This window comes from Rhipicephalus sanguineus, chromosome 3 (assembly GCF_013339695.2).
Source record: "Rhipicephalus sanguineus isolate Rsan-2018 chromosome 3, BIME_Rsan_1.4, whole genome shotgun sequence".
Lineage (NCBI taxonomy): Eukaryota > Metazoa > Arthropoda > Arachnida > Ixodida > Ixodidae > Rhipicephalus > Rhipicephalus sanguineus.
Window position 1 is genome coordinate 199,732,821 of NC_051178.1, and position 235,320 is coordinate 199,968,140.

At 45.3% G+C, this 235,320-nt stretch overlaps 9 protein-coding genes across 20 annotated transcripts; 5 read left to right on the plus strand and 4 right to left on the minus strand.

Moving 5' to 3' along the window:
• Positions 1-38,709: 38,709 nt before the first annotated feature.
• Positions 38,710-43,544, minus strand: LOC119388071 (UPF0489 protein C5orf22 homolog). The gene is made up of 3 exons (XM_037655688.2): positions 43,110-43,544; positions 41,969-42,280; positions 38,710-41,078 (listed from the first exon to the last, which is right to left on the minus strand). Exons 1-3 carry the CDS (start codon positions 43,428-43,430, stop codon positions 40,605-40,607), a joined length of 1,107 nt encoding a protein of 368 aa, XP_037511616.1. The 5' UTR covers positions 43,431-43,544; the 3' UTR covers positions 38,710-40,604.
• Positions 43,545-44,374: 830 nt separating this feature from the next.
• On the minus strand, positions 44,375-105,078 carry LOC119388074 (FMR1 autosomal homolog 1-like). Of its 8 annotated transcripts, none has more exons than XM_037655695.2 (16): positions 104,896-105,078; positions 104,249-104,301; positions 97,625-97,873; positions 96,980-97,045; positions 96,776-96,869; positions 96,221-96,337; positions 87,995-88,039; positions 84,315-84,488; positions 58,173-58,251; positions 54,900-55,009; positions 53,873-53,932; positions 52,608-52,688; positions 52,034-52,301; positions 50,270-50,419; positions 46,660-46,880; positions 44,375-46,125 (listed from the first exon to the last, which is right to left on the minus strand). In XM_037655695.2, the coding sequence occupies exons 1-16, from the start codon at positions 104,965-104,967 to the stop codon at positions 45,973-45,975; spliced, it is 1,992 nt and encodes a 663-aa protein (XP_037511623.1). In that variant the 5' UTR covers positions 104,968-105,078; the 3' UTR covers positions 44,375-45,972. The 8 variants fall into 8 exon arrangements, with proteins under 8 accessions (XP_037511623.1, XP_037511622.1, XP_049269774.1 ...); XM_037655694.2 differs by having other exon boundaries at positions 96,776-96,878; XM_049413817.1 differs by having other exon boundaries at positions 46,660-46,876; positions 50,266-50,419; positions 96,776-96,878.
• Positions 105,079-105,132: 54 nt separating this feature from the next.
• LOC119388073 (WD repeat-containing protein 44) lies at positions 105,133-133,183 on the plus strand. Of its 2 annotated transcripts, none has more exons than XM_037655693.2 (18): positions 105,133-105,374; positions 108,417-108,477; positions 109,514-109,653; positions 110,598-110,624; positions 111,497-111,698; positions 115,871-115,990; positions 117,971-118,188; positions 118,499-118,584; positions 120,175-120,296; positions 121,474-121,518; positions 128,713-128,806; positions 129,982-130,106; positions 130,475-130,597; positions 130,656-130,847; positions 130,903-131,004; positions 131,457-131,572; positions 131,629-131,753; positions 132,936-133,183. In XM_037655693.2, the coding sequence occupies exons 1-18, from the start codon at positions 105,301-105,303 to the stop codon at positions 133,127-133,129; spliced, it is 2,166 nt and encodes a 721-aa protein (XP_037511621.1). In that variant the 5' UTR covers positions 105,133-105,300; the 3' UTR covers positions 133,130-133,183. The 2 variants fall into 2 exon arrangements, with proteins under 2 accessions (XP_037511621.1, XP_049269773.1); XM_049413816.1 differs by having other exon boundaries at positions 105,147-105,374; positions 130,906-131,004.
• Positions 133,152-134,624, minus strand: LOC119388079 (trafficking protein particle complex subunit 1). Its single transcript, XM_037655705.2, has 4 exons — positions 134,445-134,624; positions 134,315-134,385; positions 134,114-134,252; positions 133,152-133,291 (listed from the first exon to the last, which is right to left on the minus strand). The coding sequence occupies exons 1-4, from the start codon at positions 134,541-134,543 to the stop codon at positions 133,175-133,177; spliced, it is 426 nt and encodes a 141-aa protein (XP_037511633.1). The 5' UTR covers positions 134,544-134,624; the 3' UTR covers positions 133,152-133,174.
• A 560-nt stretch (positions 134,625-135,184) lies between these two features.
• Positions 135,185-164,462, plus strand: LOC119388072 (WD repeat-containing protein 75). Of its 2 annotated transcripts, none has more exons than XM_037655689.2 (19): positions 135,185-135,370; positions 139,719-139,848; positions 141,033-141,098; positions 142,425-142,530; positions 143,255-143,441; positions 146,058-146,165; positions 147,260-147,345; positions 148,051-148,206; positions 149,895-150,073; positions 151,111-151,289; positions 154,765-154,961; positions 157,056-157,242; positions 158,717-158,808; positions 159,276-159,362; positions 159,481-159,629; positions 160,182-160,238; positions 162,079-162,213; positions 162,519-162,613; positions 164,166-164,462. In XM_037655689.2, the coding sequence occupies exons 1-19, from the start codon at positions 135,285-135,287 to the stop codon at positions 164,383-164,385; spliced, it is 2,502 nt and encodes an 833-aa protein (XP_037511617.1). In that variant the 5' UTR covers positions 135,185-135,284; the 3' UTR covers positions 164,386-164,462. The 2 variants fall into 2 exon arrangements, with proteins under 2 accessions (XP_037511617.1, XP_037511618.1); XM_037655690.2 differs by having other exon boundaries at positions 157,059-157,242.
• Positions 164,463-166,609: 2,147 nt separating this feature from the next.
• On the plus strand, positions 166,610-171,298 carry LOC119388077 (multiple myeloma tumor-associated protein 2 homolog). 2 transcript variants are annotated; one of them, XM_049413819.1, is made up of 6 exons: positions 166,610-166,912; positions 167,543-167,693; positions 168,027-168,075; positions 169,111-169,196; positions 170,506-170,622; positions 170,999-171,298. In XM_049413819.1, exons 1-6 carry the CDS (start codon positions 166,819-166,821, stop codon positions 171,075-171,077), a joined length of 576 nt encoding a protein of 191 aa, XP_049269776.1. In that variant the 5' UTR covers positions 166,610-166,818; the 3' UTR covers positions 171,078-171,298. The 2 variants fall into 2 exon arrangements, with proteins under 2 accessions (XP_049269776.1, XP_037511631.1); XM_037655703.2 differs by having other exon boundaries at positions 166,616-166,912; positions 170,506-170,634.
• Positions 171,299-171,683: 385 nt separating this feature from the next.
• On the plus strand, positions 171,684-176,265 carry LOC119388080 (cytochrome c). Of its 2 annotated transcripts, XM_037655708.2 has the most exons (3): positions 171,684-171,750; positions 172,871-173,057; positions 175,924-176,265. In XM_037655708.2, exons 2-3 carry the CDS (start codon positions 172,874-172,876, stop codon positions 176,067-176,069), a joined length of 330 nt encoding a protein of 109 aa, XP_037511636.1. In that variant the 5' UTR covers positions 171,684-171,750; positions 172,871-172,873; the 3' UTR covers positions 176,070-176,265. The 2 variants fall into 2 exon arrangements, with proteins under 2 accessions (XP_037511636.1, XP_037511635.1); XM_037655707.2 differs by lacking the exon at positions 171,684-171,750 and having other exon boundaries at positions 172,842-173,057.
• A 53-nt stretch (positions 176,266-176,318) lies between these two features.
• LOC119388078 (acireductone dioxygenase) lies at positions 176,319-194,072 on the minus strand. Its single transcript, XM_037655704.2, has 4 exons — positions 193,823-194,072; positions 182,900-183,013; positions 179,897-180,079; positions 176,319-178,948 (listed from the first exon to the last, which is right to left on the minus strand). Exons 1-4 carry the CDS (start codon positions 193,934-193,936, stop codon positions 178,862-178,864), a joined length of 498 nt encoding a protein of 165 aa, XP_037511632.1. The 5' UTR covers positions 193,937-194,072; the 3' UTR covers positions 176,319-178,861.
• An 18,450-nt stretch (positions 194,073-212,522) lies between these two features.
• Positions 212,523-214,167, plus strand: LOC119385225 (calmodulin-beta). The gene is made up of 2 exons (XM_037652728.2): positions 212,523-212,914; positions 213,912-214,167. Exons 1-2 carry the CDS (start codon positions 212,578-212,580, stop codon positions 214,079-214,081), a joined length of 507 nt encoding a protein of 168 aa, XP_037508656.1. The 5' UTR covers positions 212,523-212,577; the 3' UTR covers positions 214,082-214,167.
• Positions 214,168-235,320: the final 21,153 nt, after the last annotated feature.

Below are 235,320 nucleotides of genomic sequence, written 5' to 3' on the forward strand. Positions count from 1 at the left end.
ATCTTCTTTTTCGTGCTCATGACAATAACTGGTATTCAGCAACCAACCGATATTCATTTGTGCAGCATTCTGTCAAAGTTTTTATCTTCCTGTGACACTGTTCTTTGGCATCACAGGACATACACGTTCCGCCAGCATACACCTCCTCACGTTCATATCATCTAAGTCGTTTTCTTGAACTGCCTTCTATTTCAAGGCTTTTAAAACCAATTTTCTGTAATTTAGAAAGGATTGCATGTGTTCTCAGGAGGTATGGTAATTCGGTCAGCATTCTGCATGCATTTTTTGCTGCAGCTGTTGCCTCTTGTTGAGTTCCTATTTTCTCTTGCTACCTGGAAACTGTAGCATGGAGCTCCCATCTTCAAATATCGTGTCATTTTCCTACTTCCCCCTTGTACAAGTGTGCAAGAAAGGACAGAAAATCTTAAGTCCAGGAATTTCAGACAGAAGTGGGAGATTCAGAAACTGTTTTTCATTTACTACGTGATGGTTCATGACATGATATCCGTGACTGGCAAAGTTTTACAAGGAGTAGGTGTACATGTAAATCTTTTGTTGTAGTTAATCATGTTAAGATTCACCTAGCGTGTGAAAAGGTTCAGCTACAGTGGAACCTTGTTAAACCTTGCCTAATTTGGCCATAGTTTCCTAGTATTACAAGTTCAAAATCCCTAATTCGGCTGTCATTCACCCCTTGCAGTCTTGTGTTAAGCCTTACCTGACATGCAAGAACCTGTGCTCCGGTCAGATTTCGGGAAGCCCCCGACAGAAATGTGTGCTTGTGTATACAAGTTTCTTTGTGTTTCTCACATAGATTTCTTCAGAAGCTCTTTAAACTGTTCATAATGCACCTCATAGAGAACAAATACGAGCCTATCACTTTTTTTAGCACGAAGCTCCAAGAGGTTGGCAATCCTTTTTTTTTAAGTAGCTTTAATGAATCATAAGATGGGTTTTCATACGCCAAGATGCAATTATGCCGTTGCGAAAGGCTCCAGATTAGTTTACCAGCTGAGGCTTTTTTTTAGTGTTTGCCTAAGTCTGTGGGCGTTGTTGCATTAAACCAGCAACCCTGAGCTCGGCAACACATCTTCATAGAAACTAGGCTAAAACATGCAAACGTACGACCACAATGTGCAAAATAATTTCTTAACGAACAACGAAAAGTAGGTAAATGCTCAAGACTGCAAAGGACTAGACCGCAGGCATTCAGTTCTGGCTCGTGTTACGTTGCCATACAACATACCTGGTGATTTCTACGTAGTGCAGATTTTATTTATTTATTTATTTGTTTTTAATTTATTGTTGATGTTTAACTCAATCATTTCTTCTCAAAGTCTGCACTTCCATGTTTAGACTAAGAAGACGACAAAAAGGGAAAGAAACATACGTATACAGTCGAACTCCGCTACAACGAACTCCGCTTCAACGAAATTTCCGGTACAACGAAAAATTCTCGGTTCCCCGTTAACAGTCCATAGGAGTCAATGCATAGATATGCTCGCCACAACGAACACTTTTTCTGCTGCCGTTCCGCTTCAACGAAATTTGACGATGCCATTCGGGCTCAAAAATTTAATTTACCATGCAATAAACACAATCTCGGACATTTTGATGAATTTTAGAACATAAAAATACGAATTCAAAGTCTAAATCGCGTGTTGGAACCGCCAGAAACCGCCGCTGTTGATTGAGCATGGGGGCCGCCATTGCTTGATAGCGACGGCGATCAGACTGCCCTGTTTTCACAACTGGCTTGAGTTGCTTCTTAGTCGCAGACAATCCGAAGCCAAAGCGCAGTTGTCAACACTGGGGTGTAGTCATAGGTGCAATCGCGGAACGATTACTTTCCCGATGCCGTTCCAATGCTTTTCATGCTTTTCGCGCTTTGCTAGTGGTCAGAGCGACAATACATCCACCGCATCCGCGTTGTCAACGCGAGCAGCCCTGGGGTGCAGTCGCGGAACGATGCCTTTTCCAATGCCAATGCTTTTCATGCTTTTCGCGCTTAGCCAGTGCGTGGTCGGAGCAACAATTCGTCTGCGTTATCAACGGGATCAGCCAGCCGCAAGTGGTGGATAAGAATAGCATAGAATAAGGTGTAAGTCATCGCTCTGCGATAGCACGCCTGCATGTCGCCATTGTAGGCGAATAGCTGGTGTTAGCGTATTAGTGCAACTGTGCAGTTCGTGTTGAGCGCCCGTGCCTGTTTCATTCGTTCGCAGAAGCCGTTGTTTCTGCGTGCTTTTTCAACGTGGCGTCGCTATGCATATATGAGAATCGCGTCGTGACGCTGCTGGGGACGCAAAGGAAGCAGCAGACACTTTTTGAATTTTGGAAATAAAAGTTTCACTGTTCTACTAGCTCAGGTCAGCCATATTTTTTTCGATTTCACTACAACGAAATGTTCGCTTGAACGAACATTTTTCCGAGCACCGTCAATTTCGTTGTAGCTGGGTTTGACTGTACTAACTGCACAGATTTCGGTTAAGGCTTATTGCTTAAAGTCAAATGCTGCGTTTTAATGGAATCTTTTAATGGTGCAAGTGACAAATGCACGCATGGGCCACCTTTATAACTTTTCTTAGGCAACAATTGTGTTGACTGCAATCGTGTTGACTGCCTTTGCACTGCACTTTGTAAACGAGAAGTGAAGTGCACCTAGGTATCTGGTTAAATTAATACTCAACCTATTTTAAAATGGAGAGCTCAGAGGAAGGTGTGTATTCTTTGCTTTTCTTATAGACTGCATCTGGTTTCGTTTTATAGGTAATTTTCCTGGTTCTTCTTCGGATGACTTAACAAGGTTCTGCTGTACTGTCTCTCATTCTGGTGGTGACACTGCCACTTTGATAATTTAATTATGTACAGTCCATTAAGACTCATTGCCCTCATACTGTTCACTTCTATTGCTTCATGACGAAGGTCCAAGGTATTTGAACGTCGGCGTTATTTATCTTGCAGGCTCTTTACACCTGTGTTGTACATATCACTGTTAATGCAAAGTGCACATTGTTTAGGCACTTCCAAGTTTGACCTGAACGGTTGCATAATGCCACCTGCAACAGTCAATATACTTTGCTCTTCGGTCTTTTTGTAGTATTTTAGATCATAAAGCATGTTTTTAATTGTGGTCGTTGCACCGGGCTTGTGCAGATCTCAGCTTTGAACATCACTTGAAAGTACTTTGATGCTTTCAGTGGTTATTGTAGCACACATATTTAGTTTTTAAGCATGAAATGCTTCTTTGCCTTGTTGCCATTGCCATTGGAAGTCGAGGGTCAAACACTCAGCCCTGTGCTAAATAAGTGTTAATTCTGCACATGCATTTTACAAATCAGTAGTCTGTAGAAGTTTCTACTCTGACCCTAGGTATAGCTGACAGTGAACAATGATCGGGTCTGTGCGAAACACACAGCATAAGTGGCCACCTCAGAACCCCTTATACAGCTGCTCTGATTTGGTGACCAGGACAGCCATAAATCTCTTAAAAAACAGCCCTAACCCCACTGCGAAAAAAACAAAACAAAAACAAAAATTTTCTCTCCTTCAGGAGCACCGACAATGGAGGGTGGCGGCTTGGGCTAGTTGGTAGTTCATGACAATTGTTATAGCGCGAACTCAGGACAAGGACAAAAGGTACCAACAATGAGTTTGGGGGCCGGGGGGTGCTGCGCCTCTGGTTTCTGCCTTTAATCAAAGTAGCACTGCTACCACATTTGCATGGGGGATTTATTAGAGCGTGTTTTACAGTTAAACCTTGTTGAAGGACCCCTGACAGCGAAATTTTTGTTTGTGACTTTTTTACTGTAACTTGTAGCCTTGTGTCTGGTAATGCCAAAATTGAATCGTAAATGCTCTGACACATCGTATAACTAATGCTAGCCTTTTTAATTGTGACCAATTTTAGCGTCACTTTAAAACGCCCGCTTAAAATCGTAAGAAACTAGCACCCCATACCGTGGTAGTGCCTAAGACCATGTGCACTCAAGCTTTGGTGACGTTGACAGCGCAGTTGTCAAATCGGGGCCCTGCGTGCAGTAAAGAATGAAACGATGTGGTTGCTTTGGTATGAGTTAGGCCTGTTAAGAGCGTGTCCCCTCGAGGAAAAGAAAAGCATTCCTGGCATAAGCAGCTAAAACTACCTTGAGAGCAGCCCGACAACAGAGCAAGAGGGCAAGGAACAATAACCCTCTTTGAGAAAAATACACTTCCATTGCTGGGTTGGGACACGGAAGTACTAAGGCTGATGTCACTGCCTCGGCAGTGCATTTTTGGGGGGTCACGCCTATTTGCCTCGGCCCAAAGGTGATTATGGCGATGCCCAGGGAGCCTCCTGTGAAATGGTCTATTGTGTGCGCCCCACAAATCTTCTGTGACAACAACACAATACTTGCTTTACTTGTAGAACGTCACATGGAGCCTCGGTCTACGTCATACCAGTGGTGATGTCGCGAGGTGCTGCCAACTCAGATAAGCACTCACGCTTGCTTTAAAACCAAATTAAAATGCCATAAAGGTAATGTTCGCCACTTATAATCGACCATAAGTGCCCACGTACACAAGACAATCAAACAACACACATCTCGTGGTTTTGATTTTGGTGTCAGTGGCCCTTTAATACATACCCGCTTTAAGCATGCTAATGGATAAAACGTAGTTGTGACGAATCCCCAAGAGAGTCTCATGGAGCCTAATGTATTTGCTGACCCCTTGAGCCATAGTGGCTCATCCTCTGCCTACTGGTTAGTGCGTACTGTGATAACATGACTTATCGCTGACAACTTTACCACAACAAGCATCTTCAGCTATCTGCAGCTACCTGCTCGGCCGCGCTTGTGGCATAGCGCAATTCTAAGCATACTGCACACTTTTAATAGGTGTCAACGGGAGCGTGCTTCACAGCCACCGATCACTGTCACCTTGCTGTGCTGGACCACTTAGAAGTGCGTGTCACTTTGTAGAAACGAAAGCAGCTCGCTGTTGCACGGCCGAGCTTTGTGCGCATGTACGGTACAGCAAGTGTAGCACTGCGCCGTACCGTGTAGTGCGTCCATTCGTCAGGCAACAAGCCAAACGCACCTCCCTCCACCAAAGTATCGCAGAGACATGGAGTGTGCGTTGCTTGCAGGAAGCTCGTCAATGCCGTGTTGACCCAACTAGCTACTTGCTACACCCATGCATGGTCGTTAAGGACACTCCCAGAGCAACCGCTCGGGCATGGTACAACAAGTAGCCTGGCAGTGACAGCCTTGATTGTGTGAGCAGATCAGGTGATGTGCTGCACACAACTACGTAGCCAGGGGCGATTGGCTACTCATGGTAGTCCAGTGTTTCAATGAAAAGGTTCAGTTTTCGCACAGTATGTTGCTGTAGTGACGTGCGCACATGTATGCTTTTTTTCGAAATGCTCCTTCATGTCGCCACTGTGTGCTATCAGACAATTGTGTGCAGAGCCGGAATCTTTTCTGCACTTTGCAGAAAAAGGAAAGACAAAAGCATTTTATTGGGTACTTTAGGCAATATTTGGTGTGGCATCGCATTTACTTTGTTGGCGGCGGTAGTGCGCGTCAGGAGATGCAAATTTGCACTAAATGGTTACGCCATACTACCATTTAGTGCGTAGTAGTTATGCTGCACTCCTGGCAGGTATGTATTTATGAGGTTTTGCTGTGTAACTAAATCAGGGAAATCGACAATTTCTTCGTTAGATCAAAGTTCAACCTTTTATGCAAGGTATACTCACAGACAAAAAGGGCCACAAGAATGTTCCAATGATACGGTACTCAGAAGAAAGCTACTTTCGATGACTGAAGAAGTAGCCTAAAAAACAATTTTGTTGATCCAGCGACCACGATTCGATACCACATCGGCTAAATCCTCATTACAACACTAGCAGCTGTACCTCACACGAAAAGTAAAAAGAAATGCATGTCCAATGCACTGTGGTAATAGGGGGTGCTCCTGCTGCTGTTTCCTTATTGAATAGGGCACACTGCCACAGAACTGGCTTCGCTAGCCTCCCAGAAGGGCTCAATCTTTAGTTGGGTGCAGCTTTGAGGACACTTGCCACACTAGCCTCTCAGCTTGCGCCAACTCTACTCAAAGTGAGGAGAATGCAGCTTTTGTAATCTTGGTAGGGATGGCAGCACCATCTAGGAGTGGTGCAGTGAAATAGCACATCACAAACAGCAATGAGCACTGCTACAGTCTAAAAGAGCCTGTAGGGCTGTGGCTTCCAACATTCCCCACTATGGCAAGTTGTAGAGCTAAAAGGCATTGGAGTGACAAGCAGATGGCATGTCATGTGGATCATGAAATTGGGTAAAAGATACGAAGGAGCTTTGCTCTGTGTATATCCCAACAAGGTGCAAATTTGAATCTGCTGCGATTTTTTGCAATGAAGGTTCTGTGGATAGCCCACTGGACCTTCTAAAGCAGAATGATGTGATTAACAGCTGATTTGTTGCTCAATCAGTGTGTGGAAAGGGAGAGGAGCAGAGACTGTTACAATAGGCTAACATGCAAAATGACGCGCCAGTTCCCACAACACATCCTGAATTTGAAATAAGCTTTACCTATGAACAGCGCACTTCCATCATAATTGTCGTGTAGTCATTTGCAACTATGGCATGCACTTATGCACTGATGTCTTGCAGTTCACAGGTATAGTTGCCATTTTAAGAAACATTTAAATTGTACCCAGGTTGTCATGCAAAGAAGCATTTTATGCTTATTATAGTGCTTACTTCCAGATATTGGATTAGACTGGCAATTTATTGGCATCATTTGCTTTTCGCTGTTGCAACATGGTGTCTACTGTTTTATTCGAAAGACATTGGTTGTTGACCTCATAGCTGTCGTGCTATTTGCTTTCTGCCTGGTTTATGCTGGCAGGTGAATGGCTTCTTCGTGCCATGGCCATATTTCAGTACTCAAAGGTTAAGTTTATCATATCTGCCAGGTTTTAGCATATTCCAAACAATTACATTTTCTTCCCCTTTTCTTCCACCTGGTAGTTTTTGTCATGCCCATTTTCCATGAGTCCTTCACAGCTTTTATTATATTATGGTTAATGAAATGCCGTTGGCTTGCAACATTGATGGGACTGTATCTTATCGAGGACAGGTTGTTACCAAATTTTATTGGCACTGCGAGCATTTTTTGCACTAGTGCTCCTGAAACTGCGCACAAATCAAATTTTCTTGTTTTAGCTTTTAAACAGTAGGACGGCTTGGATGATTTCTCATCACTATGACAGATGTAAGCTGTCATGAGTTGCATTAATTTTTAATGAATTTTGCAAACTTTTTCATACTTCTCTGTGCCAGCCTTATCTTGCACAAAAGCCTCAGCCTTGCATGCCACTCACCTGTTTTTAGGAGACAAAACCTCAGATTATCCTCCAGCAAGCACAGCAGCATGAGAGCACCATTGGCTCACTGGAAGGCCTTACAAAATTTCTGAACTGTAGGGTTAAGTGCAGCTTTTCTATTAATGGTGTTATGTGCCTGGCTGTCTTTGGTCACATATTATACCTGTAGATATGGGAACACATGAAGACTGCAAAAATGGGTTTCAATATGCTAGTTACCTTCTGTTACAGTTGTCAAAACTATAGCCCCTTTTTGTTGGCAGATAACCGATGCAGTATACACTGCTTGCATAACCACATGAACAGGATGTTTTTCTTTCATAATGACATCTTGTTTTTATACTTTTAGCCATCTTTTCCTTATGTTTGAAGCAAATGCTCAAATAATTTTCAATTTAGTTGCTGATTACCACAGTGTGCTTGCTGGAGCTGGTCAAATCACATTGCTAAGTGAAAATTGTGCAGAAGGTGTGACACAGAGGAGTGACATGCACTTCATGTGCTTCTGCCACTGCAGCATTCGTTACAAGCTCCCCGCCCTCCCAGTATTTCTTCAGTGTGGTTGATAATCAATAATCTCATTCCGTGTATTACATGCTATGCCTGCAATGCAAATACAGGCACGGAGAAGGTTATCTTAAAGGGCCCCTAAACCACCTCCACTATTTTTTTAACATTTCAAGTAAGCACGCACATTGAGTTCAAAATGCCGTCACCATCAAGAATGCCAAACATGGCAGCACCATGCGCTTCTCTGTGCTCCTCTCCGGGTGATGTCACCAGGAGCAGACGCTGTCGATTGGTTGAACAAGAAGCTGTTTGTGTGCTAGCAAGCATGCACGCTCCCTGCTTATCCTCGTAGTGTTGCTCGGCGCACAACGAGGAGGAGAGACCTGCTGACGAACGGAGTGTAGTGAAGGAAAGAGTGAAATGAGCAACGACCAGGTTTTGATCATCAAACACGTGTAACCCCGCTATTACGCCACCATTTCAAAAAATTCTCGTGGCTATATAGTATTTTTTGTAGACTTGTGCACAGCTGCAACACTTCAGAAAAAATTGAATTTCGAGCTGTAGGTGGGTTAAGGGCCCGTTAAATGAGAGTAGCTCTACTTGTCGAACAGGAATGCAGGCCCTTGTTTGCAGGGAACATCTTTTGTATCTTTAACAGCTTCACTTCATTGGCAAGAACTTTAGGGCAGCTTGAAGAGCAGAGGGCTCAATTATAGTTGGAAGAATGATTTATTTGCTGGAGTTGGCTCTTTGTACAGCACACACAAGTTGTAGTGTTACCCTATTTTATAATTGGTCTCATTAATATACAAGGCACTATAATCACTTTAAACCTTAAGCATTGTTGCCCGCGCACCTTAATTGATGAAAATCAGATTTCTGAAGCAGTGCCCTTTTTTAAATGTTGCTTGAGTTGCTGCTGGCTTAGCTTACACAAAATTCATCCTAATACATCAGCAGTATATTTCTTTGTAAAGAAATTTTCTTTTTAACCCAAGCTACTTGTGCAGATCTCGTTGAAGCAACCTCACAAGGGTCTCCTCGACTTTGCTGCTATGTCTGCACTAATTTAGGCAGTGCAACACACTCGGATTTCATTTGATAGTGCTTTGTGTGCCACTGCACCACAGGATTTTGGGATACAGAATGAACAGGCTGCCCAGCCATTTTCATCAGTCGTGTATTTACTGCTATGAAGGCACAGGCATCGGTCGGCAGTATATGAACTGCTTGTCATTGATTGCATTACAGTGTACTTCTCTAGAGGCACTGCAAAAAGATAACGTTTTCAACTGACTCTCAGAATTTTAGGCATTAAAAAATAAGTGTCATGGGGTAAATCATGGGCTGCACATTTGACGAAACACATCCGTTAAGGCATGCTGGAGATTTGCTAAAGTTTTCACCATTTTACATTCCTTCTCTTTTTGTTGCCTGTCTTTCTTTCTTTCTTTTTTCCTGTCTTTCTTTCTTGCAAACCTATTATAGGTTTTGCAGTCTCTGTGTAGCGAATTTATATGCGGGTGTACCTTTGCCACTTAATTGTAGCATCTGAAAATGCAGTAACATCATGAAGAGGCAACACGATACACACTCAGCTGTGAAAACTTAGTTTTTATTTTTATTTTAACTCATTGCAGTGCCTTTTCAAATGGGTGCAGGTAGCTTGATCAAGTCGAGGGGACTTCAGTCAGCGTGTGTTTTATCACTTCCAGCAACATGCTGGCTGTGTTTGCGGACAACTTTCTGTGGCAGTGAAGGGGAAATTACAGGGACTGAACTTCTGCATGTTTTACTGCAGCGAGTAGTTTGACAGTACTTCCTTTTTTTCATTTCCTGGAACAGATGCTGAATCAGGTTTCACATTTGTTAAGCATAGGAATGTAAAATATATATACAAAAAACTTATTTCAGAAATAGAACTCAGTTATGTATATTTTATTTCAGGTTTTTATTTAAGTAACATGTTTGTGTTTTGTCCCCCAGCATAATTAAACTAGAATGAGATTGAAGGGCTATTCTCATAGCACTGTCAAACGTGCACACCACCTTTGCAGCTTTCTCTTCACTGCAATAAAATTCTCTGCAACCATGGATAATGCAGATGCGTGGGTGTATCTGAATTAGTCTGCCAAAGAAATGAAGCTGTTAATATAAAGTTGTTTTTCTGCCTACCTTTTCTTTTGTCTTTTCTTTTTTTTTTCCTTTTTAGTTGACAAAGCATAAAAACAAATGCATTAAACTAGAGTCAAGATTATTACCTTCACTGATGATCATTACGTATGGCTTTCTCAAGCTACTTATCTTTAACATTATCTTTAATGTGCAGTCACATTAGTAAGTACACTTTCTCCTTGAGACATGCTTATGCTTACTTTTCAGCAGCAATTCAAAGTACAGACTTTAAGTCTAAGCTCACCCTTCCTGTCTAGCCTGTCTCTTGAGGTTTTGGCTGTCGCCATTAAATATGTAAAATCTGAAGAGTAGGAGAGAGATGAATGCTCATTTCCACCTATTCTGTGAGAAAAAAAAAACATTCACTCACACAGTCATGTCATGAGCAGCACATATAAAATCACACATGTTGGTGACACTTGAAACAGTGCCAGAACAAAAGTTTCCTGTGCACTCATTAAATAGTGCTTTTGCTGTAATGTTGCTGCGGAAGATGAGTGTAGTCTTCTTCTTCATCATTGGGAATTGTTCTTTTAGATTTTTCCCCCTAAAACAATGATTGCATATGCCGTTTTCTCCTGAGTACAGTAGCAAGATCCTGTTACCTGCTGTGGTGGTGCATTGCTCACTATGCGGAGTTATTTTTCGAGTGTGCATGGCGGGAAATTACTGTTACTCATTGCCCATTGTCTGATGTGCACTTGTATGTTTTGGCCACTCATTGCCCCATTGATCCTTCCACTTAGTGTTGGTGTATGTTTGTGTGACGGGCTGTGAGAGAACTTGTGCTGGTTTCGTGAAGCACTTCCCACTTCCGCGTACAACCACAGAGTGTGTGCTGACGTTTGTACAGAGTTCCATGTACTAAGCACCTGCACCGTTATTCACATTTGGCTTTTTTTGTGTCGTCAGTCATCCGCGTACACGGACCCGTTCATCAACTCCACTGTCCATGGCAGCAGTTCCTTGCACTTGCTGTGTGTGGTTGTGCAGTGAACTTCGTTTTCAACATCCCTGCCACATTCCACACGCATGACTTCTTTGGCTTCTGCGCCTCTGATTATACTGTATTGTTTACTGCTAAGGCACGCCGACGCATTGTCTTTGTGCCTTTGTGAGGCATTGGAAATTTTCTTCAAGCACGATTGGTTTGAAAGCAGGCACAGCCTGCTTTTTGTGAATCCTTTACTTATCGGCATTGTCATCAACCCCTCTGCTGGCTTGTGCACGTGCTCTGCTTGGCAGAGCAGTTCCTCTAAGATGATGATGATGATGTTTAATGAAGGCAGAGTGTCTGTAACTTAAATCAGCTCAGTGGCCCGATTAAATCAAGAGGTCCAGGCTGGAATAATGTAACAATGCCTTCACAGCTCTGTTGTTTTTCTCATTTTCTCGCTGGTCATGACTGAGCACCGGTTGCATTATCACTGTAATCAACAGGTTAAGCATGGCCTACCAGTCGGTTGTGGTGAAAGGAATTGTTGCATTATGTAAGCTGTGGGATTTGATTGAATTAGAGCATTATGAAGTGAAACTGCTGTAGCTGGCAGGCAAGCCTCCATTTGGTAGAATTATTTAATACCTTCTTTTGCTAAATTTGATTAGCTGGAAAACTGATGCACTGCAGAAAGGTCTTGGGGATATCTGTTTACAAGGAAATGTGTAAACAACCTCCCTTTTTTCAATCAAGCCTCATGAACACCTTCTTTAACTTGTCAGGGTAGATGTACCTGTCATATAAGACTTATTCATACAGAAAACACATGTACTATGCTGTCAGCACTGTCATAAAAAAGCAAATGAGGAATAATTAATTGCCTCCAAAATGGGGCCAGAAAGTAGCTCAGTTGGAAGTCAGGTAGAAAATAAATAGCTTTGCAATGCTTATGAAAAGTCTCAGAATAGGAATTCAGGTGCAATGCATTTGCACAAGATCGTCACAACCATTTCATGGTCCCTTTAAGGGGTATGGTAGGGTAGATCGACAAAAAATGTAATTTTTTTTATTTCGTCACTAAAAATCATACACACTCTAAGGAGCAACACTATGCATTGGCAAAGCGCATAGGAGTGCTCCAAGCCATTTAAAAATCCTCCTGATGGATGTGAGGGTTTGTTGACATGTTCTTTACCATCGTTGTTCCTGCGTGTATTTGTTTTTTCTTTATAATAAATATGTCTAGGTCGGTTAAATATATTAATTTCCCACCATTTTCATACGTTTTGATTGCAAATTTTCCCACTTTGGATGCTTTTGCAGCATAGTCATCGATTTACGTTGTGAGCACTTTTCGTGCGTGTTTTTAAACATAAAAGTGCATTTTTCTCACGATGAGTCTTTTTGAAAAATTTCCTAATTTTATGTACCTTTTCTGGAAAACTATCCGACCGATTGCGCTGAAATTTTCTCAGAATACACTTAAATTCCTTTTAAATAGTCTGAGCCTAAACCTTTGAAAAACCATTGATGTGATTAAGAAAAAAAAATTGGGAAGTCTCTCATTTTTTGTATACATGAAGTGCCATCTCTTGAGGAATAAGTGATCTTTGTTTGTTGAGGTTTTACTTTTTTTACACTAGGGTGCAGCACTATGTTCAGCACGGGGCCTAGAGCGTACCCACTCGCGCGCGCGGTTCGCTGAGAAAGATGGCCGCGTTTTCACCGCGTGTGTTTTACGGTGGTGCTTTTAGCGAAAGCGAGGATGACATTAGGGAGGAAGCGAATTACGTGCCTCCACCAGACAGTGATGAGAGTCATTCGACAGAAGTGAGTGACAAAGACGACGACAGCGGCGGTGGAAACCTGCAGTAATAACCCTGGCCTGCACGCAGGGGAATGCTTTGAGCGGTATCATACGTTCCCCAAATATCGCTACAAGAGCTGCCAGCAGAATGCAGGAGCAAAAATAAATATCCTGTGCGTTTCTTTTCCACAGTTTGTGTTTTTATTCGCGGCGCCAGAAAGTGGCGAAATAGTTTCGGACCGCTAGAGCCGGAAAGTGAGTAAAGGTTTTGGACCGCAAAGGGTTAAAGGGAGCCCTCTAATTCTCACACTGCTATTTCTTATTTGTGGATTGCATAGACTGAAGGATGGACAGATGATAAATACAGCAAAAACGGCACCTATAGGGACATGCAGTATGATGTTATTGAGCATAGAAAATTGAAAATACAAGAAAAAGAAATGACTGCCCTTAACCCCTTCTCCCCCTTCTCTTGCCCTTCCCTTCTCTTGCCCCCCTTCTCTTGCCCACTGCATTACACTGTGGCACCAGTGTCAGAAGTCAAAGCACCTGCGAATCAGAAGTTAGTGCCTCATTGTTGCCTCTTTCATCAAATGTGCCAAACGGGCAGTTACCGTAGTAACAAACAATGTGGCGCAGCAAAAACAATGCACTGAGTTGAAGAACATTCACGTCTTGAATAACACCCACGTGTGTACAGCACGTACAAAACGAGGCTGCTTATGAGGGTACGTAGGTGAGAAGAGAAGCTTTTGCATAAATAAAAACCTCGTTCACGCATTTCTCTATGCTTAAGGCCACAGGCTAAAGAGCAGCCAGCACCCCTTCTGTGTTTTGTAATTGCAGTGCTTTTTTTCTTTCTTTTTTATTTATTTTTTATGACAGATTCGGTTTGCATTAGTATAAAAATTCATTATGGAAAGTTTTCGATGTGCGCACAACAAACAAAGACGTAAAGGAAGGAGACATACAAGCACTTCTCGTACGTCTTTGTCTGTTGCGTGCGCTTGGAAAGCTTTTCATAATGAATTCCTAACAACTCGCCCAGTTTTCATTACTTTTAGTATAAAAAGTACCACAAACAAAACAGAACAAATCTCAAGCAAGATTTTGCAGCAGCAGGGTGAATATGTGCAACTTTTGTTTTCTCAGCCAATTATGGATGACCATTTAGTGATGTAGCTTCCGTCACTAGATGCTCAATACTAAATACTTTTGGCAAGCACCACTTTGCACTGATGTGATCGGCAGCAATTTAGTGAATTCAGTGCAAGATTAAAATGCTAAATAATGTGATATACAGTTGAAGCTCTATCAAACAATGTGATGAGGATGTTCGAATTATTTAGTTAAATTGAGACGTAAAATCGAAAAAGGGATGTTTTGGCTCTTCGAAATCTAAAATTGTAACTTAGCAACAACCAAAAGCTATTAGGCCACTGTTCTTGCTACCAATCTACTCCTGCATCTCTGTGTAAAGTGCGCGAGGGCGGGCCTGACATGGAGCCTCCCATGTCGCCCGAACGTTGGTAGGAATTCATTATGCAAAGTTTTCCAAGCGCACGGAACAAACAAAGTAAAGAAGGCCACGTGAAGCAATGACGGGCGAGCGATATGTGGAGACGCAGAGAACGAATGATGTGATTGTGCGAGTTGGCCAAGCCAGAAAGCTGCAAGGAGACGATCAGTATTAGCAAATCACTAAACCAACTACCATCACCCGTAGCATCATTCAGTACGTAAGAGCACTTTGGACTGCCCAGTCCATTGCTCCATGCATGGGCGTGGTGTGCAGCCTCCAAACTAAAGCTAGGGCCATGAGTTGGGCACCTAGACATTTTAAAGCGATAACGTTAGAGCGCACGATCAAAGAAAAACCCATCTCTGTAAAATTGGAAGGAAATCACCACTTCTTCACTCAGTTATTTCTGGAAAAACTTCGTTAAATTATGGGTTTGGTGGCCAAACTAGTTTGTTAATTTGGGTTGATGATAACACTGAGCCCTATGGGTATTTGCTGGGGAATTGAAATTTCTTCATTAGATCAAGAACTTCGTAAAATCAGGTTTCGTTAGATCAAGTTTTAACTGTAGTTGTTTTTACCAATGCTGAGGGTATCTCCGACTATATTTAATCTACATTACCCACAAATAAAAAACGAGGGCTTAAAAAGCATTAGAGGGCCCCTTTAACAGCCTAGCAGCAGCCCGGCTTTTAAAGGAAAGAGGAAAAAAAAAATTGTATTGGCATTTATGTGAACTGGCTCAGAACAATTACAGAAAGTAAGCAGGTAGGTGGTCTTGGCCAAGTGGACGTAATCGCAATATCAACACCGATGCTAGTATACCTAAAAGGAAAGTGTTTCCATCAGTCAAGTTCTAATTCCTGTTATGAGACCACTAAAACAAGCCTAAGACTGCAACATTATCAATAGCAAGCTCATTATACCTTTTTCTGTTTCATGAAAAACACAAAATCCATAAAACTCATTCAGGCCATTTGCTCCGTGATCACAATGTAGGGAAAAAATATAGTAAACACTGTTTGTTTTCGTCAAATAATTATTTAATATCGTGCAGCATGAAAGAATGAATATTCTCTTTCTGCTGCTTAAAATTCTTAGCAGACTTGCTGTTATTGCTCTCAAACTTTCTTACACCCTTCGACTTTTGAAACAGGTATTAATTTCATTGGAAAAACATAATTGCATTTTCAGTGCTTCAAAATTGCTCCCTTTAGAGCTTGCCTGTGCCACCATCAATAATTGCTGCACATTCTGTCGGTAAAGTTCTTCCTCTTCAGTCTTTCTCTCCTACCTTCTATTGTCCCATACCTTTTTGACAAGGCTGTAGTCATGCAAAATGTCTTTTTTTTTTTCTTAAGGACTTCGTGATAGGGGTTTATCATACAGGGCAAGGTGCAACGAAAAGGCCAAAACGTAAAATTAAGTAATGTCTTGTAAAAGTAGACATGTAGTCATGAAAACAGTACCTTGAGTAAAGCCCTTCCTGCCTGTCCACATGATAATTGATAAAATTGGGCACTAGGCAGATTGAGTATGATATGCATGACTTGAGTATGATGTAGGATGGTTATTAAAGGTTTCAGTACAAGAAAAAAAAAGCCACTTTCACTCAAAATTCAAAGATTTGATAGTGATAGCAATGCATTAGACAACTATACAAAGTCAGGTGTATATTTTTATTGGTCTGATATATAGCAGTAAGCGTTCACTCACAAATTAAATTAATGAGCACAGTGCCATGCACGCACAGGCAAACACGAACAAATAGTCTGAGAACGTTGGCTTTTAAAATGCTAGCGTAACTTACAGCACAAACAGAATTAGGTAATGGAACCTCCAGCACTACAGTCTGATAAAACTTATGTTAAGAGAGGCCCCGCTCAGATGACTGAAGCATGGCAGCTAAAGAAATGCGACTAAAGAAATGGTGCAATCACTGGCTGTCCAGCTCATGTCGCTTAGAATGCGCTCCCATTGGCGCAGGCTGATATTCATCCGCCTTTGAGGAGGAGCTGTTGTCTGCTAAAGTTGTATCAGACTGTAGGTGTGTAAAGACAGTGCGCACAAAGGCGCACAAAGCGACCAGCGATCACGTTTTGCTCAGCCATTGCACTCACCATCACCTTTTAGAACAGTCACTGCTTACTGCTCCCATCGCATGCTTTGCTTACACCTTCTCCCTCTAGTATGTGCATCTTCCCTTCATTTTTGAGCTCACATATTGTCACCCTGCCCCCCTGTCTGCATGTGCTCATCTTCTCCCTCCACTCTTTCAGTGCACCCAAATCCCATTCCCCTTCCAGCCCAGCATGCTTCATTATATTGTCACGGAAGTGAGAATACTCGCAATAAGGAAAGAAAGAATGCAATGTATTTACAGGATGTACAGGATTTACCTTCAGCTTTTCCTTGATTCCACAGTGTGGTGCGGGCAAGGCTTGATAGGATTTTATCACACTTGGGCTTCATACAGAACATCACTCTAACAATGAATTTTTGCTTGGAGTGTCCCTATAATCGCTGTCGCTATAAATGAATTTGTTCTTCTTAAGATGGGTAGCAGTGGGTCACAGATACACAGGGAAGTCTGAAAGTAACACAAGTCTAAAAAAATTGGTTGGTGAGTGTACTTAACATCTTTACTGCGAGAATACACATTTTGAGCTGCATGCCAACAAAAATTTGCTTGACCGTGATCGCTACTATGTTGGATACCACATCCTCATTTCCATTATAGCAGGATACAAAATTCTTTGAAATAAAGCTCGAATAACCAAATTTTATTTACTTGGTTATGTTAGTGTTCCTTATATTGAGGTTACACTGTGTTGGTAGTCCTGAAAATTCCCATGTATAACTTTTCAAGATCCAAAAAATGCACATATTTTCTTAGTAGTGTATGCAAATGTTGCACATGTATGAGTGAAATGTACACCATGGCAAGAACTATGCATATATCACTCATACATTTGCATATTTTGCATAATCAGATCAATTCATCATGAATGCAGCGACAGCAATACAACATGTGCACTTATTCGGTCATGTGAATTCTGTTTTACTTAGTCACAGCTGCCTCAGCCAGAGGCTGCTAACTGGTAAGTATGCACATGCATAGGTTGTGGAATAGTGAACTGATTGCAGCATCTTTTTTTTTTTGTGTGTGTGTGGTTACGTTTACTTGTATTTGCCATGAAATACAATGTTTACATTCTTATGTGGTATATGATCACGTGTAGCCTGGAACTTGAGTTAGTGTGCTAATACATCCGTAAATATATTTATTAGCAAATCGCAGTTGTTTGAAGTGCTCATGCTGAAGACATTTTGTACCGTGACACATCATGTGATGGGTGTGGCAAAAGGTGCCGTGGCTACTGCAATCACAAAGCCACACACTATAGTGACGGTCAGTACACTTCTGCCTGCTCCAAGGTGTATCGACAGGAAACCTGCGCAAGATGTGTGCACCTACCACATTGTTATATGTCTAACTCCAAATCTTTTGCTCTCAGGGATTTCATCGAGAGCTGTGAAACTTGTTTGCATGTTTCCCTCTGCTGTCTATGATCCTTTAGTAGTTATTGACATTTCCAAACTTTATCGGACAAGTGAATGTTTCAGCACGTCATATTGTCTTATAACAACTACTGTCTTTGTTTCGATGTGTTTTGTTCCATTTTTCGTTACGTTCTGCATCGAACAAGCAAACAAAAAAAAGACGGTGACTTTCACTGATCTGTTGTTTAAAATAAGTTCAGTTCTTCTCATTTGTGGTTACTCATTATTACGCCTTGTGAGAAATTGAAAAGAGCACTGCCGATCATAACTCTGGCTAGAAGACACACACAGATTTACAACAATGTTGCTATTTGAACATAAGGGTGATTCACAAGAGCATTAAACATAGCTTGCTGTGGACAAAATGAAAAAAATAGAAGTGGTATTAAGTGTGTGTCACTTTTCTTATTCGATTGCATTATCTGCAGTCTTCTGCGTTTACTACTGCTTCGATACCATTTTGGTCATGTTAAAGTCAGCTCAGGTTCATTTTACACTTCCTTCATTCCTTCCGTTCTCCCTCCCATCTCCTCCATTTTATGTTCATATGATGCCTTCTTTGTTCATTACTTTTTCCTAAATTAACCCCGCTGTTTAACAGTCGAACCCGCATATATCGAACTCAAAAAAAAACAGGAATTAGTTCAATATACTGGATAATTCGATATACAGTTGAGCCTCGATTTAACAAAGTGATCAGGACCTGCGAATGAGCTCGTTAAATCTGGAACTTCGTAAAATTAAGACGACAAATTTTGTTTGAGAAAACGTCAAATTTATTGCCTAGTGAAAGAGCTTGTGATTTTCACCTGTGCGCGCTTCGTGAGCAGTGCGAGCACACAATACCCGTACTGGCCAGTGATATCAAAGCGTCCTCGGCACCCTAAAATGTCCCAGCACCTTAATGGCCATGATCTGCGGCCACCTCGTCTCGCCGACGAAGCTCTTCCCAACAACTAGGCGATGCCTCTTCCTGCTCGTGTTGCAGGCTTGTGGAGCCCGACACAGCTTGGCAGCACACTGCCAGGCTGCATCTAGAATTTATGGCACCTAGAATGTCTGGCACCACACTGCAGACATTCTAGATGCCATAAATTTGGAAAAACATCTTTCTTTATGCATCATTTTTCCCGGAATGCTTCGTTAAATCGGGTTTGGCGGCGAAGTTTGTTTCGTTATTTCGAGTTCGTAAAATCAAATTTCAACTGTACAACTTTTAATTTGTTGCGCAAGTTGGCATCACAGCACTGCCTCATGATAATTTAAGGAAGATGCCCTCACGGCAATATGCAGTTATTTTGATTTTTATTTTGTAATTTTGTATTTTTGTGTGGTTTGTAGTTGGGGGTGTGGGGTTATACACGGAGCAGGTTATACACAAAAGAAATACGTAGTTGTGCTTGCTTGTCGGCACCAGAAGCGTCAAGTCTGCGTTAGCCCTACTGTCGGCCTTGTTTTTCACTATCATACTTGGCGTGTTTCTTGGGCTGCTGTATGCAGCGGCAGCGTAAGGCTTTTTTTCCCGAAGTTCGACTGTATCAATTATCGCCAGCTTTGCTAACAACAGCAAGTTCCGTTTAACGGCATTTATTGTGTTAACAAAGGAAGCAGAGCAGCAAAAAGCAGAGCAGCAAACGGCAATCCCGCACGACGGGCTGGCAACGCAACGCTGGCAACACGAGGCATCGTGGGGGAGAAAGCACATAGTGACATGCGGCATAATGACCTACTGCACCCCCATGTTCCTAATTACACCACTTGGTCTCCCAAATGCATGCGGGAAAGTCCCCTTTTCGTTAAAAAAAAGATTAATGTTTGTTATGGAGAGCCAATTACTTCAGGCGATTCCCTCTGCCCCATGTTTGAGATATCAAGTGTTCCGGCTATTTTTGTTCGATGTAGCCATATATTTTCCTGTGCATCGACATTAAAGCATTGCCGTGATTGAAAGTAGTTCGATATAAAGGGTAATTCTATTTACCGGAGTTCGATATAGTCTGGTTTGACTGTACTTTCCTCACTTTCTTGACTTCAAAGTATGCATCAACAATGGTTCTTTTATTCTGCCTTCCTTCCCATTCTTCCCTTTCCATTCTTGCTTCCATCTCTTTTATCTTATTTTCACTATGCCCCTTCTCTTTATCAGTTTCCTTCAATTAACTTCGCCATTACGTATACTTTCCTTGATTTCTCCACTTCAAAATGTGCATCAACCATTCCTGCTACATTTTCTACGGCTAACCTTATTTCCCACCATCTTTAGCCTTCATCACTTGTTTTGCACTTCACAGTTATCACACAGCTGTAAGATATTGCCAAGCTGGATGACGAGCATGAAGAGGCAAAGTCAAAGTATTGGGCTACTTGGGTTTGCATGACTTAAAATGTTACAGCGCAACTTGGTATAAGGACATGAAATGAAGAGCGGACAAGGATATACGCTTGTCCTTGTCTACGCTTCATTTTATGCCCTTTTTCCAAATCCCACTGCTATATTTTGGGGCGTCAAAAGAACATTTTATGTCATAGGCCTACTCACTGTAAAAAGTTCATCTGTATATTGTGCAGGAGAAAAATTTGTTATGTACAAGTCCAATTTACAATGCTTGTCAACTACATGGGCATTATTGTGCTTGTATGACATAAGTGCCTCATTGAATGAGTAGTATTATGTGCATGTTATAAAAGCATGTATGGTGCAACCAAGAGTGAGGACAGCAGATAGAACAAGCAGGTGCGGCTGCCTTTGTCATAAGTTCTGATATTGTCTGGCATGTGAGCAGTAGTCGTCAGGCGCTGTAAAAGGTTCTTGGAACTTTTAGTACTCAAATTATCTGGATGCGAAGAGGAATCCTTCTCTCATAGAGCAGGCACCAATTTTACAGAGCCTAAACTGACTAGGCACGCTTACTAGGAAAGCTTGCAGAAACTATTCTAGACAGCAGGTAACTGAGGGGGAGAGTTTATTCCAATTTTAAAGTCTAAAAATCAAACATGGCTCCCTTCTTAGGACTTGTTGCCACAGCCATTATGAAAACTTGGCAGCAGAATAGCGTGGCATTAAAGACTGCCGACAATCTTTCAGAACATTTGCATGTGGCCAGGAGACGCAAGTATGCGTTTCCCACTTATTCCTAGCGTCACCATCCTTGAGCACACGTGTGATATTGATTAGACAATGGATAACGTAGTTGTCGATAACGCTTTGGTGATTCACAGTGTAGTGGAGTCCCGATTTACATGAATAAAAGGTCATTCACACGGCGACAGGAATTTGGAAGTTGGATAGTATAGCACAAATTGTGCTATACTAAATTAACAGAGGACACCCCCGTGCATATCCACCTGAGGATATTTTATCTGCACTGATTTAAGCTTTAAAGCGCCAGATATTCAATGTGAATCGTGCCACAAGGCCTAGAGACTGTCCACGTCACTCGTACACTGTCTTTAGAACTTTTGAGAAAGGCTAGACATCACTGGGTATAACAAGTCATGCAATGTAACATCCATTATGGCACATCCCTGTAGCATAGGGCAGGCGTGCGTTGGAAACGACAACATTTAATAGTCAACATGTCAAGTGTTGCCAGTAGCTAGCCCTTTATGATTAGCGCTAGTATTGGCATTTATTTCTGCTTTGCTTGTTTTTATTTTAGCATCTAATGGTTTGCCTAGAATTTCGTCCTGGTGCCCAAGCATATTAGTAGTTGCATAAATGCACTGAAGAACCGTGCAACTTGGAAAAAGAAAAACTGAATTGTAATCACCACACATATCTTTTGTTCCTATTGCCTTTCCAAGGCCTAACCCAATTCTCACCTCTTAAAAAATATTCTAAACATCAAAATTTTGCAAACGGCTTGCATTTCTCGAAATGTTAATCCTGCCTATTTGTGGAATCAGTTTTTTTATGCTTATGTTAGGCAAGTAGCATGGTTGTCTCATGAAATCTGGTGTCCACAAGCTATTCAAAACTTTTCAGCAGGGAACAAAATAGCTAGGATGGATGTTGCCCAAATGGTTCCAGCAAATTCGCTGCACCAGTAGTGTTTCGAGTACACCTGCATTCATGCTGCTTTCCTCATTTCTGTTTGCACTGTACATGTCTCTATAAATAACGAGGAAAATAACTGTGATGTTTTGAACGTTATATAAAAGCAGTTGCAGAGGAGATATTTATATGAGAACAGGGGGTTTAGCCAAAGACATTTATAGTAATATTACACAGCTTCGCTCAAGTGAGCGTTCATGTTTGCTGGTAAAGTTTATCTTTCTTCAGTAGATGAGGTAAGTATGACTCCCCTGTGCTCAGCTTGACCGTTGAAATTTTGTTTTGCTTTCTCTGTATCTTTGTTAAGCAAAGAAGCTCACACACAAAGCGTGCTTCTTTGAAATGCTGCTTTTACAAACATTGTTATCATGTTCGTGTTGCCGTCCTGCTGTGTTGCACCTGGACTTGCTGTGTTTCTCATGCTGGACTTGTGTGCCGCACTGACTGTCATAATCACCAGCACTTCATTCTTTTATTTACCTTGCTTTGCAGCGTGACTGATTTTAAATGTGCATTTTTTGGTAAGAGTGTCAGGGAGTGCATTTCTTTGTTGTGCTTTTTTTTTTATATTTCGCCTTTAAAATTGCCATGCAAGAACAGCCTGCATTTGTTGCTTTCTTTGTGATGCACCTGCATTTAGGTTTTCCTAATTAATTATTATTACTACTATGATTTGCTGCTTGTCGTGTGCTGCACCTCTTCGAAGTGTGGTTCATTCTTATGTGCAGAATTGTGCTGGCTTTTTAGATTGTTAGGCCTGAGCAAAAGAGCTGTTTTTGTAGAGTTGGCTAACTGCTGAGTCCATAGCTTCCCCTCATGTTTATGTATACTCTAGTTAGACTCATAATATGCGTTTTAAAAGCCACCCATCTACTAGGCTGCCCAATCAACTTTTGCTAGCTGGACTAAAACATTTTATTTTTACGTTACGACTCGGTGATTTTACCGAGATCATTCCTGGTTACCTGATCAGGGTGCTATTGTTTCTGTCACAACTTCCGTGCAAGAGACTTTGTGGCAGCTTAAATATTGTGCTCCCTTTTTATGATCTTGGCATTTGGGGCTCATGGTGCGATACCAATAATCTTTCCGTTAACATGCAATTAAATTTCTAGTCATGCAGGAAAATGAAGCTTGATAGAGGAAAATCTGCATTTTTTCAGGGCACATTGCAATTCATGCGCTCTCTGAGGTAACCATGTTAAGGTGAAAAGGTATGGCTTATCTTCTTATCAGAATGCATTTTGTCACTTCATTAATGTTGAGCCAAATCCCTCATAACCAACTTTGCTCTTCTGTGACGTTAAACCTTAGGTTATTATGGTTATATTATGCAGGCAGCTATGCTAGAGGTATCATTCACATTGCTGAAATTGGGATGCAGCTATGTTAATGATATTTTAAATAATTTCTGGGTTTTATGTGCCAAAATCACAATAGGATTATAGATTATATCTTTAAAATATAATAACTGCTGGCAAATGGGGGTCTTGGAATCTGGTGAGTGCCTCATGGGAGACATATACACTAAGCCCTTTTGTTTTAATTGATGTTGTGCAGATAACATATTAGGTCTTTTCGCTGTGATATTAACGCATGTTAAACAACTACAGATGGCCACAGTTAGTCCTATTACACATGGTCACCAATATTTAGGATATTCCTGATAATTCAGATGTCATCGCAGAACTTTTACGTGTCCCATAGAGCCTACATATAAGGACATCTGAAATTTCAGATGCTGAAACCTTTTGTCGTCTGGTATTTCAGACCGTCTTCCAGTTTTGCAGGTCTCAAACAGTATCAGTAAAAGCCATCACAGTCACCATGCTGATTACCTCACAGGCTTGTACCAGTGCTTTCGAGCGCAAGTCCTCTTCCCAAAAGTCAGCTTCTCAAAAGTATGCAACATATTGCAGTGCAGTATATTAAGAATGCAAACTGGGGCCGTATTCTGAAACGATCGCGAAAGGCGACAAGAGCCAAATTGCCGCCTTTTGTGCGCGCTGATTGGCTCTTGAGCAAAACCAGAAGTGCCATCTGGTATTTCTTTTAACGTCATGGTGCTCTACGGTGCTCCTGACATGCCTGCAATAAACGAACAAACCTTGTCACCATCGGTTCGTGGTGAAGTCTAGCATTTCAGGGACATAGATGGTAGCTTCTAGTGTTCTATCCTTCGTGGATGTGCGCAGCAATTTTTATGCTGAAGCTTTCAGCAAGCATTTCCTTGGTGTGTTTTCAATAATAGTTGTTTCGCGAGTGCGTGTGTTTTGTGGTTCCAACGTGCCAGCAGCATGAGCTGTCCATTGCTCGCGTTGTTTATCGCACGCCGGCAACATGTTGAGATGTTGAGACGATGTCGCTGCGGCAGCATGTTATACAGTCGAATCCCGCTATAACGAATACCGCTACAACGAAATTTCCGCCACAACGAAAAATTTTTCGATTCCCCGTCAGCCGCCCATAGAAAACAATGCGAAAAATGTCTCGTCACAACGAATACTTTTTCTGGGTATTTCCGCATGAACGAAGTTTTCGCGAGTGCCACCACATAAGGAAAAAAAGCTTGCCTAGGATTGCCGCGAAATTCCGCTAGAAACCCGACCATTTCTCGTTGCCAGAGCCGTGCGGCCGCATCGCAAGACCCGTGTCTTCATCGGAGACATGCTTTTTGCCACCTCACGCACATCCCGGCAAATTTTTCGCCATTGAGATGATCGGCGACAGATCGTCCATCCGCCATGACGCTGCCGGCGGGTTTGATGCGCGTGCGGGCCGCAGAAGAATTGTTCTTCAAGAACTACCGCCATTGTTTTGACGTAGCACTCAAAACAAAACTACTGCTCGTCGTTACAAGCCCTGCGATCGTGAATGACATCCACGGCGTTTTGAAGGCACACGCGTGGCCAGCGCGCACCTAGTCCAAGCGTAACTAACTACATTCTGCCGCAACTGCCAAGGCAACCGCTGTGAACACAAATGCGGTCATGTCGAAGCGATCACGGGCGACCACGAAAGTACGCGCGCATCCATCGAACGTACGCGCACCTACTCAAAGCAATGCTGCGGCCAAAACCGCGGTAGACGCGATCACAGATAACAACGACGCAGTTCTGAAGGCACGCGCACGGCCAACGCGCACAGATTCAAAACGGAACTACCGATTGCCACAAGCGCTGCGCAGAAAACCGCGGCAGAGACCGCGGTCGCTATCATCGCGATCATCGATAGCGAATATGCTGAAGTACGCAGCTAACACACCGGAAGAAAGATTAAAGGCAACAAAGTCGTAAAACGACACGAAGCGTTTCGACTTTCCTTTCTCTCGCTTATGACTGTGGTAGTGCGGAGCTTCGGCACTTCGTTTTCACTTAGCCTCTACCGAACTTTGGCACGCTCCTTCGCGGCGCTACGCGCTCGGCACGCTTCGAGGGTAGCCTGCATACAGTATTTGCTCGTGTATAACCCACGTGTATAACTCGCCTATTGACGCAAAGCCGCCTTCATTGCGTTGCCGTGAAGCCAACTTGCGCACCGACATTCGCGTATAACCGGCACCCCGAGTTTAGCGCTAAATTTTCTGTATATTTTGTACGTGTTATACGCGAGAAAATACATTCACACGGTGTGCGGCCAAGTGCGTCCGAGTTAGCGAGAGTTAAATGCAAAGGACAATGCATGTGCTTGCCGGGACCAAAGGACGAGTCATGATCATCAGATATTCCTAACTTTTGTGGTATATAGATGAAATTTCGCTGCAACGAAATTCCGCGACAACGAACTTTTTCGCGCGTCCCGTCAATTTCGTTGTAGCGGGATTTGACTGTAGCTGAACTCTCTGAGTACGCCTTGTTAAACTCTCAACAAAAATACACTTCACCCTAGGATGCATATTTTAAATATTACTACTGTGCTTTAAACAATTACACAAGAAACGCTTAGAGCGTCTTATATTTCTAGTAGCTGCAGCCAATCCTGGTCACTGCATAGGAGCCGGTATACACTCAATAATGCCACGTTCGGGTCGCTCTGTGCTTGTAAAGTACGCTCACACTCTTGTGTTGTGAGACGTATGAAACACCAGCAGCTAGTGGAAAAATTATGTCATGAGCAAGTAATTGTTTCAGTTATAGAACTTGCAGGCGTCACGCAAGGCGACACTGTCGCCTTTTACGATTGTTTCAGACGGCCCCTGGATCAGTGTACATAGTACGCATTTCTTGAATATAGATGCGCAAACCCCCCTCTTTCCTCTTGCAGTACAAGCTCTCAACATTCCTAATAAGCATAACGGCAGGCCTTCAGAGCTATTTCAGATGTGGCTGTGGTGATTTAAGGTTATTGAGCGCAGTAAAGATGCTTGTATTTGTTTTGTGACAATTTTGCAGCTCCTAGGATGTCTGAAAAATCTTATATATTGACCGTAAATAGTCAGGCAAAGAATACAGACCGGGGGCTCTGTCAAAAAAAGACAAAGGAGAAAGAAGCTAGTTTCTTGGCAACTCAGCCAGGCCATTTGAAACTGATGAAGTCACTGGGATGCTCACAGCATCCAAGTCTAAAGTACAGTCTTTACTTAAGTTGCATGTGGAGGCATGCGATATTTTTTACTTCCTTTCTCTCTTTCTTCACAAAAGCCTGGTCCACGTACTTTTGATCACAGGTGTACTTGTCAAATGCGGTGCATATTAAAATGTGCTTGCATGAAAGTACTAATTCTCAACCCTCACGCACTAAAGATGTATGCCAGTTTAGTATTGCCGTTACGGCGAAATGCCCGCGCAGAGGCTTTGGGCGCGCCTCGGATCCCCACACTTCTCAAGCTTGACCATGCAACTGCTAAGGCCATCTGCTTATCACATAAAGACATACTTTCTCTTTCAGCACATAACAATAAATAATCACTGATTGCAGTAATTATTTGTCAAGACTGCAGAAAAGAGCATATGGTTATAAAATGCATGAGCACTGGCTAAAGGTATCTGAAGATTTTCAAATCGTATTTTGTTCCATTTAATGTTTCTTGGCCACACCTGCCTTATCAGAATGGAAGAGGTAAGCCTACTCATATCATATTTTAAAGAACACTGTTCACTCATTTCTGATTACTATATAGCGACCACCATTTATCAAGCGAGTACACGTCTTTTAATGTACGCCAAATAATGTATATGTAAATGCTGTGGAACATACAACACTCCTACTTTCAGCTTCCGTTTTCCTTTTGCAGTGGGCCTCCAATGCCAAGCCATGAAAGAGCAATTACATTAACACAATATTTGCCATTCAGTTCTGCAAAATTCATTTTTTTGTTGCTTCAGAGTCTCTTGGAATGGTTGTTGTGGCAGTGTGTACTTGTGATACAAGCCCTGTGATATGCAGTATTTGATTCAATCTAAGGCATCTATATTTACAGATTCAAGTCATGTCAAATTTTACCTGTGAATGTACAACTGTGCTTGTGAAAAGATAACCGGTTGGTGTGTACCGTGCGCTGCACTTCATTGTGTATGACAGCCTGCAGCCTTTTTATTGTTGTATGCAGCTACTGTTGTTTTTGCCTGTATATTTAACACAAGTAGAAGCATAAAGGCACTTGAAATAGTCATCCATAATATGCATTGTGATGCCTAGTCATGTCAAACACTGACCATTGTTGCATTAAAGGTTCTTGTTGTTTTACAAGACTCGTGTTCTGCAAAATTTCTTTCTTAAAAATGCTAAAATACTTGTGCCACTTCTTGGTGAAGATCAACAGCTGTCTTTTTGCTACTAATTGCATTTCACTGTGATCTCAGTCAATATAAATTTTTCTGAACTATAATAAAATAATTTTATCATGCGTGCTCCTGAATTTAGTTTCTTTCTTTCTCTTTTTTTTTCACATTTGGCTATATGGTCCGGGCAAGCAGCATGGCTTATAGACCAGAAGGAGCCATCAACTTTCAATGTTCACTTCCAGCTACCCTGCAAAGGATGAGGACAGCTACTTTGTGTGTTAATACGAGAGGTGTTTGAATAGTGACATTATTTAAATTGAATTAAACCTAATGTTAAAAAAGGTATGTTCAAATATCATACCGTCGTCCACCTCCATAGTGCGTTCAGACAGTCCATAAGTGTACATAAAGGGTCATCAAAGTTTACCAAAACTGTACATTCCACACAGAGTTGCCATTGCCACCACAGGAAGTTAACCAAGCTAGCGCCACACCTAATTCTTTTTTATCAAGTGGCATGAACACTTGTATTACAGTATTATGTATTTGCATACCCCTCATTAAACCGTTCTCCACTCTGGCTATCATCAAGAGTTTATTCCGAAAAGGTCCATGCTGTTACTATACACGCAATGCAATAGATCAAGGGTCTCAAACTCACTACAACTAGCGGGCCGCAGTCAGAAGAAAGTAGGAGCGAGGGGGGGGGGGGGGGGGGGTTGGCATCAACATGATGTCAGCTTTATGCTCCCATTTGAAAGAAGGCTTTTCCCATATCTCATATATCGGTCATTTCTGAAGAGGATTTGGCGTCAGCATTCAAGAAACATATTGATACCGATCTCCAGAACGACTTAAATCCGGAGACGCCGTTTCTGAAATATAGTTTTTCTTCCACGGTTATGCTTCAACAGATGGTGACCGCATGGGGTGCCTCCCCTCCAAAAAATGCTTGAGGCCAGTCACGTCCGTGTAGCTTAGCCGAATAAAGTGTTATTAATCGCAAGAGGCGTGAAAATAATGCGGGTACCATTTAGCTAAGTCAAAACCTTATTCCTTATGAAGCACAATATAACGGCTAAAGTTCTAAACACACTGACTTGATGGCAACACTTAGCTGCAACGAGAGAAGAGATGCCCAGATTAACTTCTTGTGTGGAGGCGATCCTCGTGGTCTATTGCAGCTGTTCATCCTCAACTGGACTTGTTCACCTTCAGCAACGACAGGTGTTCACACAAGTAGGTACTTCCGAATATGGCGATGATCCTAGCAGCTTGTCGATGTGGCACCGGGCCGTGGCCGGCTGCCAGCAAAAGATTCGCGAGCCGCGTGTTTGAGACCTCTGCAATAGATAATGTCATACAGGCATTGATATAGGTATAAATTGATATGCTGCTTGAAAAGAAAGGAACTACTAAACTGCATTACTTATTCCTCTTTAAGTGCAAAAATATTTATGTCCGCAGACATAGATGGTGCTACAGCTTTTTAGAGCCAGGGAAGCTGCATTCGAGATAAATGGTGATAAGCGTACAGAAGTTTATGTAGTCATAGATATCCAAGCTAGGTTAGCATACTTGAAACATAGATGGCCCTACAGGTTTTTCAGTGTGTGAAAAAGTTGAAATGAAAATAACCTCAAAAACGGGGGGTATCTAGGCAAGAAATGCTACTCATTAAAACAAGCTAGGAAATTATGATTTTTGTTTTGAGGTTACTAACTTGCCAACATTTTATTGCTAAATCAGGTGGATTAAACAGTCACTAGCTCAGGGAGGTTATGCACATATCTACCATCATGAGCCGCGTTTACGCCCTTGTCGTATACAGTAAAACCTCGTTATAACGAAGTTGAAGGGGGAGTCGTAATTACTTCGTTATAACCATTAGTTCGTTATAGCCAATATCCATTTCTACCGACAATTAGCACGCAAGAGAGGTTGTACTGACCACCAAATCCCACAGCAGCCCGCCACGCAAACGAAAAACGGCCGTCGCACGGAGAAAAACTAGCAAAAGAAAAAAAAAAGAAAGAACAGCAAAGAAGTGCTACTTTATTCACGCCAAACTCGGCACACTAGCTGGCGGCTCACTTAACAGAAAAATAGTCCTTAATAGACTTCTGCCGTGTCTTCCTCAGACGGATGATGGCTTTTTCGGCCGCTGCCGCTATGTCGAGTCCGTCCTCGCCGTCATCGTGAGCGCCGAAGAAGCGGCGCAGCAGGTCTGCCGCATCCAGCGCTTGCGCGGACGTCGGAACATCGGGTTCACCAACTCCGGGCTGTCGTCGACACATTCGTCACTGTCAAACAGACTGGACCTTGTTCAAGGCATCTGTCAAGACGGGCTGTCAGCACACGACTGTATAATCCGAAATAGAGGATATCATTGCTTCTTCTCTGCGTGACACAACCAGACAGGCTAACCTACCGATGCAGAAATCAGCAATCGACTCCCAATACTAGGCCCTTCGTGCAATCCGTCGCCGCGCAGAACGACGACACAGAAGAACGAAATCCCCGTCAGACCTCTCCGTCTGTCGCCGAGCTCAACAACACGTTCTTCGGCATCTCGACAAGATTGACAGGCAGCGGTGGAGGACATTCTGCGGATATCTCGACCCAAGGCAACCTCTATCTAAGATCTGGCGGGTGGTACGAAGTTTGCAGACAATTCCCCAACAAAGTCAACCATTCCGAGCCGTGGCTCTACATCAAGGTCGGGGAGAAATTGACATAGCCGGTGACTACTGCAGCGTTATCGCGGCCACCACTGATGCTCTGATTGAGACTCTTACCACCATAGCACCCCCATCGTCTGATGAGTGCCTCGATGTGCCTTTCACAATGCATGAGCTTGACGCTGCCATTTCTGTTTCCCGACGCTCATCGGCACCAGGACCTGACGGAATCACGTACGCTGCACTCCGCCATCTTGGTACAGAAGCACGACATATCCTGCTCTCTCACTATAACAACTCGTGGGAGTCGGGACATGTCCCAGCTAAATGGAAATGCAGTCGCATGCATTATTGCGTTGCTCAAACCAGGGAAGTGTCCTCATGCCCTTTCCTCATACAGACCGATCGCCTTAGCCAGCTGCGTCGGAAAAGTAATGGAAAGGATGGTGCTGTCAAGATTAGAGTGGCTTCTAGAAAGCAATAATTGCTTTCCTGCATTTATGAACGGCTTTAGAGGAGGACGATCTGCAGTCGACGGTGTGGTCGACTTGATCTCAAATGTTGAAGAGGAAAGAAACCGATGCAGACTAGTAGCGGCCGTCTTCCTAGATATTAAGGGCGCCTACGATAATGTGCTGCATTATGCGATCCTTGACGCACTGGAAGATTTAGACGTCAGCGGACGACTGTACGCCTGGATCGTAAGTTACCTTAGTGACCGTACCATTCACATGACGACAAGCGACGGAGATCCCCAAGGGGGAGTTCTCAGCCCAATTCTGTTCAACGTTACTATGATTGGACTGGCAGCAGAACTTCCCAGCACGGTAAAAGTCAGCGCATATGCGGATGACATATGCATATGGGCGTCCGGAGCTACTCGTCCGCAATTGCGTGCTCGACTTCAACGTGCAGTGACATTAACAGCTAAATATCTGCGGCGCCAGGGTCTCACTCTTTCCATTGACAAATGCGCAGTGCTTGCATTCACGCGCAAACATATGTCAAGATACCCTATAACTATTAATGGAGCGGCGATACCTACTGTAACGCACCACAAGTTCCTTGGGGTAATCATAGACAGGGATCTATCGTGCTCGAGACACGTCGCAGCACTGAAATCAATATTGAAAAGTTTTGTTCTCGTTCTTCGGACTGTGGCAGGAGCAAGATGGGGCCCATCAGAAACGTCACTTCTTCAACTCTACAATGCGCTGTTTGTAGGATATATACGGTATAGCATGCCAGTGCTCTCAAACATGAGACCGAGCTGTGTGAACATGCTAGAGAGTATTCAAGCTCAAGGATTGCGAACATGCTTGGGCCTACCGCTCTGCACTTCAACGAACGGAACCATCGCGGAAGCTCGGGCTTGTCCCATCAGTATATACGTGCGCTGCGAGCCACTTCGAGTGCATCTTCGCCTGTTGACCCAACACAGGCAGCACCCGCTATCCAGCACTCCGCGTCACCCACCCAAACTGCAGTTTTACAAGAGCAATATTACGGCATGAAAACGTTCTACCATCAAGGTTTTCTTCCCCGAGATTTCCTGGAACACCGCCGTGGGTCCTGCCTAAACTGCCTGTTAGCCTTGTGATTCCTGGGATTACGAAGAAGTCCCTAGTTTCACCAATTGGCCTCAAACAACTGACCCTACATAACATTTATACAGCGTACGGCGGCACCGTGCACGTGTACACCGATGGATCTACCACGCTATGTACCTCTGCTGCAGCCTTTGTCATCCCATAAATGGTTACAGCTCGACGGTACAAAATAGACCACAAGACCACATCAACTGCCGCAGAGCTTGTTGCTATCCGGGAGGCAGTAAGATTCATTCCTGGAGAGCAACCTCGTACATGGACGATATTCTGCGATGCAAAACCCGCTTTGCAAACCATTAATTGCATCATGAGACAAGGTCCATACTACATTTTAGCCATAGAAATTACGGAGCTTCTTCACGTTGCTTCAACAAATAGCCACCTCGTCACCTTCCAATGGATTCCTGCCCACTGCGGCATAATGGGAAACGAAGACGCAGACGCCGAAGCTAAAGGAGCCTTGACTAGTGGCCCTGAAGTGCGCACTGCGTTTTCACGGCCAGACACGAACGCCCTGCTTCGATACGTAATGCGTGACCTCACACTTGAGCACTGGACTAAACCGGAGCGACGACACCGGCGATTACACAAATGGGACCCCGAAATGAGGTTCTGTATGCCTCGTAAATTAAAACGACACAACACAAGTATGATTCACCGAATTCGTCTTGGTGTGGCCTTCACAAGACGTTATGCACATATCATCGGCTGCAGTGACACCAGTCCCAACTGTGATCACTGTCAAGTGCCGGAAACACTTGAGCACATATTTTGTACCTGCCCAGCATACGCACGCGAACGACAGAAACTGATTTCCTCTACTGAAGGAGTGCATAATAGGCCATTAACTGATGAGGTTGTGTTGGGCCCATGGCCTGACGCCAACAGCACAACTGTGGTCATAAGAGCGGTCGCAGCTTTCCTACAAGCCACTGGACTGGATGCGCGGCTATAGCACTGCACCACCTAGACGGGACTGTACATACTCATCTCCCTTACTTACCATCGTCATCCATCATTCTTTTTTCTCCCCTTTCCCCACCCCCGGTGTAGAGTAGCAGGCTAGAGCATAATATCGCTCAGGCCGACCTCTCTGCCTTTCTATAAATAAACCTCTATCTCTCTCTCTCCACCTACAATTTTATAGCTAAAGACGAACTAGGCTATCTTAGTTTCAACTGATGTACTCTTTGTCATTAGCAGCACTAAGGATTGCACATCAGAAATGTAAGTCGATTAATGTTAGAAATGCGAAGCATTTCTTAGCGAACCCTAGGCACCTTGAGCGTTTATCCGTCCGTCCGACCGACCGACCGCCTGCACCTGACTGCCTGCCTGCCTGCCTGCGTCTGGGTGCTCTCGTGCCTCCTTAGCTTGGTGTAGACCAAAATTTGCATGTGAGGGTAACGGGTTGCACGAATATGAATGTCTGGTCATGACAAGAATAACCTCAAAATCCTGTCGCGTACGTTGTCAAACCCTTTCTTCCAGACACGTGTGGTACATACCCGTATACCACGGGCCACGGTAAGCGCGTATGCACCACAGGTGATTGACAGTTTATATCTTTCCAGAAACGCCAAGAAAAGACAATCGTAACTTAAGTGCGAGAGCGTTAAGAAAAACCAGAGATTAAACTTGAGTGCTTGTCCGTTCAGTACATGCATAAACGTGGTCACATGCTGGCTATTTTATGCAACGTTACTAGAACAAACTCAGTTTCAAAGCTCCGTATCTCCGCCAGCGGAGGAGGGTGGTCCGAACGGCGGTCGCGAGAACTAGCGGCGCTGCAGTTCCGTCTTGCGTAGTCTTGCGCCACTATCGGCGCGTCGTCTGCTGCCACGGCATAGTTGCTCGCGGCAACTGCGCGGCAACTTTCTTATTGTACTAGTTTGGTGGATACTTAGGTGGATATGCATAAGGTTGTCTGTATGCATTGGCTCGCGTGCGTTGTTCATTGATTGGCTAAGAATCGATGTTCGGTCTATATTGCAACGCCCACTTCTTGTTTTATTTTGATGTATTCGGGTTTGACCAGCAAGTACGGTTATCAACGCCCGACGCTGTCCGCGAAGCAGTGTTCGAGAAGCTTCGCGATTGTAGTAGATCGTTTTGGTAAGATTGCGCGCTGCACGCGAATGTTCCAGCTTTGTCGAGAGATAACGCCGCCACCAGCGATATCGCTGGAAAGTTCGATAGCGCCTGTAAAAAGCCGACGCGCTTGACCGCTTGTCAGTTGATCGACGGTCGACGCTCTGTTCGCCGCTATCAGTGTATTGCTGTAGTTTGACTTTCAGTTTCCCGGCCACAGGTTCGGCCAAATAAAGAGTTTCATCTCGGACCTCCTGACTGCTGGCTTCGTCGACGTCACGACCCTGTGACAATATTTGAGCTGTCTACATTGCGCTTAACTTCCAAGCATAGGAGTTTCTAAGCGAATGAGGGTTTTCAGCGTAATTTTTATAAACCAGCACAATTTTAGCTGCTGCCGTCTTATCTAGACCAAGAACAACCCAACACGTTTGTAAAAGCCTTTATAGTGTACAAAGAAGCGTACTTACTCGAGATACAAAAACGTTCTCGAAAAACAGTACTCATGTTTCTACAATTTATTCAAAAAAAAAATTCTCGAAAAACATCACCAATGCTTTGCAATGTTTACAAGACACGTTTTCGCGACGGTTAAAGGGATACTGACCCAAAATCGGAAAATTTTACGAGAACTCGCTAAATGAAATCTCACTGTGCGATTACATCGAATAGATGTCGTCTCTGAGCAATTTTTTCAGCGGATCGTTGTATTTTCTGTGTCTCATCTTTCTACATCGCATCCTTCTACGATGCCTTAAACAATTCGAAGAGATCGGCCGTGATGTGAGCACCGAGCAGTTATTCGCGCGTACTCTGTCGCTAGAAGGGTCGTCAGTATTCAACTTCAGTTTTTCAACTTCACCGAGCAGATGTTCCATGCCCGCAGCACTTCTTACACTGTACGACAGCCGTTTGCGTTTCGTGCTGTAGCCGTTCACTACGCAGTTCAACTGCTCGTCAACTACAAATATCTTTTGCACAAGTAAGCCTCCGTTCCCGAAGCAAAGTGTGGGATTGGGCTAGTTGGTATTCCAACATTAAACTGCTCAGCGCAAAAAATTTGACACGGTACACATAGAAAAGAAGTGGACCAGTGCTGGTCCTCGTCTTTTCCATATGTACCGTGTCAAATTTTTGCGCTGAGCAGCCCGTTCCCGAGCCGGCGAGTGTAAAATATTTCGCCCATCTTGTTCAATACCTCGTCGTAAAATCTCTCGAAAATCCACTGCTTTGAAGGCATAGCGACAGCTGACAACTGATCCAATGTCAGTGTGATGCAACTCTCAGTCTCGGTAGCGTATATAGGTAATCGCGTGCCTTTCGTTTTGCTGTTCTATTTCTGGTGGCTCCTCCAAATCGGGCACTGCGCTTTCGCGGGACGCCGTGCGTTTTGGGGGGGGGGGGGGGGGGGGGGATTTGCGCCTAAACCCCGAACATTTGGGTTTTGAAATGTGGCGTGGAAGTGGTGGGAACAAGCGCGGTACGGCACCGGGCGCGAGTTCCCACTTTCCACGTGGGATCAAAACTTCTTGTCCCGCCACGACACGACAATAGTGGTTTACAATGTCGTCACTCTCAAAATGAACGTCACAGACCTTGCATTGCGCAGTAAGCTTTCTATCTTTGCGATGCAAAGCTTCAGGGGCGTAGCCAAGGGGGGGGTTCATACCCCCCCCCCCCCCCGAAAATTTTCAATTTTGCATGTGTATATATACACGCACACATACAAACACACGCACGAGCATACATAATGTATGGTTGAATCCCCCCTGAAAAAAATTTCTGGCTACGCCTCTGCAAAGCTTGAATAGCGTAGGGTCTTTTGGAGGACCGAAGAAGTGTCGTGAAGCGGAGTCGTTGCGGTAGCCGCTCTTGCAGCCCGGCGCAAAGCAAGTCGGCATACCGCACTGTGAATATGTTCGCCCTCGTTACGCTTCGTACATCATGCACGTGTCTTCGTACAAGACGCTGAGCCTGGCCAAGAACAGTCGCAAAAATGACGAGCTAACAAAGCGCAGCCGATGCTGTAACCCACGTGCGCTCGTACATCGGCGGCGCCGATCACAACAAGCGCCAGCCGCGGGAGCTAGACGTGACTGCAGCGCCACTAGTTCTCACGACCGCCACGCGGACCGCCTCTCCGGCGGAGCTATTAAACTGAGTTTGTTCTAGTAACGTTGATTTTATGGCCCAAGCAGCTCAAGGGCATAACTGGTTCTTCATACATTTCATGAAGCATTTTGATGTGTGCACGTGACTGTCGAAGCCATGTTTTAAAACAACTCGTAAGAAGGCTATGTAGTAGGTATGCAAGCTACGCTTCAGTGTAACCGATTTATTTATCCAAGAAGACACAAACTGTTTTCATCAGAAGTCACAATGTGATTAGCAAGTTGTCAGCTCTCTAATCAAACATTCTATGAAATATACCTATGTTGTAAAATTGAAGGCACTTGTTTTTTAGTGAACTTGCTTCTGAGCTATATTCTGCTGTTAAGCACTAAATACAGTCGAACCCACTTATAACGATCCCACATATAACGATCTATCGGTTATAACGACCATATTTGAGTGCACTTACGATTTTCCTATGTTAACCATTGAAGCTGCGTCCAGATATAGCGAACATTTTTCAAAGCCTCCTACTTTTACAACGAACACTTCAGACACGGTCGCGGTAAAAATATGGCGCATACGAAGCGAAAAAAAAGTTAAAACATGCCTTCTAAAGCGTGACAGGGGCGCACGTTCGCGCGTGCCCCGCTCCAGTTTACTCGCGACTAAGATACCCAGATCGGCGAGCACCGCACGCAGATTTCGGACGCTGTGAGCGAGGTCGCTCACTTTCCAGGCGTTTCTTCAGTGGTAGAATGGCAGTGAGGGAAAAAAAAAATAGTAGGCAGCATGAAGCCTTGCGGTCAGCTTTCGCACGGTAACCTTTCCTGACGCCGTTCTCTGCAGCTACGGCCGCCTACGATGAACCAAACAATGCCTTGGGACGCAAGAAGGCATAAATGCAAGAAGTGATAACCGCGATAACTTTCCATCGCAGAAAGGTTCACTGCGTCTCTAAACTCGTCGGCGCCACAATGTGCCGCGAAAAGTCGTCTGTCTTTTCGGTAACGGCAGAGACCGGTCGATCGGTGATTACGACTTCCGCGCGATTGCGGCGATGCCTTCGCGGATAAGCATCAGAAAAGAGCGAAGGTGAGGTGGCGGCCGTCGATCAACGTGCCATTATGCCATAGCCGACAACCTTATCACAGTCATCTGTAGATATATGCTCGGCTGCGCGTGTGGCGTACGCCGTACACTGTGCGGATTGACGGCGGTACGAGCGCGCCATGCTTAGCCATGCTGCCGTTCGCAAGTTCGCCGCCGCCGCGTCGTGCGAGACCGCTTGCGTAGCTTTGTAGAAACGAAAGTAGCTCGCTGTTGTTGAGCGGCGCGGGCACCGAGAAACGTCGATGCACTGACAGCGAGCGCATACTGCTTGTTTGACTAGGTGACAACTGAAGTGCGCCGCGCATCGTCGTGCAGGGCCGCGAGAGCATCGCGGACACGTAGAGTGCGCGTTGCTTGGAAAATGCTTGTTTTCGCCGCGTTGAACAAAGAGGCTAGTCGCCGCACCCGTGCACGGTCCGGAGTGAAGCAAGCACGAAGAACGTACAAACGCGCGCATACGGCATACAGCAAGCGGCCCGGCAGTGACTCCGCGACTCGAGTAGGCGACGCGCTGCACGCAACTAGCCAGGGATGATCGGCTCCACGTCGCGGTACCGCGCTTCGGTGAAACGGTGTCGGCTCATTGCTAAGGCGGTTAATTCACTCGTGAGCACGCAGCGGGCGTCGCTTCACGACGCGAAAAGGCTTAGCTTGTCACCGAAGGGGTTGTTAGCACATTAATAAAAGTGCACAAAGAAAAAAAAAACGGCTTGGCCGCTAAGCGCACGTTTTTAAGGGCGAGTCCATATACAACGAACTACTGATATAACGACCACTTTTCGCAACACTTTCGAGTTCGTTATAAACGGGTTCGACTGTATCAGATTTGATTTCAAACAGCTATTGTAGGAGGCAAGAATGTCTTTAATACTTAAAAAAAAAAAAATTGCGGGCAGTTTGCACTAAGTCGCGCAAAGCTTGGCACAGCGAAGCATGGACCAGTCGCCGCTCGTACTCCCCATCAACCTAAAGCCCCTGAAACTTCGTACGTCGACCGACACGTCTAGCTTCGAGATGCGCGGCTTCCTTTTTGGGAGTACGTAGCCAGGCAATGCACTATGAGTGGAGGTTGCGCACGATGTCTCCGTCGGTGGGCATGGCTTATCTACTGCGCATGTGCGGCTTGGCCAGGTGGTGTGGTATCTGGTCGCTAGGCGATGCGATGCTTGCTTCCTCTTTTTTTTTCTTTTTTCCCCTCTCTACTTCTTTCTCATTCTTTCTGTGCTATGCTCAGGGGCGGCGCCAGGACTTTTTTACTGGGGGGGGGGGGGGGGGGCACCCACGACAAGTGGTTTCCTTCAGGGGGGCAGGGAGGCTGGGAACATATGCATTTTAATTTGACTATGCTTGCTCTTGGGGGGGCAAAGGGGGGGCAGGCGGAAATTATGGGGGGGCTCCAGCCCCCCCAAACCCCCCACTGGCGCCGCCCCTGGCTATGCTTTACTCTCTCTCCTCCTCCTTTCCCTCCACCTCACCATCACGTCTCCTCTTCACGCTTACTCCCCTTTCCCACCCCCTTGCTACACTATGCTATACATGACTACGCTATGTTTTGCTAGTGTTCCTGGATAGCCGAGTGGTTAGGATGCCCGCCTTCGGATTGAGGGTACGCAGGTTCGAATCCCGCCTCGTGAATAATTTTTTTTCCGAAAGAATTTTTCTCTTTCTTCATATCTTTCTTTCCATCTCTCTGTTTCTTCCTTCCTTTCTCTCTCTGTCTCTGTACTCGTTCTCAGGTAGCCGCACAGTGGCACATACCCGTTAAGATGATGATAGTTTTCAGCGATCGACTCTCAACATTTGCTAAACAGCTTCGCTGTTAAAAGCGCTGTTGAAAAAAAAAACTTCACACGAGAAAAAATTACGATACATCTGCTCGTAGAAGACTGCTAAACAAAGGTGCCCATTTTAATATCTGTAATAAATTCATATTTGAAGAAAATCAGCGCACAGAAAAACGTAATAAAGGTGAGGTGCACAAACCTACCAAAGTCAGCGAATTGCCCATCAGCAATTGCATCAATTGCATCAGCATGGCCACTGCCTGCAATGGCTTTTGTACACTTCGGAAAGGAGAACAATAGATTAACAGGAGATTAACAGAAGACCCAGTTGAGCAAATATTCAAAATATTGAATATAAACTGACTAGCGCTTGCAATAAACATGACAAACCAATATTCGAAGTTGTAAAATATTAATTTCTTTCAAACAATTTAAGGCATAAAAACATTTATCGGAGTGTGAAAGGAAACAAAACTATGAATGTTAGGGCTGTTCTGAATCATTCTTCAACAGGGTAGGGTAGTTGCAATTGCTGAGCAAAGGCAACAGTTCTGTAATGAATTTATGACGCACACAACACCCACTCAATAATTTACATTCATTCGATGAGAATGGCTTGCTTTTAGGTAACTATAGCTTGTACGCAAATTTGTAGCTACTTATTATTTGACCAGTCTCCTCATGTTTACATTTCTTGAAATGTGTAGTCATGTATAACATCACACTTCTCTTTTTCAGCAGACACAACAATGTACATACATCTGGTAACATGCTTCAGAAATGTCACTGCTATGCTGCCCCAAATAATTCAAAGCTGTCATTGATCATTTACAAGATCCTCACTTATTCAGATGCCTAATTATGAACAGCACTATACACACAAATGTCAATGTATATAAGCCTGATTTCTTATTACATCAAATGGATTACGTGCAAACTTTATATTTGATGTTGCTTCAGAAATATGATAGCATTTTGTAGTATGTTTGGTATTCAAAGCCTTTCTTTTTAACTATTCATACTCAATTCAATTAAAGACATTTCACTATTCATACCCCCTACATAACAGCGCTTTCGTACCTTTCTTGTACTCCATCTGTTAGGCACATTTCCTGTTCCTTACATGCTGATAAAGCAATAAGCCCTTGCTCAAAATACATCAATGAAAACCTGTGAGAATGTTTACTGGATTAACCACAAAAACTGAAAACATGAATTTCTGAGCATGTCGTTACTGTGACACTGAAAAATGGGTTGTCTGAGAGCATAAACATCAGTCACATAATTTGGAATCAAATTACGAAGTTTAGTAAATTGTGGGCCTGTGTACACAAAGAAAAAAAATATTGCTCACTTTGTTTGCAAATCTTTATAATTTCCTGTAATGCAACCTTAAAAATGATGTACACAACCACACTGCAGGTTCCTTAGAGCAATGGCATATACACAATAATCTGAACAGGCCACATGAGCACGATTCAAATTCGCTGACTATGAACAGCTTCACACACTAACATATTTTAGCATCGACTATGCATAAAGATTATGTGTCACCAGCACCGTCATAATCGAGCTGAACGTCCAATTCACCATACACACTTTTAAGCATCTCGATCACCGAACACTGAATGAAGTCTACTTCTTCCGGTGGACAGTAAGCGTCAATGCTAGAACGAGCTATTGTTATCACTGCTGGCACTGCACACAAACTCTGGAGGAAACGAGCTGTGTTGGCAATTAGATCCAAGACTTCCTGCTTCGAGCTTTGGTGGTGGGGTAACGTAGAATCTAAGTCGCATGTGCAACCAGCCGCATGCACCAAATCCGCATCCAGAGTTTCACCAATCGGAGGTCGTTCCCTCAGGTCACAGCACAAGGCCACCAGCTCAGCAGGGCACACAGGCTCTTCGAGGCCATTTTTATCAAGTGGCTCCTCCAAGTTCTCGATGTCACGCAACTGATAGTCAAGGCAGGTCTTCAGGTGTTCAAGTTGCCTAGCACGACCCTCTTGAGATTCCTGCAGCAGATTTTAAAATATTTTATTGTTCAACAATAATTTCCGAAAGAATTCAAGGAAAACGCAAGGTTTTTACTTCAAAACGTTTAGGTGTGTTCACAAAGTTGAATAGAAAGTCATCAAGGTTTGATATGGCTTTTTAGTAGCTACAAGCATTTGCTTGTTCGCGTGACTGATGTCCAGTTATGTGAATCGGCCAGGGCAGACAACTGTGAGACACAGCTTAATTGCTGTTACAGGCATGCTACCGGCAATTAATAAATAAATTTTTACCATATTTGAAAAAAATATGCAGCAAAGCAACACTTTCAAACAGCCTCAGTTGAATAGCAAGCAATTAATCTCAGTGCAATTCTGGAGAAACAGGGTGAATACAGAACACGGTGGGTAAGACGCAGCTGCAGTGAAGTGTTGCTTTTCGCCCTCTCTTTTCAGTCTTTGTGCTGTTTGTTCAGAATAAGCTATGTGCCAACCAGCCCAAGTGGACACAATACTGAAGAGTGCATTTCCTTGATGCTGGTAAGCAATAACTGCCAGCAGCTGCTCGTCTGTTGTGGAAAGAACACTTGTGCTGTTATTGTTGCCACTCAGCCCAGATGAACAGCTTGTTCAACACTGCGACTGTTTGTTGTTAGATACCAGCAAGTCGCCCATGACTCCCAGTGACACCATGGGTATACAAAGTCATGCTCAGCCTCTTTTCATCTACCTACGTCATTTGATGCACAGGAATGCATTCAATGAACTGAGCACATGCACTGAGACTATGTCCTTGGTGCCTTAGCACAAGCAGAAAAGTGATTATTCTATATCAGCTAAATTGAACTACAAAAGGTGGCACTTATATTTTTTATTCAATCGAAGGCTGCCCAAGTACTGTGACCACGAACCTTGATCTTCTGTGTGTCCCGCACGTCTTTGGGCCAGTCCCAATGGTAAAGTTTTCTTAGCCTGGCCATCTGGCCGGCAGTGAACATGAGTGAGAATGGGTCCTGTGTGCTGTAAAAGTCCAAATCAATGTCGAGCACCAGCTGTCGCGAGCTTGGCCGCCAGGCCTCATCTGGGGCTCGCTGTGCAAGCAACCAGTCCAGCGGCCGCACCCTCAGAGTCACACCATGTGCACCGGACAACTCTTCACTCGGTGACCAAGCACATTCGCTAAGGAAGTATGGCAGTGCACTGGAAACCTTGGCACGTCCATCCTGCGAAAGACACATTGGCCGCAAGATGAGCGAATGCTTGGGCTTGTTGGTACGCATTGCTAAAACCGAGGGTGTAAGAACAACTGACACATTAAAGGATAAACGTATGGCACCTGCTCTTGGAGAGCGCCATAGTGTTTATCTCTGTGTTGTTTTCATGCTCCTGCTTTTTTAAAGTCTAGTAATCAGTGCGTCATTTTTAGCCCATGGTGTGACCAACCTGCTCATCCACTTCTTTCAAGGAATAATATTTGCAAATTTTAGCCCACGTCTCCCAGCTAAGGGCAGATGTTTGGAATCTGTTGGTTTGAGTATTGTAGGCATAAAGCCACAAAGTTGAGTGGGATGGAATGAAGTCAAGCATTCATTCTATTTGCGTCCCTGTTGTCTTACATTATGTGGTTTAGTTATAAACCACGAAAATATACAGCAGGTTACAGTAAAATGAAGGCAAGTCACAATGGCACAACGCCAACCGGGATCAGAGTTCGAACGCGAAGCGCATTTGGGGTGGTTGGTTCATGCTTGCTAGGCAACAGCACGAAAAACTTCATTTCGTATGCCGCTCGAGTGCCTCTTGATTTAAAACATCGAACCTTGATGAGAGAGCTTTACTGCAAGCATCTATGACTGCAAGGAAATATTTTGCTAGACTGGCAACACTTGTAGCTCCTGATTAACTGCACTTAAAAAAAAAACCCACAGCACATGGAACAAGAAGCTGCACGATAACAAGTGGTCAACTAAAGGCTGCACCGAGGCACTAAAATGCACAGCTGTTTCCTATCTTAATTCGTGCGAGTGAAAAACTGTGCCAAATTGAGCTTGCCTTTTCGCCAATTAGAAAGTTGTGGTCTCCGTCGGGCAACTGATCAGACCAGGGTGACCGAACCCAGAGCAGGCGATCAAAGTGACCTGCCAAAGCAGCAGGCATGATCCAGCTTTCGATGTCAATAGATGACATCACATGTTCACGGTCCTGTATCTTCAACGGTTCGAGCTGAGGAGGAATTACAAGGTCCGGATGGGCATCGAAATGAATCATTAAAAGGCCATCGAAGTTCAGCTTTTTGGATCCTATGGCGCGATAGATGTGGTCCAATGCATGAAAGTGTGGCTCAACCACACGAACCGAGACAGGGCGGCCCATTTTACCAAATGTAACGCCGGTGTGATACGGCGTTCATGCATTCGCCTGAAATAAAGCCCAGAAAGCAACGTGATGCACGGTTTACAGCAAGTTCCCAGTTTACTCTCTGGACGCGGCCATAATGTTGCATAGAATGATGATGATGTGCCTTCTTTTACATAACAAGCGTTCAGAACATCCCCGCCAACAGAAAGATGGTGCATGTTTCCGAAACGAACGCTGGTTTTCTTATTAAACAATTAGTATTTCAAAGTTTTCGCAAAAAGTCACAAATGACACATGGTGCCCCTTGCGGCAAAAGCATGAACAAAGTGGCGATATGCACGGCCTCCACGATTAGCTCCAGCAACGCGCCGACATGGCATGATTGATGGTCAAATTGTCATAGTAGGCTTGTGGTGCAACGTACAATGCGCAGCTAAACCTTTTGATTGTTGCAAGTAGAAGCGGCGTCGTGCCGCAACGTTCTCGCCAGGCTCCTGTTCTAAATACGTGGACACAGATTCTATTTTCTCGAGTCCACTTTTTTTTTTTTTCACTCCGACGTGAGAGCAAGACGTAATGGACCACAACACCTGGGGCTTATTTCGTTCCACATTATGCTCACGTATCTTGCGCAATAATTAACTCACATTGCACTCACATCTCTCCTGCGGGAAAAAGTTTATCCGATGCTGTTGACGTGCATGCAGTCTTAACCCGAAACTACCTGGAGCACTGACATGAAGCTGCAGTGCACTTACTGTGCAGGTTAAATCTTGGTTACTGCAAATAAGTAGCCTCTAGACACCTGAACAATGCAGTGTCGTATTCACTACAAAGCTCTAGCTACATCCACATCAGCGTTGTACGTGGGACTGTGATCCCTCTATGTTAATCTCTCTCAGTTTAATTTTTCCCCACCCTTCAACAGAGGACAAGCAAGAATCCAAGGATCACAACATTTTTATTTTACAGGAACGTGGTGGCAAGCTGCTTGGATATTTACAGTGCAGTTTGCGTAATATGGGGAATTGTCCACTTGAGAGAAAATCGCACACACGCATAGAATTAAAAGGGGCAGCACAAACCTCCACACAGCCAAGAAACAAACTGTAATGTTCTTTGCCGCAGTCCTCGTCATCTACACGAAATGAACCCCTCTAGAGTTCACAACAAACTCCGCATCGCCTTGCACAGCGACGTGCTAGAGTGGCACCACGGTCCTCTCGCATCGCAGCGCGGGCGACACACGCTCTGGGCTCTCCTCTCGGGTCTGCAATTGTCGTCTTGAAGTGCCGCAGGCGCCAAACCACCAGGACAAAGCCTTGGTCAAGGCTTCTTAGCGGCCCAAATGGCACATCCGTTTTTGTGTCATCTTCAGGTGCTGGAAGCATCAAGGCTAGACTTCAGGCACTGCTGGTCAGAGGATGCCGTGCACTGCTCCGACGTCCCCATGCGGACATGTTTGAATGCCGCACCAGTACACTCTCTGGTTGAGGAGCGGAGGTGGGTTCACTCCTTAGTGCAGTGGAAAGGCCACCGTGTGCCATGCAAAAAGCCTTAGTGAGGGACTGAAAGTGGAGAGAAACCTTGCACAGCTCTGGTCACAAAAAGCAAAAAGTGTTGATATCTGTGGCAAAAGTTGCCTCTTGAAAACACCAGTTCATACAATTTTCAGGAGAGAAAAATAAGAGGAACAAAACCCAAACCCCACGTGACACAGGTGTCTGCCAGTACATTACGAAAAAGATGCTTACATTGCCACACTGGACAGCTAAAAGTAGGCATAACCATGGATTTTTTTAATCGCTTCGTAGAGTAAGCGCACTTATATAAGCTGACACACGTGCAACATTACAGGACAGGCCTTTTTCCTTACCAGGGTAGCCTGGAGGAGATGAAAAGGCAACATCTTTAATGGCAACTGCAGCAAGGTGCGAGACTGAGCAAATAGCACATGCCACGTTAATGCAAATGTGCGCTTCAATCTCAAATCCTGCTGTATCCTTATATTAAACTGACCAAGGAGAGACTCGTGCAAAGTGAAGAAACTGACAGCTACACTTCGCACTCCACTGCCTACAAGTTCAGAACTGCTTCTGCTGCTCTAGTGCATTTTGTAAAGGAGGCTTCCAAAGTAGTGTGTGTATGTGATGGCCTTCTCTAGTGACTGCGGAGCAAAGCTGCATTTGCAGGGCAGACACTTCTGGCCCAAGAGAAGCAGACAGAGCACTGAAATCCTCACAACTCATCCCGCATCACAGAAACAGTAGTGTTGCGCAGGAGAGACAGAGAAAAGAGAGAAGGGGGACCGAGAGGGAGAGCTTTCTCGTTTCCAGTTTATTTACAAAGGGGGATGAACAAGGTGAGAAAAAACATGCCACGCGGAACATTACAAACCAAAAAAATAAATAGTCGGAGAAGCTAATGCCACTCAATGTAAAGCAGGGGGGCCCCGGCACGTATTGCTGTGCAGCCGGCGTGCTTTACTCTCTCTCTCTCCTCTTCTCACACACACGAGCAGCAGAAATTTTGACCATGGTCTTGGTTGTGTCCCCTCCTACTTGGCGCCATTCACCAGGGAGGCCTCATCTTGGCGTGGTGGCCTGGTTTTAGCCGGTGCCCCAGTTGCTGCTGGAGCAGGTGCTGCTGTGTTGTCTGCACGCACCTCACCATTCACCTTGCGAGTAGCTGGCCGCTCCTTGGGCTCCGACTGCACACACACACACACACACACGAAGGAATGTGACATCCCACAGAAGAAAGAGCCAGAACGTAACACAGCCACCAACAAACATGAAGGCTTTCCTGACATAATAAGTACTACAAGGGAGGTAATGTGTGCGCTACAGTGTGCAACCAAGCAATTCCTTCCATCTGAAACAATTACTTATTATTACAAATTTATACTGTAATATCAAAGAAAATTCCTTATTCCTTTTGCAAAGTGAACCCATTCATGGTGCATATACAAAACCCGTGCTGCACGAGCCACATTGACATTTGTGCGAGGTTCTTCAGGGAAGAGATCAACAAGGGGTCAATTCATAATTTCAGGGGGCAATTTCTTCCCTCCCTTGCGAAGCCACCGCTGAGCTTTGTTTAGATTAGTGGTACTGGAAAGTCATGGTAAGTAAACTAATCAATAGGTTTAGTTCGTATGCCTGAATTCTGAAACAATATTTCTACCGGGCCACTAAGTTGCGGACTACTGCACCAGGGGTTGGCCAAGTGAAGCTGCACATGCCTTGCGGTCCCTTGGAGGCAGCGGTTGAGCCGCATTGCCTTCCTTGGCATCGCGAGGCTCAGAGAAGCTGCGTGCGGCCACTCGGTCCCCACTGCCTGCCTGTTGCTGTGACTGCTGTGACTGGGACTGCTGGGGACCTCCCTCAGGGCCACCATAGCGCCTGGGCCGGCGCTTCTGATTGGGTCGTCGGTTGCGTGGCCCTTCTGTCGAAGTCACACTCTCTGCATAGCCACAACAAAGCATTAACACTCAACCCTTCTAGTGGGCTCACAACAAAGGCTCAAGCTTGATGTTCTATGGAACACTTTGTATTAGTAATGGTCACATGTTAACAGCATGCTTGTACAGTCGATCCCGGATATATCGAACAGTTGAGAAATCCCCTTGAATTTCCCATGCAAAAGTATGGGGCTGGTGTGCACGTATATCGAACTCCCGCACAGCGAAACAACCGCTATATCGAACGCTACCCCGCGCCGAAGTCCAGAAAGTGCATTTTTCCTAACAAATATTCATCATTTTTCGGCCGCATTCTCATAAGTTCCAGTCCCTCGTCGCGCGCAGGTGATGAAATTGCGTTTCTCTAGTTCGTTGCACAGCGCTTGTCAGTTCACCGGTATATTTGATGCGCGATCCGCAGGTTTTACTGCATGGGCTAGTGTTTTTCAAAGAGGCTGATTGCCGAGGGCACCAAAATGAGAATTCGAAGTGACTTGGCAGCCTTGTTGTAATGTTTGCATTCCCTTCCTTGTCTGTTCGCGCACGATGGCATGCGGGCCCGCAAAGCATGGCCTTAGAGATCCGCAGCCTCGTGAATTATTTATAGTGTTTTCGGTTTTAAAATGCAGATCTCAGAGGGTACGCTTTTTTTCGCATTTCTCACCAAAGTAGCGGCTGCCTTCTACAAAGCCACAAGTGCCATCGGTATCGCCAACATGTCGACGGTGGAGAAATGTTTCTTCGTGCAGCGTTGTCTCTTGTGGCATGTGTACTTCTCGCTCCGTTCTTGATAAATTGTCACTCGGGAGTCGAACTAAACATTGTCCCGCTCGTAGCGATAAAAATGATGACCGGTGCTTGGAACGTCAAGTAAAGCACCGTCGTGCACAGTTTCCTTACGGGCCTTGGTGCCAGGTGACGACTTGGAGCACTTGGAGCGCGTCATGACCGCCGACTACGGCGTACGGTGCGTCAGTAAATTTTGCGACTTATTAGCGTTTCCGGGCACCGTATCAGACGGGAGCACAGCGAGTGACTTTATCGGTGCAGATAACGATGTAGCTGTTTCTGATTGCATCGACGCCGAGATCATAGCTGACTTTGCCGGTGCTGCGAAAATGGACCTATGCGGTTTGAAGATGCCAGCCGCCGCTGCCACCGCTAAACCCTCTACCGCGCTGCAGAGCTCGCATCAGCGTTCAGCGTCGATCACCGCTGTTGTGGCCGAAGGTGTTGAATTTACTTATCTGGAAAGCTTCAATGATATTGACGATGACTTGATAAATTCACGGCGCGCAAGAAGCAAGACAAGTTTATGGACTATTTGCATGCGAAATAAAGTGCGCTAACTTGCAAAAGAAGTAGTTCTCGCCTTGTTCTTTAGCATATGTGAGCGAATCGTTATGTTCGCGCTTTTTACGATTTCGGCAAACTGTGTCGAGGCCTGCAGTGCTTTAATTAAAGCCCTAAAAACGCATATTTCGTATTTCGAATTATCGATATATCGAACTATTTCGCGATCCCCTTCGAGTTCGGTATATCCGGGATCGACTGTACATCCTTGTTCAATATTTCAAACCAGTTTGGAGACACAACAGGGCTCACTAAGCTTTTGATTGGCTACCATTTGTCCACGCAACCTGAATTGTCTTGCAATGCCTGACCACTAAGTGCAATGCTCCCACTCACCGACCGCGCCTCCTTCCTTTCCACCTGCACTTTGCAAGCAGCCACAAAGAAACAGACAATAGTGTGTTCACATATACCGGGTGTTGCAAAAAATGTGCCTGAAATCCTCAAAAATCAGGGAAATGCGATATTTGTTTGATGCCTTCACATTTACTTCTGTAGCCGCAGGTATCTTAAAGGGGTCATGAAGCACCCCTTGGGCTGATTGAAAAAACACATCCTGTGGAAAGCTGACACGGCTATGAACTGCTCTGCCAAATATTACAGTCGTGCGTGTCGCGTAATGGCCACAAGCGGAGCGCGAAGTTGCCGTTTCCCCAGGCACCCTCTTTTCAAACAGAGGCCGGTTCTCACTCTCGTCGGTGGGCGGGGCGTCTGTCCGCTGTACGTCGCAAGAGACATAGCATGCTTATTGGCCGATAGCCGACATAAATCGAGAGCGGCGTTCGGATCAGATGCGCTTCTTGCCGCGGGGTGCCGCCACTTGCCGGCGCCGCACTCCTCAGTACACGGTAGCCGCACTCGCGCAAGCGAATCACAGCGGGAGAGCGATCGCGTTTCATGATGCGCGCTGGCGTAACTTCTTTCCCCCATGCCATCCCTCCCCGTCTAGCTTCCAGTGCGCTCGCCGGCACGAGAAAAGAGAGAAAGCGCTGGGAGCGTGCGCCAAACCCCCGTAACTCCGCTGATTCTTGACGGATTCGAGAAATTTTTGCGGCAATCGATTCGGGAGGCAATACACTCCGATACTGAGGAAATTAGATCATTACTTGGAAAAGTGGTTCATGACCCCTTTAAGATGGCTTAAGACATCATTTGGGACAGTACTTAGGAAAGTTAAATTAATTAACTTTCTAATTAGCGGAGTTAGTGGAGAAATGGTAGAATTGAAGTCGATGTGAAGAATCCATTGCAGCTTTAGGATTTCAAAAAAGCGGCTTTTAGTAATTGCGAAGTAATGAAATTCACCCGAATTCAGCGGCGAAACGCGGAAGAATGCAACTGCCATATTCTTCTGAGACGTCCACAATGAGCGCACATCGTTATATCAACCATCAACCGACTTTGTTAAGTGCGTGTGCAGGCTGCGTTTGCAATGAATTATAGAATGCATGGTGCACACATGTTAACGAACGCTGAAGAACTACACCTCTGTAACAGTTGTCTTGAACAATGACATCATTCAGTTCATCCGCTTGTTGCACTTATCAGTGCTTCAGTTTCGCTGTTGGATTTGGTAGAATTTCATTATGCCACAATAATTATTAGAGGCCGCGTCTTCCATATCTTGAAGCTGTGATGGGTTCTTCGCATGAAGAACTAGGATTTTGCTAATTTTTGAGGATTATGGACACATTTCTTGAAACACCTTGTATAGACCCTGCTCATCCTGTGTCAACAAAGTTCCCCGAACCACTCCGAGGTAAAAATTTGTTATATAGCAGGAGCTGTGCACCTACAATGAACATGCAGCCGAAAGAATTTTTCAATATGATGCCGCAATAGTTACAGGCATCTGATGATCGAGAATGTACCCACTGCTTTCTCTCTCACGAGGCTTGCTTTGCATTAAGCAGTGCTATAAACTGCCTGTATGACACGTCACAGTGCATAAAAAAATGCCCACCAGCCGCACTTCCTCTTGTGTGGAGGCAAGAGGGTTCTACCAATGTAACATTATGCCAATGACAGAGCCACTTGCCCCTGTCCAGGCTGGCCACGCTTGACACCTCATGGCTGTCCAGCAGCGACTCGTCCTCGTCTGTCACTCGGCGGCGATCGCGGCCCCCTCCACCTCCACCTCCTCGCCTAGGCAGCTCTGGAGGGCCATTCTGTCTGTCGGACCTAAAGCCTGCAAGGGACAGCCCTTGTGGCAGAGATGCAACGTAGTGACAAAGACCACCAGCTCATAAGCTAACTGGAAGCACACCCCAACAAGGGGCTGTACTTTGGCAAAATCGGTTCTGAGCATTTTCAACGTGCACCAATCAGCTGACCCAATAAACATATCTTTTCATGCTGCTATGCTATATTATCAGTGATTATGTAGTGGACAGAAATGTCATTGCCCAGAAAAGCACCGATGCATGGTGTTGAAACTGCTATGACGAAAAAGTTTAGTGTTTCAGACTACAAAACCATAATGCTGTTTTGTGCAGTTGTGGCCACTGTTTGTGGTAGCAGGGTGCGGGTATTCACTGCTATTCATGTGCCACTATTTAGGCATTTCCCTGCACAATTTAACAGCAAAATGAATACTCAAAGCAGGCAAGTGCATTACAAGCAAGTAGGCTTGGCCTGAGTTAGTTTTGGTTAGTGCATCAGCTTGCATTCAAGTACCTGCAGCCCCAACACCCACGTAGAGGAGGAAGACCCTTGCAGCAGCCAAAGCAAGCAGCGCACTGGCCAGCAGGAGCAAAAGGGTCTCCCCCCCAGGCAGCTCACACACACAGCCCAGGTGACAGAAGAGGCCAGCCTCGTTTATTGCATGGTCCAGGCACAGACACACAAAGTTGGCTTCGTGTCCAGTCATGGCGTGTGTGGTGATACACTCCTACATGGACCCTTTTGCCCCCGCTGCAGGCACAAGGTTTCCCCGACCACACAGGCACGCGCACACACACACACTGTCCCGCACACACTGTCAAGGCACACCGACGAGGGTCCTTGGGGGCATTTGGCACAGGGTGCAGCACCTCCACTGCCAACAGGGCTGCCTGCACACACTCCAGAGACGCCACTGCAGACATACCCATTGTCTTCCTGCTGCCACCCACAATGCCACTTCAGCCAAGCGCTACATGATGTGCGGCAGACTAGAATGTTACATCACAGGCAAGGTACTGGTTAGTGTGACATCAGAGAAGGCAGCAGCAGTTACAGCATTGAGCACCAGGCTCCCAAGCTCCACAAATGTTTCAGAACCTCCCAGTCTTTTCACTTGCACTGCCATTCAGCACCAATGACTGCGTGTGCCTCTTCCAGAAAAGAAAAGCAGGGAATCCGCAAGAAAGGTGTGCACATACCGGCCCCTTGACAGGTGCTTACACTTCCGTTTGTTCCAAGCACATCAAGAAAATGATTCATTTCAGAGCAACTGACTGTCTTGCTCCATGTCTTATTCTGTTGAAGAAGGTGTGCTACACAAACTGGTTGTGCAACACAGGCAGCTCTGGTCTAGCTAATGTGCACACATAATTGGGCTGCACTTATTCTTCAGAACCCTTATTTTTTTTATTCAGGTAACCGGTTCAGACAATGCAATTCAAAGAGAGTTGAAATGCTTACATGTCGTTTCCCTCTTTTCTCAACAGAATCTGTGAAAGATATGTTCAACCTTGCCCTTTTGCACTTTGAGCTTCCACACTAGCTTTGGGAGCCATATCTGTGGTGATTACTTCAGCTTCTTAAAGGTGCAACTATTGCCTCCCCCGGACCCCACCCCTCCGGCTGTGCTGCTGCCCACCTGCAGAGGAGCCGTAGCGTCCCCCGCCGTCTCCCCCGGCAGCCCAACGCCTGCCGCCCCAGGGGGCACCTCCTCCTCGAGGGGGACCGCCCCGTCCACGACCCCCTCGGCCCATAGCAGGTGGTGGAGGACCCCCCTCATGATGCTCAGAGGCAGGGTGGTAGCTCAGGCCCCCCCGGCGGCCCCCACCTCCCATCGGAGGAGCACCCAGCTGGCTCCGAAGCTGCTGGTCAATCTCAAGCTTCTCCTGGCGCAGCTTCTCCACCTCCTACACCACAAAAACAAAAGCAATGAGTGCAAAACTAAATAGCTGGACAGACAAAGAAAGCATACTCTAGTGGGGACTGCATATGCCTCTGGTGGCGGCAAAAAGAAAAAAAAAAAAAAAGAACGGAAAGGTTGTCTGGCAATGAACTCGTTTTAATCACTTGAAGCAAGAGCTAGGACCGAGTCTACATTTACGGATGCAACAAAAGGAGGAGCCCTCCTACAAGGGCTTCTCCAGGCGCTGTATTCCGTGAATGCTGCAAAATCATTGCGCAAGTATACCAGAAAAACCACATGAGATACTCACCTTGAGATGCGCCAGGTGATACTCGAGGAGGATGCGGGCGTTGCCAATGCTTTCCACTGTGCCCACGAATACAAAGGGTACCTGCAAAACAAAAAGACAAGCTTGCTCATGTGACAACTGGGAATGCACCGACCGTATTTTCAATTTCAAGCGCCAAATTATCAAACAGCAGAAGAAAACCATTTATTTTCACTGTATCATTGTAAAATTCAGCTACACTGCGTTCTACGCTGAATTCAGTATAACTATTTCTGCTGGACTCGAGCACGTAATATGGCACTTCTAAGCTTCATAAATACCCACACAAAGATGGCAAGGTTGTTGCAACCCCCATGAAAGGCTCCACTGGTGAAATACACATTTCTTCACTCAAGTACATGCTTCATGAGCAAGCAAAATCAAGGAGCTATTTCACCACACTGGAAGTCTATACGTGCACGAGATGGAAAAGAGGAGGCATACAGGTTGTTTTTCAAGCAGAGATAACATCTTTGAATTATCACTCCACTCTACTTAAGGTTTAAGCATTCTTTTTACCCTATTCACCTGCGCATTCCATGCTTGTCACCATTAAAAAAGTTATCCGAACCACGCATATCTTTAGGAGACCCTCAAGCAAACTAAAAGAAAAATCTCTCAACAACCACACTATTTTAAGCATTGCGGCACTAAGGAATTTCTAATGAGCAGCCACTGTTGAGTATGATTTTTGTTTTCAAGATATTTATGCGAAAATTCTCGAAGTGTATAGAGAAACACAGTTAATGCAATATATAAGACCCGATGTTCCTATCACAAACAAACAACGTGCGCAATCCTGACAAAATACTGCAAATGATACACAGCAAATAGGTTTACGTCAATCCAAGAGTACCACAGCTCAAGCAGTCAACACAAGAAAGTGCATGCAAATCTTTCTGACAGCCCAACTGCACCACATGCTGATAGAGACAGGTCACCAAGCACCAGCCAACCTTTCCCAAACCCATGGTGCGTGCAAAAGCAACTTGAAAAACTATCATGTGCTCCCCACGCATGGAGAAAGTCAGACCAATAGCAGAACGAAACTTCACTTGAGTGAACTTCTTTATTTCCAAATATTTAGCAGAATTTTAACAACTTCCCCTTCTGCAAGCTTCTAACACCTTACATCATAGAGAAAGGAAAGGGGGGGGGGGTTAAGGGGGAGGAAAAATTCGCGACCCCATCCTAACAACAGGCATGCTTTGACAAACCTGTACCAATACGAATGGAACACAGCTCACCATTGGGGGCCCAATAATGTCTGATGCATCCGCTTTTCCTTGCCATGTAGAATGGGGTAACTGTTGGAATAAAGCACTCTTGGACTGCACGCACTAGGGCCCAAAAACAGATGCACCTTTATGCTGTTCAGAACTGTAACCTTTTGTTCTGCATGCTTTTTCAAGTGAATGTAGGCCTGACTTTTGCCGTTCATTCAAGTGAAGTTCTACTGCGTGAAAAACTGATTAGAATTGCCTCAAAGCTGATGTGCCACCGCCATTAGACTTAAAATGCCAACCTCAGAATTTGTAAAGTAAGATGTATCTCAACACAAACTAATGAACTCTACTAGACTTCCCCAACAGTTTCCTGCTTTGCATCATGATCTGTTGCTTTGCAATTGTTTCCCTCCTCCTGATGGTATTTCCAATGTGTGCTAAGGCTATAGTTCTCTTTGCTGCCTCCTTCGCTGGTGCTTAATGCAGGGAGCCACTGTTATTGTTCATCTCATGTGTCCAAAAGCGGCTTGTTACCATTTTGCTGCGTGCAGTTCTTTCATCATTAAAAAGCCGGTCATACTGGCAACCTAGAAAGACACCCAATAGCTGTCTCCAAAGGCACGAAGCATGACTTTGCCTCAGAGCTCCACAGTGAGCAAGCTTTAACATTCTCCTTTCACTGAGAAGACATTCGGTCACCTGCAACACTTGCAGGATACACTGAACGTTGAAAACTTGGGAGCTGCCCTATGTTGCGGCCAGAGCTGTGATCGCGCTCCACACTGAGGGGACCTACCTCTTGGGTCTTTCGTCTCTCCAAGACATCAGTGACGAACAGAAAGCACTTCTCATTTCTCCCCAAGCTATGCAGTGTCCCAAGGGTACCACAGCAGCGCTTGAACAAGCACCAGCAACAAATATGATCTCTCGCAGCCCCCATGGCTTCTAACTTTTGTTTAGAGACTGCATGCGAAAACAAGGCCTAATCTGCAAACAGAAAAAAAAAAAAAAGACCCATCCCTAGCAATGCCAGCGAACAGGAACCCACCTCCTCTCGTGGGCTCTCGTTCTCGTTGTCGCCCTCGATCTTGACCCGTACCACACCTGACTTGTCCACCATTTCCTGGATAATGCGGCCATTCTTTCCTATAACCTTGCCTGCAGGAAGACAGTGGCACAATCTTTCGTGTCACCCATCTCATCACAGGTAAACGAGCGTCATATGAGATGTACTTGCCCCAGGGGCTCAGTCTGTCTTTGACTGCATGAGTGCGCATAACTGTTTCCAATGGAAGTTATCTATTGTGGTCATGCTTATACAACATGCCGTAGGGTGTACACCATTTCTATTTTTCCACTTTTGCCTAGCCTAACCCTCCGAGTGCAAATTTTTGTACTATCCACAACAATATTGCTTCATTGCATAACTAACACGCTACAACAACACGACAGAGGGCAGAAACAAGAATCGCAGGTTCCATACTTTGAAATCGCCCACATGTTCATTCAAACAGTAACTGCATTTAGACGCAGCATGACATGTAGTTGCACATGGTTTCACTGCACAATAACACACTGAACACGTGTGTTATTTCAAGCACATAAAAATACAATGCAACTCTAACCCCTTAATGGATTATTTCTTTTCCTGTAAAAAAATAATGATGCAAGAATAATAAAAATTCTTGGATAGACCATGAAGTTGCAGGTATATTTTATGACAATAAAAAGAATTATATAATTTGCAGAACGTTTTTAGAAAAATAGCGCATAAGATGTGTTAAAGATCTTTCCTTTCACCCAAACCATCACGGGGCCTCTGGCCGACACTTGCCTGTCCACAGGAAAGGTTAGGTGATGGGACCTCTGTGTACATGTTCTGGGAACAGGATAATGGACAGGACAAGACTGGCTCTTGCTGAACCGGAAGGCGCGGCCGACAAGAATGTGAGAAAAAGAGAGGGTGGCCGAGCGGGGGAACACGGCGGCGGAGTAGACATTCGAACAACGATAGATGAAGGACCCTTCTTTAGCTCTCTACCAGTTGTAAATAATGTAAACCTTTTTGTATCATTTAGAAACCTAAGCATCAGCGAGTTATTGAAATAGAACCTTTTTATAACAATTTTTGGTGCCGAAACCCGGGATTTCTCATCAGATACAAAAGTTCAGCGACAACTGATACAACTGGACTGAACAAAGATGGAGCATCTCAAAACAAAGAGGACCGTGTTGTGTGTCGAGCTGGAGAAGCTGAGCGAGGAGCTCACATTACTGAAGACAGGATATGACTTGGAGTCACACAAAGAGGACCGCATCGCGACAGTAAGAGATAAATTGGAGGCCATCGCCGAAGAACTAAAGGAACACGATGCGTTCATTGAACCGCACGCTAGCGACGACGACTTCGCCGAGAAGTACGGAGGCGTGCGAAAATACCAAGCGCTTATCATACGTATGCGTACCCGACTTGGGCGCTTGCAACGAAAGAGCATGTCTGGTGGAGATGCAGATAATGGAAGCACAACGGCCTTATCGCCCACCAGCTACGCAGGGCCACCTCAACCTGCCAGAACTGGAACGCCAAAAGTTCACCAGCGACCAAATGGAAGAGACCCCCGATGAAAACGGAGCCCTTTCCAACACTGAGCGTCTTTTCAACCAGAGTGCGGCGCCGACGGGCAGGACAGCAGCAGCGGTGAGTGGCATACACGTGACTGATCAGAATTAAGAGTGTGCCATAAGAGACACTGAAGGAGCGTTCCAGCCAACAGGACATGCTTGTGCAGAATCGCCGAGCTCAGGCCACTGAGTGTGCAGACAGCTGAAGCAGATCATGTGAACGCGCTCCCTTGTCTGCACGACAACAGCAGCAAAGGACATTGCATCGATGCGCAAGAGATCGATGAGATCTGCTCAGACAAACGGGTGCAGCCGAACGAAATGGCTCATCTCGCCGGAGCAACTGAACTACAATTGGCTGATGGGACACTATCACCGAAACACAACGTTCGCAAGGACAATGAAACACTCAAGAACGGTGAAGTCACAAATCTTCAGGGAGCGCTAATCACAGTTAACAGTGACTTTGGAAGAATCGTACAAGGCTTCATTGCGTGCGCAGGCGGCCTCGACAGTGTTGTTCAACAGTGGCCGTCCTACGTACCAGTGTGGTGGAGCCGGCGCCTAGCCATTGCAACGATCCTTCTGGGAAAGAGAGGGCCCCGGCATCTTAACGAACGACCGCCAAACTGGAGAAATGAATACCCGAGGCAAGATTTTATTCATTCATTGAGGTTCGCTGACGGGCTCTGCGATGCAAGCCTTCCTTGGAAGTGTTTCGACTGGCCTTTAGAGGACGAGGCAGTTGCACGTAAGCGGCCAACCTCCCTGCCGACTCTCTGAGAACAATCAACGGCTTCTACCACTAATCGACCAGCACGCCGGTGCAAATATTGCCAGAAATTGCCGAACCTATTATCGAAACGCTGGTGAGCAGAATATTTGTGCACTTTGACATCTCCTCATCACGCCACTCCAGCAGAAGCGACTTACGCGCCAGTGACCTGGTGTTGCTAGGTGACAACTTTCAACCCCAACAAACGTGGAAGGTTGGGCGAATTATTCTTCCGGGACACAAATGGATGCACCCGCAGCTGCATGATACGCTTGCCTGGGGGAACCAATGTACAATGGCCTGTTGAACTCCTCTACCCGTTAGCAAGAGGTCAATGAGCTAAGCTCATTCGGTGTCCCCGGGAGTATGTTAATGATCTTTCCTTTCACCCGAACCATGATGGGGCCTCTGGCCGACACTTGCCTGTCCACGGGAGAGGTTGGGTGATTGGCACCTCTGCGTACATGTTCTGGGAACAGGATAATGGACAGGACCAGACTGGTTCTTGCTGAACCGGACGGCGTGGCCGACAAGAACGTGAGAAAGAGAGAGGGTGGTTGGAGTGGGGTAACTCGGTGGCAGAGTAGAGAGATTTTCGAGCAATGCAGGACTCTTCTTTGTCTCTCTACCAGGTGTAAATAATGTAAATAAACCTTTTTGTATCATTTAGAAACCTCAGCGTCATCGAGTTATTGAAATCGAACCTTTTTAATAATAATTATCAAATTCTAACTGCCTTCATATTTCTCAGTTACATTTGAAGCTGCTCTCGCACCCACTTCGTGGCTGTGCAACTAACCAGAATTATATTAGAGTACGGGTTGCCGAAAAACCCTGCAGGACATTTAAATAAAGTTATAATCGATCAACCAAGGCAGTACAATAACCAGCAAGGGGGTTCCACCTGCCAAATGCAATACTTACCGACCAATAGCCTAGGCACTTGGATGGACTCCTCTGCGTACTCCAGCATGCCCCGCGCTGTTTTCACTGACTCCTCCGTCTGAAACAAAGAGCTGGGCACTTAGTCGCTATACTAATTGTCCTAAATGCAGTGACCTCGGCTTAGTAAAACCTTGTTAGTTTGACTTATTAATTTAAAACGGATAATTAGGAGCCTCTGCCTGGTCTAGGCAAGCATATGCATTCAATGAAATCAAACTCTTGTTACAAAATTCTTATACGTATAACCGCAAACCAGTTAATTAGGACAATCCTCAAAATAAGCAATGTTCAAAGCACCCCAAAACGAAAACAGCTATGGAGCCCAAGTGAAATGAAGCGGTGCAGCTGGCATCGCCTTAGTGATCAGCTGGAACAATACGAGATGGCAGGAGTGGCAGAATTCTTCGTGCCTATTTGCATTTATTGAAGCTTATTGTGTTGTTCAAGAGTCTTCAGAACTGCGTGGTCAACGTAGAGTGGAACACAGATATATCGAACTTGAAGGGGATCACGAATTAGTTAGATATATGAAAAATTCGATATAAAAAAATACAGGCCCCGATACGTTACCAGTGGCGGACGATCAGCTACAATCGGCGCATTCAACAATGACAACTAATTCTGCACACATGATGCAGCAGAATGCTTTATTTACGCGAAAAAAAATCGCTCATCTTGGCCTGCTTCTTTGTCTTCGAAATGAAGTTGAAGACGCCGGCCTTGATCTTGTCGAGGCTGTCCAGGTGCGACAGCCTGGTTCCCTCCATGTCGCCGCAAAAACGGCGAATCAAGCCGAACGCTGCCGCCACTTCAGCGGTGGAGTACGCGCGTGTAGCCGCCGCCTCGTCCGGACGATCTTCATCGCCACTTGAGCTGTCGGCCTGGGCATCCTGGGTCCCTGCGACCGCAGCTACAATGTCCTCGTCAGCGAGGCTCGCAACAGCCTGAACATTGCAGTCCGCTTCCATGAAATCGTCCACAGACACTTTGGGTGGAACGGCAGCCGAGAAGAGGGACGACAACTCGCGAAACGCATCGTCTATGCGCTCGACGTCACCGTCTTCACCGGTTTCCGCAAGTTCCGCTGTCACGAAGCCTGCCTCCCGGAAGCAGTTGGCCACTGTGTCCGTCAACCTTCAGCTCGGTGCCCATGCGGAGGTTGACCAGCAGCCTATCAAGGAGTCGCCTCCTGTAGCCCACCTTGAAGGACTTGATGCCCTGGTCGAGTGGTTGCAGCTTCGCTGTCGTTTTGGCCGGCAGAAACTTCAGCTCGATGTTTTTGAGCTTGCAGGTGAGCACGCACGCAAAAGAGGAATGCGGTGGTATGCGACAACTCACAGAAGCGAAGTCCGCCAACAAAGCGCTCGCAATTAGTCGCGATAACCACCCGGGCACCCGGGCTACCTGCAAGGGCAGCAGCGATGTACGAAAGGCGCGGGCTGTGGTTGGCTGATCAAAACTCACAAAACAGCATCAGAAAAAAAAAAGGAACAAGAAAAGCCAAAGGAGGAGGCCGCCGGCTCCTTTGTTCCTGCTCTCCGAGCCAACAGTAACATGGAGAAAGCATGCGAAAGAAAGGGGGAAAAAAAAAAAAAAAAAAAATTGGAGAATGCGCCCAAGCCCTCACGTTTCGGGTGTCGGCCGAGGCGCAATGCCACGAAGGTCGCCGGGCACAGCGAGTGCCGAAGTGCACCTTCCAGCTCGCGCGGCGTTCGATACATCCGATGGCGGGTAAAAATACCGTACGATATAAACGTGCGAATTTCTACACTTTTACAAAGGTTTTTCAAGGGGATAATTTAAGAGTTCGATATAGCCAAAAATTCGATATATGTGGGTTCGATATATCCATGTTTGACTGTACATCATTCCACTGTTGGTGACCTTGGTCTTATCCATTGCGCGTCGTTTTTCCGTCGCCTCACCTAGGATTATTGTGCATCGTCACCAAATGCCGCCACCCAGCACATCGCGTGCCAACTTCCTGGACTCCGCGGCTGAGCAGTTGGAGGTGAAATAAGGCACTGTTCATGCAATTAGGTGCGCTTGGAGCCGTGCGTGGTATTGCCGCAAGCTCTCATGAATCATAAGAAAAAATAAAAGCCTCGCAGATAACCGTGTTCGCAACCGGGTGAATGATGAAGCACATCACAGTCGAGATTTACAAGTGAGCTCGAGTGAAGCACGGGGACGAATTTACATCTGCCCAATTCGAGTCTTGAATAAACTGCTAAGGAATTTCTATTCCACCAATGTCTTGGCCGTAACTGCCCGTCATTTAGGAGGAAGGGATAAGCTGTCATGATGAGAGCCACCCCTTAGTATCCTATACAGTAAAAGCTCGTTAATTCGGATTTCTAAGGACCGGCAAAAATGTTCGAATGAACCGAATGTCCGAATTATCGAATGGTCGAAATAAACAGAATAAATGCACGAGTTTTTTCAACACACCTTTACATAAGGGGTTACGTGCCTTTCGGTACTAACTTTTTTATTTCTTCATGAATTTTGATGAAAATTGGCACACTTCTTTGAAATGTTTTTTAATGCTACTGTAGAAATTTCATGAATATATCTTTACAACTTTTTAATGTACAATATATTTCACCTTCTGCTCTTGTTCCGAGTCTGACTCGCTTAAAAATGCGATAGGAAACTCATTCAAAGTGCTATGCATTCTAAGATGTCTGATTGCGGGCATGACATTCTTAGATTTTTTTTTTATTTGCAACAAAATTTTTTTTAGTTCACATTTTTCATGAGGTGACTGTGCAACAGGCATCGAGGCTTTGTGCAACTCGTCAAATAGCTAATTATCAAAAGGCCATACTGAAAAAGCAAGAATGTCACGCCCTGAACTGTGCTCCAAAGAATATAGAACAAAAAAACGGAACTGAAATAGACCCAGCGGTCACTGAGAAATCAGCGGAACAAGCGAAGCAGGAAGCAAGAAAAGTCGTTTTGAGAAAACGGCTTTTTAAGTTGTACCAACGATATTACTTCATCAAAAGGCATTGGGGTCGTAATCTTTTGAGTCCTTCGTGATGTGGAGTTTCTTGAGTGCCCTGTCTTTAGTTTGAGGTGCCTTGCTTCTCTAAAACACAAGAAGAATGTGATCTTTGGTGTGTTTTGTAACATTGGACCTCCTGCACATGTGGCCTTTCATCTGTTGTGCCTTTGTTTTCTTTCTTCTTAAAATCCTTTTCTGATATACAAAGAACATGTAGCATGGATTTTAAACGAAGTTATGAAGTGGTGTAAGAAGCATCACAAAAAAAAAAAAAAAAAAGATATTGTAATGCAATTAGGCCATGTACTATGATGATTTGCCAGCTTTCTTGTATTCATGCTATCACTGACATAATTAACAGTCTTGATTGCAATTCATCATTGAATCATTTTTACAGGATACTAAGAGTGGCTCTCATCATGACAACCTATCCCTTCCTCCTAAATAACAGGCAGTTATGGCCAGGACATTGGTGGAAAAGGAAATTCTTAGCAGTTTATTCAAGAGGCGAATTGGAAAGATACAAATTCATCTCCCAGTTTCACTCAAGCTAATTTGTAAACCTCGCCTGCGATGCGCTTCATCATTCACCCGGTCGCGGACACGGTTATCTGTGAGGCTTTTATTTGTTCAGATGATTCATGAGCGCTTACGGCGATACCAAGCACGGCCCCAAGCGCGCCTAAATTGCATCACCAGTGCTTTATTTCACCTCTAAGTGCTCAGCCGCATAGTCCGGGAAGTCGGCACGCGATGTGCTGGGTGGCGGCATTTGGTGACGATGCGCAATATGCCTAGGTGAGGCGACGAAAAATAGGCGCGCAACGCGTTTGGCCTCCCATTTCGGGACGCCGACGCACGCCCGCTGCGCGACGAGCTTGGCCGTGGGGTCCGCTGCCGATGCGTAAAATGACCATCCACTGTACTGGGGAGCTGGCGAAGAAGCACACCGCCGCGAGTCCGCTAACGCGTTGTTCTTGCCCGCAAAGTTCGAGGTTCGTCTCGCGTGCCGGCGCCGTAAGCGGAGTTAGGCCTCGTGACGACTCCGAGCAGTAGACGCGCCGGCCGCAGTGCCTGATGTTTCAAAGTACGTAATGCGTGGTCGCGAGTACGAAGAGTCGTCCTGCGATCATCTTCGTCACGACGTCCGAAGTGCTCATAAGCAGAACCTCCAACCACGGATCCGACGAGTCAACGCTAGAGAGTCGGTCCGAGACGCGCGTTTGCGATGTTCGACGAGTGCGGCGCGCCATCGTAATCCCACCGAGCTTCAGCTAACAGCTCCAAACTAAAACGTAGTTTTATTCAAAGTGATCGTCGAGCCAAGCGAATACGCCACGAAGTAGCGCTAAGTAGCGCGACTTTCGACAGCCATGAGACGCACGAGCTGCAGACGATCTCCCGGAGCGAGCATCGGACCAATGGCGAGGCGCGCTGGGGCAACATGGCGGACGCGGCCAATCTGAGGGCTCGAAACGACCTTTGAACATTTGCTTTTTGTGCGCTTGTTTTCGAATGGAGGAGACAGCTGCGGCGGGGAATTTGAAGACGGAGAAATGTGCTTTCCGATGAGCCCAAGATATCGGCGCCCGGTGGCGTCGTTGCGTAGCTATAATTTTTTGAAAATCAGTGTTTTTTTGAGATTTCCCCAAAAATTTTCGCCACCTCGGCAGGCGCAACAATTTTTTATAGCACTTCTACGCGGTTTTCGGTGAAGATATTTTGGAATCGGATATAAAAAGGGCTACAGAAACTGAAAATGTGATTTTCAAAAAATCGATTTTTTTGCCATTTTTCGCGATACGAAAGCCGCGTCCCTCCTTAACAAAGTAATTGCGGATGCTTGTCTGTTTGCGAGCAGATATTCGCGCGGACACAATTTTTCTGAGCCGTTCCAAGGTGCTCAGCAGCTCGCATGATGTCTGCAGTGTCCGCAAAAGTTTCACCAGTCATCCACGCTTTTCGGTTGGCACAATAATCCACGGGAAGATTGTTGATGTTCTTAAGGGGAGACGTGGGTCTTAAAAAGTGGTTTTTTAAAAGTTGGGTGAATGGCATGAAATTTAGAACACTTATTCAGCTTTTTCCACACATTCAAAATATCTAAGCAGATTTTTAATAGCTGCATTAGAACAAAAGATATGCAATTTCTAACACATATTTAAGCATATTTCTTACGGGGATTTTTGGCAACTTTGCTTTGTCAAACACAAAAACAAAGTATGTGGCAAGATTGCCAGGAAGCTGGTCTAGCCGGTGATGCTATTTATTTTCTTATAATGTTGTTCACTAAATTATAATTCTCAATAATCAAAAATAGTATGCAGCAAAAAAATTTCACTCACATTTACTTCTATTTATTTTGCATTCAAAGTTTGTTGATGGCAATCGGATTAGCATCACCGGCTAGACCAGTTCTCTGGCAGTCTTGCCACATACTTTGTTTCTGTGTTTGACAAAGCAAAGTTGCCAAAAATTCCCGTAAGAAACATGTTTTTAGAGACTGCACATCTTTTGTACTAATGCAGCTACCAAAAATCTAATTAGAGATTTGGAATCTGCAGAAAAAATTGGATAAGTTTGTTAAATGTCATTCAGTTCACCCAGATAATAAAAGAAATAAAAAAAAGACCCGCGTCTCCCCTTAAAGCAGCGTGGCTTTTGAACCTTTCTGATAACGAGAAGCGGCAAGCGCTCTGTTCCCGTCATGTTGGCGGCTAAAAGTACGGTTACTCGTTCCTTGCTTCTTTTGCCGCCGATACAAGGATCTCCTTTCATCACTCTTCATCACCTCTTGTCGGGAGAGCCCATTATTCAGAGCACGCAAAATTTCTACTTTGGTGGTGAAGACCTTGGCCTCGTACTTGAGCCGCTTCGCCGGCGTTGCCATCGGCGCAACAATCAAGCTAAAGGAGCCGTACTGAAACGTTCCTCGATAAATCAGCGATCAACGATGCAGCACACCAACGGGAACAAAGCAACAAAACCCACACGCGAAAAAAAGGCGTTCAACCAGTCTCAATCCAAGCCAAGTCAATAATTGATGTCCGTGGCGATGTTGCGTTTGAGCTTCACTTTTCTTCCGAATTGTTCTTTTTTCGTTTTCGAGCCTCTCCAGCGGTCCGAAAGTCACCAAATTATCCGATTTGCGGTCAAATCTGTCCGAAATAACGAGCGCCCAGTCTCATAGAGTGATGCTTATATTTACAGGGACCAGATGACGTGTCCGAATTAACGAGAGTCGAATTAACGAGCTTTTACTGTATAAATTATTCAATGATCAATTGCAATGAAGACTTAATTATGTTAGTGATAGCATGAATACAAGAAAGCTCGCAAAGCATCACAGTATATGGCCTAATCACATTACAATATCTTGTTTTCTGTCATGTTTATTATACCACTTCATAACTTGCTTCAAAATCCATGCTATGTGCCAAACGAGACCTCCAGTTACGCTGCAGGATCATTTTAGAACCACATATGTGCTCAAAAACTTTCAAACGTCGTTTTCTCAAACTGGCTTTTTTGGCTAGTGAGGCTGCTTATCCCAGCCATATCTCTGGAACCACTCATCGAATTTCCATAAGTCTTTTTTTATTATGTACTTGAATAAATTTCTGAGGGGGTGACAAGCCCATTTTTTCAATATATTGTGTCTGTTATTGAAAAAAAAAAAAAAGGGCTTGTCACCCCCTCAGAAATTTATTGTGTCTGTTATTTATTATAGCCCCGCCACGGTGGTCTAGTGGTTATGGCGCTCGACTGCTGACCCGAAGGTCGCGGGATCAAATCCCGGCCGCGGCGGCTGCATTTTCGATGGAGGCGAAAATGTTTGAGGCCCGTGTACTTAGATTTAGGTGCACGTTAAAGAACCCCAGGTGGTCGAAATTTCCGGAGCCCTCCACTACGGCGCCTCTCATAATCATATCTTGGTTTTGGGATGTTAAACCCCAGATATTATTATTATTTATTATATTTAATCAAAATTCGATTGATAATATTCTAATCACCAACACTAAATTCGATGGTCTGCTAAAACTTTTCAGCAAGGAAATTCAAAAAAAGGGCTCTGTTACCCCCTGAAGTATCAATCTGGGAATCATCATAGTTAATTTCACAGTTCCAGCACCTTTTGAAAGTTTTCCAGGCCTGGGATAAGAGAACCATGTGCTCTATTCTGACATACTGCCGTAACTTGAGAACAGTGTTGGCGGTAACGCGTTACAAGTAACGGCGTTACCGTTGCTCGTACTCGTTGCTATTTAGGAACGGTAACGGGTAACGTACTTACGTCAACATTTTTCGGTAACGTGAGGTGTCACGTTACTCGTTACTTTTTTTTTCAATTACCCCGGAAGTCTTACACAAAATTCCCTCGTCTCTTAGGCGCCACTATTGCAGAGCTCGCCCCGACGTTCTATTGTCGCAGTGGCGTACTCATGCCGGCCCGCAAGGCGTTAAGAATAGACTGTTGGGCGAGTTGGCAATTCATGATGAATGAAAATAGCGCGAAAAAACGTAGGACGAGACGAAGAAGGCTACAGAACATGCACTTGTGCTGCAGCCTTCTTCGTCTCTTCCTACATTTTTTCGCGCTATTTTCATTCATCAGGCGTTAAGAGTACCATCCAATGCGTCCTTCGAGTGTCTATTTAGTGCAGGTGCGGACGTATTCATTAAGAAGAGAGGCAATCTGTCCGAGAAAGCTTTAAAATGCAGCTGTTGCTTTACTTCTACAAGAAGCTGTAGTTGCTAGAAAATTTTCCTTGCAATTATCTATAGCGATGGTTATCAACTTTGTTTTCAAAATGAAATTTGCTTCTTTCTTTCGGCAACTGCGGTTACAGGTTTCTATAGTTACCTAATTTTTCAGCGAACGAGGCTGACCTTGAACACCTTCACATAAGCGCTCGCAATTTTTAGGGCGAGTATACATATTTTCAAGGGGAAAAATGAATATGTGTGCAAGTCTTTTTTCGCCAAAACTAAGCCCTTAAGCGTTTCTTTATGACTGTTTGATCACCTGTCTTGTTAGTAGAAGCACACCGTCAGAATTACTGTAAATTTGTTGAGAGTTGCGGTTTTCTCTTTAAGGAGAGCGTTGACGACAAAATCTAATTTTGTGTTTAACGTCACACTGAGAAAATGGATTTACCATGTGTCACAGAGTTAGCAGCCATCACATGTAACTGTACAGGCGACTTTAGGTCACGCCACTATTGCCAAGCACTGGCGCTGCCGGGGAGGGGTCAACACTCCTCCCCCCAAAATCTTTAAATTTTCCATGTGTATATGTGCAGGCACACATACAAACGCACGCACAACCATACATGCATAAAGTATGGCTTAACGCCCCCCGCCTCACCCCCGAAAAAAAAATTTTCTGGCTACGCTACTGTTGCTATGGTACGACACATTTGTGCAACCTGTTCTCGTTAAATCGGTACTTTGCGCAAAAATTGTCGTTTGTGATAGAAGTGTTGTGTGAATTATAAATATCCGCTTTGTAAAACTGTTATTTGGGGTTCCTACAGTGGAAATCCTGTGAATAAAATTTGTGACCATAGAGTAAGGGCAGAAGTAGCGTGCGTTACTTTTTTAGGGTAACTGTAACGGTAACACGTCACCTTTTTTATGAGGTAACGAAGGGCGGTAACGCGTTCCTTTTTTGTTAGCGTAACGAGTAACGTATTTAGTTACTTTTTTTCGGTAACGCCTACAACACTGCTTGAGAACCAGTGAACATAACTTCATGAAATACTGTAATTCTTCTAATGCTTTTGCTATGAGTCTATCCTGAAAATTTCATTAAGATATCTCAACAAACAAGAAAGTTGGTATCCGAAGGTAGCCCCCCCCCCCCCCCCCCCTTAATGCGAACTGCTTGGGAAACACGGTCTCGAAAGCAGCATTTCAAACCTTTGATAGAGGGCGAACGATGCTCCATGAATAAAGAGGAATTTATCTTGCGATGTGCCCTGCAGTTTTGTTTTCATACGAGGGTTGTAGCAAAAGTAAGGTTCCCATATTTTTTACAAACAGAAGACATTGTGTATTGACATTAATTTACCGTATAAACGCGTGTAAGGGCCGCACCCGTGTAAGGGCCGCACCCCGTTTTTTTTGAAGTGCATATTCTAAAAAAAAAAAAAAAGAACAATCCACATAAGGGCCGCACCCACACTTTCCTCAACCAATACGTATTCAAAAATGCGCGCGCGCGTAAGCTTCTAGGTGTAGTCGATAGATGGCGCAAGGAAACGCAACCATCATCATCATCGTCACCAGAGTATATACCGTATTTACTCGCGTAATGAACGCACTCGCATAATAAACGCACCCTCAACTTTAGTCGTCAAAATTGGGATTTTTTTTTCCCCGCGTAATAAACGCACCCCTAACCTTCATCCGCTGCAGTCCCACGAACCAACGCGCGGCGCTTCCTCGTCCGTTGATCTTATCTTTCTTCCTTCCTTTTTTTTTCCTTTATTACGCCGGCCCCCCTCGGTTTGCTTCCCCCCTCCCTTCCGCCCGCGGTAGCGCACCATTTTGTTAGTTTTTCTATCTGTGCGCGGCGCGGTCCCTCTCTTTTTGTATTGTTTTTGAAGTAAGTATCCGCACGCCGCAGCAGTATTCACGAACGGTTCGAGTGTAGAGACATCGCGGCTCACAAGCACACAGCGTAGGGAGCCTACACGACCGGTCGTGTAGGCTACCTAACAGCAAAACTGCCCACGCCATCCCACGGTCACACAAATACGAAGCTTTGCGGAGCCGGCAGCATCTTCTGTGATTATTGAGGAAAGGAAAAAGGCACCTAATTTCTGTCTGCCTTCAGGCGACACGGCGCAGTGCTTTGTAGGGGTGGGGGTAAGGAGGGAATGAAAGAATAGTAGGAAAAAATAGAGAGAGAAGTGATAGAGCCATCCATCCAACGAAGAGAAAAGAGGACAGGAAAGATGTGGGAGACGATCACGGGAGTTCAGGGACAGGACCACGAAACACAGCCAGAGGCACGATGCACAACATCGGCGAAGCGGCGAAGGCCCCGACGATGAGCGGCGCACGGCATAGCGGGCGAGGCGACTGTCACGGGGCGCCGATCAGCGAGAGGTACGAGGAGTAATCCAGGACATCGCGGCCAGCACGTCCGTCTTGCTTGAAATCCAGCGAGCGAATCATCTAAATGTCTAATGCGGCGGTGCGGGAGCGCGCCGGGATATGATGATGATGATGGTGAAACTGTGGCTTTCCCTTTTGCATCGGGTGGTCGCACCCTAGTCGCAAGCCTTGCAGCTTGCAGAAGATAACGCCATCTACCACCGAAGCGGCGGAATTTCCGAGGCCGGGTAGGACAGCCAATCAAAACGATGCAAGACGGTGACGCGAGTTTTAGGTTTTAGCATTGTTGTCATCATAGCATCATAGCCCTACTTTTTTTTTTTCGCCTCAGAAGTCATGCCATGCTGCCCACTGCCCATTCTCACCTCGTTGTAAGTTCTTTCTAAGCCTGTGTTGCGTTTTGTCGTGGACGATGGGCCGAAATGTGAGCTACACGGCCGGTTTCAAGCTACAGGCTGTGGAGTACGCACTTGAACACGGGAATCGTGCTGCTGGTAGGCATTTCGGAATTGATGAAGTACGTATGCGCTACTGGCGGAAGCAGCATGACAAGCTCCGCGCTACAAATAGGGAGCGACGTTCCTTCAGGGGACCAAAGACCGGGAAGTTTCCTGCTGTGGAAGAGGAGGTCTTAAAATATGTCCGGGACCTACGAAACGACGGCTGTGTCGTTTCGCACGAAATGATCCAGACGCAAGCGCGAGCCACAGCCAGGAAGCATGGCATCGCTCCCACGGCATTTAAGGGGGGACGAGGGTCTTAAAATAGCAAAAAATTGTAAAAATTGTCAACTTTTAGAAATCACTATTTCAGGTATTTGTAGTCCAAATTATGCTCTGGAAAAATACTATGTTATGGCAAAATGGCCTTTCTTTTTCTTACATGCTCAAAAAATTAAATTTAAAATGTTTTTAAATCTTGAAACGCAATTTTCTCAGCATTGTTATTTTTGTGAAGTGAATCTGCCTTACGGAAATTTTGAGGAGGTTTCTATGAACATATTTAAACAAACTTGGTATCATTTTTTTCAGCAGCACCTGAACTACAGGCTAAAGCTTTTCTTTTTTTCTGAACGTTGATGTAATTGTAATTATTTGATAAGTACCAGCTAATTACTGGAAGCTAACTTTTGTCTTCCAAGTTTGAAAATTATTTCTGATCAAAGAAACAGCTGTTTTGACATCTAATTTGCTTTAGCCTGTGAGGTGGACCTTTTAGCAGAACCACGTAGTCCTGAAAAGGAACTTTTTGTATTCTAAGTTACCATAACGACCCGTAAGGAATTACCTAATTACAATGAGAAAATTTGTCATAACTTCCTTTCTAAATGAAATATTTGAAATCTGTTTGCAGATTTGAAATCTCCATTCAATTATACACATGCACACCAGTTTTCATTAACCTTTTAAACGCCGCACTATGAAGTAGTAGGAAAAAAACTAAAATTTATGTTGATAATTTGCATTGGCCTTCTAAATTAACTATGATAAAAAATACAGCCATATTCACAATGACTAAGCATGTTTTTTCGCATGTTCCATTTTTGGAACATTGGCATTTCCCATATGCAAAACACACATTTTCTCTGGAACAACCTTTATTGACTTTTCAGTCAGGTTTCCTTACTCAGGATAACTGAAGAATAATATTTAGCGTCATACGATGTCTCTGAAAAGTATAAATATTTATAACAACACTTCACGAAAATTTCTTCTTTCGTACTACTGGCTGTACTACAGTGAGCAATTCACAAACCGTGGTAAGCGGCAAAGCATTTCTTGTGCAGCCGCTTTTTGCACTGCTGGCACTGATTCGTTGTATTCTTCTTGCATTCCGCGCACCTTCCCTGAGTCGTTGAGATCATGTAGTGACCATCAGTTTTTCTGTCCTCATGTCTCGGATGAACCCGAGGTCCAGGTCTCACAGTGAGTTTCGGCTTCAGCTGCAGCAAGGCCATGGTGACGTCCCGCCGAAAGGCGATGTGCGTCATGGCGGCATCACTACCCCTGTGAAGCTCGCAGTGGAGGAGCCATCCTGCGACGACAGCCATGTTCAAACCATTGCTGAAAAGGTTCCACCACCATTTTTTGCTCCTCAGTCTCGGCCGATAGCTTCCCAGGAGGCGGTCCATCACATCTACTCCTCCCATGCCCTCATTGTATTTTTTGATCAAATATGGCTGAGGAATGTCCACCTTTTTGTTCGAGCGTCGTGAGAAGCGTTTCGCACTTCCAACAGGCTCGTGGTTGAGGTGGTTAGAAGAAACTGTGACGACTGCATTGTCGTTCCACCTGCATGCGTAGACCGCCCCGTCACACTTGTAGTGGAAAGATCCTCTTTCTTCCTTTCCGATGCTTTTCAAGCTCTTCAGTGGACAACCACCGGTTCTTGTATCTCGCACAGTCCCTGTCGCTCGAATCCCCTGGTCAGCCAGTTTCGTCAAGAGGCCGTGCGAAGTGAAGAAGTTGTCAAAGTAGACTTCGTGCTGTTCAGGCGCTTCCAGGACCGATACCATATTGCTGACAACCCTGATCCCGAGAGGTGTCTTGTCGTCCTTCTCGTTCCTCCCACAATATATTTCCATTGCATAGGGGTACCCATTCGTAGAGCACATCATCCATATTTTGTACCCAAATCGAATGGGTTTACCCCGAATGAACATTTTGCACGAGTGGTGGCCATAATAGGGCACCATTGACTCGTCGATGCTGAGGCTTTCATTGAACACTCCAAACTGGCGGAAACATTTGGAGATTTCGTTGTAAAACGGCTGAATCTTGCCCATCTTTTCGCCTGCTTTCAACTGAGTGTTGTCAACAACATGGAAGAACCTTTTCAGCTGCCGGAACCTATTGCGGGCCATCACTGTCGCGACTATAGGCACACAAAGATCTTCTGCAGTGCTCCAATACGAGTCCTCAGACGGAACGGAGTGGTATCCGCTGAAAAGTAAGAGGCCGAAAAACTGACCTATGTCCGCTCCTGTGACGTCCACCTCCTCCCCCTTTTGGAGTGCGTATCTTGCAGTCAGTTCAGCCAGTGAACCAAGATACTCCGGAGAAATAAATTTGCTGAACAGCATAAACGGGCTCATGTTTGCAAGCTCAGGAAATGCCTCTAGCAACAACGGAGGACTCTCGCTGGGAAGTGTTTTGTCAAACGTGGCACGGTCACCCCATACTGGTGTATGGGGGCGCTTTGGAGTATTTGTTTTCCGAGCCTTCGGTGAAGCCTTGCGTCCTTTTCCAGCAGTGAATTGCCGCCCCGCTGGCTTCTTTCGTCGTGGCTCAGGGCTCGAACATGCAGAAGGCGAATCAACGTCTTCATCGCTGCACTGCATAACTTCAACGTGCCCACAAACATCATCGGGAACAACTTCAGAAAAGTCGTTTTCGTTCACGTGCTCCTCGTCAGTAATATTGCCATCTTCAAGAGGCGGCAATTGGCATACAGACGCACCTTCGCGTTCGTCATCGGGAAGGCTGAACAAAAGGTCAATTGCTGCCTCCAAAGTGAGGAAGCGTTGTGCCATGACCTACAACAAAAGTTATTGCGGTGTAAAGCACAGTACTACAAAAATAAAACCAGCCGCAAGGTCGTTTTCTACTTACATCCACAGAGATTGATGCGGCTAGGCGCTGCAGTTCAATGCTGCTCTTTCCACGTGCCTGGCAAACTCAAAATGACGCCCAGGAAAGCTAATGTTCAAGTTTCTGCCAAGCGCCGCCTAGAGGGCGCCATCAACAAGCCAAAAAAAAGAAAAAGAACGAGGCGAAACGCTCGCGCGCGTCTACGCTGCTTTTGACACTGTGAAACGCCAATGTTCCAAAAAAGGAACATCCACATAAAACTCTCGAAGCTGAAAACTAGATTGTCTTTGTTATTTTTTTTATTTTTTGCCGCGTAATACCGAACCATTTGCCGATATTTTAGTTCTGCTTTGCTCACTGCAACATTACTTTTTCCTGCGGAATAATGCAACAAACATCTGGTGGTCAAGGAGCGCAAAATATGCCTGTTTTTAAACATTTATCTAATAATTCTCCGTAGGTTCATAATAGAAATTAAAATTGCTACGTTTTTCACAAGCATCAATGAGTATGTGAAAACAAAAATTTTTATTATCCGATATATTGGAGAGGAAATAAAAAATGAGGTTTCGTATGTTCCAATTTTGGAACATTGGCAAGTAAAAGGTTAAGATAGGACAATAAATAAAAAAAGTTTTTTCGAGACCCTCATCCCCCCTTAAAGCGAGCAATGGGTAGACGACGCGCTTTATGCGGCGCAACGGACTGTGCTTGAGGAGGCGAACATCACTTTGCCAGCGGCTTCCTCCTTGCTACGAAAATAAGGTAGTGGATTTTCACAAGTTCGTTATACGCCTGCGGCGGGACCGAGAATTCGTTCTCTCACAAATCGGGAACGCCGACCAAACACCCATCAATTTCGACATGCCGATGAGTCGGACTGTCAATGACAGGGGAGCACGTAGCGTGCTCGTTAAAACGACAGGCGCCGAAAAGCAGCGCTTCACGGTCATGCTGGCTGTCACGGCAGACGGCCGGAAGTTGCCACCGTACGTTATTTTCAAGCGAAAAACCGTGCCGAAGGCCAACTTCCCAGCCGGAATACACGTGCGGGCTCAGGAGAAAGGGTGGATGTCGGCCGATCTGATGGTCGACTGGGTGCAGACTGTCTGGGGACGACGCCCTGGCGCCCTGCTTCTCCCGTCTCTCCTTGTTCTCGATAGTTTTCGCGGCCACCTGGGAGAGAACGTTCGTCGGAAACTCAAGGAGCTGCGCACCGAGATCGCCGTCATTCCGGGTGGACTCACTTCGGTGCTTCAGCCCCTTGATGTTTGCATCAATAAACCTTTCAAAGACGGTGTGCGCCGCTTGTACACGGAATGGATGGCCCATGGAGGGCACGCCCTGACGCCGACTGGCAAGATTAAGAGGCCGTCCGTCGAGCTGGTGTGCTCCTGGATCTTGGACTCATGGCGCTCGCTGCCAGGTGATCTGATAACAAAGAGTTTTAAGAAGACGGGAATCGCAAATGCGCTGGACGGCAGCGAAGACGACCACTTGTGGGACCAAGACATTGAAGTGGCCAGTGACCTGGACGACGGTACCAGCGATTCTGACGAAGATTGAAGCAATTGAAGTGCAATAAAAATGCGTGTTTTCAAATAGTGTACGCGCATGTTCATTGTAAAAGGTAAGCTACCCAACTTTTTTTTTTTGCATTATCGTATTTTCGGCTCATCCCAAAAAAGTTTTAGAAAATTTACCTCGCATAATAAACGCACCCCCCAACTTTGCTCTGGTTTTTCGGAAAAAAAAAGTGCGTTCATTACGCGAGTAAATACGGTATGTATATTTTTTTGGATTTTATTCGTGTTAAGATGTTCGTGAAGTGGGCTAAAAATGTTAACTTTATTAGTATTCATAGACCCGCCAACTAAAGGTTAGAGCAGGATTTTATCTTTAGCTTCTCACATCTCTATACAAACGCGCTATCGGCGCTATCCATATCGGCATTAGCATCACCAACTTTGGCATGGCGTTCGCGTTGTTAGGTTTGTGCATTCTAGTACACTGTAGTTTGTGCAGTTCAGCCAGCCATTTGCTGTAGTTTTCTGCACGGTTCGATGACCTTCGTGCTAGCTTGTTTTCTACACGGCGTTCACGTTTTGGCAAGATGGACAAGTAGCTGAATAGCTACGCTGCTGGCTATAAGTTGAAGGTGATCGAGTATGCTCTCGAGCATGGGAAACGTCCCGCCGGCAGAAAATTCGACGTTGAAGAAGTGTGTTCGACGTTGGTGTGCTCAAAAAGAAGCCTTGCGAAACACCAACAGCACTAAGCGCGCTTTCCGAGGAGAGCGGTGCAGGTTTCCCGATTTCGAAGAAGACTTGTTCCGCTATGTGACTGCAGTGCGGAATGATGGCCTTGCACTCACAACGGACATGCTACGTGTGAAGGGACTAGCCTTGGCGACTGTAGTTGGGTTATGGTCCCTTACCCTAGTTGGGTGGATCCTATCTGCGTGGAGCTCGGTGTCGACGGACATTGTGTCCCGAAGTTTTAAAGTCGCCGGGATATCTAACAGCTTGGATGGCACGGAAGATGACTGCTTGTGGGGTGACGGCACTTCGCAGCACACCATCTCATCTCGGACTCCAAGTCTGAGGACTCGCCGAGTGACGACGATTGAGCACGTATGTCGCAAGAAATGTCGTATACTGCAATAAACGCTCTTCGTTCGCTAACTGGTGCGTTTTTACTTAAAAAAAAAAAAAATGTCGCGTGTATGGGCCGCACCCTGAAAATTGGCCCTCATTTCTTGAAAAAAAAGTGCGGCCCTTACACGCGTTTATACGGTATATATCGTTGAAAAGCTTACACTTTTGTCTATTTTTCAACATAGTCTTTATTTTTTTCGGCACACTTTTGAAGACGGTGCCAAACTTTTGCATTCCTAAGTTAAGGGGAGACGCGGGTCTTGGAACGGTCAAAAATGGTCAAAAAATCGATTTTTCGCAAAGCTTATTTTCGAGGCGTTTGTACTTCTGAGCACCTACTCTCAAATTGCTAACGCTAAATTCGGTCGGGAAACGCGATAAAATCGGCTTTCAAAGCACCCCGGCAGCACTAAAATGTCCCCAAAAGGACGAAATTTGTTCGAACTTCCCGCGCGCGCCATGAGCGTTGCAGCGGGCCGAGCGCCGCCATCTTGGGCTAGATTTGAAGCTGTTTTCTTTGTGCACATTTTGCGCCATCTCAAAATGGCGTCGCTCAAGCAGAACGGCCGCCGTCGCGGGTTTTCTGAAGGTCGTTTCCAGGCCACTGATTGGCTCTCACGCGGCGCGCTTTTCAAGCGCGCCTTTCCGAGTCTCCCATTGGCTGGCGCGACCGACACGTCATTTTTTTTTTCTTTGTGTTTGGTTCTCCGCCGTGGCTGTCCGTTTGTGTGCGCCTGCTTTTGCGATCGTGCGTGTTTCTCGACGGACCGTGTCTCTACTTTGTGCCGGTAGTTTTTCCACGCGATCGAGATGCCTGGAGACTCTCGTCTGAAACCATCGACGCAACGAGCTTTTGGAAGCCGTAAAAAACGGGCTTGGAACAAGAAGGCGCCGGCTACAAGTGCACCGTCGGCAGCGGAGTTGGAGTCGCGGCCGGACCCTTTGGACCTGCCGGGAACTTCAACTGACGACACCGTGGGACCAAGTTCGACTAGCGAAACACTTCGGGTTGATGCCGCGTACTACTCAACGGCGGAGCAGGCGCAGCGAGTTGAGAGATCGGCGCAAACGAAGACCGTTCTGTCTGGAAAGTCGGCTACCCAGCGCAAGTTCGACGTTCTTGGAGTAAGCGCGGAGTGCCAGACCGGTGACGCCGGGACCGATTTTTTGCTCGTCGATATGAAAGTTTTGAATAACTTTTTTGCACAAGCGAAGTGCGACAAATGCGACGCAAAAAGTCTCAGCGTGAGGAAGGCAACGGACAAGGAGTACGGCCTTGCGGTAAAGCTTATTTTTTCTTGCAGCAGTTGTGATTTCGAGAAGAAGCAATTTTCTTCTCCGAGAGTGAGCGGAACTGCCACCATCACTCCCTTCGAAGTCAACATGAGGGCCATGAAGGGGATACAGATGATAGGCAAAGGTGTTACTGCCCTTTCGGACTTTTGTGCGTGTATGAACCTTTCGCACCGAGGCTTGCACCACAAGACGTTTCAGGGACACCTAAAAAGTTTAGTGAAAGCCTGCGAAAACACAGCGACTGAAAGTGAAGCTGCTAGTGTGGCAGTAATAAAAGAGCTGTATACAGACTTCCTGAACCCCATAGGGAACATCGATGTTGTGTTCGACGGCTCATGGATGACGCGAGGTCGGAGCTCACACATAGGTGTGGGCTGCATCATTGAGCTCTACACTGGCCTTGTAATTGACCATGTTGTTTACTCAAACTTTTGTCTCGGCTGTGCCCTGGGACCACAGCCGCAAGACGAAGGGTACACCGACTGGCTGGCAACCCACGAGTGCCAACGAAACATCGAATGCAACTCTGGCCGCATGGAAGTAGAGGCTGCGCTGACCATGTTTCAGAGGTCCTGGGCCAAGCATGGTCTGCGCTACACGACTGTGCTCTCTGATGGAGACAGCCGCACTTTTCATGCCTTGTCCGAAGCCGAGGTGTACGGCTTTATCCAAATAGACAAAAAGGACTGCATCAACCATGTCCACAAGCGAATGGGTACAGCTTTACGGAACCTTGTGGACAAAAAGAAGGCTCAGGGTGAGTCTCTTGGGGGTAGAGGAAAGCTCACACAAGAGAAGATCAAGAAGATCGCGAATTACTACGGATATGCCCTGAGGAGCAATATCAATGACGTGCCAGCTATGAAGAGGGCAGTCGAAGCTACACTGCTGCACATGACATCGACAGATGATGCACCAAAGCACTCAAAGTGCCCCGAGGGTGCTAGCTCTTGGTGCAAGTACAATAGAGCCTTGGCCAATGGGGAGAGTCCACCTTCACACAAGAATGCCCTGCCGGCTTGTGTTGGGGCTGCTCTGGAGCCAGTCTTTGCGAGGCTCAGTGATGAGAGCCTGCTGGCACGGTGCTGTGAAGGGAAGACCCAGAACGCGAGTGAGAGTCTTCATTCGGTCATCTGGACCCAAACTTCAAAGAATGGGAACGCTTCGCTGGAAAGTGTGAAGCGAGCTGCCGCTGAGGCTGTTGCCATCTACAACCAAGGAAGAAGGGCAACCAACGAGTCCATTGCTGCAAGTTTGGGCTATATTGCTGGGGATTGCCTTGTTCGACGAAGCCTAGAAAAAGACTCTCTGCGTTTACGCAAGGCAAATGCAACTCATCTGAAGAGCACCAACACAAAAAAGACTCTTGCAAGGAGACACAAAACGGGTGCAACTGAAGATTACAGTCCTGGACTACTTTGAAGGTATTCTCTAACATGCTGCCTAACATCTAGAAGGTTCTTCCTAAAGACTGAAAAGACATGAGCAGCCAGTCGCTTGAGCCTCATACCCCATGGCTTTTCCAGAACCCCCCAGCCGCTTGTCATGGTGGGGTTTTGATCATGCTTTGCACATTGGAAAATTTTTTTAGATATGATTCCTTGGGTGGAACAAGGCACTTTCTGTTTTGTTTTGAAGGGAAACAGATGGGGAACATGTGAATAAAATTTATGGTTAAAGGTTCCTTTTAGAAATTTATACAGTGCGTGTCAATCTTCAAACGCGATTTTCTCAGCTTCACATTTTTTGCCAACTTGACCAGCCTTACGGATCTTTTCATTATGTTTTTGTAAGGTAATTTTGATAAATTTTATACCGTTGAATTCGTAAGAAATAGGACTGTGGAGCTATGCTATTTTTTTGTGGCTAAGATGAACATATGAAATTTTGTGAACAATAATGTGAGCTAATTGCATTTCAAGATTACACAATGTCAATACAATTGAAAGTTCTTATATGATGATATATCTCAGTGACAATATAAATAGCATAGCTCCACATGGCAGGTCTTTGGCTACAGCTGCATCTTAAACAGAACCTAAAAATACTGAGGGAAAGTGTCTTAATGACCCGTAAGAAATTACCTAATTAGATTTCACTTATGCTCTCACAATTTGATAACTAATTGAAGTACATGAAAACTAATTATATTTTTGAAAACAGGAGGAAGAAATACATATACACACCCAATTTCATTACAATATCTCCAATAATAAAACTTTTCGTTTCGAGACCAGTGTCTCCCCTTAAAGAAGTCTCCCTCCAACCCGTTGAAGCGTGTGACCTCTGCTTGCACTTCATCGTCGCTCTTGAAGCGTTTGCCACCTAAGTGTTCATTTACCTTGGGGAAGAGGTGATAATCGCTGAGGGCTAACTCCGGGATGTACGGGGGATGGGGCATAACAGTCCACCCAAATTTCTTCACAAGCTCCTGTGTTTGACGAGCGACGTGGGGTCAAGCGTTGTCGTGAAGAAGCGCTACTTCCTCCGCCAGTCGTCCTCTCTGGCGATTCTGGATTGCTCGCCGGAGTTTAGTCAATGTTTCACTGACGAGATTGTTTTGTTTCGGCGGTGTAATGAAACACCCACGTTTCATCTCCCGTGACTATAGAGTCCAACTTCTTGTTGCCTCCCCCCTCACATTGTTGAAGAAACTTGCAAGCAGAGTCAAGGCGTAGCTCCTTGTGTCCGTCAGTCAGCATCCGGGGGACCCAGCGAGCACACACATTGCGAAAACTCAACATTTCTGTTAAAGTTCTTTCAATTGTGCCGTGGGAAGCTTCAGGAATGCGTTCAGCAAGTTCATGGACAGTGACCCTCCGATCTGAACAGCTCACTGTTGATCTTCTGGACAATCGCATCCGAAACCGGCGGTCTTCCACTTCGTTCTTCATCGTGAACTTCCGTGCGACCCTCAGCAAAAACCCTGCACCATTTGTGGACATGCCGAAGGGACCTGCACCCTTCACTATAAACCTCAGTCAGTTGTCGATGAGTCTCCATGGGCGGTAACTTCCTTTCGTGGAGAAAACGGATTACTGCCCGAACCTCGCACTTGGTGGGAGCGGCGATCAACACTTCCATCTCTGACGGCTGCCAAGTGAACACTGAGCGACGTAGCGAATTGCAGACGGGCGGGCTCGAGAGAGGGGGAACCACTGCGCATGGCACTGTAGTCTGATTTAGCCTAGCACCTTCTCTCAAGGTTGTAGCTCAGTGGGAACCTTACTTTTGGTACAACCCTTGTACAATAGAAACGATTCGTTGACAAACCATCGGCGTTCCACGGAAAAGCTGGCAGCGCCGTGAGCTCAGTGGGAACCTTACTTTTGGTACAACCCTCTTACAACAGAAACGATTCGTTGACAAACCATCAGCGTTCCACGGAAAAGCTGGCAGCGCCGTGTGGGCTGGCAACACTTCGCGGGGAACTAAACCACATGACCAGTCACATGCGCCCACAAGCGTCTTTTTTTGCACTCACACCTGTTTGCCATTTCTGCATTTCGCTTCGCTTGCGAGCAGTGGTGTGCGCGATTTGCGACGCTGCCAAACGGATGCCAAGATGCCACCGCTACGCCGGCAACAGTACAGCGCTGCTTTCAAGAGGCAAGCGATCCTGTATGCAGAGTCGGAAAGCAACGTTGATGTGTCGGAAAAGTGCGTGAGGGAATGCAGAAAACAAAGGACCAAGATTATCGCGTGCGCTGCTACACGCCATTCCTTTCGCGGACTGAAGTCTGGATGATACCCTGGCGTTGAGGATGCGGTTCGAGATTGGGTTCACGACCAGAGAAGCAAGAGCCCGAGTGTTTGCTACGATGATATAGAAGCAAGAGCACGTACTGTCGCAAAGGATATGTGCGTCCTGCAAACAGAGTTCAAAGTATCCAAGAAATGGGTCAACAATGCCTGGTATGGACTGCCAACTGACATGGTCCGCGCGGCGTTTTTCACATGTGGCATCTCAGTACCACCGGCACCCGTTCCGACGGCGAGCAGCAGCAGTGGCTCATATGATGGCAATGACCATGACTGCGTCCTTCTCTCAAGCGACGAGTCGTAAGCAATGTTTCATGGGCAAATAAATGTTTCTTTGCATCACTCCCTCTTCTGAAAAACTTATTGGTGAGCTATGGCCACAGCATGAGGCTGTGTTCGGAGTCAACTTTTTTTTTTTTTTTCCCCCTAGAAGGGGTTGCAAGTTGGGGGATCGACTTATAATCGGAGTCTACTTATAATCGGCAATATACGGTAAGTGTTACCTTGTTTGTGTGACTGCTTTCCATAAACCATCACACAAACAAGATGACTGCCTGCCACAAAGATGTTAATTCCATTATACAGGCATGACTACTGGCTTAAAATAAGCGTAGTGATTAAATGCACAAAAATAAGTTCAGTCAGGATAGCTTAAGGGGGGACGCGGCTTTCGTATCGCGCAAAATCGCAAAAAAATCGATTTTTTGAAAATCACATTTTCGGTTTCTGTAGCCCTTTTTCTATCTGATTCCAAAATATCTTCACTGAAAACCACCTAGAAGTGCTTTAAAAAATTAGTTGCGCGGGCTGAGGTGTCGAAAATTATTGTGGAGATCGCAAAAAAACAGTGCTTTTCAAAAATTTCTTGCTCCGCAACGGTACAACCGGGCGCCGCCATTTTGAGCTCGCCGTAAAGGGCATTTCTTCCTTTTCAAATTCCCCGCCTCAGCTGGCGCCTCCCTTTAAAAACAAGCGCACAAAAAGCAAATCTCTGAAGGTCGTTTCGAGGCCTCCGATTGGCCGCGTCCGCCATGTTGCTCCAGAACGCCTCGCCATTGGTCCGATGCTCGCTTCGAGAGGACAGTCGTCTGCTGCTTACGCGTCGCGATGTTACCTGATGTTACGACTGTCGAAAATCACGCTACTTAGTGACGCGTCCGCTCTCGTTCTGTGTACACGGGTCGACGATAATTTAGAATATGATTACCCTGTAGTTTGACAGCTGCAAGCGGAAGCGCCGTCATCAGTGTACGATAGACAGTAGCGTGCCGCGCTCGTCGCGAACATCGCAGATGCGCGTCTCGGGTTGTTCAGCTTGTCAGCACTTCGTCCTCCGTGACGAAGAACTTCGCGGGACTACTCTTTGTACTCGCGATCGAACATGACGTGCTTTGAAACATCGGGCACCGCGGCCACGCACACCGCGACCGAGCTTGCTGCTCGGAGTCGTGGCTAGGCCTAACTCCGCTTACGGCGCTGGTTTACGAGACGAATCCGAACTTTGCGGGCACGGACATCGCGCTAGCGGACAAGCCGCACTGTGCTTCGTCGCAAGCAACAAATCGCATCGTCCGCTGGCTACTCGAAAGTGCGGATGGGCACTTTACGCATCGGCAGCGGACTCCCGGTCAAGCTCGTCGCGCATTGACCGCTCCGAGCAGCGGCTAGCAATTTCGCGCGTCGGCGCCGCAAAATGAGAGACCAAGTACGTTACGCGCGCCGATTTTTCGTCGCCGCGGCTGAGCACTGCGTATTGTCGCCGAATGCCGCCAGCCAGCATATAGTGCGCGACTTCCCGGACCCCGCGGCCGAGTACATCGGCATGAAAGAAAGCGCTGCAGTGGTGATGCAATTTAGGCACGCTTGGATTCGTGCTCGGTATCGCCGCTAGCTCTGATGAATCTTCTAAAATAACGAAAGCCTCGCAAATTACCGTTTCCGCGACCGAGTGGATGACGAAACGCATCACAGGCGAGGTTTGCAAATGAGCGTGGCGTGTGTGAAGCAGGGAGTTGAATTTATATCTGACCAACTCGCGTTATTGAATAAACTGCTCATATATTTCATCCCAGAAATGTTTGCAATAAGTGTGCCAATTTTCATGAAAACCTACGAAGGAATAAGAAAGTTGGTACTGAATGCCACGACCCCCACCTTAATTTTATTCAGAAGCTCACTGGAAAGAATGACCTCCGACACACATCCAATGTTTGATGGAGACAGTGACTCTTCCCTGACTCTTTCTGAAGAAAGAACATACGGATTTATTCCATTGGCTAAAGAAGACTGTATAAATCATGTCAAAAAGAGGATGGGTACAGCTCTGCCAACACCTGTATCAAGAAGCAAAAAAGATCAACCACTTGGAGGATGGGCCGGCCTGACTCAAGACCTGATTAATTTAAAAGACTGACTGGTTATGGTATGGCTATCCGTGACAACGTTGACATTGATGACATGCAAAAGGCCATAATGGCAACGTTCCATCATGTCACCTCGAGAGATGAGGAGCCACGCCATGAATTCTGCCCACTTGGGTCCCTGAGCTGGTGCAAGTACCGTGCTACAGAAGCTGAAGGCAAGGCCCCACCACCGCACACGTATAAATTGGCAGCACTGCATTGCTGCCAGTCTACTAAAACCTGACCACCCTCAGTTGCTCGGCTGTTGCCAAAAAAAAAAAAAAAAGTCAATTCGGTAGTTTGGTCAATTCTACCAGAAGAGCTAAACGCTTCACTGATTGCCGCCGAAACAGCTGTCAATGAGGCAATCTGCAAGTATAATACTGGCACTCTCCATGCTTATAGAGAGTTTTGTGCATCACTTGGCCCGAAGCCTGGAAAGCACTCCATTCAATGAGCTGCAGAGAAGGATGCCACACGGGGAAAAAAAGGCATCAAAAGTGCACCAAAGCAAGCACCAAATGCTCAAGAGACCTCACATCACTAAGAACACCAAAAACTATGATCCTGGTGCATTCCAGATCACTGGACGCAAGGTGAAACTTCGAGAGCCGTTTTCTCAAAAGTGCCTTTTTGCCTGCCTGCCAAGTTTGCGCAGCCATTTTCTTCCTAACCGTTTGGCCTATTTTGACTCCGTTTCTTTTGTCATGTTTCTTAGACTACAATGCATGTCGTGACATTCTTTCTTTCTCACTTTGACGCTTTGTAATTTCACGAAGTGACTACTCGTTCATCCCAAGAGTGTGCCCGATTTGAAGGTGTCAAAAAGAATCGCAATGCAAGAATATTGTGTTGCAAAAAAAAATAAAGCAAGAATGTCATGACACTCAGTGTGCATTTAGCTATGCAACAAATATTCACCTAGCCTTCTAGTCCTTTTTTTAAACTCTCCAGGCATTGCGCAAAGTGCAAGAAAATGCAAGAAGTAAAAATTTAATTGAATAAAAAGTTCTGAAGATATCACTCTGAAACTTTTTTAGAGGCAGCAGGGAGACATGCTGAATATTTGTACCAATTTTCATCAACATCTGTTAAGTTATAAGAAAGTTGGTTTTCCAAAGCCACGTCCCCCCTTAAGGCAGCATTAAGGGGCCCGTAAACAGGCTGCGGCTTTTTTTTTACACCCGCCAAACAAGCTCGCTAATCCGTACAGTAGACCGCGGCGATCACGTTTTCCGAATATTACAGCGCTGCGCGCCGCGCAGACCCTTCATTTCGAAAAACAATTCCCGCGCTTCTTTCCTACACCGGACCAATCCTCCTCGTACGCGCAGTGACGTCAACTCGGCGATTCGTCGATTGGTCTAAACCAGGTCTCAACAAACAATTGTCAAGTTAACGTCAGTTCCTGTTCCCACCCACCGCTACGAAACTGCGCCTTGTTTTTTGGCCCTGCGGTGATGCGGTTTCGGCCACGCAGTTGTCGCGCGTATATTCCTCGCACTGCATAGCACCTGCACGCACTTCGCCTTCGACATGAGGCGAAGCGTTGTTCAGTTGCCGGCTGCAAATCGAGCGGGGAGAGGGGAATCTCCAGTAGCTTGGACGGGTCGCGCTTGCTCGCGCGGCAAGCGGGGTTCTCCAGGCTTTTCTCTCGCGCCCCTTCGATGTCTCGGAAAGCAAGCACGCATTCCTGCTGCATTGTGAACTGTCACAAAGGTTTAAAAATAGTGAAGAGCCGAAAACTGCCCGTCAAGTTACGGAGCATGTGCGACAATATAAACAATAAACAACCAGGAACCGCAGCAAGCGGAAGTGCATTGCGACTGATCGAGCTCGCCCATGACGTCAATTGTTGACGTCGTGTCACGTTGCCGAAGTGGGCGGAGTCACGACGACGGGCTACGCCTTTTCCTCCATGTGGCGGAGAAGGGTGGTGAGGCCGCGCGAAAATTTGAAACCAGCTGAAACGGATGTTCTAACCCCTGCAACTTCCTTATTATAGCACGTACTCGCAAAATTCTTGCGGCAGCATGTTCACATAGCAAAAGTGCGCATATTTCTTTTCATTGCAATTTTGGACATCGGGGTTGTTTACTGGCCCTTTAAGAATTTTTCGAAACACTCTGAAACTTGACAGTCATCAGGGCTTTCAAAATGGCGGCTTCACAGAAAAGTGCTTCCATAATCACTATGAAACCCTGCCTGAGGATGTAATGTGAGACGACACTTATTTACTCAAGAGAAAAAAAAAAAGCAAGGATGAAACACGAGCCCACCTCGCCGAATATCTTGAATGTGCAGGTTGCCTCTTGGAGTTCAATGCCTGTGACACCATCCAGCTTCCGAGCATTCTGGATGTTGGCCCCGTGTGCCCCGATGGCCAGGCCCATCAGGTCCTCTCGCACACTGAACTCCTCCACAAAGCCAGAGCTTGACTGGAGGCGTGTACTCTGCACATTGCAACACATTCCCATTTGGTTCCACATTGTTAGGAAGAGCCCATAAAATTTGCAAGGATTACTGCAGTAAAACTATAATATGTATCCACTCTAAACATACTAACGATTAAAACGTAGTTGCTACGGATCCTTGGCAAAGTCTCATAGAGCCCAATGTATTTGCTGAATGCTTAAGCCATGGTGGCTTAATAGGAGACAGTCAAAGCGCACCGCCATTCACTGCAGCATCCTTATGCAGGACCGATGCTCGCACTGCTTTGGGAAAATGAAAACAGCTTGCTGTTGTAGAGTTGGCTCAACAAGGAACTCACCACATTCGTGCACAATCAGGCAGGATGTGGCCGAGCTCCAAGAATCCTCGTTGCACAGTACAAATACTATGAGCTACACAGAGGTTATAGCAATGAGGTGAAAACCAATAAAAGCTTGTTGCAACACTAAACCAATGAAATGCAAGCATAGTTCCAATGGAAAAAGATGTCGCAGGTGACTGGTCGCTGGAGCGACAAAATTTCGACGTGCCACTGTTTTTAACGAGCGTTCTGAGAGCGAGTGCCAAGAACATTCCATTTTCTAAAGCAGGAGCAGCCGCTAAAAAGTGACTCATCTTAAAGCCTGCTTGTTAGATGACATCTTATGCCCTACTTTACGGCAGAATCACGCGAACGTGGCTAAGCACATTAGCATGCTTTTTCGTTTGTTTTTTGTGTTTGTTTTCACTGGCTTTGCGAGCACCTGTGTGTGTGTTTTTTTTAATCTTAGTTTTCTCTGAAACCAACAATTTTCTGGAAAACACGCCGTCAAAGGTCATCTGTAGCAGTGCCTCTGACGGCAACCCCTACTTTGGAAAATATTGTGTCTGGCACTCTCGCCACCAGCGCGCTCGGGACAAAGAGCACCACGTGTCCCAATCTTGCTGCTGGTGTAGGCCACCCATCACTTGTGTTCATCTTTTTCCGCTGGGACTGTACGTTTAGGGCCTAAGTTACCATGTTGTACAGCCTCAGCCTTTCATGGAAATATAAAAGGTGTTAGAAGCAGTGAGTAGCTCCCATTCTTCACTGCAATGTAGCTCTTCTTGAAGGTTGAGCGCTAAGGACTAATGCTGATCATTCCCATGCTGGTTGAATAGCAACAGTGGCTTATATGCGAACAAGAGCACCAGAACCTTCTTTCCCCTACCAATCTTGGTTCGGTAAAACCTCAATAATATGTACCTGCCCGGGATGCAGCATAACTACGCAATTAAGCAGTAGTATGCAGTAACAGCCAAGTGCAAATTTGCATGTTTTGACATGTGATGCACCTACAAAAATAATAAAAATTCAATGCCACGGTAAATGTGCAAATTACCACCCAAGAAGCTTTTTCTTTCTCTTAACCAAGGTGCGCAGAATATCCTGGGCTGCATGCACGATTGTCCAACAGCACACAGTGGCAATGCCAAGGAGCACTTCGAAACTATGACGTGGAACAAAGTCGCCACTGTGGCAAAGCAGACTCGCCCAGCATTCCCTGCCCCTGGTGCTCGCATGCATGTTTACACAGCTAAAAGCTACTGTGCAAAAACCATCGTCCTTACACTGAAAAGCGATACCCGCTGCCACATGGAGCCAACTGTCCCAGGATAGTTGTGTGCAGCACATCACCGACTAAGCTCACACCTTCACTGCCAGGACTCCTGCTGGACTACATATGCACACTTGCCTGGGAAGTGCCTGTACAATAAGGTTCTTTCATACCCAATCCACTCCCAGCCATGCATGAGTTTGGCGAGCATCTTGTTGAGACCGTATGACAGTGATAAACTGCTTTCATTTCGGCAAGCGACATGCACTCCACAAAGCACTTAGAAGTCCCACAGGAGGAGGCTGCAGTGAACAGCAGCGCGGCGTGTTTGGAAAGCAGTCTATAAAAGAAGTGAAGTATCCTTACAGCAGCGCTAAAAACATGCACTGTGGAGCAGATAGTTGAAAATGATTATTGTGACGGGGCGGTCAGCGTTAGGTCGTACTGGTGCATTTGTTGGTTTATGTCGTCACACCTTCACTGTTTCCAGATTATCACAGCAATGCTGGAATCATTGGTTGACCGGCCTCCGCACTTACTGTAAAGGCAGAGGACTTTTCACTGCATGTTGAGGCATGGGCACACCACTCGTTAAGGGGTGCAGTTAACCTTTACGCCCCAGGAGTGGCTTTGGCATGCACCAACCAATGGGACAAGCCACTATGGATCAACTGGTCAGCAAATACATTAGGCTCTACGAAGACACATTTGGGGCTTCACCACAACTACGTTTTAACTGTCAGCATTTTTATAACGGGTACACATTAACGAGGTTTTACTGTATATGAAATTGTGGCCCTGCATATACAAAATTTTCACATGGACCCCCCATGCATATGTATCATGCAGTAGCTCATTGGCATGCTAGGGCTTGAAGGGTTGTATGTACAACCATGAAATCACTTAGGCAGAAACAGTGATTATGCTGCCCAAGGTAAGAATTCGTATTACTGGTTTTTAAAAGTTGACTTCGACAAGATGCTATGTAAGGTACCAATATCAATTTGGTCCCATAGTAGAAGCCATGCAGATGACTAGTGTTAGACTTCAGTCTCTAAACTGAGAGGTTCAATAAAACCTGCACTGTTCAAGTCACTATCTGTGATCCAGCTTAGAGATGATTTTATTAGACTTGCCCACTTCACAATCAACATGATTCTGTGACTGTCATAGTGGACTAATTAAGCATCATAACTATTCTACTTCTAGGGAAAGTCAACATCACTGCATGCACAGGTCACCTTACTGCTGTATAGAATTCATGCTGTTAAGTGTCACTCTAGTGCATGCATCTTGAACAGCATCTTGAACTCAAACTTATGCCATGCTGTTAGTATAACTGCTCATGCACACTAGTACAACGAAACAAGTGCTGTCACCAAATAGTATGCCTGCAAGCAAATGCACATGGACGACAGGTGCCTCGGCTGCATGTGTACATGTCTCAAGCAAATGAACCAGGACATTAAAAACAAAGGTTTTTGGTCAAACACTACAATGAGGTCATTAAATAAAGCTGTTTGCATACCTGTACAGCAACAAATATTTTTTTCCACGCAACCTGCAGTCCATACACATTCATTTGCAAATGTACAAAAAGTGAACACATGAACACTACAAATTATCAGTAAACAATTAAGATTGGGGGCACTTTTGAAATACACGAATCACAAATGTATACTGCAACATGATATCTGCCCAATAATAGTTGTTGGGGCTTAACGCCCCGAAACCACGATACGATTAAGAGTGCCCAATGAACTCATTGTAGGATGTTACTCTCCACCCTCAAGGGCACTTTCTCAGGCCTATTTGCGCTGGATGAGTCATGCACACAAAGCAAGTTGGGGTCCCCATGCTCAACACCATGCTGCAAGCCCAGCACACACGCACGCACACGCAGGCATGATAAGGGTTAGCACACACACCTTTTGCTTCGAATTCGGGTCCCCTCTCTGAGAAGACTTACGACTCTGCAAAGGGAAATGTTGCAAAGCACACGCTGGTTGGCACAGCAGCTGTTAAAGAGTGACAGCCCTGTAGGCTAAGCATATGGCACATGTTCCACACAGCTTGCCTCGTTTCACACAAGCGCCTAGCAAGGAAAAGCACACCTCAAGCTGGGATTGAGGTGGCAGTTAAAATAAACTGCATATTCATTTCAGTTCTCATTTGCTCAAGCAGACAGAGAATGAGGCAGTTATGTAACAGCAGGGCAATGAATACATTGCAAGTAGCAGTCAAAAGCCTGGGTAGCAAAGCTGCAGAGAATCTGTGCTGCATGACTGCCTGTAGTTAGCCTGCAAGTTTCCAACAAGGAAAAATTTGACTGCCTTCAGGGCACCTGCAGTACAGTCCCACTTTCCTCACGTAGATACACTATCTTAACTGTACTAGGAAGTAAAATGATATGAACTGCGTCTGAGAACTTGAAATACTGCTCAATGCATGCCATGGCCAGAATAGGAAAGGACTAACAATTCAAAGAGTAATGACATTTTGCAGCCATAAATATGCAAAATTGAGACCCATTTTCCTATATTATAAAATTTCAGATAGCAATAAACAGTTACAAATGATTGATGCTGTTGAGAAAAACCCCTCCTCAAATCTATTCTATAAGGCTTCCGAGTGCCTGCATGAACCACGCAGCAGAGACAATATAGTGTCTTAATCGCTACAGTGGTCTCAACTTTGTAACTTCTATCATGAACTGGCTTAACCTTTCTCTGTACCAAGAGGAGCCGGTTCAATTTTTTACAACCCTTCTTAGAAGCACAACATAATTTTTTTCAATTGGATTGCTTTTGTAAGCGAAAACAGATTGAAAGTACAATGTAATTTCATGAGATAGGCCACCCTATTAACAATGGTATGACTGCTGCCCTCACTTGAAGTGACTGAAAGATTTATTCTGAGACTCCTGGCTGTTTTTACAGATGCAGAAGAAGAGGCACTTTTAATGTACTTGCCCCTGTCCCCTTCACTAAATAAAAGAGAAAATGTTGCACGACAGGAAATGCTGCCAAACTGGCAAATTCATTCTCCATTAACAGATCTATTCAGAGGGCACTAGACAAGTGCAGCGTACAAGAAAATAGCTGCATTATTAAAACAGCTTACAAACACTGTTACATTCAGAAAAAGAAAGCTACGAGACCTGCTGCATAATCCACACCATTAATTTTGACTGTATTACTCGAGCACTGGAGAATAATTGCAGCTAATCTGCAATTCGGTCTAGTTGGAACAAATTCATCCTTCACTTACTCGCGCAAAACACACAGGGATCGCACCTCTCTTCGTAAGTCTCTTCTTGTCCCTGTGTGTTTTGCGCGAGTCAGTGAAGGATGAATTGTAGCCAGCTTAGAAGTCTTGAAAGTGCAACAGTGTTTCTGCCTTCTGACCACCTCTCAATGCAGCTGCTCTTTTATAATATCTTCCAATGAACTCCAAAGATATGGATGAACTAAGAGATGCCCTAGTTGAAGTCATATGCATTTAATATCGAGTTGCATTAGGATCTCACTAAACGGAACCTCGAGGGATCAGCAAAATGTGTTCCAGTTAATCCATTTACTGAGAAAGATGCATAGAGTTGCAGTAATAGCTGTCATACACCCTCTTTACATAGTTAGATGCTAATCATAAACAAGTGATTATAGCAGCTGGTTTGTCCTGGGCTACAGGGCATGGTCAATTATCCTTGGATCGACTAGGTTCTGAAGAGGTACTACTGCAAGATTACAACCAAGCGCCCCCTCCAATTTCACTGCTAATTTCAAATTTCCACGACGTTCTGGGAAAGCTCGTCAAATTTCTCTGCTTAGGATGCCATTCAAGATATATGACTGGTGCTGCAAAAATAATTTCAGATTGTACCTCATTTGGTAGAATCTGTTCAGAGTTGCAAAACTTTTTTTTTTTTTTACATTACCCAAACACAAAAAAGCAAACCAATTTAGGAAACGCTGTAACATTTGAAAGTAAGTGTATTCTGTTTGTAGAGATCCTTGTACAATGCTAAACTCAACAAAGGTCTTGCCCACTCCTGCTGAAAAATCAACAGGCCCACAGGGTGACTCTACTTATATTCTCCAGTTTCAATGTGGCTGAAGCCATTAAGGAGAACCTAGACAATAAATTCCCCTCTAGATGGCCAACGACCAGCAAAACTGACGAGAACATGTGTCATGTTCATGATATTTTGAATACTGACAGTCTAACGAGTGCACAGATGATAGAGATAAAATATCAAAAACCACTTTGCACAACAGTGTTAGCAACAATTTCGAAAAGCGGAATGTGTGTGCCAAGCTGATCCTGAAACTGTTAACGGCCAACCACAAGCACAACCAAAAGTTGATCGCAAGTGCACTCTTGGTACATGTCATTAGCAGTGATGAAACATGGGCATTCGAGTACAACACCGAGGAGCACCGATGTGCCATATGGCCCACCTTGAGTCCCCCCTACTCAAGAAGGCAAGAGTGAGAACATCAAAATGAAAACCAAGGGTGTAGTTAACAGAAAATTCCTATCCCGAGGGCAGACAGACAAAGCTGCCTATTAGTAGTACGTGGATGTGCTTGAGAGATGAAGAAGAAGGGTCGTCCGAAAGAGAAAAGAGATTGCCAACAGCTGGCGTTTGCACCATAACAAGGCTCCCAGCCACGCCTCTCTGCACATCTGGGAGTCCCTGGCCAAAGCACAAATTGTCAATGCTTCCAGCCTGCCTTCAGCTCTGACCAAGCCTTGGCACTGACATTTTTCTGTTTCAGAAAATCAGGACTGGCCTGAAAGTATTCCCTTTTGGGACCATCGAAGCGTTCCAAGCATCCCGACATATACTCTAAACAAGATTCCCATTGACACCCTCCAGGCTGTACATGGCAGAGCCTATTTTGAAAAATTTCTACAGTTGTAACGATATTGTGAAAAGAATATTTTTAATGCATATAACCGCTATACTTTCGGGACACACACACCCTGTATATCTTTGTAAATAGTCATAGAGTGGAAGAGATGAAACCTCATGATCCATACAGCTGAAGTGCCTACAGTCATAATGAAAGCACTTCAGCAACTAGAACAATGGAGATTTTGGGCAGTAGCCTCCCTCAGGGCTACTCCCCTTCCCTGCCTCAGTGACCCCACCCGGTTGCGACGTGAAGGTCATAAGTACACAAAAGTGTCAGTAACAGAGTAACTCTGTCGCCCATATTGCACAGTACTTTTGATAGCCTACATCAGTCAGGAAAATGAGCTATTTCTCTGTAGTATGCACATTCCCTATCCAGTAGCTGAAATATAGCTAGGTGGCTCTGTGGTCAAAAGCCTTTCTATCACAAGGTGAGACTCCCTCTCAGAAATCCAAAGCTTCTAAGAAAAGCAAACTCTCAACCAATTTCACCTCCCAACACCGCCCGTGCTTTAAAGCATAGACATGCAAGCACCCCCAAGACCACAGGCCAAGACTCCATAGAGACACAAATGTTAGTCGTTGCTGCTGTATGTGCATGCAAGGCTGTCCCTTAACGTGCGAAGGCAACATAATGCAAGACACCCAGGCACCCTAATGTTACAGACTTGTGTAACATTCCAACCACTGATTATGCCTCGACAAGGACAAGTCAGTACTGACCTCAGCTAGCAACCAACGACAGCTATTACGAATGCAATCCAACCACTGCACTGCACAATAACTAGCTAATTATGCACACACAATACATTAACAATAAATGTGAACAATGTGACAGAAGATGTGACTTGCCTCTGCCGCTAAAGCCTGAATCATTCAGGGATAGTATATTACACTATTTAGCAATGAAAGACCTATGTCCAAGTTTTCTAGCTAGTCTATAAGCATGGTTAAGCTTAGATGCCATTTTTAACCCAACACTGCTTTCAAAATGAGTGTTACTGCCATTAGTACAATGAAATACAACAGATCCTATCAATGCACCCTACACAGTAAGGATATTTATTACCTTGGCTTGTATGCACTGACTTTATTGTACACCCCCCCCTCCCCCATGGTAAAGCACTGCTGTTCCAAAACAATGAGGACCTCTCAACCACTTCCTTCATAAGAGGCAGTGTTAGGTTTCTTTTTGTTTCTAATAGTTACCTTTTCATAAACCAGTTAAGTTGTCGAATTATTTCCATCATCGGTAAGTTGACTGGCATTATATTCAGATCTGCTAACCTTAAAAGTAGTAAAATACTACAGTCCAAGCTAAGAAAATACTGAAGCCTTTGTTTTGAATGAATGCCATAAGTGGTCTATACAGTGCAGTCCACTTATAACGATATCGAGAAATACAAAAAATATGATCGTTATAACCGGTGATCGCTATATCTGGACTGCCGCTATTAAAAAAAAAAAAAAAAAAAAAAAATTGGGGGACCCTTAAGCTTCGCCTTTAAAAGTTGAACGCGATAGCGAAATCCGGCCCCTAGTGCGCACTTCAACCACTAAGTGCATACATATCAATGTGTATTGCTACACTCACACACGCACGCACGCGCGCGAATTTTACAGGCTTTCGATCTAAAGCAAGAGTCGCATGGCCTCCAATATATACGCCGCGCGCCGGCCCTCTCGGATGCCATGAAAAGTCGAGACATATTTCTCACAATGCCTCACAGATGGCAGCACATTATCTAGCGTTTGCTGCGTTGGCTTGATATGTTTTCCTCTAGATGGACATAGTTGTCCATCTTTAGAGCTGTTTGAAAGTTCGTGTGTGTATTTAGAGGCGATGGCTGCACCATCCCGGCGTTTTTCGACGTAGTTTGATGGCCTCGCGAATGCACCTACCGTATGGGCTCGTTTTCGTCGTGACACCTGCCGAACAAAATGCGTTCAGGAGACTCCTTCTACTACATGGCATTTATGTAGTGTTTTTGTCCGAAGCAGCTGCAAGCAACATCGTGGCTTTGTGGTAAGACACCTGCTTGCCACGCGAACGGCCTGGGTTCGATCCTCATTGGGACCGAAGATCTTATCGTTTATTTTATTTGCTACTTTCTCGATTTTTCGCTCACGGATGATTTTTCGCTCACAACCAACGGTGCCGACGCCGACAGCGGAATTTCTGCGACACGAGCTCTCTAACGCTACCGCGTTAAAAAACGCCGAACGTACCTTCGTAGCTCCGATCCCGAATTCACCACTTGCACTAAAGAATAGATGTTCTAGAAAGCAGGATGTCAAAAACGCAAAAACAAAGCTTTATTTTAAGCTCCAACGAGAGAGTCAAGCTTTAGGTGCACCTAAATAGTCCGATATTTTCGCCTGCTTTCGCGGCAGTCGCAGCTTCACGACTGCGGCGTGCATGCCTTCCAGCTGCTGCGCGAACACTTCCGGCAGTCCTTTAGCGTGCATGAAGTCAATCAACTGGTCAATCGTCGACAGTGCACTTTCCGTGGACATGGAGGTCGGGGCCAAAGTGCTACTGCCAGCCTCGTTGTCACTGTCGCTGCTGTCGTCGCTCAACGCTGTCGCCTGCCGCGACAACACATCCCCGGCGATCGCCTCGTCTGTGATTTCTTCGCAGGACGATGCAGCACAATCTGCCGTCAGAAACTCGTCCATCGACACGGCACCTGTGTCACAACCAGCGACGTGCGCCCAGAGCTCGGCCAGGTCGGCGGCTTCAGCTGTGTCGGTCGCACTATCAGCAGGCGGGGAAGCTTCGTCCTGGCACACAAAGCCCGCCTTCTTAAAACAGTTGCTGATCGTGGACTGTTTGACCTCGTACCAAGCCCCATACACGAAGCGCACGGCCTTCAGAAGGCTGATCTTCAACTCAGCGTCGGCCGACGTGCCAGGAGCTGAGCGGTCAATGACCAGTATCAGCCACTCCAGCACGCGCCGCCGATACAAGGCTTTAAAGTTAGCGATGATACCGGCATCCAACGGCTGCAGACCTGCCGTCGTATTTGGAGGCAGAAACATCAGTTCAATAGATGTTAGCTTGGGGCTGACGGCGTGTGCGCTGCAATTGTCAAGTAGCAACACCACTTTTCTGCCTTGACCTTCCATTATCCCGTCCACCTCGAGCAGCCATTCCTCAAATAGTTGACGGGTCATCCACGCTTTTTTGTTGCTGCGATAGCGGACCGGGATATGCTGATTTTTGAAGCATGTCGGTTTCTTTGATCGCCCGATCACGAAGGGCTTGAAGCGGTGGCTCCCGTCCATGTTGGCGCACAGCAACACTGTCACCCTCAGCTTGGAATGCTTTCCGCCGGGGCATGGGTCACCTTTTAGTGAGTGCGTTTTTGACGGCATCATTTGGAAAAAAAGAGCGGTCTCATCGCAGTTGTACACGTCCTTGTCCGCGTAGCGCTCCAGGACGCTGGGTAGCTTTTCCAGTAGCCACTCCTCTTTTGCCTGGGAATCCAACGACGCCGCTTCTCCTACCACGTTTTTGTAAACTATGCCGTGACGATCTTTAAAACGCTGTATCCATCCTCCTCCAGGCTCAAAATCCGGCCGTCCGAGAAGAAAGGCGAAATTTTTAGCCTTCGCAGCAAGTATTGGCCCACTGATGGGCACGTTACGGGCACGAGTGGTCAGAAACCAATTGTACAGCGCCTCTTCGACGTCGGCATACAGAGGCTCCCTAACCCTTTTCCGCTGGTCGGCGTGGCCGCTCGTTCCGGCCTTGGCAATCGCTGTGCTCCCAGTTTTCAAAATCGTGGATACTGTCGACTGGGCAAGCTCGTACTTCTTCACGAGGGCGCTCACCTTGAAGCCGCGCCGAGAATCCTGCAATATTTGCAACTTTGTGTCAAGTGACACAGCTTTGCGCTTGACCGGCGCCATCTTCAAGGATGTCCGCTGATTTCGTGAGGGGCTACTTGCTTCGGCTGCTTCGGCCGCCGCTCGCACAAAGAGACTGATCCACTGATCCCCGTATTCCCGTATTCTCAAACAAGCCTCGACTCTAATTTCGTCCTTCACTTGACCGAGTTGAGGATAGCGCCGCTGCTCGACTGAAAATGACGCCACGCTTCTCAAGAATTACTGCAGATTATCGCTGATATGTGGTTACTTTTTCTGCCGAGAGACGGGGCTCCTATCGACTTCCTCAAGTCAAGGTGAAGCGTTGAGTGGAGGGTCGTAGAATACGGGGGTGAGAGAAGGAGGACGCGCGGCACCGGCACCGTCGCAACCGTCGCGCCAACTTGCTTTTCGCCTTTTTTTTTTTCTTCTCCATCTCCTTTCGGTGCGATTGTGGGCCACGCGCGAGTGGCGAGGCACGCCAACGTGAAGCGGCTAGCGCCATCTTGTGGTGCGCTGCGCAAGCTCGCGATGCACTCGGCGCGTGGGCTGCGCGGGCGGGACACGCAGCGCGGAAATGGCGGCAGATACGAACTCGCGTAGGTAAACGTTTCGCCCCGTCTCGGTATCGTTCGTCTCAGGGGAATTTGAAACGCAAATGTAACGATTATTATACACAGAAAATGCCGCCCAGATGGCAAATTTTGATCGTTATATCCGATATGCGGCCAATAACATATCGTTATATATGGTTTTTTTCCTCATAGACTTAATGCATAAAATGACACACTTGACTCGACCCATCGTTATAACCGATATATCGTTATATGTGGTATCGTTATAAGTGGACTGCACTGTAGTCAAAGCCAGAGTGATCTGCATGAAGAATAAATTGAAATTTTCTTCCAAGGTTTAAAAAATGCATGGCCTTCTATAAACATTACATTATGGAAAGGGAAGGCTTTACATCCAGGTTTACAGTAACAGGACCATGCTTTTCAGGACTGATGAAAACCAGATCTGAAATTTATCTCAAAACTGTTAAAGGCACCAAAATCTCTCCTCTGCAGCTTTCTTATGGTTACAACAGTCACAAACACAGTGAGGGTATGTGAAACATGTGAAAGTATGACAGTATTAAATCACTGCTCTCAAGCATCTTTCAAGTTCTCCAATTTGTGCTGGCTGCCTAGACCTGTAAAATACATGTCCTGTATTTGGGGGGGGGGGGTCTTGTACAATGATTGCATAGCACTGGTCATTGAATGACATATGCATATTGAAGTTAATTTTTTACCAAATGGTTCTAACCTTTGTACAATTTATAGCAAGGAACGTGCTAAGTGAGCAGAGAACTTGCCTCAAGTTGCCGGGCAGCCTCCTCCGTCTTGCTGAGCAGGATTAACTTCTGCCGCAGGTTCCGGTAGTAGATTTCACTCATCATTTCAGCTCGTTTCTTGGCTGCCTCTGAGCGGGCCTGCATGTCCACAGAACATGTTAGCTTACTACTGTACTTAGCTGCATACTTACTAGTTTACTGAGCTTCAATAGCATTGGTACTCACACCCAGAATAGGGCTTTTCCTCTGAGGCACTGACAGTACTCATAATATTAAATTTCTCCCAAATGAAGCACCATGGCTTTACCTCTTCCATCCAGTATGAAGAAGTTAGCTTAACCAAGAAAACACCAAAGAAAGGTTGGATCCATACACTTCACACTGTGAACCACATAAAGTGACACCAAAATGACAAGTGGAATTCAGTTAACTCCTAACTGTTCAGAGTTCTGGTAGAAGTCCTGAAATCCGCACTTCCTCAAAGAGTACATGAAGGCTAGAGACGTGTGTAGGTCTAGACTGACAATGTCACCACTACAAAGCAGATCATTCTACAAGAGAAGAAAGACCACTCACGATAACCATGAGGCACTGCTTGGAAGGGATGTAGCGAACCACAGCTGCCCCAATGGCCTTCTTGAACTCCTTGTGGGCCGAGTCATCCTTAGAACTGCCACAACCACAGAAAGAAACGCGGCCGAAGGCGCCAGGTCACGCCAACTGACCCAGAAACCAGCCAAAATTTTTGTCTCACCACATAAATTTAGCTAAGATACTCACTATTCGCGCAGGTCGTCAGGCACGTCCAACTCAAACTTGGTGAATGTGTTCTTGGTGATAGGTGGGCTACAAACAAAGACAAACACTTGTCACTGATGAGACCAGCAACATAACTACACAAAAATAAAACCATGGTGCAACAAATTGCTTTTTTTTTCCATTAGGCACAGAAAGCATAATTAATGCTGGTGTCATTATAAATTTTTGCTGCAATTTCAAAATGTCCACCAAAAGTCATTATAAAGTAGTGTCCCATCACGGTGGAGCACTACATGATCATGTGTGCTCAAATTTTGATGATGTTGAGAGCATTTTCAAAATCGGGGACCCATGTGTGGGAAAAAATGAAACAATGTGGGTGCTGCAATATCAGCTAGGGCACGACATACCAGTCACAATCTCCTGCTCAAATTTGTCTACCACAGGACACCTACCATAAGACGACACTAGGCACAGCCCTCCACTTCACGGTAAAGAGTGTGTGCCCTCCATACAAGTTTCCCCACTGGCATAAACAACCAGAACCACCAAGAGAGCAGCCTGACAACAGAGTGAGGAAGGAGGGAGATGAATGCCAGAAAAGGATGAAGTTCCAGAAAAAAGGAATGGTTCCAATGTAAAACGAGTTGCGGAGGGATGCCTTACTTAGGGTTTTTTGGCCGCAGGCGGTCAGAAGGTACAATCTCCGAGTAGGCTGTGTCCCAGCCCTGGTACTCCACCACATGAAAGTCACCCTTGGTCATCTTGACCCTCGCCTCCCACCAACCAGAGGCCTCCTGCTCATTGGCTTTAGAAAACACTTCCACTTCCTGGCCTTCGGTAAAGATTTCGTCACCACGTGCGCTCGATGGCAGCCGCACTCGTTGGAACGGGAACTTGTTTGGTGGCTGCCAGCTGCACCAAAATAAACAATGCAACATGCGACATCTTAGGCTGCCCCTAAATGTAAGAATACCAGAAAAAAGAAGAAGAAGAAAGGGGGGGGGGAGAGGGGGTGTTGGAAACAACAAACGTTAACGTCACTTCTTTTCAGGCAACTCGAAATAAATTATGCTGCTGTATTGGCATATTTTAATTCTTAGGCCAGGTACCAACCTCAACACTTCACATGCATGTGCTGGCCTACGCACTGGCATCAACCTGTCCCAGACAACATATGTGTGCTCAAAGGGTGACAAAAAACCCTACATGAGGCAGTAGTAAGTTATAGTGTGCAGATAAGTGGTGGCAGTTTTATTTGATCACTATCCTTCTTGCTATAAAAAAAAAAAGAAAAAAAAAGAAAAAAAAAGAACATCATACTGAAAACATTAACAGCTTTTGCTTGCCCTCCTTTGCAGGTTAGAGTAACTACAGTAAAACCTCGTTAATTCAAAGTCACCAGAACTGTGAAAAATCTTCAAATTAAGCGTGTTTTCGAATTAAAGAAACATACAAAAAGCGGGAGGCAAGGAACCTTGAGTTACTGAAAGTAATAAAAGGTGGTCGCTTGCTGTGCCTGCTAGTTTGCGGCTCCAAAGGTGATGTTTTTAAGCAATACCCGGTCCCAATATCGCAATGCCAGAGAAATGGCGGGCCTCGCTGCTGCCAGCGCAATAAATAAATAAATAGATAAACAATGGTCTCATGGTCAGCTGAAATGAGCGCCTGTGGAAAAGACAACTTGCTTCCCTGCATTATAGTTTTGACACGCAGGAAGCATGTCACCTGCTCCTCGCAGCGTCAGTGTATCATGGTACGACCACTCGCCCATTTTTTCTGGCAAAATAAAGAATTTAATAACGGCCAATGAGACAGAATTCGCAATGTGTTCTGGCTGGCAAACATGATCATTGAGGTTTTCGAAGTACACAAAGTGCGCAAATTGCCAGAGCGACCGCCAATTGGAGGTTCGCATACATAGAAAATTTTGTCAGACCGTCCTTTATTTTTTTTTCTTTTCCCAGAAATAATTGGTAAATCATGACATTGTGAGAAGCATGCGACATGCTGCCCGCAGGTCACCACTGTGTTGCAGTGAAGCACGTCTTTTTTTTCCGCAGGCGCACATTTCAGCTGACCACGAGACCACTTTTCTTTTTTCTCTTGCTAGCAGCAGCGAGGCTGGGGTGCTTCACCTGTCACTCATTAGTATCACTACATTGCATTGTCTTGTGGCTCCTAAGGGCAGTCATTTCCGTGGATTTGCAGCGAAATCTGGACAGGGAATTGGCACATGGCACCCAAAGTTTTTGAATTAATCAGGGGTGCCGACCGCCACTTCAAATTATCCCCTCAAATTTACATTGCAAAATACATTACAGCAGAAATCCTTCAAATTAGCGAGGTTTTACTGTACCACACATTTATAATTACCCTGGGGCCACCTAGTGTGGGTAGATGCCTCGTGGCTATAAACTCGGGAAAATCATGACACCAACACTAAGAACCCTGAATTAATAACCACATGTAGCAGCATTCTTATGAAATCTGTGATAACCATAACCTTAAGCATAAAGCTGAAAAAGCACTCCGCAAAATGCAATTCATCTTCGCTCTCCTGTCTGCATGTGTGAATCCAGACAAAGGAGATATTCCATGCTGCTCTCTTCCTCTCAAGTGCTTGCTATTGATACATAAGCGCTCATATTACAGTGATTAGATGCACTTTAAATACACAACTACAGGGCAAAACTTCCATCACAAATATGCGGCGCATGTGACCTAAGCACAAAACTGCCATATCAATGAATAACCTTGGGCATATAGCAACGATAAGCCCAATCTGAGCGATGAGAGCATGCAGAACACTTGACTTTTTTTTTTGTTGTGTACCGAAAGCATTGCGATTCAAAGGAACACTTTGATTTGGCACTGCCTCCAACTTATTGTAGAGAGACTTGAAAGAATAAGAACATAAATGGTGAACTTACACATCTTATACTTCGCTAATATGAATTGCTTGCCATATACTCTCCCATCGTTTTCTGTTATGTAACAAAGGAACTGCAGCAAGTAAAAAAATCACTTGCACCATTGCATTTTCTCTATTGGTAGGACTTTGGTATCTGTATTTCCAGAAAGCACCCCTCGCCAGGTTTGCATATTAAAAACATGTGGAGCCATAGATAATGCAGTGGCAATCATGTTAGCAAAATCTGAAGCAGTGACACACATGCATTGCACAATGCTTGAAATGTCACTGACAATGCCAAGTGATTTCAGATGATCATCAAATGCAAAATGCTGCCACTGGAAATGTGGCGTGAAGCAAAAGTAAAAGGAGGGTGACGGGAAATCCGCGGGTCATTACGTGAACTTCATGAGGTCCCTCAGCTCAAGTACATGAGAGAAGGAAAAAAAGAATGCCCCTTTGCGAACGCTCCCTGAAGCAGATGGGGAGAGCACGTTTGTTGACAGTTAAGCTCGCATACTGGTGGCATCGTAACAATAATTTTAACGCGACAAAGTTCGTTTCACAGAAATTTTGGTGTCGGTGTCGTTTGTTGTGAGCGAAAAAACATCGTTGCTCATGAGCGAAAATTCGAGATAGATGCAAATAAATAATTTTTTTTTTAATCGGTTTAAGAGTTAATCAAATCCAGGTCTTCTGCATGGCAAGCAGGTGTTCTACCATAGAGGCGCGCCTTTGCTTTTGGAACTCCTTCGAAAAAAAAAAAAGACTCTATACGAATGTCATGTAATACGAGAAGTTTCCTTAACGCATGTAATGATGTGTGGCAGAACCGTACATTCGCGCCAGGACATTCAAACTGCACAAGTGAGGAGTTTAAAGGCCCACCCATTACAAAGCACTCGAACATATTTAGTCATCACCATCAGCAAAAACATAACAAAGTGAGCAGCTGCGTAGGTTCGCATATTGCCTTACGGACGTGTAGTGGGTACTTCGCAACTGTACTTGCAGTTGGCATTGTAGGATAGGTTGAAATGGCTAATGTTACACGTACAGACATTCCTTTCCTTGAGGCACAGTTGAAGCGTCCACTGAGAAGCAAAGCAAGGCTACCGATTGAGAAGGCGATGCGAACGGGGCCCGATTATGCTATAGCATTCTACTCTTGAGGCGAAGCTCAAGCGCCCTCTATTATTTGTTCTAACTCCTCGTAAACTGAATAGATTTGAATTTCTTTTTCTTGCTAAAGGCTTTAGATGGTGCCCTGTAATTCCAGTTTATAATGAAAATGTGCAATGAGACCTGGTCAGGGATACTTTTTGTAGTAGAACACTTGAAATGGTTATGCATGAAATGTGGTCCTGCCTACAAGAGCACTGAATGAGTTGAATCAGAATAGGCAGTGAGATCACAACAAACAAATTATACTTTTAAACTTATGTTTCAGCAGACTGGTGCTTGCAAAAGCTGCCTGTGGAGCCATGTTTCTAGTTATTTCCTAGAGTGCACGTAACTGAGCCAAGATGAAGGACCAACCCTCTTAAGCCTTGCCAAAGAGAGCTACAAACTGCGCCAGCCAATCAGAACTTTCAACAAGCTGCACATTTTTATCTGATCATTTGTGGATTTTTATCTGATCGGTTGTGGGGGTGCTATCACCCCCTGTAAAGTCATTTGCACCTCTTGGCGCACGCGCGCGCGTCTCGTGTATTGGCCGCAGTTGGGTAAAAGCCACCGAGCGAGAGTCGCACTGTGCTCGCGCGATGCAGGCTTAGCGCGGTGCCGCCTGGGAGGTTAGGCCGGCGTGCAGGAAACGGCAGGGACTCTCTCTTTAGGGATTGGTGGCGTGCGTGAATGGACGTCTCCCGCAGACCCCTCGTGGAGAGTTGAACATCAGCGATGCCGCATTTGCGGTGCATCGTATGTCTTATGTTGTCTTGTGTTTGTTATGTTTTCTGCCGGTATTGCATTGGCATTTTATGACGTTACTTAGCGTGTTACTAGTTGTTTATCAGATTCGGCAGGCAAGCTCGTCAGACGTAGGTTCTCATTTCAACTGGTTGATAAACGTGTACGCGTTGTTGCACGACAGCATGAACTGTGTCCGTGTGTTCCGAGAGCGGCGATATCTTCAGACCCCACACAATGTGTCCCACTAAACCGACAGACAAGTATCCAGGCTACCCCCTCCAAGGGAAGGGGGTCACAGCTTTTAGAAGGTAAGTGATGATAATTGAACACATACTTATGATCAATAGTAAAAACTATAAATTTGTTTGTACCCCAGTCATCTCCCCTGGATGTGCACATGGTAATAGCATGTGCACATGGTGCACATGCTACTTAAGACCAGTGACTGATCATGAATGTTCATTCCTGCAGGTTCTCATTTCAACTGGTTGATGCAATACAAAGCCATCTTGCATGTGCAATAAATTAGCAAGATGCAGTATAAAGCTTAGAAATGCTTGAACAGCAGAAACACATGCGCACAAAGAAAGCAACAAAACAAAAACAATAGCTTCAACGACATTTTCTAACGTTACCAGTATTGCTTTAGAGAAAGGAATAGTGCACTGATAGCTGAGCATGTAATGGTTAAATGCCTGCATTAAACAAGATAAGCACTCCAGTATGAACCTTCCATACTACCAATTCCTGAACAAGAGTTCTCAGTCATGCCTCAAGTCAGCCATTGCAATGCATATAGGTAGTCAACCACAAAAGTTTATGGACCACGCGAGCGTGTTGAACTGCCTGTCCGCACCTCCAACCGTTGACTGCAGCACTGGGCCGAAAACAGGTCTCGTCATTCAGAGGTATAGAAATTTTCTACTGCCTCGCAGCAATTGTTAGTTTGTTGTTTTCACACAAAGTGCTCATCTGCTGTATGACCATCACACTTCTACTTTAAGAGCAGAATCAGAGCTAACGCGGCGTGCTTTGAACTGTGTGCCGTAGATGGCATTTTGTGAGAAAGATTGCGACTGATAACAGTTATGCTGACAGAGTGCTCTTGAGACAGAAGCACGTAGCCACGACTGCTAAACAGCACGTTGTGTTAAAAAGTGAAAGGCGGAAAATATTTGTGCCCAGTGAGAAAATAGCCAGGTCATCGATTAAGGAATGGATGAGTCTCGGGCGTATCGCCGCTGACGCAATGGAAATGTCACGAAAAGACTTTTGGCCACGAAGTCACATGGTCCGTAAACCTTTGGTTTACTGCACATGCAGTAACTATTAGTGCTTTGGCAGGGAAGGCAATAAAAGTACACCCGGCTACCACTTTCATAAGTACACAATGCATACAGCACATCATGCCTTAATTCCTGTTCAACCCATTCATGAAAAAACTTTATGGCAAAAACCAGTAGAACAACATATTGCTCAGAAACACTGATAGTAAATAAATAAGAGCAGCTATAGGGGCTAGTTGGTTGTACATCTCGGGGGTAATCGCGCTTATTTAACGTACAGGAACTGACTGAATACACCAATGTGCTCTGTATTTGTGGTGTATTCAGTCAGTTAATGTACGTTAAAAAAGCGTGATTACCCCCAAGAAAAACTGATAGTAAACATGCTCTGCCACGTGACCCACTCAGCATGTCCCAATGCACACGAAGCAGTTTGCTGGTTTGGGGTATTTGAAAGTCACACGAAGTGCCAGTGATATTTAAGTTTGTTCCTAACATCTCCTCAGCCAAAGTAGGTACGCTTTTTCCCTTCAAAATATTGAACACTGACATACATAATACGAGCATTAACTAATTAAGCTATGGCGCTATATTTCGCGCAACCTTTTTTTTGCGATATTTACTTCCCGATTATGCAGAGCACGCTGAAACTTGGACTGGTTTCCAGAAGGTGCTCGCTCATGCAGTAGTGCTTGGAATCCATAACGCCCCTCCTAACGGCACGGTTGAATCGCGATTCAGTCAATGCCGTTTTTGTGCCGATTACACAAACCGTACTGGCACGCCCAGTACAAACGCTCTGCAACTCCAAGGGCATTTACCAGAGCGGCCAAAAGCGCCAAAAACCTGCGTGCGAGTCGGTTGATCACGCCCATGCGCACCACGCTCGTGCCGCAGCCACGCGGAGAGGCTGACCGCAAAAATCGTGCACAGCGATGGGTTTCATTTTCTCGAGCCTTCACACTCGACGAACGAGCGAAAATAAATCGAGACTGCATTCCTTTCGGTCAACGCGAACTTTTCGTTCGGCGCTCATTACGGGAAACAAGCGGAGGATCTCGTATCACCCAAAAGGCGTGCGATGCTCGCACGCCGAGGGAGGAGCCACACATCGCCCCCCAGATCTCGCCGTGTCTTGCCATACGGGCAGTACCGAAAAAAAGAGAAAGCACTCACTCATTCTCGAACGCGACTGTGATGTCGTTCTCGTGCACGTCGACGACGAAGGCCTGCGCAGAAAAAGAGCAGCAACACGTGAGCTTCGCACCGAGGCGTCTCGTGAACGCGAGGTCCGAGACGCTGGCAATGCCGTAGCGGGGGCACAGATCTCTGCCGTCCGGCGATAAGTCACTCCTCCGTGTCTAGCTTCGAAGTTACGTGGCCACAGTATTTCACGGTATGCACGCGGAAGCTAGCGGCGATTTTATTAGGTTCAGTGACCCTATAAAGGCAGACGCCTTCGCAAAGGGAGAAACAAAGCTGTCACAGGGAGTGCTGCTCGACCACACCGCGCGTGGTCGGATGGCACGGCGCAACAACAAAGCGCGCTGCCAGGAGCGTAAGGAAGGCAAATTTGGTCGCAAATCTTTATAAAAGAACGTGTTCGCTGGTACTTAAGCCTAAATTAAGGCCGACAGCGACAGTTTGGATGGAGCGCGGCAACACATTTTTAACCCTAACAAAACTTTCGAGTTCGGTCTCGTGCCCCACACGTTCGGGCTATGCTGAACGCTTAGAAATTGGTCTAGGAACCGTCCTCCAGCTTCAACAGTGTCTCCGATGCAACGGACAAAAATAATTTTGAATAGTATCAGCAAATTTACCTTATAGTGGGCTCCGTTTTCGCCGCGTACTTCGACCGCCAGGTCCTCCATCTTTACAGTCATGAGCATCATGGGATTTGGATCGGTGCTATTTTTTATGCGAACTATTCGTATCCGCCGATGACTGCTATCACGTTTTTTTAAATGGGCTTTAAGCGTCAATTTTCGTGTGCCCGGATAATTAAAGCTTTAGCGAGCTAAACGTTTATTAGATCTTATTTTTAATTCGCACCGAGTGCCCACTAGCTGCGCAAAGTGCAAACATGGTTGTCTGTTGCAAAGCTATGCTGCTGCGGGCGCGTGATGTCTTTTTCGTGTAGTGGTTTCGTTGTAAGGGGAGAAACGTCTACGTTTTCTTCGTCAGATGTAGATTAGCCTGCACAGACGCTTCGCGAGTGCGTGTAAATGGCCTCCGACAGTGACGACTCGGAGGAATTCTTCGATGCCGTCTCAAGTCCGATTCGGTCTACCGAAAACAAGTGAGTTGTCGTCGGTCATCCGAAAGCTTGTTTCTTTTTTTTTATCCCCGCACGATCAAGCGCAGGATTGTCTTCAAACGCACGATCTAGCGGAAGGTCTCGCGTTTGAGTCAGCGCTGGCGCTTGTTTTTGCCCCGAAGCGTAGTGGGTGCTTCAGTGCTGCAGCAATTTTGTTTGCTCGAGTTGAATGGCACGGGCGATGCCGCCCTTCTTTTGAAAAGTGCTGTATGACCACGCGCTTGGGACACGCCTCGCTCCGGCGCGCGTTCCGATGGCGCGTGCCAAAGTTGCCGAAAGTGGCGCCGTTCTGGGCAGCCGATAAACAACACGCCGGTGGTGCGGGAACCTCGGATAGTTGTCAAACGGCTGCCACACCGGGTGCACTACCACGTCCTCTGCCAAACACTTTCTTTGTTTTTTTTTTTTTCCTGCCTGCAGCTGTTCGCTTCAGAAGTAGAAAAAATAGTTACGATTAACGACTGCGCAGCGCACCTGTGTCCGTGCTCTACAATTGCCTGTCAAGCGAGGGTCAAGGTCTAACTTTTGTTTTTGCGGAGTGTTTCCGCTGTTGAACCGCGTAGACAGCGAGCTACCACTTTTGACAGATAGCGTAGCTAACAGAAGCCACTGAAAATAAGTGATCTCAGTGCGGTAAAGGAAATTTAATTCAGTATGTGACAAAACATCGCGGAATGCTCATGAAATGCCCGATGCGTTACGTCATAGTTGTAGCGAACATGTCAATATCAGTTGCGCATAACTCTGTGGTGGTGAGGCGCGATTGTCGATGTGTGTGTGAACGTCAGTGGCGAAATATACGTGCCACACCTTTAATTATGAGGCACATGCCACGGTTTAACACCGTTATTACTGCTCTATAGCTTAGAACATGTTGCTTTACGAAGTATGTTTGCAACAATCCTGTTACGATGTGGAACATTGTACAGTGCTTAGAAACATCTGTTTCCTTACCACACCACACGTCTCAACTAAAGCTTGAGCACCACAGTGGTATTGAAGACCTTGAAAAAGCATAGTAACAAAAAATGTGACCCTTTTGATAGAGGGGATAGAAACTAGTGCGCAAAACGAACTATTTTGTACTGCCAGTTTTGTAAGGTCCCTCTGTTTTACAGTTTGTTACGGGTTGGCTGTATACCTGCAGTACTGTTATTGGGCGTGGTTAAATCTTTTTCTAATATTTCATTCACTTATTAATGCATGCTAGTTTAATTCCCTCGTCATAAATGCAGCCAATTGGTAAAATCATGCTAAACTTGATGTGAACAAAATTCATGTTGACCTCTGTTTACACCTTGTAGCACTGCCTCTGGCTACTGCAGCACAGAGCTGGGGCCATGGCATACAGATCTTATGTATTGATTTCCATATCTTCTACGCAAATCAGAAGTGAGCAGCCTATTTAAATCTAAATAAAAAGGGGGGGGGGGGGTTCGACATCAGCGTAACCGATGTTATTGTACTTGCAAGTCTTTTTTTTTTTTTTTCGAGACCAGATGTTCAGTTGTTGCTTTTTTTTTTTACTACAGAGGCAATAACAGTTTTTGTTCTGAGCAGTCATTTTTCAATGCAAAAGTGTTCTAGGCCAGTGTAATATGAGAATTTCTTTCACTTGATTGCGTTGCTGTATCATCTACAGTTCACAGCGAGCTGATCCCAGTCATAATGTGAGCGGAGTGGTGCTTGGGCCACCGACAAATTACAAAAAGGAATAGCATAAGAAGAGAATCATTTCTTAATTTTGCCCAGGGACCCTTTCGTTAGGCTTCCTGTGTGCTGGCACAGCTTTAGTTAACCTGTAACATGTAATGGCTAATGCTGAAAAAGGAAGGGTAAGGTCGCTAGAAAAAGACGTTTTTGCTGCAGTAGTTTCTGCTTTCTACCACTGAGTAATCCTTTGCTATAACTGACACTGAGACACGCATGCTAGTTGTAGTAGCTAAACATGTCAATGCATTTGTCCTTAACACAAGTCAACACCACAAGAGTGTTGCATAAAATAAATCTAGCAGTGAAAATATCCAGAGCAAATAATTCTACTTCAGTGGGTCACCAGAAGCCATTCACGCAGCCCACACTGCTGTCACTATGGTGCGCACAGCGAGCGGCTGTGCTTTCCAGAGGAGAAAACACAGATTGCAGGCCTTTTCTTTTGATTGCCTTTTGTACGGCATATATGGGTGGCTTCCGAGCACTGTGGCAATGCTCTCAAGTTCATGTAAAAGATAAAGGAATCCTTTTGGTGTTGTCATCCTCGGCCTCTTTCTTATGTCAACTGCAGGACGAAAGCCTCTCCCAGCGATCTCTAATGTACCCTGTCCTATGCAAGCGGATTCCATTTTATGCCTGCAAATTTCTTAATTTCATCACTCCATCTAATACTTTGCCATTCTTGGTTGCATTTCCCATCCCTTGGTACCCATTCCATTGCTGTAACTAACAACCAATTGTCTGTTCTAGGTGTTACATGGCCTGCCCAGGTCGGTTTTGTTTTTCTCCTAATGTCAACTAGAATATTGGGTATACTTGCTTGTTCTCTTAGTCACTGTGCTGTCTTCCTGTCTTTTAATGTTCGGCTTATCATTAACCCACGTATGGCTTTTTGTTTTATTTCTGCTGGGTGGGCGTGGCCAAGTGTGTGCAGGGGCACTTGGCTCCTCTGAAGTGCACAGTTTATGGTCAAAATTTCAATCTCAAATTTTCAGCTACTGCAATCTGTTAAGTCAATACATAGAGTAACACTCAATGGGACGGCACTGACTTAGACATCCTGCCCTCAAGCTGAATATCTATCGGCAAATGATGGCTCTGTCTGGGTATCTGCCCGGTGACTTCAGGGGACAGCTGCTGGTGCCACTCCGCTGCACTGTCTGAAGAGACTGTGCTTCCACTTTGCAGTCCAGTTGCCCTTTTTCCACCCCCTGTTGATGCCTGTGTGCTCTACATCTCTCTTGCCTCAGTATTTGGATCTTGCACACAGCTTCCTTCTTGCTGCTAACAGCGCCTCCATTCTGTACTCAGGGATGCTGCCGAGCAAGATGGCAAGCGTTCCTCGCAGGCAGAAATGGAAAAGGCAGTTGAGGTAGGTTTATAATTTGCTATACCCAGGCTTACAGCAAAAACGGAGTGCAGCTGATTAAGTGAATTGACAATGTATATTCTCATGTCAGTGTTTCCTTTATTTTTTGGCTGTTTTTGTGCAGTTTGTTGTAGTACTGCATTGTTCTACCACAGTGCCCAGCAACAATCATTTTGCAATGCACATGCTTGCTAGACGTACTGCATTCAAGCAAATTATGGAGCATGTTTAAAGTATCCTACTTGATTCAAAACAATCCTGTAATACTTTCATACAAAATACAGCATACCAACTGATCCTTACAATGCAAAAATGCTAAGTGACTTACAAAAAGCAGCGTGAAAGTGAAATACTGAGTTGCATTCTCCTGTGGGTGCAGCTACAGTGCCCATATCAGCAACTGAGTAAATGATTTATTAAGGTAATACTGTACAGTAGGAGCCATTTAGCTGACCACTGTAAAAGCTACCTCCTTCAGCTTTTACTAATGTGCATATTTTTAGTGCCTTTAGGATGTTGACACGAAGGCAGTTTGACATTTTTTGCATCAGGAAGGTAGGTGATAACCATATCAGCATTCTTCCACTGTGCCTTTAAAGATGGAGGTGCCTTTTGGTTAAACAAGTATACTGTTTAACCGAGTATGCCATGTGCATTGTTGCAGTGCCACATGTTCCTTGTATTTGTTTTAACAAATGCACAATAAAGGCTAATTGAAGTTTGGGCTTTGCCCTGTCTGCATCATTGTGTGATTTGTACTTTGCTTAGCTCTTTTAAATTATGGAGCACAGGTTGTGTAACGGGCTGTTCCAGCTCCCTTTTTATTTTGCATTTGAAGTGAGACTATGTAGTAACCATATCAGTTTCATGAAATCTCTTGTCCTTTACTTCTTTTCTTCATCCTTGTTGGTTTCGCACTAAATTGTTTACCATGAATCTTTTGCAACTCGCCCAACTATCATATCTTTTTCTAAAACCCACTGTTGCATGGCTCTCTCTTGGTGGGCTCGTGGTGCTAGCTTTTGCTGCCTTGCTGCAGGAGGCAAGCCGCAAAGCCCAGGAGGCTGAGCGGCGGCAGCAGCAGATTGAGGAGATGCGGCGCCGTATGCTGTACGAGGACGAGGAACCGGGATTCTCTTCAGAGCAGAGCTCTGCCGAAGGGCTTTACCTACAGCAACAGTGAGTTGTTGTCATGAAGTGTACAAGAATGAGAACTACAAGAGTAGCAGGTACAAGTGGAAGTGCTTCACCACTTGTAATGAATGAAATGCTGTGGTGGCCCAGTGGCCTTGCCATTTCACTGCCAAGCTCAATGTCACACATACAGTCTTCTGTACAGTGGCACCATCTTAGTGGGCCTCAAAGGCAAAAACGCTCATGTACACTGATTGTTACATGTTCATTAGAGAAATTCTGGGTGTTCAAGGTTAATTGAGTCTCACAATCACGTCTCACAATCAGATTGTGGTTTTGGCATGTAAAATCTGAGTGTGTGATAATTTACATTTGAATTAATTATAACCCATCTTTTCTCTGTGACAGTGAATTCCTTGGTGTATTGGGCAGGTAATTTACTAATACAATTCAGGTTGTTTCTTTCTTGAAGTCCTTTTATGTGTCTACCAACGTAAATTGTCTGTAAATTTTCGAGCAGGTGCCTCCTCTCCGCAACTTGAAATTACCAGCTTAATAGGGGGGGGGGGGGGGCAGGGGGGGGGGGGGGGAGGAGGTGCATTCCTGGAACAGTACCAAAATTCAAGGTGGTGGCGGCAAAGTTTTTCTGTAAGGCAAAATATGGCAGTGCACGTGGACTTTCTTGAAAGTCTTCTGAAAAAAGTCCATTTGCACGCCTGACGTTTCAATTCACAAAGTTTGCTGCACTTCAGTGTGTTGTGATGTACACTAGGATAGCAAGTACTGAGGAACTATGTTTACAGACATCACTCTGTTGCACTGGAAGCTCTGTCATGAGCTTTGTAAACATAAATGTCTGAGAATGTGGTAAATAGCCTAGTTCATTTGCCGACACTTATGCGCTTCAGCCAAAACTGTAAGCAAGCCGACCATTGTTTTTATTTCTTGTAAATTCTGGAAAGCTTATTTTGCCTTTTGTCTTTCCCCAGTGATCGTGTGCTCGCAGAGGACTACAGGTAGGTGTTGCAAATTGCTTTTAACCTTTTTTTTTTCTATAATTTGTCAAACTTCTGGCTTCTCAAGCGTGTCAACTTCAATTGGCTTTCACTCTTCATAAGGTGAAGAACTCTACTTTATTGCTGTTCCTTGAAGTGCTCTTTTTTTTCTGTTTGAGGTTGTCTGTGAGCTTGCATTATTGGTGCAAAAAGTGCTGGCAGTCTCAGAGCTGTGATCACTGCAAAGATTCATAACCTAATGTACAACTGATCTTGAAGTGGTGTTGTTATGGCAGTTCATTTACGCAGTGGTCATAAGATTTCGGTTGCCTGTGTGGACAAAAAAAAAGGTACCTCAAGGTAGCTGTAAGGTGTTGTATTGACTATCTGTAGTTTTTGAGCTTGAAATTTATTGTGCATCGTTCATAAGGATTCATGCAGCTTTGCACAAGGTGTTCTATGATACATGGACCTGAAGCTATGTTTCCTCATGAGCTGCTGCTTTTTGTCCCAAAGTTATGAATGCCAAATGAAGTAGAAGTGAAGAAGTAGACTAATAAACAGATGCTTTTTTGATCTGCATTATCTTTCCGTAGAGCAGTCATTAAGTGTGCTGTAAGATAACGCAGTGAAAACATTTCAAGCATAAAATGCTCATTCATGTAATTGAGCATTATGTTATGCAGCTTGGTACATGACCTGGTAACATTGAAAGCTATTGTTCAAGAATGTAGTGGCAGTTGATGGCACAGTTACTAGGGAGGCTATGTGGGCCTAGTAGCAGTTGTAGTAATGGTAGTAATGACATGAAGAATACACAGAAGAACGTGTTTTGACCATTTGGGTATGATGGCGATCATAGAAATTTTTCACACAAGTTGTTCTCTGGGAAGGGGTGCCGAGCCGGACCTGGTAGCCAGCACCAAGGAGGGTCCCCAGCCGCCCCCACGTCGTCGTCGGGGGCAGGCCTCCAGTACCAGCGGAAGCGGCGATGCAACTCCACGTGGCTTGCCACGCAGTCCTGCGCCATCTATCGCGGAGTTCTCGATGGACCTGCCAAGTGCATGCAGGGGGCAATATGTCGTCAAGCCCCAGGTATGCTTTCAATTCATGCAGAACACTTATACCCACTTCTATTTATTTTTGATATACACAGAGTGAGGAATGTGTAGGAAGCATAGGTGTGGGCACGGGGGGGGGGCTATTCACCTAAGAGGGGTGGCGCAAAGTCAGCCCCACGCATTGACATAATAGGGAGGGGGGGGGCGCAATGTCAGCGCCATACATTGACATAATTGGGAGGGGGGACGCTGCAACGAACCTTCACCCCCCCCCCCTGAAGGGGAACCCTGCGCACACCTGTGGTAGGAAGAGAAAGAGTCCTGTCGTTTATGTGGAACCTGATTACCTCACATTGGAAAAAGCATGAAGGAGAATGACTAATAGGTAGGGGTGTGCGAATATTCGAAATTTCGAATATTTTTCGAATAGTGTTTGCTATTCGATTCGATTCGCACTGAAATTTTACTATTCGAACTATTCGAACTTCCCAAAGACAAATGCAGTCAACGTCCGGTTGAAAGTGACCCCTTCAGATTTTCAATATGCTTCACCTCCTCACACCCCCGTATTGCGGCAAAGCTGCCTTTCAATGTCCGTTACGTTTGAACTTAGCCAAGAGACAGTCAACGTCCGTTTGGAAGTGGTCCCTAGATTTTCAATATGCTTCACCTCATCACACCCCCGTATTGCGGCAAAGCTGCCTTTCAAGGTCCGTTACGGTTGAACTTAGCCAAGAGACAGTCAACGTCCGTTTGGAAGTGGTCCCTAGATTTTCAATATGCTTCACCTCATCACACCCCCGTATTGCGGCAAAGCTGCCTTTTAAGGTCCGTTACGGTTGAACTTAGCCAAGAGACAGTCAACGTCCGTTTGGAAGTGGTCCCTAGATCTTCAATATGCTTCACCTCATCACACACCCGTATTGCGGCAAAGCTGCCTTTCAAGCTCCGCTACGGTCGCAAATGCATTAACTCAAGAAAACGCTGGTTCCAATATGGAGATGAAAGATGTGGGAGAGTTGGGGACTCAATTAATGCCGTTTTGGACCTGAAATTTGGGCAGGAAGTCCGAAAAATCGGACGCCGAAGCTTTTTTAGCATCCAAAATTTCAGATGTTCTTATATATCGACGTCTACGAGGCAGATTTGGAACTCCGGACTTGAAGGGAGCACACCCTTGTCTGCCACATCAGTTGGCCTTTCACAGAAGTTGAAAGAGAAGGAGAGGCTGAGGAAATGGCATCTCTGTCTATCACGTGTAAAGTGTTGTTGGCAACACTTTGGTTGCACCAAATCATGTACATAAATACAATTCGGCCTCTACATTGCCTCATTCTTGATAAGAAAGACAACTATGAAATATGACCCCACCAGCGCTTCATCAATCTAGCGAAAAGAAACACTTTCATGTTGCTATCTCACAAGAACATACTTAGGGATTCTCTGTAACTTTTTCTGTAATTTCACTTCGAATTATTCGAAAAATGTTTGAGAAATATTCGAAAATTATTCGAAATTATTCGATTCGATTCGCACTCAATCTTTATTATTCGAATTCGCTTCGCACCCAAAATTTTGCTATTCGCACAGCTCTACTAATAGGCAGCGTTTGGTGATAAACAATGCAGACTTCCTTTGTTTTAGTGACAGCTGTAGTGAGCATTAGAAGCGCAGCCATCGTCTAATTTATAAATGCACACCGTTGCTGTCAGATACAGAGGTATTGTAAAGGCACAAAGACAACACTGTGTGAGAGATTTTCAAAGCTTTCTATATTCGCCAGTACAGTGATAAGTGCTGTGATGAAGCCTCATGTACTGTGCAAGTTAGAGATTGATTATGTAGCTACTAATAATAAATATTTTTTACATGTGTGTGTGCATGTGGTACAATATTTGTGTTTCCGTCGGTAAGGCCCAGTTGGGTGCTTGTGTCATGTTTACTGCTAGTCTCTTGTTGTTCGCTCTCTTCTCCATCCGTATGTGTAGAGAATATCTTGGCGTACAAGTTGGTTTATCACAGCAGCAGAATGGTGGAGGGTGGTTATGTTTCCCAGCTTCCAGATGAAGATAGCTCGCAAAGTTCTCGGAAGATTCCGTGTGCACTTGAAGCGCTCGTAATAATATGTGGATGTGGCAGATAGCAGCCTTCTTTTTATTTTATTACTTTGCAACTGTAGGTGGGGATCGATAATGCTCCTCGTGCTTATTGAAAGTAACTATTTGGCTTTAATGGTTTATAAGTGGTAATTATTTTTGAGCAGACTTGAGTGTCCATTAATATGTATTGTCCTTTTTTTGTTTCTGAGAGACTACCCAATCAAAGGGGCTGTCAGCATGTGCTCACTCACGCCTACCATTTAGCCATTGAGCCATAGAAAACACACAGACCAGCGTGCAACATCTCTGCCTAACAGAAGTGGCTACTGTGGCATCAACAATATGACACCCAGTGATTGGAATAATTACACATATCATCGGTTGATTATACATCAAACCAGGCAACATGATCAAGTGACCTGTGAAAAATAACCTATAGGGCTGAAACTTGCTTAAAATGTATAGTGTAGTAAACTTGTATAGTAACAAAGCAGCTTAAGAGGAAGATCAGGATTTTGCAGTAAATGATAGAAAAGAAACAATACAAATAATGGAACAAGTGTGGGCAGTTGATTATCTATGCGAGTTAACCCTTTGCGGTCCAAAACTTTTACCCACTTTCCGGCTCTACCGGTCCGAAACTATTTTGTCAGTTTCTGGCGCCGCGATGGAAAACACGAACTGTGGAAGAAAAACTCGCAGGATACTTATTTTTGCTCCTGCATTCTGCAGGCAACTCCATTAGCGATATTTAGGCCACGTATGATACCGTTCAAAGCATTCTCCTGGGTGCAGGCCAGGGTTGTTACTGTTCCCCTGTGTGTCAACAGAGGTGTTGTCTCCACTTCTGTGGTTGTCGTCTTCATCACATTTCTGTCGAATCACTGTCATCACTGTCTGGTGGAGGCACATAATTCTCTTCCTCACTAAAGTCATCCTCGCTTTCGCCAAAAGCACCACCGTAAAATGCATGCGGTGAAAACGTGGCCATGCTTCTCAGTGAACCGCGCGCGAGTGGGTACGCTCAAGGCTCCATGCCGAACACCCTAGTGTAAAAAAAAGTAAACGTCAACAAACAAGGCTCACTTATTCCTCAAGGGATGGCACTTCATGTATGCAAAAAAATGTGTGCGACTCGCAGTGAGAAAACAGCGATATTTAAACCACGAACACCCTTGTCAGGTGGTGCCCGACAGCGGACCGCTACGGCCGTGTTGCGTTGTCGGGCGCTGCCCGACAACCGCAAACGGTTAAAGATGAAGTGCAGTTGGGCATGCCACGTAATGTGTCAAACAGACATTTGACAAGCAAAGGCCTGACAGTAATTTAATGAGCACCTAGGATTTGGAAATTTACATTGAAAGAATGGAGTTGTCTGATATAGGACAGAACGATTATAGATAGAGAGCCTGCAGTGGAGTTAGGTGAACTTATGGTGATGATTGACTTGTGGTGCATGCTTCTGTGCAAGCTGTCCAGTTGCATCCTCTAATTGAAAAAGTCTGAAAGCCCCAATGCACTTGTTCTGGAACATGCGTAGTTGTGGTCTACTAGTCTGTGAATTTCTTGCACTGCCTTGTTACCTTTGATCTCCTTTGCTATGGCTCGGTCAGGCCTGAGCCGTTTCATTGCGACAGTTCTTGCTGTGTTTCTGAACTTCGTTTATTCATCGCATAGCATACACTTTTCAACACTGAATGGCAACAATATGTCCCAGTTTATATTTGCAGCTGTAACACGGTATGGTGCTTTAGACTGACAAGGGTGTGTTTTTGGATGTCTTTTCAATACTAGTTTGGAGTTATTTAAAAACTGGTCCTTTCTCGTGCGTCCTCCTACAGCTTGTTCATCCTTGTGCAAGGCTGTGTGCTGAGGACAGACAACATCCAACAACATAAAAACATGCTGAGCATTCTACGTGCATATGTCCACATTGTTGACAACACCACCTGTACAGCATTGGCTGAGTTGACGAGAGGCGAAATATGTTCGCGAAATATGTTCAGCTCTTTCCAGTAGCATAGCACGCAACATTTTTAATGCATTGACAAATGCAGGGGTTGGACTGTTTGCAAGAAAATTTCTTGTTGTTTATATGGGCTTGCAGGATGATGAACGCGACCGTGGGAACCCACGGAGTCCAGAGTCACGTGTAGAAGGAAGCCTGCGCCAACTGAACATAATGATGCGCACCCGCTCCGATTCTGGCCGGCCACTCACCGACAAGGTAAGGCTAACAAAGAGTGTGTGGTGATTCCAATCGCTCGATATACGTCCTGAACATTCTGCATTGGCATTTGTTAAAAAGCTGTTTTTTAAAAAAATTTCCTCACTTAAAAGGGTCTGCATCCGCATCTGCAGCAGTGACCACATCTCTTATTTAGTGAAGCAGATCATGCATTAACTCTTCCAGCAATATGAACCACTCATTTATTTGACTTGGTTTATTAAAGCACTCTCTTCCAGAGCCACTTAGCTTCTTTTTAGGGGTGTGCGAATATTCGAAATTTCGAATATTTTTCGCATAGTGTTTGCTATTCGATTCGCACTGGAATTTTACTGTTCGATCTATTTGAACTTCCCAAAAACACAGTCAACGTCCGATTGAAAGTGACCCCTTCAGATTTTTGATATGCTTCACCTCATTACACTCTCGTATTGCGGCAAAGCTGCTTTTCAAGCTCTGTTACGGTCGAACTTTGCCAAGAGACAGTCAACGTCCGTTTGGAAGTGGTCCCTAGATTTTCAATATGCTTCACTTCATCACACCATGGGATTGTGGCAAAGCTGCCTTTCAAGCTCCATTACGGTCGACCTTTGCCAAGAGACACTCAACGTCAGATTGGAAGTGGTCCCTAGATGTTCAATATGCTTCACCTCATCACACCGCGGTATTGCGGCAAAGCTGCCTTTCAAGCTCCGTTAAGGTCGAACTTTGTCAAGAGACAGTCAACGTCAGATTGGAAGTGGTCCCTAGATTTTCAATATGCTTCACCTCATCACACCACGGTATTGCTGCAAAGCTGCCTTTCAAGCTCTGCTACGGTCGCAAATGTACTAACTCAAGAAAACGCTGGTTCCAACATGGAGATAAAAGATGCGGCCGAGGTGGGGGCTTAATTAATCCTTGTTTGGACCTGAAATTTGGGCAGGAAGTCCGAAAAATCAAAAGTGGAAGCTTTTTAGCATCCAAAATTTCAAATGTTCTTATATATCGACGTCTACGAGGCAGATTTGGAACTCCGGACTTGAAGGGAGCACACCCTTGTCCTCCACATCAGTTGGGCTTCCACAGAAGTTGAAAGAGGAGGAGAGGCTGAGGAAATGGCATCCTTGCCTATCACATGTAAAGTGTTGTCAGCAACACTTTGGTTGCACCAAATCATGTGCATAAATATAATTCGGACTCTACATTGCCTCATTCTTGATAAGCCAACTATGAAACACCACCCCGCCAGTGCTTCATCAGCCTAGCGAAAAGAAACACTTTCATGCTGCTATCTCATAAGAATATGCTTAGGAATCCTAACTTTTTTTTCTGCAATTTCGCTTTGAAGTATTCGAAAAATATTCTTGAAATATTCGAGAATTATTCGAAAAATATTCGATTCACAATATTCGAATTCGCTTCGCACCCAAAATTTTGCTATTCGCACAGCTCTACTTCTTGTTCATACTAGTATAGTGGCAAGCATGTGGCAACAAATGCACTGGCTGAACACGCAGTGTCTGCGAGCCATGACATCAACTGGGATGGCGCAAAGATAACTGGAAAAGAAAACAACAAAGCAGGAAGGCTTCATCTGGAATGCGCTCACATTCAGACAGTGGCAAACATGCTCAATCGCAGCTCGGGCAGTGAGCCCCCAATATACACTCGATGCTTACGTCTCATCATGAAACCTATACTATAACCAATGCCACTCAAAAGATTTCATTCATTGTGAACAAGGCCCCCGTAGTGGGACCAAAAAGTCTTTATTTCAACTATTGGTCGGCCCACCTTATTTCCCACCATGAATTTTCCCAGCCAGACGGGTTTCCATCAAACCCTGGATTTCAGTACTATGTGCCAGTGAATTGGAATAAGTTGATTCAATTGCACCAGTAGGCCCTGATAAGTACGCATTCACTTTTGCTTCGACTAAGGTGATATCTCTGTAGCACCTGGCGATATCTTGGACTGAGTGAAGCGGCTGGCATACAGGAAATCCTTGACCAAGTGGAGGTGCTTAATTTGGACACGGGCGAGAAAGTGCCCCTGAGTGTGGCCGAGGAGCGCCTTCCACGCTGTCTCAACCCACTGGCCCTGCACATCATGCGCATCACGTCCGAGTACGTCGGGCATTCGGATGTGGGCCCTGCCTCGGACGAGGAGAGCCCTAGACCACCGGGTGACTCCACGGATAGTCTTCGCCGCAGAGCGTAAGAGCATTTCCTTCCTTTTTTTGCATTTTGGCCCAGCGTTGATACAGGACTGCTCACTCAAAGCTCCCGCGGAAAGGACTCTAGTGATGTTCTCAATGCATCTGAAGTGTTCAAATTTATAAGGCTCGCTTTGATTGTGCTTTACACCTTGTCTATGTATGCATTTGAAAGAGCACTATTCTCATCAAACAAATAAGCTTAGACATTATGGGGAGGTATGTTAAATCATGTTGTAATGAACACCAAGTGTAACTGAGCTTCATATTCTTAAAAGTTTTCAGTCAATACCATGGTGCATTTTCTGCAGGGGCCGTCTAACGAGAATGCTTGGCCGGAAAGTGGGCCAGAAGGTGGGTCAGACGGTGACCCGAATCAAGTCTGCAGCTGATGAAAGTAAGTCTCTATTATTTCTTGCCATAGCTATAGCAGTGGCTGTGTGCCGTGTCCTCATCATAAGGTGGCAACAAGTTGGTGGCTTAGTGGCCATGATATCCTGCTGTTGAGTACAAGGTTGCAGAATCATATGTTGGTTCAAGCAGCCACATTTTGGTGTGGCTACTACAACCAGTACTAGCCAAATTTCTGTGTGGATATAGTGCAAAAGTGCCTGCAACGTACTGATCTTTTGCCATGCTATGAAAGCATGCTAGTTGCTCAAAATTAGCTCACTCAAAGCCCTTCACTGTGGCATTGTTTGTCATCTCTACGTAATTCCACCAACTTCTAATTTGGCTGTGTGCACAAGTCCAAAATAGGCACCCATGTTGGCTAAATGAATTGTGTTGTCATGAGACCAATCATATTGTCACAGGACCTAAAGGTGCACTACATCTACGACTTCCACAGCTTTCCTCCCTTTGGCAAGACAGAATGGAGCTCCAAATCAACAAGGGAGTTCATGTTTCATTGAAACAACTTCAAATCATCCTAGTGATTGAGGGCGCATTTCAGCCTTATACCAAAAGCATACGGCCTTTCTTACAATTTTTTTCTGTTCTACAATAGTTCTTGCATCACTGTTATGCCATAATCTCGCACAAAATCTGCATAAATATTAACTGGAAGGCGTATTGCAGCCTTGTTGCTATGGAAACCTGATAAACACTGTGCTTTGATTAGGCTGCCTCTAGGGAGCACATTCAATGAAAAGAAGCAGGTTGCCACTGCACTGTCTGCCTTTATGTCAGCTATGCAGATAAGCTAAGAGCATTGTGACTGCAGTGAATCATGTATAAATTTCTTTCCCTTCATTCATTTGTTTGCATTGGCAACCTTGTGTCATCAGTTATAAACCTGCATATGAGCAGAGCAGACTTCCTCAGAGCTCTTCCATATGAGGTTGAAGTAGCCAGCAAGACCTTTTCATGGCCCAAGGTGAAACAAGGCCACTCCTGCATGTAATACCAACATTCTCTATGTGATGCAATACTTTGGTGATGAGAAGTGTATAGTGGTTTCTATCATAAGAATGAAAGCTTGAGTGAGTTGGTATGCGTTCATCTTGGTTCATCTCACATGGTTGGCACATTTTAGCTGTTACGACAGCTCCAACCAAAAGTGCTGGTGAGGCTTTCCTGTGAAATGAACAAGGAGGAAAGCAAGTAAATAACAAGAGACACCTGTGGTTCCAGCAACACTTTTTTAGCTATGCATTATCATTTTAGCTATGCATTATCAACTGCAAACTGTTTTCATTAACTGTAATCTTACAAAGGCATTGTTACCGCCTGTGCAAACAAAGTATCAAAAATATTGTGGTGGTTCCGCACGTATTAAAGTTTGTCCTTTGTTTGTCTACTCCATTTTGAAACCAGATGTTATCTTGTAGCTACAATCAGCATCCTTTAAGTCACAAATGTGATCTGGACGAGTCAAATGATGAGTCAAATGGTCATGTGGAAGGCTAGATGAATGACAAAATGCTTGTTGCATTAGGACGGAGCAGTCTGTGGACTTCAGTCTTTGACTGCTGGCCTATCGCAGGGCTTCGACCAAGTGAAGAAGAAGGAAGTGAGGAGGAAACACTCAAGGTCAAGACCAGCCACCGGAACCCGCCCGAGTTTGACTCTGTTCGTCTTGTCCAGGAAATCGCCAATGTGCACACGGTAATGGCTGCCCCTTACCGTGCCCTATGCATTGTCACACTTGGCCCTACACAGGGAGATTTTTTAGTTCTCTGAAGTTTTTTTCTGGAGCTTCACGTTGAATGGGCCTTCATTTAAGGCTTTTATTCCTCTTACGGCAGTGCGCTTGCAGCCTCGCAGACACTGGAGCAAGTTCACTTGAGAAAATGAGGCATTGAAAGTTCCCAGTTCATAGCGCTACATTTTCATACATATGGCATGCTGTGCTTGCATGTGTTCCTAATGCTCCACTAGTTATGCTTGAAAGGTAAAGAAATGGCTTATTGTAGTGCTGGCTTTCAAAAGCGAGGTGGCTCTGGTAGGCAAAGACTCCATATTAAAGGAGGGTAACACAAAAATTGACACACAATTTGGCTGTTACATAGTGCGGATGTAACATAGTGGTGCCATCTGTATAATATCAGCCACAAATACAGCCTAAAAAGTATTTTAATTGAGTTTTGAAGTTTATGAAAGCACTGAATTGAAAATTGAAGAAAAAAGTGATGAGGTCATCGTGTGGGGACACTTTGCAAACAATGTACGTCAAGAGTTTTGGCCGGGTTACTGGAGACGTGTCTGGACAATGTTTGTAGTGACACCTGATGATGCAGAGGCTAATGAGAGACCTGCACCATAGCATTGCTCAATACAGCAGACGAAGCAGCAGCGCTGACAACATGGCAGAAGGTGGTCGTGACGCCACTGATATTGGCGGTGACCTGATAGTATTTGTTCACGAGTAGGCAGAGTATGTCACGGGACTCGCCCCAAGTTCTTTTCGAAATCGAAACTGCCTCCGGTTGTAACATATGAGCATATAATTAAACATTCGTCTTGTGCTGGGCAACTGAATTTTGTTGCCGCTATTAATGAGTCGGTAGCCACTGATTAAGAGCAATAAACAGAGGTTCAAAAATTTTCTGTCACCACCCCTTTAAGAACACATGTAAAAATTTAGTCACAAAGGTATTTGCCAGAATAGGGTTGTGAGATTTTTCTGCACTGGAGGTTTTTCTGCACTTGGCTGGCAGAGCTCAGGCATCAGCTGTGTGGGATTGTGTTTGATGTTGGTAGTATCAATATTTTCTTTTGGTGACCTATCTGTGAACCTGTAGCATGTTAAATAAACACAGCTTCATGGTGTAATTTTCCACAGGGTGCTGTGTGGACCATGAAGTTTTCAGCTTGCGGACGCCTGCTGGTGAGCTACCCGACGACCCCCTTACCGTTTTCCTTCTCTCTCTCTCTGAAAAAGCTGAGGTTCTAGAAAATCAAGGTTGTGTAAAGCTAGTACTGATGTAAGAAGCTTTTATGGCAGCACTGAGGATTAAATGTTGCGAGTGCACTTGTGACTCGGAAAAGTTATTTTTGCTGAATAGTCTGATAATGGTGATAAGTAGGTTTTTGCGAATGTTCGAGCACTTCGAATACTGTAATTTAATAATTAAAGTATTCGAATTCGCTTCGAAACGAATATAAATTCCAGGAAATTTCGAAGTATTCGAAATGAACGAATAGACATATATAAACCGCATGTAACCTCCTGTAAAGGTGGTTTCACTGCAGTGGAGGTGTGCTATGCGGTGAGTACACCTTTCCAGAAGAAATTTGCACTGCCGCGAAGCCCCACTTTAAGGTTAAATGAACACACAGTAAAAGCTCGTAAATTCAAAATGGCTGGGACTGTAAAAAATCTAATTAGGCGGGTTTTTGAATTAACCAGACATACAAAAAGCGGGATGCAGGGAACTTTGAATTACTGGAAGTAATCAGAGGTGGTCGTTTGCTGTGCCTCCTAGTTTGCAGCTACAAGGGTTATGTTTTCCAGCAATACCTGGACCCAATTTTGCCGCTAAACCGGGGAAACGGCGGGCTTCGCTGCTGCCAGCGCAAAAAAGAAAAGGAGGAAAAAAACGGCCTCATGGTCAACTGAAAAGCGTGCCTGCGAAAAAGACGTGCTTCGCTGCAGCACAGTGGTGACACGCGGGCAGCATGTCACCTGCTCCTCGCAGCGTCAGCGCGTCATGATGCGACCATTCGCCCATTCTTTCTGGTAAAATAAAGAATTTAATAATGACCAGTGTGACGGAATTCGTAATGTGTTCTGGGTGGAAAAAATGATCATTGAAGTTTTCGAACTGAGTTTTCGAAGTAGGCGTTGCAGGCAAGTACTCCGCCAGCAGTGCAAGTGCGCAAATTGCCGGAACAACCGCCAATCAGAGGTTCGCATACATCACGAATTCCGTCAGACCGCCTTTTATTATTTTTTCTATTTCCCCAGAAAGAATGGGTAAATTATGACACACTGACGTTGAGAGAAGCATGTGTCATGCTGCCCACGTGTCACCGCTGTGTTGCAGTGCAGCACGTCTTCTTTTCCGCAGGCGCACATTTCAGCTGACCACGATGATGATGATGATGACAAACTTTATTTATGTACAGGCAAAGCTCCTGTGGATTGCCTCGTAGGGGCCTTGCTGATGGTCGGGGCCCTTAGTCCAGGGCTCCGCTGGCTCTTGCCATCCGCTCTGCTCTCTGAACGAGCCTGATCTGGTCGTCGAGGGCCGGGCTGGACAGCAGTGCCTCCCATTGCTCACATGAGGTGTTCATGTTGTGGTGTTCGAGGTCGTGTAGTGTGCACTCCCATGTTGGGTTGGTGTGGCCCCGCACCATGGGCATTCATCCCTGTAAGATGTGGGGTGCATGCGGTGTAGTGTGTGTAGGTTTTTGTAGGTTCCGGTTTGGAGTCATGCAGTGGCCTCCTTCGTCGCAAGCTTTTGATGAGGTGGTGGATACCTTAGGCATCGCCTTCTGTGGTAATTCAGTATTGTGGCATACTGGAGGTCAACTGGCTCCGGGTCCGCTGCAGTCGACGTAGGGAGCGCTCGGTTGTGTACGAAGCCTCGAGCTGCCCGGTCGGCGTGCAGGTTACCCGTGATGCCAGAGTGGCCTGGTATCCATATGACGGTCTGTATGTAGGAGTCGTCCTTGCCTTCCCTTGGTATTTGTGCAAGGACATGTGCCGCAGGCACACCAATTCTGCCCTGCAGGAAGTTCCTGCAGGCCTGCTGGGAGTCTGTGAGTATTGTCAGCGGCTTGTTTGCATGCAGGCCTTCGCGGATGGCAAGTGCGATGGCCAGCTCTTCGGCTTCTGTGATCTTGCAAGGGCGGACAGATGCTCCAGAGGTTATGTGGCCTCGGCGGTCGCATACCACTGCCACTGCTCCTTTAGTCGTCGTCCCATACATGGCAGCGTCCGTGAAACGGGCTGTAGTTTGGAATCTATAGGTTTTCTGGAAGTATTGGGCCCTTGCTCTCCTTCTGCCGCTGTGCAGGTTGGGGTCCATGTTGCGTGGAATTGGGGCAACGTGATAGCCCTCCCGGACATGACGAGGTATCTCGCAGGTTTCCTGGGCTCTCGTTGTCGAGGCTTGGAATCCTAGGGTTTTTAGGACCTGTTGGCCCGTGCGAGTACGCTCAAGTCTCTGTTGTTGTGAGACGTGAAGTGCTTCAACAAGTTCGCTGAGGGTGTTATGAAGCCCCAGTGCCATCAATTTCTCAGTAGATGTACTGGTCGGCAGACGGAGAGCAGTCTTGAATGCCATTCTCAAGAGGGTGTCGGCCCGTCTGGTCTCAGATTGTGTGAGATTATAATAAGGTAGGCTATATGTTATGCGGCTTACCACCAGGCTTCGAACAAGTCGAAGGGTGTCTCCTTCCTTCATCCCTCTTTTCTTAGATGTCACCCGAGATATCATGCGTGATATAGCCTTGACGCTGGTTTGGAGGAGCATAAGGGTGTGGGTGGCTCGTTGGTTACTCTGCAGCCACATGCCCAGGATCCTGATCAATGGTTTCTCTGGTATGAGGTTTCCATTGAGGTATACCTCAAGTTTTTGTGATGGGTCTGTGGAAGCTGCGTGGTTACGTCTGCTTCTCCATACACGTAAGATTTCAGATTTCTCTGGGGAGCACTGTAGACCACGCTGGCTGACATATTCTTGGATGATGTGAGCTGCAGTTTGCAGGCGCTCTTCCTTTTCAGCGAGTGATCCTTTTGTGGTCCAGAGTGTCATGTCGTCTGCATAGAAGGCGTGTCGGAGCCCTTCTACCTCCTGCAGTTTTCTGGCAAGGCCGACCATGGCTACGTTGAAGAGCGTGGGTGATATTACTGCTCCTTGCGGCGTGCCCTTGTTGGGAGGTTGGTATGCAGGAGTCTGGAGCTCTCCGATCTTCAACTCCGCTGTGCGTTGGCTTAAGAAGCTCTGAATGTACTTGTATGTTCTTTCACCACAGTTGGTGTTTGCGAGCCCCTCCAGTATTCCTTGGTGGCTGATGTTGTCGAAAGCCCTTTTAATGTCGATGGCTAAGAGGACGTGTTCACCGTTGCGGGGAACGTTGCTGAGAACCTCTTCCTTGAGTTGTAGTAGTACGTCCTGCGACGACAGGCCAGCACAGAAACCGAACATGGTGTCGGGCAGGTGCTTATTATCTTCCAAGTGCTTCTGCAGTCTTGTGTTTATGATTCTTTCGTACACCTTGCCGAGGCAGGATGTCAGCGAAATGGGTCTGAGGTTTTCGATTGCCAACTTCTTGCCTGGTTTGGGGATCATCATTATTCTTGCGTGTTTCCACATCGCTGGCACCGTGCCTTGTTCCCAGTGTTGGTTGATGAAGGCTGTGAGTGCAGAGATGGACTTGTCGCTGAGATTTCTTATCATGGCGTTTGTGATGCGGTCTGTGCCCGCCGCCGTGTTACGGGTAGTAGCTGCGATAGCTGCTCTCATTTCATTTTCAGCTATAGCTTCATCCATTGTTGGGTTCGGTTGTCCCACGTATGATGTTGTGCATGGCTCTGAGGGAGCAGGATCTCCATAGCATTTGGCCTTGATGGCGTCGACGAGGTCTTGTTGGCTGCCTGGGTAGGTGTGTAGTAAGCGCTCCAGGGCCTTGTGTCCCTCTCCTTTGGTCTTGGTGGGGTCAAGGATGGCTTTGAGGATGTGCCATGTCTTGGCTGTACTCAGGGTGCCGTCCAGGGAGTCACAGAATTTATACCAGTTCGCCGACGCGAGTTGCATGGCGTATTCTTCCGCTTCCGCTGTTATTTTCGCTATGCGTGACCACGAGACTGCTGCTTCTTCATATTTTTGTTTTCTTGCGCTGCCAGCAGCGAGGCTGGAGTGCTCAACTTGTTACTCATTAGTATCGCTACAATGCATTGCCTTGTGGCTCCTAAGGGCCATCGTTTCTGCGGATTTGCGGCTAAATCGGGATCGGGAATTGGCACATGGCACCCAAAGTTTTCGAATTAACCGGGCTGGTACTGACCGCCGCTTCAAATTATCCACTCAAATTTACATTGCAAAATACGGGGCCGCAGAAATCCTTCTAATTATGTGGGATTTCGAAACAGCCGAGTTCGAATTAATGAGGTTTTACTGTATTACCCTCACATCGATTAATCATTTTTTAAGTTTAAAAGCTTGTTATACCGGCTTATATGCTCTAAGTATAGTAAATTTTAAAATGTAACGTATTTTTACATCCTATCACTTGCATTCTACCGAAAGCCACATCCTGCTACTACTCAAAGTTGCTTCCACTTCCCTTTGAACCAAAAAGAATGACATATGCATATGCCTTGTTTCAACTTTAAAAATATTGTGCTGGTTAGTTGAGTCCTGACAAATATGCTCATTTTTTTAATTATATGCAATATAAGCTATTCGAATTCGCTTCGACATTCGCTTCGACCACATCACTATTCGCTTTGAACCTAAAATTTACTATTCGCACAAGCCTAGTGATAAGCCAAAGAGTTTTTGCATCATTGTTTAGTTGGTTATAATATAAATTCTGGCATGTCAGGTAACCATGCTAAATAGCTGTTTGGCACGGACATGAGGGTGTAGGGCACAAGGAATGTGCGTGCCGGTCAACGATTTCTGCAGTTCCCTTTAATGGTGCCATTGTAGCCTAACATTTTAATACAGTCAAACCCACATATATCGAACTTATCTATGATGAATTACTGTGTATGTGGAAGGGTTGTAAAATTCCCTTCAATATATTTTCGATATATAAAACTTTTTATATATCGAAATACCTAGTATACAGAACTTTTTTGAGATCCCCTTCGGATTCGATATATCTGAGTTCGACTGTAACTCACATAAGTTTCAAGACTTTTAACTAACGCTATTCTTAGTAGGACACTAATGAATGCTGCTAAGAGGGCCTTAGGAGGTTCTGTATATTATTATTATTAACACTGCTAACAGGGCCTTAGGATTATTAAGTAATATAAAATGTTGAGTGAAATTTGTTTTCTTAGGAGACCTATATGTAGTTATTTGTGTATGAACTCGTTATTATGTTTAAATCAGCATATTCCTTAGGTAGAAAGATACTTGACCATCATTAATCTGTAATGCAGCAGTCACCTACTTGTATTGTCACTTTCCATCATTTCTTGCACTGCACAATAACACACTTTTGCCTCTGTGAAGGGACACTGAAGAGTGATCCAAGCTGGTAAGTTATTCCGTTGGGCTTGTCCGAACATTTATTCGGCAGAGCCAACTCGTTTCAGATGTTATAGCTTACTTTTGCATAGCAAAATAAACAGCTAACTGAGCAGGAAAGTTAAGCATGCATTATCTTGCCTCAGCAATGTACTTATTTCACATTGACACATTCTGTTAGAGGGGCCCTGCAACACTTTTTCAGCATGGTCAGAAAACACTGCCAATCGGTAGTTTGAGGCTCCCGAGAACACGCGAGCCAAACATCGTAGCGCAGCACGTGGCCTGGGATTTACAATAAATTCGCAAAGTCAGCTAAAAAACACTTCCTCTTCTCTCGACAAAAAATTATGCTTACGGCATCACGGGCAGATTCCATGCCATTGGCTGATTTGAACGTGGCGCGCTCGGTAGTTACTGCGACCGCCGCGAGAGGCCGCCACTCGCCTGCACGCAATCGCACTGAAAGTACGCCACACATTTGAAGAAGAAAAAAAGAAAATGTGCTCAAGGTCAGGAGGCGTGTGTGACGTACCTTCTCCCCCTGTGCCACCCCCCCTCCCCTGCTTAGCTTCCAGCGCTTTCGTCGGGGCGAGAGAAGAGAGAAAGCAATTACAGTGTGCGACAAATCTTTGTAACTCCGCTCGTACTGGGAAGATTCTCAAAATTTTTGAGGCATTCGATTCGTGACGCAATAAGTTCCTTTAGTGAAGCCATTCCATGGTTACTTGGAAAAGTGTTGCAGGGCCCCTTTAACTTACCGACACATAAAATAAGACTCAGTGGACATGGAGGTTGAGAAACAAAAGCTTACTTTTATTTGATAGTGAAGCTACAGACCTGAAATCATTGACATTATCATGTCATCATGAGAGAAATCCTAATTATCTGCCATTGTGTAGCAGTAAGGCTAGGTTTAATTATGGTAGTCATTAGGGAGCACGGCTACTAAGTAAGGGTGTTGCACACATTTCTTCTCGCATCACCTGGCATCACTCATACCTGGCAGTCGTACCATTTGCAGGAAAGGAATGAGCCAAGGTATTACAACGCTGCGAGACTTCGCCTACTGAGTGACATACCATAACCAAAATCCGCCAGTATTTTCCTAAGATTGTTAATGTGTAGGGATGGGCGAATATTCGGGCGTTTTGAATATTCGAACGAATATTACAGTATTTGAATTCGCTTCGATACGAATTTGGATTATTCGAAATTTCGAAGTGTTCGAAATGAACGACGAATGAACGAATATATGTATACATTTGACCGCGCATAACCCCTGTAAAGGTGGTTTCACTGCAGAGTCTGGTTGCTGTGCCGTGAAACAGTTCATCCAGGGGAAATCTGCACTGCCGCGAAGCCACACTTCAAGGTTAAATGTACATATTTTTTTAAGTTTAAAAGCGTGTTATAAGGGCTTATATGCACTAAGTATAGTCATTTTTAAATGGTAACGTTCACTTATAACTTGCACCCTATTCAAATCTTGATACTATTCAAGGCTGCTTCCACTTCATTTCAAACCAAAAAAAGTGACATTCACTCATACCTAGTTCCAATCCTTAAAAATATTGTGCAAGGGTCATGACAAAAATGCTAATTTTTCTTAATAATATGCGGTAAATACTATTCGAACTATTCGATTCGAAATTATTCCACCAAATCAATATTCGCATCGGATTCGCTTCGAACCAAAAATTCACTATTCACCCATCCCTATTAATGTGCTTTGACCTTAGCTGAGTATACAGAAGAAAGGCAACTCAGATATGTCACTACTCACTAAGCGGCTAGGTGTGCACAGTTTCAGTGAAGCATATCTACTATAGTTACTGTATCTAATGCACTGTCCTCCTCTCCCTTGCAAGGCAACGGCTGGCCAGGACACCATCCTGCGCATTTGGGTCCTGAAGAGCGCCTTCCAGCTCTTCGATGACATGCGCAACAAGTACAGGCAGGAAAGTAAGTTTCATGGTGTGACTGTTTTCATAGAAACCATTATGTAGGCACCAGAGCTAGAGTTTATGTGAAATGGTGGCAAACAATTTTTATCGCTTTCTGCGGGTGAAAACCACAAATTTTATGCTGGTAATGGCGCTTCATAGTTTCATATTGAAAATGGTTTTTACTACTGCTGCTGCTGCTAATATATAGGCTAAAAGTTTCATCTGTCAACAACAGTCAGTATTTTAAATTTAGGCCAGCATCTTCGTATAATGCCTTCTTGTTCAGAAAAGAAGTGTTCTGGTTTGTGGAGTAGCCATAGGATGACTCGGTGGCATTGGGGTGTGCAACAAAGTTGGTCTGCAATGTTTTGAAAAATCATATTTTCAGTGAAATTATTTAAGAGCTCAAGCGGTGAAAGCAGTGTCCCTTCATTTTGCTTGCTTGTTTGTAGTGTGTGAAACAGAATAGCGCCTTGGTGAGGCTGTCTGGCCTCCCAGTAATAGTGTTGTCTAAGCTTTACCATCCTACTCCCTTGTCAAGAAAGATGGTGATGGTGGCAGTACAGGTGGTGGAAGCTCATTTTATTCTGCTACCAACCTCAATTATTGCCCCAGAGGAATTTTTTTTACAAGCGAAGCCTGTACACTTTGCCACCAGTTAAGTTGAGCTATGTTATTACATTTCTCTTCTACTAAACAAAAAAAGGCACTCTTATTGTGAGAGGAAACTCATTAAGCCAGAAATCAAGTTAAGGAACTAAGCCTTAAGTTCCCGCAACATCTATCTATTACATCATGAATTTGACAGCATATACTACCGCCTAAGTGACATTCGTAAGGGTAATGGTCTGTATTGCATTTGAAAGGTGCTCTCTTAAAGAGTAGGCTTAGAAACGCTGTGTACATTTGCAGCACTACAGTAGGACAAATATAGGAAATGTTCTTTGAAATTAACATCACACTGATGCACCATTGCTGAAGCTCCAGCAGGCAATTAAAAAAAAAAGCAAATTTGGACTTTATTTTTGTTCTGACAATTAGCAATACTGTAAAATTGCAAAATAAGGGTATTAAAAGAATGCTTTATTATTCTTATCCGATTTAATGTGTTTCTTTAGCGTCCCTTCAACTTGTGCAGCTTGGCTGTATATAAGGTTAACACTATGGCGTCCATTGTGCGGTTCCTTGCAGCTACCAAGAATGAGAGCACAGAAACAGCGGATCCACCACCAGAAGAAGAGGAAGAAGGACCTTTCCGTTCCTTTTGCAAGTATGCGGGACACACAGCCGACCTTTTGGACGTGTCATGGTCACGGGTACGTCAATGCATGCCCAACTGTAGCTGCTGTTAAGCATAGATTTCTAGCAGCCTACACATTAAGCAACTTTATGTAACATTCAGCATCATAGAAGTCCTGGGTAGAGCTAAAGTGCACTTACAAGTATTTTTGCAATATTTTTATAATTGCCCATACACGTTTAAGAAAGCTATGCTTAGCAATTCCACCTTGCTTTGTCAATACATGTTCCCACAGCCAATAGGCGTGATGCCTTTATTGTGCACATACTGGCAGCACCTCTTACTGTGTAATACCTATATTATTGAGTGTTTTATCGTATTTTTACAGCCGCCTTTTCTTGAAGCACTGAGTAGCCAGGCCTCCTTTTTTGTGTTTGTGTGCAGAACAACTTCATCTTGTCATCGTCCATGGACAAGACTGTGAGGTTATGGCACATCAGTAGTCGCGACTGCCTGTGCTGCTTTCAGCATGTTGACTTTGTCACGGCCATTGCTTTCCACCCCCGGGTAAGGTTGCCGACACTGGTGCAGAGTGCAAACGGCGCTCACTTGTGGTCACTTGCAGGACGACCGCTACTTTTTGAGTGGTTCCCTCGATGGCAAGCTTAGACTTTGGAACATTCCAGACAAGAAAGTTGCCCTCTGGAACGAGCTGGACGGCCAGACCAAGCTTATAACGGCTGCCAACTTTTGCCAGAAGGGCAAGTTTGCCGTGGTCGGCTCCTACGATGGGCGGTGCATCTTTTATAATACGGAGGTAAAGCTAATCTTTTGTAGTGGCACAGCTTTTTGACTTGGTTTCTTCCGTGCAGCAGCTCAAGTACTACACCCAGATTCACGTACGCTCGACGCGAGGAAAGAATTCTCAGGGCCGCAAGATCACTGGTATTGAGCCCATGCCCGGAGAAGACAAGGCAAGTTTATAACCAGCAGCAAATTTATATCTAGGTTACAAGCACATATCACATATACAGGCACTGACTTTGCACACAACTCACGTACACACACAAATGTGCGCACGCACTATGCTCTGATAGAGTACAATTTCAAATTTCATCTCTTATGTCACGCTGAGAAATGCATTCTTTTTGTTTGTTAACTTTGTAATTTATAGCAGTTTATACAGCAGTGTAACAATTGCTGCTCAAATTTAAGGGCTACACAAAGTGAATTCAACGGCAGGTTTTGTCTCGTAACTATATTACAGGGGATGAATCGAGGGGCCTTTTAGCTCCACACTGTGCTAAATGTTGTTGTACCTCCTATTTGTAATGTATATTTCATCAGTTTCATTGAATCTGCAATTAGCTATAAACTGAATTCATGCATTACTGCTTGAAGTGTCTGTGTGTGCACTGTTTTGCAGATTCTTGTGACCTCAAATGACTCGCGCATTCGTCTATACGATCTGCGGGACCTGTCGCTCTCGTGCAAGTACAAGGGATACGTCAACCTCAGTAGTCAAATCAAAGGGTCCTTCAGGTAAGGCCCACTGCATCACATAGGGGTCAGGCAAGTGAAAATGCTACTGTGCGCAGCCACGATGGGAGGTACGTCATCAGTGGCTCCGAGAACCAATTTATCTACATCTGGAAAACCTACCACGACTACAAGTTTTCATCAGCACGGCGGGACCGGAACACTTATTGGGAAAGCATAAAAGGTATTGATTAGTCCGATGACTGTAGTTTGTGGTAGGATGCCCTGTTCTTTTAGCTTTCAAACCTTACGGTAATGCCATTATCATCAGTCTATTTTTATGTACACTTCAGGATGAGGACCTTTCCCAAAGAACTCAAATTTTCCCTGTCTTGTGCAAGCAGATTCCAGTTTGTGCCTGCAAATGTTCCAATTTCTTCACCCTCTCTGCCATTTTTGGCTGCATTTTCGATCCCTAGGTATCTATTACATTGCTCCAACTGATCACCAGTACTATGCATTATGTGGCCTGCGCAGGTTCTTTTTTTTCTCCCTCTTAATGTCAACAAGAACATCAGCTACCCCCATTTGCCTGTCTGTTAATGTAGTCCCCATCATCTTCCACTACATTGCATGCTACATTATGTTATGGTAACAATGAAGGGAATATTTTCGAGATAGAGGGGAGTGGTTAAATGAACACTGTTGAGCAATACTATGTTTGTCTGTGCTGATAAGGTGTGCTCTTGAAACTTTTTTTCTGTGTTTTGTTGAGTGTAGTTATATATGCAAGGAATTCTTACTGAAAAGAACTGAAGCAACGGCTGTCGTGCTCATGGCTCTGTGCACACAGTCCCATGAAGGCAAAATAAGGCTCCTTTTATAGGATCTTTATTTGAAATTGGCACACTTTCTTTGGAACTGATGAGTACTTGGATTTCAATGTTCAGCAGAAAATAGAACTTGGCACTTACCATGCAGCTTTCTCAACATAGGAACAGTAAATGCAACATATTAATGCTTTAACATTTCTCGATTCATCATAAATTGTAATTGTATGCTTGAGCAGCTGTTCTGTTGCACTCATGCATTTCCCCATGTTTGTTATTCTTCAAAGCAAGTAAATACATGCTGTTACTTGTTGAAGTATATGAAAAACAAGTTTTATAATTATATAAGTCAAGGAATGCTCTTAGTGTGTGTCCCTCAGGGAAACCAGCGATAATTTTTTACCTCTAGGAATAAAAGAATAGATATGAAGCAGAAATGAGTGTTCATAGATAACTGGTTCACATGTACAATTCGAGAGGCTAAGAAAAGAAAGGTTGTCGATTACCTAAAAATATCTGGTCTAAAGTGTAGGGGCACTTGTGATAAGGTGGACTTGAAGATGTGCTTACAAATAGTGCTACATGTACTCTTGCAGCTCACAATGCTGTGGTGACGGCAGCAGTGTTTGCACCCAACCCAGACCTAGTTCTACAACAGCTAGACGAGAAAGAAACCACGGCGGCCCCAGAGAGTCCCGCTACGGGCAATTATGTGATTATCAGTGCGGACTTTGGTGGAACCATCAAGGTGTTTGCTAGGCGCAGCCGTCCTAGGGCCAGCCTCCATTGAGACAAAGATATAGGAGGGAGGCTTGTGTGAATAAAATGCATGTTTTCACTTGTACAGTGGCGATTTGAGAATGAAAGCATTCAGCTGTTCCTTGAAAAGTTCACTCGTGATGGGCTTGCCTAGCTGGCACTCAGGGTTCTTGACAACATACTCCACGTAGACCTGGATAGGAAGAAGATGAAAGAAGTCAAGAGCTAAGTATACCGAGGTACACAACAGCAGGTGAGTTGGCACAACTGTTGAGATTGCAAGAAAGCAGATAGCAAAGCCGACAAAACTCCTGAATTCCTAAAACAACCATGCCCTCGAATAACTGCTTAGGCAAAATATAATTGTGCACGTTGGCACTCTTTGGAAACAAAATGTACTTGTGGCTTAAAGCTGAAATTTGGTTTTGATCTGAATATATATTACTAGCGGAACTAAAACAGGGACAAAAGATGCACACGGGACATCTAGCGGTCTTCCTGTGGCATCTTTTGTTGCCCCTGTTTCGGTTCCGCTAGTAATATGTATTCAAGTACTTCTGGGCTAGTTGTTTGATGATTATAGCGTATGGCAGCGCATATCGGGTGAAAGGACAAACACAAAACACTTAACAACTTCGGAAACAAAAGTGAGCGACGCAAGTTTTTATGCTGCTTCAGGGGCCTTTGCTTGTTCCAAGTTTTGCCTTGTGGCTGGTATGAGTAGAGCCGGCCGAGCACTTGGCTTCATTCATCCCATTTGTGCTGTTTAAACCACGTTGACAGTAAATAAGCCTAGGGTGGCAGGGCCTTTGGCACAATATTATTTACTTGCTTGCCTGCGCAAGCAAGTATTTTCAGTCTATTACTGTAGTTAGCACCACTGTTCCGAGATTAATAAACGTGCGCGTCTCCCGTACGCACACGCACAATGCGGCGATCGATTGCCACTTGTACAAGATAAAAGCTTCCCTTGACACATGCAACCGTACAGAGTTTCTCCAAGAGCACCGTGTACCTGATGGTAGATGTCGTGCAAAAGCTCTCGCACGTTGCTGGCATTGGTGTCCGTGTTCATGATGAACTTGAGGCCCGACGGCGTCTCGTAAAAGTTCAGCCTGTACTTGTTCGTTTTGAAGTTCAGGAAGCCGTCGTTGCTGCGACGAAAAAAAAAAAAAGCTGTCTGAACAAGAACGTCACGCAGGTTTACGGTCCTCACCAGTCCGTTGGGGCAATCTTGGCCACGAAAGACTTGAGGGAGTATATCATTCCGTACATCAGTTTCGCCTCCTGCAACAGAATGACCAAAGGTTTCGCCAATGGAAGGAACAATGGCGCGTAACACTCACCTCTTCCCTCGACATGCCCGAGTTCTTGCTCCTCTTCCACTCGTCGTAGTAGAGGAAGGCCCCATTGCGGCTGAATATGTACAAATTATGAATGGTCATTTCACGACAAAGCAGCCGCCACCGCCGCTTATTCCGCTGCAGCTGGGAAGCAGACGATGATAGTGATGATGATGCCGGAGGAATAATACGTTTGTCATGAAACTTATGACGTTTTTTAACAAATTTATTAACACAGTCGCTGCTATTTTGGGTGGATTTAAAGAGTAATTCAAGACGCACACAACAAAATATTATATTTTAAAAGTGGTTCCCAACGTCACTTTTTTGTCACGCTATGTTTGCTGCTGAAGTGGATGTTTCAATACAAAAATTATTTCAACTCGTTTTAATTGCACGTTACTAACAACTAGTAAAGCAAATGGTTGTTTAGTTAAGCGCTTTGGTTGGTGGCAGCAGTTAACACGCTGTTACGCACTTCCTCCGTTTTTAAAAGACAAAAAATTTTGTAGAGTGAATACAATTTTGTTATTTGGCGCGTTTACCGTAGACAGCCACAATGGCGCTGCAGTCGGCAGTTGTAAATTTTGACTGTTTTAAATGTAGTAGTAAGCGACAGCAGCGCTAAATTTTTGCAGTGTTAGTAGCTTGCAATTTTTCATAAAGTGTTGGTCCTAATCTCGGCTAAGTACGCCGTCTCTTACGCTAAGCAACTGCCGTCTACACTCTAGTGTCTGTCTACTAGTGTTCTGCACTTCCGACGCTTCCGATTTTTCCCATGCCGCGTGCATCGTGTATCGAGTTGACCATGCTTGTGCCCTGTTGTGCTCAAACTTCGTAAACATGACTTACAAAAGCCAGTTAACTCCTCGCTGTAGGACTGGAGCAAGCTTGGTTAAGCACAAAGGGACGTTCTCCTATAATTCTAAGTAAGTATGAATCATTACACTATCATCCTAAATGGGAAAACAAGACCGTAACAACGGTGGGTTGGCGTCAACTGCCGGTTAAAGTTTCCCCGATCATTAGTGAACGCAGCTGCATTATTGTAACGACAGAGATAGTGCAGCATAGGGATGTCAAAGGTTACAGAAAGTTTTCACTAAACTGTAGATGTGACAAAGATAAGTGAGTTTGACCTGTGGTCTGTCGGCAGGCACACATGAGCTTACGGTGTCCGCGATTGCAACATGGCCGATTGTTTTTAGCTGAGATGTATTTTCGCCTCCTGCCAAAGGGCACTAAAATGCAATGCGTCACATCTGCATTGGACTAGTCGTTTCCTAAAGTGGTTGCCGAACCACTGTGGCATTCAAGTCGTGCACTTGTATGCACAGATGCTTCAGCGCACTGACGTTTCGCTGTAAACGAAGCATTTACATCTCGCCTCAACTGCTTACGCCTGTAAACTATTTAAAGGACTGATCGACGCTTCCCGAACACATGACACAATGTTCGACACAGCAAATCCCGCTTGCTGCACGGAAACTGCTGCCACTGTGGGGTTTCGATTGGGGAGGCATTTGGCCTTGGTAATGAAGAAAACAGTGTGTTCGATCATGAGAACTAGCTGCACTGCCGGTGGCAGTACGTTTTAACTATGGAGAAACGCAGGCAATCACTCGCACCACGCAAGCTGTGGTGCTGATCGTTCCTGTCAGTGCTCTACCACCGCTAGCCAAATGTATTCAAATCTCCACTTAACTTCCACAACATGTGCTATATCTTGCGACGTTTTCTTGTCCAAGTTGAAGACTGCAGTTGTTGAGGTTGCTTTGAAAGACAATATGTCCACCTTTATATTTCCTGCTGGCCTTTTGTTATTGAACATGGGCTGTACTGTTGTTTTATATGAATGTAGTGTTAATGCACCATTGGTTGCAATGACCGGTGCCGTAAAAATGTTTTCTGGATTATTCAACATTATACGAAAACAAAATTTATACTCATGTTATAAGGGAATTTACATATTTGGGTATTGAGGTGAATAACAACCGTAATGGCATCGTAGAGAGACTACATCGTCACCTGAAAGAAGCACTCGCCTCTCAGACTCACGCCGAAGTTTGTGTATCACACCTCCCCATCGTGCTTCTCGGACTTCGATCTACACTCGGACCAGAACTTGCCTGCTCTGTAGCTGAGATGGTTTTGGCTGCACACTGCATTTGCCAGGTGACCTCGTCCACCAAGAACCTACGTAGACTGTTTCGGATCCATCTTCTTTCATCCAGCATCTGCAGATCTTCATGCAAAACTTGCACACATCACCAACTTCTGCTCACACAAATAAGCATGGCGTTTTTCTGCCTTCAAACCTGCAGACATCCTCACTCGTTTTTGTTCGTGTTCACGTGCCTCACCGTACTCTTCAGCCCCGCTATGACGGTCCCTTCCCAGTCATCAAACGTTTTGAACGTCATTTCGCAATCCTGCACAGTGGGCGTGAAGACACAGTCACAATCAAAAGAATCAAGCCGGCGCTCACTATCAACAGCTCCGTTTGGTCTCCTTTCAAGTGCCCATGGCCACTTGTCCGCAGGGTGGGGTGGGGGGGGGGGGCACCTGTGGCAGACTTTTCTTTTTTTGGCGCACAACCACTTGGGACATGAATTGGTAGTGGGGAGCCAGCTTAATAGAATGAAGAGGTAGTTCGAACAATGGCAGAAGTTTATTAATAAACTGCTTTGTGTTTTCTGGACCGTGCTTCAGAGTGCTACACAGGTACTATATTGATACGCTTAATCTGTAAGGCTACCTGTTCAGTAGTCATTTTTCAATATTGTCATAGACGCATTCGGCCATTTCAAAAGCCAGCACTGTTAAAAACATGTCAAGCTTTGACCAGCAATGGAGTCATGTGAATAGCCTGACAAGTTTAGTGGCGTGAACCTATGACAATTTCCTTATATATATATATAACAGCTAGCAGTTCAGCATACTTTAACATAAATGTAACTTTGGTGATGATTGAAAAATAATAAAAGCTATCATAACTTCTGCACATGGTGCAACGGTTACCATTACACTGACAAGACTTCCTCTCAATTTGAGAAAAACATATTGCTTCACACCCGGGCCAGTATTTTATAGTGATGCGTTATGTCTTATCATGCCGGCCATCTTATGTCATATCACCACTCATGCCGGCCATCCTGTTGAAAGCGTGGCCGGACCATAGATCTGACCACTGACCAAGTGCAAGGAGCATGGCATTGCTACAAAATTATGGTGCAGATGTCGGCACCTATGCCACTTCTCTCTTCACAAAATGAGCACAGCGCGCAAGTATTTTCAGCAAAAGATTATCCGTTGTACCAAGCTTCAGCTTAACGTCTTGAGTTTTGCGCTATGAAAAATGAACACATGAGAGAAGAGACAGGACAAGCTTTACTAACTACAGCTCTGCGAATAGCAAAATTTTGGGTGCAAAGCAAATTCGAATATTGAAGTGGGAGTGCAAATCGAATATTTTTCGAATGCTTCAAAGGGAAATTGCAGAAAAAAATGTTAGGATTCCTAAGCATATTCTTATGAGATAGGCAGAAATGTCGAGCCAGAGCAAAACGAATGCCGACTGGTAGTGCACCGCATGATGGGCATAGCGACCCGAAAAATGAATGCTCTCTGGGAGAAAAATGTAGAGGAAATGACGTTTTATCAGCCATATCCACTGGGCACAATGACGGCGTTGCTATGGTTATGTGGCGCGGCATGTTGTGTTGCAGCGGCGGCATCTGCATTTCCGTAGGTCTCGTACCGAATCGTGGCTGACTGGAGGAACGAAAGCATCCTTTCTTTGTTCCACATTGTTAGCTCTGCAGTGTTGTCCCGGCGGTTATTGTTGTAGTCATGGAGTCTGAACAAAAGTGTGGGGAACAATTGCATATCTACGTACCATGCTACGAATGAAGGATTTGCAGTAGAGCTGTGCGAATAGCAAAATTTTGGGTGTGGCGAATTCGAATATTGAAGTGTGAGTGCAAATCGAATCGAATATTTCTAGAATATTTTTCGAATACTTCGAAGCGAAATTGCAGAAAAAAAATTTTAGAGAGGATTCCTAAGCATATTCTTATGAGATAGCAACATGAAAATGTTTCTTTTCGCTGGGTTGATGAAGCACTGGCGGGTTGGTGTTTCATAGTTGTCTTATCAAGAATGAGGCAATGTAGAGGCCGAATTCTATTTATGTACATGATTTGGTGCAACCAAAGTGTTGCCGACAACACTTTACACGTGATAGGCAAAGATGCCATTTCCTCAGCCTCTCCTCCTCTTTCAACTTCTGTGGAAGCCCAAATGATGTGGCAGACAAGGGTGTGCTCCCTTCAAGTCCGGAGTTCCAAATCTGCCTTGTGGACGTCGATATATAAGAACATCTGAAATTTTGTATGCTAAAAAGCTTCGACTTCCGATTTTTCGGACTTCCTGCCCAAATTTCAGGTCCAGAACAGCATTAATTGAGCCCCCATCTCTGCCACATCTTTCATCTCCATGTTGAAACCTGCGTTTTCTTGAGTTAATACATTTGCAACCGTAGCAGAGCTTGAACGGCAGCTTTGCCACAATACCGGGGTGTGATGAGGTGAAGCATATTGAAAATCTAGGGACCACTTCCAATCGGACGTTGACTGTGTCTTGGCTAAGGTCGACCGTAACGGAGCTTGAAAGGCAGCTTTGCCGCAATACGAGAGTGTAATGAGGTGAAGCATATTAAAAATCTGAAGGGGTCACTTTCAATCGGACGTTGACTGTATTTGTCTTTGGGAAGTTCGAATAGCAAAATTCCAGTGCGAATTGAATCGAATAGCAAACGCTATTAGAAAAATATTTGAAATTTCGAATATTCGCACACCCCTACTACTAACAACTGGTTTATTGCAAAGGTTGCAATGAAATATATAGCACAGCGATGCGCAGACGTACCAAGCGCATATCAAAACAACACTTATCAGGCTAAGGACACATGACATCAAAAAACCTAATCTCGCTCTTAAGCAAGATGTTAAGTACTCACCAACTCGCCCAGCAACAAGCTCTTATTAAGCTTCAGCTCGTTTACTCTTTATCTTATAACTGTTTGCTAATACTTGCATTGAAATGTGTTCCCTTCTTTGGCTTCACATATAAAAAGTGTTTAGTTTGCAACTCAATGTGTGCAGTGCACATGCTCAGTGTCTTTCCGTCACATTGCCGTAATATACTAAAGCTGTGACAGGAAATTCATTCAACGTACTGCCCTCCAATGAGCACTACCCATTTCTGTCTTTTCAGATTTTTCCTCATTCCAAGTGGCACGGGTGTAAAAGTCTACAGCTGTGCTACCGGAGAAAGTACTAGCACTTTTAGCGAACACAGCACTGAAGTAGTCGCTGTTTTAAGGAACCCGGAAAACCTTGTGCAGGTGAGTGGTCCAGAAGGTAATCCATCTACCAGCAGAAACTTTGCACAAAGGAAGACGTAAACACTTCACAAATAGCTTCTTTCCATGTTGATGATGCCATGCTACAGTTGAAATGACAAGCATGGGAATATTGTCCGCATCATTACATCCACTAGTGCCACTGCCTGTTCCGGAAAGGGTCTCTACTGACCTTGCGTGTGATTCTGCTGAACTGCTTTGCAATGCAGAATGCATAGTTTTCCGCTAAAAAAAACGCACACAAAAGAAGACGAGGAATATTTACAATGTTCGGTGTCCATGTGCTTCGTGTCCTTGCACTGTCAATTGCTGGCATGCTGGTTGCCTCAGTCAGGAGAGCAACCACACTGGAAAGGCATTGGTGGGGGGTTCGATTCCCAGACCAGGATGAATTTTTTGTCAACTAAGAAGCTTTCTTTTTGAGAAATCTGTGAGGATGTCCTTGTAGCTTTGTGTTACACATGGATGGTTGTCACTTTGAATTTTTGCTTTCATATTTGTAACAGTATTGGTCCATTTCTCCTGTTCTCTGTGTTTGATGCTTATTAGTGAAAGAATATGCATTACAGTACATACAATATCTGGTAGAATAGCATTCTGGTCCCTTACAGTCTGACAAAGAAAAAAGAATGTCGCAGGACATAATGTCTAAAAGAAAGTTCCTTAATTAAGCTTCTAGCTAAGGTCCTTCTCTACGAGATATACGATAGTGGGCTAATATACTTTGCTTGGTCAATAACTTGTTTGTAAATAATACATAATACTTTGAAAAGGTTTCAGTCACCTGGAGTGTGTGTGTGTGTGTTTTTTTTTAATAACACACTGTTCGCTAAAAAATTGCCTGATATAAGCCATATCTTACTAGTTGTCTGTGGGGAAAACCAACGGATATAGTAAGTGCATAAAACCAATAATTCTAGTTGTAGACAGAATAATCTGCCGCACATTAGAGCATCATGCTGTGGTTAAGAAACTATTTCTATGTTTCATTGTACTACCTTAACACACGTAAGACTGGCGCTGATGATTACAGTTCGTTTTCATGCATGTGTATCTGCATCAGGAGAATTCCAAATAATCTGTCAGAGTTATGGTCAAAGCTAAGTTTTGGATGGCATTTTGAAGATGTATTAGACTCTTAGTGGATGCATTTTGTCATTTTTCAGGTGCTGAGTTGTTCTGACGATGGTGTTGTGTACAAGTGGGACCCTTCAGATGGTTCTGTGCTTAAGGTGCGGCATTCACAATCTTGTAAATTTCTACTTTGCCTAGTGGAACTTTCTTTTCATGTTAAGTGTGTGACATCATGTGATGTCTTTCTCCAGATTGTCATTAATTTGCAGTGAAGCCAGAACTGATCAAAGCAAGTATTTTCATAACAGCCTGCTGAGCTTTTTGAAAATAAGACTGTGGCCTTTTATATGAAAGAAAAATAGCACACAAAGTGAAACCAGCGATCGTGAATTTCTGAGAGTAACACAAAAACTCGGGTGGCATTTCTTGATCCTGTTTTAGGCGTGCCTTGCAGCTTTGAAAAATCATACATATTATGGTTGGAGACTTTTTAGCTTTTGATAGTGAACCCATTCACTTTGACTGCGCTGAACTGCTAATGCCCCTTGCCCATAAGCAAGCCAAGCTGTCACAATAAAGGAACTTCCCACCTTGATAGGGGATAAGAACTGAGAAGAATGTTACTCATGGTGTCAATCAAGGCTCTGGGAAGTAATTCTGGCTAGAGGGAGCAATAACTTGTGCCCTTGCAGTGTTTAATCTATATGTATTTTATTTTGCTTCATAACTTAATAGCCCAAACATGGACACTACAAGGGAAGGCATACAATTGTTGCCATATAAACAATATATTCTATACTATTGACCTGTCGTTGTATAATGAGCTTGTTTGTAGCACTTTCAAATGTATTCATGAGGTAATGCTCTTCTCCATTGCCTGGAAATCGTGAGTGTGTAATAAAATTTCAGAAAAACTGACTTGAGTCATATGCAGTTGCATATCTCGCTTGTACACTGATGTCTGCACAACACAGAAGCTGCTTGCAAGCAGCTGTTGTCAGAATAGTCACCCCATGCCATATAATAAAGAGAGCAATACAGCAGTGTTTATTTATTTATGTCGTTCATCGGCTCATTAACAAGATAATATTGCCATGTGCGTTTCTTATTATCACTTTTGCTGTATTCGGACCACGTGACAATATGGTTGTTTGATGAGACATGTATGCGGTAACTGGAAAGGTCTATTGGGTACTCAAGTCACAGGGCATGCGCACATTTCGTAGTCTGCTGCGTTTAGGGCCATTATCCTTAAGGTAGTTAATGCATTTGTATTGGCATGATTTTCACTGCTTTAACCAGAAATTGAGATTACTTCAAATAGCATAATATGATTGCACGTGAGGCAACGTATGTTGTAAATATTTCACAAGTGTTGCTGTTGGTGGGGGGTCTGTGCCACATTTTGTTCAAAAAGAGCAAAGCAAATAAAGAATTCGACATGAAAGGCTTAATTATGCTGCCTCGTTGCTTCTCCTGTACAGAAACATGAGGTTTCGATTCATGTTGGAGATGGGAAGGAGTATAAGGTGACAGGCTTCTATGCTCCACCATCATTTTCCTCCTGGTTTGTCCTCAGGCAAGAACCAGGTAAGCTTGAATCTGTGGCATGCTCCAATGCTTCTTTTATGCAGAATGTTGTCCTGCATTGGGTACTGGAAGCTGAATCTCGGTGTTACCTTATGGTTGCTAGCAAACTACTCGAATGGGGCAGAAATATTTCCCCAAGAACTCATATTAAAAAGTTTTTAACTTGCCTTTTTCTCATCTATTTCCTACCCAGTAATGTTTTCCTTATTCATTGCAAAGTATACCCAGTATTATGCAATCACTCATATTATCTAAAAATTCGTGGTGCTTTTACGAGCCCTTGTGTGGCTTGCTGCAGTATTTTTTCTCCCTCGTAATGCTGTCTGTTGCATTGATTCTTGTCCAACTTAGTAAGTAAACAAGTTGCCCAAAGGAGAATTGTGTGGCTGACTTTCTTGTAACAGATCCAGCCTTTATAAACAATTCCATGTAAATGTTCATCCATCATCGTCAGTCATAAATCTCATCATACCTATGTGAAATCGGTAGCCACAAATGGATTTAAGCTGTCATACAAACTTTTATGTGTGGCATTTATCCTTTGCCTTTTTGTTGTTTATATATTTATAAGCAATAAACTACATGTCCCACACTTTTCAAGCAGTTGGTGCAATAATCTTGTGTAACACGTAGATGTGTCTGTGTGTTATGTTCCTTTGTGCAGTAATATGGGCATACTATTGAAAATACATCAATAATCCAGGTTCGGTGTTCTGTTTAACAGATGCCAGCCACGGGAAGCTCGAAAGTATGTCTCGTGATGGTGGAGAAGGCCAGGTGCTAGTGGAGAAGGTGACCCTTGGCAGCTCCTCTCCCGTCGCATTCAACTCGGAGGGTGGTTTCTACGCCACCATCTACAAGGCCAAGCTCTCTGTTGGAACTACAGGGCTGCCTTCCCAACCTGCATCTGTGTATGATTTCTTGTTTTGTCCTAAATGGGAGGCGGGGAGCACTTTTTGCCCACTTCCGAAATTATTGCGAACAGCAATGAATTTTTCAGGTTGTGTTGCGGTAACTTAACTCTAGTCTTTATTGCTAGCATCCTGGTTAGCTCAATTGGTAGAGCGGCTGCCCTGGAAAGGCATTAGTTCTGGGTTTGATCCCTGGACCAGGATGAATTTTTCAACTCGAAGTTTTCCTTTCGGAGAAATCTGTATGGATTTCTTTGTGGCTTCGTGCTACAAACGGATAGTTGTCAATTATCCATTTCTTAACCAGTCTGCCACCTTGTGGGTTTCCGCAGAACTCATTTGTAAATTAACTCTCTTGTGCAAATCGGTCGCCAGTATTCAGTACTGGTCTTGTAAAACAGGTATTTCGCAGTTTCCTAATATGTACAGCATAGACCGCTTATAACGTAAGTCGCCGGAGTCGCGAATGTCCGCACTATAAGCGGTACCGCACTATAACCAAAACAACATTTTTTAAAGGTTGCACGTGTACAAAACATGACCAACAGGCAGGCGCGCGATTCCGACTATCGCGGCATGCGACTGGGGCGTAAGTTTGCATCTGCTTACATTTGAAAATGTTGAACTGTTAGCGTCCGCGGACCTGCGGTGCCGACATAACGAACGCGGAAAAAATGCGCCGTCACGGGAAGTCGCCGCGGTAACACACTGCGCGTCCGCGATGTCGAAAACGGTGGCGACCACAAACCACCACTCGAGTGTTTCACACGCGCGCCCGCGTTTTCGTAAAAGATGTAAGTCACCCCTTCTAAATGCAACAATTGCAAAATGTTTCATTGACTCGGCACCAAACCGCAACTTCTGTAGTCCGCGGCCGCCGACATGGCAGCTAGCGCTCGTTAGGCCTAGCGTGCGCGTTGCAACTTGGCATGCCACCGCGAGAAGCTTGCCCTAGGCAACACGGAGATCGGGAGTAGAAGAGATCGCACTCGCGAGCTACCGAGGGCATCACGCGTGAAACGAAGTTTCGGTTCGCGATCGGGAGAACAGCCGCGGCAACTATCCTGAAAAAGTCTTTCAAGCTTGTAAGTCCGCTACAACAAGGAACGGCGGAAGGCACAGGCCGCCTCCCTCATCAAAGCTTACGGCGACACCACAGGCGTCACCTTTGTCGATGCAGCTGAATATCAAGACGGGCACCGCTTCGCAGCGGCTACCACCCAAGGCGGCTCGCTCAGACACGCTGCCAGCATCGTAACCCAGAACGCTGAGACTGCCGAAGAGGTGGCCATCGCCCTGGCCGCCCTCGACCCAGACTGCGACACCATCGTGAGCGACTCCCGCACGGCAATCAACAACTATATAAAAGGCCGCATCTCACAGCAAGCATTACGCATCCTACACCACGCCCCTCACTCAGCAGATAACCAAATCACGCTTGTCTGGATTCCAGCACATGCCGGCGACGTTCATCCGCACCTCACCAACCTTAACGAGGTCGCACACTCCGTAGCACGAGGCCTGGTCAACCGTGCCGGAGACAGCGCAGGTGTACCCGCGGAACGCGATCGCCTCACCAGCTACAACGACATCACCAAAGCATTTTACCTTGAAAGAAGAACCTTCCCCACCCCTCATCACAAGCTAAACAGAGCGCAGGCAACCACCCTCCGCCTGTTACAGACAAACACGTACCCGTCACTACATCGATACCACAAGATATACCCAGACATTTATCCTAACCACACCTGTAAGGTATGCAAGACCCAGGTCGCTTCGCTCCCGCATATGCTGTGGGAGTGTAAACACCAGTACCCGTCCGTTAACACCGAGACCCTCTCGTCGAGATGGCATGCCGCCCTGCGCAGCTCCCACTTCGACGACCAGCTTTGGGCGACCCAGCAGGCCCGCGAGGCGGCGGAGAGGCAAGACCTCGACGTCCCCACGTGGGAGGCCTAGGCCCAGCCAAACAAATTGCTGGTCTCAATAAAAGTTTATTCCTTCTCCTCCTTGTAAGTCCGCCTGTTGGTGGCAAAGGCGAAAGCTCAATCGCGTCTCAAAGCATTGTTACTTGCGGGGGAATCGAGGTTGCACGTGCGATATCTGCGCTCTACGACGAAGCAACGACGAAGCGCGCATGTCAAGCGGCCGAAGAGGGCAAAGGCTTCTCCGTCGGCCGCCCAACCGCTCCCCCTCCTCACACCACGCACCTGCGCCGGGCTGCTGTCCCCCACAGCCATCCCTTTTTTTTTCTCCCCCCCGCTCCTTGTTCGTTCGTTCCGCGTCCCCTCCTCCTTTGTAATGCCGTCGCCGCTCTCTCCCCCGCCGGCGCATCTCCGCTGAGAAGCACGCTCGCACCCTCGCATCTCTGACAATGTTCCGGCAGCCGCATTATAATCGGTCTTTCATCTCGGGGGTCTGCACAATAAGCGGTATGCGTATACATGGAGTTCTATGGGAGAGTAAACGGGAGTCAGAAAAAACCGCATTATAGCCGGTACTGCACTGTAAGCGGTTACATTATAAGTGGTCTGAGCTGTAAATGATTATCTGTTAGTAGGTGTGACGTTGAGCTGCTGCTATTTCTTACTCTTGCTTGTCACATTGTTGCCACAGGTTTCAAGCCATGGGCCACAAGAAAGGTGTGAAGTTCACTTGTGTTGCCTGCCACCCCACTGAGGCATCACTTGCTACCGGTGACACCTTGGGACGCATCACCATTTGGTACGTTACTACGTATTATTTTGTATGTTTGGGCTAGTCAGTATTTCATTCAAGATGTCAACAACACAAAAAAAATAATAAACGAAGGACAGGCCTGTCCCTTGTTATTTCTTCGTGGTTATGCCTGCGTACCCTCCTTCGTTTATTTTTCACGCTGTCAATATCTTGCTGCTGCAATACTGTTACTGCTGCAATACTGTTCACACTGCCTGTCCTGAGGGAGGTAAAGCTGTATGTACTAGCTGTAATTGTCCATTTGTATAGTTATGTGCTGATAAAAGTAGCTTCTTCAACTACACTCAAGGTGTAAGCAGTATAATTGAGCTACTGTGATGTAAAATTCTGTTTTTGTGTCTCTTTTTCACATAGTGTAGGAAAGAGTACTAATATGCGTGACATGTAAATAGTGAGATGCAAGATTGTGATTATACAACGGGGCTGTGTAATGAGTGAACTTGGCGGCAGATTTCCATATTTGTATTTTAACAAATGGAAAGCTAGAGCAACTGGACCTAACAAGTAGGGGTGCATCTAAGTAGCAGTGGAGGATACCATGTTTGGTGTGGTGGTTGGCCATACCACGGTTCCATCTTCACTCATATGATGACTACATGCGTCGTCATATGGAAGTGCGCTCCATCGCCGGAGATTAGGAGCAGTCCGCCGCGGTGGTATAGCGGTTACGGCGCTCGGCTGCTGACCTGAAGGTCGCGGGTTCGATCCTGGCCGCGGCGGTCGCATTTCGATGGAGGCGAAATGGTAGAGGTCCGTGTACTTAGATTTAGGTGCACGTTAAAGAATACCAGATGGTCAAAATTTCCGGAGCCCTCCACTACGGCGTCTCTCATAATCATATCGTGGTTTTGGGACGTAAAACCCCAGATATTATTATTAGAGGAGCACAGGTCTACACTCCATTGATGAATAATCTGTGGCCAACTTCACTGAAGCCCAGCAATCCACCAATGCACCTAAACTACAGCTAGGCCTGATGAAGCTGCTGAATAGAATGTAAATTACATGATTACGCTCTCTTTCAACGAATTGTTCATTACTATGCACTAAACCTATCTATCGCGTCTGTGTCCTTTCAGGCAGGGCCTGAAAGAGACTAAACCAGTGCGTTCCATCCACCACTGGCATACACTTCCTGTTTGTGACTTGGCCTACACTGCTTCTGGTAAGTGACAGGTGCGCATTTGATTAGCCTTTTGGATCTGAACCGGTATACTTTAACCTGGAAGGGCCTTACAATGAAACTATGCATTTTCTCTGTGAGTGTCTCTTTGTTCCCTGTCTTGCTTAGAACATGCTCAGTTCTTCAACATACATATAAGGTTAACAAAAAGTGAGGGATCTTATTTTTCTTGTTTCAATAGAATCGGCTAACAAGTGGTCAAAATGGGTAGGGAAACAGGAGTTTTTAGGAAGTCTTTGTGGTACGGACTAATGCTGGGAAATGATCAAACTGTATGACTTCATTTCACCCCCAAAAATTATTTTCTCCTTGTTTTTCATTTATATGCAAATCGTTTTGTTTGCTTACCACTTCTTTCCCAGCAGCAAGCTGGTCACCACATTGTAAAATTTCTCTAGGCACCAGTATCGAGGGTAAGATGCGATGTCAGTAAAAACCGTACTACTTCAACTTCAACCTTGCTACCTCTACCGCACTATTTAATTCTCTCTCTACTTACGCTTCATGGGTAAATCCTGCATGCCAGACTGAGTGCCATGATTGTTAACTGGGTATGTGCACTTCAGGCCAGTTTTGTTTAATCCTTTGTTTTTCTAAGTGTGAATTGTAAACATTATAGATTAATTTAGTGCTTGCTTGTTGGAATCACTGTCTATGTATGCATCACTACGTTCTTCTGAATTGCAGGCAGTTTCCTGCTAAGCGGCGGTGGTGAGTGTGTGCTGGTCAAGTGGAGCCTGCCGTCGGGAGGAAAACAGTTTTTGCCTCGCATGGGCTTACCAATTCGCCACATTGCCACCTCACCTGATGCCACTTTAATCCTCACGGCGCACACCGACAACTGTGAGCATCTAGCTTTTCTTCACTTAACCTTAAAAGCCAGCTGCAATGAAACTTTGAACCGTGTAAAAGTAGTAACCCTTCTTCTTCCTCGTTGTCTTCTTCTTTCTCTGTTTTTTATTATGTAAGAGGCAAAAGAAATGCTGCCATTCACCAGAATGAACACAAAACCCTGAACGTTGAAAATCATCTCCGGTCCTTGGTATGACTTCCAACGAGTAGTACCACACCATAACCAAAGCAGCAATTTTCAAAGACTCACTTGTGCACAACATGTTCGACCAAGCAGCCACATGTACCCAGTAAACAAAGTAATGAAACTGTAACGTTTACATCCTTTTAAAGGGCCCCTAAACCACCTCCGATATTTTTTCAAACATTTCAAGTTAACTCGTGCATCGTGTGCAGAATACCGTCACGATAAATGATGCTACACGTGGCAGCGCTGCAAGCCACGTGCGCGCCGCTAATTCCAAGAAACAATCCCTTCTTCTTTCCGGGTCTTTCCGGCCTCCCTAGTGACGTATGTGACGTGAACATGTTGAATCTGGGATGCAGCATGCAGGCGATGCTGTGATTGGTCGAACGAGAACCTACGACTTCTGGTTAGTGTGCAATCAGCTGCAAGCGGTCCTTGCTGTTCTTCATCGTGTTGCTCGCTTGTGCGCGCTTGCGAATCTGCAACTGCGGCCCGTAACACAACTTCCAAATCGCTAGCGTACCAGCACAGTTGCGTCTAGCGGTCCGATAAGCTGCGCAGACTGAATCTGACAGTGTTTTGCGATGGCTTTCACGCATCAGTGTGCGGTGCTTGGCTGCAAAAGTGCCGACTGGAAAAACGGAAAGACGAATAGGGTCCATCATGTTGCCAATCCTTTGAAGGCGTGCTCGCAACACATGGTCCATACTGGCACGATTCGTAGGAGCACGGCCCGGCACGGCAACAACAGCGGTTAGCTGAGAAGCACGGAGTCCACGGAGTCGCGGCAACCGGAAGTGCTTGCTGTTTCAAAGAGAGAGCACGTCAGCGATGACGGTATGTCATATGAGATTGGGAGGGGCACTCGGAGAGGAGGGCAAAGCAGCTTTCGGAGAGGAGACCAGCCGAGGAGCGGAGGGTAGTGAAGGAAAGAGTGAAATGAGCGATCGCAGCATTTCGATCATCAAACGCGTGTAACTCCGCTATTACGGCACCGTTTCGAAAAATTCTCACGGCTGTGTGGTGTTTGTAGACTCATGCACAACTGTCACACCACAACTAAATTTCGACCTCTGGGTCATTTAGGGGCCCTTTAAACATGTGAGAAATAAGCAAGCATCCACTTTCTGCACACGCAGAAGTCGTCGTGTGCCAAAACCATTTTTCAACCAGTACCTGTGTTGTAGGCCTTCGCTTCAATGTGTTATCTTAGCATTACCATCATTGCTGTGTCTGTAATGCAGTTACAGCACTGTAGTAGGACTACTACATTTATATAGCCCGAGTAAGTAAACTCTTAATGTGCTGCGGAAATGTGCTTTACTCTGGTCTGCTTGTGTACTCCCACTGATTGTTCTCTGGCTGTTAGTGTATGGCCTTTAGAATAAAGTGCTTCAGCATCTCTATCACTGCCATTTTCTTCACATGAAGTACTACAAGGGTGATAACAAACTCTGTGCCTAAGGAAGTTGTTGATTTTCTTGTGTTCTAGGTCTGCGGCTGGTGAGCAGCCAGATGAATGTGGTGCGGCAAGTGCAAGGGCTCGCACTGAGTCAAGGGTCTGCGCGTGAGCTCTTGTTTCACGACCCTCGTTCTAGTTCCCTGCTTCTCCGAGGAATGCCAGGGCATTTGCAGTTCTACCAACCCCATGAAGACAAGCAGCTCTTCTGCGTTAGTACATGTGCCTCTCTCCCCAACCATTAGTACTATATGCATTGCTGTTGGTATTGAAACGAAACCAAACGTGACTCAAGGCGGCTAATTGTACTGCAACCCCCTGCATACTGGCAGGCAGCACTGCACTGGACAGAAAGTTAACGAAAACAACCATAAAAGCCATTGGCTACACCACATTGGATGTAAGCAGTGTGTCGTCAGGTATTGAGTGAGGATATGAATGGTCAGTAGCACTTACATTTAAAAATACCTACACTCTAAGAAACAATAGAGTATATGGGGAGTATTTCTGCCACACAACAATAATCGTCATCTGGCTTGCTCGCGTTTCCTTTCTTGAAAACCCGGCTCTCGTCACTCTACGATCAAGAATGCTATGTCACGCTGATAATCAACGCCATTCTTGACCGGGAAGTGCTGGAACCGCGGTGATAACACGAGGAAAGTACGCGAGATGGATGACGATTATTGTTGTGTGGCAGAAATACACTCCAAATACTCTATTTTTTCTTAGAGTGTAGTAGTTGCGCAGTAACACTCTTAAGAAAATGTCGTATGTTCCCGTAAAATTTATATCTCTTTTCCTTTATACTTCACCTCAGAAGCGTTACATGGTATGCAAAGTTCTGAAATTTCGTCCTAAATACTGTTGACCCTTTATGGGGGGCACTGATGTAACAGACGATTGGGTATAAAAGACACCAGTGTGCTTACAACGAAATAGGGGATGATCAGAAAATGAGAATGTGCTACCCTGCTTATGAGAGACACCTCAGATAAGGGACAAGAACTGCTCCCCAGTGCGTATCCTTTTTAAAGCTCAACTCCATTGAGAATTTTTTCTTGAAGTCTACGCTTGTGGATGTGATAAACTTGATGAGAATCTAAAAAATTCAGCCTCCTTTACTGCTGTTTGTCTCCAATGATACTGGACATATGAAAAAATGTGTTACATAAATGGATTCTCTACAGTAAGAATGAAATGATGCCCTAGATCTGTGTGAATAAAAATGAACGCTCGGTTTTTGCAGCTGGATGTGGTAGGCCAGAACTACATGACCCAAGAGCGGGAGGGCGGCATTGTGAACACCGAGGTAGTCCTCGCTGCCCTTGCTGATGACTGGCTGGTCACCGTTGAGCACTGGGCTGATGACAGCTTAGGCCCTGAGACTCGCCTGAAGTTCTGGCACTTTGACCACACGCTCCAGAAGTGAGTGGGCGAGGATTTTAAGCTGCACTGATTGCTTTATGTTCAACATGATAAATGGCACATATCTGAGCAAGCACATCAGTTCAGTGGTGTTATACATATCATTGTCCAGCTATCTATGCTGTTTGCCATGTCAATTTGAGTGGGGATCATTCACCCTACACTTCACCACCAGCTTTCCCGGCAATATACTTAAGGGGAGACGCGGGTCTTTTTTTTATTTCTTTTATTAGGTGGGTGAACTGAACGAAGTTTAACAAACTGATCCCATTTTTTCTGCAGATTCCAAATCTCTAATTAGATTTTTGGTAGCTGCATTAGTACAAAAGATGTGCAATCTCTAAAAGCATATTTCTTACGGGAATTTTTGGCAACTTTGCTTTGTCAAACACAGAAACAAAGTATGTGGCAAGGCTGCCAGAGAGCTGGTTTAGCCGGTGATGCTAATCCGATTGTCTTCAACAAACTTTGAATGCAAAATAAATAGACGTAAATGTGAGTGAAATTTTTTTGCTGCATACTATTTCTGATAATCGAGAATTATAATTTGGTGAACAACATTATAAGAAAATAAATAGCATCACCGGCTAGACCAGCTTCCTGGCAATCTTGTCACATACTTTGTTTTTGTGTTTGACGAAGCAAAGTTGCCAAAAATCCCCGTAAGACATATGCTTAAAGATGTGTTAGAAATTGTATCTTTTGTTCTAATGCAGCTATTAAAAATCTACTTAGAGATTTTGAATCTGCAGAAAAGGCTGAATAAGTGTATTAAATTTCATGCCATTCACCCAACTTTTAAAAAACCATTTTTTAAGACCCACGTCTCCCCTTAAATTGCAAACAGTAAAGACCTGCGTATTATAACACTCTATTTGGGTAACATCTTTCAAGTAGAGCTGTGCGAATAGCAAAATTTTGGGTGTGAAGCGAATTCGAATATTGAAGTGTGAGTGCGAATCGAATCGAATATTTTTCGAATACTTCGAAGCAAAATTGCAGAAAAAAAAAGTTAGAGAGGATTTCCAAGCATATCCTTATGAGATAGCAACATGAAAGTGTTTCTTTTCGCTAGGTTGATGAAGCACTGGTGGGGTGGTGTTTCATAGTTGTCTTATCAAGAATGAGGCAATCTAGAGGCCGAATTGTATTTATGTACATGGTGCAACCAAAGTGTTGCCGACAACACTTTACATGTGATAGGCAAAGATGCCATTTCCTCAGCCTCTCCTCCTCTTTCAACTTCTGTGGAAGCCCAACTGATGTGGCGGACAAGGGTGTGCTCCCTTTCAGTACGGAGTTCCAAAACTGCCTCGTAGACGTCTATATATAAGAACATCTAAAATTTTGGATGCTAAAAGGCTTCGGCTTCCGATTTTTCGGACATCCTGCTCAAATTTCAGGTCCAAAACAGCATTAATTGAGCCCCCACCTCTGCCACATCTTTCATTTCCATGTTGGAACCAGCGTTTTCTTGAGCGAGTACATTTGCGACCGTAGCAGGGCTTGAAAGGCAGCTTTGCCGCAATACCATGGTGTGTTGAGGTGAAGCATATTAAAAATCTAGGGACCACTTGCAATCGGACGTTGTGTCTTGGCAAAGTTCGACCGTAACGGAACTTGAAAGGCAGCTTTGCCGCAATACCGGGGTGTGATGAGGTGAAGCATATTGAAAACTAGGGACCACTTCCATTCGGACGTTGACTGTGTCTTGGCAAAATTCGACCGTAACGGAGCTTGAAAGGCAGCCTTGCCGCAATACCGGGGTGTGACGAGGTGAAGCATATTGAAAATCTAGGGACCACTTCCAATCGGACGTTGACTGTCTCTTGGCAAAGTTCGACCGTAACGGAGCTTGAAAAGCAGCTTTGCCGCAATACGAGAGTGTAATGAGGTGAAGCATATCAAAAAATTTGAAGGGGTCACTTTCAATCGGACGTTGACTGTATTTGTTTTTGGGAAGTTCGAATAGTTCGAATAGTAAAATTTCAGTGCGAATCGAATCGAATAGCAAACACTATTCGAAAAATATTCGAAATTTCGAATATTCGCACACCCCTACTTTCAAGTTATTTCGTGCACCTTGTCACGGTTTCAGATGTGAAATACAGTATGTTGGAATCAGGCCCGTAGGCAGGAATATTTTTCGGGGGTGGGGTGGGGTGGGGGTCACTTGCTGAAAGCCTTGACTATTTGAGAAAAACGCCTATAGTCATTATTTATTTTTGGTAAAAACACCTACTTCACCAAAACTGCCCCCCCCCCCCCCCGCTCCCCTGGCTACGGGCCTGGTTGGAATGTAGCAAGTGCCTATTGTCATTAAGCACTGCATTTTTTTCTTAAGTTTCATCGTTTATTGTGCACAGGTGACATTGTGAAATATTTGAAAATTGTAGTAGTATTAACGAATAAGTTTTCTTTGGGGATTCAGTAGACTTCAGGTTAACGTGGGTGTCTCAGAAGTATGAGTAATCACAAAATGAGCTGTTCTGTTGCCTTGAGTCATATTTATACGTAAGAGGTCCTGCCTTCTGATAATTCGAAGGAAGTTTTGGGGCTCCTTCAAGTTTACAATGTCGAGAGTCTACTGCAGATGTTGCTTTTACAAAAGTAACTCTGCTAACTTCATGCTGCCGCTGGGCAACAAGCTCTCGCGCTGTAAGAGTGTGCTTTCCTGGTGCAGCTGAGCCTTAAAGGTTCCCTGACCAGGTTTGAGCATGGCAAAGGGACAAGCGCAGCTTCGTGATGTGGAAACGGTTGGAATTTCAAACACAAAAGCATGCGCCTTTTCAAGAAAGCTCTACTTCGAGTGAGAGTAAAAGTCACGCACAGGGAGCGCATGGAATGTCACATGACCATGGCACATGACTGGTTCATCAGCCAGTACAGAGTGCACATTACTAGCCACTAGCCATGGGAGAGCATCTGCATTGGCAGTTATGCTCACCTCCTGGCAGCATGATAACAGGACAGTTCAATTTCTTCTTACCCCTTCAGTAACAAAGGGATTTGAAAAAGTATTTTTGTGAAACACTCTCTGGGCACCGCAACTTACACCTTTCAGTGCATAATCAAAAATTTGACATGTGGTATGATGAAGAGCCTTTTAAGGACAACTTTTCTCAAATTGCTGTACTATATTGGACCAAGGAACGATCTTGTAGTTCCCTGTAGATTTGCTTTTTTCGGTTAGTGGTTGCTTCACTTGTTGTTGCAGTTGGGTCTTGCTACATGGCAATTTGATATGTGCATTGTATATTTCTACATGTGCTTGTCCGTAAACATGTGCCTTTGCGTACTGTACACTAAGTCTACCTATTTCATTGATACTTTATGTTTTGCCATTCTTTATCAGGGGGATTTTCTGTCTTTAATGTCACTTGATGAGAGCAGGGAATGCAGTATGTACACCTGTTACGTTGCCACAGGGATTATGTAAAGCCTGTCCCTCCCACCCTCTGTCCATCCTTGACAGCTTTGTCCTGGACACGAGTGTCTATGCACCGCACAACGGCCCCCTCAACGACCTACAGCTGCACAAGCCGGACACTGAAAGCAGTCGTGGCACGTTCCTTGCACTCACAACAGCCGATGACCGCAAGTTTCGTCTCTGGGCGCCACAGGATGAGGTGGCAGTTCCTGATGGGCCAGAACCCACTTCACAGGGCCAAGGTGCGTTCCATTTAATCATGTCGTCACAATGTGGCTTGAGGATAATGTGTCAGCACAATAGTAATACATGCAAAGCACAATTATTCTGTTTTCTTTTCATGTGTTGCATAAAATGTTATTGTTATAGTTTGTACAAGTGTACAGAAGGCCATTTTTGCCATGGTAGTGAAAGAGTAAAGACTAACAGAAATGGGAGATGAAAAATTTATGGGCAGGATAAAAGAACGTGGTGAAACTTGACCTGGAACTCCCACACATACCGTATTTACTCGAATCTAACGCGCACCTTTTTTTCAGCAAAACGAGTCGTAAAATCGCATGCGCGTTAGAATCGAGTACCGAAAAAACGGTTATCGTATTGCCATCGACATTTCAAAATGGCCGCCTCCTACGCGTTTCGGCCATTTCTGTCATTGTTTCAGTTCGTACGTGTGCTGAGGAGTTTGTCATCTCGTTCTGCATTCGCATCGGCGGCATGGAAGTGCCCCCTCCAAATACTCGACGAGTGCACCACGATGTCGCATTTCAAAGAAAAGTTATTACGTGTGCAGAGACGGACGGAAATTGGGCCGCATCGCGGTCGTTCGGAGTTGCCGAAACGTGCGTGCGAGACTGGTGCAAACAGAAGCAGAAGATTGTTTTACAGCAAAGCTTCACGAAAAAGTTTCTGTGGACAAAAGCAGGGCCAGTTTGCCGAACTCGAAGAGCGTTGACAGCGACAAGGAGTTGTCCGACAGCGACGAAGACTGATCCATTACGCGACTCGTATCGCCGCCGTAGTGGTGACAGTTTCAGCGGCAAGGCCCGCCGTTTGACTTTGTGTTTTCTTTTTTTGAAACTTTAGTTCTTTAAAACCCAAATAGAGTAAAAGCTCGTTAATTCGGATTTCACGAGACCGGAAAAAATGTCCGAATTAACTGAATGCCGAATTAACGAATGAACAGGAAAAACAACATTAACATCAAGTTGGATAAGCATACCTTTATTTGCTGAAGTATTTTGTAACAGTCGTCTGCGTTTTCACGCAGATTCCGGCTTACATTACAATTTTTCTTAACTTTTCCAAATGGCCAACAGCACGCAAACTGTCGGAAGTGCTCAGGCAAACGCCCTCTAATATCAAAAGCGCCTCCGAGACTTCCCGTGAGGTGCGATGAGGTCGCGACATCATTAATAATTTCTTGATCGGGCAGGAGACCAGTCGTGGCGAGACAATCATCAATCGCGATGTAGTCCTGAAGGGTCATATCTGTGGGAAGGACAGCATCGAAGGTCGGGGAGTCACAGTCGGTGGACTCGGCTGACACCTCGTCGATGCCACCGTCGGCTACTGCCGCATGCTCGGGCCTCACATGTAAACACGGTCACAACGGGAAAAAACAAGAACTCCGCAAGAAGAGACGGTGCCGACACAACACAAGGGAAAATGGCGTCGGAGGCGCAGTGGAGCGAAGAAAGAAGATGCCGACGTTCGGTGACGCCGCGATCGCCCCCACTAGTTGATGATGATGGCGATGTCACTCAAGTTTCGGTTTCGCCCCAGTGGTGCCAGCACTGCTTTACCACACATTTGTGTAGCGGCAGCCGTCAGAATTTGTTCGAATTAAGCGGTGCGGAGCCCAATTCTGACGAATTAACGAAGGTTTGGTCCCATAGATTAACATGCACTTTGGCCGGGACCAATAGAGCCGTCCGAATTATCCGAATTTCCGAATTAACGGGCATCGAATTAACGAGCTTTTACTGTACCTGTTCTTCTGATTGTGCGAAGGTGGACTCCTACGTACTTTTGTTCATTTCTCTCACGAAAAATGGGTGCGCGTTAGAATCGATGTTGTACGTTATTTTTTTTTCCTTTTGGTCGCGGAAAGCAGGTGCGCATTACAATCGAGGGCACGGTAGAATCGAGTAAATACGGTAAGTGCCTCTGATACTCCACGGGTCTCTTTAGGATGCTACAAAAGCGCCAGAATGTAATTGAGTGGGCTGGGTATTGGGATGAAAAACATTGTTTATCCACTTCTTAAAGATTGCTGCGTTGGACTTGCTGACTGTGTTCCCTCTTTTTTTTTTTTTTTTTTTTTTTTTCATCAGTAGTGCACGTGAGCTCATGGAACTGCATTGGCTCGGGGTCCTTTCGAGGCTTTGCAGCTGGCAAGGGCTCCATCTCCCAAGATGGCTCATTGTTGGCAGTCAGCTTTGGCCGATCAGCAACGCTCTGGTCTGAGGACTGTGCCCTGAGAGCTGCATTGGCCCACCCACAGTGCCCTTCCAGCATCACGTGAGTGCCATGGCTCTGTTTTGTACATGCTCTCTCTCTCGTTCTCTCTGCTTCCTCTTCTTTTCCTTTCGAAAGACAAAGTCTTCTCTGTCATCTTCAGGTAAGTTTGAGCTTCATGGGATCTGGCTACCTGTCTGACACTTCCCGATCACTTTCCTAAAATCTGACAACTTGAGGCCTTGTTTGCCTAACGGATAATGCCATTACTGCCACTATCAGTTTACTAAAACCTTTATTGGCTACTTGGCTCATTGGATGGTTATCCATAAAAAAGATAAATGTGAATGAAAGAATGGTTCCAAAGTATATGATGCGTAGCACTAATGAAATCCACATTGCTTGTATGTTAATTGGACTAGTACTAGACTATCAATAAGTGATGACCTGGGCCCTTGTTTCATCTTTCTCTAACAAGGCACTGAGGCATTAATTCATGACTTCTTGCAAGTTTATGTTCTGATGGCCATGTTGTGCAGGTTTTTGGCAGCATTTTACTGGCAGCATTACAGTGGAGGGTGAACTGCGGTTCACTACCATGCTTCACTACTGTCTAGTTGACTTGCTATGTGTAGCATTTAGTAAGGTTCAAGAAATTGTTCCAAGTTAAAAAGATATCTTTTAAAAGTGTATGGCGATAAAAAAAGAAAGCCTAAACTTCTAAGTTATGTTGGATGCCTGCTGTACTAATACTGATTGCATTGCATGCGAAAAATGTGTAGCTCCATGAAAAGCATGCTAGTGTGGATGCTGTTTCTTAAATGTTTTTGTACAGTGTAGGCTTGCGCAAATATTCGAGCACTTCGAATATTCGAACGAATATTACAGTATTCAAATTCACTTCAATTCGAATTTAAATTATTGGAAATTTCGAAGTATTCGAAATGAACGGATAGGTGTATGTATATTAGTCCACATGTAACCTCCTTGTAAATGTGGTTTCACTGCAGTGGATGGGTGTTTTACCGTGAATACACCTTTCCAGGAAAAGTCCGCATTGGCGCGATGCCCCACTTCAAGGTTAAATTAACATATTACCCTCACATCGATTCTTCATTCTTTAAGTTTAAAAGGTGGTTATACCGGGTTATATGCACTAAGTATACTAATTTAAAACGTAACATATTTTACAGATTACAACTTGCATTCTTCCGAAAGTCAAATCCTGCTACTATTCAAAGTTGCTTCTACTTCCTTTGAACCATAAAGAATGACATTTGCACATGCCTTGTTTCAATTTTTAAAATATATTTGCAGGTTAGAATTTGATTCGAAATTATTTGACCAAATCAAATTCGCTTGCAACCTAAAGTTTACTATTCGCACAAGCCTAGTACAGTGCCTTCTAAATGACATGTTTCATTTATCGCATGTAAGATTTCTTTTTGGAATCGGAAGCAAAGTTGAATAATGCTTCACACGAGGTGGAGCTACAGTTGTGACCATTGTTGAAAGAAATGTTGATCTGTACTTGCAGGGAACTGTGTTTCGGCCGAGGTGCCTCCTCGCACCTGCTCACAACGTGCACAGAAGTGAAGCTGATTGTGTGGGACATCATCTGCCTCACAGGTGAGCCATTTCACACTCAGGCTGTTAAAGATTGTAACGAGACTGAAACTTTTTCTCTAATCGCTGTTGTTTCTGAAATAAAAAATTTAGTTGTGAGTCGGCACTGTGTTTCTGTGTTCCTTCTTTTCTCTTTCTGTGTGGGGTTGCACTGCCGGTCAGTCATGCTGTTACAGATTGTTCTCTTGAAGGCTTGGCCTTTCATTTGGTGCACATAAACATCAATTGAAAATTTTCATGTTAGTACCCCTTTAATAGATCTGCCAGAGACACTGCACTGCACTTCGATAGTAGAAGCTGTCACGTAGAGAGAGCAATTTGCATCAAATCAAGTTTATTTGAAATGTCCAGTGGAAAATGCAGTATAGCTTTGAATCAACTAGTAAGGATGAATTCTCTGCTGTGGAGGAAAGCAACCTAGTCCAGTTTGACCACTGTAATTCACTTGCACACACTGCTTTTTTGTGCAGTACTGTGGGAACTTGACTGCACAGTCACCTGCTTGGTAGCGGACATCTCCAGCGAAGCAGTGGCAGCATTCTGCAGCAACAACTCAAGTAAGTCACATTGCAAACAGTCGAGTGAGTGCATAATACTTTGGTTGCCTGCCGTGATTAGTTGGTCTTATTACTCTATAATCCTCGCTGTCTGTCTTGCTCTGTGTTGCCATCACAGTGCTCCTGTTTGAGCCAAGGATCAAGGATTCTGTACAGACCAGTGATGTCCCTGCCGAATGCCAGCCAGTCAGGGCAGCCACGTTTCTGCCCAATAGCTCGGCCAGTGGTGATGCCTTGCAGCGACTCTGCTTTCTCAGCAAAGAGAAGGTGCAGCATTTACAGCTTCAAAAGTTCTTTCTACTGTTAATTTTAAGAGTTCCGCATTAGTTACATATGAACACTGAACTTCATTGTGCAGTCAATTTCAAATCTTCTTGCACAGTTGCTGTCCTTGTGCATACTAGTATCTATTCATATGATAATAAGATTGAAATGACTTTATGTTAACTTGATATATTTTTATTTTTTCAGCAAATGATAGAATCTGATCGCTAATTGTCTTAAATGTTACTTGGCCTTCGTAAAATATAACGAAATATATTTCAATCCATCTTAGAAAAGTAATGAAATCTTTGCAGTTTCATCAAACTTAGTTTTAAAAAAAGATAGCCTTACCTATTTTCATAACTCATGTCTCCTTTTAACAGGGCTGGCATAGCATCTAAAAGATCGCGTGAATATTTTGTACCCTGGTTTGAATGCTGACTTCAATCACCCCTAACCGTTGTCCCGAGGCTCTAATGTTTTAACGTGTCAGCAGGCACTTCACATTTCGCGTTGGTGAAAGTGTTGTAGAATCTCTTTCTTCCTTTGTTACAGGAACTCTACTCCTGGGTAGATGATACCAAGGAAAAAGAAGCTGTGAAGGCAAATCAGGTATCTGCTACTTCTGTTGCAGCTTAATTGAGTAGATGCAGTGAATAGCTCCATACACAATAGTAGTTACTCTTGTATCTAGATTTAATGCTGTTCGCCAAACCCTGTGAACTGTCTGCGTGTATCATTCATTTATAAGAAGTTTTGTTGTTGTAAGGTTTCTGGGTTAATTCAGTGGAACTCATGTCATTCATTCTCATAACAGTCCTGCTGGCCGAGCTGCTGCAAGCACACTACTGTAAGCGAAATACGCAAAGTTGTCAATAACGAATCTTACATGCCCAGCCTCAATTCATAAAATTCACAAGTCGAAGGTACAGGAAGAAATTGACACTTTGCGAGATGCCTTACTTTAAATTGCAAAAGCGATGATATACATGGTACAGTAAAAGCTCGTTAATTCGACACCTGTTAATTCAGAAAATCGAATCATTCAGACGCGTTGTCTGGTCCCAGCAAGCATATGTGTTGTTCAGTGGCATCAAACTCTTGTTAACTCGGTCATATTTGTCCACAACCCGGTTATTTCGAACGAACTTCAAAGCATGCCGAGTGCAAAGCGCCGCTAATATGCGACGCAAAGAAGTGAAAGCGCTGTTCGCAAACAACCGAAACGAGGCGGCGCACTCTACGTCGCCATTGTCATCAGCACAAACGGTACGGTAATGCCAGTGGACCTTTTGAGTTAATTTCGGGTTAGCGCGTTTCGAGTTGGTTAGGACAGGGAGGTCTTAAGCCTAGGTCACACTGGGAACAGTCACGAGTGGCGAAAACTGCAGCTGGCTTTTACACTGCTCTTACGCAAAGTAAGCACAGGGTTTGTGTTTTCATTAAGGAAATGAAAGTGTATTGACGTAATAGACATTTGTTTATTGTTTTCTTGATACTTTCGATAATTCGGAATTCGGTTAATTCAGACATACATATTTTGCAGACCTGTGAAATCCGAATTAACGAGCTTTTACTGTAGTACCATGTGACTGAAACATTCTCGCGTGTACTCAAAAATGTGCATTGAAGACCAGTGTGGGTCATTGTGGCAGATCTGAATACTAATCCCAGCATCTGGATGGAAACAACGATATGTACCCACACCTCTTATTTTGTACATTAAACGTGCCACATCAAAACATAATTAGTGAAATTAAGAGCATTCTTTAACAGCTCATGTCACGGAGCCTGAAGGTTTGCATAGACTAGTCGCCATATATCTCTCGTATCTCAGGTCACTGGTAAACCAGTCCCTGATGACACTTGTCACCCACTGAGCTAGAAATGGACAAAGGCACAGTATGAAGACTTGGCATCCTGCATATATGGAACCTTGCCATTCCGATGGAAGTGCTTGCAAGTTGCCTTCAGAAATTCTTCTTTCTTCTGGGGAGAGTTAAGATTGTTGGCAGATGCTACTACAGCTCTTTAGAAAATGCTCTTCAGATAAAACTATTGTTAAGAGGACTTGTGATAGCATTCTTAAATTTCTCTTGCACACGATGCCGCTGATGTTTGTGCCCTTGTTCTTCAGTTGTCAGATTAGTGTGTGCATTTTCACCTCCAAGTGTTCCCCTGCCCACCCTTACTTTGTTTTCCGCTTTTTATTTTCCTGGCCTCATCATTATACAAACATGCAAGAGCATTCATACAGGATGACACAAACTAAAGCAAAAACTAAGTATAACTTCCTGTTTCTATAAAATTTTGCATGAGAACAGGTCTCTGAGGCATCTGTTACATGCAAGGGGCTTCGCAAACAAATGCTAGCACCTTGTGCAAGCATTACCTTAGGATAAATAAATGTTCATGCATTGCTTAAGTGTGTTTTTATTATCTTCCTTTTTAGTCAATAAAACTGGAGTCTGTGGTGCCTCCCACGCCATTCGGCGCTCTGGTGGCTCAAGAGAGCCGGTCAGCTGTAGCAACCGAGGCACCTGAACAGCACAGGCTTGGACTGTCCGGCTTCCGGGAAGTGCGCCAGGTGCGTACTAGATTTTAAGCTAGCTAGCTCACCTTGTGAGCCAACTTCATCTACTTGACATTTCACTAGATGATCCTTCTTTTCACCTAAGATATCTAGCTTACTCAGGCAAGTTGACCCTCTAGACAAGTTGCATTTTTCATTTGATGTCGGAGAGAACTGTCTTGATATGTAAATCACTTCGCCACCAATCACTTCATGATCTCTGTTCAAGTATTGTAACTTAGCTTAAGCATATAGGATAACTAAGCCGAGAGAAATACTATGTTTGCTTGGCTCACCCACTGCACATTGATTTGCCACAGCTTCTGGATGTGGCCTCTCACACTTTGCCCCCAATGACAAGTCTCTACGAAAACTTGCTGTCGGCATTCCTTAGTAATAAGGAACAACGAAAAAGGTAATTGTTTACATTTCTCTTGTGTGTTTGTGTGATGAAAATATTCATGCTTTTAGGAACTCTGAAAGTGTATGAAACTGGAATCATTCATTCCTTTTCATTTTTATGCTGCCACACCTCCATATGCAGTGTACTGTGGCTATGTTAAGTAACTTTCACATAAACTGCACATCAGTGTCAAAGTGAGCTTGTTGTGTAATTTTCCTTTACACCTTTACAGCTGGAACTGAAAAGTTTTTTTTATTTATGAATTTTTATTTGAAATTTTGTTTTAACGAAATGAAGTCAGTGAAAGCAAATTAACATGGTAGCTAACATGCCAGTCAGTGCACATTTGCAAGTGTGTGCGCATACTTTAATGCAGGGAACCAGGCGATTTCAAGGTCAAGCTGCACAGTCGTATTGTTCACCCTTTCTAGACTGCTTCTTCAAAATTTTCTTATTACTTGTAATGTTTGCAATTGCAGCTTTGTAGAAGAGGATCTGCACTGTAGAGCGACATGCATGAGCTTTGTTAAATTCGTGAATGAAATATTCACTGGAAAAAAATATACCGCAAACTGTCAGGATCAATGCGAAAAAAGTGTGCGTCAGAAAATTAGCACTGTAATTTTAAATGCACCATGCCACAACCTTGGAGAAATTAGCTGGGTTGTACAAGTTCTCTGTATTGAGTTACGCCATCATTGGGCTGTGCGGCCAGCCTCGCTTGCTTGGTTTGTACATCCAGACATCATCACTTAAGTAATTTTGGGGGTGTCTAGCTGTTGGAAAAAGCACTTGATTTTTCTGAGAGCTTGCGTCTCACCTTGTAAAAAATGTGCCTTTCTTTTTTTTTCACTTCACCTTGAAAAAAAATCTAGAAAAATGCAGTCGAGTCTCTAAAACTGTGGGTTGACGTCATTTTTGTTTAGAAACTACCATGCACAGGAATTCACTGTGGAATTCTCGATGTTGAAGCGGTAGAAACTGCTGTGGAATACAATGCAGAGAGAGCAAGTGAAAAAAAATTGATTAGTACATCACTACTGTTGAGGCTTCACAGTTCTTGCTCTTTAAGGAAATAAGACAGATTACAGTAGTTTGTTGTTGCAGCTCGACATTGTGTGACTTGGGCAGTTTGTACTCGAAAACAGCAATGTGGCGAAATTGTGTCTACAACTTTTTGTGTTTTTGTTAATCAGCGTCTTGGATCCCTAGTGAGGGACCAATAAACACACAGTCTGCTTTCCGTAGCAATACAGCTGTAATGTAAACTAACTATGGTCAAACCATACCAATTGAGAATGTTTTAATTCGTGATGGGACAGAGTTCGCTGTAGCCTGCATGTTCAGATGAATTAATGCATGCACAGGAACTCATACATTGCATTATATTTGCAGCTTGATTTGAAATGTAATTGATAAAAACAATTCATTTTATACCCGCACTTTCTTTTATAGTACTTTTTTATAACAAAATGATATTAAGGCATAGTCGTCTGTTATAGTGTTTTATGAAAGCAAACATTGAGACTAAGGTGTCAATGTGCTTTGTGCTTGCCTTTTGCAGAGTTGTAACGAAGTGTAAAGAAGCCACCGCTTCTGGTGATGATGCTGATGCCATGAGCCAAGTTGAGTCTGACTCAGATGTGGACATGGATGTTGATCAAGAACCTGGGGAGTGCAAAGCTTTGGATACAGACAAAGTGTCAACTGCACAAGACAGTTCAACAGAGAGTGTCAAATTAGCCAAAGCGAAGCACTTTGCCTGGTTGACTAAAAAGAGCTAGCACTACATAAAATATAAGAAATCATATCTAGGTTTTCACACTTCATCGTTCATCTATTAAAGCATATTTATCATTTTTCTGCTGTGTTTGCTGACTTGCTTTTGGCATCGTGTGTAGAGTTGTGAAAAGCTGGACAAGAACGTGACTAAAATCTGGACCAAGCAATTGGGATGCGCTCTGGGGCGGTGCTTGGAGCTCTAAAATATGTTCAACTTGTTTTTATTGGCATCAATAAGTCAGTTGTGCTCTGTCCACCAAACACACTCGTTTGTTCTCTACCATTTAAATAAATTGTTCTTGAGGCACAAGTGATTTTGAATATGTGGGCACATATGCAGAGGGAGCCACAAATGCTCCCTCACAAGGCTAAAATATTGCCTGCAGTTGAATGCCAAATTGATTACAAGCGCGTCAATTACGTCAGTTGAGGCAATATTAAAAACCAAGGCAATTGGGACAATCTGCGATATTCAGTGTAGAGGCATGTATATTGATTTTCTGAACACGTCCCGTAAATCAAATGTATAGTCTTGCATGCACATAAATACCTGATAAGTGGACGAAGGTGCTGTTGCTCAGTTGGTAAGAGCATCGGATGCGTAATCCAAAGGTTGCAGCTTCGGTCCCTGCCAGCGGCAAGTTGTCTTTTTGTCCACTTTACCTTCTTAACATCTGTATCAGAATTATTACAATATGCTTAAACCGGACAATTAACACTCCCTATACCTTCCTTGGCTTCATTATCTGCTGGTTTTTATTAAGGTTGTGTCAAACAAAGAAACAAGCCGTTGAAAATTCCATATAGTCTTGTCTTTCATCCATATAGTCTTTCAGTATAGTCTTTCATCCACATAGTCTTGTAGTTTCACGAAATGTTTCTCGACAACTTGATTTCAAACATTGATGCCATGCTACATGCACGTAACGTGGCTACATGGATGCATGGATATAGAGGGAATAGGATCTGTACCAGATGTTTTCAGCATGCATGAAGTCCATAATACAGCAATTGAGGCACCACATTACTTCGCTGATGTACTCTACTGATATCTGCCGAAGCAAAATGGAGAATATGTATGCATTGCAATAAATCTTTAGCGAAAGCACATGTATTGTCAGTAACAGTCAGTTACTAATAACATGTTTGACAAGAGAGATATTTATTTACAGAAAGGCAGAGAGGTTGGCCTGAGCTTTTTCAACGACAATTATATGGCCTGTATTAGACTTCATAGGATGCCATCATCTGATCTCGGACAAATATGTTTCCACGTCAGCTGTGTTGCTCAAATTGGCAAACATCGCTTGCATGAGGAATAACAAAATGAATGGTTATTCTGTGATTTTGATCAAATTTGTAATTGATGTTAAGAGTACATGTTTTAGTACCCCTTTCTAGCTCACTGTAGTTGCAGTAATGGAACAATACTCATTGTTTGTATGTTCATTGTTTAGTATCAGTTTCGAGAAATATGCCTTCAAGGACAGCAGTGAAGTGTGTCAATGTCATTATTTATACTCGTCAGTGTTTCGTTTCACTGCAACGTTGAAGAAAAGTTAACTTAGCTGTTAACATGCCTCTTTATGCAAGTATAAGATTTCTGCTAAGTTTATATGATCTCATTACAGCTTAGCTCTGACAAAACCACTGGTAGAAGTCATGGACACTAATTCAGAGGCTACGCTTTAGTGGCTTCTGTGCTATATGAAAGCAAGACACATAATTTTAAGGAGAAAGCCTTAGATGCTTCATCAAAAACGAAAATCGACTGTCGGCGGCGTCAACACGCGTGATGCAAAAAAATCATCACGTGATGACGTCAGAGATCGCCAAAATTTGTGACGTCCTCATGACGTCACATAACGTGTCGCTTGGTCAGAGGTGTGCTAATCACGGAGGCAGTGCGAAACCAGGTAAGGTGAAGAAAGCTTGCAACCTCTCCAGTCCTGGAGGCTGTGCGAAACCACGTTGGGTGTAGAAACCTTTTTGAGGTGGGGGAGTATCAATACATTGACTGAGAAAAAGAAAAAGAAAATAGCTTTCGCCTCCGAGTTGTCTTAGGCGAATGCATAAAAACCCTGTAGTTTTTTTTTCTGCTTTTTTTGCGCTCTTTTTTTACACACTCTACTTAGTTACGGTTTCGTTGCTTTGTAAAGTTGTCGAGCCAAGTACGCTGTGATTTGTGTGGATTTGTGGTTGTGACGTTGTGATGTTTTGGGCTGCTTGCTTATGCCGGAGGGAAGATCAATCGCTTTGAGTTCTAAACCAGTGCCTTCATATCCGTATTACTGCTTTCACTACTGCTTTCTTTAGTTGATTTGCAGCTCCAGTCAAAACTAAGCAGGTCATAAACCTGCCAGATGCTGTCCCTCCTTTGAGGCGAGTAGTGTCAATCGCTTGGAACGAAGCGTGCCGACGAAGACTTGGGGAACATGTTTCACCCTGTTCGTGGTGGTACCCGCGGTGGTGCTGATCAGTTCAACTGGGAAGACGTCAAGGATGATAAATACCGGGAAAATTATCTGGGTAAGCCTGTCAGGGCAGCGCATGCGGTGTGTGACGAGCGGCCGTAGCCTGGTTCGTTCTGCAAAAGCTTCCGTCTTGATCCGCAGCACTGCAGAATCATACTTAATGTAACTGCGCAAAAGACGGACGGAAACACGAAGGGCGAGAAAAGGACAAACACGCGGTATGCAATTCAGCTGATCATGTTGGCACTCGCTTGCAACGGCCTCACAGGTGACACTTACTGTGTATTCAAAGCCTGCAAGTCGCCAAATGCGTACTTTCGTGTGTGTGTGTGTGTGTGTGTGTGTGTGTGTGTGTGTGTTTGCGCGTCGGTGTAGCTGACATAGCCATTATTGTACTTCCTTTTTTTGCAATACAGAGCGCATGATTAATAATACCAAAGGTCTGTGTGGCCTGTGTGTTCTTGCGGCTTCAGATTCTCTCCGAGGGGCCAGTAGCGCACAAGTATTAATTTCTTTGCCTTGTGTCTCACCGTTTCAGCGCTCTACGCTGTACGACTCCATTTTTCACGTGTCCTCAGTTTGAGGAATACGATAGTGTTGTGGATGGCTGCATCTATGCGTTAGCTTTAGTAGCAGACGCACTGTCAGTCCGTGCTGTATGTAGCTGTTTGCGATCTGTGAACAGGACACTCCCTTCGAGCACCGGTGGGACGTTGGCAGAAAGGCAAGGACCTGACGTGGTATGCCAAGGAGAAGCAACAGGCTGCATCAACATCGAGACAGAGTGAGGTGGCAGCTGCCAAGAAAGCTGAAGAGGAGGCCATGCTGGCAGCATTGTGAGTATAGCGTTGGCTGGTTGCTAGGTGCACTGATGATGTTGGTTATGAGCACCGAACTGTAAGTACTATGTTATTTATTGATTGAAGTAACAAATGCACCATTGGCAAGTCCGGAGGTAGGGGGGGGGGGGGCTTCGAGTTAAATATGATCACTTAGCATCTTTAATTCATGTTATATCAAAGTAAACAGGCGTTCTTACATCTCTCTTCATCAAAGTGTTGCTGCTGCGACGGGGAATCGAAAGCACAATTTTGCAATCATGATCACTATTACATGCTGTCCACAGAAGCAAATGTCTTCCTTAACCTATGTAACTTGAAATCCAACAGGGGCTTCGCCACGCCAGCAAAACCGACACATCAGCCACTGAGCAAAGCGGTAAGTGCTTTGTATGATTTTGCAATGATTTCTAAACCAGAGGCTGCACTAGCATTGTTAAGGTGTTTCAAGATTTTCATGTTAGCTTACTTAACGGCAGATACGCAGAAGCATTGTAGTGTGGCAACTTCAACTTATTTGCATGTAGATGAACTTTTTTTTTGCAAATTCGTGGAAACTGCTTACAAGAATAATTAAATGAAAACCTACTAATTTAATATGAGACAAATGAGCAGATAGAAAATAATCATACTAGCGCAAATTTTCAACATCTGTTTGGCATTGAATACGCGTGTTTGAGTACTTCATAATTGTGTGAATTCTTGTTGAGAAGAATTCTTTTGGTTGGTGTTGTGTAACAACTCGTAGTGGCACAATTTTCATCTCTTTGGAAGGGCATGCCACCCTCTCTTGTGGCTCCTAAAGGCCATATACTTGACTGTCATAACCTTAACAGTACTGTGGCAGTAACACTACATCCAAAGCTTAGAGACCTCACTTGTTACTCCTAATTGCAGAGTGGAGGTGATTACTCAACAAATCTGCATAATAATTTCTGGTGACATTGCTTTTTATTCTGTGTAATGTCTGTTAATTACCCTGTTTTTTCCCAGAATTGGGTCAGCTTGACTTTTTTTTTTTGCTGGCGCTTTGGTATGGTGTTTTCGTTCATCAGTATGTAGGGCATTTGTTCGACTAAACAAGGCATCTACCTCGGAAGTTATGTGGTTTTTAACTTTTTAGTCCTTTTCTAGACTTGCTGCACAGATATACATGAACCACTGGAGCACACTATGCTACTTGTGTGATGAAGCAGAGCCGCTCATACTAGTTAACAAGGCTTGCATACTTGTATTTCTTATGTAATGTTGTGCTTTGTGAGCTGTTCACAGAAATAGCTGCTCACATGACGTGTAGGTCTGCCACAACTGGAATTTACTGTGACAGTGTCACAATTCAGCATTCTGTATTTAGATATAAGTTGCAGTTCAACACAAGAAAAATCTTGTTTTCCTTTGTGTTCGACTTTTCCAGGAGGTGACCGAAGCACTGCGCAGAGGTGATGGCAGTAGAGAGGAGGGAGACGCAGACAGGATCTCAGGTGTAGGTACCAATGCAAGGTACGCATTTAATTCTCTCTACATTACTACCGCCTGGCTTGTGTGTTTAAACTTGACCCTAGACAATTGGCTTTAAAGGAGTACTGACACGATTTTGAAGTGCAGCAAAACGGACGTTTTTGGTTTCCTTGGCATGTAATGTTAACGCTCTCCCCACACCGCATCCGGGAAACACGTATAAATATTTAAGTTTGATTTTAAAGTTTTCATCACCCAGCATCTGCAAGGCAGCTTCACCACATGGAGAGCCCTATGACGTTTCAAGTCAGCTCACTTGGTTTGCGAAATCTGGGTTCTGCATGCAGCCTAAATCACAGAAATCGCTGTCGGAGGCACTGGACGACAGTTTACTCATCATGAACCACGTTCGACTGACAGCAAAGGACAGCATGTGCATATTTCGTGGGTTGCAGTCTGCCCGTGACGTCACGGGCAGACTTGACACGTCACTGTGAAGCCGCCCTCTCGAAACCGAAACCGAAACTGCTGGTTGAAAGAAGCGGTATTAAAAATATATGCAATGCATCCCCAGGCACCACGACAATCTTTTTAGGGTTCTCGACACCCGTGCTTTCATTAAGAGCAACAACCCGAAAATTTTTAAAATTCATGTCAGTACTCCTTTAAGACCTACTACTATTCTTGGCTAATTAGGCAGGCGTAGAAGAAAATTCACAAGAACAAGAGTACTCATTTTTGGCTCATTGATTTAACATCAACAAACTGAATAAGCGGTGCACTCAGCCCGACACGAGCTGTACCCAGGTTGTAGTCTTCCCATGTTTGTTTCTCAAAATCGCGAGTGTAGCCAGAAATGTTTCGGGGGGGGGGGGGTTCGACCATCCTTTATATATATTCGTGTGTGTGTTTGTATGTGTGTGTGTGGATATATACAAATGCAAAATTGAAAAACTTCGGTGGGGGGGACCCCACCGGCTACATCAGTGTTAAGAATAGTATGTTTAAATATTTCATTCTGGTATTGTGCAACGTAGAGATTTCTTTTTCTCGGTTGTTATCCTTTCTGATCATACACCATTCACAACTGGCCAGATGTCCTCGTAATGTGGGAGAAGTACCAACCAGACCACTGACAATGCACAAAAATGAAAATAATTGGAATACAGTCATTGAAGTTTATTGGCATTACTCTTCTAGAAATCTCATAAACATTCACATTAGCTTGTACATTACTTCGCCGAAGTAACATATTTCGCCATATTTTGCTCCAGTTGAGAAATTGTAAGGTAAGCCTGATTAATTAACTGTTGGCTGCCTGAAACCCAACTGGAAGCATGTCTTTTTCCAGGGGTGACTTCTGTACTCGTGGGAAACGGCCAGCCGAAGGTGTGGAGTTTATTTCCCATGCAGCCACCTCACGAGATCGCCGGGCAGAAAAAGAAGAGAGTTCCAGCAAGAAGCACAAGTCTGAGCACAAGTCAGAATGTTTTTGTGTACTTGCTTGTGTGCATGGCTTATATGTAGAGCTTGCACTGAATAACTGATTCACTCTGACACACTTAGTAGTTGTTTACGATCCAAGAGTTTTAACATTGAATGTGCAAGTTTGTTTAGCTCTAATGTACATAAGTTAAAATCGTCTTTTTTGGTAAATTTTAATTTACCTTGCAGATTTTATTGTTGCCATTTCCTTATAGTTGCAAGTGTCCTCATTCTCAAGCTTCGTCTTTTTACAGCTCAACTAACTGGTCATTGTCGTGTTGCTCAAGAGTAAACTTCCGTTCAATTCCTGAACAGATTGGATACTTCACATATGAACATCTCCCTTTTTTTTTTTACAGGAAAGAGAAGAAACCCAAGAAACACAAGAAAGAAAAACACAAGAAACACAAACACCGAAGCCGGCGGTCCCCCAGTTGATGTCCAGTATGCAGGTGTAAAGGTTATTTAACCAACTTCATGCCACAGTGCCGAACGCCTGTTTTCATAGAAATTCATTAGGCTACAACTTGGTATGATTGCATCATGAAAACTAGTTGACAAGTACAAGGACTAAGAAAAAAAATTTTTAAAAAGTGCCCACCTAGTCCGTGTGTCTGTGTACTGGTTTCCGTGATGTATCTTCTCAAGCTGTGCAACTTTTTACATCTGCAAAAAAAAAGTGGTAGCTTTTGAAGTACCATCATTTTAACGCCATTGAGAAATAAACGTTATCGAGCCTCCCAGCCCTGTCTTCGTTGCTTTCATCCCTTTTACCGTTGATAGAGTCCCGAGAATCGCTTGTTCAGTTCGTTTCTGACGCAACGAAACGATAAACGAAAGTGGACGACGGGCGAATGTCTCTCACCCATGCTATCACCTCTACGCGTCATTTTTGCGTCATCTCGTGCGTCATCACGCGCCGCAACGATACGCCCTCCACGCCTCCTCGCCCAGTGGAAGAATCCCCCTCGTTTGCTGCTGCTTTTTGCGCATGTGCGGTTGCCTTAGGCGCATGCGCAGTGTACGCAAGTGTGGCGTGGCGAACTCTGCTGACTGGCAGTGGGTCACCTTCCTTGCATTGCTCCGGTGGTAGCGGCAGCGTGTGAACCTTGTAAGTCCCGTTCATCACTGTGTTAAACTTTTTTTTTTTTTTTTACTAAACTACAACGCGCGAAGCGATGAATACTGCGCTGGTCATTTCTATTTAATCGTGTTAACGGGCTGGCTTATATATACCCTTGCTTTTTAGTCACCGGCGCTAGAAGGTCAATGATAGGCCTAACGAATGAATGAAAAAATGTGCTATCCCGGAAGATAGTTCGCATCAGATTGCACCATAGCACTTTCACGTGTTACCGGTACTGTTGCCGGGTCTCGGTCCAAGTAGTTAGCGCTTTGCAGCTGCTACGTAGCGTCCGCGTGGCTTCCGATTGTTTTGTGTGTGATTTTCTGAGCATATTTCTCCTGCGCACAAGGTGACCGTGACTGAAATTGTGCCCGTAGAAAGCGGGTCGCGTACCCATTGCAAGTACTTTCTCTGCCGGCTGAGCAGAGCTGTACTTTCAAGCAACGGGACGTATCGAGGGAGCAGTGAGCTGTGATCGAGGTGTGCAATCTTGCGTCATCTACAACTGTACTGCTTCTGATGTCCCCGGCTTTTAAAGGACGTGGCATATGCATTGACCTATAGTGTTAATGAGCCTTGCCAATTTTTGTATTTTACCCCGCGGTACTTCTGTGCCGTCGCTGCAGAATATTTCCGTTACTGAAGACAATACTAATCCAAGGTGAAGGTGCGGTAGAGTGGCAAGAAGACACACTAGGTGCGCAGAACTGCTTCTCCGCAAAGCTCCTGTGTATTGCTAGGCGGGTACCGTCTCAATCCCATTAACGAGAACATTATTCACTGGCAAATACTATAGCGCTTAGTTAGTGGTGCAGGTACATGACCATGACTTCAAGCTGTCTGGAAAGCTTTACTGTGCAGCTAAGACCCCCGATTCCACAGACGTAGGTACAGTACGTCAGCTCCCAACCTTTTCACTTGGTAGGTGGAGGCAGGAAGTGTATTGGTATTCAGTTCGTTATGCCGACGCGCGATCATGGTCGACATCTGGGAAGTCATCGGCGTGTGAGCGTGAAGTTATGCGAGATGTTGATCTGTTCACACTACGACGATGCTATACTCGACTAGTTCTGGAAGGGCTGACACATGATTTCTTTTTTTCCAGGCCATGGGCGATATCCCTAAGGGTGACCCTGAGAAGGGCAAGAAGATCTTTGTGCAGCGGTGTGCACAGTGCCACACAGTTGAAGCTGGCGGCAAGCACAAGACAGGACCCAACCTGCACGGTCTCATTGGACGCAAGACAGGTCAATCTCCAGGCTTCAGCTATACAGATGCCAACAAGAGCAAAGGTAAGTTTCATTAACACACCTGGGTGCAGCACAGCACATATTTTTGTGCTGGAGTGGTGTCGCATCACTTGAGCCAACCCTAAAGGGACACTAAAGAGAAACAATGAATCGTCCTGGATCGATAAATTGTGCTCTGAGAACTTTAATGTCGTTACTTTTGCCATCATAGGTGTATTAATAGAAGAGAAAATCAAGTTCAAAGTTTCATTTTTAAATTTCGCACCAAAATCTCCCCGCGTGATGTCACGAATTTCAAAGTGCATTTATCGTATTTTGGCGCCATTGGCTCAACAAAATTACCCCAAACTTGGTACGTTAAGTAGTCTATGGCCCCCTCAGAAGACAATGTACTTCGTTTTTACCGATTAGGAACTACGTAGTCCCTAGTAGGCGCTGTCAAAATGTGACGTAACGGCGAATGGTGCGGAAACTTCAAGGTGGCGTCGCCACCCACATTTTGTTCTTGCATGTTTTCTCGCTTACTTAGCGTCTTCTCGCAGCAAGCGTGGTGTTTTTGGTATGGTGAAAGAGTACTTCACTAATATGAGAAAAATCGTTTTGCTCTTTAGTGTCCCTTTAAACCACCCAGAGGTCAAAAATTTAGTTATGGTTTGCAGTTGTGCATGAGTCTACAAAGAACACGTAGCTGTGAGAATTTTCCGAAGTGGTGCCGTAATGGCAGAGTTGCAAGCGGTTGATGATACGAAAGAGTCCCTTGCTCGTTTCACTCTTCGCTTTGCTATGCTTTGTTCGTCGGCTTGTCTCTTGTCCAGGCCGAGAGCAGCAAGCGCACATACCTGCGAGCTGACAAACAGGTGTTGTAGATAGGGGCCCTTTAAAAATAGCACGATGTGGACAGTGCATTGGGCTGCACATTTTCAGTGATATTTTTCTTTTTTTCAAAGGTAAAGATTTGGCAGATATCTTTTCTGCCGGTAAAACTTGCCCTTGTGTTTAGTTCACACTCGGGCATTCAATAGCAACTGTGATCAGTTTGCCGCTGCTTCATTTTAATCCATAATCATTACCTTGAGCAGCATCCACGGCCTAATAGACAAATGGACAGAATTCTAACGAATGGTCATGCTCAATATGAGCTACAACACTGGAAACTTATGGCTAATGCAATGATTAGACCACACAGCAGTGCTAAAATGCAAAATATTGAAGTCTTAGTACTAATAACTAGAGCAATGTTTATTTATCTAATGTTTTGTATGTCAGCACTGCCGTGCAGTCGCGCTTCAAGACTATTCTTCAGCCTTTGAGCTCAGACTGTTTGTTCATATGTAGTTGATATTGAACTCTGACATTACTATTGTATATAATATGGAGGGGAACACAGGGGCACATCCGTTTGCCTGAAACCCATTGAGATGAAGTAAAAAGGGGGCATGCTTCTCACAAGTGGCACTCTGCTCTACCTGCATTTCTGAATGGAATGGGGCATCTGATAAACACATTTTCATTTTGCAAAATCTGGTAATGCATTCACTTGTTGCGATGATCATCACTGCTGCGACTATAGCCACTGGCTATGGTGATACAAATGTAGCTATTAGACCCAATAGTATTCCGAACAGTCCACCCCCACTCGTACTCACATTTGTATCGCCATGGCCGGTGGCTATAGTCGCAGCAGCGATGATCATCACTGCTGCGTCTATAGCTACAGGCTATGGTGATACGAATGTGAGCACGGGTGGGGGTGGACTGTTCGGAACAGTAATGGGTCTAATAGCCAACACCACGAAGAGTGTCACTAGCCAGCAGGGTCTTCCATTCATGTTTGATGCTGTATGGCATGTGCTCCTGCATTCCCTTTCATATTAGTTACTGTAGTACTGTTTCCTGAACATTCATTAGCTGTTTTAATGGATCTTTGCTCCATCCACACTACAACCATTGGCACATTAAGATGCTTTATTAAAATTGAAAGCATTATATGGCTCATGAGTTACAAAAAATCAAACATCCACAATTGACAACATGAATGGTATTAATTACAGGTGAAGGAAATGCGAGTTAATGCAGCAATTGTACACGAACTGATCAGAAGTGGTCATTGAGTGCATAGGTGATTCAAGAGCTGCAGCGAATCACTGCTTTAATTTACCGGTAGCCAGAAATGCCTACGGTTCAAGGCTCATAGAATTTCACAGCGCTCTCATATGGAATGCGATACTGACTGATATGAAAGAGGCCAAAAATTTTTCATTGGCCATGAAGCATGCACTTCATGCGAACGTTCTAAGTAGTATGATTGTATAAGTCATTTAGTGCTATTAATATTTTATGATTATTATTATTCTAGCACTATTATTATTCTGTGCTATAAGTAGCTATGTTTTGCGCTATTATTCCTTGTATAATTCAATCATGTGTTGTTTTTTTCTTGTTTTTTTTTTTTAACATTTGTATCCAGTTTGATGTCCTTTGTCGCTTTGTAACCGCTTGCGCAATTATGTAGGTATGTCACACAATTGGTCCCGCTACTAACCAGTTAGGCTATGGGACCAAACAAGTGTTTGCGAAGTTTTTTTGTTACATGGATGTGAAAGTTACAATAAAAAAAAAAGGTGAATGAAATGTCGTGAATTAACAGAAAATGGAACGTGGGAGCATAAGCTTTCACCTATGGCTCTCCTTAACGTTAGCTAAAGGGACTTTGTGAATGTGGCAGACATTGTGTCCTTCACGAAGCTTTTTATTTAGAATATTTTAAAAATTTCCATTGCTGCAAAGTGCGCCGTTTTATAATCTACATTTCTTTCATTGTCTCGAAGTATTAGAAGCCAGTCTATGGATAGCTCTGTATTGACATTGTGCATGACACTAATAAAGCTTTTTATCATTGTTCATCTAGGGATCACCTGGAACAAGGATACGCTGTTCATCTACCTAGAAGACCCCAAGAAGTACATTCCGGGCACCAAGATGGTCTTTGCTGGCCTTAAGAAGGTGCAAGATCGGGCTGACTTGATCTCCTACCTGGAGCAAGCCACAAAGTAGAAGCTCAGAATTGGTTACACCGGTGACAAGCTTGAGGCACTGTTTTCTCCACTCCCACCCATTGCCATACCCAAGAGTAAATTATCACCATTTTCCATCTGTTGTTGAGGGGCAGTGGCTCTTGCTGCAAGGACGACTTAGATTCTGGCCCGCTCCGCTGTTACAGTAATAAATGTTTGCAGTTTTACCGCTGTTACTGACGGATAAAGCCTGGTCTTTAATGTCTTGTAAACACACACGACACGCTCAGTTGGGACCACTGTTTTATTTTGGCTTTGGATACAGAGTAATATAGAAGGTTTTACTATACTGAAGTAATAATAAAGGTTTCCTAACTAATGAGGAGATATACTGTGTGCAAGATTTTGAATCTGAAGGGTTGCTTACACATCCTTACGGTTGCATTCCACGTAGAGGCTCAGCCATATCTTAGACTCAATGTATGGCAATACACATAAAAAATACACTTCAGAAACGTTTGTGCAAGCACTTTCAGCCTAAATGTGAGCCCCTTGTAGGCTGTGGTACGAAAAAAGTTTAACATGTTTCTGTCATCATCACAGTCAGCCTGGCTATCTTATGTCCACTGAAGGGGTATTCAGACGGGGGAGAAAGGCTCGGGGGATAAAGGCGGAGCCTAGTGACATCAGCTCGCGAGGAGTAGTCTCCACAAATGTCCCCCACTCACAGGGACGAGGCAAACGGAGGGGGAGACCAGTGTTACTAGACTACTCTAGTGGCTTGCACCACCCGTTTGACAAGCTGCTGATGACGAGCTGCAGACGACCATGCAGGTGCTGACTGTACACCCGCTGCCGCTCTCTGCAGGAGCAAGTGCAACAATGTGGCCAAACAAGAGCCCGAAATTTCGCTATATCCCTCACCGCCGGGGGATTGTTTGTCCTGTTGGGCGGTCACGCCCATTCTCTAATCCGTGACGTCGCGGTCACGTGATCCGCAATCCCCCCCGTCTCCCCCATCTGAATACCCCTTGAAGGACTTGGATCTTTTCCAATGAGCTCCAACTGACTCAGTCCTGCGCTAGCGGATTCGATTTTATGTCTGCAGACTTTTTTTTATTCAGCATGCACCTCATTTCCCGCTCTTGTGATGGCAAGAATTGGGTGAAAAATGCTGAAGCATGAGATTTATCTGAAAAACTGCAACTGTGTAAAATTGTTAGCTCGGTCATTGGATTAAATAAATGATTAGGCAACCTTAAAGGGTCCCTGCAACACTTCTTAAATGTGGTTAGAAAAAGCCGATCGGTAGTCAAGGCTCCTGTGAATTGCGAGCCAAATACAATAGTAGCACTGCACACTGCATAGAATTTACAACTACACTTCAAAGACAGCTAGAAATTTCTCGCTCTTCTCTGCAAATTGCATGACGAGCCCGACAATGTCAATGAAGGAGAGGACACTACCATTGGCTAATTCGAGCATTCTTGTGCTGCTTAGTTACTGCAGCCGCCACGAGTGCTGCCACTTGGCAGCGCCGCTCTCTGTAGTGTGCTATACTCGCGGACAACTTTTCTTTACAATGAAGGGAAGGTTACAGAGCCTAACTACGCGTGTGCTACTGCTGAAAAATATAGTCTCACAATTGCGTCAGTTTTTCTGCGTGAGAATTAAAAAAAACATTATTTTCTGCAGGGCGCTGTTTAAAAAGAGGGCCAACACGCACCAAGGAGATATTTATACTTGTTTTACTTTATGCAGTGTCATTTCGCATTTTTGTGCCTGTGAAAACGTCGCACCTTTTACGTGCACCTTGCAGTCAAGATGGCATCTTCATCTTCAGGTGAGCGCTCGTCACCCTCCACCTTTTCCAACGGCTCGCCGAGGGAGCTTGTGACGAATTTCACAGGCTGTGTATGCCTGTAACAGCCGCTTGAATAATCAAATGGCCATTACAGGAGATACAGAAGGTTCAAAAACCAAAACTAAATATGAAACGCGCTGAACTGGACTACTTCGCGGAGCAGTACATGTGCAGTAGCTCTACCCCCGTAGCCTTTCCCTCATTGCCAAGAAAAGTTGTCCACAAGTACAGAACTACGCAGTGGTGACACTAACACACTCGTGATCACATCATAAGTGAGCCTACCCATTCAAAGAAAAAAAGGCAAAGTGCTCAGGGTCTCGATGTGCGCTGACATACCTTATTGCCCCTTTGTCGTCCCCCTGTAGATTTCAGCTTGCTCGTCGGGGCAAAAGGCATACTAAAAATCCCTGCAACTCCGCTCACTCATAGTTGACCGATTCGAGAAATTTGTGCAGCACTCTATTCAAGAGGCAGCGCCTCAGATAGTGAGGTTATTCGATGATTACTTAAGAAAGTGTAGCAGGGCCCCTTTAAGCCAGTACTAATCAGTGTTGGTAGTATGTTCACAAGTATTGTGTGGTACACTAAGATATGCCTTCACATGTCAACATATTTTTAGCCCAGGTTTATCATTGAAAAACTTCATGCACAAACTTGGGATGCACAAAAATCTCCGAAACAAAGGCGATCAACGAGGTAACCAAACAAAAACTAGGTGCCTCATTTTGCTCTAAAAGTAGATTTGGCAGGATAAAGCCTGAGAAGTTATCCATTGGCCCTGTACACTGTGGTGTTGCGTGCCAAGCATAACTCCGAGATGTTAACGACATTTACCTGCCGTGTACGCAAAAAGGATCAAAACAAAGTGAAAAGCTCGGTGCAGCCGTTGTGAAAGGTGCAAGTGGTCTATAAACACAAAGTGGAGCATGCACCAAGCAGTCACGTGCAACAAAGCTAAGCGGAAATTAATTGGATGAGTCGCCTTCTTCATCCCTAAAGTCTGCTGTCCAGGTGTCCACATCTTCAAAGAGGCGGTGAACCACTATTTCCTCCTGCACATAAGCGAAATCATGTGGGAACATTTAGTGTGAGATCTAATGAGTTTTATTGGGTGAACATGAAAACTTTCAGTGCATCAAAAGTACCGAGAGGAATTTGCCTTGTCACTGTGACTTGCCTCTTGAATCTTGAATATCGGGCATCATTGTGAGAGCTGTTAGATGTGCTTTGGCTTTTGGGGTGGGTTACGAAAAAACAAGCCAAGCATGGTACAGCTTTGCCATTGTGTTACATTTGCAATCTGATGTGCCAGAACTGTTACAGATTTCAAATTCGTAGCAAGACACATGGAAACATTTGCACCAGCCTTTTTTTTTTATACCGTTGAATTTCGAGTAAGTTCTCCTTCAATTTCACTGCTAATTTCAAAATTTCCGTGCCGTTTCAGGAAAGCCTTCCTTTTGCGTTGCACACCGTGGTCACGCACCGCGTCCAGGTTCGATCTCGAAGCTCCTGCGCCTGAAATTTGCCGTCAAAATCTGATTTTTTTTCTTTACCGCATAATGATCGCATCCAGAACTGGGCTCACGATTTTCAGGTTCCCATGAGCAAAAGTAGTTGCAATTATACGATGGTGCTTGTGACACACAAGTTAGCAAAAATAAGACCTCCGAGATCTGCGTTTGTCGCCCGGAGCTGTTGCGTTGGCATGGGCTCATAGTCTTATGTGCTTACATGCCATGCTTCCTGCGGTCTGATCTCGTTGTGTTTGTGAATCACTGTAATGCGCCATGCATGAGCTAGAGCTGTAAGACATCTGAGGAAGTTCAAGTGCACTCCAGTTATTTTTTTTTTGTTTGTTTTTTTTTCCTGGCTGGAAGAGTAATCTAAAAACGTTGGCTGGAAGACCTCGCCGCCGCCACCTTGAATTGGCATCGATAGAATAAAATGCTAAAATCCCATGCATACACAGGTGTGGATGGTTACAAGAGTATACGAACCTGTTGCGTGGCCGGTGAGAAGCGGTGGTATATCTGCGGTGGCAGCACAAGCAGGTGGCCCGCCTGGACCTGCACCCGCAGCCACCGGTCGGACTTGTCCCTCACGTCCAGGAAGCCCGTGCCGCGCTCAAAGTAGCGCACTTCCTCATCTGGGTGCTTGTGCTCGCGCCGGAACATGTCCGTCTGCATGCAGTGATAACGTCTCTCCAAGTGACAGAGTCGATTTGCATTAAAATCACCCGTAGACTTAGTTTTCATACACCTCCACAGAAGTTATCTACCTATGCGTAAGCATTCTTGCTTCCTACAGAATGCACGATCACGGCTTGCCAGAACTATACCCGACCTTTACCGGAGCAGATCGAACGCGATCGGGCTGCATCCGACCCCGATCGAAGCTCATTGGACGCATCCTAAGCTTATCAGTTCTTATTGGACTCATTCTAACTGTTATCGGACCTCATCAACCTTGCCAATATCGACTCGGCCACACATGCACGACCAGTGGCGTAGCCAGGGGGGGATACAGAGCATAAAATGACACTCGACCTCGCTTATCTGCCCAGACCCAATGTTGGAACAAGGAGGTGCCCCACCCGAACAAAATTTCTGCCTACGCCACTGCGCACGCCCATACCTTTTCAACGCCTTTTCATCCTTTTCGATCCATTGTCAACCGTAACCGGGCTCATATACCTTATCAGCTCTTATCATCATTATCATTATTCGATATATATCAATTTTTTAACCATCAATGGAGCACTCGTAGACCCTGGTTCCTATGTAAATCGCTGTGGAGGAGCGCATCGTGTCACGCGTTACTGATGGACAAATTTTCTCGAGGAAGTCGCGTAAGAATGCTAACGCATGAAAGAAAAAAAAATACATACAGATTCAAAGGACGTATTTTATTCGAGCTGACAAGCAAGTATTGTAGCAGGGTATGCGCGGGCTGGGCTTTATCAAGAATTAAAACCTAACCTTGACACCTTTCTTTGTCACAGGGGCGTAGTCAAGTGGGGTTGGGGGGTTCAACCCCCCCCTCCCCCGAAATATTTCAATTTTGCTTGCGTATATATACACGCACACATACAAACGCATGCACGAACATACATAAAGCATGGTTGAACCTCACGCCCCCCCCCCCCCCCCCCCGAAAAAATTTCTGGCTACGCCCCTGCTTTGTCACTTTCGTAAGGGAAGATTGCGTGCGTGATTTCATATAGAAATAGCTGATGCAGAGTTATGCGTCATGCGTTATGCGTCCCTGCTTGAGGTCTTCCTTAAAGGGACACTAAAGGCAAATAACAATTTATGTCAGAATGAAAGCCCAATGTATGACAACTTCTAAAACGGCAATATTATCACCAGCAGTGCCCTACTTACCGAGAAATTAAGCTAAATGTATCACATGACGAGCGCCACGAGTGGGACATTTTCGAAGTGATCCCGATGACGTAGGGAAGTCGGCCTGCAATAAATCACTAGTAATCAAACTAGCAGCAGTAAAAAAAGAACATTCCGAGCATCAAAAGATGTAATAAAATGCTGTTTGTTCGTTTCCGCTTCATTCATGGAAAACAAAACCTCTGTGGCGTTGCCATGGGGAACGGCGCGCGCGGTTCAAAGGTTCCGTTTTCGCCGAACTGTGCCTCGCCCGTCTCAGTGGTAGTTTCGGGATCGCGTACTGCCGTGCGTGTTTTGCGCGCTCGTGAAGGTCGCTCTGACAGAAAGTTCGACAAAATGCCACATGCGTGTGATATTGCCGGATGCCCGAATGGTGCACAACGCCAGTGCTGCAGCAAGGAAACCGGTGTGTCTTTTCACTGTGCCGCGGAATGAACCCTTAAGGCCCGAACACACGTACGCGTTGCAGCGCGTCAACGCGTGAGTTTTTGACGCGGCGTCGCGCCCTCTCTCTATGGGGAGAGAGGGCGCGCGGCTACGCGAAGCTGCGCGCCCTCCCTCTCCACAGGGAGAGGGCGCGACGCTGCGTCAAAAAGTCACGCGTTGACGCGCTGCAACGCGTGCGTGTGTTCGGGCCTTTACGCTCGAAGTGGCTTAGTGACATGCCATTGCGCCAGTGTGCTAAAGAGTCAAAACCTCTGCGTGTGTGCTCGCTGCACTTTCGTACTGAGGATTACGAGACCAACCGCAACTTGGTGACGGCTTTGAATGTGCCCATCCGAGCAAGTCTTTGCCGCAGCGCCGTTGTTGCTACTGTGGGTCCCGCTACTTCCGCTCGGCTGCTACTAGTGTCGGCGGCCGCGCAGTAAAAGCGGGCAACGTTGGGCATGGCAGCAGTGACGTATGAGAGTCGTATTTTCAGGCGGGAGATTTGAAGCGCGCTAACGCGATGCGGACCACTAAAAACGTGATTTTATTTCAAAATAAGCACTTCCTTGGCACAAAAGCAGCGCTACGAGGTTTCTGGACAGCTATTTCAACAATCAACGTCGACTTAATATTTGCCTTTAGTGTCCCTTTAAGGGGAAGGGGGGGGCACATTGCGCGATGAGGGGCCACCCAGCGCACATGTTCTGATTGCGTGGTGTGTGCGTGTTATGCTCACCAGGCAAGGGGCCCAGGCCCAACCTTAATATTGTTTCCTCTCTCTTCCCTACCCCCGCCCCACTTGCCGACTTCAACGTAATTATGTACGGAAAAACGCTCTAGCCAAGTTTAGGGTCTGCTCCAGGCCTGTAGCCAGGGGGTATGCCCTAGCCCCCCCCCCCCTCCCCGAAATTTTGACGGGGGGGGGGGTGTTTTACCGAAAACAAATAATAAAAACAGGTGTTTTTCTTAAATAGTCAAGGCCTTCAGCAAGTGGGCCCTCCCCCGAAAAAAAGTTCCTGGCTACGGCCCTGGTCTACACACATGCGCAGTACCGGCGACAAGTACTTGCATGTTTGCAATTTGACTCTACTTCAATCGCACTTCGCTGGGGTCCGCGATATTCGGTGCACATGCATACCGGCATACAGCTTCGTATTGTACGCGTACCATGCTCACGTAGTCGTCCTTGTGCGGCGAAAGATGGAGGCGGTCTTCGTAGCGGATTTTCTTCCTCTGTCTGATGCACTCCAGCACGGCGACGGCGTCTTCGTACGACGAAGTCTGCGTGATTTGGGCGTATGTGTAAGAATATGTGCGCCCTCTTAGCCAACATCGCACTGCAGGCTCTCGCGCTCACAATACACAGTGATTTTTACGCTAGTATCATATATGTAGTACAAGTACGTGTTCCATTGAGCCGTGCTCCTAACTAGGGCAGCAGGAATAGTGCCTTTTCCTCTCCTCCTCCTTGTGCGCAATCAAAAGTAGAATATTAAGCGGCCATTTGGTATACACCTTCGAAAAAAACCTTAGCGGCGCAAAACCATGTACACGACATCTTATATTGTATAAAAAGATACGAGCATTGTGCGTGCGCGTGCGCACTTGTATTCGTTGTTTCATGCCTTAATTATGTTGTGCGCAGTGTTCTTAATTCGCCTAGTCACCGTAGCTCACGCCCACTGTGGAGGATTGGCCATGCATGAATTGAGTGGTTTTATAAATTTATATCAAAGTTAAGAATATAGTAATTTAGAGCATAGGAATTTCAAATTGAAGATGAGATTTAAGTGCGCGATACAAAGTAGAAAGAAAAAATTCAGAAAACATTTATTACATTTTTTTTTTTAATTTCGAGTTTTTTGCGTCGATACAGTCGAACCCGCATATACATAACTCGCAAAAACCCGGGAATTAGTTCGACATGTATAATTCGATACAGAACGTTTAAGAATTTACCGTTGCGCAAGTTGGCTTCACGCAGGGGTGAGACAGCTGGGCATATTGCGCATTTTTGATACAATTCCGTTTTACTGCGCCAAGCTGCAAAACCATAAAAATTGCACAAGTTGCGCTAAACAAACCAGCCTCAAAAGCAAGAATTTTGGTGCCGACGTCAGCTTTAGCGGGGGCCGCATTAGCAACATGGTTTTCCAAGCAGCGCATAGCTACTCTAGATCACTAGCCTAGCAGCGCCAGGCATGCCAAGAAAATTCGCAGAACATGCGCCCAAGCGTGTCTCTACTATGCACCTTTCTAATGAAGGCTCGCATGGTGCGCCATAATCCCTTCTGCGTTGTTGTAAAAATCCGCTGCCGTGCACCGAGCTTGCTTCTTCTGCTGTGTGTTCTGACGCGCTGCTGTCGCGTAGCGAAAGCTGTGCGTAGCGTGGTCCTCCGGTCGCTGCGATTTTTGTGTCGACGCAGCTGCGTTATGCTGCGGGTGGTCACCTACGCGCGCATTTGCCGTGGGAGTGCTCGTACCGTTACTCGTACCACGGCCGCAGGGGCGCAGCCAGATATATATACATATTTTTTGGAGGGGGGGGGGAGGAGGTCAACCATAGTTTATGCATGTTCGTGCGTGCGTGTATATATACGCGAGCAAATATGAAAATTTTCGAGAGAGGGGGTTAAGCCCCTGCACGGCCGCTCGATCTCCTTCTCCGTGATGCTATAGCAATTTTGCACGAGAACGCGGCCGCGGACTGTTGCGAAGCGCGTTTGTGTCGTTCCCTACTAATCAGGGGCGTAGCCAAGGGGGGGGGGGGTTCAAACCCCCCACCCCCCACCCCCGAAATTTTTCAATTTTGCTTGCGCATATATACACGCACACACACAAACGCACGCACGAACATACATAACGTATGGTTGAACCCACCCCGAAAAAAATCTCTGGCTACGCCCCTGCTACTAATAAAAGCGTGCAGAACGCGTGCGGTACCATACACGCATGTTTGACGAGGTAGTTTCAATGCGGCGAGGTTTCTCCGAGCCCGCGCCGCACTTTTAAAGGTGGTCCCATAGACGGTTTCAAGATCGCTATTGCAGGAGCACGTGGTGTACCCCAAGAAACTTCCGGTCACCTCATTTATTATTCTGCAACACCGAAGCGTAAAGCGTTTTTTTAAGTTTTGTCAGAGTAAGGGAATATACTCTTTTTCCACTTTCACATAAAAGAAAGGCGCTTATAGTTAAGGACTAACTCTTTTAATGTTGTGTGTAGCTTAGAAGAAAATTTAATTCAAATATTTTGCTAGACACAGGGAGAAAAGTGTTGAAACTCTACGGGCTACTCGCCAAGGCTTTTGTTCCCCGCCAATTCTGCTAGCGTACGCCAGCGCACGAAACCGGAAGCGGTCCAGGGCCTGTGTCAGTAAACAGCGAAACCGTCATGCAGTACACTTGGCGCTACGTCACCCGCGCGGCTCCTCACAAAGGGCAACACAGGCCTACAGGAAGCTCTGGGAAACCTTGAAAACAGAAATGAGAAGGCCTACAAAAAGTCAAAGCAGTAATCTGCTAAATCATATCCCTGATCTTAAGCAAAGGCCTACTGCTGCGTAAACTACAATTCAGGGGCGTAGCCAGAAATTTTTTCGGGGGGGGGGGGGGGGGGTTCAACCATGCTTTATGTATGTTCGTTCGTGCGTTTGTATGTGTGTGTGTATATATACGCAAGCAAAACTGAAAAATTTCGAGGGGGGGATTGAACACCCCCCCCCCCCCACTTGGCTACGCCCGTGCTACAATTCTTGTGCAATCACAATTTTTGTTTATTTTTGAGACGTGTGATTTTTTTGTACCTTTTTTTTAAAATGTTTACGAAATGAACCTTGTTTGCAGAACCTTTTTCAGTTATTTCATATGGTTGTTACTCGGGTTAGATATATGTCGCATAGTTTGTCAAAACGTAGTATATTGTTCATACCTCGCGATAATCGGTTAAAAAAACTTTCTCCAGAGGCTGTCGCGGTGTTGCATCATAGAAGCCCATTAAAGTATGTACTTGTCCCCCCAAGTTGCTACAAATTTGTTGTTTTTTGTAGGTTTTCTTTTTTGAGCTCCTAGGACGACATTAAATGCGCTAACTGCTCCAAATCAAGGCTCTTATGCACAAGATCGAAATTTTGCTGCTCCAAAAACTGATCCCAATTCAGTTTCGGCCGTCTCAACCCTGCTTCAACGGCACTGCTCACAGTGATGCAAGGAAGCCGGCTCCGCGGCCATAAGCGGGGACGTTTTTATAGTTTTTATTATTCCGCTGTTTTAGTTGTGGGTGCGGGGTAATACACAGGGGCGGGCCATACGTGAGGAAATACGGTATCGATCTAAACAGTGCCTCAGCATCATCATACGCAGCTGTACGTACTCGTCGGGCGCCGTAAGGCTCTTGTCCACCTTGACCCTAATGTCGGCCTTGTTCTTGAATATCGTACTCAGCGCGCTCCTTGAGATGCTGTACGCAGCGGCGACGTCATAGTTCTGTTCTCCACATTTGGGTGTTGATTATCGTCAGCTTCGCGGAGAACACCAGGTTCTTCCGCTTCACGGCATGCAGCCGTCGCTTTGATATTAAAGGGACACTAAAGAGAAACAATGAATTGGTTTAGATTGATAAAGTGTGCTCGGAGAACTCTTGTGTAGTTTATTTCACCACCATAGGTTTATTATTAGAGGAGAAAACCAAGGTCAAAGTTTCATTTTTAAATTTCGCGCCGAACTTTGTAATTCGTGACGTAAAAGACTTCAAAGAGCATTTAGCGTATTTTGGCGCCACTGGCTCGACGAAATTTCCACAAACTCGTTATGTCAAGTCTCTGGCGCCCTCAGAGGACAATGTACTTCGATTTAACCCATTAGGAACTACGTAGGCCCAAGCAGGCGCCATCAAAAATATGTGACATCACGGCAAATGGTGCGGGAATTCGAAGGTGGCGTCGCCACCTGTATTTTCTTCTTGCGCGTTTTCTCGCTTATTAAGCGTCTTCGCGCAGAAAGCGTGGTGTTTTTGGTATCGTGGAAGACTACTTTACTAATGCGAGAAAAATCATTTTGCTCTTTAAGGGGTATTCAGACGGGGGAGAAATGCTCGGGGGGTAAAGGCGGAGCCTAGTGACGTCAGCTCGCGAGGAGAAGTCTCCACAAATGCCCCCCACTCACACGGACGAGGCAAACGGAGGGGGAGACCAGTGTTACTAGACTACTCTGGTGGTTTGCACCACCCGTTTGACGAGCTGCTGACGACGAGCTGCAGACGACCATCCAGCTGCAGACTGGACACCCACTGCCGCTCTCTGCAGGAGCAAGTGCAACAATGTGGCCAAACAAGAGCCCGAAATTCCGCCACATCCCCCACCGCAGGGGGATCGTTTGTCCTTTCGGGGAAAACGTCCCCGTCTCCTCCGAGGAGGCGCGGGAGGGTCACGCCCACTCGCTAATCCGTGACGTCGCGGTCACGGGATACGCAATCCCCCCGTCTCCCCCGAGCATTCCTCCCCCGTCTGAATACCCCTTTAGTGTCCCTTTGAGGGAGCGGAGATTCGCGGAGAAGCGAGCGGTGATCCCAGAGCCCGTGCACAGTGGGCCGGCGGTGCGCCAGCGAGGAATCATGGAAAAAAGCTCGTGATGGCCAGCGGTAGTTTGCACTCGCTCCGCCCGGCGCCATGCTAATTAGACAGCTTGCTCTCCCAAATGCATCCGGGAAAGACCCCTTCCGGGAGTAAAACTCATCTTCTGAGGGAAAACCAACCTCTTGGGGCGATTCATGCTGCCCGATGTTCGATTTATGAAATGTTCCAGATTTTTTTTCCGATATAGTCGTAGATTTTTCTATGCATTGACATTAAAGGATTGTCGTGTTCGAAAATAGTTCAGTATAATGGATAATTCGACTTATCCGAGTTCGAAATAGTCGGGTTTCACTGTATGTGTGTATATTTTATGTATATAAATATACAAAAATAAAAGTAAGCAGTTTAGCAGGTAACCGATTGATTTCATTATTATAATTCCGCACTGCCAAGCAAATATTTGTATTGCAGAGCCCTGAAATGGAGGCTCCAAAAGACAAATTTATAGGCACAGATGTATACGACAAAATTTAGTGGAATAAAGAAGAGATGGACACACGCATACGCTAACCTTTTGTCTCGCAAACTTTTCAATACGTTTTCCCTCTCTCTCTCTCTCTCTCTCTCTCTCTCTCTCTCTCTCTCTCTCTCTCTCTCTCTCTCTCTCTCTCTCTCTCACACACACACACACACACGCACGCACGCACACACACGCTTTTTTTTTTGTTTAGGTCCTTTAGGAAGCGCGCAATGGCGCGCATTTACCCAATACATCCCTTGATCCTTTTTTAACTTAGCACGCAGCGAGACAACTCGTTGCTGGTCTGGTCGGTGCTCTTGAAAAATTAGCATTCTATAGCTTATGAACAGCAGCAGCAGAAGCAGCTTCGTTGCATCATCGAGGAGCAACACTGTTATACGATTCCTGCGATGTATGAACACCCGCCGTCAGCGCTTTCGCAAGATAACGAGAAGCGATTACCCCCTTCGAGCCTCAAGTGGCAGCAACCTTATGAACAAAGAAGAAAAAGAAAAGAAAGAAAAGAAGAGCGCGAGGAGAACGCGGGCGATAATCTGCCGATAACCGCGGCGAGACAACGTGCGGGTGATTTCCGCTGGAGATACAATGTTTTCCATCACCGTATAATCATTGCAAAGCAAGGACATCCCGCAAAGTTTTAGATGTGGGGTCTCTGTTAAAAAAGAGAGGGATAAAAGTTTGCCGATCTTTTAATGCTCCGTTTGTGTCTTTGATCCAAACGTGAACCAAACGCCCGTTGCGTTTCGTTCACTTCCCCTGCTCATACCTGCATATCCATGTATGAGCCACACTGAGTTCTTTCTTTCTTTCTTTCTTTCTTTCTTTCTTTCTTTCTTTCTTTCTTTCTTTCTTTCTTTCTTTCTTTCTTTCTTTCTTTCTTTCTTTCTTTCTTTCTTTCTTTCTTTCTTTCTTTCTTTCTTTCTTTCTTTCTACTTGGGGTGGCGCGAATCAGACATTCTTGAGTCGCTCTATATCTAGCGCACCGCACCGTACCGCGACCACTACTTTAATTTTTTTTGTAAATATTCCTGACACTCAGTCGAATATATTTGAAACTGTTTCATACTAAACCTATGCTCTGATATCATATCATGAACCTCAACTACAATCACCATTTATATATATACAGGGTGTCCCAGCTATCACGCAGCACGATTAAAAAAAAAAAGAGGAACGGCGTTACGCGAATAAAACCTACAGCATATTGTTCCTAGTACACTAGAGTATCCACTGCTATTTTTTTCGTTAATGAGGTTTAATTAATTAGTCATAATTATATTTCTAACTCGACAAGTACTCGCATAATTGTCAAAATGTCAATGAGGCGTATGTAGGCATGTTCAAATGGCATCTAACTGCGCTAATTTCAACAACGTGCTGATTGCGCGCTCATTTTTTCCGGCTGATAAAGAAAGCCCGCTAAATATGAAAAATAACACGTGACTACGCTCCCACCCGCATAGGAAACCAGCGCCCTCAAATAAGCTTACTGCAAACAACCGCTTTGCCTGTTGCCTGTTGCGAAAGACAGCGTTCCGCATTTTGGCAAGGGTACAGGTCGGGCGCCAGTGATATGCGTGCAATTTCGCTGGGATTCAATCCGTTCGATAGTACGCCGCAATCATTCATATCTCACGGCGGACTGTTCTCATTGATAACGCGGCACGTGTTCTGATTACCCCTGACTCTGTAAAACCAAGCGGTGCGTTTCTAGGCCGGGGAGTGGCAGATAGGGCGATGCGGTTTTTTTTTTCTTTCTGCATTTTTTCCTTGATACTGTCTGCCTCATAGGGAGCCTGTTTGAGGGCGCTGGTTCCCGACGCGCGCAACACTCTAGTCACGTGTCACTTTTCATATTTCGCGGGCTTTCTTGATCAAGCGGAAAAAATGAGCGCGCAATTAGCACGTTGTTGAAAGTAGCGCAGTTAGATGCCACTTGAACATGCCTACATACGCCTCATTGACATTTTGACAATTAGGCGAGTACTTGTCGAGTTAGAAATATAATTATGACTAATTAATTAAACCTCATTGACGAAAAAAATAGCAGTGGCTACTCTAGTGTACTAGGAACAATATGCTGTAGGTTTGATTCGCGTAACGCCGTTCCTCTTTTTTTAAATCGTGCTGCGTGATAGCTGGGACACCCTGTATATGGCCTTATTTTTCGCATATCTTAGTCACAAACACCGAAAGTAGGTCACCGGATGGTATACATGCGCAGGAAGCTATGGTCGCTCGCAACCTAAGAATAAATATAAGCTCCGCTCACGAGGCCGCACCCTTGGCCGCACTGCGCTCTTTTTTTTTCTCTCTCTCTCTTTTTCTTCAACAGCGAAGTTGTCCTTAGTCGAGGCTTTCATGTCCGGGATCCGCGATAACGCAGGTGGGCATATAAACGGGTATGCGCCACAGACATTGGGCAAACCCCACTACTCACCGCTGGTCCACTAAAAATGGAGGCACCAGTTAGCCCAACAAACGGGTGTGTGCCACAGAAATCTGTGCGGCCTATCAGAAAACTATCATCATCATAAACGCGCATGTGCCAATGAAACTGGGTAAATCCCACTACACACAATTTCCACTAAAAAGGAACAATTAAGGCAACAAATGGCGTGCGCGGCACCACAGTCACACCACTGTCACGGGATACTTTGTGGTTATAAGAGGTGGTGGCTATGCTACCACCTTGAAGCTTAACAAAGAGTGCTTAATAAAGAGCAGCGATACAACATATCTGAAAGTCTTGCAGAACATAGAAATGCGATAGCCTGATGAAGGGAATGCCACCAGATTCGCTGTTTCATCAGTGTCCGCGAAGTTGAGCTGGATAGGGTTTTTTTTTTTTTTTTTTTGAGTGCCTCCGTGCTGCAAAGCAAGTGGTTTGCAAAAAATCTGCGAGTGTGGTGATGCTCAGGCGATATGCATGGTGCATTTGAGCGAAGCAAGAAACACATGCCGCGTTGTAATTGCCGCTGCCGGAGCGATACGGTACGCGATGAACACCCCGAACGCCTGTCGCCCCGGTATACTTCAAAAGCGGAACAATCACAAGCTTCTACTGCATCGAATGTCGACTGGAGAGAGTGACGCTGAGGTACGTGCGAATAACAGTACGAAATACCTTCTTTTGGAAGTAACAAACATGGACAAGAAAATCTTCCAGAAGAGTTCCACCGTAGCGCCCCTCCCCTCTTTGTTTGTCGAGTCCAAAGTCCAAAAGACAATATGCTTCACAATGGATGAAAAAATGGAAATGAAGCGATGATATGCTTCTCACAACAGCCTGTCTTTGGTCCTGCCCCGCCACGGTCGTCTAGTGGTTATGGCGCTCGACTGCTGACCCGAAGGTCGCAGGATCGAATCCCGGCCGCGGCGGCTGCATTTTCGATGGATGCGAAAATGTTTGAGGCCCCTGTACTTAGATTTAGGTGCACGTTAAAGAATCCCAGGAGGTCGAAATTTCCGGAGCCCTCCGCTACGGCATCCCTCATAATCATATCGTGGTTTTGGGACGTTAAACGTCAGATATTATTATGTCTTTGGTCCTTGGCTTTCCGGGAGTAAAGATGGGAAGTGATCAATTATTGGAATGCAATATCAGAGGTCTTAGGCCGCCATTATTGCCAAACATCTGCGTGGCCATAACCCTGCTATTTGAACAATGACGGCACAGGTGCGACAGAGTAACGGGCAAAAAGTAATGGGGCACACTTTGCGCAAAAGTAATGGGGCAAACTTTGCGCCATTCCTTTAGGTGACTGAGGGGGGAGGACGCTCTCTTGCCCACTGGCGCCCCCCCCCCCCCCCCGCCCGCCCCCGTGCGCACACCTGTGACTGGGCATACGTATAACACGATCCCTGCAAGATTGCCCGGCGAAAGGCGTCGTGAATCGTAGGGAGGCCTATAAAGTTTTGAGTAGAACTGTACTCTTAGAGACCCTCTCAATATCATGCCATAATGCAACAGCTTGCGTACGAACGCGCAAAGTTCGAACGCAAGCTGTTCGCATGGGCTTCCGTTGCGGTATAGTGCCTCGGCTTCGTGCTGCGAACGGGTGGATGACACCCTTTCCTGAACGTTCCTTCATTGCCTTGCCGCCTTGCACACAGCTGATTTGCCACATTAAGCTGTCCAGACGTCGTCCTGAATGCTACGGCTCTTGAATATGTATACTGTATAGTATACTTTACGGTGTACTTTACTGCACTGTGTGGTGCACTGAACTGCACTGTACTACAGCGAGGCCTGCATGTTATGACGACACTGTAAAATCGGCATCCGCTGAGCGCATCCGGCGTATATTGAGGGTTACGATTACACTGCATTTTGCTTCCCAAACCGGAAAGCCGCTACAGCACGCGCCTATTTTATCTGCCGAAATGTGGTTGTTAGAGAAAGCGATTCGTATCGTATACGATCATTAAAAAAAAAAAAAAGGCGGAAAGTGAAAGAGAAAGATACGAATGAATGCGACTATATCGAGTGTTTTATAGCATCGGGGAATGTATTGATCTCCAGCTGTGCTGTTAACGTCTGAACGCCGCATTTACCCTGACTGCATGGAACCGTTTACTGAGCGTAATAAAGATGTAGACAGAGTGATAATATTAGCACCTTAATTTCTGATGAGGCTAATCGCACAGCATGAAATACTTAATTATGGAGTTATTTGGAGAACACTTAAGAACACAGTTATGCATAGACTTAAGAATACAGTTATATATATACTGGCTCATTAAAAGAGCAAAGACGAGATTCACAAGAATTTAAGTAGATGGAACAAAAACTTTCGCGCGTGTTCTGCGTATGCGCCTAGAATCTATATTTTGCGTACGTAAAAGTGGAGATTCCCGTGTCGGCGTGCCTTTACTGTTGCTCCGCCGAAATGAGGGCTTGTACCTCGAATATGTGATTTAGCATTTCTTACAGCGATATCTTGTCTCATACTGTGTACACCGGTTGTGTTTGGCCGGGGCACCCACTCCTCCTGTGCGGCGCGCCGATGCAGCCCTTCGATTAATTCTGAAGTCGCGATGTATTGACGATCACTGAATGAGCGCTGAATAATATTGGAAAACGAGTTAAGAAATTACTTGCCTGAACCCATAAGTATATTATGCATCCATTATCACTGATCACCGAGCCTAACATGTGGGCTTCGAAAAATGCACCGCCTCAAGCCAATCATCATTCATCATCATCAGTGCTATCGAAGACGCAGTTAGCCACGGGCCCCGAAATTTCTTATCCCTTTGCGACACGCACTGCGATCCATTGCCTATAAATGCGTGAAATTTGCATAATCTGATACCAAGGTTTCTGAGACCAAATTTAAGGCAAGTGGAAGTGTTCCAATAAATTATAGTGCATTATACAGCAATTAATTGTAATTACAACGTAAATAATTATCCAATTATTGTACGGTCAGTTATGCTATATTTCTTCATAAACTGAACCCAACGACCCACTCAAATGTCATGCGACAGTTATATACCTGCTGGCAGCGAAAATTGCTGAAAAGGTTAAAATATATACATATTGAAACTCCTGTCAGAACGCCCACGTCCAACGTCTCATTCGCGATCGTGTGTGCCTCATTTACCTCATTTACCAATAGTGCCTCATTTACGATTAGCTCGGTGTTCGTTTTCTCCCAGCCAATAGTGCACAGAAATGGCAAAGGTAAGTCGCGTCTCCAAATGAGGACGACGTGTCGCAGAGGGTTATAATTGAGCAGCGCGTATGTAAGACGGTCACTTCTTTGCAAACGTGTGAAGATTTAGACATCTCGTAGATTGATTGAAACAACACGCTTCGCTTCGGACGTGCTGACAGTTACAGGGCACGCAAACGGAAGGTTTGTGGAGCGCAGGATCACTGCTGCCACGTCATTATAATTTTTGTTTTATATAGTAATCTATTACTGTGCACGGTATTCTGTGCTATAGTATACAGACGGGTACAGTATACCTCATAGAACTCTGCACCGTCCCCGATGATCTGCTTGATCCTTTGGGCGTCCAGCACCTTGTCCGGTTCGTTCACGTACCAGGCGGTCAGCTTGTTGTCTGGCTTGGGGACCATGACTCGGGACAGCTGCTTATGCGAAGGCAAAAAAAAGAGCACGTCTTTGTCTCAAACGAATGCGCGAAGCTCACTGCTTCGATCCCTGGACGACTACTGATGCTGTAGGAGAGTTCGCGTTGAAGTAAACACGGCCCTTCCGCGTTATCGGATGCGATAGCGCGCCGTAGGTGTTGTGATGTTGAAAGGGCGGCGCGTCGGGTTGTATTAAAAGCGTGCCGGAGTACCTCTTTTTATGGCGCGCTCATCCCAAACGGAAATTTGGCGAAAACAGCTGTGGCGAGAGGGCAAGTGGGCGAAGGGCGGTCCGCGTCTGCCAACTGCGCAACTCTGCGCCCCGACCTTAATGTATACATGATGTACTCGTGTGTATGCTTAAACGGAGGAACTGCGTGAAGCGAAGAAAACGTAGTACTTCTTGTTCCCAGTGCTATGGCGCACCCGCCAGTAATCTTTTACAGCGAAAGCTGTTATGAGATCACAACAACGGCAGTTTTTGGCACCGCAGTTGTCCGCCGCCGCCGGTGCCCGTAACCGCTATCTCGCGAAATAAGAAAAAAAAAGAATAAGAAAAAATATCCAGGATGGAACGAGGTTCGAACCTGGGTCCCCTGCGTGGGAGTCCAGTATTTTACCTCAGAGCCATGCTTTGCAAGAAGACCCTACAAAGGCTTCATGTCGGGAATGAACCACATTAATATATGTAGTGTAGTGTGGTAGAAGAGCAAAATAATAATAATAATAATATCTGGGGTTTAACGTCCCAAAACTACGATATGATTATGAGAGACGCCGTAGTGGAGGGCTCCGGAAATTTCGACCACCTGAGGTTCTTTCACGTGCATCTAAATCTAAGTACACGGGCTTCAGACATTTTCGCCTCCATCGAAAATGCAGCCGCCGCGGCCGGGATTCGGTCCCGCGACCTTCGGGTCAGCAGTCGAGCGCCATAACCACTATACTCTGTTCCAGAAGTTCCGTGCAGCACTGTGGAAGCTACAGGCCTTCTCGACCAATCAGGAGGGCGAGCACATCTAAGTGTATCCTTCCGCGCCCTGTCGTCTGCTAGCGGCGAGCGCTGCAGCGAAAGCGGCAAGAGCGTCTCGGGACACCGTGCAACTGCGCAGTGAGATGAGCTGTAATTGTGAAAGCGGTTAAATATTCTCCTCGGCACCGTAAAAGCGCGCGTCTTCGTGATACTTGCACGATATCGCACAGGTGAACCAGGCGCCGCCATTTTGACTAAGGAGTGACCAAATCTGCCACCGCGGACTAATCACAACCCAAGACTGGGTCCTCCGCGGCGCTGTGGACGCTCGGGCTGTGCGGACTACTCATAAAAGTTTAGACAGTGTCGTACCATTCCTTCGTACTTTTTAAGTAAAAACATAACACATACGAGCCACAACAGCGTTATTTCTTTCGTCATTTGCATGCTATAACACGTACAAGCAAGAACTCTTTCTTCAGTATCATGGAGCCACAAAAATTGTTTTATACAGAAAATGCGACAAAATCGTCATACAAATCACAGCTACAACACGCAGAGAAGCCTTCAAGTAAAAATCCTCCGACGAGACCGCTTGCAAAAGTCATGAGGACAAACAACGGGCTACGTATATGGGGCACTACATCTCGCTTCGCAACAACCTGCGCTCGAGGGTCGTGTAGCCTTGGCTCTGCTGCACGGAACTTCTGGAACAGAGTATAGACCACCGTAGCGGGGAGCAGAAGAAGAGCAAAATAACAACCAGGCGTCACTTAATGCGAATTGCGCAACGAGTGTGTTGTTGAATGCTTCCAACCCATTACAAAGGGCTCTGCCATAATTCTTCATCGTCATCAGCCACAGCATCAACAAAGTGCATATAATGCCTTACAGGTGTTTAGCAGGTACCACGGTTCTCCGCAGAATGAAGAAAAATGGCATAGTGGCTGCTTCCCTGCTTCACAAAAATTATGATGATTTATAGCGTAGTGGGTTCCTCGCAAGTGCACTTCTATTGGTTGCCAAGGAAGCCCATTAGGCTCTCATGGTCCATTTCCTCAGGGTCTCAATAAAGTTCATTCCCTCTCTCTCTCTCTCTCTCTCTCTCTCTTTCTCTATCTCTTTCTCACGTTAACATGTGTTATAAAGCGTGGTTTACAACAACCTAGCACCCCCCCTCCCCCCCAAAAAATACCTTTCGTGTTTTTATCTCATAAAAAATGGGCTTAAGGGTCTTCTGCAACTTTTACCGCGAGAGACAGCGTTCGTATACGTCGATATTGGTACGAAACTAGAGCCAAGAGCTTGAGTCGCGATTTTTCTGCGATTTCTTCTACTGTTACGTCACACCCAGCCTGGCATCACGGTCGGATTATCTCTTTGATAACGCGGACGGAACGGTGTTCTCACCACGGATTGACTTCTTAAGTTCGCTTCTGAAGCGATAGGTGTGCGAAAAAAAATTATCAACGAAACTGGGGAGGGGCGAAGCATGTAGGGAAGGGTGTTTCAGCTCCACTAACGTGAGACCTGGGGAGGGGCTAGGCATGCAGTGTGCGCCGGTGTTTCCCACAGAAAAATCGCTGCTAATGGGCAATGAGAGACAGAATAAGAATAAGAAGGGCTTGACCGAGGTAATTCGCCACCTTGTTTTGACAGTGATTTCTTTGACGATGCACTAGTGCTGCTAAGCCTGAAACCGGGCATGTAGGAAAGGGAAAGGGCTCCGCTAACGTCGTCGGAAAACTGCGTCGGAATGCAGCTTACCCTTGTTCTTGTTCTTGTTTGCCTTCAACTATGGCTCACACCCACTGCGGGGGATTGGCCAAGAAGTGAGTGGTTTTATAACATGTTAGAATACTTTAGAAAGGAGGTTACAGAATAGAAACTTTACAAGTTTGATAGAAAATTTTGGCGCTCGATCAAATATGAATATATATAGTAATAATGAACAAAAAAAAAAACCAATGGCCGAATCTTTAAAAATATATCCATGTCTCGACACACAAGGATAATAATATAGATTATCTAGTTAACCGATTGGTTTCATTGAGGTAATCCCGCACAAAGGTGCTTCTTCTTCTTCTTCTTCTTCTTCTCTGCATGCACGGTTTCGGTTCCCTACGGCATGTAGGGAAGGGTGCTTCAGGTCCACTAACGTCGTCGGCTATTTGTAAAACTGCTGCCTTCTTCATTTTTAGTGGATCGGTGGCGAGTAAAGCACCATCACTTTGCAGATACGCTTCAAGAAGTGGTTTTTCAAAAAGATGGCTTTACCGTAAGATCCACGTTTGTGCCTCTGATTTTAGATAAGAAACTTTAGCGCCTTGGTAAGTTTCATCGGGGATTCTGACACCGCTGCTAAGCCAAACATACTGTTTTAGGCAGTAACGACGAGCATTTAACTCATAATATGCATAGTACGGACCGGTGTCGATTAGTGGGATTTGCCAAATTTTTGTGGCGCTTACCCGTTTACAGGGGCGTAGCCAGGGAGGGGTTTGAGGTTGAATCCCCCCCCCCCCCCCCAAATTTTTCGATTTTGCATGTGCATATATACACGCACACATACAAACGCACGCACGAACATAAAAAAATGGTTGAACCCCCCCCCCCCCCCCCCCCCCGAAAAAATTCTGGGTACTCTTGTGCCCGTTTATGATTAACCGCGACGACTGCATGACACGCCGACAAGTAGGGACCCCATGGTGCTTCGCCCTTAATAATTCCACGCAGAATCTCTTCTGGGAGTTATCTGCGAGGAAGCGCTGTTTGATGTAGTATACAGTTGCGAGAGACGCCGCGAAAGTATCGTGATCCAGAGAAGCGCGGTTTCTTGGCCCGCGTCAGCCAGTTGGCGCGCGTGACGGTGCAAGTTGTAGAGCGCGGGTCAAGAAACCACCGTTAACTTATCGGCCTACCGCTGCAACGGAGACGGCGAGTCGCGGCCCAACTGATTTAGTTCGCTCAAACCACGGCTGAGGGCAGCATTTTCGCTGCGCGCGAATGCGCTAGTCACGTGGTTCTTTTTGCATTTCGCGGGCTTTCTTTACAGCTTGTAAAAAATGGTATACGTGAGACTTTCTTTATCGCAAATAATCCAGTTAAGGTTTCTGAAGGCGCTCTCGAACTTTGCAAGTTGCATTTCTTGCCTAAAGTCAATATCTAGCAATTTAGTTAAATAATGCTAATTAACAAATTAGTTAATTACAAACAAAAAATGTCTGAGTGCGCAAAGTGGCTGTCAGCAATTTGCAACTGATTTCACTCGCCTGCCTCTAACATTGTATTTTTTAACTCTTGGCTAAAAATAGCTGAGACGCCCTGTGTACACCTTTCGCAAGCGTGAGTCTTTAGTTCTGTGGGTAATTAAGACATTCGGCATCTGAGCGTTAATTTGGTCATAGGTTCGAAACACACGTGTCCCACCTCCAACGTTTTTCCTTATGAAATGATTTCGTACATTGTTTCGTTATGGCGATTCGTTTTACGTGACAGATGAATGGGCACATATGTGTGAGGTTTCATCGTTGGGTTGAATGTTAAGAGATGACTTAAAATAACAGAAAGCTGAGCCAGTTGGTAGGAAGTGATGTTCAGCTGTGCTATATATAGTTGGTAGAGAGGTGACTGTTAGCGTACTTTTCGAAAAGACCTCTACAGCAGCTATCACAGCTAGTTTCATAACAAAGTCAAAGCGGCACATTCTTTCGGCCGGTGCATAGCATAAATGTCACAAATGTTTTGGTTTTTGTTGGTTTTCCTTCTGCCTTTTTTTTTTCTTAATTCTGGGTACCCCGCAGTTGCCTGCTTGTGGGTGCCAGGTTCGGCTACTTTGCGCCAATTTCGCTACTTTTTTATGCCGGTGGCGGCAGAAAAATTGTCTTGGCTACTTGGCTCCTTTTTAGCTACTTTCTTATCCCCTCGATTTGAGCAAAATTACCTATATCTGGTGACGTCGCAGCCCCTGGTGTTCGAGTGTATGGTGCGAAAACGTGGCGGTCAAAGCGTGCTTTCAGCTCTGATAATTGAATTTTGAACTTTGATTACGCAGATAATGAACTTTAATGAATCTGATGGCGCAGAGGCTTAAGCAGGCGTACGTAAGGGTCAGTGGTGGGGATATAACATAAATATAAAAAAATCAACACTTTGATGACCTGCCAGTCAAGCACGACTCGCGCGCGCGCGCGCGCACGCACGCACGCACGCACGCACGCACGCACGCACGCACGCACGCACACACACACACACACACACACACACACACACACACACACACACACACACACACACACACACACACACACACACGCGCGCGCGCGCGCGCATGCACGCACGCATGGTTTTGGATGCCTGGTTGGTATTCCCCGAGAACTGTTGCATGAGGGCTCATTTTGCAGGTCAATCATTGCTGAACGCGGCTTTAAACCACTACTGCAAGTGAACAGGAATCGAAAGCGCGCCACATTAAGGGCGCTCTGCTCTCATCGACATTAGAAATGGGATATCCGACATTTCAAGTGAGCACTGAAAAACCAGGACACAAGAGGCAAACACAGTAACACAAGCGCTGCAGACTGACTAACAGTTGTTAGTGAGCGCTTGTGTTGCCGCCTTTGCCTCTTGTGTCCTGGTTTTTTTAGTGCTCTTTTTAGAATGTCGTACCAACTCGCACAACAAACAATGATATCTGACGAACTGCTTGTATCACTTCTTAGGTTTAGTACGGGCAATGACTCTGTATTCAAAATCACGGAAGCAATATTTGCCAAAGTGGCTTCAATTTATGCTTCATCATGCCGTAGACTCACTTTCGTTGTCGCAACTTCTCGTCATTTCAAGAAAAGTCATGCAAGACGCGTGGAGAGAGAGTCATTTTTTCAACTGTGCGAACACCGCGTCATCATGCATAAAATGATTGCTAAAGTCAACAATTTATGCTAGAATCTTTGAATTGTTCATGCAGCACATATTTACATTTTCGCCGAAAGGCTTTTGCATTTAGTCATTTAAATTAAAATGTGGAAGTGATTTTCACGCATGCGTGATCACTTTTGGCTACTTTTACTGCTCTTGGCTCAAGTTGGCTAGTTTTTCCAATTTTCTGGCTATTTTTTTCGTCTTTTCGACCTGGACACCCTGGGCGCTTTTTGATGCGCGTTGCAATGCAGTCACGTGATACTTTCATATTTCACTGGCTTTCTCTTTCAGTAGCACAAAAATTAGCACGCAATTAGTATGCTGCTGAAAACGCCGTGTTGGTCCATTCATAATTTGAGGACTATAGTTCTTGAATTGCAAAATTAATTTAACTAACCAATTAAGTGTATTAAACAAAGAAGTCACTGGTGGCTACAGTAGCTGCCACAATACGCACTATAGACCATATGCAAAATCTGCTGCCATATAGCGGCCGCCGTGTGTATTTCCGCCATATTGAAGGCTCACCGCTACGGCGTGGTCTGTAATAGCCCTGATGGGTGAGAGTACGAGTACGAAGAGAGGGAGAGAGAGAAACGAAAAAAAAAAAATTCTTGCCGAAAAAAAATTCTTCACGAGGCGGGATTCGAACGCGCGATTCGAAGGCGAGCGTTCTAACCACTCGGCTATCCAGGCACGCTAGCATATAGCCTTGTATAGTGTAGCAAGGGGGTGGGAAAAAAAAGTGAGCGTGAGGAGGAGAGATGTGATGGTGAGGAGGAGGAGGGGAGAAAGTAAATCGTAGCACAGGAATATTGATAAAGAAAGAAACAGAGAGAAAGAAAAAAGAAAGAGAGAAAGAGAATATCAACGAAAGAGAGCGCGCTCCGCATGTGCATACACGGAGCATACGTATCAACGTGTGGCGGCTAATAGGACCGACAATGCCGACATATTTCCAAGCATTTCATGCATATTTTATGTAGCATTGCATGCGTATTTTCCAAGCATTTCACGTGCTATCGCTGGAAAATTCAGAGGTGCGGCCCGGATGTCCTGACCGCCTTCCCCCCCCCTTGTTTTTTTAATGTATACCCCAAGAAGAGCACCTATATATCAGGTTCTCCCAAAAGCTGATCCCCCTTCGGAAAAATTCTGTATCCGCTCAAAAAAAAAAAAAAAATGCCGTTCCGGGAAATGGGTTACATGCAAATTGTGCCAGGAAGGGCCAGTAACACGCAAACACATCTTGTGGGAGTGTAATAATGTTATCAGAATGATGGCAGTTACTCCGGTGACCCTGTCGTCGAGGTGGGTCGCCGCTCTGCGCAGCTCAGACCTCGACATCCAAATGTGGGCAGTCCAGCAAGCCCGTGAGGCGCTGTTGATGTAGGCCTTGACTAGAGATACTGTATGCTACCTTTAGGTAAAGGTAGCATATACAGTAACTCTAGCCTTGACGTTTTCCCGGGGGAGACCTAAGCCCGGGTTGCGTTAAACCTTGCCGGACGTTTAATAAAGTCCTATCCATCCATCCATATTGTGCATGCCATTCTCCAGTGGTATAACTGTAGCGGCTATAAGGTTGTTGCACTACTATAAGCTCGAGGACGACGGTTCGATTACCAGCCACGGCGGCGGCCGCATTTCGATGCGAAATGCAAGAGCGCCCATGTACTTAGATTTAGGTGCACGTTAAAAAAAAACAAAAAAACAGTCAATGTTCCCCAGATGGTCGAGGTCGTTCCGCAGTCACCCAATCCGGCGTGCCTCATAATCATATATCATATAGTTTGGAGCGCAAAACACCGGAATATTACTTTCTTTTCGGTAGGTTCCTTTGAAGGCGAGTCCTCGAGTATTAATTCTGTCTTTTAAAAGAAATAATTCACGCTGCTTGGAAGCACCAGTGCCATATGCGGTCATGTCATACATGGAAACTGTCGGCAGCGCCGCTGCACCTCCGCTACATCACGCTAATGAGAATCACTTGATGATCGTATACGATCCTCAACTGACTATATAGTCACAAAAGGAAAAAGAAAAAAAAAGATTTGCGTGTTCGGTTGCCTAAGAAAAGCTAAGAGAAGGTAAGTTTCATATGCCCCTTCTTTATTCCCCCTCACTGTTTTTTTTCTTTTTTTTTTGCGTTTGTCAGCGCACGTACGCAGCATCGCGTGGTTATGTGAAAACAGTTTTCGCCTTGGGTCGCGTATGGGTAAACAAACAGAGGCACGAGCGACCGATAGCGGCCTCGGTGATCCTCCTTTGTTTATCAGGTGTGCCCTCGGTGCTGCGTGTTTGGCGACAGCGAGATATCGGCCGTGCATCGACAGCAAGTCGCACGAAGAGATGCATGCATAAGCGTCTGCCCCGAACATTGACTTAATAGGGTGGGGATTGGGGCGCCGCGATGAACCTCCGTCCCCCCCTGAAGGGGAACCCTGCGCACGCCTATGGGTGCATGGCAGGGAGTTTAGCCGGGTAGCACGCTGTTAGCTACACCTGCAATGGGGAATTGGGAAGCGGGAAGAAAAGAAAGGACAAGGGAATCGCAAGTTTTCTGTGTGGATGATGATCGTGTCCATGCGTGTAACCAATACTTAAATTTTGTTCTTGCATAAGGCCTCAACGTCCAGACGTCGGGATGTAGGCAGAAAATTATTTCGGGTGGGGGGTGGAGGCCAACTCTCCTTTATGTGTGTTCTTGCGTGTGTTTGAATGTGTGCGCGTATACGTACAGACGGGTCCATTGTTAAAGGGAACAGTTGCGTTCCGGGTATATCCGGATTTCGCTCTTCTACAACAGCATTGTGGCTTAGATTTGCATGGTGGTTGACAGTTCTGAACCCTTATGACAGACTATTAACATGCACGAACAATCTTTCCACATGCACTAGCCGTTAGGGGGCAAACAAAATGAAAGGTGTTCATTCGAGTGTCCCCTTCAACGGTGCACCGTACTGTACATGTTCATACAAAATATAAAGATTTTTAGGGAAGGGGATGGGGGGGGGGGTGGTGTTGAGCACCGCGAACCGGCTATGCTAAAGTCCAGACGGCAGAAGACGGCACGGATTGCAGGACATGTGTCTTCCGTCATCTTTTGAGTGGCACTTATGTCCAAAATAAATCATCATCCGGGCTAGGGATATAACTTGTAAACGTTTATAAAGGTACTACATTATTTAGCTTCCCTTTTTTGTTTAATGTTAGAGGCACGACGAGAATACGACGTTCGTTGGTTTTCCACAGCGTATTCGCTAACGTTTCGTCTGGTGGAGCAGACTTTGTCAAATCTACAAGTGCATCCTGGTGGGTTTCCTTATAAACACGCTTACACGAGATAGTTTCGTGGCAGTTATCGATAGCAAGAATGACAACAACAAATAGCGCTCACACTGGGGAAGCTGATCATGAGGGTGCGGTAATCAGAACGCAAGCATTACACCCAGTAAGTTTAGATTCATGCGCACACATTTCGTATACTCGTGGCAGTGTATAGTCCGGTTACATGCATTTAAGGTATATTACCCACACAGTTCGTACGGCATTTCACACTGACGATATGGCGGTATTACTAGATTGCACAAGCTGATCATGAGGGTGCGGTAATCAGAACGCAAGCATTACACCCAGTAAGTATAGATTCATGCGCACACATTTCGTATACTCGTTGCAGTGTACAGTCCGGTTACATGCATTTAAGGTATATTGCCCACACAGTTCGTACGGCATTTCACACTGACGATATGGCGGTGTTACTAGATTGCACAAGCTGATTATGAGGGTGCGGTAATCAGAACGCAAGCATTACACCCAGTAAGTATAGATTCATGCGCACACATTTCGTATACTCGTGGCAGTGTATAGTCCGGTTACATGCATTTAAGGTATATTACCCACACAGTTCGTACGGCATTTCACACTGACGATATGGCGGTATTACTAGATTGCACGTGACATGGAGGAAAATAATAATAGTAAAAAATGTTAAAAATATAAAAATCAAGGATGAAATCAGAAGTACGCTTTATCTATAAGATAATGTTTTTTTTTAATCCAGAGGGACACAAAGTGAGACAATAATTATCGCTGTCAGCCGCCCAATTAACTAAGATTGAATAATGAACTTTTCACAGCGAAGCTGTTTAGCAAATCGTTCCTTTTCCGGCGAACCAAAAAATTATCATCATCATAAACGGGTATGTGCCGCAGAAATTGGGTAAATCCCACTATTCCACAAGAAGGCAACAGTTAGCCCAACAACAAATGGCTGCTAAGCGATGGCGGCGAGCCGAATTGAATTGAATTGAAAAACGTTTAGACCTCGGGTACGTACAACGTGAGAATACTATAGGGAACGGTAAAGGCAACGGTGGCTGCGAGAAGGCCCCGAAGCGATGGAAGAAGAAAAAGACGATGGCTTTCGCCTTCGTGTCGTCTTAGGCGAACGCATAGGGATCATGTGAGTTTTTTCGCACAGCATATGTAAAGTCACAGCACAGCATATAGTATAACGCGCAGCATACTCAATGTGCATACTTTATATGTGTTGTATTTTATCTTGTGTTTGTACTCACTCCTGCAATATCTTGCTGTGCAAGATGGCAGTATTTGTAAATAAATAAATAAATAAATAAATAAATAAATAAATATATATATATATATATATATATATATATATATATATATATATATATATATATATATATATATATATATATATATATATATATATATATATATATATAACGGTGTTGCAACAACACGGAATTTTTTTTCGCGCATTTTCACAGTCACCAAATAAGGCACTCGACGCTCCGGATTGGACTGCAATCTATAGCCGTTAAATGGCTTCATCGGACAATAGACGTACTACATCGTTGCGTGCCCCAGCGTCGGCTGTTCTGGATGATAAAACTATCGAGTTGGACGTCATTGAGGTATTTGACCTCAAAGAAAGAAAAACAAGCCTTTATGTGACAATGATGTGATCGTTCAAGCGAGGTGCTGAGCTGCACCCGACGCACGTACAGATCTATGAACTCGTGACTCGCGCCACGCAAAGTGGTTGGTTGGTTGGTTCGAAACTTTATTGAGGTCCTGCAAGGCGCACGTTAGCGCGCAGCGGGCGACTCCCACGGCGGGACCGTCAGGCCAAGCCTGTCGGCCGCTCTGCGAGCCTGCTGGACGCCCCAGAGTTGGTCGGCCAGCAGGTGTCCAGCGATAATAGCCTGCGGATACGGTAAAACACATTATGTGGCTTCACGTGCCGATGCCACTGTGTGAGGCGCGCAGTGATTAGATGGGGAGCTCCCATTTTACCTTCTGGGAACCCGGGATTACAAAATGGTGCTCTAATTTCCGTTCATGCCGATTACACGTGTAGTGTATACACACGTGCTAAATGTGCAGTCTATTGTTCGATGTATTACATCAAAGCTCGCAGATGTATTTTCGCAATCTGCGACTGTGATATTTTGCACTGTTCACCTGTCGGTGGCAACCCAGTCATCACCAAAGTACCTGTGCACCTTCGCTAGTTCATTATTTTGAACTGGATAGTATATAGCGGGAAAGCGCTTCTAACACATTGCGACTCAATTTAGAACTGCCACAAGTAGTCACCGCAAACATTCTAGTTCTGATAAATGCGGCTTACGGTAATTACGACTTCGCAATACAGTAGATACGCTAAAGACTCGGTAAAGGTACGTTTTTGTTTTTACAAAAAAAACAAAAAAAAGAATGATGTACAATGACACCCGCGGTCCCCTTGCCATGTGCTGTCATTGTGCTTGAAAATTCGCGGTTAACGGCCATTTCATTACAACGTGGGGAACGGCCGTTAAATAGGACGGGGTGAGTGTACGCGTTTAACAGGCTCATGGCGTCTGCGGAAGTCAAAAAAGAAAAAGAAAAGAGATTTTGTAAAAGGAGCGCATGAAACGCCCGTCAGCAACTACGTTATCGAAGTTAGAGTTTGCAACTGTCAGTAGGTGTATTTTATTTATTATATATATAGCTGACAGTTCGAATAAGGGACGCTTCCGCGAAGTGTCATCGCGTAATCTGAAACATGCACGTCGTTCTCTTGTACACTATGCACAGTGGTTTGGCACGATCAAAATATTAAGGAGGCTAAATGGAAGTGTTTGAAGTCATTATGGTTAAAAACTCGGCAGATCCCACGCATTGTGGGAATCGATTTCATGCGAAGAAGTCGGCGAATAGGAGCATATATGCTGAATCGTTCGCTTTGAGTGGCAAGCGTTTGAAGGTGCATCGACGTCTTTACGTAAATTTGGTAGTAGTGCCTATCGTACAGGCTTGCCAGGCGCGTCGACTACACTGGCGTGTAGTCAACGCAGTCATGGGGTAGCTCATGGTCATAGGCGTGCGCAGGGTTACCCATCAGGGGGGGGGGGGCGAAGGTTCATCGCAGCGCCCCCCCCCCCTACTAAGTCAATGTATGGGGCAGATTTTGCGCCCCCCCCCTATTTAGGTGACTAGAAGGGCCAATGCACGGGGCAGATTTCGCGCCCCCCTCTCAGGTGATTAGGCCCCCCCCCCCTGTAAGCACGCCTATGCTCATGGTCCTATACGTAACGTTGGCACTCACGTTAAAGCGATGTCAGTTTTATCGCAACGAAGCGCACGTTGCGTTGCGATGATGTGCGTATCATAAGTAGCGGTCGTCGTATATTCGAGCAACGCTTGGCTAGAGCTTGCGGAGTCAACGTTTATAACATTGTTATAAAAGCGGATAGCCAACACTCCAACCACAATTCGCGTTGCTCTGACAAGACGCTTGTATATTGTACTTTTTCTAAGCAGTTTGAAGCTATTGTGTAGCTCTTTGGTAGAATGCTTGACTATGGTGCAGAAAGGGTGGGTTCGATTCCGGCTCGAACCGGGATTTTAACACGAAAGTGTTTTATGCCGGGGTCCACCAAGACTTCAGTGACGTATTTCCGTCACGGAAATGACGTAGAAAAAATATACACGATCAGATGGCAAAGAAAAAAAGTTCCGTCAACGGGCATCGAACCCACGATCGCTTGGTCCGCAACAACAGATGCCGGGCACGCTGTCCACTGCGCCACGGTCACAGATTCTACAGGCTTCACCTACGCGCCTTTTATATCTACCACTCTCACGGTCGGCGGGGTGGTATTGCCCTCTGGGAGCGGTAAAGTAAAGTAACTCGTCATTACTGTGGCCTCCGCGATAAGCACCTGCAACGCGTTACACGTCCCTCCCATTCGACGCGTTTTCAATAGAAGTTCAATTTTGTCAATGCCTTAACACAACGCGAGGTGGCGACCTTAGCCAAGCGTCGTAAAAGCGTCGGCATCGCTCATAGCTCTGCGACGAGCGCCTGCCTCACGTGGCTGTAACACCGCCTTCCCCGCTCACGCGCTCGCGCCTAGAAAAATCGCGGCCGGGCTACTGGGGCCATAGAGTTTCCTACAATACTTACTAGAGGGAACTCTGGCGCTAGTGTCTATGGGAGCTGCAATGCATCGCGCTTCAGCCAGCATGGGAATCATGGGTAGTGCACGGATTTGTCTAAACTTCGTTCTTTCGACTCCGTTTGGCTCCGCGTCGCCTGCATCCGCTTTGTCGCAAAACGAAGTTCAGCAAAAATCAGCAGTTTCACTTCACCACTTTAACTTCTTTAGGCTCACCGATTCAAATCTGGTCACGAAGTTCACAACGATCCATTCTTTTTATTCTTTGCTTCCATCGGGGATTTTTCGCTCATCCAGAACGACGCGTCGACGCCGGCATCCGATTTCCTGCAACACGGGCTCCTTCAAAGTTTGTTCGTCTATTCTCGCTGTCCTGCAGGGTTGATGTATATAGGCTGTGAATCCCCTGTGGCGCATACCCGCATACGATGGGCCGTGCATTATGCGGGTATGTGCCACACGTGACTCGCGGAAAGGGTTTCATGACATGCGCGACGGGCAAGCCAGGTTATTCATGTCATGATCTGTGAATCACGTTCGTCACACACTCGTGTCCTCCTATGCCCAGACGCAGGCGGCTAGCTAGCTAGCTAGCTAGCTAGCCAGATAGATAGATAGATAGATAGATAGATAGATAGATAGATAGATAGATAGATAGATAGATAGATAGATAGATAGATAGATAGATAGATAGATAGATAGATAGATAGATAGATAGATAGATAGATAGATAGATAGATAGATAGATAGATAGATAGATAGATAGATAGATAGATAGATAGATAGATAGATACGGCCAAAGTTCCTTTGGTTCGCTTAGAAATTATTCGCATTTAAAATGTATTGATACATGTTAAGCCCTTCAGTGTCTCGACATGTGAGAAAAATGTCATTTTTAGTTGCCTTTGGAATCGATGGAGGCGAAAATGTTAGAGGCCCGCGTACTTACATTTAGGTGCACGTTGAAGAACAGCAGGTGGTCTAAATTTCCGGAGCCCTCCACTACGGCGTCTGTCATAATCATATCGTGGTTTTGGGACGTTAAACCCCAGATATTATTGTTATTATTATATTTGCCTTTGGAACATGAGACCGGGAGTATGGTTTCTGGTGTATCCAACAATGCTTTGGTCGCAAGGCAATCGCATATGTGTCCCCAAGCGTCGAGATTTATTGCGCAGAGCGACACGGACGTGTCATATCTTCATTCTTAGTGCATCGCGAATCATTTCACAATAATAAGCAATTATGTATTCAGGAGACTGATAGATTTGTTCCTTTCACATTCACAAATGGTCCACAATTATTAAAGGGCCCCTCACCAGGTTTGACAATTTTGAGCTAACGAGCGCAATGCATACACTGGGCGTTCACTATCACGTCTGCCAGAATTTGCAACGCTACGCGCCGCGGAAATGGGTCAAATTTCAAGGTGAACGCTGCTTGCCCTTCCTCTCGCGGGCGCGCGCTTTAGAGAATGAGGGGATGACGTACATGAGAAAATGGCCCTGCGTAGATGGTAGTGCTGTGACGTCGCTCCTCTACGTAGACGACTGTGCTCTGACGTCTCCAACAGTAGCACGTGCCATTGCGATAATTATTTGACACGACATGTGTAGTTTGTGTAAATTGTTGCTTGAATAGAATAATAAGACTTGATAGAAATAATGAGACACGAAGGCAATGTGTGCGTCTTTTTCATTTTTTTTGTGAATTGTAGCGAGATGCGGGGCTAATGTGCCTCCGCTTCCCATGCGTTCGTGTCCCCGCGGTTAGCGCATCGAGCAGACGCTGCAGCCCTGGAAACGAAAGTAATGTTCTGGCGCGTTCGAGCACTCATTATGCTCATTTATTCCACCGCGTCCAAGTAAACGTTAATGCGGCACTGGCTCATGATACCGCCACTCTCGTGCCCGTACAAATGTCTCAACTCTCATGCCCGTCCCGCAGAAACAGGCAGTACACCACAGAGAACGCCGAAAAAAACGCCCACGGCCGCTACATTAAAAAAAAAAGAAAAAAAAAGGTAGCGTCCGTGCAACGCCGCTCGCGTGCTCGGGTTGGCTCGGGCACGTCATGCGCACGTGACCATGCATGCGCATGACGTGTTCATGCGTATGTGTCAAGTGAAGAGGGCAGGGAAGGGATTTGGCTTGCGAAGGCTACACGGGGCGAGTGGCAAGGGTTTGAAACTCGCCTCCTGGCATCATGGTTTCGCGCCGCTACAAATTATTGTTTTTCTCAGCTCGCAATGAACCGACTTGAAAAATTCTTGCGGCATACTGCTCTTCATTCGGCACACAACAACTTCCAGCGTCTAACTAAAATTGGCTATGTGGCCTGGTGAGGGGCCCTTTAACATCCAAGCTGTTTAGCAAATCGTTCATTGTATCTCGTATCACGAAACTATCATCATCATAAACATGTACGTGCCAATAAAATTGGGTGAATCCCACTCCTCACCACTGGTCCACTAAGAAAGAACGCCAGGCCTGCGTGGAAAGCGTATACCACAGTCGCAGCGAAAACTGGAAGAGCGGCATTTCTATGGCTCGTTATAAACTCTCTTGATGAACTTTTGTGAAGTTGGAAAGCACCCACTACGTCATTATACGTCATTCTGTGGAGAAGCGAGGTACCAGCTACACATCTGTAAGGCATTATATGCACTTTGTTGATGCGACGGCTGATGACGATGAAGAATTGTGGCTGAACCCTTTGTAATGGGTTGGAAGCATTCAACAACTCACTCGTTGCGCAATTCGCATTGTGTGACGCCTGGTTACAGAATTCGCGTTGTGTGACACTTGGTTGTTATTTTACTCTTCTACCACGCTACATTGCATATGTTAATGTGGTTACTTCCCGACATGAAGCCTGTGTAGGGTCTCTTTTCAAAAGAGTTTCGAGCACCGGCATGGCTCTGAGGTAGAATACTGGGCTCCCACGCAGAGGGCCCAGGTTCGAACCCCGTTCCATCCTGGATATTTTTTTCTTATTTCGCGCGGTAGCGGTTACAGACACCGGCGGCGGCGGCGGACAACTACGGCGCCAAAAACGGCTGTTGTTGTGATCTCAACACAGCTTTCGCTTTAAAAGGAAGAAGGTCACAGTTAGCCCAGCACTATAGGAACGGGACAAGCAACGACGGCTGCGAGAAGAACCCGAAGCGATGGAAGCCCTACGCCAACGACGGCCTGTCCGTATAGACCTAAGAGAGGTGCGAACGCTTGGTTTCAGCGCGAGCTTCTGTCTCTGGAGTTTGGACATCTGTGTCGTGCCTGTGACTGTCTGTGGTTTAACTCGAACCTCTTTGCGCTGAGAATCAACGTATAAACAACCCAGCATCACCTAGCTAAAGCCTATAGCAACGACCTATAGAAGCAACCCAGAAACAACCCTAATCACCTAGCTGACGCCTAGAAACAACTTAGAAGCACCACATTAGTCTTCAGAATCGTCCGGTTTCGCTGAGGACGTTTTTCATCTCCTTGGTGTGTAGTGTTAACGCTCCCCAAACACCGGAGTCGGGCAACTCGTATAAAATATTTTACTTTGATTTTAAAGTTTTTGTCGCTGAGCATCAGCAAGCCAGCCCGACTGCAGTAGACATTATCGCGACGAGTCAACACAGTTCTACTAAGTTTTCGAACTCTGCGTCCTGCATGCAGCCTAAATCGCAGAAATCACTGTCGGGGTCACTGGACGCCAATTAACTGAGTCTGAGTCTTTATTTCAGACATGCATACAAAAAATACATGGCTGAGGAGGAGGGAAAAAAAGCCGCATAGTCGGGACTTGACGTTGCTCCCTTCCCCCCGTATACATCGGCACTGCGGTATGCACGAAAACAGAAATAGCACAGGATAATGTTGCACTAGCATAAAAAACAAGAACTCTAAACAGAAAAAAACACGGTGCACAATAAAAAGGGTAATACTACAAATACATTATATCTCCAGATATATTCAAATAAAGTTAAGAATAAGATATATTCAAATAAACGAATTCATCGTTGTTTACGTGCACTACGTGCAGAAGGCGGATCTGCCGCTAGTACGTTGCGAGTTACTGTCTCCCCGTGACGTCACACTGTAATGACACGTCACTGAGAAGCCGCCCCCTCGATATCGAAACCAAAAGCGTTTTTTAAGGTAGCGCGTATATTAAGCGCTATTAAACGTATATTCGATGCATTCCCAGGCACCACAATACTCTTTTTAGGGTTCCCGACACCAGTGCTTTTATTTGGAGCAACAATCCGAAAATATTTGAAATTCGTGTCAGTAAGTTTCAAATTTCAGATCTTTTTAATTTGATATTGTTATTCACAAACCCGACACATTACCCTTACAGTGAGGACAGCATGGCCTGTCAGATTTAATTAGGAAAAATCAGCACGAGGAACGACACAAAAAGATAGGACAGTCCAGTTGTCTGTCTGATTTTTCGCGCTCTTTCTTTCCGTCTTAAAAGGCCCTTAAACAACCTTCGAAAATAAAAAGAACGTGCGCGTTATTCTCTCATGGCGTTTCCCGTCTATTCGATGCAATCCGTGACGCCAACAGTCTGTTCACGGGTCGTCATGAGACTATATCTCGACTGGTCCATATACGAGTGATATCAGTTGTGAATTGTCTCCTATATACCCTGCTTTGCCATGTGCAGTCGCGCGCCCATTTTGCCTTGTCTCGCACGGCCATCGTGCGCGATCAACTGATTTCCCTTCGTTTTGTGCGTTTTCTACTGCGCAAGCGGATATAACAGCGTGTAGCCGAAAAGCCCGAAATCCTGATAGGCTCAACGCTTAGTGCTGGCATTGTCCAAGTGGTTTATGAAGGAATAAGTGCTAAGGAGGATATAGCTCCTGTGAAGGCGAGAAAGACACCACTCTCTCGTCTTTGAACTCGCAGTGGTTTAGGGGCCCTTTTAAGCCTTACCAACGAGCACAAGATCAGACTCTTTCTGTCCTAATCAGTGTTTACTTTTCCCATGCTATGTGTTCTTTTTTTTTTGCTTATCGTTTTGATAACCATGACGTGTATGTGAACTATATATCATAGGCATTCGTGCCTACATCGTCCTGAAAGTGCATATCACGATATCCGCCAGGCTCTAGAGCGCGTGCTTGCGTGCGGAACCACGTGATCAGTGGAACGAAAGAAAAGCATTGTACCAATACATGGACGGTGTTTCCGTCCAGAGACATAATTACCGCGGTAGCAGCACACTGCACTCAACTTGTTCTCGCGATGGAAGAGCGTGGGGGTCTACCGACCACGGACACGAGCTACAGCGACGACACCGAGCTGCGCGAGGTGTTTGTCCTGCTCGACCGCGACTGTGACCTGGAGCTGGACTTCGACGAGCTGAAGACGGCTGTGCGGGCGCTGGGCCTTGCCGTGAGCGAGGCCGATATGGAGGAAGTACGTGAGGAACTCGAGGCGTGCACGGGACGCACGAGCGTCGACTATGTGGGCTTCCTGTCGGTGCTGGCCAAGCTAGAGTTCGGACACCTTCGGCAGCCCGAGCTCAACAATGCGCAGGAAAGGGAGACGCGCAGGGCGCTTCATATACTCGACCCCAATGGTTAGTGTAGCGCCTGTATTTCTTTATGTTCGTCCAAACTTCAGCGCTGTTTTCCCTTCTTTGCACAATGAACCAACTTGCCCAAGCCTTAACCCTAACAAGGTTAGTGTTTCTTTGCTTTGGTAAACGCACATGTGAAGATGATCTTGGGATGATGAGGGCCAATTGAGGTTGCCCCCTTTTCGTTAGTTGCGTACAAAGTTAATTGAGAAGGAACGCCAAGTTGGCTCTTCGCTTGCCACCATCTTAAGGGACAATAAAGAACAGTAATGGCACTTACCGTCGGGCTAATTGGTGTACGTTCGATATAGCTTAGTGTTAAAAAAACACAGCCACATAAACCGTTGCCTTTTGCCACATCGGCTTTCACCAATATACATATTCGTTCATGATTGGAAATGTCAATGGCGCGCTCTGTGCAACAACTGCGATGCCCAGGAGACTATGTCGAATACATTTCGTGCTACTGTCCGCCTTTTGAAAATGAAAGACCTGACCTGCCAGGGGGTCCTTGCACCCCCCCCTCCTCTCCCCGCCCTGTTATCTTTTTTTTTAATTTTTTTGCCATGGCATACGGAGTATAAAATGGCTCTCGGCCACATCTGCCTGCCCGGCCCCCACTTCAGGTCAAGGAGGTGCCCCCCCCCCCGAAAAAAAGTTTCTGCCTACGCCCTTGCTGACCTCCTCACAGCTCTAGATCATCTAAACCAAAACCTTTCACCGTGAGCAGGATCTTTCACGGTATTGCGTATCACAGCTAGCACAAAAAGGCAACGAAAGCGCTCCTGCGATTTCTGAAGGGTATACCGGACTGAGTGACCGTATATAACAGGGGTCTCAAACACGCGACCCGTGGGACTAACTTTCGCGACTGCGGCCGACGAGCATAGAAGTGTTACCACGCTGCAGGCATCAATAGTGGGAGAAATGTGTCAGTTGCCAACATTCAATGGCCACGCCGTAGTGACGTCACGCGGATGCATTTTTCGCATCGCAGGCACTGGCTTGGTGAGTGCCCGCGACGTTCGCTGGCTACTGACGACCATTGGGGAGAAGCTCAGCCCCGAGGAAGTCGACCAGGTCCTGGGCGAGTTGGGACGCCGCGACGAAGGTGACGACCGCGTGCCTTACAAGGACCTTGTCGACATGCTTTTCAGGGACGGCTGAGTGATCACAAAGCTGCACTTCTATTTAGATAAGGCGGTTTGTATACTCTTCAATTGACCTGTCAATAAAGGGCGTACGTTAATAAACTGGCTTCATTGTTTGGCATGACGCGTATTTCACTTCAGCGAAAAGGCGCTTGCGATGCTTGGGGTGAACGCGCAACACGGCATGCAGTTTTGACGATAAATGGACGAGCAAAATTATGCAAGTAGTTAAAACGTGCAATTCCTCAGGAGGTATGTGCCTGCCCGACAAGGGGAGGATTCTGCTCTCAGACAGGGTGTGAATGACATTTTTGCACTGATAGCGTATACACTGTATCGTAAGAGCTAATTTCGGGTGCAGTTTCACAAGTTTTGTGACAGTGAAAAATTTCAGCCAGTTCGACGCCGTGTAGATCGTGGGACAGCGAAGCTGTAAGCGCGGGAGTTTATGTGATCGGCTAGCGAGGTCACGTGGTGTCGTAAATGTGCCCGTAGATTCAAAATACGCGCGATTACACCTCTGGTCAAAGCGAGATCACGTGACCTGCGGGCACAGGCAGTGGCGTTTCAGCGAACGTCTCGCGTCACGTGATTTGCAGCCGGAATCCTGCCAAGTGCGCTTCCTGTTATATTCATGACCATAGGCGGAGAGTACGGGGGGGGGGGGGGGCTGGGCGGCTTGCCCCCCCCCCCCCCCCCCGGACTGCCTCAGCAGAGGCCCCCCCCTGGCGCCGGCCCAGGATATTTTTTAAGAGCTTGGCTTATGTCCCCGTCCATTGACAACATACTGTTGGTCATCCTGTCTCGCAGCTATTTCACAGAAGGCTGTTATGCCCGCTTCTTTTTTAGGCATTTAAAGTTCGGCTCGTGGGCCAGTGACAAGTCAAACGTTCAGTGGAAAATGCCCCTCAAACGAATTTGTACGTGCAGAATATGTTGTGTTGATGAATACCTGAAGCGACGACTTAAGCTATGACAAGATAAAAAATTCATCGACGATTACGATACTGCCTAATTCGCTGAGCGCAGCTTCGCCAGCTGTGTTTGAAGTTTTGACTATCCGCTGTTGTAGCAATGTAACATTCGTTACATATTGCCACAGAAACTGCCAGCGCTCGAGGGCTACGCATACTACTCTGTGCATTGCAAGCGTCGCAAACCAACTGAAACGACGACAGCCCCGTTACGACAAGCGAAGCCAGCCACAGTGCACGTGCCAGCCTTGCATGCGCACGAGCTGCGACCGAGGGGCCAGCGCGCGCGATGGAAGAAGAAAGCGAGGTTAGAGGCCAGTATCTCGTGATATTGACAGACTCCGCGTTCGCTCTCTTTCGTCCTCGCTGTCGAAAGAGAGCGAATTCACTGTCATAATAAAAGCTTCCCGCGCCAGCATTAGCCTACTCTCTCCTGTCTAGTGCATGTTTTAACGAAGTATAGCCTAATAATAAAAAATATTCGGCAGATCCCACGCATTGCGGGAATCGATTTTACGCGATGCAGTCAACGAGTAGCAGCAGCCTACGCGACCTTTTTCGCTTTGAGCCAATAGTTACGAGGTGGATCAATGGCTTTGTGCAAATTGAAAAAATAAATCTAGTCTCTCCTACTTACGGATCCTAATGATATCGCCGTGTCGGCGCCTAAGAGACTAAAGTCACATTAAATTCTTTAAGTTGGACTCCCCCCCTCCCTCCCGTCCTCTCTCTCTCTCTCTCTCTCTCTCTCTCTCTCTCTCTCTCTATATATATATATATATATATATATATATATATATATATATATGTGTGTGTGTGTGGGGGGTATATATATATATATATATGTGGGGGGGGGGAGAGTGAGAGAGAGAAATGTGGAAGAGCAAGTCGGGCCCCCACCCCCTCCGGTAAAATGAAAACTCTCCGCTATGTTCATGACCCTCTTACGCGCCCAGGCGTGCGATCGCGTAGCGATGACTTATGCCTTATTTTAATCATCCACCACTATATATATATATATATACATATATATATATATAGCAGCTGGCTGATCCCGTTGATAACGCGAACGAACCGTCGCTCTGACCACCGCATGGGCGCGTGCGCACTGGGGAGAGGGGCAAAGTCAACTTGTTGGCTTGTTGGTAAAGCATGATGTTCCTTCTTCGTCGTCGTTTACCGCGCTGTTTCCCGTTTCGTGGGGCAAAGTCAGTCCCATGCATTGACTTAATAGAGGGGGGGGGGGGCGCTGCGATGAACCTTCGTCTCCTTCGCCCCCCCCCCCCCCCCCCCCCCCCCCCGATGAGGAACCATATGTGCACGCCAATGCTGACCACCAAGCACGAAAAGCATTGGCATCGGAAAAGGCATCGTTGCGCGATTGCACCCCAGGTGTATTACAATCAGTGTTGGTGGTAACGCCGTTTTACTGGCAACGCGTTACCTTTTGCATCGAAGCTGTATACCTCTAGTTTGTCTGAAAATTTCGTGGTGTCAGCACGAAACTCCTATAGCGCGTATGTGCCACAGAAAGTGGGCAAATCGCACTACTCTCAACAGATGCTCGAGCCAAAGGGGCGAGGGGGGGGCTCAACTCCCCCCCTCCCCATGAGTAAGGTAGCAAACTGGACGCTAGTTAACCTCCCTGCCTATCCTCTATTCCTCCTCCCTCTCTCCTTCTTACAAGAAAAAAAAACATGGTTGATCCCTCAGTCATAGGAATCGGTATAACACGAAAGTGAAACGCATCATCACAGAAGTGGTTGAATGTTTACTGTACATTGATATAAGAGAGCTTGCACAATGTATGTTGGTGTTTGGCAGCTATAGCACCGTTCAACGTGGATGCAACCACGTTGGCGCTTGGTGGTACATCTCCATCCCGACGACTATAACGTCTATGATCAATGATTAAACAAACCTTTATGTCACGCCGCGCTCACCGTTAACGCATGCATGTCACGCCCAGCAGCAGCGCCTCAACGCTGTTTGTGTCCCAGCGCAGCATTGATTGGAAAACTTACGGCTACATGGAACAAAAATAGCCGGAACACTTTATATTTATACATATATATATATATATATATATATATATATATATATATATATATATATATATATATACATGGAACAAAAATAGCCGGAACACTTATATATATATATATATATATATATATATATATAAAGTGTTCCGGCTATTTTATATATATATATATAAAGTGTTCCGGCTATATATATATATATATATATATATATATATATATATATATATATATATATATATATATATAAAGTGTTCCGGCTATTTTTGTTCGATGTAGCCGTAAGTGGATCAATGGCTTTGTGCAAATTTAAAAAATAAATCTAGTCTCTCCCACTTACGGATCCTAATGATATCGCCGTGTCGCGCTTAAGAGACTAAAGTCACATTAAATTCTTTAGGTTGGACTCCCCCCCTCCCTCCCGTCCTCTCTCTCTCTCTCTCTAATATATATATATATATATATATATATATATATATATATATATATATATATATATATATATATATAATATATATATATATATATATATATGCGAAAGGCCCCAAGAAGGTGGCTTTTCCTCACGGAAGGAGACTTTCCCGCATGCATTTGGGAGAGTCGTCGTCGCGGACGTCGTGCGGAATTGCTTTTCGCTTAAAACTCTTTTTATGAACGCAATGGCTGCCGTAAAACGGAAGAACCTCGCTATTCTACGCAAATCTGGCGGACGTCACTGAAAGCGCCGTGTTGGAGTACCAGCGTGGGGGGACGCGATGTTTGCGATGTCGCATTAATGTTTCCGAAACATCGCATGCAGGTCCTTTCGTTAATCACGCACAGATGCGTTCCTGCCACGTCGTTATCACATTGAAGCAGGTTAACCGCAGCTTGCTAGTCATCAAAGCCGCCATCGTGGAATGCCAGCACGTTCAGACGCTGCGTTCATGACGTCACGTGCAAGCTATCTTAAGAAGTCTGACGTCACCACTTCATACAACATCCCTCGAAGCACGCCGATTATGATATTGAGAAGAAACGCAAATATTGGGGCCAAGGCAGACTAGAGCCTTCCGGCGCCAGAGAAATATGCACAGCTGCGTATTAAGATGATGTTACAAAGACAGGGCGTGCAAACAGGGACACAAGACAGAAGTCAAGACACCACGAACGCCGCAGCAGATCCTCTGTTGTGTCCGTGTTTGCACGCCCCATCTTTTTAACATGAATACATACCAACTAGCTGATCAGCTCTCAGTTATTCTATGAAGACGTTGAGTCTCTGTTTATATTGATACCGCCCCGCCACGGTGGTCTAGTGGTTATGGCGCACGACTGCTGACCCGAAGGTCGCGGGATCGAATCCCGGCCGCGGCGGCTGCATTTTCGATGGAGGCGAAAATGTTTGAGGCCGGTGTGCTTAGATTTAGGTGCACGTTATAGAACCACAGGTGGTCGAAATTTCCGGAGCCTTCCACTACGGCGTCCCTCATAATCATATCGTGGTTTTGGGGCGTTAAACCGCAGATATTATTGGTTTAGATTCATACCGTACTTTCTCGTCTGCAACCCGCGGAAAACTAAGAACTGACAAAAAAAAAAAAAAAAAAAACCGGCGTATTGCCGTCAAGTCGCCTTCCTTGCATTATCGTGAAACAGTGCCGTGAAGCCAACTTGAGCACGGAAATTCGCATCGAAAATACGGTATATTCTTTAATAAAAGTTTTATATCAAATTATACAAGATATCTAATTCCCGTTTTTTAGCGAGTTCGATATATGCGGGTTCGACTGTACGAGTTTTGGGCGAGTGGAATGGGCCACGGCCGCACAGCGCGGCCATGAATGAACATATCGTCGCGCGGCAAGTGAACGTCCAAGTTACGTGTCCGAATTTCAAGCCCGGCGGACGCCGGCGTTGCCCCCGACCACGTCGGTTGCTATAGCAACGGTGCCGAAAGCATTTTCTCTAAGTTGCGTCTTTTCACCGATAGATGACCGCTGCCGTCACCGGACCTCCTGTTCGAGGCGAGAGCTGGGGCTCTTCGCACTCTTGAATACCGCAGAAGGTTTGATGACGCTGTCGTCAGCAGCCTGTGCAGAGTCTGCAGTATGGAGACCGAGACGCAGGATCACCTCGTTCTTCGCTGCAGGAGACTTCCCACGGCTCCGGTGGAGGGCGCAACACTCCCACAGGCGCTAGGGTTTCTCGATGCACAGGACAACAGTGATAATGAGGGGGGACGATGCGCGGTGGCTGTCACGAAAAGGCGGCTTTCCGAGTGGTGGAGAACTGTACACCGAACTTAGGACCTGTTATGTGCGCGTCTCCTGCCTTTGGCGAGTGAGGGTGTATCTTCAATATTTCTGTCTTTTTTCCTTTCTTAATTTTTTTCCGTGAGGCCAGGACACTGAATGTGTTTCCCCGTTGCAAAGGGGTAGGCCACCACTCATAGGTCGGCACTGTAAGAGAATACTCACTCATGCTCACTCACCCCAATTTTTACCGCTTTCGCACTCACTCACGTTCATACTCACTCCTACTCACACTCATAGGTACTCACTCACGTTCATACTCACGTTTCCTCACACTCATAGGTGCTCACTCACGTTCATACTCACGCCTACTCAGACTCATAGGCACTCACTCACGTTCATACTCACGCCTACTCAGACTCATAGGCACTCACTCACGTTCATACTCACGCCTACTCAGACTCATAGGCACTCACTCACGTTCATACTCACGCCGACTCACACTCATAGGCACTCACTCACGTTCATACTCACACCTACTCAGACTCATAGGCACTCACTCACGTTCATACTCACGCCGACTCACACTCATAGGCACTCACTCACGTTCATACTCACGCCTACTCAGACTCATAGGCACTCACTCACGTTCATACTCACGCCTACTCAGACTCATAGGCACTCACTCACGTTCATACTCACGCCGACTCACACTCATAGGCACTCACTCACGTTCATACTCACACCTACTCAGACTCATAGGCACTCACTCACGTTCATACTCACGCCGACTCACACTCATAGGCACTCACTCACGTTCATACTCACGCCTACTCAGACTCATAGGCACTCACTCACGTTCATACTCACGCCTACTCAGACTCATAGGCACTCACTAACGTTCATACTCACGCCTACTCAGACTCATAGGCACTCACTAACGTTCATACTCACGCATACTCAGACTCATAGGCACTCACGTTCATACTCACGCCTACTCAGACTCATAGGCACTCACTCACGTTCATACTCACGCCGACTCACACTCATAGGCACTCACTCACGTTCATACTCACGCCCTCTCACACTCATTGACACTCACTCACGTTCATACTCACGCCCTCTCAGACTCATTGACACTCACTCACGTTCATACTTACGCCCACTCACACTCATAGACACTCACTAACGTTCATACTCACGCCTACTCACACTCATAGACACTCACTCACGTGCATACTCACGCCTACTCACTCTTATAGGCACTCACTAACGTTCATACTCACGCCTACTCCCACTCATAGCCACTCACTCATGTTCATACTCATGCCTACTCACACTTATAGGCACTCACTCACGTTTATACTCACGCCTACTCACACTCATAGGCAGTCACTCACGTTCATACTCACGCCTACTCACACTTATAGGCACTCACTCACTTTGATACTCACGCCTACTCACACTCATAGACACTCACTCACGTTCATATTCACGCCTACTCACACCTATAGGCACTCACTCACTTTCATACTCACCCCTACTCACACTCATAGCCACTCACTCACGTTCATACTCACGCCTACTCGCACTTATAGGCACTCACTCACTTTTATACTCACGCCTACTCACAGTCATAGACAGTCACTTACGTTCATGCTCACGCCTACCACACTCATAGACAGTCACTCACGTTCATGTTCACGTCTACTCACACTCATAGACACTCACTCACGTTCATACTCACGCCTACTCAGACTCATAGGCGCTCACTCACGTTCATACTCACGCCTACTCACACTCATAGGCACTCACTGACGTTCATACTCACGCCGACTCATACTCATAGGCACTCACTCACGTTCATACTCACGCCTACTCACACTCATTGACACTCACTCACGTTCATACTCACGCCCACTCACACTCATAGACTCTCACTCACGTTCATACTCACGCCTACTCACACTCATAGACACTCACTCACGCTCATACTCATGCCTACTCACACTCATAGACACTCACTCACGTTCATATTCACGCCTACTCACACCTATAGGCACTCACTCACTTTCATACTCATCCCTATTCACACTCATAGCCACTCACTCACGTTCATACTCACGCCTACTCGCACTTATAGGCACTCACTCACTTTTATACTCACGCCTACTCACAGTCATAGACAGTCACTTACGTTCATGCTCACGCCTACCACACTCATAGACAGTCACTCACGTTCATGTTCACGTCTACTCACACTCATAGACACTCACTCACGTTCATACTCATGCCTGCTCACGCCAATTGGTACTCACTCGCGTTCATACGTGCACGCCCACTTACGCTCATAAGTACTCACGTTCATACTCAAGTGTACTCACAATTATGGGCAATCGCTTACGTTCATACTCATACCTGCTCATACCCATCGGTACTCACTCGCCTTCAGTTCCTACTCCCGCCAACTCACACTGGTAAGTACTCACTCGCGCCTACTCACACCTACTCACAGCCATTTGTACTCACGTTCGCTCATGGCTACTCACTCCCATGGGTACTCTCACATTCATACACTAGTATGTTACCTTCATACTCATGTCTGCTCACATCCCTCGTCACTCACTCATACTCACGCCTTTGAAATGAGTCTACTCATGAATGAACATGCCAAGCATTCCGCTCTACTTACACTCACATGCGTTCATACTGAAGTACACTCCCGTTCACAGATACTCGCGTTTACACGCCCACTAGCTCCCATATTCGACCATTACCGCTCACACCCACTCAACCTCGCCGGGTCTCATTGAGATTTGTCTCTCACACTGGACGTCTTGTATGCATTCGCATCTAAGATGATCTCTCATATATTCGCGTTATATCCAAACGTGCAGATTTGCAATGAATATTAGGGACACACCGCGGATGGTAACACTCGTGCAAGAGAGATGTCCTACGTATGTGTTTTGTATGCGATGTCGGGACCGCGGAAAAAATTTTCGAATTAACCGAATGTCGAATTATCGAAAGCATCAAGAAAACAATAAACAAGTGTCTATTACATCAATGCATTTGCCTTTTCTTGATGATTACGTAAATTCATAGTACATATTTGGCATATAATAGCAATGTAAATGCCGCAAATTTATTCGCGACTTCGTTCACAATGTGGCCGCGGCTCAAGACAGCCGTGTCTTAACACTAAACGTGTTCTGCCCCCCTTCCTTATTACGTACCGCCACCACCCACGCGCACGTGATGATAACATTTTCGCCGGAAAAATGATCGGCAAATGAGCGTTCATTCATCATAATGCCGCAACCGAATTTTATTCCAGCACGTGGACTGCGGCTGAAGCTCTTCATCTTCAACAGCTTCCACTATGTTCGAGTTGCGTGACATTGCGCGCGCATTGCCCGAAGTCAAAACGAAGCTACCGAGTGCCGCGTCCGCTGCGGATGAAAGCGTGGTTGCTAATTAAGACGGGATCACAGCGTCAACGCAGTTCCGAAGGCGCGCGCGCGGCCTGCGCCCACAGTCGAAACGAAACTGCTCAGCACAGCATCCGCTGTTGAATAAACCTGGCTCGCTAATGCACAATAATGGGTGGCGACTACGCAGTTCTGAAGCGACGCGGTGAAAACGAAATTATTGCTTGTCGCAGCTTTGACCCGCAGTTGCCGCAGGCGCTATAGACACGATCATAGATATATCGCCCACGCAGTTCGCGTATGCCGAGTAAAATCGAAGATGAAGCAAGTGGGCCGCAGCCGTCGAAGTCTTTAGTCGCCAATAACGCGATTATGGCTAGATCGTAGATGGCGACCACGCCTTTATGAAGGACCGCAGCCGTTTGAGTTGTTCACGAACGCTGTCTTCCCTCCTGTGAGTCGAGCATTTGTGGCGCTTCGTGCTTGGAGCGCTCCGAGGATTGTCCGAATTAACCGGGTTGCGGTCAAATATGACCGAATTAACGAGAGTTCGATAAAATTAAACAATGCATAAGCTTGCCAGGACCAGAGAACACGTCCGAATTATCCGATTCGCCGAATTAACGGGGTGCGAATTAGCGACCTTTTACCGTATAACCTTTCATTTTCGACGACTGACCAAATAGCAAATGTATGACGCGCTTATTTGCTAACTGCACCTTCACTATTTATGCCAGGGGTCTCAAACTCACCTCAGCTTACGAGCCGCAGTCACGTAAATTTACTCCCGCAAGGGCCAGGGCACAGTGACGAAGGTAAGAGTGGGGGGCGGGTAGGAATAGTTTGTACAAAATTCCAGCTAGTGTTGCCATGTGAAAGACCTTTCCCATATTTCATAAATGGGGTCATTTCTGATGGGGATTTTGCGCCAGGATTCCAACGACATATCTACCTCCAAAATGACTCAAATATGGACGACGGTTCTGAGAGTTTGTTTCCCTGTTAGGTATCCATGTCCAGCAATCTGGGACATAGAGTGCTGCGGCAAAGTCGACCCTAAGGGGAAGCGCTCGGCGTAACGCTATGGAGAGCGTTCTTTAAAAATTGATTACTGAAGAATGCCTTAATTTTCGCAAATTGCACTTAAGGGACTTAACGCTGACAACGTTCTTATATTGTACATCGCGATTAGTTTGAATTCGCCGGCTGGATGTTTTTCCCGAGACACTTTCGTGGATCCGCTGAAAATGCATGGGGTGATTTTTCAAAAGTTAATTGTAGCGCAACGATCATCTATTCGCTAATTGCACTCTAGTGGCATGTACAGTACGACAACCCTTCCATGTGCCTGCAGTTTGGTATGATTGCGCTGGCTGGATTTTTTTCCCGAAGAGTTTTTCTAAATTCTACTGCGGGAAAGCAGCCCTACAGGGGTAAAAAAATGCCTGTCGCTAATTTGATGAGAAAGTGCATGTTGATCACGTTAAAACTCAGAAAAATCTGCAGATGCGATGCACATTATCACGCTGACGTATAGGAAATTGGTAATAGTAATAAATAATAATAAAGAATCTAACAATTTATTTGAAATTTATGGGCGCAAGCTCATAGTGTAGAAGCACATGTATTGTATAGATGGTATTTCAAGGTATATAGTTACGATCAGATGATAGATCATAATTTCATATAATGGATTTCTACTGCTCATTTTTATCCTTGATTAGTAATCAAGATTAATTACTATCTATTAATTATATGCAACCTAGTGTTCAGTGCTGTCAAACGAAAAGTATCCGAAATGGCGTTGTAGCGTTTTAATAATAGCACTGACATCTATATTTATTTAGTAATCATGGTCATCCTCATAATGGTATCTATCTATCTATCTATCTATCTATCTATCTATCTATCTATCTATCTATCTATCTATCTATCTATCTATCTATCTATATCTATCTATCTATCTATCTATCTATCTATCTATCTATCTATCTATCTATCTATCTATCTATCTATCTATCTATCTATCTATCTATCTATCTATCTATCTATCTATCTATCTATCTATCTATCTATCTATCAAGCCGCCTACGACTTTGTGCTCTCTTGACCGTTTCGTTAACGGGATGTGCACCAAAATTGGTGTGGCATCACGTGACTGCATGACGAACATAAATGACAGGTCATAAGGTCAAAATCTTGACATGCATATCATGAACGGTATCATTTACATGCCACGGTCTTGTCCTCTTCCTGCCGTTTCGTTAATTAAATGTATACCAAGATTGGTAAGGCGTGACAAGAGTGTATGACGAACATAATTGACTGGTCGTAACGCGCAAGTCATGATATCCATGTCATGTACATCATGATTTACAAGACACGGCGTTGGGGCGCTCGCGGCCGTGTCATTAAATGAATATGTGCCAAAATTCGTATGGCGCGACATTTCTGCATGATGAACATAAATGACAGGTGGTAATATCAAAATCATAAAATGCATGTCATGTACGGCATGACTAACATTCCACGCTCAGGGTGCGCTCGCAGCCGTTTCGCTAGTTTGATAGATACCAAAACTTGTATGGTGCGACGTGACTATATGCCGAACATAAATTAGAAGTAATAACATTAAAATCATGACATGTATGCCATGTACGGCATGATTTACATGCCACGCTCATGGTGCGTTCGCGGCCGTTTCATTCATTGGATATATACCAATATTGATATGGCATGACATGATTGTATAAAGAACATAAACGACAGGTCCTAACATGAAAATTGGGACATGCATATCATGTACGACATGACTTTCATGCCGCGCTTATGATGCACCTGACGAATACACCGCCCATAGAAACATCAGCCAACTGGTATGAGGCCCTTTCTAAGGCGAAAGCCTTAGGTGTCTCATCAAACGCGAAAATTGACTGCCGGCGTCTTCGAGATTTGGCGACATGTGACGATACTTCGCGAGACCGGCGGCGGCGTCGAAGGATGCAAAAATTACACCATCTCCCGCTAAAGGGGACCATGAGGCGATGCGAAGCCGGAGCACTTGCACGATCGCGTTCCGTTGGCGTTCGTTGGGCATGCTACCGACCTCGCGTCGTGGAACGCGAAGAGGGACGCTACGCGCGTCGTATCTTCCATCTAGCCTGGCCGTTAATTCTCACAGGGCGAGCGGGTAACGCGGTCGACAGGCGGGCGAGAGGGGGGCGCGTAGGAGAGGAGAGAGAAGGGGAGGGGACGCGCATGCGCTCGAGCTCATCGCGGCGTTGCGCAGGAGAGAATTTCGGCATGTCTAGCCCGCGTTTCAGAGGAAGAGTGGAAAGGGGGAGGGGAGAGGGAAAGTGGAGAGGGGAAGGGGAGATGGTGAGTGGAGAGGGTAAGTGGAGAGGGGGAGTGGAGAGGGAAATGGGGAGAGGGGTAGAGGACATGGGGAATGGTGAGGGGGAGTGGAGAGGAGGTGTGTGGAGAGGGTATGCGCATGCGCACTAAGGGTGGTCACGCCGCACACCACCACCACCACCGGATTGAGCTCCGCCTTAAGATACTTCGCATCTAAAAAAGTAATTGAGGGTCTAGAGTCACGTGATGCTCACGTGAATATGCGCGTGCCTGTGTACGTGCGTGTACGTGCAGTCAGCGTACCAAAAGTCACATTACCTCAGTGTAACATGACATCATTAATGACGTCATTCTGTGACGTCATGAAGACGTCACAGATCGCCAGATTTTGAGACATCGTAGTGGCGACCAAGGTCAATCTAAATAGGTCGCGAAAGTCGGAACGAAAAGTGGTCGGAAACCTATTGCGACAAACATCAACACCCGCGTGACGATTATAGCGCTACTAGGTGAGGGGGGGACAAATAATGAAAACAAACAAGTAATTAAGCGTTTATTTTCATTACTTTTAATTTTATTTGTCACGAATTAAATTAGCAGATTATTTTAATCAAAGTTTAGTCTTGGGTATGTGGTTGAGTGGCCAATTTGTTTCGTTTATTTTCAGAAACAGCGGGCACATGCAGGCAGTCTGGTTACATGGGCCAACGGTTTTGCGCATTTTCAGATGCAAATGGCGTCGCTCGTTTTTGCGCAGTAGGTTTGTGCCTGTCGTCCGTAGGTGATTTCCTCGCATAAGCGTTGTTTTCTAGTCGTGGTACTTGGCAGAAGGTAATAAAGCCCATCGCAGCCATCGGGAACCGTTTCAGTGACTGTGTTTTGCCAGCGCACGGCCGGCGTGCTGTCGCCCTTCGGGACGATGAGTCCGCCACGCTACGCGAAGAAACGCTGCGCTGTCTACGGATGCAAGAGCAACACGTGTGCAAGGTTTGTGTGCACGTTGAATTGTTATGCTACTTCTGATTTCTGTGTTATATATTTTGGGGTAATATCCTGTTCAACTGCAATATTTCGCCAATAAAATACACCTTATTTATCAAATCTGTCTTTTTCGTCTTCCCGTTATCTTGCAGGCTTCCATTATGGAGCCGTCATAGTGATAAGAAAAAGAACGTGCAGCTATAAAAAAAAGTAAGAAGCGGCGCCCTGTCAAAAAAATCCATAAATTCGCGCCCATCGCGTTAAAACGTGACGTCATTTCCGCTTCCGGTTGTGACGTCATCTTTTTCTTTTTTTTTAATTCTGTTTGTCCCCTCCTCACATAGATGGCGACTGTTGCAACAACTAGCCACCGGCTTGACACGTGGGCTTCTACGGAAGTTACGCTACCAGTTTACATATACCTTGGTGGCGACATCGAAGGACATCGTTGCTTGGTCAAGGCGGGCCAATCACGGAGGCTCTGCAAAACCTTGTGAGGAGCAGAAAGCTTGCAATGCCTCCGATCCTGGAGGCATGTTCAAAACCACCTTTAAGGGAAGCTGTAGAGCTTTTAGAATTCGGTAAAACATTGTTGTTAAGAAGGACCAACATTATTGTCGACGATGGCGTAATTTTTTCCGCTGTTTTGGCAGCAGGAGCTTTAAAATACGCAAAAGAAAACTTCGTCTTGCTCCGCCCACGCGAACGCGCCGAAACTAACCGGAACTACGTCATCGTCGGTAGCTCTGGCGGAAGCCGCGCAGCACAGTCGTATCTTCAACCGTGGCCTCCGTGACTAGTTCCGGCTGGGCGCGTTTGTGGAACTGATCGCAAGGCCATGCTTTCTTTAACTGTGCTGATGTTTCCAATGACACGGCACGCCGAAGATGACGTCACCGCGTTCACTCAGCATCTCAAGAAATCCTGCGGCTGCAGCCGCGGTTTTTGCCAAGAAATGCTATTTGCGTTCATCTGTGAATTATTACATTGATTTTCGAATGCAGCAGGATCAAACTATGATTACACACTCCAAAGACATTTTTTTAAGTGCTTCAGCCTCCCTTTAAGTTCGGAAAGCTTTTGAATATGGCGGGGGAGGGGAGGATCAGCACGTCGACCGAGAATAAAAAGAACAGGAAAATGGATTTCGCCTTCGAGTCGTCTTAGGCGATTGCATAAGGAACCCTTGAGTTTTTCCTGTTCAGACAACCTCTATAGCGCACCTATTCGGTGCCTTTGACAACGCTGTCCCTCATCTTCACAAATTCAGTCATGCGATACTAACATTACTAGAGGGCAGTACTAACATTTATTAGTCCAAAGTCGCCGACATGGGTCACTGGGGGGCAAAAAGATACGCCCCGTTGAACACAACCACACATTTATGCTTCGTCGTTAACGCGGGAGTGTCACACACTAAGCTTCGCCGAAATTAAGCTTGGGAATGTTCTATTGCAAGCATAAGTGCAAGCATGTGAACTTTTTCAGATTACGGACGCTCTTGCTTCGCGATGAGGTATTCCAGTTACCACGGCGGATGTTTATTCCGCCCCTCCGATCTTGCTTCTGCTCCCTAGGCTGTCTTCTGGCGCTGCTGTTGCACGTGAAATGTTTCAATGGAGTGCATTTTACTTCGTGGGATACGAGTCAAGCAATTTATTCTCATGGTATCAGGAATTTAACGCAACAGCGTTAAAGAGTTCGTTTCGCAGAAATTCCGGTGTCGGCGTCGGTGACGGCGTCGCTGGTTGTGAGCGAAAAATGATGCATCTTGTCCGTGACCGAAAAATCGAGAAAGACCCAAATAAAATAAATAATAAAAATCTTCGGTTTCGAGTGAGAATCGAACCGAGGCCGTCTGATACAAACAGGTAATCTACCGCAGAGCCACGCTATTTCTTGAAACGTCTTTGACAAAAAAAGAACACTACATAAATAATCGAGAAAGATGCAAATAAAATAAATAATTAAAATCTTCGGGTTCAAGTGAGAACCGAACCCAAGCCGTCAGCGTGGGAAGCACGTGTTCTACCACGTGTTCTACTGCTTCGAAAAAAAAAAGAACACTATATGAATGTCATGTAGTGGAGGGAGTCTCCTTAACGCATGCAATATTGCGTGGCAGACACGTAGAATCGCACCAGGCGTCAAAAACATGTGAATTACACGATGAGTGCGTGTTTTAAAGGCCCACTTGTTACAAAGCGCTGAGACATATTTAAGCATCATCATCAGCAAAAGCATCAACACACTGAACAGCTGCGTAAGTTCGCGTGTTCCCGGTACGGTAGGAAGAACTTTATTTAAAGATCCGGAGAAGTGCCACCCCTTAGGTGTTCCCGGTAAAGCTAAAGAAACAATCCCGGTAAAGCTAAAGAAAAAGATGGCTGATCCCTCTGTCATAGGAATCGGTATAACACGAAAGTGAAACGTGTCGTCCCAGTAGCAGTTGATTGTTTATAGTGCATTGGTATGTCAGAGCTTGTTTGGGAGACATAGCACCGCTTGATGTGGACGCACTCACGTTGACACCTAGTGGCACATCACCGTACCTACGACTAACGCCCATGATCATGATTTAACCCTTGCTGCAGCTGAAGTTCTTAACATATATGTGGACACCGCATATGGTGAAACCCGTGCATATATGGCATCAACGGGCACATAATAAACACTGAAACTTGATATGCACTCCTTCAAAACGTCGTTAAACGAGAAGAGAAACGCTACGCGCATCGTGTCTTCTAGCGTGGCCGTTAATTCGCACAGGGCGAGCAGGGAAAGCGTTGCGACAGCCAGGCGAGCGTCGGAGAGCTGTTTGTCGATATGGATGGATGCTATGAGCGAGGCACGGGCTAAAGCCACCCCGCGGTGTTTAAAACGTTGAAGACATTACATTTCCAGTGTAAACGCACCATTCCAGTTTACATTGGAAAAAACGGCGCGTTTTTTTTTTTTAACCTGGTGGCACACATCTCACCGACCCGTTATATAGAGGACGCCCATAGCATCCATCCAAGAGCACTGAGAGAGGAAAGTGTGAAAGTTAAAGGCGCGTTCATGTAGCCTCCGTTATTTTTTTGGCGGTAGCTCAGCGGGCTAAACTCCTGCCAGCCATCGTCGCGGACCGAGAGGTCATGGGTTCGACTCCTGCCATCAAAACTTCTTGACAGTTTTTTTTTTGCCATTTCATGGCCTTCATTTTGCCGACGTATTTCAGTGACGGAAATACGTCATGAAAGTCTCAGTGGACCCCGGCATAAAGCACTTTCGTGTTAGAAAATAAACAGGAATCCGGTGGTTGTGTTGCTGTTCTTGCACACAATAACGCACAGATTAAAAATAATGGCTTCCCGGTGCGATGCGCCAATGATATTCTCGGCACCCAAAAAATCGATAGGTTTGTGTCTAAAATTAACATGTAGAGCACTGGTGAAGACGCCCGAGAAGCAACATGTAACGTCAAACGTGTCAAGTGATTTGTTGAGTGCAAGGAAAAAGTATACAGTTTATAGGATTCCTCTGTCCAGCGGCTCATTATACATTAGACAGACGGGCAGGTGCCTCAACGAAAGGCTACAGGAACAAAAGAATATGTGTAATAGAGTTGCAATCGAGGGGAATCACGCTCAGCACTGATCTGCCTGTAAGCGTAACCCGAATTTCAGTGCCAAAACTATGTTGACACAGCAGGAACCGAATTAAAAAAAAGACAATTGTAGAAGCGTACGCTATGCCGTCGGGGCAGTGTGGCGCATGCGTGAGCTCTCCGTCCGTTGGACTTAAAGACAAGCAAGTTGCATTTCTAGTGAAACAGATTTTGGTCGCCGTACATCTTTCATCTTGGATTCTGACTTGGCATTTTGGTAACGTAAATTTCCAAGAAAAATACAAGGGTTTTTACAATTGTTAGCAATCACGTTTGCCCATGCGCGGTTTGCCAACAGTGCCCTATCCTTTTATGTTTTTACCCACCCCTTCTTGTCTACTTTTAAATCAGTTGCTGGATGCGCTTCGTCTCATCGTTCGTGTCTGCCTTCTTTGTGAACTTTGAATCGCTGACTTTTTCATCCATTATGTTCTAACTAATCCCTACAGAAGATCTTCTGAGAGGGTAAGGCATTGCGTAGCCATCTATAGTATGATATAGCAAGTGGGCCGGAAAGGGATGTGATTGTGAGGAGGAGTGATATGTGGGGTGAGGAGGGGAGAAAGGATGAGGGGAGAGGGTAATCATAGCATAGCAATGTATGGAAAAGTATAGCAAGGGGTGAGAAAGAAAAGTGAGGACTGAGGAGGAGTGATTTGAGGGTAAGGAGGATGGCAGAGTGTAAAGCATAGAATATACTTGTATATTATAGTAAAGCAAGGTGCGGGAAAGGCAAGAGAAGGTGAAGAGGAGGGAAAGGAGGAGGGTAATGCAACCAGCGCCGCTGTTTCCTCAGTCTTCGCACCATAGTACGGAGCTGCCCCAATGTTAACGCGACAGCGTTAAAGAGCTCGTTTCACAGAAATTCCGGTGTCGGTGTCGGCTTTGGCGGCGGCGTCGTTGTCCGTGAGCTAAAATTCGAGACAGATGCAAATAAGTAAATAATAAAAATCTTCGGCCCGTCTGAGCATCGAACCCAGGCCTTGTGCATGACAAGCTGCTGTTCAACCACGAAGCCACACCAGTGCTTGAAACTGCTTCGTAAAATAACGCTATAAGAATGTCATGTATTGGGAGGAGTCGCCTTAAAACATGTAGGGTAAGGCGGTGCAAAATGCGACAAAAATGTGAAAATAGTGAATATTATTTTTTATTTCACTTGTTACGCACCATAAAACATCAACGCCCGAACTTTCTTTTGGGTACGAGGTATGTGCTACATAAATATGGCGATGTTGGGACTGTTGAAGTTTGAAGTTTATTCTAACATCACGAAAATACACGTGACATGGTTCATAAGCATTACAGAAGGAGGTCCCGAAGTAAACACTGTCAGGAGGACCTCCTAGCGATATTGTATTGATAGCATAATGAAAGCATATTAGAAACACGAAAAAAAAAACAAGAACACAAAAAAGAAAACAAAAGGTTATTTAAAAAGAAAAAAAGTTTATTTTAAAATGAAACAAAAATGCACCAGATGTCTCACTTTACCCCAATCTGCGGAGCAAAGCGAGACGCTGCGTGGGGCGAAACGAGACGGTGTGAAAAAATTTCATCCCTTCAGTTCTTACACTACAGCACATGAAATTCACTCCGTGGGCCCTCACGCAGTCTTCATGAACACAGTCTTTGCACTCCACGCATTGAATCAATAGAACCCGGCGCTGTGTTACTCCAAAACTCTCGAACAACATTCAGTTCATTTTTCAAGTCGTTTTCTACGCAGGAAGCTCTAGATGATATCCTGGTGCACGTCCGCACCATCCTAAACAAAAGAATATTATACATAATGAGCGTAAATAAATGGTTCACTCAATAAGACACTCTCTAAGGACAATTCAATGTCTTTTTGTCGCGTTTTGCCCCTCTCACATGTCCATATTCAAAAATATTTCCCCTTTGGCCCATGGCACCGAATGAACTAAACTTTTGGGGGCATGTACCTAACAACGTAAATATTTGCGTTGTTGGACTGACGCCGGAGTAGCTTCATGCACGCATCAAAATTACGCCCCTTTTCGGCGGGTCACGAACACACTGACACTGCTGACATCAGCCGCGCAATTTTTCCCGCGTGAACGCTCTGAGCGATCGTCAACTTTTACACAAAAACGTCGAAAACTACCGGCACCTATCGCTGAAATAGAGAAACGAAGAAAAGGTACTTTTTGTATTAGCTGTAGAGGGCGGCAAAGTCAAAATGTCGGGTTTTGCTCCGCGTCTCATTTTGCCCCGCCTTACCCTAATATTGCGTGGCAGAATTTTAGAATCGCGCCAGGCGTCAAATTATCTGAATTGAGCAAAGAGAGGGTGGTTTAAATGGGCACTAAAGGCAAATAAAAATTTACGTCAGAGTGAAAGGTCAATGTTTGAGAACGCCTAAAACGTCAATATTATAAATAGCAGTGCTCTAGTAATCAAGAAATTAAAGGGAGTGTCTACCGCTCGGAAAAATTTTTCTGATTGTGGTGAAAATGAGAAGATCGTTCGTCACATCGGCGGCAACGAGCATGCTTTTGCCCCACAAAAAAGTAAATATATTATTAATTCGATGTTGAAAATCGTGAAAGAATGACCGCTAGCGTCACCCAACGGCGATGTGGTTCAATCCACTGGTATGACAAGAAATTCCTCGAAAGTAGACTCATTTTGCTTAAAAACAAACATGTATAACGTGAAATTGTATTTTACGCACTTGAGGCACCTTTCGGTTGCGTCAGAGAGTAATTTTTTGCCTTTTTTTTCCTCACGCATCCAAAAAGGCGCCCGGTGGCGCTGCTTGCGGCGCCGTCTTCGATTTTTTCTGCTTCAACTCATGCGCTATGCCATGCGGCTCTCCGCGCTGGTCGCACTGCGCCGCTGTATTGTTGATAGGATGTCTCACATGTCCTGCGCTGTGAAGGCGCGCATATATTGTCTCTTTTTGATGAATCGACTTGGCTTGGATTGCGGCAGCAGTGCTAAAATAAACGCATAGACTGCGATTACAGAAAACAAGTGTTCTGTAATCGTATAATAAGGCATATTTAACCACTAGCGCGCTGAAAACCACTGTTACATTCATAGTGTTCAGCGAAAATAAAGTAATCCTACAGAAATCAGATGTGCTTTCGGTTTTAATTTTTACCGGCACAACAATCGTCATCGCGTCCACCAACCAGTGTTGTGGGCATGTTTCACGCCAATGGAAGAAGACCGAACGCAGATGGAAAATTCTGTTTTAAAAATTTCTACTCACTGTCCAGAGAAACCGCTGCAAGGTTGGACACTTCAGACGGTACGCTTTCTATTGCGGTACAAAACAGAAACGCGATGAAGGACGGTAGACAGTCCCTTTAAGGTAAATGTAGGACACTGTATGCGCCAGCAGTGGGACGTTTTGGAACGAGTCCGATGGCTTCAAGAGTTCCGAGTACAAATTATCACTAGTAGTCAAGCTACTCATTATAAAAAAGAACATTCCGAGATTTGCAAGACGTTGTGCAACACGGGTTGTGCAAAAGTTTCGTTTTCGCCGGGCTGCGCTCCGCTCGCGCGGTCGCGTCTAAGTGGTAGTTTCGTTATCGCGTACTGCTGTGTGTGCCTTGCACGCTCGTGAAAGTCGCTCTAGCGGAGACTCCGACAAAAGGCCGTGGCCATGCGATGTTGTGTAATATGGCCTTGAGAGCAGAAACCACGACGTCCGCTGCCGGGCAGTAAAGGCGGGCAATGTTGCGCAAGGCAAATGCTACGTTAGGTCTTCTCAGGTGCATGATTTGAAATGCGCTAACGCTGTGCAGACCACCTAAACCTGATTTTTTCATTAATAATAAGCATTTCCTTGGCACGAAACAAGCACTGCGAGGTTTCTGACATGCTATTTCAACAATCACGTCGACTTAACATTGCCTTTAGTGTCCCTTTAAAGCTGCCCAACCATTACAAAGTGCACAGATGCGCGTGGCATTTAACTGACGCGTAGTGAGTACTTCGGAAATTAGCAAATGGAAGAATAATGGCGTAGTGGGCGCTTCGCAACTGCACTTGCAGTAGACATTCTAGGATAGTTCGAAACAGCCAATGTTACGCGCACGAACGTTCCTTTCCGCGCGGCACGGTTGAAAACGATGTGCACGGGGCCCGATTATGCTGTCGCGTTCTACTCTTGAAGGCGAAGTAAGGCTCGCTTCACTACGTCTATTGTTTTGTACAACCTAACTAGAAGCATTGGGGCGTCATTTATCTATGCAGAAACATATTTCGTGTTTCTGTGGTGTAATGAGTTTGAAGGGCATGATTTTCGCAGCACCCTACGAGCAAGAAACATCGTGTACAAAGTCAGCTTACAACAGAAGCCACTGCATTTGCAGCACAGAATAGGTAATGAAATGGGAAATTTTTATGGTTAATTTTAATCTGAATACTAACATCTGTGTCTTTCAAAATCGTTGAATGTCTTTCCCTACCTCTTTACAAGTACCCTACTTGCTGAATTTCTGTAGTTCCCTTTCTCATCTTGACAGCTTGGTAGAAAAGAGTAGACTCGGTAATTTACAAGTAACACTCCAAAACAGTTCTCTCAGTGTGCCGAAAGCCCTTGAGTTT

Excerpts from the sequence above, each read along its gene's own strand:
- LOC119388074 (XM_037655694.2), bottom strand. The coding sequence starts at position 104,967 with ATGATGCTCATGACTGTAAAGATGGAGGACCTGGCGGTCGAAGTACGC. Across the intron at positions 55,010-58,172 it reads AGTGCCTAGGCTATTGGTCG|GCAAGGTTATAGGAAAGAAT; the intron begins GTAAGTATTGCA and ends GTCTTCCTGCAG. Across the intron at positions 53,933-54,899 it reads ACGAGAGCCCACGAGAGGAG|TTACCCCATTCTACATGGCA; the intron begins GTGGGTTCCTGT and ends TTATTCCAACAG.
- LOC119388078 (XM_037655704.2), bottom strand. The coding sequence starts at position 193,936 with ATGGTCCCCAAGCCAGACAACAAGCTGACCGCCTGGTACGTGAACGAA. Across the intron at positions 183,014-193,822 it reads ACGGTGCAGAGTTCTATGAG|ACTTCGTCGTACGAAGACGC; the intron begins GTATACTGTACC and ends CAAATCACGCAG. Across the intron at positions 180,080-182,899 it reads AGGACGACTACGTGAGCATG|ACGGACATGTTCCGGCGCGA; the intron begins GTACGCGTACAA and ends CACTGCATGCAG.
- LOC119388072 (XM_037655689.2), top strand. The coding sequence starts at position 135,285 with ATGACTTACAAAAGCCAGTTAACTCCTCGCTGTAGGACTGGAGCAAGC. Across the intron at positions 135,371-139,718 it reads ACGTTCTCCTATAATTCTAA|ATTTTTCCTCATTCCAAGTG; the intron begins GTAAGTATGAAT and ends CTGTCTTTTCAG. Across the intron at positions 148,207-149,894 it reads CACGGCGCACACCGACAACT|GTCTGCGGCTGGTGAGCAGC; the intron begins GTGAGCATCTAG and ends CTTGTGTTCTAG.
- LOC119388080 (XM_037655708.2), top strand. The coding sequence starts at position 172,874 with ATGGGCGATATCCCTAAGGGTGACCCTGAGAAGGGCAAGAAGATCTTT. Across the intron at positions 173,058-175,923 it reads AGATGCCAACAAGAGCAAAG|GGATCACCTGGAACAAGGAT; the intron begins GTAAGTTTCATT and ends TTGTTCATCTAG.
- LOC119388073 (XM_037655693.2), top strand. The coding sequence starts at position 105,301 with ATGGCCTCCGACAGTGACGACTCGGAGGAATTCTTCGATGCCGTCTCA. Across the intron at positions 115,991-117,970 it reads GCCGGCCACTCACCGACAAG|GAAATCCTTGACCAAGTGGA; the intron begins GTAAGGCTAACA and ends GCTGGCATACAG. Across the intron at positions 120,297-121,473 it reads AAATCGCCAATGTGCACACG|GGTGCTGTGTGGACCATGAA; the intron begins GTAATGGCTGCC and ends AATTTTCCACAG.
- LOC119388071 (XM_037655688.2), bottom strand. The coding sequence starts at position 43,430 with ATGGGCCGCCCTGTCTCGGTTCGTGTGGTTGAGCCACACTTTCATGCA. Across the intron at positions 42,281-43,109 it reads ACTTTCTAATTGGCGAAAAG|GATGGACGTGCCAAGGTTTC; the intron begins GCAAGCTCAATT and ends TGTCTTTCGCAG. Across the intron at positions 41,079-41,968 it reads GGGACACACAGAAGATCAAG|GAATCTCAAGAGGGTCGTGC; the intron begins GTTCGTGGTCAC and ends AATCTGCTGCAG.
- LOC119388077 (XM_037655703.2), top strand. The coding sequence starts at position 166,819 with ATGTTTCACCCTGTTCGTGGTGGTACCCGCGGTGGTGCTGATCAGTTC. Across the intron at positions 166,913-167,542 it reads ATACCGGGAAAATTATCTGG|GACACTCCCTTCGAGCACCG; the intron begins GTAAGCCTGTCA and ends ATCTGTGAACAG. Across the intron at positions 167,694-168,026 it reads GAGGCCATGCTGGCAGCATT|GGGCTTCGCCACGCCAGCAA; the intron begins GTGAGTATAGCG and ends GAAATCCAACAG.
- LOC119385225 (XM_037652728.2), top strand. The coding sequence starts at position 212,578 with ATGGAAGAGCGTGGGGGTCTACCGACCACGGACACGAGCTACAGCGAC. Across the intron at positions 212,915-213,911 it reads TCATATACTCGACCCCAATG|GCACTGGCTTGGTGAGTGCC; the intron begins GTTAGTGTAGCG and ends TTCGCATCGCAG.
- LOC119388079 (XM_037655705.2), bottom strand. The coding sequence starts at position 134,543 with ATGACCATTCATAATTTGTACATATTCAGCCGCAATGGGGCCTTCCTC. Across the intron at positions 134,386-134,444 it reads CGGGCATGTCGAGGGAAGAG|GAGGCGAAACTGATGTACGG; the intron begins GTGAGTGTTACG and ends ATTCTGTTGCAG. Across the intron at positions 134,253-134,314 it reads AAGATTGCCCCAACGGACTG|CAACGACGGCTTCCTGAACT; the intron begins GTGAGGACCGTA and ends TTTTCGTCGCAG.